Source organism: Salmo salar, chromosome 05 (genome assembly GCF_965601325.2).
Source record: "Salmo salar chromosome 05, fSalSal1, whole genome shotgun sequence".
Classification (NCBI taxonomy): domain Eukaryota; kingdom Metazoa; phylum Chordata; class Actinopteri; order Salmoniformes; family Salmonidae; genus Salmo; species Salmo salar.
This window is the reverse complement of record NC_138295.1, coordinates 56,862,547-57,141,207: the sequence shown is the minus strand read 5'-3', so window position 1 is coordinate 57,141,207 and position 278,661 is coordinate 56,862,547. Positions and strand designations below refer to the sequence as shown.

At 43.4% G+C, this 278,661-nt stretch overlaps 5 protein-coding genes across 6 annotated transcripts; 2 read left to right on the top strand and 3 right to left on the bottom strand.

Annotated features, from left to right (window-relative positions):
* The first annotated feature begins 7,514 nt into the window (after positions 1-7,514).
* Positions 7,515-8,982, top strand: hamp (hepcidin antimicrobial peptide). The gene is given in 3 exon segments (NM_001140849.1): positions 7,515-7,795; positions 7,883-7,963; positions 8,208-8,982. Coding segments are annotated over 3 exon segments (267 nt in total). The 5' UTR covers positions 7,515-7,708; the 3' UTR covers positions 8,307-8,982.
* Positions 8,983-82,421: 73,439 nt separating this feature from the next.
* On the top strand, positions 82,422-239,811 carry LOC106605157 (igLON family member 5). Of its 2 annotated transcripts, XM_014200521.3 has the most exons (8): positions 82,425-83,027; positions 202,394-202,472; positions 210,887-211,119; positions 212,999-213,118; positions 224,390-224,521; positions 229,140-229,260; positions 231,899-232,050; positions 233,261-239,811. In XM_014200521.3, the coding sequence occupies exons 1-8, from the start codon at positions 82,967-82,969 to the stop codon at positions 233,362-233,364; spliced, it is 1,002 nt and encodes a 333-aa protein (XP_014055996.1). In that variant the 5' UTR covers positions 82,425-82,966; the 3' UTR covers positions 233,365-239,811. The 2 variants fall into 2 exon arrangements, with proteins under 2 accessions (XP_082831416.1, XP_014055996.1); XM_082975290.1 differs by lacking the exon at positions 224,390-224,521 and having other exon boundaries at positions 82,422-83,027.
* A 4,684-nt stretch (positions 239,812-244,495) lies between these two features.
* Positions 244,496-246,915, bottom strand: LOC106605186 (free fatty acid receptor 2). The gene has a single exon (XM_014200567.3). It carries the CDS (start codon positions 246,613-246,615, stop codon positions 245,575-245,577), a length of 1,041 nt encoding a protein of 346 aa, XP_014056042.1. The 5' UTR covers positions 246,616-246,915; the 3' UTR covers positions 244,496-245,574.
* Positions 246,916-250,619: 3,704 nt separating this feature from the next.
* Positions 250,620-258,933, bottom strand: LOC106605185 (free fatty acid receptor 2). Its single transcript, XM_014200566.3, has 2 exons — positions 258,808-258,933; positions 250,620-254,575 (listed from the first exon to the last, which is right to left on the bottom strand). Exon 2 carries the CDS (start codon positions 254,572-254,574, stop codon positions 253,564-253,566), a length of 1,011 nt encoding a protein of 336 aa, XP_014056041.1. The 5' UTR covers position 254,575; positions 258,808-258,933; the 3' UTR covers positions 250,620-253,563.
* A 4,297-nt stretch (positions 258,934-263,230) lies between these two features.
* On the bottom strand, positions 263,231-276,147 carry LOC106605156 (uncharacterized). The gene is made up of 13 exons (XM_014200519.3): positions 275,994-276,147; positions 275,689-275,746; positions 274,491-274,841; positions 273,188-273,454; positions 270,419-270,706; positions 269,904-270,008; positions 269,541-269,599; positions 267,511-269,445; positions 264,612-266,317; positions 264,431-264,497; positions 263,918-264,035; positions 263,587-263,647; positions 263,231-263,502 (listed from the first exon to the last, which is right to left on the bottom strand). The coding sequence occupies exons 2-9, from the start codon at positions 275,726-275,728 to the stop codon at positions 266,291-266,293; spliced, it is 3,072 nt and encodes a 1,023-aa protein (XP_014055994.3). The 5' UTR covers positions 275,729-275,746; positions 275,994-276,147; the 3' UTR covers positions 263,231-263,502; positions 263,587-263,647; positions 263,918-264,035; positions 264,431-264,497; positions 264,612-266,290.
* Positions 276,148-278,661: the final 2,514 nt, after the last annotated feature.

Here is a 278,661-nt window from a genome sequence, read left to right as displayed (position 1 = left end):
CTCATTGTCTTTTCCCCTATACAGAATGTCTTCCCTTCTAATGTATTCATAATTGTTAAAATACTTTGGATTAAAATCAAGATCATAAGGATAAAGGTAGGCCTACTAATACTGTATATTAATAACAAAGGTTGAAGAGAATTAATTATAGACATTGAGGGCACATGGGTGAATAATGTAGCCTGGGTGCCAGTCTGTTTCTATTCTTGCCAACTCCTTTTGGAATTGTCAGGCCAAAGCAAACATGTTTGACACTGACAGCAATGGAGTAGACAAGCACAAACTGATCTGGGCCCAGGCTATGAATAATGATAAAGGTAGAAAGAGCAGTTCTTATGAGCTGCAACAGATGGTTACTCATTTTATTTTTCCAAAATAAATCCAAAATCTGGTAATCTTTAATAAGAAGATGATCCTTTTATTTAACTATGTTCAGCACACACGTGTTTCATTCAGTGTCGATGGACACCCCATAGGCATTGGGGCAACTCCTGCCTGGGCCCCTCTTTCAGGTGGTCTTTCAGCAGGGATTTGGGGGCAGAGATGGGCAAAGATTCATAAAAATACAAAATACCAAAATATACAACAAAATACTGTTGCCAAAATATATTTAATTAAAATACATGTATCTTGTATTTTTAAGATATATAAAATACATTTGCAAGTACCCTCCTTAATTATACTGTACTAAAATATAAACTCAACATGTAACAATTTCAAGGATTTTACTGAGTTACAGTTCATATAAGGAAATCAGTCAATTGAAATAAATTCATTTGGAACTATGGATTTCATATGACTGGGCATGGGCGCAGTCACTTGGGAGCCAGGCCCACCCACTTGGGAGCCAGGCCCAGCCAATCAGAATATGTTTTTCCCCACAAAAGGGCTTCATTACAGACAGAAATACTCTTGTTTCATCAGCTGTCTGGGTGGCTTGTCTCAGACAATCCCGCAGGCGAAGAAGCCGGATGTGGAGGTCCTGGGATGGTGTGGTTGCACGAAGTCTGCAGTTGTGAGACCGGTTGGACGTACTGCCAAATTCTCTAAAACATCATTGGACAAGGTAGGGGTGGTATACAGAAGATAACCCTATTTGGTTAAAGACCAAATCCATATCATGGCAAGAACAGCTCAAATAAGCAAAGAGAAACGACAGTCCATTTTTACTTTAAGACATGAAATTGCAGCCCAAATAAATGCTTCAAAGAGTTCAAGTAACAGACACATCTCAACATCAACTGTTCAGAGGAGACTGCATGAATCAGGCCATCATGGTCGAATTGCCTCAAAGAAACCACTTCTAAGAGACTTGCTTGGGCCAAGAAACACGAGCAATGGACATTGGACCGGTGGAAATCTGTCCTTTCGTCTGATGAGTCCAAATTTGATATTTTTGGTTGCACCTGCCGTGTCTTTGTGAGACGCAGAGTAGGTGAACGGATGATCTCCACATGTGTGGTTCCCACCGTGAAGCATGGAGGAGGAGGTGTAATGGTGTGTGTTTGTGCTTTGCTGGTGACACTGTGATTTATTTAAAATGCAAGGCACACTTAACCAGCATGGCTACCACAGCATTCTGCAGCGATACGCCATTCCATCTGGTTTGTGACTATCATTTGTTTTTCAACAGGACAATGACCCAAAACACACCTCCAGCCTGTGTAAGGGCTCCTTCAAGACTGTTGGAAAAGCATTCCTCATGAAGCTGGTTGAGAGAATGCCAAGAGTGTGCAAAGCTGTCATCAAGGCAAAGGGTGGCTACTTTGAAATATCTCAAATATATTTTGATATGTTTAACACTTTTTTTGGATACTACCTGATTCCATATGTGTTATTTCATAGTTTTGATGTCTTCACTATTTTTCTACAATGTAGAAAATAGTAAAAATAAAGAAAAACCCTTGAATGTGTAGGTGTGTCCAAACTTTTGACTGGTACTGTACATGTAACGGATGTTTGGGAGAATGGGTGGACTGGCCGTTGTTGGGGACACTGCTGTAGGTGTACGTACGGTCAGTGTAGGTGTACGTACACTTACACTCTTTGCAGCAGCAGTGGGATACGGTTTCTTCATTGTGCACTAGTGTGCACCATAATGGCAGTGGTACACTCTGCAGGATTCTTCGGGGTCAGCGATGGACCGGCCGTTGCTGAAGATAATGCTCTTATTGAATTCATTCTCCACCTTTGGAGCATTGGGGCACTCCCTCGTCCTCTCACAAATCATTGAGCCATCATTGCAGGTGCAGTTCCAGCAAGAGTCTCTTGGGTCAGGGAATGAAAGGGAAAAGGGAAAGGGGGATACCTAGTCAGTTGTACAACTGAATGCATTCAACTGAAATGTGTCTTCCGATACCTAGTCAGTTGTACAACTGACTAGGTATCCCCCTTTCCCTTTTCCCTTTCATTCCCTGACCCAAGAGACTCTTGCTGGAACTGCACCTGCAATGGCGGCTCAATGATTTGTGAGAGGACGAGGGAGTGCCCCAATGCTCCAAAGGTGGAGAATGAATTCAATAAGAGCATTATCTTCAGCAACGGCCGGTCCATCTCTGACTGGCCGTTGTTGAGGACTTTGGTTACATTCTCCACAGCAGTGTCCTGGTTGTGTGTAAGGGTTGTTGCACAATGTATAACAGTGTATGTCTTCGCAGCGAGGCGTGCCTCTGTAACACATACAAAACCCACATGAGACAGGAAACTGTTCCCCATCCCTGGCTCATATACAGGCGACTTTAAGATATTCAGAGAGTTTGTCGCCAGCTAGTTCAGAGAACACAGTAACAGTTAACCTCAGAATGACCAGGATCTTGATCCAAAGGACCTCCATCTCCACAAACAGAGAGTATCAAAAACAGTCTCCAAGTATACGTTTTGGGGTGACTATTCTTAATTATTATTTGGTGAATTCATTAATAAATTATCATACAGCATATTAGTCATACAGCATGTATACATCTATTTACATAATCAGATGTATAGCACATACAAAATACATATTTCGCTCAAGTCACAATGTTAGACAGTTCACGTTCTCTATTTACATCTTTATATGAATAATCCAATGAATTTAACAAGTAACCCCAATATCTTATCACCAGTAAATTCATCATAGCTATGAATCCCTGTATTTATTTAAATTTGCACGGTCCGTCATTCAACACTCACAGATGGACAGATGCTCCTGCAAAATCACCATGATCCTTATTAATACTGATGCATCTCATTTTTCTCCTCTGCCACACGATCTCACCACCTCCACACACCTCCCCTACTTCCCCCTCCACCTGCCCTCCCTCCCTCCCTCCCTCCCTCCCTCCCTCTGTGCTTGTCTCTCGGCCAGTCTGACAGCCGCCAATCAAACACACACAGCCAGCCAGGCGCCTGTGTGCCCCCTGCTCTGTTTGAATTGGTTGATCTCTGATCCCATGTACTTCAGATTGAGACATACTCTCTCTCTTTCTTTCCCCACAGTTGGGATGGTACTCTAACAGACCGATGCAGACAACTGGCTTATTCAAAGAGTAGCAGCCGTACAGGGTTTGAGTTATGGTACATCGGACAACCCCATAATAAGCCTTCAAAATTTCAACATAGGTACCATGTTAAGAATCAACATGGTCTCATTAGATATGACAAAATAGGGATATTTAACCATTGTAGTTATTCAGTATGTCACCAAGGCTGACATAATACCGTGCTGTTTTAACCAAACAAATGTATTTCTTTTTTCCCCTTTTTAAAAAAAAATTTCTGGATGTTGAATCAAAGTGGAAAACTGATTGGATTTGCAAAAAGTCATCAATGTCAGGGAATGTAGCCTTTTTTCACTCAACTTTTAACCTAAATCCAATGACAGGGTGATATTTTTTGTTGATTTCACGTTATGATTGTAAATCAAAACTAGACGTTGAACTGAAGTCTGTACCCAGTGGGATGTCATCAAGGCTGACATAATATGTCATAAATGTATTTAAACATTTATTGTAATAAATGTAGCAATACTGTAATAAATATAGTTATGTCACTTATTTGTTATTTTATAGTGTATGAGTAGAACTATGAATCCTCATATGGTTATTTGTTTGAAACGGTCTGGGTGCGTTTCATATCATACCTGAGATTCACTTTATTTCCGCTAGCTACCTCTACTATTCTTATTCTTGTATGCCTTTAAATAGCACTACACAGCACAACTGTCCTCAATTCTTCGAGGAGAATATGAACAGGATGTCTTTATAATTACAATGCTTACCCAGCGAGAGTTGCTGGCTAGTAAATAACATGCATGGTTGACTCCAACAAATGCCACAGTCCTCAATACGCTCTTGTACTGTAGACCCAATGAATAACCCTTAACACTCAAGAGTTAGAAAACGTTGCATGAATGACTGTCTCTCCTTTGTGTGCTGAGATGTTCTCTACCTTAGAGAAATTGCATTTCAACAGCGGGTATGGTCTCCAAACTCAGCCTGTCCAGCTCTGTCAGTCTGAGGCTTGTTCGTGTCAAGAGTGCAAGGCAGAAGAGCTATAGTGATTCATACTTCCCCCAGTACCTCTATTCTCCACAGACTCTGATCTAGCTCTACAGTAAGCACTACAGGAGACATCTTTTCTTATTTACAACAAGAGACAGAGTAGGCAATCAGTGGCGAGAAGGACAAGTCGTGTGCTCACGGGGACCTACAAGACAAGTGCATTGCTTATGTGGTTATTTCAGTTTTTCTCTGGTAGGTTCTGCTAGACAAATGGGAAGCAAGATGGTCCATTTCGAAATTGAACATTTAACTTGGTCCATATTACTCTGCTAAAAGGAGACTGGAATTTCCCAAGAAGATTCGCAGTAGCACAGTATCTGCACTGGGAAAATCCTAACCCCTGTACTAACTGTGTCTGTGTTGCTGGCACAGCCTACTAAAACAGTCAGGGAAAACACTGCCCCGTGAGGCAGATAATGTCACAGCAAAAGGAGGACTAATTGGACAGAGTTGCTATAGTCAGGTTTAGGGCAGGGTCTTTGAATACTAAATTCTACTAGAGTTCATTAGCATACTGTTTACATTTTTTTCCTCAATAATGAGCTGATAGTGACCCAGTTCTACATGAACAAATTAGCCACAGCAACCGTGCAAGACGACAGGCTTTCTGGCAGGTCTGGAGAAGGTGGGGGGGTCGGAAGAAATATGACGATTGGGTTTTTGCGGAGTTGGCTATTTCAGTAGTAAATATAATTTTTCTGAACTTTTGGGTCAAGTGCCCAGAACAAATAAAGTACATATGAGGTGGTAAGAGCGTGGAGGGGGGAAACAGAGGTAATTATGATGACATAGTGGGGGGAAACGATGCCAATGCCCCGGCCCAGGAGGAGCGAGTGGTGGACTGGCGCCTGTCTAGCTGACTGTGTCTCTGTGTCCGCCCCACTGGAGCCGAGCTCTGTTTGACCAGAAGATTCACAAAGATAGTGCTGGCAGCTGGTGACACTGGCGAAAACCTCCTACCTCTCCCCCGCGTTCACTACTACTCAACAAATTAAGCTTGCTGGCTGGATTCCAATGAGGAGTCATTCATGGTTATATTTGTTGACACTGATGTTCCGGTCACTCAAAGTCAACAAGTGATGGCAAAGAGTTATCTGTATACGAGACAGACTGACGCAGGGGTCCCCACAACATGTTATTTCACTTAATACTTTGGGAGGATTTTGGCAATAAGGCCCTTTATCTACTTTCCCAGAGAGAGATTAATTGTGGATACCATTTTTATGTCTCTGCGTGCAGTTTGAAGTAGATAAAGGGCCCCGTTGTAAAACTCCTGAAGTATCCCTTCAAAGAGACAAGTTGGGCAGAGCCAATAAAATACTTAGTGAATGGATTAAAACCTAATACTATAATGATATAATATCCAACAAGTTGAGCCCTTGAGTGAACGTCCAATTAATTATTATTAGGCTGTTAACCACTTATCAACTCATCACAGACTCTTTGAAGATGCAAATTATGCATTCACAGGCTTACAATTTGCAGTATGATTTTATGTACATGAAATATGATATACACTGAGTGTACAAAACATTAAGAACACCTGCTCTTCCCATGACATAGACTGACCAAGTGAATCCAGGTGAAAGCTATGATCCCTTATTGATATCACTTGTTAAATCCACTTCAATCAGTGTTGATGAAGTGGAGGAGACAGATTAAAGAAGGATTTTTAAGCCTTAAAACAATTGGCACATGGATTGTGTACATGTGCCATTCAGAGAGGGTGAATGAGCAAGACAAAAAAGTAGGGTTGGTAGTAGGTGCCAGGCACACCGGTTTGTCTCAAGGACTGCAACGCTGCTGGGTTGTTCATGCTCAACAATTTCCCGTGTATATCAAGAATGGTTCAACACCCAAAGGACATCCAGCCAACTGGACACAACTGTGAGAAGTATTGGAGTCAACATGGGCCAGGATCCCTGTGAAACGCTTTCGAGACATCATATAGTCCATTCTATTATTGCCTTAACTTACCTCATTTGCACTCACTGTATATAGACTTATTGTTTTCTTTTGTTCTACTGTATTATTGACTGTATGTTTTGTTTATTCCATGTGTAACTCTGTGTTGTTGTATGTGTCGAATTGCTATGCTTTATCTTGGCCAGGTCGCAGTTGCAAATGAGAACTTGTTCTCAACTAGCCTACCTGTTTAAATAAAGGTGAAATAAATAAATAAAAAATTCCCCGATGAATTAGGAAGGTGTTCTTAACGTTTTGTCCACTCAGTGTAGCAGCATAGCTACACAAAATACCTTTATGAAACAATTCAAGTGTGAATCACTATTATATAGCCTGCCTGACCTTTTGAAGTGTATTTTTCATTAGATCTGATAAACACTACATAATGCATGTCACATATTATTGTCATATTCTTCTATTTCTAATAACACTTGAAACACCTGAATGAAGTGCTCAATTTGCACCTCTCTTTTCTTTTCTCCTGTTTTACTGTTCCTCTTCTTTCAAATTAATTTTATTCTGTTAGACTGCAGGTTCCCCACATTACACCACATTATATGTCAAATGAAAGCATTGCTAATTATATGTCAAAATAGGGCTAATTATTCCATTGGAAGGGTTATAATGAAGTCCTTTAGACAGAGGAATAGATACTGTAATGGCTCACTCCCTCATGTGGAGGGATTTCCCAGGTCAGACAAAGGGCTGTGCAACCAGCCATACACTTCCAGTAACTGTTCGTCCATGACTCCTGCCGTTGGGTAATTTCCACAATTCTCTCAGATTTCTACTGAGAAAATAAATGGTAATCCGTTTTCAGTTATCCACCCTAAAGGAAAGACAAAAAAACTATAACATTTCCCATTTTTGAAAACGGGAAAGTGGATTAGGTAATATGTGACGGGAATGCGCTCCATTGTCCAAAGGAGGGGGGGCAGGATTGCACAATAGTGGCCAAAATGTGTATAAATACCAGTGCACCGCAGTCTCAACACATGACAGAGAAGTCCCTCAACCGCTGACATCAAAAGGACAATCAATCAACTTTGGACTCGTCTAGTGCATTGAAAATCGTGCATTGGAGAGCGTCGCTTTTTGGGAAAATTGAAGAGTTCTGATCATCTTCATAAACTGTCACTTCAATTCCAACTGACTTCAACAGGACTTTTAAATAGGCTATAAGCTTCCTAACAAAACCGAGAATGAAGGCCTTCAGTGTTGCAGTTGCAGTGGTGGTCGTCCTCGCATGTATGTTCATCCTTGAAAGCACCGCTGTTCCTTTCTCCGAGGTATGTCTAATTCTCCAACACTAACCTCTACAAACATGTGTTCATCGATTTTAGAAGTTGGCTCATTTGTACATAATGTCTTTGCAGGTGCGAACGGAGGAGGTTGAAAGCATTGACAGTCCAGTTGGGGAACATCAACAGCCGGGCGGCACGTCCATGAATCTGCCGGTACGTTCAATTTAGTGAATGAATTAAGTAATTACCTTTAGCAAATTAACATCTAAGTGGTTGCGTTTCACCCTTGGAATTGAATTAGCCCACTAGCGCTAGTTGTTAACCATTTGATTGTGAGCCGGTAGAGAGGGCTTCAGGGCGAGCAGTGTGAATACTTGTGAAGTGGAGACTTGGACAAAAATACTTACCATGTGCTTGTTCCCACCTTTTTCATTTTCTTTTCTTGGCTGAGATACAGATGCATTTCAGGTTCAAGCGTCAGAGCCACCTCTCCCTGTGCCGTTGGTGCTGCAACTGCTGTCACAACAAGGGCTGTGGCTTCTGCTGCAAATTCTGAGGACCTGCCAGCACTAAAGCCATTTTATTAACTTATTGCCTTTAATTTGCCCCTATTCTTCTACATTTATTTTGGACTCTGTGGAGAAGATGCAATCTCATTGACGTCTTTATCACTGCACAACCTCAATCTTGTACATAAATGTTTTGTATCATGTTGTATATCTATTGTATAGCCTAATGACACAGGGAAAAGACATAGCCAATTGAAATGTGGGGATTTTTCTTTTCTATTATGTATATTGTTTTGTACATTTTCTAGTTTGTACATGTTTGCAATATTTTCTTTCTAAGATGTTGTTTTTGTAGCTATGATAAATATTTGTTAAATCACTTACAGTGACACTTTTTTATATAAATTAACACATTCTTTGAAAAACAAACATGGTTGTTTCTGAATTATGAATCTGCTATAGATGTGTACCCTGTGGCTAAATGTTCAGGCCAGACAGCCAGAGGCTTATTCAAATTAGTCGCGTTGCTAGCAGTTCACCCTGGGGTCTGGGAATGGAATCTACAGTGCCATCAGAAAGTATTCACATCCCTTGACTTTTTCTACATTTGTTGTGTTACAGCTTGAATTTAAAATTGATTAAGTTGCGATTTTGTGTCACTGGCTGTTTCTGTATGATATATTGGATAAAGTAATAAAGACAGACACCAATGTCTAGTTCAATAGCCTTGTTCATGCATTGTACAAATCCCTACACGCGGAGTCCGGGGAACAGTCCGGCTAGTCGATTACCTATCAACTAGACTCCGTAACATCATCCTTTTCAATAGAAGGTGCAAACATAACAGCATAACATTACATTCTTAACAATCAAGTCATAACAATTAAAAAAGCATGACATTTTCTTTTTACTTCAGTTGTCATCTTCCTTTCTTTTTTAAATTTGTAAAAAAAAAAGTATTATTTATTTAAGTAAACAGGAAGACAAGTTAACACAGTCTCTTGCTTACAGAGTAAGCCTGTCCGGTGGCTTGCACAGCCGACCCACCCGTGAGTAAGTATGGGCTCTGACAGGGGTAGGATTAGGGCCACGAGCTGGAGAGCTTGGTGGGGTAGAAGCCTCACCTTCAGTTGGCTCATGTCTCAATTCTGCGCCTCTTACCCTTAGGCCTGGACTGTGATCCAGCTCATCTAGGTGAGTGTATGGCGTGTTCTGGTTTGTCTGCTCTGCTACGCGCAGATCCACCCAATTGCGACGATAGAGGGAGCCACCAACATCCACCAGGTAAGAGCGTGGTGCAACTCTCTGTAGGCACGTGCCCAGCCTCCAAAGTCCTGTGTGGTCTCCCGGCAGCGGTTTCATCCTTATCGTTTCACCCACCTCCAGCTCTGGTAGGTCTCGAGCAGTCCGGTCGTAGAAGCACTTAGCGAGCTGCTTTCTGCGACGCAGTTTGTCCGTGACGCCAACCATGACGCAGGGCTCAAGTAGCTTGTTAGCTACAGGGATGGTAGTCTTCAGACGTCTGGACAGAAGGCGTTGTGCTGGGCTGCTGTCCATGTTTTCGGTGGGTGTGTTCCTCCACTGTAAGATCGCTTTCCATGGGTCGTTGCTGTCGCGCGCGGCCCTGCTTAACAGGTTTTTTGCAATCTTGACAGCTGACTCTGCCTTGCCGTTTGCTTTTGGGTGTCTTGGAGAGGAGGTCACGTGGTCAAACTCCCATTCTGAGGCGAAACGCTTGAACTGTGCAGTGAATTGTGGGCCATTGTCCGTGATTACCTTGTCAGGCTGACCTTGCCTGGCAAACTGCGCCTTGCAGCGCTTTATGACCGTCTCTGCAGACAAGTCAGGGAGCAGTTCAATTTCCCAAAAGTCAGAGTAGTGATCAACAATGAGAAGATAGTCCTTTTGTCTGTGGCTGAATAAGTCCATGCTGACGATTTGCCAGGCCCTTGTGGGCAGTTCGTGCGACATCATGGTTTCCTTTTGCTGTTCATGAGCGTACTCGTTGCACGTGGTACAGTTGCTGACAAAGTCTTTAATTTCTGCTTGCATGTTTGGCCAGTATAATGTTTCACGAGCCTGGCGGTAGCATGCGTCACCTCCAACGTGACTGGAGTGTATGCGGGTAAGCATCTCTGGACGTAGTGATTTGGGAATAATGACCTTCTGACCTCTGAACAAGACGCCATTTTGCACGCTGATCTCATCTCGAAAGGTCAGTATTCTCTCACTGTGAAAGGTGTCTCCTCTTTCAGATATGGCCAACCTGCAAGAGCCATGGACTTCAGTGATTGTAGGTGTTCGTCCTTGTCAGTGTGTTGCCTGATCTGGGCTAGGCGGTGATCTGTGACGTTTAAGTAGTCTGCCTGATTGATCTGTTGAACATCTTGTTGTTCCTGCTGTAGCGAACAGATGGCCTGCCACTGATAGGCAGTGCTTCTGCCTGTACATTGTGCCGTTGCCCTGCTCAGTGTGTCGCTGATGTACATCTCTGGTCCTGGCTTGTAAATGACCTTCAGGCTGTAGTTTTGCAGAGTCAGGAGCATGCTTTGAAGCCTCTTGGGCGCGTTGAGGAGAGGTTTACTGAATATGGCAATGAGTGGTTTGTGGTCAGTTTCAGCGGTGACCAGCTCTCGACCATATAAGTAGTGATGAAATCGCTGGCAGGAGAAGACGATGCTGAGGCACTCTTTCTCAATTTGTGCATAGTTCTGTTCGGTGGGGGTGAGCGCTCTCCAGGCAAACGCAACGGGGTGGCCTTCGTGCATAAGGCAGCATCCAAGTCCCGTTTGGCTGGGGTCACTCTGGATTGTGACAGGCTTCGTGACGTCGTAGTAGCGCAACACTGGCATGGATGAAGCCAGAGATTTCATCTCCTGCACCGCGGCCTCGTGCTTGGGTAGCCAGTGCCATGGTGTGTCTTTGTCCAGCAACCGGCGCAGAGACTCACAGACTGCTGATAGGTGTGGCATGAACTTTGCAAGATAGTTTGCAAAACCGATGAGACGCTGTACTCCTTTTGCATCAGATGGGTTTGGCATGTCGAGGATCGCTCGGACCTTGTCTGGGTCCGGCTTCAGGCCTTTTGCCGAGAGAATGTGGCCATGGAAGTGGACGTCTTTCACCTTGAACTGTAGCTTCTTCAGGCCAAGACAAAGCTTAACTGATCGACAGCGCTCCATCAGTGCCAGGAGCTTCACATCGTGGTCGCGTTCTGCTTCTTCGTCTGTGTCACCACAGCCTACGATAAGGACATCATCGGCGATAGGTTCAATGCCCTTGAGCCCAGCCAGTAACTCGTGCTGCTGGCGTTGGTATACCTCAGGTGCCACTGAGACACCAAACGGGAGCTTGAGCCAGCGTTTCCGACCCCAGGGGGTCCAGAAGGTAGTCATGAAGCTGCTTTCTTCGTCCAGCTTGCATTGAAGGAATGCATCTCGGGCATCCACCAAGGTGAAAATCCTGGCCTTGGGAAGCTTGTAGAGGACATCCTCTAGTGTCGGCATGATGTAGTGGGATCGTTTCAGTGCTTGGTTCAGATGCTTCGGGTCGATGCAGACCCTCAGCTTCTCTGGTTTTTTCACTATGACCATATTGCTGATCCAGTCAGTTGGTTCGGTCACAGATGTCATGTGGCCATCGGCCTCATACTTGTCCAGCTGGGCCTTCACAGCCACTTTCATTGCAATGGGCACATTGCGAGGAGCACACTGGACTGGAGTGATGCTCTCATCCACTTCAAAGTGTACCTCCCCAGGCACTGATTCAACGGGCATGTTGAATACATCGTCATATCTGCTGAGTAGTTGTTCTTTGGACAGGGGTCCATGCTGGACATGATCCACAACGTGCAGGTCATTTGGTACAGTGAACTGCATCAGTCCCAGGCGTTCGCATGTAGAGCCTGAGAGGAGAGGATTGTCGTGTCTTTGGCTATGCCGGATTAAGTGATATGACATGCTAACCTATAAAATTCTTTCTCTAATTAATATTACCTGATTAAGCTAATCATGTAAATGTAATTAACTAGAAAGTCGGGGCACCACGGAAGAACGTTTATAGAGCCGTTATCTTCCGAATAAACTCTTAAAATACTTAGTAATATTTTACATCGGTAGCAGTCAATATTAACCCTTATCTTGTTTTCAGTCTCATAATGAAAGTTGTAAATTCTTGGCTATCTTCACGAACCCTGGCTAACAAGTTGAATCAGCAATACAAAATTGGGTTTAATTATTTATTTACTAAATAAACTAATCACACAGAATTACAAATACACAGAATACAGATGATGTCATACAGAAAACGTCCAGGTGGACGGAACCTGTATCATGGCTGGTTACACAAAGGAAAGGGGGTTGGGCTTGAATGAAAGAGCGGGAAGACTTAGGAACGAAGAAACAGCAGCTATGCTATCGTAAATACATGATCTTATGCATTCCTAAATTACCGCCCATTTGGAAAAGGAAAACGCAATAAATATTTACTCTGAGCTGCGCTTCGGTAGGTTGGTCGTAGATGCTGGCCGTGTTGCCCAACAGAGATCTTGCTGTCCTCGGAAGAATGTCTCTGGTGGTAAATTGGATACGTGGTGGTATCTTCGTCCGTCTGTTAGACTGGATCCGTCGTCCGTCCTTTCCTAGCCCCCGTCTACAGCGGCCGCTGCTAACTCAACGGCTAGGAAGTAGCACTTCTGTAGTGAATAAGCTCAAAGTTCATACCAGTTCATACCATAGCTCACGCCGAGGTTGGCTTAGTTGACATGTGTGTCCTTCTAACGTAGAGGCTGCAGACCTCCCGTACTGGAACAACGTGGTTATCTTTTCATCAAAGGCTTATATAGTGGAGAGGGGGAAGGAGGTGTTTCATCGTTTATAACCCCTGTCTCTTCACAGGGTTGGGCCACTGATCAAGCAGGGCACTTTCCTTATGAAAACCCAATTCTCTCATTTGGAAGATAAAATTACATTTAATCTCCTAACAAACAATTTCAATATCAAACATTTCAATTGCATAACAATTCCATGTTACTCTGATAACTAGAGGGTGTATACTTTCTCAGGTACAGTTTATGTCGTCCTGTCATCAGTCATAATGTCTCAGATGACAACCGAACTGACATACATACTCATTACGTTCCCCAGCATATTTCCAACTGGTTTTATTACCAAAATATGGTTCCTTTTCCCCATTTGTTTGATGTTCCCAGACTCTCTATATTTAACACAGGCTATTCAAGTCCTTCAGTAGGGTCAGAGAGGGGAAGGGAGAAAGGTATTTATGGGGGGGGGGGGGGGGGGGGGTCATAAACCTTACCCACAGGCCAACGTCATGACAGTCCCCCCATGTTGGGTTCAATCTTGCGATTAAACTGCATGTTGTAAACCAACATAAAAATGAACGTGGGGTGTCCTGGTTGTGGATCATCGTTGTGGTCCCCATCTGGCGGTCGACCCGGGTAGGGTGTCTGCAAATGAAGAAGTCCGCTCCAAGGCTGGGCAGCAGATGTCCAGTTGGTGGTTGCTATTGCAGTCCCCCCACTGGTGGTCGACCCGGGTAGGGTCTCTGCAAATGAAGAAGTCCTTTCCATGGCTCGGCAGCGGATGTCCGGATTGGGATCGCCGTTCCGGACCCGTCGTCTGGTCGTCCAGACTGGAATATCTGGGCAGTAACTTAGGCAGATGTTAACAACGCACACACACTCATGAAATATATCATTACATTTCCTCCCAAATAAGCGGCTTTGTGGCACTAACTGATGGTTGTATGGGGGAGTTGTTTATGGCTCTATCACTTTCTATGTGCCGAAGAAAATGAAACAAAATGAATGAAAGCATAAACAAAACAAAATATAGTTATGCCACCTTAATCATCTAATTGGACTGTATTCTATCTACGTCCATGGTCTTGGCAAAATGACCCTATCATGGCATTGTCTAATGTCATATCTAGGGCTTTCCTAATTTGCGGGGTGGCGCTTAGGGTACTATCCTAAGTTGACAACTATATGATAAGTCTACAGCTGTAAGGCACTAGTTTTGGGCAGTCTACAGGGATGACCTATGGACTTCTGGTTAGAAAACTGGTGAGTGCTGTAGAGTCAAAGGCCTAGAAGTAAATGTTCAACTTTACTAAGGCTGGTATTTTGCTTGGACCCTTAAGTGATCCTAGCATAAATCCTAATTGAATGTTCCGTTGTGCATGTGCGTTTATGCTTACACGATCGCGCATGTCAAGGGAAGAAAACCAAGTATCCTGGCAGATTACAACTTGTTCAGAATGAGTCTGACGTAGTCAGGTAATTTTCAGGTCAATGCCTGGAGGTCAGTCAGAATTGGTGTCAAGGGAGTCTGTAGTAGTTTTTCTACAAGTCACTGTGTCTTCCACTATTGTAGTGGCGGTAGGTATGAAGTCTATTTCATAGCTATGTTATCCACGGAGGAGCTAACCTCACGACGGAAGTACTCTTTAAGTATTGGACCAGTCATACGTGGTGTGATCATGGTTCATGACTTCTAATAATTTTCTCCTGAACGGAGGGTTCTATTTATTAGTGGCATGTGTTAACCATTGGAAGAGTGCAATGGAGATTCCCTTCCCTGTGTTGCACTCTGAGTGACTCCTATGACGCTATTATCAATAGCAATTTAACTTGTGAGGTTACTAATCCTCTTACTGAGTGTTGCTGGACTGACTGGTATACCAGCCTTAGTAAAGTTGAACATTTACTTCTAGGCCTTTGACTCTACAGCACTCACCAGTTTTCTAACCAAGCGGTCAAGGGGTCCAGTTGTCCTACCGATTTATTCTGAAATATTATCTACCGGAACACATGATTGGAGCATATTACTAGTTGTATTGTAGTTGAACCTACACATGGCAAGGAATGATTATTGTTGCCATTTGTTTTGGAGGTGGACAAGTCCATTGGACTTCCTTTATGACCAGTGTGGTACACCTCAGTACTATCTTAGGTGTGTTCTAAGATAATCCCCGTCTAGGGGCCTGTCTGCTCCTCACTGTTCTCATAGGGGAGTTTACAACTAGATTTGATTTATGCTCTGGCGGCCTCGTACGGTGTTGCCCGTAGTCTCGACCCCCCCCACCGGCCTCGATGAGGCCCATCATGGGTCTGGGCTACTATTCCCCCCCTTTGTGTCTCGGGACCCCCCCCACCAGTGGGTGGTGTTGGTGTCCGAGGCGCAAACGAAAAGGTCGGACCCTATGTACGAGTTGTCAGTGGCCGCGTTATTATGAGAATGGCTGTAACCTTTCAACCAAATCTCCTGGTGTTTGTGCTTCAACACCCTCAGTGGCTGTCGAGGTCTGTCAGTCACCACCGCGTCCGCGTGTGGCAACCTCTTCAGTTCCTGCAAACTGAGACGAGGATATCGGTCTGTGATATCGCAAAGTGTTTCACCAGTGGGAGTCATCGGGTCAGTTGCTGGACTGACGCCATTAGTGTCATTGTAAGGGGTGACAGTCCCCAACAAAGCAGAAGGTGTATCATCGGAAGCAGAGTACTCTGCGCATCAATGTTTTTCTTGCTGAGACGGCCACAGTGCTTGCGGAAGTGTCCGAAGAGCAAGAGAAGTTCATCTCAACTACCGTATTGCACAACTGCAAGGAGGAGGGAAGTTGCTCATTCACAGAGACAGCTGGCTCGAAATCATGAAAAGAATGGTCAATCAGATTGGCTGATGGAATCTGTCGAGATATCGTAATATCTCCTTGGATCGGATTCTGCACCAAGAGGTTTCTAAAGTCTTTTCCCAAAGGGATGCTTTCGACAGATACCCCTCGTGAAGGACTGCGTTGCAGCTAGCGTTAGGGGAAGACAGTGTGGTCAGTGGAGAAGGCACTGTGGCCTGTGACCATACCTGGTTGGTTTTCCAATCCATCAATGGGAGTAATCGATCCATCAAGTCTGCTCCAAGTAGCAGGGGTACAGTTTCGAGGCTGGTAACATACACAGGGTGAACGAGCGATATGTCCTTGAACTGTAGTTTCAGCATGAATCTCAATGTGAGAGGCGAGGTAGTCTGAGTGACCCCTCGAAGTGTAGTTTCGCATCGTTCCACTTTTAACCAACGTTTAGTTGGCTTCAAAACCCTTTTGAGATCATCAAACAATGTTTGAGAGATGAGTGATATTGTCGCACCCGAATCAATTAGCGCATGACAAGTTAAGCACTCCTCCAGGACTGTTTCCAGGTATGGCCGTTTAGATTCGTGGTTAATGGACATATTCCCCACAAAGTGGAGTGGTCGTTCGCAACGACGTGATGTGCCATTTCTGTTCAAGGTGGAAGCAGATTGACTTTTCCGATTTTGAGTGGGCTTGGCTTTAACGAAGCGTTTGACCTTTTTCTAAGCAACTTTTGTATCAGAGTTTACAGACAAAGCCCGGGGGCTTGTTTCTTGATCAAGCGGGCCCTGGATAGGGTCTTGAATGAGAGCGGGAGAAATTTGAACTTTAACGTCCTTGCTATGGGTGTTAATTTCTGCAGACCTGGTGTCCGGTAATTCCCCGTCTAGTCCTTGTGACTTATCTTTTACCCTTTTCTCAAATTGTTCTAGCTTTAGTTCTTCACGTAGTGGAACTTCTGGAGAACATTGGTCTACGTTTTGATCGTCCTTCAACCCTTTGTTACCCTTGTGTTCTGACACTTTGTGTGGGTTGGGTGCAGGAACGTAGCGAACAGGTCGATTGTAGCGGTAGTCGTTTTGAAGGCGACGTACTTTACAGTTATTTCGACCGCGGCGGTTATTGGAATCATGGTTTCGTGGTAGAAACTGTTGTTGTGCGTCAGCTCTCGACGCTCCAATACCTGATAATGCACCCTCTAACTGGAGTGAGTGCTCCTGGTCAAACTTCAAAACCGAGTGGTCAGGGCTCTTAGCGTTGCGAGCTTTTGATGCCTCAAAAGCTGTGCTTGCAAGCTCTCTGAGTTGTAAGATAGACAAGCCAACGTGGGCTGCAGGGCCCAAGTAGGTAATGAAGGTGGGATACATGTTCGACAGAAACATTTGTTTGAATTGTAACAGCTCTTCCATTCCTGTTTCCGGGGAGTAGGTCAAAGTAAGCTGAACGAAGCCTATTTTAGAAAGCTTGTGGGTGTTCGTTACGAGCTTGTTTGACCGTGTTAGCCAGCGAGCTATCGTGTTTGCGAGTCACAGAACCACTGAATTCTAATTTCAAAGCTGTGGCAAGTTTAGCGTAGTCATTTAGCACGTGTTGCTGTTGTAGGCGAATGAACCTCGTCACGTGTCTATTCGACGTTCGCTTCAACAGGTAAACCCTGTCAGAACCCGTAGCATTCGGGTAGCCACCCAACGCGTCCTCTATGTCAGCTAGGAACGTCTCAGTATCGTTTGGCTGACCTGGAACGGGGTCAAAGGTGGGGAAATTCTTGACGAGTTTGTCAAGGTATTCCGCGCCAAGCGGGCGGAGAGGGTTGGCTTCATCCTGTGGAGAAATTGGGGCCGACAGGCCAAGAGGAGAAGCCAAGCTTTGGCTTTGTTGGCCAAGAGGCTCCATATTACTCAGTGCCGAATGGCCAAGAGGAAAAGACTGAGGGACACATGATGGAGGCAATGTCTGAAACCTATCGTCTTCACTCCTTTGAGTACCGGACTCCGGTTGCTTGGATGGGTAGTCATGCTGTAGAGCGTGACCATTCTGGACTTCCTCCAGATGGTACCTAAGGGTGGTCTTCTGCTGCATTGCAGAGTCCAGTTGAGCACTTAGAGTACCGATTTTGGACACGTGAATGTCACCTCTGCTCCTTTCGGTCTCAAACTTATCTGTCATGGTTTGCAGATAGAGGTCTCGAGTACGGAGCGAGAGATTCAGTGATGAGATTTCCTCTGCTTGCTTAGAAATCAATATTTCCATCCTCATCACCTGAGTTCTCTCATCATTCATTTGGTCAGCGACTTCAATAAGTTCTGCTGATTTGTCATCCAACTTTGTCATTGTGTTCATCAACTGATCGTCTTTGGTCTGCAGAATTTGGAGTAGAACATTGTTACCTTGAGTAATGTTCAACAAAACTGCCTGCATGTTATCAAATTGTGCGCTCCTGTTTATAGATAACTCGACAGATTTATCTAGTTTGGAGTGGACTACATCGTATTTAGTTTTGGCTAAATCGAGTTGTTCCTGCATATGACGATTTTGTTGGAGAGTTTGTGCTCGTTCATCATCATAAGTATTTGCAATTACTTTAATTCTTCCGATTTCAAACGCAGTTCCTCGGCTAGCAGAATGTTTTCATTTCCTGCTTTTGTCAATAGTTGCTCAGTTCTCTCCACCTTTGCCCTCATGTTAGCCATGTCTTGCACGTGCTTCAGCTGTGCACTGTGGTATTGGATCGATGCCAACCTTTGATGGCGATACATAAGTGCTAAAGTGGAGAGAACCGTCACAAAGCCTGTGTTTGATGGTTGATTTTGGAGAGCGTTCGCAATTTCGGCTGTGTTTTCGCTAATGTCATAATTAGGGTTGGTATCCCTGCTGAGGTCAGAGATCGATCCTTTTATGGGTTGAGGTTCACTAATTAGCGGAGGAGTGATGACCACCTCCTTTGGTAGCTTGCACATTATTAGAAAAATTTAGAGGAAAAATGTTCCTATTTTTTTTTTCAATGTTTGGGTTTGGAATTCATTGGAAGCTGCAAAGACAAGTTTAATCTATTCATAGATGTTGACGAACCATCAGTACTGTACCAGTAATGTGGAAGTTGGACGTGAATGAATTTGCAAAAGCAAATTGAATTAATTAATCAATGCCAATGATTAATCATACCTGGGTAGGCTATCTGGGTATTAAACTTGAATTAACCTGAGAGGTTGCTTCATCCAGGTTAATATGGGAAGTTTAAAAGTGTCTCATTTGATTGCAAGAACATTAAGGTATGTTCAACAATTTAACTTATTAAATTGAATGAGACGATAATCCATACACTCTCCATTCATTGGATTTCATAAGTGTAAACAGTCGATCCAATGTTGGGAACACTCCCCACTATGGTACACTTCTTCCTTGGGCCGAAGCCACATGGGATTCCCGCGGGGGCGTGACTTCTGTCAGTATTGGATTACTGAATGGGTTTTGCAAAAACCACATTTTACTGATTGATCAATTTTAATGATAAATCAAACCTGTATAGGCTATTTGGGATTTAAACTTTAATTAACCTGAGAGGTTTATTCATCTAGGTTAATGTGGGAAAAAGATTACAATGTCTCATTTAGAAAACTCATCAATTTGGATATTTTTTTAAAAGATCCACTTGAGAATGTAAATCTGGCAATTTCACTTATTAGTTCAATTGAATAAGACATCGATATCCGTCTGGATATCACGAGTAACGACTTGAGTGTCACCTGACTAATTCTTCTTGAAGGAAAGTACTGGTGACTCTTCAGAGGTCCCTGCTGGCACACGCTGAAATCCAACGGAAGTACCCAGGGCGGGACTTTCGTTCCGCAAGTCGGATGAATTACAATGTGGCACAAAACAAAATGGCTGTTTTCCCTTTTGTTAGCTTAGCATCTCGAGCAAGCTAATGCTACTTTATGCCTGAAAAATGCTCAACATAGGATTCCCTTGGCAAGGGAAAGGTTTTACTTATAACGTATTATGTTGAAACCCTTTTCGGCGATATTTGACGATGTTTTAACCGGAACTCGCGGCAAACAACGAAATGCACCGTGGTCTACTCGCATCGAAACGCGAGAGACAGAGAGATACTTATCGCTGGTCAAGCTAATCTCTCCTAAATTTCAATCGGCTGGCTCTTTGTCCTCGCTCGAGAAATTAATAATGACCTAGCCAACACGCGTCTGAAACGCGCGAGGCACAAATAGCCCAGCGTTTGGCCAAACGCGCTATTTCTCAGATAGCTTTATCAGTCCTCATACAGAACCGTATAGCTTATGCTTGCCACTGACTACCTCAGAGCACAACACGGAGGCGATTCTCCAGAGCACACACGCACCAATAATTCCGGTCTACAATTCCCATAATGTATATAATAAACTTGGTATATTATGTAATCTGCTTTTCAATTTTATATATGCTGAATCAAAATGAAAGCGTCATCCTATTTTAGATGCCTCACACGGGGCACCAAATGTCGTGTCTTTGGCTATGCCGGATTAAGTGATATGACATGCTAACCTATAAAATTCTTTCTCTAATTAATATTACCTGATTAAGCTAATCATGTAAATGTAATTAACTAGAAAGTCGGGGCACCACGGAAGAACGTTTATAGAGCCGTTATCTTCCGAATAAACTCTTAAAATACTTAGTAATATTTTACATCGGTAGCAGTCAATATTAACCCTTATCTTGTTTTCAGTCTCATAATGAAAGTTGTAAATTCTTGGCTATCTTCACGAACCCTGGCTAACAAGTTGAATCAGCAATACAAAATTGGGTTTAATTATTTATTTACTAAATAAACTAATCACACAGAATTACAAATACACAGAATACAGATGATGTCATACAGAAAACGTCCAGGTGGACGGAACCTGTATCATGGCTGGTTACACAAAGGAAAGGGGGTTGGGCTTGAATGAAAGAGCGGGAAGACTTAGGAACGAAGAAACAGCAGCTATGCTATCGTAAATACATGATCTTATGCATTCCTAAATTACCGCCCATTTGGAAAAGGAAAACGCAATAAATATTTACTCTGAGCTGCGCTTCGGTAGGTTGGTCGTAGATGCTGGCCGTGTTGCCCAACAGAGATCTTGCTGTCCTCGGAAGAATGTCTCTGGTGGTAAATTGGATACGTGGTGGTATCTTCGTCCGTCTGTTAGACTGGATCCGTCGTCCGTCCTTTCCTAGCCCCCGTCTACAGCGGCCGCTGCTAACTCAACGGCTAGGAAGTAGCACTTCTGTAGTGAATAAGCTCAAAGTTCATACCAGTTCATACCATAGCTCACGCCGAGGTTGGCTTAGTTGACATGTGTGTCCTTCTAACGTAGAGGCTGCAGACCTCCCGTACTGGAACAACGTGGTTATCTTTTCATCAAAGGCTTATATAGTGGAGAGGGGGAAGGAGGTGTTTCATCGTTTATAACCCCTGTCTCTTCACAGGGTTGGGCCACTGATCAAGCAGGGCACTTTCCTTATGAAAACCCAATTCTCTCATTTGGAAGATAAAATTACATTTAATCTCCTAACAAACAATTTCAATATCAAACATTTCAATTGCATAACAATTCCATGTTACTCTGATAACTACAGGGTGTATACTTTCTCAGGTACAGTTTATGTCGTCCTGTCATCAGTCATAATGTCTCAGATGACAACCGAACTGACATACATACTCATTACGTTCCCCAGCATATTTCCAACTGGTTTTATTACCAAAATATGGTTCCTTTTCCCCATTTGTTTGATGTTCCCAGACTCTCTATATTTAACACAGGCTATTCAAGTCCTTCAGTAGGGTCAGAGAGGGGAAGGGAGAAAGGTATTTATGGGGGGGAAGGGGGTCATAAACCTTACCCACAGGCCAACGTCATGACAGGATGTTGACTGGTTTTCACAATCTCAAACTCCAGCTTGTGTTTGCGTCCCCGAATAACACATTCGGTCTCAAAGGTGCCCATAGAGCTCATTAGCTCTCCTGAGTACAGCTTTAGTCTAGTGTCGCTGGGCAATAGATGTGTGTCAGGTGCCAGATTGATTTTGTCTTTGTAGCTCATTACATTGCATGTAGCACCGGAATCCAGTTGACATTGTTGTTGCTTGTTGTGTAATCGTAGTGTCACAAACCATTTCTTCCCTCTTGAGTGTACAGCCCCAATGGATTCATGCATGTAAATGTCACTTTCACTGTTCAGCTCTGAACATTGAGTGACATCATCAACACGGTGAATCTTGCCCTCACTCACCCTTCTTTTGCTTTTGAGACACACTTTTGCAAAGTGATTATTAGTTCCACAAGCTCTGCATGGTTTTCCATAGGCAGGGCAGTGCTCTTTGCCACGTGTGTGCGTATTCCCACAGTATTTACATGCTACTGGGCTCTCTGTGTTCACCGTTCGTGGTGAATTACTCTGCCTCGATTGGTTTTGCCTGAATGTCTGCCTAGCAACAGCGTGAACAGTATCAACGTCGGAGCGTGGGGTTTCGATTTCCATTGCTCTCATTCTCATGTCAGTGACTTCGGCAGTGCGGCACATTTCGATGGCAGTTACTAATGTTAAGCCTCTCTCTCTCAGTAGACGCCGGCGCTTATCCTCATTTGCAATTCCCAGTACTATTTTGTCACGAATCAATTCATCTTTCAATCCCCCGTATTCACAAGTGGCGGATTTTTCTCTCAAACAGGTTACAAAGTTGTGTACTGACTCACCGTCTTCCTGTTTGCAGCTTCCGAAAACGAACCGCTTGTAAATTACGTTTCTGGCGGGTTTGAAGTAATTCTCCAATGCATCCAATATAGCCTTTGCATCACACTGTTGTCGCGCTGTGAGGGTGAGATTGTGCCGGTAGATGTGCCTGCATTCGCTGCCCATTAAACTCCTCAGAGTTGCCGCTTGTACCTCGTTGGGTTTCTCATGTAGACCGGTCACCAGCGCATAGTCCTCGAATTCATCCCTGAAATTGTCCCAATTAGTATTCCAGTCCCCTGTGAGAACCATGGGATTTGGTGGCGGAATGTTCGCTGCCATAGCGATGGAATAGGAGATTTCTTTGCCTTCAGTCATCGAGGTAGGTAGTGATGCTAGCTAACCAGCTAACAATTAGTTGATCAGTGTTGTGATTAGGAGTAGGAATCGGCATGTGTTCGCATATGGAACGTAACCGCACCTATACTGTACTTAGCTACAAAAATAACAAACGTGTTATTTTCGAGCCACTTCTGATACCATGTTTCTGTATGATATATTGGATAAAGTAATAAAGACAGACACCAATGTCTAGTTCAATAGCCTTGTTCATGCATTGTACAAATCCCTACACGCGGAGTCCGGGGAACAGTCCGGCTAGTCGATTACCTATCAACTAGACTCCGTAACACTGGCCTACACACAATACCCCATAATGTCAAAGTGGAATCATGTTTTTAGAAATGTTTACAAATTTAAAAAATAAAAAAAAGCTGAAATGTCTTGAGGTAATAAGTATTCAAACCCTTTATTATGGTAAGCCTAAATAAATGCAGTATTAAAAATGTGCTTAACAAGTCACATAATAAGTTGCATGGGCTCATTCTGTGTGCAATAATAGTATTTAAAACCGCCTAGAGTCGATGTCCGAGCCCCAACGGAAATCCAAGCCCCCACGGGAAAGAAATTAGCATAATAAAATCCCCATATAATTCTGTCAGTTTTAGCTAGAGATATCTGTTTTTTTGGATGCATCTCAATCCACTAAATCCACGATGTTGCACTTCCGCATCTGTGGTGGAAGGTGACAAAGCTACAGCAGTGTTTGTCAGACCATGAGACATCCCGAAAATTCAGTCTTACAAAATCCTCTGTAGCAAAAAGTTTGGCCTTCAAACTATTATGACCCATCTATGGAAAGATGAGACTCTCGCAAACACCATGGTGTTCTCCATTTTGCTCTACAACCCCCATAAGTGTCTTGGGACTCGTCTGAAGTCGGTACAGCCAGTCTGCCAACTCCTGTCTGCAGCGTCTGAACCGTTTGGGCTAATATTACCCTCTATGGAAAGGTGAGACTAACAAACACGTACATGTTGGTTGTTTCGCGCTAGGATTCCCACAGGCCTCACGGGACTCGTCTGAAGGTCCCCAGGTACCAGTTGAAAAAATAAATGGAAGTACTATATATATATGGAGACTGTTTAGTGCTAAAAATAAGGGGTTAAATACATGTAAAAATATCAAATTGATCAGAAACACAGTGTAGACATTGTTAATGTTTTGACTTCTCTAGGGCCAGTGGGATGATTTCGTCCCACCTACGTAACAGCCAGTGGAATCCCGTGGCGCGTTATTCAAATACCTTAGAAATGCTATTACTTCAATTTCTCAAACATATGACTATTTTACACCATTTTAAAGACAAGACTCTCGTTAATCTAACCACACTGTCCGATTTCAAAAAGGCTTTACAACATAAGCAAAACATTAGATTATGTCAGCAGAGTACCCAGCCAGAAATAATCAGACACCCATTTTTCAAGCTAGCATAGAATGTCACATAAACCCAAATCACAGCTAAATGCAGCACTAACCTTTGATGATCTTCATCAGATGACAATCTTAGGACATTATGTTATACAATACATGCATGTTTTGTTCAATCAAGTTCATATTTATATCAAAAACCAGCTTTTTATATTAGCTTTTTATATTAGCATGTGACGTTCAGAACTAGCATACTAGCAAACTTCCGGTGAATTTACTAAATTACTCACGATAAACGTTCACAAAAAACATAACAATTATTTTAAGAATTATAGATACAGAACTCCTCTATGCACTCGCTATGTCCGATTTTAAAATAGCTTTTCGGTGAAAGCACATTTTGCAATATTCTAAGTAGATAGCCTAGCTATTTAGACACCCAACAAGTTTAGCCCTCACCAAAGTCAGATTTACTATAAGAAAAATGTTATTACCTTTGCTGTTCTTCGTCAGAATGCACTCCCAGGACTTCTACTTCAATAACAAATGTTGGTTTGGTTCAAAATAATCCATAGTTATATCCAAATAGCGGCGTTTTGTTCGTGCTTTCAAGACACTATCCGAAAGGGTAAATAAGGGTTACGCGCCCGACGCGTTTCGTGACAAAGAATTTCTAAATATTCCATTACCGTACCCTCGAAGCATGTCAACCGCTGTTTAAAATCAATTTTTATGCCATTTTTCTCGTAAAAAAGCGATAATATTCCGACCGGGAATCTGTGTTTTAGTACAAAGAGAGAGAAAATAAAAACATGGTGTCGCCCCATGCACGCGCCTCAGCTCATTGTCCTCTGATAGACCACTTAACCAAAGGCGCTAAAGTTTTTCAGCCAGCGGCTGGAATTACATCGTTCAGCTTTTTCCCGGGTTCTGAGAGCCTATGGGAGCCGTAGGAAGTGTCACGTTACAGAAAAGATCCTACATTTTCAATAAACAGAGCCAAGAAGCCCAAGGAATGGTCAGAGAGGGTACTTCCTGTACAGAATCTTCTCAGGTTTTTGCCTGCCATATGAGTTCTGTTATACTCACAGACACCATTCAAACAGTTTTAGAAACTTTAGGGTGTTTTCTATCCAAAGCCAATAATTATATGCATATTCTAGTTTCTGGGCAGTAGTAATAACCAGATCAAATCGGGTACGTTTTTTATCCGGCCGTGTAAATACTGGCCCCTAGCCCTAACAGGTTAAATGACTATTGTAGCTGGAAACGGCAGATTTTTAATGGAATGTCTACATAGGCGTACAGAGGCCCATTATCAGCAACCATCACCCCTGTGTTCCAATGGCACGTTGTGTTAGCTAATCCAAGTTTATCGTTTTAAAAGTATAATTGAACATTAGAAAATAATTGTGCAATTATGTAAACACAGCTGAAAATTGTCCTGATTAAAGAAGCAATAAAACTGTCCTTCTTTAAACTAATTGATTATCTGGAGCGTCAGCATTTGTGGGTTTGATTACAGGCTCAAAATGGCCAGAAATAAAGGCTTTCTTCTGAAACTCGTCAGTCTATTCTTGTTCTGAGAAATGAAGGCTATTCCATGTGAGAAATTGCCAAGAAACTGAAGATCTCATACAACGCTGTGTTCTACTCCCTTCAAAGAACAGCGCAAACTGGCTCTAACCAGAATAGAAACAGGAGTGGGAGGCCCCCGGTGCACAACTGAGCAAGAGGACAAGTACATTAGAGTGTCTAGTTTGAGAAACAGACGCCTCACAAGTCCTCAACTGGCAGCTTCATTAAATAGTTCCCGCAAAACACCAGTCTCAACGTCAACAGTGAAGAGGCGACTCCGGGATGTTGGCCTTCTAGGCAGAGTTGCAAAGAAAAAGCCATATCTCACACTGGCCAATAAAAAGAAAACATTAAGATGGGCAAAAGAACACAGACACAGGACAGAGGAAGATTGGAAAAAAGTGTTATGGACAGACGAATCTAAGTTTGAGGTGTTCGGATCACAAAGAAGAACATTTGTGAAATGCAGAAAAAATGAAAAGATGCTGGAGGAGTGCTTGATGCCATCTGTCAAGCATGGTGGAGGCAATGTGATGGTCTGGGGGTGCTTTGGTGGTGGTAAAGTGGGAGATTTGTACAGGGTAAAGGGGATCTTCAAGAAGGAAGGCTATCACTCTATTTTGCAATGCCATGCCATGCCATGCCCTGTGGATGGCGATTAATTGGAGACAATTTTCTCCTACAGCAGGTCAATGACCCAAAGCACAGCTCCAAACTATGAAATAACTAATTAGTGAAGAAGCAGTCAGCTGGTGTTCTGTCTATAATGCAGTAGCCAGCACAGTCACCGGATCTCAACCCTATTGAGCTGTTGTGGGAGCAGCTTGACCGTATGGTACGTAAGAAGTGCCCATCAAGCCAATCCAATTTATGGGAGGTGCTTCAGGAAGCATGGGGTGAAATCTCTTCAGATTTACCTCAACAAATTGACAACTAGAATGCCAAAGGTCTGCAAGGCTGTAATTGCTGCAAATTGAGAATTCTTTGACGAAAGCAAAGTTTGAAGGACACAATTATTATTTCAATTAAAAATCATTATTTATAAACTTGTCAACATCTTGACTACCGTAATTTCCGGACTATTGAGCGCACCTGAATATAAACCGCATCCACTGAATTTTTTTAAAATTATTATTTTGAACATAAATAAGCCGCACATGTCTATAAACCGCAGGTGCCTACCGGTACATTGAAACAAATAAACTTTACACAGGCTTTAACGAAACACGGCTTGTAACAAAAATAAATAGGCTTTAACGAAACACGGCTTGTAACAAAAATAAATAGGCTTTAACGAACCCGGCTTGTAACAAAAAATAAAAAATTAGCAGTAAACAGTAGCCTACCAAGAAAGTCATTGCTCCAGACCAAGCTCCCGTGCAGCAGCTCTATTTCCTTTTCCAACAGCCAGATCAATCGCCTTCAACTTCAAAGCTGCATCATATGCATTTCTCCGTGTCTTTGCCATGATGAGGGTGACAAAATGACTACCGTAATCAGAATGATGGGAAGTTTGAGCGTGCTCGATTTAATCTAAACAGTAAACAAAAAAGTTGTTTGACCTTAACCCGTTCGGCAATTTCATTGGTCTAATGAAAACTTCATGCAGCCAGAAAACTGAGCACGTCACAGAATGTGTTTATTTTTTATTTATTTATTTTTAAATTTGAAAGCGGGAAATATCCATATATTAGCCGCGTCATTGTTTAAGCCGCGAGGGTCAAAGCCTGGGAAAAAAGTAGCGGCTTATAGTCCGGAAATTACGGTATATTTCCTATTCATTTTGAAACTCATTTAATGTATGTTTTCATGGAAAACAAGGACATTTCAAAGTAAACCCAAACATTTGAACAGTAGTGTATACGTTTCCTGATCTTTCTTATATCTCTCAGATATAGGACAGACACTTCAGAACAAACTTCCTTTAGATTTATTTTGGGGACTATCTGTTGTTCCATGTAGTGAATCTGTTATTCAATGCATTTGTATGGGCTAATAACAATAAGGCCCAACATTTTTTTTCCCATAAAATATTTTTTATATATATTTAAAACCTCTTTGGGCTAGATGCGGCACTAGTGACCCACCCCGCCAACATCCGGTGAAATTACAGAGCACGAAATTCTAAATACAAAAATCGTAATATTAAACATTCATGAAAATACAAGTGTCATACATCATTTAAAAGCTTAACTTCTTGTTAATCCAGCCGCTTTGTCAGATTTCAAAAAGGCTTTACAGCAAAAGCATACCATGCGATTATCTGAGGACAGCGCCCGCATACAAAAGCATTAAAAACATTTTCCAAACAGCAGAGGCGTCACGAAAGTCAGAAATAGCGATAAAATAAATCACTTACCTTCGAAGATCTTCCTCTTTTTGCAATCCCAAGGGTCCCAGCTACATAACAAATGGTCATTTTGTTCCATAAAGTCCTTCTTTGTATCCCAAAGAAGTCAGTTTAGTTGGCGCGCTTGATTCAGTAATCCACCTGTTCCACTCAATCAAAATGCATACAAAGGAATCCCAAAAGTTACCAATAAACTTTATCTAAACAAGTAAAACAACGTTTCTAATCAATCCTCAGGTACCCTAATATGTAAATAAATAATACAATTTAAGACGGAGAATAGTGTGTTCAATACCAGAGATAAATAACGAAGTGCACGCCTTCATCCACGCGTGCCACAACACTACAGTCAAAATGAGAGCCACCTTGAAAAACTCCAAATTCTAGCTAATTTTTCAAAAACCAAGCCTGAAACCCTTTCTAAAGACTGGTGACATCTAGTGGAAGCCATAGGAAATGCAATCTGGGAGGATTTGCTTTGATTTTCCCATAGACAGGCATTTCAATGGGTGGTCACCTCAACAACCAAAAAATTCCAGATGGATTCTCCTCGGGTTTTCACCTGCCATATCAGTTCTGTTATACTCACAGACATTATTTTAACAGTTTTAAAAACTTCAGAGTGTTTTCTATCCAATACTACCATTATATGCATATCCTAGTTTCTGGGCCTGGGTAACAGGCAGTTTACTGTGGGCATGTCAGTCATCCGTACTTCCGAATACTGCCCCCTATCCCTAAGAAGGGCTACTACAAGGGGTGTTAAAATAGCTAAATGATCCTTGTCATGACCTTATTAAAACAATTCCATATAGTTTAGAAAGGGCTTAGACTGTTATGGGTTAATTAACATGATTTTCTAATGACTACCTCATTTCAGTACCCCACACATACAATTATTTGTAAGGTCCCTCAGTCAAGGAGTGAACTTCAAACACAGATTCAACTATAAAGACCAGGGAGGTTTTCCAGTGCCTAGCAAAGAAGGGCACTTATTGGTTGATAGGTTAAAAAAAAACAGAAGCACACATTGAATATCCCTTTGAGCATGTTGAAGTTATTAATTAGATGTTGGATGATGTATCAACATACTCAGTCACTACAAAGATACAGGTGTCCTTCCTAGCTCAGTTGCCAGAGAGGACGGAAACCGCTAAGCGATTTCACCATGAAGCCAATGGTGACTTTAAAACAGTTGTAGAGTTTAATGGCTGTGATCGTAGAAACTGAGGATGGATCAACAACATTGTAGTTCTTCCACAATACTAACACAATTGACAGAGTGAAAAGTAGGAAGCCTTTTCCAGAATAAAAATATTCCAAAACATGCAACCTGCTTTCAATAAGGCACGAAAGTAATACTGCAAAAAATGTGGCAAAGCAATTCACTTTTTGTTCTGAATACAAAGTGTTATTTTTGGGGCAAATCCAATACAACACATTACTCAGTACCACTCGCCATATTTTCAAACATAGTGGTGGCTGCATCATTGTAACGGCTCTCGTTGGTGGTAGGAAGAGTAGACCAAAGCGCAGTGTGGAAAGTGTTCATGATTCTTTTCTACACAAAAACACTTAAACAAAAAGCAAAAACGAAAGCGCACAGTTCTGTCAGGCACAGACACTAAACAGAAAACAAGATCCCACAAAACCCAAAAGGAAAATGACAACTTATAAATGATCCCCAATCAGAGACAATGATAGACAACTGCCTCTGATTGGGAACCACACTTGGCCAAAACCAAAGAAATAGAAAACATAGACTTTCCCACCCGAGTCACACCCTGACCTAACCAAACATAGAGAATAATACGGATCTCTAAGGTCAGGGCGTGACAATCATGTTAAGCTTGTAATCGTTAAGGACTGGGGAGTTTTTCAGGATAAAAAATGTACGGAATGGAGCTAAGCACAGGTAAAAACCTAGAGGAAAACCTTGTTCAGTCTGCTTTCCAACAGACACTGGGAAATTAATGTACATTTCATCAGGACAATGACCTAAAACATAAGGCCAAATCTACACAGGAGTTGCTTACCAAGAAGACAGTGAATTTTCCTGAGTGGCCGAGTTACAGTTTGACTTAAATCTACTTGAAACTCTATGGCAAAACCTGAAAATGGTTGTCTAGCAATGATCAACAAACAATTTGACAGAGTTTGAATAATTTTGAAAATAATAATGGGCAAATGTTGCACAATCCAGGTGTGGAAAGCTCTTAGGGACTTACCCAGAAAGACTCACAGCTGTAATCGCTGCCAAAGGTGCTTCTACAAAGTATTGACTCAGGGGTGTAAATACTTATGCAAATTAGATATTTCTGTATTTAATTTCAATACATTTGCTAATATTTCTAAAAACATGTTTTCACTTTGTCATTATGGGGTATTGTATGTAGATGGTTGAGTGAAAAAAATATATTCAATTCATTTTGAATTCAGGCAGAAACACAACAACATTTTAAATAAGTATGAAAAACTTTCTGAAGGGACTGTATTTCAAAATAGGGATATTTAACTTATCTGAATGGCACACATTCCATGACATACACTGACCAGGTGAGTTCAGGTGAAAGCTATGATCCCTTATTGATGTTACTTGTTAAATCCATTTCAATCAGTGTAGATGAAGTGGAGGACACAGGTAAAATGCTTTTTTAAAGCGTTGAGACAATTGAGACATTGATTGACATTGACATGTGTGCCATTCAGAGGGTGAATGGGAAAGACAAAATATTTAAGTGCCTTTCAACGGGGTATGGTAATAGGTGCCAGGCACACTGGTTTGTGTCAAGAACTGCACCGCTGCTGGGTTTTTCATGCTCAACAATTTCTTGTGTCTATCAAGAATGGTCCACCACCCAAAGGACATCCAGCCAACTTGACACAACTGTGGAATTGGAGTCAACATGGGCCAACATCCCTGAGAAACGCTTTCTACACCATGTAGAGTCCATGCCCCGATGAATTTGCAAATCAATATTAGGAAGGTGTTCTTTTTTTGTACATTCAGTGTAGTCCATATTACTCTGCTAAAAGGAGACTGAAATTGGGATTAGGATATGCACTTTGAAATCCTATCTCCTGTATGAACTAGGTCTGGCTTGTTTGTACAGCCTAAAAAAACAGTCAGTGCTCAACACTGCCCCAAGAGGCAGAGAATGTCCCAGCAAACAGGGGACTAGTTGGACAGAGCTGCTGTAGTCGGGGGCAGGGTCTTTGAACACTGAACACTACTGGAGTTGATTAGCATATTGTTTACCTTTTTTTCAAATAATGAGCTGATAGTGACCCAGTTCTAGATGAACAAATTAGCCACAGCAAACGTGCAAGACGACAGGCTTTCTGGCAGGTCTGGAGAAGGTGGGGGTTGGAAGAAAGCTGACGATTGGGTTTTTGGGGCGGTTGGCTATTTCATTAGTAAATATTTTTCTTAACTTAATTTTGGGGAAATTTTGTGTCAAGTGCCCAGACAAATAAAGTACGTGTGAGGTAGTGAGAGGTCGGAGACAGAGGTAGTTAGGATGACACAGGGGGCCAATGCCCCGGCCCAGGAGGAGCGAGTGGTGGACTGGCGCCTGTCTAGCTGACTGTGTCTCTGTGTCCGCCCCACTGGAGCCGAGCTCTGTTTGACCAGAAGATTCACAAAGATAGTGCTGGCAGCTGGTGTCACTGCAGAAAGTTCCTTCCTCTCCCCCACCTTCACTACTACTCAACAAATTAAGTTAGGTGGGTGGATTCCAATGCGAAGTCACTCGTGGTTGTATTTGTTAACACTGATGTTCCAGTCACCCAAAGTCAACAAGCGATGGCAAAGGGTTCTCTATATATGAGACAGACGGGCTCAGGGGTCCCCACAACATGTTATTTCGCTTAAAGAGACAAGTTTGGCACAGCCAATAAAATAATTATTCGATGGATTAAAATGTAATGGTATAGTATCAAACAAGTTGAGCCCCTGAGAGCACATACAATTTGTTATTATTAGGCTATTAACCATTTATCACAGACTTTTTTGAGGATGCAAATTATGAATTCAGAGGCTTACTTTTCACAGTATAATTTTGTGTTCATGGAATGTGATATAGCAGCATAGCATGAAATGTGTCATTGTACATTTTTTTAAAAGATACACTCTTATCCAGAGCAACTTACAGTAAGTGTATTAACCTCATACTTTTTCCCCCTGTACTGGCCCCCCTTGGGAATTGAACCCTCAACCTTGGCATTGCAAGCAACATGCTCTACCAGCTGAGCCACACAAGACATTTTAGTTACCTACACATTCAAATAAATCATTTTTTCCCCTCAACTACAAACATACCTTGGCCTAATAATCCATGCATGAATCACTATTATATAGCCTACCTAGACCTTTTAAAGAAAAGTATTTTTCATAAGGTCTGATGAAAACTACATAATACAATACCTGCCACATAATAATATCATATTCTTGTATTCCTAATAACACTTGAAACAACTGAATGAAAGGTGCCACAGAGGAATTTTGTTCTTTAATTTTTGCATTGCACTGTAATGAAAATGTCCATAATATATCTGCTGTAATAGTGGAATGATATTGTTTCACAGTATTACTTACAGTGTTGTGGGATATTTGTCAATTGATATCTCCCGCCGGAGTGGCATCTGTAGTCAAAATGGGAAAGCTGTTTTGACTTTGTGGCTGTGTTATCTAGTGGAAATCGGGGCAAGTGGCAGGATTGCACAATAGTGGCCAAAGTGTGTATAATACCGGTGTACCACAGTCTCAACAAAAGACAGAGAAGTCCCTCAACCACAGACACCAAAATGACCATCAACTAACTTGGGACTCATCTATTGCATTTAAAATTGTGCGTTGGAGAGTGTCTCTTTATGGGACAATTGAAGAGTTCTGATCTTCTTCATAAACTGTCACTTCAATTCCAACCACAGCACCAGATCAGGTGTTGCTAATGTGTGCTTATACAGGATCAAGAGTAATGCTGGGAAAGGTACTCTCTTGTATACTGGAGCCTCAGAACGGAATGAGTTGCCTCTGCCCGTAAAAATGACATCCTCTCTGGACAGCCTTAAAAATAAAGTTATTATTTGTTATTTTTAAATAGGCTATAACCTTCCCAACAAAACCGAGAATGAAGGCCTTCAGTGTTGCATTTACAGTCGACCTTGCGTGTATGTGGATCCTTGAAAGCACTGCTGTTCCTTTTCCCGAGGATTTTAGAGGTTGATCATTATTCATTTGTGCAAAATGTCTTTGCGGGAGCGAACAGACGAGGTTGGAAGCATTGACAGTCCAGTTGGGGAACATCAACAGCCGGGCGGCGAGTCCTTGCGTCCGCCAGTACGTTTAATTGAGTGAATGAATTAAGTAATTACCTTTAGCAAATTAAAATCGAAGTGGTTGCGTTTGCCCCGCAGAATTGAATTAACCTACTTGTGCTACCTGTTATCGTTTGATTGTGAGCCGTTAGAGAGGGCTTCAGGGTGAACAGTGCGCAACGTGCTTGTAAAGTGGAGACTTGGACAGAAATACTTACCATGTGCTTGTTCCCACCTTTTTAATGTTCTTTTCTTGGCTGAGATACAGGAGCATTTCAGGTTCAAGCGTCGGAGACACCTCTCCCTGTGCCGTTGGTGCTGCAACTGCTGTAACAACAAGGGCTGTGGCTTCTGCTGCAAATTCTGAGGACCTGCCAGCACTAAAGCCATTTTATTAACTTATTGCCTTAATTTCCCCCTATTCTTCTATGTTTCTTTTGGACTCTGTGGAGAAGATGCAATCTCATTGACGTCTTTATCACTGCTCAACCTCAGTCTTGTACATAAATGTTTTGTATCATGTTGTATATCTATTGTATAGCCTAATGACACAGGAAAAATACTTAACTATTTGAAATAAGTGAGGATTTTTACTTTCTATTTTGTACATTATATTAAAAAATATATATTTTTCTAGTTTGTACATGTCTGCGATGTTTTCATTCTAAGATGTTGTTTTTGTAATTATGATAATGACTTGTTAAATCACTTCTTATAATGTTTTTTTTTACATAAACAAACACACTCTTTGAAGAGGTATTCAACCCCTTTTTTCAAGGCAAGCTTAAATAAGTTCAGTAGTAAAAATGTAGTTAACAAGTGACATGCATGGACTCATTGAGTGCAATAATAGTGTTTAACATGACTTTTGAATGACTACCTCATCTCTGTACCCCACAAATACAATTATCTGTAAGGTCCCTCAGTTGAGCAGTTCAAACACAGATTCAACCAAAAAGACCAGGGAGGTTTTCCAATGCTTCGCAAAGAAGGGCACCTACTGGTAGATGGGTAAATAAATGAGACATTGAATATCCATTTGACCATGGTGAAGTAATTAATTTGACTTTGGAGGGTGCATCAATACACCCAAATATACAGGCGTCCTTCCTAACTCAGTTGCCGGTGATGAAGTAAACAACTCAGGGATTTCACCATGAGGCTGATTACTTTATTTTTAAGGCTGCCCAGAGAGGATGTCATTTTTATGGGCAGAGGCAACTCATTCCGATCTGAGGCTCCAGTATACAAGAGAGTACCTTTCCCAGCATTACTCTTGATCCTGTATAAGCACACATTAGCAACACCTGATCTGGTGCTGTGATTGTGTATATCCCTAACACGGGGAAAGTAATCAGTTAGATATCTGGGCGCAGATCCATAAATACTCCTGTAAACAAAACCTAGTCTAATCTGGGACATCCTAGCCTCAACAGGCAGCCAGTTTAGTTCCTGAAAGCAGCTCCTGCCTATGTGAGTATGTGGACTCACCTTCAATACTACCCCGATCAGCTTATTCTAGGCTATCTGGAGCTTCCCCTTCATAAGCTTAGATAAACCCCCAAACCAGGAATTACTAGCGTAGTCAAAATGGCATTGAATGAGGGCAGTGGCTAGCACTTTCATGGAGTCCTTATCAAGCAGCTTGGACTTTCTAGCCAAAAGTGCTGGCATTAACCTTCCCTAGCACTTGCTCACAGCTCCCAAGCTTCCATCAAGGATACATCCCAGGTAGCTAACAGAGGTTTTAATAGTCAGCACCCCACCATTCTAACTTAGCTTATTATCTCCAAGCCATTTGCTAATATTAGTAAGCTCTGTACTAAGTATGCTCTCCAACATAGTTTTACTTTGTGAGACACCAGAAGTGTAGAGTCATACACATAAAGGAAAAGACAGCAAGAACAAGCATCTTTCATATCGTCAATATACAGTAAAAACAGTAGAGGCCCAAGCACGCTCCCCTGTGGAACACCACAACTCATTGGTTTTGCTTCCATTAACCTCTACTACTTGCGCCCTACCTGATAAATAGGAATTTACCCAGCCTAGAGGGATACTGCTTAACCCCAGTGCCTCCATTTTGGAGTTCAGGAGACAGTGGTTAACTGTATCAAAGGCCTTTTGTAGGTCAAGCAGTATCATTCCACAGAGATTTCCCTCATCAATCTCTTTCCTGATGAAGTCAGTCAAGTAAAGTAGACATTAATCGGTGGAGTATGTTTTTCTAAAACCCAACTGAAAATCATACCTTAAAGATGTTTGTTGACATATTCATAAATTTGCTCATGTACAACTCTCTCCAGGATCTTTGATGTTATACTGAGAATAGATACAGGCCTATAATTCCCTGGGTCAGACTTTGACCCCTTCTTATACAGAGATATAACTTTAGCTTGTTTCATGTCCCTGGGAAAGATGCCTTATTCAAGAGAGAGATTAACAATATGCGTAATATAAGGGCCAATTTGCTCAGCAGAATCTATAAGAAACCTTACAGGAATATTATCCAGGCCTGTAGCTTTGGAGAATTTAAGCTCTGCTAGCATACTGACTCTTTTGGTTGTTGCTACCTTTGCAAAAGAAAAAGAGTTTGGCTGAACCCCTAACTCGGCTTAATACTTTTTGACTTGGTTGTTTCCATACAAACCAGAACTGGTGGGCAGCTTGCTAACCGGCTTGCTGGCAATATTCCATCTCCCCCCTGATGTTCAGTCCAATACTGTTAAGTTTGTTTTTGGTAGTACTACTACAGTCTAGTTCCTTAAATGATTCCCAAAGCATTTTTGTTCTCAATGATTTTCTCATCAAAGTAACCCCTCATAGCTTCATCCATCCTGCTTTGTGCTTCATTTCTGTGACGTTTATATAGGACAAAATCAGGCTGCTCTTGAGAGTTCTTAAATTTCTTAAAGGCCTTATTCCTTGCTTGGATAGGTTCTAGAATCTCATGATTAAACCAAGGGCTAGATCTCTGCTTTACCCTGACCCGTCTAATGGGAGCCATCACATTCACCACATCAAGGAATCTACATTTAAAGGCTTCCCAGGCACTGTCTACCCCTACACAGGTGACCAGTCAATTTTACCCACTTGCTCCCTAAACATTTCAACACAGTATTTTTTTGTCCTCTGATTCTAACGGTTTTGTGACACACAAATATATCTTTAAAAACCCTCCTTCTGCAAAATGTAATACAATTATCACAGATTCCATATACTATTACTTCACTCTGCGATATTTTGGATATATCAGACGCCAATATTAAGTCAATCGTACGTTGCACTGTTTCACATAGCCTGGTGGGATCTTTTATCATTTGGGTCAGAGCAAGTGATCTTCAGAAGTACAAAAATACACTGTGGGTTGGGCTATCCTTTTTACAGACATCAGTATTGAAATCCTCAAACAAAATGATTTCCTTCACCAGGGAATCATTACAGTTTGACAACACAATTTCGAGACCTTCATAGAACGCATTCTGATTGGGCGGCATGTAACATACCCCCAACAAAATCGGCTTGGTTTTGGGAAGGCAGATATCCAGCCAGACAATCTCCAGATCAACGCTTAAATCCGATCTTACAAACGCACATATGTTCCGATTCCGATCCTTCCTGACAACAGAGTAATTGACTATCTCAATTTCTGAGTCACAAACAGATGAATCTAACCATGTCTCAGTAAAACACAAGACTCCCACCTCTGATTTGCAAACCAACAAGCATATCTCATCAATCTTCTGTAGCTGGCTTCGGACGTTTAAGTGCACAAAATGTAAACCCTACTTCCCAAAGGCCTCACTGAATTCCTGATCCACTTGTAACTCGCCTTCCACTGCACTACCATCTTCCAGAGGCCTCTCATGGAGCACCCCTCCCCAGGTGCTGCTCCATCGTCCATTGTTGAAAATGACATTTCTGTATTTAATTTTCAATAAATATGCAAACATTTCTAAAAACATGTTTTCACTTTGTCATTAGGGGGTATTGTGTGTAGATGGGTTGGATTTCTTTTTTTGGGGGGGGGGGGGGGGGATTCAGGTTGTAACACAACAAAATGTGTAGTAAGTCAACAACACCAGCAATGAATGGCGGCTAATGGATGCTAGCTCGACACACGAGGGTACGTGAAGTCTGCTACACTAAACCACAGCTGGTGCTGCAGACACGCGCACACACACACACACACACACACGCACACACACACACACACACACACACACACACACACACACACACACACACACACACACACACACACACACACACACACACACACACACACACACACACACACACACACACACACACACCGGGAGGGTGGTTGACATTGTTGCTCAGTATTCTGTGTAATACAGTTGTCAGCATATAGGGAGTGCTAGACACCATGGATTGTGACATTTAAATCGGCCCCCCATTCGTGCAATCGCCATAATGACTGCTCATTCAAGTGTGATTCAACATGTCACACATTCGAATAAACATGGGCACACTCAGGTTTTTCTGTCTCTCTCTCTCTCTCTTGCTCTCTCCATCCATATGTAAAAGGCCACAGAATAGGTTTATACTGAGAGTCAGGCGATTGTAGAAACAAAGTAGGTCTAACATAAACATATTCTCACCATCTCTCTCTCCCTCTCTCGTTCTGACCCTGCCTCTCCCTTTCCCTCTGCACTCTCACTCTCTCTCTTTCTCCCTCTCTCTCTCCCTCTCTCTCCCCCCTCTCTGTCTCTATATCTCAATATATTATGTGCTCTAAGGCCACTGAATGGGTTAATATAGACAGAGGATAGAGAATGTCGAAATACTCTCCAACAGTAGGGCTACAGCTAGAGGGTAATAACCGAGGCCTATTGACCGACAGCTAATATTGAGATTATGTCATTAAAAAAATGTCTTCCGGCCGCCTATCTATATTATAGTTCCATCACACCAGTATAATACATCATGTCATGTCATTTGCATTTAGATCACCCCTTTTCTTGGATTGCATACTGGAGGTTGGGCGCGATGGAGTCGATAGTGAGGAGACTCTTAAAGAGAATGGATGGGGATCATAAGGAAGGCGAACCACCAACACAAACACAGCCGCCCGGCCCCTCTTCTGTCCGACTCCTTGCAGCACCTGGAGTCGTTAGTTTTAATTAGCAGAGGGGAGTGGTAGGGGCTTCTCTCCCCTCCTCTGACTGTATGCTCAGAAATATTGATTGCTCCAGAATACTGAATGCTATACCGGTGGCCAGCCTACACTCAGGCTTCCAATGACACGTTCTACATCAACGACTACATAAACCCGGGCTCAGCAGGCGTGCATGCATGAAGTTAATGAATAAATCAGTGAATATATTTATAAGTTCATTTGAATAGATTAATGAATATGTTGTTAACTTTATGCATGATTATACACTCTTAGAAAAAATGTTCCAAAAGGGTTCTTAGGCTGTCCCTATAGGAGAACTCCTTTTGGTTCCAGGTAGAACTCTATTGGGTTCCATGTAGAACCCTCTGTGTAAAGGGTTCTTCATGGAACTCAAAAGGGTTCTTCATGGAACTCAAAAGGGTTCCACCTAGAACCAAAAATAGTTATTCAAAGGGTTCTCCTACGGGGACAGCCGAAGAACCCCTTTAGGTTCTAGAGGGCACCTTTTTTTCTAAGAGTGTACGGTATATGCTAGATACCTGACTGGAAACATGTTGGAAATATTTGAATAGTATTATTTACTGTTTTGTTTAAACTAATAATATGCCGGGGTACTGTGGAAACAAATTCATGCTGGTCTAATTCCATTGAGGTCAGGACTGAAATCTCTCCTGTTTGTCAAATATTGTAGTACTTATAGCTCTCCTCTATCTTCTTCCTTTTTATTCAAAGCTGTATTTGAAGTGTTCTGTCTGATAGGATCTCTCTCTGCTCCACACACACACACACACATGCACATGTGCACACACACACACACAATATTGAACAATACACAATACTGAAGCACAGGCTATGATTTACGTTACCTATCATCTCCTCCGGTCTGTCCCTCTCCACCAAGCACTCAACCCACAACTCAACACACTAAAATGGGTTAGTGGGCCCCAACAGTCAACATTATTCAAAACTTAAGCCCACATTCAAAACCAAACAGATTATTGTCTGAAGAGGGATCTGGTGCTATCGAGGAATAAGTCCATTGTTTTTCAAACTTGAGATATCCGACTTGTTCCATTCATATGTAAAGTCTTATCTAGACCTCAGGCAAGTGTAACTTTTACTTCTCCAAGGCTACTTGAATCCTACGTTTACTGTGGAAATGTATAGAGTGTGTGAGCCTAAATGTTGCACTGTATACTCCCTGTGTCTGTCTGTATTGTGGTAGCAGGGCCACTGGTGGGAAGAAAAATACATTTCAGGTGAAGCATAGCAATGTGGACCAGCTTTGTGATTCTCATCCATGCACACCAAATACACCCATCGGCACAATCATCTTTCTGTTTACCAAACCATGCAATAACTGATCTAGACGCCACCATACGAACACACACACACACACACACACACACACACACACACACACACACACACACACACACACACACACACACACACACACTTCCACCCCCCAAAAAACACATACTGTAACATCTTCAACCAAGAGCTGGGGGAAATATGCCATGTTCTCTCACATGTAATATCTCCCACAGCATGTGTTGGATCCACATAAATCATGTCGGTGTTATTTAGACTTATATTACCCTTGGGAGAGCTGTGTATTTGAGTGCTGTGCTAGCTAGCGTTACCCCCGGGCCCACACTGATTATATCAAACAAAATGCAGCACGGCCTGAATGCTTAAAGAGGGGCATTTCCATCTCTCTTCGCTCTCCTCGCTTTCCCTCTGGTTGAATTGTGAATGCAGGTATAATAAGATTAATACTGCCAACTTACCCAGAGCCACCCTGGGGTGGAGAGATAGGCCTTGACATGGTTTCACTGGTTCATGCTTAACCATGGAGCCTGGATAGTATCCACCAGTGAGCCAGTGGTACAGTCTGTTGTCCTAATGGCACTACAAAGTCGCAAACCGTTGATTTGTCATTCACCCACACGCATTCTTCATTTACATAGGGTATCCAATCAAAAAACACAGAATTAGGGTGACTAAATCAATGAAGGCAAGAGAAAAAAAGTGGTCCAAAATCTGAAAAAGTGCATCGGTCAGCTAGGCTGGATTTTGTGCAAGAATTAAGGCTACCTGACTAGCTCACTTTCCCGCTGAACTCATCAACTTTCTTCTCGAATCCACAGGATATGAACCAATATAGGGGTAAGACGTATATCGAGTTTGAGACGTGACATGGAGCATTTTCATATTTTAGTATTTGCTTTTCATATTAATTGCAGTGGGCTAAATCAGGGTCACACAGAGTGTTTCTTGGTAATCTTAAATAAATATACATTGAAACAAAAGTATACACCTCACACACATGGTTATGGGCTTAACAAAAGAAGACACCTGTACCACGTCAGATATAGAGTTGAAATGTATTCAATTTTGAGTTTGCATTCCAATATTACACTTTATATACACTACCGTTCAAAAGTTTGGGGTCACTTAGAAATGTCCTTGTTTTAGAAAGAAAAGCAATTTTTTGTCTATTAAAAGAACATCAAATTGATCAGAAACACAGTATAGACATTGTTAATGTTGTAAATGATTATGGTAGCTGGAAAAAGCTGTTTTTTTTATGGAATATCTACATAGGCGTACAGAGGCCCATTATCAGCAACCATCACTCCTGTGTCCCAATGGCACGTTGTGTTAGCTAATCCAAGTTTATCATTTTAAAAGGCTAATTGATCATTAGAAAACCCTTTTGCAATTATGTTAGCGCAGATGAAAACTGTTGTTCTGATTAAAGAAGCAGTAAAACTGACCTTCTTTAGACTAGTTGAGTATCTGGAGCATCCACATTTGTGGGTTCGATTACAGGCTCAAAATGGAAACAAAGAACTTTCTTCTGAAACTCGTCAGTCTATTCTTGTTCTGAGAAATGAAGGCTATTCCATGCGAGAAATTACCAAGAAACTGAAGATCTCATACAACGCTGTGTTCTACTCCCTTCACAGAACAGCGCAAACTGGCTTTAACCATAATAGAAAGAGGAGAGGGAGGCCCCAGTGCACAACTGAGCAAGAGGACAAGTACATTAGAGTGTCTAGTTTGAAAAACAGAAGCCTCACAAGTCCTCAACTGGCAACTTTATTAAATAAAACACCAGTCTCAACATCAACAGTGAAGAGGCGACTCCGGGATGTTGGCCTTCTAGGCAGAGTTGCAAAGAGAAAGCCATATCTCACACTGGCCAATAAAAATACAAAATATTAAGATTGGCCAAATAACACAGACACTGGACAGAGGAACTCTGCCTAGAAGGTCAGCATCACGGAGTCACCTCTTCACTGTTGAGTTGAGACTGGTGTTTTGCAGGTACAATCTCATTCTCTCTCCCAAATTAGGTTTTACAACAATAGTTGAAGTCGGAAGTTTACATAGGTTGGAGTCATTAAAATTCATTTTTCAACCACTCCACAAATTTCTTGTTAACAAACTATAGTTTTGGCAAGTCGGTTAGGACATCTACTTTGTGCATGACACAAGTAATTTTCCGAACAATTGTTTACAGACAGATTATTTGACTTAATAATTCACTGTATCACAATTCCAGTGGGTCAGACGTTTACCGTTGACTGTGCCTTTAAACAGCGTGGAAAATTCCAGAAAATGATGTCATGGCTTTAGAAGCTTCTGATAGGCTAATTGACATCATTTGAGTCAATTGGAGGTGTACCTGTGGATGTATTTCAAGGCCTACCTTCAAACTCAGTGCCTCTTTGCTTGACATCAAGGGAAAATCAAAAGAAATCAGCCGAGACATCAGATAAAAAAATGTAGACCTCCACAAGTCTGGTTCATCCTTGGGAGCAATTTCCAAACGCCTGAAGGTACCACGTTCATCTGTACAAACAACAGTACGCAAGTATAAACACCACGGGACCAAGCAGCCTTCATACTGCTCAGGAAGGAGATGCGTTCTGTCTCCTAGAGATGAATGTACTTTGGTGTGAGAAGTGCAAAAATGGCAAAATGGCTTAAGGACAACAAGGTCAAGGTATTGGAGTGGCCATCACAAAGCCCTGACCTCAATCCCATAGACAATTTGTGGGCAGAACTGAAAAAGCGTGTGCGAGCAAGGAGTTTTACTACGATTAAATGTCAGGAATTGTGAAAAACTGAGTTTAAATATATTTGGCTGAGGTGTATGTAAACTTCCGACTTCAACTGTAGTTGTCTTGACTACTTTCTTGTCTCTTTCTCTCTTGCATCAAAGATTAAAAATGTTTAAATAGGCATGCTGCCATTCCTGAGCAAGCTCTGTACTGGTGGTGCCTCGATCCCACAGCTGAATCAACTTTAGGAGACGGTCCTGGTGCTTGCTGGACTTTCTTGGGTGCCCTGAAGCCTTCATCACAACAATTGAACCGCTCTCCTTGAAGTTCTTGATGATCCGATAAATGGTTGATTTAGGTGCAATCTTACTGGCAGCAATATCCTTGCCTGTGAAGCCCCTTTTGTGCAAAGCAATGATGACGGCACGTGTTTCCTTGCAGGTAACCATGGTTGACAGAGGAAGAACAATGATTCCAAGCACCACCCTCCTTTTGAACCTTCCAGTCTGTTATTCGAACTCAATCAGCATGACAGAGTGATCTCCAGACTTGTCCTCGTCAACACTCACACCTGTGTAATCGAGAGAATCACTGACATGATGTCAGCTGGTTCTTTTGTGGCAGGGCTGAAATGCAGTGGAAATGTTTTTTGGGGGATTCAGTTCATTTGCATGGCAAAGAGGGACTTCGCAATTAATTGCAATTAATCTTATCACTCTTCATAATATTCTGGAGTATATGCAAATTGCCATCATACAAACTGAGGCAGCAGACTTTGTGAAAATTAATATTTGTGTAATTCTCAAAACTTCTGGTGACGACTGTACATATTTTCAGGCTTGTTTTTTGAAAAACCAATGAGGAATAGTAGTTAATCCAAGGGGAGCAGTAAGGCAAAAGTAGTCTCTTTGCGCGTGTGAACGAGGGCGCGCTCTTTGTTATTTTCCTTTCCTATTGAACATACTAGTCTCCGTATGAAATATGATCATTTATTTAGATATTAGAGTACCTGAGGATTAATTAGAAACATCGTTTGACTTGTTTGGACAAACTTTACCGGTAACTTTTGGGACTTCTTTGTCTGCACGTTGAACAGGTGGATTACTGAACTCAATGACGCCTACTAAACAGACTTTTTGGGATATAAAGAAGGACTTTATAGAACAAAACAACCATTCATTGGGTAGCTGGGACCCTTGGGATTGCAAACAGAGGAAGATCTTCAAAGTTAAGTGATTTATTTTATCGCTATTTATGATTTTGTGATGCCTGTGCTGGTTTGAAAACACATGTTGTTGTGGGGCGCTGTCCTCAGATAATCGAATGCTATGCTTTCGCCGTAAAGCCTTTTTGAAATCTGACAACACGGTTGGATTAACAAGAAGTTAAGCTTTTAAATGATGTATAACACTTGTATGTTCATGAATGTTTTATATTACGATTTTGTAATTTGAATTTGGCACGCTCCAACTTTCACCGGATGTTGTCGATTTTGATCCCGTAATCGGGATCCGTGCGCTATTAATAGCAAAGGGGGCGAATACATTTGCAGGCACCACTTTTCTGTTTTAATTTAGTTTTGTTTTTTGAAACAAGTCATTTATTTCATTTCACTTCACCAATTTGGACTATTTTATTTATGTCCATTCATGAAATCCAAATAAAAATCTATTTAAATTGCAGGTTGTAATGCAACGAAATAGGAAAAACGCCAAGGGGGATAAATACCTTTTCAAGGCACTGTATAGTGTATGTTTTAAATATTCAATAATTAATAAAAATAAATAAAAAGAGATAATGCTTTCACCTGGATTCACCTGGTGAGTCTACAGTATGTCATGGAAAGAGCATATGTTTTTAATGTTTTTGAACATTTCAAGCTTCATGTTTCAAGCTTCATGTTATGCTGTGTTTACATTGTGTCATAGAATATGTACTGCAGTCAGAACAGCCGTCAGTAAATCGTCTACGACTTTGTTAGCATTAGTGTGGTAATGATATTCTACGAGCCTTGTTAAAAGACAGCTTAAGGTCATGATGGTTTACAAGCGGAGCAGTCAATACTTTATCTGCCCCTGTAGAGCTGCCGCGTCTTTCGGAGTGCATAAAACAGTGAGAGAATCTCCTGTGGGATCGTGGTATTCTAGCCCCACCATATCTTTTCTTATTTTCCACCCAGGTTTTTAAGGGAATTCCTTGTGGAGTTTGGTTCATCACCCAGCCAAGGCTCAGGCTTGGATAGCTTTCAATAAAGCCCAGTGATTGTCTGTGAATAGCCTGGTCCTAGATCTGTTTGTGCTGTCTTGAATAATAATGACCATAGGAGTTGGCAAGACAGCACACACAGATCTGGGACCAGAGGAGAATACAGAACAAACAGGCCTGGGATCAGAGATCAATACAGCACAAACAGGTCTGGGACCAGGCTACAAGACAGTACAAACAGGTCTGGGACCAGGCTACAAGACAGCACAAGCAGGTCTGGGACCAGGCAACAAAAACCAGGCACCTCAAAATCAAATGCAAACCGTATTACCTCCCAAGAGAATTCTCTTTGGTTATAGTCACATATATATTCCCCCTCAAGCCGATACCACGGCGGCCCTCAAAGAACTTCACTGGACTTTATGCAAACTGGAAACCACATATCCTGAGGCCGCATTTATTGTAGCTGGGGATTTTAACTAAGCAAATTTGAGGAAAATGCTACCGAAGTTCTATCAACACAGTGACTGCAGTACTCGCGCTGCTAAAACACTCGACCACTGCTACTCCAACTTCCGGGATGCCTACAAGTCCCTCCCCCGCCTTCCCTTCGGCAAATCTGATCACGACTCCATTTTTCTCCTCCCTTTCTATTGGCAGGAACTGAAACAGGAAGTACCCGTGCTACGGACTATTCAACACTGGTCTGACCAATTGGAATCCACGCTTCAAGATAGTTTTGATCACACATACTGGGATATGTTCTGCGTAGCCTCTGAGAATATCATCAACGAATACACTAATATGGTGACTGAGTTTATCAGGAAGTGTATAGGAGATTTTCTACCCAATGTGACTATTAAAACCTACCCTAACCAGAAACTGTGGATGGATGGCAGTATTCATGAAAAAATGAAAGCGCAAATGTGGGAGATAAGCAGTTGTGCTGAAGGGTAAAGAACATAAATATTTTGGCTATAGGAAGAGAAGAAGACATCCGGTTCTGATAGAGCAACAGGCCACGGTGGGAGGCATAGCAACCTGACAACCAGACTTGAGTTATGCAGAAAGGGCCCCAAATACTCAAGATAGCCAGACAAAGAACTACAGAGGAAAGGATGAGCATACACTGCATGCATTATTTTTGTACCACATGAGGAGGCCCTGCTAGCATTATAATCTATACAGCTGTCGGATGTGGGCGTTAACAAGCAACAACGGATATGGAGAGATAATGGTAAAGAACGGTCAAGGGAAGCTATTTTCATATAGAGGGAGGGGACTCTATACGTTATGCAAAGACAGAATCATATAAAAAAAGTACTCTGTAATATGAGAATTTAGTATTTTTCATGGAGGGGCTCGGCCCTGTTGCGTGTGTGGTAGGGTCCTTCCATGGAAGGGCTCGGCTTTGCTACTCTGTATTAAAGTCTATATTGAATTCACAAGTTCTTGTAAGAGTATTATGTTCTTAAGACAATTTTCCACGACACAAACCACCGCATTTAACTATGGCAAGGTGACTGGGAATATGGCCAAATACAAACAGTGTAGTTATGCCCTTCGTAAGGCATTCAAACAGGCCAAACATCAGTATAAAGACATTGTGGAGTCGCAATTCAACGGCTCCGACACGAAACGTAAGTGGCAGGGTCTACAGACAATCACGGACTAGAAAGGGAAAACCAGCCACGTCGCTGACACCGACGTCTTGCTTCTGAACAAGCTAAACACCTTCTTCGCCCGCTTTGAGGATAACACAGTGCCACCGATGCAACCCTCTACAATGGACTGTGGGCTCTCCTTCTCTGTGGCCGATGTGAGTAAGACATTTAAGCGTGTTAACCTCCACACGGCTGCCAGTCCAGACGGCATCCCTAGCCGTGTTCTCAGAGCATGCGCAGACCAGCTGGCTGGAGTGTTTCCAGACATATTCAATCTCTCCCTATCCTAGTCTGCTGTCCCCACATGCTACAAGATGGCGACCATTATTCCTGTACCCAAGAAAACAAAACTAACTGAACTGTATTGCTTTGGGAAACTAGTCAAGGATCATATCACCTCTACCTTACCTGACACCCTAGACCCACATCAATTTGTTTACCGCCCCAATAGATCCACAGACGATGCAATCGCCATTGCACTGCACAATGCCCTATCCCATCTGGACAAGAGGAATACCTATGTAAGAATGCTGTTCATTGACTATCGCTCAGCATTCAACACCATAGTACCCTCCAAGCTCATCATTAAGCTTGAGGCCCTGGGTCTGAACCCACCCTGTGCAACTGGGTTCTGGACTTCCTGACAGGCCACCCCCAGGTGGTGAAGGTAGGAAACAACACCTCCACTTTGCTGATCCTCAACACTGGGGCCCCACAAGGGTGCGTGCTCAGTCCCCTCCTATACTCCCTGTTCACCCACGCACGCCGCCAACTCAATCATCAAGTTTGCAGACGGCACAATAGTAGTAGGCCTGATTACCAACAACGACGAGACAGCCTACAGGGAGGAGGTGAGGGCCCTGTGGTGCCAGGAAAATAACCTCTCACTCAACTCAACAAAACGAAGAAGCTGATCATGGACTTCAGAAAACAACAGAGGGAGCACCCCCCTGTCCACAGAGACGGGACCACAGTGGAGAAGGTGGAACGCTTAAAGTTCCTCGGCATACACATCACTGACAAACTGAAATGGTCCACCCACACAGACAGTGTGGTGAAGAAGGCGCAACAGACATTTGGCTTGGCACCTAAAACCCCTCAAACTTTTACAGATGCCCAATTGAGAGCATCCCTGTCGGGCTGACTCACCGCCTGGTACGGAAACTGCACAGCCCGCAACCGCAGGGCTCTCCAGAGGGTGGTTTGGTCTGCCCAACGCATCACCGGGGGCAAAATACCTGGCCTCCAGGACACCTACAGCACCCGATGTCACAGGAAAGCCAAAAAGAGCATCAAGGACAGCATCCACCTGAGCCCCTGCTTGTTCACCCCGCTATCATCCAGAAGGCGAGGTCAGTACAGGTGCATCAAAGCTGGGACCGAGACTGAAAAACAGCTTCTATCTCAAGGCCATCAGACTATTAAATAGCCATCACTAGCAAATTAGAGGCTGCTGCCCTATATACATAGACTTGAAAATCACTGGCCAATTTAATAATGGAACACTAGCTAGTCACTTTTATAATGTTTACATATTTTGCATTACTCATCTCATATGTATATACTGTATTCTATTCTATTATACTGTTATACTGTATCTTAGTCTATGCCGTACTGACATTGCTCGTCCAAATATTTATATATTCTTAATTCCATTCCTTTACTTAGATTTGTGTGTATTGTGAATTGTTAGATATTACTTGTTAGATATTACTGCACTGTTGGAGCTAGAAACACAAGCATTTCACTACACCCGCAATAACATTTGCTAAACACGTGTATGTGACAAATACCATTTTTTTTTATTTAATACCCGAAACATACAATATACTTGCAGTGAAGCCGCTCAACAACTACACCACACCAGTCATCCAACAGACTCCCATTCAGAGTGACACACAGAAGCATCCAGCGTCAATGCCCTGCTCAAGGACACGTTGACAGATCTCCCACCAGGCCAAAAAACATGAACCCTCCAAGATCCCTCCACAGTTCCCCAAAGGCTGTCCCTCAACCATTCGAGACCCCTCCCACAGTCTAACCCCCCCCCCAGAAGAAAATAGAACAGAATTTCTCTGACACTGGGACCAGGCTACAAGATAGCACACACAGATCTGGGACTAGAGGACATTACAGCACAAACAGGTCTGGGACCAGGCTACAGATGGCACAAACAGGTCTGGGACCAGGACAGCACAACCAGGTCTGGGACCAGGCTACTGAACCACTGCATTGGAAGATAGGTGTGTTATGGCAGTACATTAACAGGATACACTATCTAGAGACTGGGCTGGCAACTATCCACTGGCCTGGGATACATTATAGTATATTGGATAATGGGAACAGCTGGGGCCGTCACACACACATACACATGCACGCACTAATGCATGGACGCCCCCCCCCCCCCCCCCCCCACACACACAAACAAACACACTCCCCAAATAAATTCTGTTCCTCTCCATTTGGCATGTCATGCAGTGGTGAGCACAGACGGAGAGCACTCTGGAGCTTTGGAGGGGAAAGTCACTCTGGAGAGGACCGAGAGGACCCCACAGCTGCACCGCCCGTGTGGAATATGTACAGCTGTCCCTGGCCAGGCTGTGGAGTACGTGTGCCGTGGAGAGGGTGGAAGGAGGTGGTGACAGATGGGTCTGACAGCTAGGCCCACACTGCACTGAAGCTCAGAGGGGGAAGAGTGGAAATACGATCATGGTTTGGGAAAGGTGGCTGCTGAAGAGAAAGGGAGAGAGTGGTTTGGAGAAGGGGGCTGGGGTCAAGAGCGCTGATTTATGCTTCTGGATGTAGCCAGAACGCTAAGTCATCCAAGACACAGAGTTTCTAAATTATCAGTGTCTTGACTGTCTTTAATCCCCTTTACTGACAGGCATGGGGGGAACCTCTTGGGGGTCCTTGCCCCCTGTCCAGATCTATGTGTAATGGGTTTTTGAGGAGCGCTTCTTCGCTGAATCCGGAGCCCGAGGGGACGAGCGGAGACAACACAATGCAAATGTCCTTATTGATCAATTCAGATTGTCATTGTAACGCTGAGTCATCATCACACACACAAACATACACATACACACACACACATTTAGGATTCAGCCGAATGGGTTGATAAGGGAAAGGCATGGATCACCTTGCCGTTGATGCCTCAGAGGGCTGTGCTGCTGCGGTAAAGCAAATAATGATGATTGTTCAATGTGCTGTGTGCTGTTGTCATTACCGTGTTGCTTTGAAGACAAGCTCAGACAAAATCCTCCCAGGCCTTTCAGGAATCAGCAAAGTATTACATAAGAGGATATGGGGAAGCCGTGTAGAGAGCGTATAGAGAACTACACAGTAAAGCAGGAAATGGAGAAGCCTGCTAATTAGGGTGTGTGTGTGTGTGTGTGTGTGCGTGTGTGTGTGTGCGCGCGTCTGCTGCACCAGCCGTGGTTTATTGTAGCAGGATTCTTTGAAAGACTTCACGTACCCTCGTGTGTCGAGCTAGCATCCATTAGCCGCCATTCATTGCTGGTGTTGTTGACTTGAGTATAGTCATCATGCATAACATTTTTATGCATAACATTTTTGTTTACTGACCTACTTGGAGAAAAAAAGTATTTGTTGTATAAGAAAGAGGGTGATCGTCTTTTGTTTTATCTGTCTAATTTCTGTGGAAACTTTCGTAGTTTATTCCCCAAAGCAAGAAGCGTTGTGTTCAGTTTCATATTTTCCATGGGAAGATGAAAAACAAGGCAGTGTGTGTGACTGTAAAGTCAAACCAAATCACATTGAGTCCCAGGGAATTGGTCCAATGGGAGAGGGAGATGGAGGGATGAAAATGGGATTGGATGAATGGCGCAGTCCAGCTATACTAGTGACACATTTTTCTAAATCCCGTGGAAGCTATTTGTGCAGAAGCCGTGGCAGTGGTGGATCGGTGAACACATTTGCCTACAAAAGAGATGACATCAGCAGGAACTGCACGGTTCTCTGGGAACCACAAAGGCAAGCTGTAATATCAGTTGCCTTTACCTTCTACCCACATGTGACCTTCCAAATCACAGCATTACACCACTCAACCATGGGTCTGGGTGTAATATACACACATGCTGCTAAGCGGACACATCTATTACAGGACTGTAGATGTTGATTCAAGGCACTCGCCTTACCCTGTGATGGATGTTTCAGACAATAAATTCATGGAAGGGGGGATGGAGATAGAGGGGGTATGAAGAGACAGAAAGGGGGGGTGATAGAGAGTATGTGTGTGAGAGAGGGAAAGAGGGAGAGAGAATTGGGAAAGAGAGAGAGAGAGAGAGAGAGAGAGAGAGCAAATGAAGTCATCAATTACATTACATTATTACATGACCATGTAATACTCACTCAGTGGTGCATGAGTATGTAATATGTCATATCCAGTGTATTACTATTCGTTATATAAATCCTAGACTAATTTGTTGACACTGAACACTGTCACATTTCATATTAAACAGGTTTCAATGCAAATCTATGGTAGTGATCTCATTCAATTCAAAGGCTTTAAGCATGACTATTAAAATGCACCTCACGACGCTGCTGCTACACTACACTTCTTTGTGATTCTCAGAATAAAATACAATTTTCAATGTTTTTTCTATCTGATTCAATTGTATATTTGCGGTTGCTTTCAATATTCAACCCCTCTTTTGTCAATTTCTCAGAGCACATTCTACATGAACATAAATGAGGGTGTCCACCCATTCTGCCCAGAGTGGGTGAAAACGTGTTTGGTGATGAAATGTCACTTACTTGTGTTATGAAATACATTTTACCAAGACAAATATGATTCTTCATGTTCTGAATCATTCAGTGGGGTCTTTCTCTAAGGTATCATTAACATTGTATCCAAAAAGTCAGATTTCGTAACCTAACGGTCCTGCTACACTATAGACATCGGGTATCCGGCGTTGCCATCAGCAATTGAGAAAATGCTTCCTTTGAAATAAATGAAAGCTGCTATACTGCCTGTGTTGTCCAATGGCAGCGTCCATGCTCAAGAATCGGTGAGGTTCAATTCTTGATGGCTGATGCAAGTTTACTCTATCTTGTGCATTGAAATAATGAGCAATAAAGTTGATTTTGTTTGCATATGGACTCGACTATACACCACTCGTTACTGTACTAAGATTTATGTAGTCAAGAAGCTACTAGCTAGCAGAAACTCTAGCTAGCTGGCTATCTACATTGACTGTGTTTTTTGTTTTTTATAGGGTACATCAGATTTAATATTGCAGATACATTGTAGCTTCCATCAATGTAATTGTCTGCATCAGTTCCAATGACCTATACAGTTGAAGTTGGAAGTTTACATACACCAAGGTTGGAGTCAGAACACCATCCCAACCATGAAGCACGGGGGTGGCAGCATCATGTTGTGTGGGTGTTTTGCTGCAGGAGGGACTGGTGCACTTCACAAAATATATGGCATCACGAGGAAGGAAGATTATGTGGATATATTGAAGCAACATCTCAAGACATCAGTCAAGAAGTTAAAGCTTGGTCACAAATTGGTCTTCCAAATGGACAAAGACCCCAAGCATACTTCCAAAGTTGTGGCAAAATGGCTTAAGGACAACAAAGTCAATGTCTTGGAGTGGCCATTACAAAGCCCTGAGCTCAATCCCATAGAACATTTGTGGGCAGAACTGAAAAAGCGTGTGCGAGCAAGGAGGCCTACAAACCTGACTCAGTTACACCAGCTCTGTCAGGAGGAATGGGCCAAAATTCACCCAACTTATTGTGGGAAGCTTATGGAAAGCTACCCGAAACGTTTGACCCAAGTTAAACACTTTAAAGGCAATGCTACCTAATACTAATTGAGTGTATGTAAACTTCTGACCCACTGGGAATGTGATGAAAGAAATAAAAGCTGAAATAAATCATTCTCTCTACTATTATTCTGACGATTCACATTCTTAAAATAATGTGGTGATCCTAACTGACCTAAGACAGGGATTTTTTTCTAGGATTAAATGTCAGGAATTGTGAAAAACTGAGTTTAAATGTATTTGGCTAAGGTGTATGTAAACCGTGCTTCGTGGTTGGGATGGTGTTCTTCGGCTTGCAAGCCTCCCCCTTTTTCCTCCAAACATAACAATGGTCATTATGGCCAAACAGTTCTATTTTTGTTTCATCAGACCAGAGGACATTTCTCCAAAAAGTACGATCTTTGTCCCCATGTGCAGTTGCAAACCGTAGTCTGGCTTTTTTATGGCTGTTTTGGAGCAGTGGCTTCTTCCTTGCTGAGCGGCCTTTCAGGTTATGTCGACATAGGACTCTTTTTACTGTGGATATAGATACTTTTGTACCTGTTTCCTCCAGCATCTTCACAAGGTCCTTTGCTGTTGTTCTGGGATTGATTTGCACCTCTCGCACCAAAGTATGTTCATCTCTAGGAGACAGAACGCGTCTCCTTTCTGTGTGGTATGACGGCTGCGTGGTCCCATGGTGTTTATACTTACGTACTATTGTTTGTACAGATGAACGTGGTACCTTCAGGTGTTTGGAAATCGCTCCCAAGGATGAACCAGACTTGTGGAGGTCTACAATTTTTTATCTGATGTCTCGGCTGATTTCTTTTGATTTTCCCATGATGCCAAGCAAAGAGGCACTGAGTTTGAAGGTAGGCGTTGAAATACATCCACAGGTACACCTCCAATTGACTCAAATTATGTCAGTTAGCCTATCAGAAGCTTCTAAAGCCATGATATCATTTTATGGAATTTTCCAAGCTGTTTAAAAACTTCTTACATCTAGGGGTAACGCTAGCGGAACGCCTCACCAATATCCAATGGAAGAGCCTGGCGCGAAATACAAAAACCTCAAAAATGCAATAATTTCAATTTTTCAAACATACGACTATTTTACACCATTTTAAAGATAAGACTCTCGTTAATCTAACCACATTGTCCGATTTCAAAAAGGCTTTACAGCGAAAGCAAAACATTAGATTATGTTAGGAGAGTACATAGCCAAAAATAATCACACAGCCATTTTCCAAGCAAGCATATATGTCACAAAAACCCAAAACACAGCTAAATGAAGCACTAACCTTTGATGATCTTCATCAGATGACACTCCTAGGACATTATGTTATACAATACATACATGTTTTGTTCAATCAAGTTCATATTTATATCAAAAAACAGCTTTTTACATTGGCATGTGATGTTCAGAACATGCATTCCCACCCAAAACTTCCGGTGAATTTACTAAATTACTCATCATAAACGTTGACAAAATACATAACAATTATTTTAAGAATTATAGATACAGAACTCCTTTATGCAATCGCTATGTCAAATTTTAAAATAGCTTTTTGGCAAAAGCACATTTTGCAATATTCTGAGTACATAGCTCAGCCATCACGGCTAGCTATTTTGACACCCGCCAACTTCGGGGCACACTAAATTCAGAATTAGTATTAGAAAAATTGTATTACCTTTGCTGATCTTCATCAGAATGCACTCCCAGGACTGCTACTTCCACAAGAAATGTTGTTTTTGTTCCAAATAATCCATAGTTATGTCCAAATACCTCCATTTTGTTTGTGCGTTCAGGTCACTATCCAAAGGGTAACACGCAAGCGCAATTTGAGACAAAAAAATTCAAAATGTTCCATTACCGTACTTAGAAGCATGTCAAACGCTGTTTAAAATCAATTTTAATGGTATTTTTCTCTTAAAATAGCAATAATATTCCAACCAATAGTGTATTCATTACAAGAGGAAAAGAAAAAACAGCGTGGTCTCGTGAACGCGCATATCCAATCTCTTTGTCACCAGGCAGACCACTGAGAAACTGAGCTACTATACTCTGCCCAGAGACAGGAGACACCTCAATCCGCTTTCTGAAGGCTTTAGAGAGCCAATGGAAGCCTTAGAAAGTGCTACGTAACCCCACAGATACTGTAGTTTCGATAGAGAATCAAAAGAAGAACTACAAATTCTCAGACAGGCCACTTCCTGCTTGGAAATTTCTCAGGTTTTTGACTGCCATATGAGTTCTGTTATACTCACAGACACCATTCAAACAGTTTTAGAAACTTCAGAGTGTTTTCTATCCAAATATACTAATACTATGCAAATATTTGACTCTGGGCCCGAGAAGTAGGCCGTTTAATTTAGGTACATTTTTCATCCGGCCATGAAAATACTGCCCCCTATAGCGAAGAGGTTAAAGGCACAGTCAACTGAGTGTATGTAAACTTCTGACCCACTGGAATTGTGATACAGTGAATTAAAAGTGAAATAATCTGTCTGTAAACAATTGTTGGAAAAATGACTTGTGTCATGCACAAAGTAGATGTCCTAACCGACTTGCCAAAACTATAGTTTGTTAACGAGAAATTTGTGGAGTGGTTGAAAAACGAGTTTTAATGGCTCCAACCTGCGGCCGACGCACGAATGGAAAACACAACATAACATAATGTAATAATTAATCAATGAACCATGAATCATAAAGTACAGAACAGTGTTATGCAGAGCTTCTTTATTCTGTTACATCCTCTGTTGCATCCCAAATGGCACCCTATGCCCTATGTAGTGCACTACTTTTGACCAGGGCCCATAGGCCTCGGGGTCAAAAGTAGTGTGCTATATAGGGAATAGGGTGACATTTGGGACACAGCCCTCATCTTCAACACTTGAGGGTTTTATAGAATGCTTCACTTTCAAAAAGTAATATCTCTCTCTTCTCCACATTGTAAGCCTCTCTTAGAACACAAATCCACTCCAAACGGTGTGTTCTGCAGTCCGCAACGCTTCCACCGTCTCTCAGATTAAGGCGGAGTGATACAAACAACTTGGCAACACTCTCCCTGACACAGCACTGATTTGCAAACTGATTATCATCAAGAAAAAATAGAAACAGCATCCAGGTCGTATCCGACGACATGTCACTTTTTAGCTGCAAGAGATGTATGACAGGGAGAGGGGGAGAGAGGGAGGGTACGAGGGATGCGGAGGGGGAAGACAGGGACAGGGAAGAGGGGGAGGATGAAACGGACAAGAAAGAGAGAAAAAGAATACTGATTGGGACAGCATGAGCTGACAGGAGAAAATGATTGACAGGGTGATGTAGAAAGATCGAATCAAATGTTATTTGTTATATGCGCCGAATTCAACAGGTGTAGACCATACAGTGAAATGCTTACTTACAAGCCCTTAACCAACAATGCAGTTTTAATAAAAATATGTGTTGAGTAAAAAATAAGAAATAAAAGTAACAAATAACACACAGGCTGACATGAAGACAACAACATAGATAGAGGGGGGGGGGGGCTGGATGGAGAGGGGGTGGAGGCAGAAGGGGAAGGGGTCAGGAGGTGTGTGTAGCTGGGGGGTGGCTGGATGGAGAGGGGGGTGGAGGCAGAAGGGGTCAGGAGGTGTGTGTAGCTGGGGGGTGGCTGGATGGAGAGGGGGGTGGAGGCAGAAGGGGTCAGGAGGTGTGTGTAGCTGGGGGGTGGCTGGATGGAGAGGGGGGTGGAGGCAGAAGGGGTCAGGAGGTGTGTGTAGTTGGGGGGTGGCTGGATGGAGAGGGGGGTGGAGGCAGAAGGGGAAGGGGTCAGGAGGTGTGTGTAGTTGGGGGTGGCTGGATGGAGAGGGGGGTGGAGGCAGAAGGGGAAGGGGTCAGGAGGTGTGTGTGGCAGGAGGCAAGACAGTTTGAAGGAGGAGTATGTGTGCATGGTTCTGTCTGACTCAGGTCTGGTCAGATCTAGTTGACCTTTGTGTGTGTGTGTGTGTGTGTGTGTGTGTGTGTGTGTGTGTGTGTGTGTGTGTGTGTGTGTGTGTGTGTGTGTGTGTAAGAGACTGTGTTTGCATGTACCTACACTACCGGTCAAAAGTTTTAGAACACCTACTTATTCAAGGGTTTTTCTTTATTTTACTTTTTTTTTAGAATAATAGTAAAGACATCAAAACTATGAAATAACACATATGGAATCACGTACAGTAGCAACCAAAAAAGTGTTCAACAAATCAAAATATATTTTATAGTTGAGATTCTTCAAATAGCCACCCTTTGCCTTGATGACAGCTTTGCACACTCTTGGCATTCTCTCAACCAGCTTCATGAGGAAGTCACCTGGAATGCATTTCAATTAACAGGTGTGCCTTCTTAAACGTTAATTTGTGGAATTTCTTTCCTTCTTAATGCGTTTGAGCCAATCAGTTGTGTTGTGAAAAGGTAGGAAGGGTATACAGAAGATAGCAATATTTGGTGAAAGACCAAGTCCTTGAATGAGTAGGTGTTCTAAAGCTTTTGACCGGTAGTGTATACCTAACATAAAACTGCCACAACCTATTCTCCATTTTTATGTTTTCTCAATTATCATGTTGACTTCCTCTTGCGCTGCATTTTTACAGTACCTTCCTGAACTCTCTCTCTCTCCTAACCCTCACTCATTCCCACTGCCTCCCCTCCCTTCCCCCTCCTCCCTGCCCTTGTTCAATCTCTGCACTGTCAGTTTGTGGCTTGCGCCTCTCGCTCAGTCATTGATCACAGTGGCAACAGTGTTGTGTGTGTGCTGGTCTAGAAAGCAGTGCAGTGGTGGCGTCTCCACAGGGAGGGAGGGAGATCAAACACTTTAATTACACCAGGCTTGTAGATGGTGCCGGCTACAGGCACCAGTCATGTAACAAGGACAGGTGGGGAGAGAAGACACTGAGGAACACACACACACACAGAGGCATCAGAGGGAAAATATATTTCACACACCAGACACTCTCTTACACACAGATGTAAGATCTACATGTGCATTGAGGTATAGAAGAAGGAAAATAAATCATTTGCATAATGAATGGAAGATATTGATTATGTATGATTTTTCTATTGAATTAAATGGGGGAGACACATTTAGAACATTTCCCACAGAGTCATTGATATGCACACGAAAACACACACAGACACATGAACGCACATGTGCATACAAAAACAGGATTTACAAAACACAGCCCAAGCATCACTGATTGTATACAGAAACCCTCAGATCCCCAAAGGCGTACACTGATTGTCAGAACATAACCAGCTTCTATTGCTATTATGCTCTCTATTCATTCATTGCATGGACCCTGCAGATAGCACCATCGAGCATGGTGGGGGAAAAAGCTGACACAGGCGGTGTCGTGATTGATGCACAATCTCAACTGGAGCCCAGTGCTGATTCAGAGCTCCTAGGCATCGTGGGAAGGGAATCTGTTCTCCACTCGACTGGGCCCAGTCACACCAGGGACCTCCTCCCTGTCACTCACCGCCCAATTGTGACCCAGCACAGTCCCACAGCAGCCAATCAACTGGGTTCCCATGCTAAGGCCTGTCAACTTGGCAACACAAAATCAGCATAGCATGCAATAGGTCAAAGGGCGTCTGGAGGCCAATGAAGAAGAACAGGTAGGATTGGCCCCAATTGAATTCATTCTTCCTTCCTCCCTTCCTTGAAGTAAAGTGATTAGACATGATTTTACAGGTGACTATCAGGGCTCCATCACATAGCTTTTTCCTGGCCACTTATTTCTAATCAGTGATTTCTTCATGAAAGAGAGGAAGGAAGGATGCCCCTTTAAATAATTTGATCAAGGCGCAACAAAGATGCATAGGTAACAGCATTGTGAGATCAACAAAGAATGATAGGCTCTAATAAGGAAGAAAATAAATAACATAGGAATTCTCTTGAGACCCTATGCTTGGAATGAATCGGCTGTAATTGTTCCAATCGCTTTGTTTCTTGGTTTCAGGCTTAATGAGAACAAATGAACTCCTTATTGAATTTCAGTTGATTATGAGAGATGGAATGCTTTTCTTCCTGGGAGAAAATCTAACTAAAGAGGTAAAACGTAAGGACGCCAAATCTAGTTTGTTTTGTTTTATGAGCTCAATTAGTTTGACACTGTTCATACTGTACACACTGTCTCGGCAGAGAGAATGAAATAGGGTAGATAATTGGACTGATAAGTGAAATACGACGTGTTAAAGAGATGACTTGATTCTGCCGGTCTTTCATCATGTCTCTTTTTGCTTTGTATCTCTCCTTTATCTGCCTCAATGTCCTGTTACTCATCGTCTCAGTGATGTAGCCAAAAACACATCAGCCTTTCTGCACTCTTCTCTGGCTCCCCCTGTAAATGGATTCCTTTTTTTATTTTCTTTAAGGTGAGCTCTTTGATATTGCGGATACATTTTTCAGAAGTGGGTTTTTTTTTTCTTTTCGTATAAAGACTTTTTTTCTCTCGCTGCCAGTGTGTTTGGACTGAGCCCAAAGCAGGCTGGAAGGAGAGCAGTCAAAGAAATTATGGAGGAAATTAAGGGAGGGAAAAGAAGAGAGAGGGGGTCTTGGTGAGGAACAGATGGAGATGGAGGCAGAGAAGAGAAAATAATAATAAATATTTATGTCCTGTATTGTTTCTGCATGGCAGAGTCTATATCATATTTGAATGCTGTACGACCCACATCTCAACCATGAGAAATGTGTTGGCAAGGCGTTGCACTGCACCAATAAGGCACATTTGGGATTTGGAATGTGTGAGAGAAGGAGAGCAGGAGCCGCATTAGGGAGGAGAAAATGAAAATTAGGGAAAGGGAGAAGGAGAGAAAGAGAGAGAGAGAGAGTTGAGAGAGAGAGAGATAAATGAGTATGCGGAAACCAACATGGAGACAGCCTGGTAGGAAAAGCAAAGAAGAAAGAAAGCATAGAAGCCTACCAGAAATAGTGCTGCATAATGGGAAAGCGTGTGCGTGGAAGCATGAGAGCAAAACAGAGAGTGAAAGAGAGAACGAGAAAGACAGAGATAGAGAGATAGACAGAATGAGAATGCAAGAGGCAGAATAAGAGAGAGAATGAGAGAAAGAAAAAAAGAGAGGCGGAGAGAGATATGTGTGTCCAGCGGATTGAAGGGCATGAAATAGAGAGGGCCAGGGGCCGTTGGAGTGTGTCGGGGGGGTTCAGGCTGGAGGGAGGGTGGCAGGGTGGGCAGGACAGGGTCCACAGAGCCAGAGAGAGGAGAGGGACAAGGCCCATTAACCCGGGAATAGTACACCTAACCAGGGAGTCCAGAGGAGGGAATCGGTCCGGATCCCCAGCTTGAGGTGGTGTGAGAGGGTATGAGAATGCCTGAAGTCACGTCTCTCTGGAAGACTCGAAGTGACAAAGGATATGTGCATCTGTGTTAAAGTTGTGTGCAGTACAAGCACATGTTAACCAGCACTGTGAACCAAAATCTGATGATACTCTATGATGCAATACCAAACAGTAAATGACATATGATATGACATACAGTATGTCAAACAGCATATCTCAAGGGTGCAACAGCACAGTATGTCAATTTGTTGTTTGCCAGCATGTGTGCTTGCGTGCATGCACACTCACACACAATGAAGTGTGGTCCATGTCATAATATGCTGTATCGTTTCAGCCAAACCGGCCCCACTCCCCAACAGCCCACTATGATCTGGCACGGTGGTGCACTGGGCCGTACGCATATCATTGCCTTAGTGCTACACTACAGCATTGATCAGTGGCGCATGACAGACAGACAGACAGACAGACAGACAGACAGACAGACAGACAGACAGACAGACAGACAGACAGACAGACAGACAGACAGACAGACAGACAGACAGACAGACAGACAGACAGACAGACAGACAGACAGACAGACAGACAGACCTTGCTACTGCTGCTGAGATGCAGCAGCCGCAGCAGATTTCAGTGGAAGAGTGACTGCTGTGCTCCTCCTAAATAGGGCCCGACGGAGACCAAGACACCGGCTGCAGATTGAATCCCGCAGACGGACAAGGACGGAGAGAGAGAGAGTCAACGTGGTTAGGCCAAAGTAGTTGGTGCTCTGACTGAGTGTGTTGAAAGGAGGAGAGGAGGAAGGGCACAGAAGTGGTGTGCAGGCTGGCAAGGCTGGCTTGTGCCAAGCCAGGAGGAGAGAGACAGACCCCCTGCCTTCAGTGTCATCTGTCGCCATAGGGAGGGGGAGAAGATAAGGAGGGAAAAGAAAGACGAAGGGGGTAAAGAGAGGAGAGGGAGGGGATAATTGAAAATGGGAAGAAAAGGCTGGATTGGGGAGTGGAAGAGAGTGAGGCAGCAATCTCAGATTCAACACAAAGCGTCAGTACTTACTGTCAGCTGGCACTATGATTTGACACTTCTGTGTTGAAGGAGAACTCAACTCAGAAGATGCTCTCTCTGTCTCTCTGTCTGGCAGCTATTGTAAAGCATATTGTGGTCTCACTCTCAACCAGCATCTGGTGTTTTTTTTCCCGTTTTTTTTTTTTTAACCATGAACACCACAAGAATGCCATAACTTATGTACAGATATAATCCTGCAGCAACAGTAAATGTGAATTATTATAATGAATTTCTGTGCAGGAAAATTCTCAGCAACAAAAGAGTGATCAAATGAAGATCCTACATCTTTAGGCGCATGGCGCATGACCATCAATGCAGTGTTCTCAGATCAGTTGTAACAAACACGTGCATTCCTACAGGTCCCCAGAAACAGAATAGAAAAATACAGCACTATTGAATATGGAGATACAGTTGAATTAATACAATTGATATGCATAATACAGTGTAGACATTCTATAGTGGAGATATATTTGACTTGTATTTCTTCACTGAGGTTATCAACCACCTTTTTTTGGGGGGGGGGGGACTATTTCCCATGGCAGCCAAATCTTAAACACCAAAGGACATTCAATAGTCAATAGGCTCCCAACCTGTATAACAAAAGACGTTGTCTCACTTTCCCACTGACTCTCTGAGTGTATTACTCCGCCGCCACAAACGCCTCCTTTCAGACAGGGAAATAAACCAATTTCATTACACCTGATAAAAGAAATGTGTTTCCACCGGAGCAGAACATTCACAAGATCACATGTACTAGCAGAGTAGCATATCCTCACCACTCACAACCACTCACAACCATTCCTAACCACTCACAACCACTCACAACCACTCACAACCATTCCTAACCACTCACAACCACTCACAACCACTCACAACCATTCCTAACCACTCACAACCACTCACAACCACTGACAACCACTCACAACCATTCCCAACCACTCACAACCATTCACAACCACGCACAACCACTCCCAACCACTCACAACCATTCACAACCATTCACAACCATTCCCAACCATTCCCAAGCATTCCCAACCACTCACAACCACTCACAACCATTCACAACCATTCCCAACCACTCACAACCACTCACAACCATTCCCAACCACTCCCAACCACTCCCAACCACTCACAACCAATCCCAACCATTCACAAAAATTGTCATTCAAATGGGGTTCTCAACTCAAGCGTTCTTCACCCTGCCCTTCCCCTTTTGTTTGAGCACAACCAATAGAGACTAGTGTTCATACAGTTCACATAAGGCAGACGTTTATTCAGCTCATCACATTATTGCATTGCACATCGGTGGAGATGAATGGGGTGGCAGACTTATAACCCGAGGGTCGTATATTTGATTGGATTCGGTTCCAAGGTGAGGAGACTGATGTTTAGTCATAAGCTAGGTACTTAACCTGACGCTACCTCTGTGTGCATAAGCACACGAAGAGGATGGAGAGAGAGAAAATCAATTGCTCTATATGTTTGGGGCCAAGGGTAGATGCATCAGCATAACAAGTGAAAGCCGATCTTGACATGTGAAGGTCATAACGGTGGGTAAACACGAAACTCAACACCGCTAATAGAAGAATAAACGAGGGCACGTTGGTCATGAAAATAACGTGTATTTTACAAATAAAACAGATGGCATACAAAATCAAACCAACTCACCCCAAAAACAAGGTTCTGAATCACAAATGGAAAACTCAGCTTTGGACAGCCAACAAGTCTATAGGCTTCAATAAAGAAAAGGCATTGCTCAACTCCGTTCCTAATTCAGGTAAGAAGTCCAATAAATCCAAAAGGGCAAACATTTTAATAAGGAAAGATCTTACCAGTTAAGCTGATCGGTTCAGAAAAATTATCCTAAGGAATTCCACAAAGCCAAAACCCCCAAAAGGTACAGTAGGCTATAGAAATAGCCATCGAAAACATTGTCCTTCAAAACAGAGTGGGATAATCCACCGAAAGGAAAACTCTTCTAAATACTTCAATACAAGATATGAGACAATTCTCACGAGCATATCATGATAGAAACTAGACGTTCAAACTATCAAAAGTTTCCTAGTCCCCCCTTGGAATTTAACACGCCCACTCTCCCTGGCTTTGCTCATGAAGTCTGTTCCGAAGCCTGGGATCATACTAATGATCTGGCCGAATGGTCTCATCTTCATGATGTTCTGCAACTGCACGTACATGTCTAGGGAGTGACCAGGGCGGAGTTCACAGCCTAACTTGTCAAGCAACTACGGGACCTTGGGTTACAAGGTCTTGCTGATTGACGCACGCTCTCTCTCTCTCTCTCTCACGCTCTCTCTCTCTTTCTCCTCACTGGCTGAGAACTCCCGTCACCCCGACGTTTTGTTCCGTCCCTGGATGCTTCTCTCTGTCTGTCATACGTCTGTCTGCTAGCGTTTTTTTTCTGCCATGGGGGGCAGAACGTGTTGTGGCGTAGAACGAGGGAGGGCAGCGGGAGCGACGTGTCTGGCGTATCTGCGAGAATACAGAACGGCCCGTCACTTCACTCGTGCTTCATTATCGAGCCGATCGCACAGCAAGATATTCCACGCCGGTGTCAAGGTGTGTCACGTCACCTGAACTCTTGCTGTCAAGCCGAACGTCAAAACACCGCAAATCCTCCAGGGTCTCAGACGAGGGACGTTTCAGTCTAGTTTCAAGCGGCTGAGGTGGTGACGAGGCAATCAGATATTCCGCAATTACTCACGCCGTTTTTACCATAAACCTCCCCTTGACTTTTCCGTTTGGCGTTAAACTCAACTCATATGGACGCTGATACACTCCTTCTACTTCTTAAAATTGCGCTTTCTTTTTATGTGTGGTCTTTGCAGATATTGAATAAGTCAGGGTTTATTAATAGATGAATAATAGATTAGGATTTTGTCTGTCATTTTAATCAATTAGAATGATGAAACAGACAAAAATACAGCAACGAATAAATTATCCAGAGATTTTGAAAAATGCATTTCAGTTGGAACAGAAATGCACTGAATTCCCGAAAACACATAAACCCTTTCTGTGAACTACTCGCAAACAAACATACATCTCTGTGCTTCTATAGCAGTCTTGATGAATACCTTTAAAACCTACGGTATTGTATTTCACGTAACAATACACATGTCTTATACCAGAGTAATTACAGTGTAATAACCTACGCAATTACCCTTTCATAAGCTAGTAGCCTAAGTACATGGTTATAGAGTTACTCCCCACATTTGCACTGTCTATGAAGTGATGCCCATGTTAACTAAAGAGTTATCAAAAACACTTTTCGGTCTTAGAAAGAGCCAGTTGTTCAGTTAGGTTGTGAGAAACCCCTATAAAGCCTACAAAGCTGAAGCTGACCGTATCAAGGAGGCTTCTCTCCACCAGGGAAGCATGCAGAGTGGAATAAACCTTCCTCTAGCTAGCCTGGCAGACAGGCCCTGTGTAGTTGGCCACGGAGCCAGCCAGTCGGCAGCAGGGGAGCCTTAGGAGAGAATGTCACAATGCTCCCTTCACTTTGTGGCTCCTAACTGGGTGTAAATGTGCAAACCTGGCTTCCTTTCAAATGTGCCTACCCAGCATCTGACACCAGCTGTTGTCTCTAGCCACAGGTGCATGTTGGGATTGGAAGTCAAAGGGCCACAAGTTCAGGGTCGTATTCATTAAGGCACACTGTGGCAAAAGGTTTCAAAATGGAAAACGCATCTCGGTCTGTATACTACTGTTTTATGCCTAGTGAATAAGACCTTAGTGATCATCCAGAGGAAGGAATGGAATATGAAATGAAATAGGTCTCTTGGACCTTAGTGGATGTGGGTCGAAATCCAAGATGGCCTGATCAAGAATAGTGTCCAGAGCCTTGACTTCATGAGCGTCTGGAGGCACCTAGGAGAACGCTGTAATACCTCTCAGAGGCAATGAAACGTGTTGATTAAAGAAAATAGTTGGAGAGGGTTAAAGGGAAATAGAGAGGGGGAGAGAGTGGAAATATTTTATTTGCACTATTAAACAACCATCTTATAGGCATTCAGCGAGCAATTCAATGGCGTGTGCATACTCTTTATAATTTAAAATGTCTTCAATGGGGAAGGAAATATCAGCATTTCGATCACTGAGGGTGTTGCCATGGGGAATCAGCCTGGCCCTGTCACACGCCACCACCGTCGAAGACTCCCGATGAAATATCTTGACAACAACAACCTTGAGAGTGTTTTTCTCACGACATGCCAGTTTTATAGCCTCTTTTTACAGGGAGAAAGCAGAGACAAGGCTTTCACAGCTAGCTAGCGCTAAGAGCCCAAGTCTAAACACAGAGGGCAAGCCCCAGTCATTCACCCACACACATGCACATACAGTACACGCACACACGCACACACAAACACAGCCATGTTGCTTTCCTCCGCGCCTTCTTGGCTGGATAGCACAGAGCATAATAAGGCTTACTCGGTTGTGTTTCAGTCAGACACAGGGTCATTCAACTTATAAGGCACCGTCTTGGAGAGGTCACATCCACTGCTAATCTATAATGGGAAGAATAGAAAGCCACAAACACACACACACACACACACACACACACACACACACACACACACACACACACACACACAGTTCTAGCCAAGTTCTTTCTCTCTCTTTTTCCTGCAAGGACTTTTAAAGGTCAGGGTATCCATTCACACACCAATTTACATTGATAAGCTCTGCCTCTCTCTCCAAAGTTGTTAATCCACTGAGTGGCTGTGGGAATAGGGTGCCATTTGGGACACAAGAAACGTTTCACACAGAACCTGACTATAAATCACCTGGAGATCGAATCAGGAGGCAAAGTAAAATCTGAATGTGCTTCTCCTTTAAAAAAAGGAACAGCATTCTCACGCATAGCTATTTCTCTCTCTCTCTCTCTCGCGCTCTCTCTCTCTCTAGTTCTCCATGTACCTGATATACACGTTTGTTTTTTGTTCTCCATGACGTATGTGCATTTTAAGTCGATCAAAGGCATTGTACATTTCAGAAACAATCAACCGGTGAATCCCAGTGGTCATTTGAAAATGCCAGTGAAATGAATCCATTAATGAAGAAGACGGGAATGAATGTTCTCTCTGACACGTATTTCAGATGTTCTCCGAATCCAAGCTGTGTTGCTCTTTGTTAAATGAATAGACCAACGTTCCAAGGTTTAATGGGGAAAGTGTTTATAATGAATGCCTTAATCAGGTCTCACCCTCCGATCTGCCAGGGATGATGTTGTACACACACGACTGAGCAGCTCTGAGCTACACCTGGTGTGTGTGTGGATATTTTTTTTATACACACATGTAACCGATGTGAAATGGCTAGTTAGTTGGTGGTGGTGCGCGCTAATAGCTTTTCAATCAGTGACGTCACTCGCTCTGAGACCTGAAGTGGTTGTTCCCCTTGCATTGCAAGGGCCGCGGCTTTTGTGGCGCGATGGGTAATGATGCTTCGTGGGTGTCAGTTGTTGATGTGTGCAAGGGTCCCTGGTTCGAGCCCAGGTTGGGGCGAAGAGAGGGACGGAACCTACACTGTTACACACACACACACAACACATACACACGTGGTGTGTGTGCGTGCATACCTGTATCCATGCTTGCGTCTGCGTGCAACTGTGCGTATTTATGTATATCCACTGTATGTGTCTTATTACATTGTTTAATTGAGATTGAGATGCAAATTGTGAGCTGTAATGTTCAAGCTGCGTCGACATGACACACACATACATGACACTAATTAACACTGTAGTGGCTGACTGACAACGCTGTACTTACCTTCAATACATTCAATTCTTCATGTGTAATGGGAAAAAAATGAAACATCATGTTTCTATTAACCATTCAGCTAAATAAGTCAGCACTACTGTAAGTCGCTCTGGATAAGAGCATCTGCTAAATGACTAAAATGTAAATGTAAGTGTAAGTGTATGTCCAGAACGTGGCTACTTCCTATGCCTGCGTCCCAAATGGTACCCTATTCCCTATACAGTACATTCAGGAAAGTATTCAGACCCCTTAACTTTTTCCACATTTTGTTACGTTACAGCCTTATTCTAAAATGGATTACATTGTTTTTTCCCCCTTCATCAATCTAAACATAATACCTCATAATGACAAAGCAAAAATAGTTTTTTTTTAATTTTTGAAAATGTATTACAAATTCAAAACTGAAATATTACATTTACATAAAGTATTCAGACCCTTTACTCAGTACTTTGTTGAAGCATCTTTGGCAGTGATTACAGCCTCGAGTCTTCTTGGGTATGATGCTACAAGCTTGGTGAGGAGTGGCTTCCATCTGGCCACTCTACAATAAAGGTCTGATTGGTGGAGTGCTGCATAGATGGTTTTCTTTCTGGAAGATTCCACAGAGGAACTCTGGAGCTCTGTCAGAGTGACCATCGGGTTCTTGGTCACCTCCCTGACCAAGGCCTTTCTCCCCCGATTGCTCAGTTTGGCCGGGCGGCCAGCTCTAGGAAGAGTCTTGGTGGTTCCAAACTTCTTCCATTTAAGAATGACGGAGACCACTGTGTTCTTGGGGACCTTCAACGCTGCAGAAATGTTTTGGTATTAACGCTTTGCCATTATGGGGTATTGTGTGTAGATTGATGAGGAACATTTTTATTTTATCAATTTTAGAATAAGGCTGTAACGTAACAAAATGTGAAAACGTCAAGGGGTCAGAATACTTTCCAAGAGCCCTGGTCGAAAGTAGTGCACTGTAAAGGGAATGGGGTGCCAATTGGGATGTGCCCTATAACTAGGTGTCATACTTCTTACTCATGTGCTGTATAAGGATGCATAATACATTGCTCTAAAAGGGACAATAACATGGTAATGAGTGTCATGCTGGTTTGCAAACAATTACTTTAATTCACTTCAGAATTCAATTCTGGAACACTTTATAACAGGAACTCCTGGGCAGCAACCCTTGTCTCCTCATGTCAACTCAACCGATAAGGACTGTCCTTTCTCAAAGCAATGGGCTATCAGACCTGGGTTTAAATACTATTTGAAATCTTTCAAGTACTTTGAGTGTTTGCTTTAGCCTGTCTGCAGTGCCAGGTCAGAATCTGAATCTGGGTGGGGTTTGCACTTATAAGACTTTTTTATTTGTTCTATTGTGCTAGGCAAGCTCAATCAAGCCCAGCTAAAGTATTTAAGATTACTATTATTTATTCTCCCCAATTTTGATCTTGTCTCATCGCTGCAACTCCCCAACGGGCTTGGGAGAAGCGAAGGTGGAGTCATGCGTCCTCCGAAACGTGACCCGTCTAACCACGCTCCTTAACACACGCCAGGTTAACCCGGAAGTCAGCTGCACCAATGTGTCGGAGGAAACACGGTTTGACTGGCGACCGAGGTCAGCCTGCAGGCCCCAGCCAAGTAATGCCTCCCCGGCCAAACCCTCCCCTAACCCGGACGACGCTGGGCCAATTGGGCGCCGTCCTATGTCCTATGCCACGGCCGGTTGTGGCACAGCCCGGGAATGAACCCGGGTCTGTAGTAACCCCTCTAGCACTGCAATGCAGTGCCTTAGACTGCTGCGTCACTCAGGAGGCCTTTAAAATGATGTTAAATAGTGTTTGAACCTAGGACTGTTCTCAGAGCAATGATCTATATGGGAATGCATACCCAGGTACACAGACTAAACAGAGACTTTACTAAAAACATGGAAAACAGGGACTAAAGGACAGTATGTCGGACACAGAGAGCTATGAGAGAGAAGTCAAAGGAGAGGGAGAGAAAAGTCAAGTGAGCCATGGATAGATGAGAGAGAGGGGGCGGGAGAGAGAGAGGGAGAGAGAGAGAAAGAGAGGGAGAGAGAGTATGGCAACTGCTCGGCATCCGACCGTAAGGCGCTACAGAGGGTAATGCGTACGGCCCAGTACATCACTGGGGCCAAGCTTCCTGCCATCCAGGACCTCTATACTAGGCGGTGTCAGAGGAAGGCCCAAAAAATTGTCAAAGACTCCAGTCACCCAAGTCATAGACGGTTCTCTCTGCTACCGCAAGGCAAGCGGCACCGGAGTGCCAATTCTAGGTCCAAAAGCCATAAGACTGCTGAACAATTAATCAAATGGCCACCCAGACTATTTACATTGACCCCCCCCCCCCCCCCGTGCTGCTACTCGGTTTATTATCTATGCATAGTCACTTTACCCCTGCCTACATGTACAGACTACCTCGATTAACCTGAACCCCATACACATTGACTGTATATAACCTTGTTATTGTTATTTTATTGTGTTACTTATTTCTTTTTACTTTGTTTTTTAGTAAATATTTTCTTAACTCTATTTCTTGAACTGCATGGTTGGTTAAGGGCTTGTAAGTAAGCATTTCACGGTAAGATATACACCTGTTGTATTCGGCGCATATGACAAATACAATTTGATTTGAGTGAGAGAGAGTGAGAGAGAGTGAGCGAGGGAGAGAGAGTGAGTGAGTGAGAGAGAGAGCGATAGAGAGAGAGAGAGAGAGAGAGAGAGAAAGGGAGGGAGGGAGGGAGAGTGTGTGAGAGAGAGAGAGAGAGAGAGAGGGTGGGTGGATGGGTGGGAGAATGTGTGAGAGAGAGAGAGAGAGAACGAGAGAGAGAGACAGAGTAAGGAATCGAGAACGAGAGAACTATGGAGAGAGGGCTGGAGAGAGAAAGTGAGAGAAAGAGGTAGGGAAAGAGGGAAATGCATGCAGAGTGACACTTCATTGATTGGCACTTCGGCAGAGCTGGGATGGTGGCCCACGTCAACACTGAAGCGTTCGATTCAGAGTGCATCGACAAATGGGTCCGGGGCGCTCTGGGGAGGGGACGTGTTTAATTAATGGCCAAATACTTCTCTGTTAGGAGAAACCAAGAGCATGGCCCAGGGGCGGGGCCACAGGGGCCCAGAATAAAACTATGCTCTATCCATCCATCCGGTTGGGAAAAAGAGAGGGATGGGGGAGGCGCCGATCAATACATAAATTGAACTGGCGTGATAATGGCGATGATCGCACAGCAATGCTAATGACAATACCGAGTCACTTAATGATTTCCCTGAGCGGGTAGTCGGAGTGTGAAGGCAGAACGCGGCGAGCAACGCGCTCGTGTCATGCTATTAAAAAGTGGAACTTATCCGCCCTATGACTCTCTAAAATGTATTGATGAACCATGCCAAATGGGGTAAGAGACAGTGCAGGAAATGAATGACAGCACGAGGGCCTAAACAATCTGCTCCCGAGTGGCGCAGCGGTCTAGGGCACTGCATCTCAGTGCAAGAGGTGTCACTACAGTCCCTGGTTTGAATCCAGGCTGTATCACATCCAGCTGTGATTGGGAGTCCCATAGGGCGGCGCACAATATGTCCGGGTTTGGCCGGGCTAGGCCGTCATTGTAAATAAGAATTTGTTCTTAACTGACTTGCCTAGTTAAAAAAAGGTTAAATATTTTTATTTTTATTTTTATTAATCATACATTTCATTACACCTTCTAAACAATATTTTGTTATTTGTTTCATTAGTCCATTGTTGACATACTCCCAAAATGTTTTGCTTGTCAGAAATCATGCTTTCAAGATATGTAACTTTCTAAATATGGAAATCATCCCCTTATGATGCATTATGCAGCATGAAACGCAGCATCAAACGTGATTGCTGGCAACAAAACCTTTTGGGACATTGTCACCAATGGACTAGTAAAACAAATACCTAAAGATCGTTTTTGGGTGGAGTTTTCCTTTAACAGTACAGATGTCGCCGGAAAATCTATTTTAAAAGCCATCCAGTCAATTCTCTCGTTGTGCTGAATCGGCTCACAGATAAATGTAATGTGCAAGCATTAATTTTAGAGTTATCTCAACAATTTCAAACCCTGAATGCCTCAACTGTGTACAGAATGATTACATTTCCACGACTCACACTCTCTCTCTCTTTCTACTTCTCAATCCACCTTCCCTCCTTCCTTCTCTCAAGACCAACCATACACAGCCAACCCTTTGAGAAAATATGTATCGACCAAGATTGATGATACCGCTGCGCTCGTACACTGGATAGCGTCACATTCTCGCGCTGTGTTGTGGCGTCGTCAAAGATAGATACCTCTGCACTGTCTACAGCCCGTCTGATTAGGCAGTACAAATAGCTGACTATTGTTTCTCGGCATGGCGTTTTTGTAATGATTTGCAAATAAACACCTCCAACTTCACAGAAAACCTCATCCAAACCCTGATGATTTCAATTTCTTTTTGCTTTTTATGATTTCCTTCCATACCTGGGATCAAATGCTCTTTGAAATCTTTGAAAAACTTTGAGCCTTTGCTCTAGTCTGTCTGGATTGCCAGATAGGCGGGGGTTAGTAGTTTTAGGACTCTTCTATTGGTCCATTAAGCCAGGCAAGTTCAATCGAGTACTAACCTAACGTAGCAGGCATAAAAAAACAACAACTCTTAAGCGTTCTTTCTTTCTGGCCCTTACGGTGGAGGTTCTCTTCTACACTGTCGAACCAATCCAGTAAATGTGGAGGAGGAGTTAACATGGGGAGTCGCCTTGTTAGCGTCCAAAAGCGGAAGTCGCATCACAGGCTCTCCTTAATTTCCCCTGAAAACCGGATGCATCCGGTTGCCACAGACACCGCAGAATGTGGATGAGTACAGATAGAGTATTTTAAATGATTTAAAATAGTATTACAAACCAAGTCTGTCTCCTTCAGTCTCTGAGTATACAAAGCCGTTTCTCCGTCTAGCTGGCCCCTTCTCCCTTGACACCAAAAAAGGTTTGGCAATTCTCTTTCATTTCTCCATCAATCAGAAGACTAACACTTCATAACTTCTTCTTCGGGGGAAAGATGTTTCCGTGGAACTGTTGCTAAGCCTCACAAAGGGAGGACCATCAAAGAGTGAACAAGAGAAACAAAGAGGAAGAGAAGAAAAAACTCAACTGGGTTTGATGGTCTTTGAATTGAATTGATACTCGTATTTTTCTTACAATAATGTTTGTTTATTTCACAAAGAAGCTGTTCTGAGGTTCATAATGAAGCATGTAAAAGCATTTGAAGTTAGACATCATGGTTCCAGGAGGAAGGTAGCCAGTCTATGTAAACATTCTCACTCTGTTCTGCAGTGAAAGCCGATAAATATCCTAGCTAGCAATCCTAGCTAGCAATCCTAGCTAGCAATCCAAAGTCAAAATAATGTGCCATTCGGATCCATTTGTTATTGCACTGTGTATGTCAAAGAATAGCATAGTCTCTACTTCGGATAGGAGGGACTTATGAATCATTTGGAGATAACAAACTGCCATACATTTGTAGCGTCTAGACCGAGCCGGGATAGATAGCGATTCATCTCGACCTACAATAGTATATCATCTCACAATACAATCTCGCATATTTCAAAGTGGCAGACTGGTAACGCTATATCTTATGCATGACGCCACCTTGTGCGATGCAATTCTCCGGGATGGAATAGTCTGTGCCCTGGTATGCCATGCACATCTAATCAACTCATTGTTCCCCAACTCTGGGGAGTGAACCCTGGAAGAGAGTAGAGCAAAAGAAGACCATTCTTAATGAGTTGCTGTGGAACAGAAAGAGGGAGCATGGGAGCGAATGAGAGAGAGAGAGATGGAGTGAAGATAGTGTTGACGTGGAGAGGGATGGGGGACGGTGGCGTCGAAGATAAGAGATGGCGGAATTAATTCCGATTGATTTGGGAGCGCAACAAAGGAAACAGGGATCAAATGAGGGAGAGAGAGAGAGGAAAAGAGGATGAACAAGAACAACAGGGTGTCTGCATTAGAGGGAGTAATTGGCAGGCTGAGTAGAGAAAAAGGAGAGAGAGAGGAATAGAGAGAGAGAGAAAGACCTGCTAAAATGAGGATGACAACACCCATCAAATTCTATGCAGTGCATCAATGGTACAATCAGGCTAAGTTTAAATGAGGACATCTCTTTTACATGGAAACATCTTTCCCCCAGACACTCACCCAGACTTCTGCTCTGTCTTCCTTCCTCATTGACTCTAAGATTATCCCTTTGATTATGCACACAACCCACATAACCTCCGTGGCATTTGCAATTGCCACAATTAGAAACAAATGCATTTGTGAATTGACGAAAACAGGAATTACAGTAACAAATGAGAACATCCGTCTCTCTGTATGTTTCTCTCTGCATCTCTCTTCCTCCCACGTTTTCTCTCGCTTTCTACCCCAGGCACAAACCAAGGTCGCTATCCTCATTAACTTGCTGGCTTACTCCAGCTCACCTCCAGCCAGCCCCACCTTCAGCTGCTGCACTCATTACCGCCGATTCATCAGAGCGAGCGAGAGAGAGCGAGCGAGCGAGAGAGAGAGAGAGAGAGAGAGACATAGACATAGACAAACCTTGTATGAAATATGTTGATTTTGTACCTTTAAACGAACATCAAATTTTCTATGTTTTATCCGCTGTCAGAAACAATAGGCTGGGCAGCACTTCCTAATTGATCTATCTACTACTCCCCTTTGGTCTCCATACTAAGGTTTTAACCAAGCCCTTCCCTGCTTAGCTATTATATTTGTCTCTGACTATTGCCAATGTGCTATTGTGAGAATGCTTGTTGGGAGATCTCCACTTAGAAGCTAAATAGGTTCACTGTTGCTATCAAAGTCATTCCAAAGGGTAGGTTTAACAGAACAAATGAAATGTGACCATACTTTCTCACTCATATTTCATCAATGATGGTATTTGGCCTGTGTCACATCTGCAAAGTCATCAATAGCGATTGTTCCAATTCAACCCAGAATGAAACAAAACATTGACAATACAATAGGCCTAGGGTTTCAAGCTCTAGTTGACGTAAAAAAATATATTATATTTAGTGACGTGGATTTGCGTTTGGTTGTCAACGCAAACAAATATCAACATTTGAAGGAGATGTATCTCCAAAAATCAAAGTTCAAGAATAGTACTAAAATAATAGAATAGTACTAAATCAAATCAAACTTTGAATATACTTTCAATAAAGTTTGACTTGATTTAGTCCTATTCTTTAATTTATATTTTTGGTTGAGATGGGGATGTGAATCCAACATATCATTTATTCATTTGTAGAGAAACTGACATTAAAGCCAGACTAAGTAAGTGACACAGATGGAACTATCCAATCAGAAGATACACCTCCTTCAAATGCTGATATTTGGTTGCGTTGACAACCAAACACATTTCAATATTATATTCGAAATACAATAAATAACCTATTAACTTGTCGACCAGTTAACAAATAATGTTTTGAATTCATGTCTCCAACTCAACCAAAAATAAAAGTTGAAGAATGCGATTAAGCCGGAGCAGTAGATACAAGCAGTAGATACATTTATTTTAAATGTTGATATATGGTTGTGTTGTCAACCAAACACAATTCAATATTACTTTTGTAATACACTAAATAGCCTAAAGTTAAGGCTATCTTACAAACAAATGTAATGAGTAACACATCCATGACCACATGTTTAGGTTACTGTAATTATAAATGTCTTCTTCTGTAATCAATCGTTCATCCACCTCTGGCCTGCTGGCCCCCCTACCTCTGAGGAAGCACAGTTCCCGCTCAGCCCAGTCAAAACTGTTCGCTGCTCAGGCACCCCAATGGTGGAACAAGCTCCCTCACGACGCCAGGACAGCGGAGTCAATCACCACCTTCCGGAGACACCTGAAACCCCACCTCTTTAAGGAATACCTAGGATAGGATAAAGTAATCCTTCTAACCCCCCCCCCCCCCCTTAAAAGATTTAGATACACTATTGTAAAGTGGTTGTTCCACTGGATATCATAAGGTGAATGCACCAATTTGTAAGTCGCTCTGGATAAGAGCGTCTGCTAAATGACTTAAATGTAAATGTAATCATATAAAGCATGCATGTTCAAAATAGCATGGAGATCCTCACAATTGCTGTAATAATCTGTGAGGAATCTTGATGCACCATGTACTTTATTGTAATCTCAACTGCAATCCAGGTAATTTGGTCGTGCTGTTAGATGAAGCACAGTGATAACAGATTAAGTTGTTGTATAACTAAACAAAATATCTGACATTGTATTCCCGGTTGAACTTTTAAATGGTTGGGTGACAACTAAACAAAACATCTAGAGTTTTTTTCCACTGGAATTTTCTGGTGCTTTTAACCCCTAACCCTAACCCTAACCCCAACGCAGTGATTTGATTGGACGTTCGACTTAACTTTTGGCTGTCTTTTGGAGTGGGTGAATATAGGGCGTAATCTCATTGATCAATGTCTCAACCAAATATTACCCAATTATCCATGTCGAAATGACGTAGTGTGCCCAGTGGGAAGTAGAGGAACGTGAGCATGAAAGAGGAGGAAAGAGAAGGATGCAGAGGAGATATTAAGGAAAGAGAGGCGGGGAAAGAAGAGGAATGAGCGCGAAAGAGAGTAGGCAGACAGAAGGAAGGAGAAAAAGAGGACAGGGCCAGAGAATCCATTACGGAACAAGGGAGGAGCAGAGAGAGATGAGAGATGTGTGAGCAAGTCATAAGCCCGGGTGCTCAGTCCTTAAAACTATAGCACTTGGCATGGTGTGATATGATAGATATCCACTGCCCAACCCGTGTTATTCATCACTGCCATATTTCCACAGGCCTGGGGAGTGGCAATTCAGCGCAGAGGAGAAGTGTAAAGATTCCACTTTCAAGAACATCGACTAAATCCTAACAGAGCTCTCGCTCTACAGCTTTCTGATGGCTGAGTCAGAGTTCAATAAACTCTATAAGCACACCACTGATTAATGAGCGAGCTCGGATTAAAGTGCAATGTCTACGGAAACCAAATAGTGGATCCTACTTCAGGAGAAAGTTATTTTATTTGAAATGAGCATAAAGAGCTATGAGTTTTTTTCCACAGGCAATGTCGTCATCCGTATGCTTTCCAACCATTTATTTAGAGATGCCATTTATTCCTTCGGGGGAAAAAAAAGTGATTCTATTCTATTTTATTCTTAATAAACGTAATGGACAGGGGTTTATAAATGGAACAATGCCTTACCTTATATTATTCAAGGCTTTTTCTAGTATTGTTCATGATAGGGTTTTACAAGGGGAACAGGTTTTCTGGGGCAACGCCAAGGACAGGAGTAGATGGATAGAGGGAGGCTCAGTGAGGCTTCCGGGCCAGAGGGGACGGAGAGGATTAAAGGGCTACTCATGAGACTCACCCAACCATGAGACTCACCCGGCAAAAAAGAAAGGGGGAGAAAGGGATCCAAAATAACAAAGCAGTCAAACAAGAAGGAAGTATGAGCATGAGACAAAGAGATATCTGCTAATTTTGAGCTCTGTGGTTATGTTTTATGCACTTGTCCAGTATGGTATAGGATGAAGTTGCCCCCAGATGCTGATCTTGGGTCAGTTTAGCATTAGGATTGGTGGAAGGGATCTGATCCTAGATCTGCATCTAGGAGATACTTCACCTCGGAATGTCCAGTATTGTTTATGGTTATGTGTGGGTGGGGGACAATGAAATACATCATGGTCCGGGAGTTAAACATGCTTGATTTGGATGTTAAGAACTTGTGTGGGTGCAGATCTAAGAAACATTGGAGCAATGTATTTTACTGTTTAAAAATATTTGTCCAATTCCTACCATTGTAACGTTTGGTTTGGAAAATCGAAAATGAAACATGGCTGAAACAAGCTAGCAAACAGAGTTAATAGGGAACTTTTCCATACCAGGCTTCTTCTTCCTGTTTAGACCTACTCATGTAACATGGAATTCACCCATCAGTGTGATTGACAGGCTGCTGTCCACTGTCATGTGGTGCTGAACTTCTGAATTCCGACTGTCGCTGCACAATTCAAGGCTGCTGAATCTCTGCTTGCAATGTTAGTGGCTTGGGATTCTTGTAAAACAATGAGTGTAACCATGGTATCACATGTAGGGTTTACTAAAGAGCAAGATAGAGAGACAGACAGAGAGAGAGAGAGAGAGACACAGACAGACAGACAGACAGACAGACAGACAGACAGACAGACAGACAGACAGACAGACAGACAGACAGACAGACAGACAGACAGACAGACAGACAGACAGACAGACAGACAGACAGACAGACAGACAGACAGACAGACAGACAGACAGACAGACAGACAGACAGACAGAGAGAGAGAGAGAGAGAGAGAGAGAGAGAGAGAGAGAGAGAGAAAGACTGATATGGCTCATGAGAGAGAGAGAGAGAGAGAGAGAGAGAGAGAGGGCGAGAGAGAGAGACTGATATGGATCGAGAGAGAGAGAGAGAGAGAGAGAGAGAGAGAGAGAGAGAGAGAGAGAGAGGCGGTAGCTAGACATGATTAAACCCTATCATCTATTACAGCTTGGTGCTTTGATCCGTCTTCAAGGCCGCACACTTTGGCTTACTCCGGCTCTGCTCCACTCGCATTAAAAGGTGACTAGTCTCTCCCCACCATGTTTCATCATAGATTTACCATACATAATTTACAGTAGCCCCAGGGGAAACATGGGATTAAACACACACACATTTCTGGGTAAAAAAAAATCAGACAGGAGTCTTCAGGCATATCACAAAATGAAGAACTAATGTGTACTAGGGTGGCCATTTTGGACACAAAAGGGAAAGAAATCTCCTAAGACTCCTCCTTTTAGTTTTCTTTGACTTCCCATCTTTCTTTCCTGATCTCCTCCTTCCTTATACTCTCTCTTTCTATTTCCTTTATTTCCTCCTTCCCTCACTCCTCTACGCCTCCTTCAGTGGATCCTTTTTTCTCTGATTCGGATTCAGATTTTCAATTTCAAGGTGCTTTACAGGCGTAACGTGTTGCCGGGGCAATCAGCAGAGAAGACAATTGTACGCTTAAAGTGGTTGTAACGACATCAAATTAGGCCGCTGTAACAGCAGGCGTGGTATCAGGGGTGAAAATGAACAAGATTAATACGGCAAATAAATGTTTCCTCTACATGTTGTGTCGGCCTTTCCTCTGGCTGCGGGATGTATGGGGAACCTCGGTGACACACAACCCTATTAGGGCCACAACAGGTGGGAATCTGTGGGAGATTTCTAAAAAGTCAAAGACCTTTCACTTTCAACCACATCTCTCTCTCTCCATCCCAGTCTTACTTTCCCCCTCCTCTTCACACTCAACAAGCGAGATAATCTCTTACATGATTACCCCCCCTCTCTCTTTTCTTCCCTCCCACTTTCTGTGTCTGTCTCATCCATCCTCTCTCTTTCTCCCTATCTGTCTCTCTGTTCCTCCCTCTCTATTCTCCGTCTCACTCTAGCCCTCTAGGGATATCTGGTTTCAGAGGGCAATCTCAATGGGACTCAAGGCTTTTTCGCACTCTCTCCCTACCCTTTTCTCTACCTCCATCCCTCTTTCTGTCCCTCGTTCCCTCCCTCGTTCCCTCCCTCTCACCGCAAGGCTCTGAGGGACAGTGCATTACAAGCATGTGTCGGTTGCCTATGTCATGCCAATTAATGGGGGGGAGCTTAAGGACAGAGGGAGCAGGTGGGGAAAGGGGGGAGAGAGAGGGAGAGCGAGAGAGAGAGAGAAAAAAGGGAGTGACAGAGAGAGAGAGAGAAAGAGAGAGAGAGCGCCCGCATTTCCATACTAAACAGGCTGGCAGCGTGGCGTCTTATACCCAGGCCCTGGCATAGACACACCGGAGGCGAGAGAGAGGCGAGAGAGAGAGAGAGAGAGAGAGGAGAGAGAGAGAGAGAGAGAGAGAGAGAGGGGGGGGGGTCTGTTAGCACCATGCACAGCAGACACTTGAGGGAATACTTCCCTGGTGAGTTTCATTCTAACCTCATCAGATGGGGTGTTTGGTAAGGGCTGAGTCCCAAATGGCACCCTATTGCCTATATAGTGCACTATAGCGAACTACTTTGGACCAGGGCCCATAGGGCTCTCTATAGGCAATAGGGTGCTATTTGGGACTCAGATAAGCTGCAGCACTGAATTCTGATCAACCTGGGTTTGACTCAATGTACCAAAATGCGTGGATAAATGACATTACTGCATATGCCTTTAAAATCGGTTAATTGGCAGTGAAATTATTGTCACTTAGGCTTTCAATTGTACAATGTCATTAACTTTAGCTCACACATGCATACACACACACACACACCACACACACACACTTTCTGGCAAAATGCAGAATGCAGAAGCCAAGTTCTAACTGGGGAGTGGGATTCCCAAACTATAACAAACTTTTGGTGATACATAATCAAACATTCTTCAGCTCCATTGCCATCCCCAAAACACAGAATGACAACTCCAGGGAGCTTTGGAAGAATGAGGCTAATTGGCTTTGTCAAATTGAGTCAAAATGCTCAGGTGTGTCTTTTATAAAAACTAAAACAATGGAATTACAAACAAACAACAACTTTTGACAGGTTTATAAATAAATGCAGAGCCTGTGTACAGCAGCCTGGTTGAATTACTGATTACTATCATGAATGCCATTAATGGGGTATTGACACTGTATATCTCTCAGATCTGTTTGGTTCCATATAAAGTCAATGTCGTTCTATGCTAATGAACAACCAGCTTTGTATCCTGCGGCATTTCGGTGCAAATGTCTAGAAGTGTAGCTAATTGGGCGAACTTTTGAGAAAATACCATATTGTCGGTCTACATTGCGTTACATAAACAGATGAATATAGGATGTGAATGTAAGCCTACAGTGTGTTATATTCAAATGCTGGCAAATATGAATATGGTAATAACACCATGCAAAAGTGAGAACAAGTTGGGTACTAATGTATAGCCTAACTCCCTTAAAAGTATTGTGTAAGATGTTTTGGAGCAGGCTATGGACTCATGGGTCATTATTACAGTAGGTAACAGAGTTCCAGGGGAGGGTAGGTAACTTTCTAAATGTAATCCATTACAGTTACTAGATACCTGTCCAAAATTGTAATCAGTAACATAACTTCTGTATTAACCAACATCAGTAACGTAATCAGTTACTTTTACTTTCACCTTAAGAGGCATTAGAAGACGAAAATGAATAATACCAATTGAATGACATCTAATGCAAGATAAACCGATGCTAGAGCCTTAAATGGATGTTGTATTTTACTCTATGGGTTATGTAGGCTTCACCTAACCCATTGCTTTCTACTTCAATATAGATAGTAATATGATTAGGATATATCTGTACATTAAAAACCCTAAATCAGTAAGATTTCCAGTCATTCCAATTTATTTAATTGCCCTTAATCTTCAAGAATAAGACTTGGAAATGTAGATTAGCCGAATTGTTTTACCTAAATATAACCCAGAAACTAAGGGCTTATTAGCCTACTCTGTTATTTATGATGTTGATGTCATGGAGGACTGATTGGGCTCATTACTTCGAGTTGAAAACTGAGTGTTGCTCACATGGAATGGCATGCTTTGAGCACTACCGAAAAATGCTATTTGCATTTGAAAAATTAATGCCATATGTTGCATTTGCTATAGGCCTATTGTTCACGTTTTTTATCAGCACGAATTAGATTGAGAAATAAAAGCCCCACTTGTGGTCTTCTTAAATTAAACTCGTTTTTGACAGTATGTTTAGCACAATACCAAGGAGGAGTTCAGAAGGGAGGAACTCTCTCAAACTTTTATTCCAACCCAAGGGGACAGACGTCGGTTCAACGTCTAGTTTTCATTGACATTTAGTTGAGTTGTCAACTCTAACGTGATGTCAACGTTTAATCAACAAAACATGTCACCCTGTCATTGGATTTAGGTGAATAGTTGGGTGAAGATAATATTAATTTTCCTTATGTTGATGACTTCTTGCAAATCCAATCAGTTTTCCATGTTGTTTCAACGTCCTCACATATATTTTGTTGTTGGTGAAATTACGTAGAAACTACGTTGATTCAACCAGTTATTACCCAGTGGGATAGGCCCAGTGGGATCCGCTCTATGCAGCTGTTGCAAGATCACATTTTTCACTGTCTGTCCATGGTCGCAAAAACAATTATTGACGGGCAGCTTAAACTTATTCAAAACAACCATTATTGGGTTAAAATACACATATAGGCAAAATGTGTGAACAGCCATCCACAATAACCACAATCCGTAAGGCGCAAACAGCTAAATGAGAAAGCAGCAGTGTGATTTACATAATTGCGCTAAGTAGATATTAATAATAAGTTATATCCGTGTCGCCCGTAGGCTACACCCCTGCTGTCGTCCTTACCTACAAGTGTTTATTCAAGTTGGCTGTATAATCTTTGAATGCAGACAACAGTTGCACCATCGGAAGACAAAAGCATTTGGTGTTTCATCATAGTGGTCTCTGACTTGTGGCCAGACTCCCTCAAGCGGAACAAACTTACATTTGCGCCTTCAAATACTGATTTGAATGCAATTGAGAAAACAGAAGTGTCATTTTTTTTTTGTAATCAGTTAGATTACACTTCCCAACCCTGCAGAGTTCCTAGGGGAGCCTCCCCGTTCCTGGTTAGGCTTAATCTCATTATAAGGGATTCCCCAGTAGGGAGTGCCATTAGTGCGCCCGAAACGCCGCAGTCCACTGCCCAGGTGCTAAACTTTCGAAATTCGATTCCGTCGCTGTCCACTTCAATGGGCCTGAACTTCTGAATTTCGATTCTCTCACTGTCCACTTCAATGGTGCTGCACTTCCATAGTCCGGTTATGTCGCTGTCCACTTCAATGGTGCTGAATCTGAATCTCCGTTTGTACAGCTTGTTGGGTGACTCTGACTGATTTCACTTGACTTTCAATGGAATATATGATGTGTAGGGAATATTAGGTGTTGCATGCTTCAACACTGCAGAGCAGGTAGTCTATCATCACTTTGCTGTACTCGTCTGCTACTATCGTGTTAATCCCAGTCATCTCGCACAATTTTGGTGTGTAGCCATGTGCATAAACCCTGCTTAATGCAGTTGGCTTTTTCTAGACGAGTAGGCCTAGTGATATTCCAAAACGTTCATGTGGACTCAGTTGCATGTTCTTTCAACAAGTGCAGTTACAGGTGTAACTGTGATCAAAATTGTTTGCTTTTCCATTATGTGTTCACTGGTCTATTCATGTTTCACTGTAAGATGTCTCCCATTCTAAGGTATTGGATCTCCATTCATTCTCTGGTCATATGGGCAACCCCTGGGCATACGCCCAACAAAACAACCCGAAAAGAACCTTCACCCTTTATCCAATAGCCTAATTCAGATACCCACCACGCACCCATTCCTCGTAGCTCCACCTATCCCTTTCTCATTCTACCTCGGTCCCTCTTGTATAGTTATTATGTCTGTCCCCCTGTGGACCACTGTTTCTCCGAGTACTGCAGCAAGACTAAGCCTGCTATAAATCACATTGCATTATCACCGCGCCGTTTTCGCCTCGCGCTTTTACCCGCCCACCATGCACCTCGGATTGGCCAGTCCGCGTCCTTTCCCACCCTCTCCGAGAGGGGCTGCAGTGCAATAGTAGCTCCCGCCCCCTTCCTTGGTGGCGATGATTGGAAGAAAGGAGTTCTCCTTGAACTGTCAATCATTCATTTTCTTGCGCGCTTCGCATTTGTTGTTTCTCTGAGCTATGCATTGAGTGCAGGGCGACAAGACGCGCTGCATACCGACAGAGATAGAGGAGAGTAGGCTAATTACGGGACGAATTGGCTACTACAGAACGCACATATTGTATCCATTAGTTTGCAATGTTCTGTCGAATATTTGGCAGACAACAGTTGAGTATTTACCGTTGTGTCTAGGTGCGCATTTGAGCACATTTTTGCTCTCCAAACCATTGAAAACAACATTAATTCAGTGTCTGGAATATTTGAGATTTTTGCACCAGGATTTTGTCATTTGGTATTCCCTCTACGTCTGCGAAAACATCAACAATCCCTTCTTTGGCTAAGGGGGATCATCAACGAGAAAAGTCAAGGGGATAGACTCATGTTTTTGTTCAGTCACGTAAAAGCAGTTGGTTATTACTGTTGGACATAAATAAAACACACCAGGTAGATCTTTTTACATTTTTTTCTTGCAAAGGCTCCATACAAGGGGACTACACCGGTATTCTACTACGAAAACAACAACTAAAAATCCATCGAAACATCAAAACATGAGCTGCCCAGTCTTACGAAACGTGTTCGCTGGTTTGCTCCTCGCATTGCTGTCGAAAGGTAAGTTCTAGTACGCTACTTTGATTTGATGTTGCCGCTGGATTGGATCCATACGTGCATCGTCCCCTTCATTCTCTCTGGTACGGTGCTGGAGGTGAATACTAATGCCGAGGCTTCGTGATGGGGGTCTACCTGCTTATGAATCATGCGTGTGTGTGCTACAGTGCACACTCGGTTTTCATTTGCTCACAGTTTGGAGAGTGAGAGATAGGGAGGGCGCGCGCGCGAGAGAGAGAGAGAGGTGTGAGTGGATGAAACAGTGAGTGTGCGTTAGCATGTGGTAGGTATAGGCTACAGCCTTTGCGCAGCGCACGGCTCCATCTTCAGCTTGCTTGTAGCCTACGAGTGGTGCATGTTAACATATTTCACTTCAGAATTCGAGACACCCCGTCCCCATCCTCTCTGGTCTATCAGAAGGCGGGCGCATTCCAATACGTGACATGATTGATCTGGTGGTAAACCGGCGCACATGACGTTCGTAGAGTGGCGCTCACACTGCTCCTACATACTTTCCGATGCAGTACAAGCAGTTGAGAAGAGTGTAGCAAAAAAAAATAAAACATTTTCTGCAAAGTTGAGAGATAACAATAGACAGAGAGATAGAGCTTGGAGCATTCCAACACGTATAGGGCACTCTGTACAGTGTAGCCTAGTAACCTTCACTACTTTCCCTCGCCGTGGCTAATTATTTATCCACCACATTGTCTGTTGCTTTTAACGTTTTCAAAGATAATTGTAAGATAATGGCGGTGCTCCCTTGTACATCCGGATGATTCATAGGGGATTTCAGTATGCTTCGTTATTAATTCCACAAAGGATGGAGGCGCCTCATAAATTGGACAATGGTTTATTCTGTGTGTTGTGCAATGTGCACTGCAGAGGATGGGAAACTTGGGCATCACAAAAGTGCTATGTCATGTGGAGTGCCTGAAGATAAATAGCATTGCAATATAAGTTACAGCCCTACTGCTTTTCATTTCCTACAGTGGCCTATATTATAACAATCTTGCAGGTTTGTTGTATCTCAATCCACACACTGTTGATGTTGTTGTAGATTCTCTTATGCCTCCCCCCGCGCTCCTTCCAACATCTGGTGCGCCCCTTTGCGCACGTGCGTGACGCAAACCACATATTAAACCACACATTAAACCAGACATCACACATGCGTGCCTCGATTACGCTCCCTCATTACCTGTGGGAAATCATGAATTAAATAAATAACCTGGCCTTAATAACAATAATTGATGTGTCAGTGTAATAAGATGCTATAATTGCTCATAGATGCAGGCAGGGCCGGGGTAGATTCCTACTCCCATGTTCCTTCAGTAGGGCCTAGGTTACATCAGGAATGGGGCAGATGGACAGCCCTGCAAGACACAAACACCAAACAGAACAGCATGAAACCATATGATTACAGCCCATATTGGGTTCACAGTACCAATTCACAACCTGCTTTTAAGATTCTAAGGGCATATGAATTGATTGAGCTAAAATTGCATTTTACAAACCTACCATATCCACATGTTCTAGCACTAAACTGTACAGTTGATGAATGAATCCTAGAGAGGCCATATTCTTGTTTTAGTGTGTCGCACATTAAAAGTTATGGTTCGCAGTTGACTGAGAATACTGCATATAAGCGTCATCTTCGTTCTGTGTGGTACATCGACACTACAGCATGACGTTGACTGAGAGTATATCATTGCCGTCTTTAGAAAATGATGTAGCCAGTTTCCCGGCTGCTGCTACCGCCACACACCCACTCATGTGGAGGCATGCATGAATGATGAGGGAGGAAGGATGGAACACAGCCATTAAAAGCCTGGTCAGCTCCCTGTTAAATCATGCAAGGTGCCCCAAAGACGTGAGCACGTGTAGTGCTCATTGGAGTGTGTCAGATGGAGTCCTCACTCCCAAATTGACCCGTAGTCCCTATAGCGGTTACATCCTATGCACCTGTGTAGATCTGTGAGGACTGAATAGGTACTCCTATAGCTTGTCAGGGAGCTTAGACCTATACAGTACTCTCGGATATACAAAAATGCACAGGGTGTAAGGGCTGGGGGCGGGGGGGGGTTTGGATTTGGATTGGGCATATCATTCTCCGTTGCTATTTGGGTCATTTATAAATCAAGCTTGCACTGCTTGATTGAAGCTACATCCATTTAGTCATTGATCAGCACTCCTGTTAGGCTGATATTACCATTAGCTACGAAGTGTCAAACATCATGTTGGTTTCTGCTGACCTGTGCAGTGACGTTCGAAGTTGTAGCTGTTGCGTCTCTAAGCACAACGCCTCGTGAGCATTCTGAGGAGCACCTAATGTGCTATGGACCTTTCGGCTTAATGGCTTTGGCTGTATTGGACTGAGAGATGCTAAGTCATTAGTTTCCATCCTCAGACAGAGTGATAACCAAGGTGGTATTCATTATGGCACACAGTAGCAAAATGTTATGCAGTGGAACATGAAAACTAATGTTTCTTATTGGACAAGTTCAGGTAGTTCCTCCCTGTTTCAGTCTGTTTTTTATCCGTTTGCTGCCTAATGAATTTTATGTGGTTATTGTTCCTAAGGCAGAGAGGAGTGCCCCGTAGCAAAACGGTTTACAATGGAACACAAAAACTACTTCTCATTGGACAAGTGCCTAAATTAACAGGACCCAGTTCTCCTAAACCTTTCTTGTCTATGTCTGAGATGGCACGCTGAGAGACTTTGCTTCCCACTCATTTTCTCAATGAAAGCTAACTAAGCCTGAGAATATAACTACACGCCCCCACACCAAATGAAACCATTTAGACTCCACAACGAGGATCGCTGTTGTGACAGACACCTGTGGTAAGTATCTGATTACGAGGTTCATGTTAGCATGTACTTTACTTGTAATGATAAATATGCTGCGGTGCTGCTAAAGATTATATTTCATGGTCTAGGAATAGGAGATGCTTATTTACGACCTCATGATGTATGTCAGTAACACAAGCTAGCAACCGCACAAAGACATAGCACCTGCTTCTATACAGATTCACATTCTAGCACATGCTCCTACACAGTAACACATTCTATCTGATTACATATCTGTATGCTGAGAGAAATGGCCTTAAGTCAAGGTCACAGAGCAGCATAACCTGACATTTGACCTTTGGTCTTTACCTTGGTAGCAGACCAAGCTCAATCAAAAGTTCTCTAATCCATTTGGTGCACTACATAAACCTCTCTCTACTTTTCCACATTACAGTCTTTTATCCCTCTCAGACACGTCATCCTTAACCTTTGAAAATACTCTCCTTTATATCGCTGAAGCCATTTTCAAACAACCCAACAGATGCTTCTAGCGCCGAACTACTCCAAACTAGCATCCACAGGACAAAAGGTGTCCATAATGAATCAAAGGGTACAGGTGCAGGTAGCTGGAAGTGTTACGGGGCATATCGGGCGCAGGTAAAACAGGCGGGTCGCTGCGTTGCCCGCGATCCCTCTCGTTACAGTGACATATGGGGGACAAGTGGGGTCAAGGCGCGTGGCACATTGTGGCACATGTTGATGGCATGGCCCCCCTGTTTGTGCTCGGTCAAATCACCGGCTTTGGCTGGGAGATGAAGAGCTGCAGACGCTTCTGTGTGCCAGCACCAACAGATGCCTCGAGCTCCTAATCTGGAGGGGCCTCTCTTCCCCTCTTTTCTGCCTCCCTCCTCCCTCCTCCTCCCCTGCCTCCCCTCGTTTGAAAGCCACCATTTCTGTGCCGCCGTTGTTCTCCAAGCCTGGCTTGCATATGCTCCTCTTTTTTGGAGCCTGTATTTGTTTGCCTTTTTCGCTTTTCTTCTTCATCTGTTGCCAGACACCATTGGATGTGAGACTGAGAAGCCCAGGGTTTGAGTCTCTTGGAGTTGCTCTTTTGGAAAGAGAAGTAGGGATGCTGGATGCTGAGGGAAGTACAGTTCAAGTCAGAAGTTTACATACACCTTAGCCAAATACATTTAAACTCAGTTTTCACAATTCCTGACATTTAATCCCAGTAAAAATCCCCTGTCTTAGGTCAGTTAGGATCACCACTTTATTTTAAGAATGTGAAATGTCAGAATAATAGTAGAGAGAATCATTTATTTAAGCTTTTATTTCTTTCATCACATTCCCAGTGGGTCAGAAGTTTACATACACTCAATTAGTATTTGGTAGCATTGCCTTTAAATTGTTTAACTTTGGTCAAAAGTTTCGTGTAGCCTTCCACAAGCTTCCCACAATAAGTTGGGTGAATTTTGGCCCATTCCTCCTGACAGAGCTGGTGTAACTGAGTCAGGTTTGTAGGCCTCCTTGCTCGCACATGCTTTTTCAGTTCTTCCCACAAATTGTCTATAGGATTGAGATCAGGGCTTGTGATGGCCACTACAATGCCTTGATGTTGTTGTCCTTAATACATTTTGCCACAACTTTGGAAGTGTGCTCGGGTTCATTGTCCATTTGGAAGACCCATTGGCGACCAAGCTTTATCTTTCTGACTGATGTATTGAGATGTTGCTTCAATATATCCAAATCATTTTCCTCCTCATGATGCCATCTATTTTGTGAAGTGCACCAGTCCCTCCTGCAGCAAAGCACCCCCACAACATGATACTGCCACCCCCGTGCTTCACGGTTGGGATGATGTTCTTCGGCTTGCAAGCCTCCCCCTTTTTCCTCCAAACATAACGATGGTCATTATAGCCAAACAGTTCTATTGTTGTTTCATCAGACCAGAGGACATTTCTCCAAAAACTGCATTCTTTGTCCCCATGTGCAGTTGCAAACCGTAGTCTGGCTTCTTTATGGCTGTTTTGGAGCAGTGGCTTCTTCCTAACTGAGCGGCCTTTCAGGTTATATCGCTATAGGACTCGTTTTTACTGTTTTACTGATACTTTTGTACCTGTTTCCTCCAGCATCTTCACAAGGTCCTTTGCTGTTATTCTGGGATTGATTTGCACTTGTCGCACCAAAGTACGTTCATCTCTAGGAGACAGAACACGTCTCCTTCCTGAGTGGTATGACAGCTGCGTGGTCCCATGGTGTTTATACTTGCGTACTATTGTTTGTACAGATGAATGTGGTACCTTCAGGCGTTTGGAAATTGCTCCCAAGGATGAACCAGACTTGTGGAGGTCTACAATTTCTTTTCTGAGGTCTTGGCTGATTTCTTTTGATTTTCTCATGATGTTAAGCAAAGAGGCACTGAGTTTGAAGGTAGGCCTTGAAATACATCCACAGGTACTCCTCCAATTGACTCAAATGATGTCAATTAGCCTATCAGAAGCTTCTAAAGCCATGACATAATGTTCTTGAATTTTCCAAGCTGTTTAAATACACAGTCAACTTAGTGTATGTCAACATCTGACCCACTGGAATTGTGATACAGTGAATTAGTTATAAGTGAAATAATCTGTCTGTAAACAATTGTTTGCAAAATTACTTGTCATGCTCAAAGTAGATGTCCTAACCGACTTGCCAAAACTATAGTTTGTTAACAAGAAATGTGTGGAGTGGTTGAAAAATGAGTTGTAATGACTCCAACCTAAGTGTATGTAAACGTCCGACTTCAACTGTATATATAGCAGTGGCCTTACATAAAACAAGTTAGCTGTGTGCTATTTCACATTTTCAATTAGATTTTTATAAGGCCCTTTTAACATGAACAATTGCCACAAAGTGTTTTCCAGTTGTATGTGGGGAATGTGAGACTGTGTACTGGGGTTTGTGCTATGGATGATGTGCTTCTACCGTATTACCCATGCTGGATGGAGAATTGACAGATAGCCTTGTGTGGTTCGAACTAAATCAGGAAGTGTTGCTATGGAGAGGGGCACCATGGAGAGAATGGCCCCAAGCGTTTCTGTGGAATCTTCCACTTTTCCACCCCTGCCTATTACTGACCTTATCTTGGCTTAAACATGACTGGCCTTAGGGGCTATTCCATCCACATCTACATCCAAATATGTTTCTGTGGGTATTTGGATTGTTTTCAACCGGGTGAGGGTGGTGAGATGCTGGCCTCTGGAATGGTGTTGTAATGTTAGTGGCTTTCAGGCTGGAACAGTGACTTGGGGTCATGGGGTCAAACTCTAGATGGGCGCTCTGAGTGCGGAGAGGAGGAGGGGGTGATGGGTGATGGGTGATGGCAGTTCTCCGTCACCTCATTGCCCTGTAGATTTCCTGCTGTGAGTTTTGATAAACACTTCACTGGCCTCCCATATTGGGTCTGGCGAGGCAATTATACATAAGTGTCAGTCCCATAAATAATGATTACAGCCAGGCTTGTTTGTAATTATAATCACAGTTATTATATATGGAGTTCAATGCAATGGAAATGAACCAGGATCACTTTCAATGTGGGACAGGTTCTTTTACTGTGTTTAATTACAGTAATACAGTGTAATACTTCCCTTCTCTCCCACCCCGCCTCCTTGTCCTATTCCCAGCTCTACCCCAGCGGCCAGCGCTGCCCTGTGCATGAATATGTGCATGAGCAATGGGCCCTCAACCTAATAGTAATGAAAAAAGGCCTATGTTTTATTTAACGCAGGAAGAGAAATGCAATTCAAGTGGCAGCAGAATGGATGTGGAGGCAGAGAGAAGTGCGATATATACTGTATACCATATACCCCCCCCCCCACACACACACACACACACACACACACACACACACACACACACACACACACACACACACACACACACACACACACACACACGCACACACGTACACACGCACACATGCACATACACACACACACGCACGGTCATAAACACACACACTCAAACACCGCCTTTATAGGGCCTCCCGCAAGATGAATTTAAACAATTCCCCCAGTGAAGGTGCGAACAGTAAATCAATGAAGCCCATCGGAGCCAGGAGCACCCAGCCTTGAGAGGTAGAGAGGAACATCTATATATTCATACATCTTTGTGCACATAAATAACTATCATTGATCTCTTATCAATACAGGCATATAGGGAAAATCGAATATGTCTCTGGCACAGGCTAAATCCTCATTCCTATCTTTCTGGCTCTGAGGCGCCGAGGCTTTAGCCAGGGCATGTAGATTGAGCTATCTGGAGAGAGACAGAGAGAGACAGAGAGAGATAGGAGAGGGTGAGATTTTACCCCCCTCTATCTCTTGTCTTTTTGTGTGAGGGAGTTAGTATCGTTGGAAACACAATTCAGATTAGAGCAGCCGCTGCTTCTTTCTCCTGTGGGAGCTGTGAGGGACCCGGGTCCCGCTTCTCTCCCTGTCCTCATTACCAGAGACAAGAAGCTTCGCTGGCAAATCAATGGAAGAGGCTTAGGAAACTAATGCAGCCTGGTCCATGCCTGATGGGACTGTGGGTGTGTGTGTGTGTGGGGTGGGGGTGGGAGGGGTGTTTGTGTGTGTGTGCGTGCGTGTGTGCGTGCATGCGTGCGTGCAAGCGTGGGTGCATTTTTATGTCTGTGTGTGTGTCTTTGTGTGTGTGTGTGTGTGTGTGTGTGTGTGTGTGTGTGTGTGTGTGTGTGTGTGTGTGTGTGTGTGTGTGTGTGTGTGTGTGTGTGTGTGTGTGTGTGTGTGTGTTGCAAATGCGTAATTGTCTTGTGTTTGGCTATGTGAAGGAGTGTGTTAATTTGTACAACAACACAGGGGAGACAAACATTAGTTTCCACCCTACTGCTCTATTGTGGTCTGTTAGTGTACTCTCCACGCACCCGGATAACCACGGCAATGTTTACCACTGGGATATGATACCGCAGAAGCCCTATAATTACTTTGAGATAACATTAGATTCATAATCTGAATCCATTTTAGTGCAATACTAATAGGGTGACATGGGGTACGATGCCCCCCCCCCCCCCAAATGTTGGTGGATGATGGCCATGCTATAAAGGATAATAAATCACTACAGTTGACAGATTTTTCTGTTATTTAATAAAATGTATTTTTTTAAAGAAAGAGACCTTTGACCAGCTACTGGGGTAAGATGCCCCCCCCCATAGGGTTTCACAGAAGTGTCCCTATTTTTATTTTTACCTCACCTGCACGTACAGTAAATTCTCATTCTTCTTTTACCTTTTCCTTACACTTCATTATGTACAGTTAAACTAAACTCATATTCATTTGAATAAAGCAAGATTTTAAATCCCAGCAGTCTCTAAAATGAAATTCAAGAGCAAACGGTTTTCAATAGTTTGTAATATTTATACCTTTTTGGGAATATAGCAGATTAAATATTGATTAAACACACATGCACATGCACACACATACACACACACACACATGCGCGCGCACACACACACACACACACACACACACACACACACCTTACACATACACATACACACACACATACACAGACACACACACACAAACAGCTCGAACCAGACTGGTTGCTTGTGGGATACGGATGGATTATTCTGGGTGCCGCTTCATAAAACCGTAAAACCAGTCTATGCCTGCCAATCGCCTTTCTTTATTGAATGTGTTTTGGATTCCCATCCTCTCCGCCGGGTCAAAGGCAAGTTTTTGGACATTCCATGATGTAAGTCCGAAAAGGGCTCAGTGAAGACTCACTCAAATGGCTGTGGCCTTGGATTTTGACCTGCTTGTCTCGGTGGCGCCTTATGGTTTTGGGTGGCATATTAAAAGCACGGGACTCTGTCTTAATGCCCTACCCATTTTCAATAGCATTCAGGGCACAATGAAGCACCTCTTTGTCAAATCATTTCTTGTAAACTCTCATCTGAAAAGAAAAAAAAAAGAAAAGTATTTTAGGAACTGTGGAGAACTGACACTTAATCTAACCCTAACCCTAACTCTTATTCTGACACTAACCTAAACCTAACCCCTATTCTGACCCTAACTCCTATCCTAATCCTAACACTGGCCTTTATTCTAACTCTGACCCCTAACCCTAATCCTTATACAGCTAACTGGGGTTAAGCTAGCTATGCTAGCAGACATGAGCTTATGCTAACTAGCTGGCTAGCATTTATTTCACTTTAGACTTTCTGCAAGTGCGGTTGCTAGTTAGCTAACTGGGCTAGCCAGTGCCTAAATTACACATCTACTCATTCAAGGGTTTTTCTTTATTTTTACTATTTTCTACATTGTAGAATAATAGTGACGACATCAAAACTATGAAATAACACATATGGAATCACATAGTAACCAAAAAACCTTTGACTGGTACTAAATATATAAAATAATGGATATAGCTATATTGGATTATATATATAAAACTTTTTCTAAACTACAATTTGTTCAATTTACCTCAAAAAATGTATTCAAAACTAGTGGCAGCCAGAGTACCCTACTATTGTTACTATACTACTGCTGTGCTAGCGCTACTTGATTGTTTTCATGACTACTACTACTACAGTACTCTCTACCGCTGTTGCTACTGCACTCCAGTGGCGGTCGGTGCTGTTTAAGATTAGGGAGGATGGGGAGGAGGATTTTTTAATGGGCATGGCCTTATTTCTATTACAGCATATTGGATGATTGTCATTCATATTCCATTCACCCAGTTCAATGTAACATCGATAGGTTTTGGCTACTACATGATACTCGAATTTGCCCTATATCCATCATGAGGTTGCTACAACCTAGCCTACAAATGAAAGTTCATAACAGGTTGAGAGACAAATTGGATTATCAAGGTGACAGACAGTGACACATTCAATGCTGCCGTGCACACTCTTGCCTGCATCTAGTTGATCTGGGGTGTAATCATTAGTCCAAACACTTACAAAATGATTAAACAAGCGTTTTGTCCCGCTTGCTTCAGTTTAAGAAACACCTTTAAACAGAATTGGCGGAATTAATGCACCCCTTCTTACATTTTTATTTCGTTTGTGGCCTTCAGTGCACAACACAACAGCTGTCTGTGACCAGGTGCTAAAACCTCTCCAAGACAAACCTTCATATCATAACCGCTACGCGCTACACAGTCTGCATCGTTGTCACCAGATTAACGATATAGTTAACAAACTACAACTAATGTGTTAGTAAACTCACAATCAATGTGTACAATCACATTAACATTTACGACATTTAGTAGATGCTCTTATCCAGAGCGACTTGGAGGAGAAATTAGGGATAAGTGCATTGCTCAGGGGCACATCTACAGGTTTTTCACCTAATCACAAAGTACAGTAAGCAGGTACTAGATTCATTCTCAGATCCTTAGATTGGATGGACAACATGTCAGTTCATACTGCAAGAGCTCTGATAAGTTGGAGGACATCCTCCGGAAGTCTTCATAATTACTGTGTAAGTCTATGGAAGGGGTGAGAACCATGAGCCTCCTAGGTTTGTATTGAAATCAATGTACCAAGGGCGAAATTGGGGTGTAGATATTGGGGGGAGGGGGGGGGGGGGACAGAAGACAGGCATGTGGGGGCTCCTCCCCCGGTTATTTTTTTACATTTTAAAAACACATTTGCTGAAATTCTACACAGTTTCACATTACTTATCATGGGTCTCTTGCGTGGTATTTTGAAAAACAGTATACAGTGGGGAGAACAAGTATTTGATAACCTGCAAAATCGGCAGTGTTTCCTACTTACAAAGCCATGTAGAGGTCTGTATTTTTTTATCATAGGTACACTTCAACCGTGAGAGACGGAATCTAAAACAAAAATCGAGAAAATCACATTGTATGATTTTTAAGTAATTCATTTGCATTTTATTGCATGACATAAGTATTTGATACATCAGAAAAGCAGAACTTAATATTTGATACAGAAACCTTTGTTTGCAATTACAGAGATCATACGTTTCCTGTAGTTCTTGACCAGGTTTACACACACTGCAGCAGGGATTTTGGCCCACTCCTCCATACAGACCTTCTCCAGATCCTCCAGGTTTCGGGGCTGTCGCTGGGCAATACGGACTTTCAGCTCCCTCCAAAGATTTTCTGTTGGGTTCAGGTCTGGAGACTGGCTAGGCCACTCCAGGACCTTGAGATGCTTCTTACGGAGCCACTCCTTAGTTACCCTGGCTGTGTGTTTTGGGTCATTGTCATGCTGGAAGACCCAGCCACGACCCATCTTCAATGCTCTTACTGAGGGAAGGAGGTTGTTGGCCAAGATCTCGCGATACATGGCCCCATCCATCCTCCCCTCAATACGGTGCAGTCGTCCTGTCCCCTTTGCAGAAAAGCATCCCCAAAGAATTATGTTTTCACCTCCATGCTTCACGGTTGGGATGGTGTTCTTGGGGTTGTACTCATCCTTCTTCTTCCTCCAAACACGGCGAGTAGAGTTTAGACCAAAAAGCTCTATTTTTGTCTCATCAGACCACATGACCTTCTCTCATTCCTCCTCTGGATCATCCAGATGGTCATTGGAAAACTTCAGATGGGCCTGGACATGCGCTGGCTTGAGCAGGGGGACCTTGCGTGCGCTGCAGGATTTTAATCCATGACGGCGTAGTGTGTTACTAATGGTTTTCTTTGAGACTGTGGTCCCAGCTCTCTTCAGGTTGTTGACCAGGTCCTGCCGTGTAGTTCTGGGCTGATCCCTCACCTTCCTCATGATCATTGATGCCCCACGAGGTGAGATCTTGCATGGAGCCCCAGACCGAGGGTGATTGACCGTCATCTTGAACTTTTCCATTTTCTAATAATTGCACCAACAGTTGTTGCCTTCTCACCAAGCTGCTTGCCTATCGTCCTGTAGCCCATCCCAGCCTTGTGCAGGTCTACAATTGTATCCCTGATGTCCTTACACAGCTCTCTGGTCTTGGCCATTGTGGAGAGGTTGGAGTCTGTTTGATTGAGTGTGTGGACAGGTGTCTTTTATACAGGTAACGAGTTCAAACAGGTGCAGTTAATACAGGTAATGAGTGGAGAACAGGAGGGCTTCTTAAAGAAAAAGTTACAGGTCTGTGAGGGCCGGAATTCTTACTGGTTGGTAGGTGATCAAATACTTATGTCATGCAATAAAATGCAAATGAATTACTTAAAAATCATACAATGTGATTTTCTCGATTTTTGTTTTAGATTCCGTCTCTCACAGTTGAAGTGTACCTATGATAAAAATTACAGACCTCTACATGCTTTTTAAGTAGGAGAACCTGCAAAATCGGCAATGTATCAAATACTTGTTCTCCCCACTGTAAGTGAAAGGATAAGTGCAAGATCCCCAACACCCCAAAAAATAAACTACACTGCTCAAAAAATAAAGGGAACATTAAAATAACACATCCTAGATCTGAATGAATGAAATAATCTTATTAAATACTTTTATCTTTACATAGTTGAATGTGCTGACAACAAAATCACACAAAAATAATCAATTTATCCAATTTATCAACCCATGGAGGTCTGGATTTGGAGTCACACTCAAAATTAAAGTGGAAAACCACACTCCAACTTTGATGTAATGTCCTTAAAACAAGTCAAAATGAGGCTCAGTAGTGTGTGTGGCCTCCACGTGCCTGTATGACCTCCCTACAACGCCTGGGCATGCTCCTGATGAGGTGGCGGATGGTCTCCTGAGGGATCTCCTCCCAGGCCTGGATTAAAGCATCCGCCAACTCCTGGACAGTCTGTGGTGCAACGTGGCGTTGGTGGATGGAGCGAGACATGATGTCCCAGATGTGCTCAATTGGATTCAGGTCTGGGGAACGGGCGGGCCAGTCCATAGCATCAATGCCTTCCTCTTGCAGGAACTGTTGACACACTCCAGCCACATGAAGTCTAGCATTGTCTTGCATTAGGAGGAACCCAGGGCCAACCGCACCAGCATATGGTCTCACAAGGGGTCTGAGGATCTCATCTCGGTACCTAATGGCAGTCAGGCTACCTCTGGCGAGCACATGGAGGGCTGTGCGGCCCCCCAAAGAAATGCCACCCCACACCATGACTGACCCACCGCCAAACCGGTCATGCTGGAGGATGTTGCAGGCAGCAGAACGTTCTCCACGGCGTCTCCAGACTCTGTCACTTCTGTCACATGTGCTCAGTGTGAACCTGCTTTCATCTGTGAAGAGCACAGGGCGCCAGTGGCGAATTTGCCAATCTTGGTGTTCTCTGGCAAATGCCAAACGTCCTGCACGGTGTTGGGCTGTAAGCACAACCCCCACCTGTGGACGTCGGGCCCTCATACCACCCTCATGGAGTCTGTTTCTGACCGTTTGAGCAGACACATGCACATTTGTGGCCTGCTGGAGGTCATTTTGCAGGGCTCTGGCAGTGCTCCTCCTTGCACAAAGGCGGAGGTAGCGGTCCTGCTGCTGGGTTGTTGCCCTCCTACGGCCTCCTCCACGTCTCCTGATGTACTGGCCTGTCTCCTGGTAGCGCCTCCATGCTCTGGACACTACACTGACAGACACAGCAGACCTTCTTGCCACAGCTCGCATTGATGTGCCATCCTGGATGAGCTGCACTACCTGAGCCACTTGTGTGGGTTGTAGACTCCGTCTCATGCTACCACTAGAGTGAAAGCACCGCCAGCATTCAAAAGTGACCAAAACATCAGCCAGGAAGCATAGGAACTGAGAAGTGGTCTGTGGTCACCACCTGCAGAACCACTCCTTTATTGGGGGTGTCTTGCTAATTGCCTATAATTTCCACCTGTTGTCTATTCCATTTGCACAACAGCATGTGAAATGTATTGTCAATCAGTGTTGCTTCCTAAGTGGACAGTTTGATTTCACAGAAGTGTGATTGACTTGGAGTTACATTGTGTTGTTTAAGTGTTCCCTTTATTTTTTTGAGCAGTATATTTGTTTTTTGGAAGGGAAAACATAATACATATATATTTTTTGAACAGCTAACTTCCTGTATTTAAAAAAAAAATCATGGGTCAGAGAAAATATTTTGCAGTTTTAAAATGATATTCTACACATTTTGTCAGGAGTCTAAGAGAAAATTGTACAGTTTTAAAGCTGATTTCTTGCAATTCTCCACATTTTGCCATGGGGTAGAGAGAAAAATGTTCTGTTTTATAGCTCATCTCATGCTATTCTTCACATTTTGCCATGAGAATGAGAGAAAATTTTGCAGTTTTAAAGCTAATTTCCTGCAACTCTACACGTTGCCATGAGGCTGAGAGAAAATGTTGCACTTTTAAACTGTCCAATGAAAATCTCACTTTTAAAAGTTCATATTATGTTAACTCATACTCAAATAATGTTGTTGACTCGTTTACTTACATTGGAGAAAAAAAAAACACTTAAAAAACCCAACCTCAAACTTGTATCTTAAACAGAAATGCGTAATATTTCCTCATACAGGATGAGCTGGCCAATCAGAAGTTTACTTGCGTGAATATTTTTAATGACCGGTATATGCCCAGACCATTCTGTTGTTGGGGTACGCTCACACCATTCCAACACAGAAAATATGCTTTTTAACATACTTAATTGCTATGTTTTGGAATTCAAACTATTTCACTCATATTGTAATTAATTATAGGTCAGATTTAATAGAAATCTGGAAACACTGGACAGTTACTTTAAAGGTAGACTTTTGGCAAAATGCTATAAACGTCTTTAAACTGTATAAATGATCGATGCACCATTATACCTGGTAATTTAATGCTTAAAAGTGGATGAATAAGATATTTGGCTACAGAAATGCATCTTCCATCCAAAAACAAATCCTGTGAAATTACATCAACACATATTGGAGGAGTTACTGGTTAACTACAAGTGGCTAGCTTAGCTAACGAAGTAGCTACGTCAGTCACGGCTTGCATGACAAGAATGACACATCAATGAATCACCAAAGGCACACTCCATTGCTGTTTGAAAATTCAGAAAGAGGAGTTGGACCGTTTTCGCACCCAAGTCAACCTTAATTACCTGCAATTCTACACATGTTGCCATTGCTTATGACATCTTCATATGCTATCTGGGGGGCCCATGAACTCCAACCCCTACCCCCAAAAATAAAAAAATAAAACAAATATTTGTGTTTTTTATTTTAAAGAAATGATTGGGGGTGACGAATCTACCTGTTTTGAATATTGAGGGGGACACATGTCCTCATATCCCCTGTGGCAATTTTGTCTATGCAATGCATCCAGAGGGAAACTAGCTGTCCTTCGGCTACACAATAGTGCTACCCTAGAGGGTGCTGTTGAGGCTACCGTATACTTTGCAAACCAGTCATTGCAAACCAGTGTGTCTTAATCAGTTCTTTGGTGAGCTGTGAATATATTTAGTACAGTTTTACAAAAAATATAGAACTTTTTTAATGTTTCACCATTTTTATTTTTATGAAATTGACTTAGTAGGATGGTCCTCCCCTTTCCTCCTCTGAGGAGCCTCCACTGTTCCACTCTAACAACAGCTTAACCTGCTTTCAGAAATACTATCTGTTAAGCACTCAGCTTGTCAGAAGCTGTTTTCATGCTACAACATAGTTTTATCCTTCGCACATCCTTACACCTCTTGTGTTGTTGACAGTGCAACTACAGGCTGCAACTAATGCAAAAAATATCTTGCTGTAACAAATACTCTCTGTCAAGTGCTCAACTTGTCAGAAGTTGTTTTAGCCCACACACATCTACGGCAACTCTTGTGTTGTTTACAGTGGTAAAACTATGTGCCGGGATGCAATGAATGCTAAATCATGGTGTCATGTTGTGGTTTTTAGTCCTTCCACTGCCTCTCTTGGTCTATCAAGGCTGGAGGTTTTTTGGTTGGAGGGGGGAAGGAGAGGAGGGAAGGTAGGTGGGAGAGAGGAATGGATGGAGAAAGGGAGGGTGGGAAATAAATAAAGCAGAGAAAAACAGATCAATAGAAATTTCAGCAGCTGGCTCGTACACTCCTCCTCAAGCCAAAAGATGGAGAATGAGAGGAATGGAGAGAGGGAGAGAGAGAGAAAGACAGAGAGAGAGGTAATGGCAAAAATGTGTGGGAGAGAGGGAACCAGATAGAGGGAGTGGGAGAGAGAGTGCCAGATGTACATAGACAGAGAGAGAGAGCAAGAGACAGGGTGAGAGACAGGGTGAGAGAAGGGTGAGAGAAGGGTGATTAGCGACACGGGGAGTCAGCCGTTGAGACTGAGAGAAACATGTTGCTGAGATATCATCAACTGATACTTTCCATTCATTGCCCTCCTACTGCTCATTTCATAGTGATTAAAGACACAGGCCGAGCATTATACACTATACTGTATATACAAAAGTATGTGGACACCCCTTCAAATGGGTGGATTCGGCTATTTGAGCCACACCCGTTGCTGACGTGCATAAAATCGAGCACACAGCCATGTAATCTCCATAGACAAACATTGGCAGTAGAATGGCCTTACTGTAGAGCTCAGTGACTTTCAATGTGGCACCGTCATAGGGTTAGGGTTTCCAACAAGTCAGATCATCCAATGTCTCGCCTGCTAGAGCTGCCCTAGTCAACTGTAAGTGCTGTTATTGTGAAGTGGAAATGTCTAGGAGCAACAATGGCTCAGCCGCGAAGTGGTAGGGCACACAAGCTCAGAGAATGGGACCGCCAAGTGCTGAAGCATGTAGCGTGTAAAAATGGTCTGTCTTCGGTTGCAACACTCACTAATGAGTTCCAAACTGTTTCTGGAAGCAACGTCAGCACAGGAACTGTTCGACGGGAGCTTCATGAAATGGGTTTCCATGGCCGAGCAGCCCCACACAAGCCTAAGATCACCATGTGCAATGCTAAACGTCGGCTGGAGTGGTGTAAAGCTTGCAGCCATTGGACTCTGGAGCAGTGGAAATGCGTTCTCTGGAGTGATGAATCACGCATCACTATCTGGCAATCCAACGGACGAATCTGGGATTGGCGGATTCCAGGAGAACGCTACCTGCCCCAATGCATAGTGCCAACTGTCAAGTTTGGCGGATGCCAGGAGAACGCTACCTGCCCCAATGCATAGTGCCAACTGTCAAGTTTGGTGGAGGAGGAATAATGGTCTGGGGCTGTTTTTCACAGTTCGGGCTAGGCCTCTTCTTTCCAGTTAAGGGAAATCTTAACACTACAGCATACAATTCTAGACGATTCTGTGCTTCCAACTTTGTGGCAACAGTTTGAAGAAGGCCCTTTCCTGTTTCACCATGGCAATGGCCGCATGCACAAAGCAAGGTCCATACAGAAATGGTTTGTTGAGATCGGTGTAGATTAACTTGACTTGCCTGCACAGAGCCCTGACCTCAACCCCATCGAACACTTTTAGGATGAATTGGAATGCCGACTGCGAGCCAGGCATAATCGCCCGACATCAGTGCTCGACCTCACTAATGCTCTTATGGCTGAATGGAAGCAAGTCCCCGCAGCAAATTTCCAACATCTAGTGGAAAGCCTTCCCAGAAGAGCGGAGGCTGTTATAGCATCAATGGGTTGACCAACTCCATTTTAATGCCCATGATTTTGGAATGAGATGTTCTACTATGTACTGTTTAATTCAAAGGGAGTGAGTGGGAGATAGGGGGAAGGAGCCAGAGAGATAGAGGGTATATGAAAGTGGACAGGCTGGAGAGAATAAGAGTTATGAAAATATGATTGAAGAAGGGTGCATAGAGAGAGGGAGTGGGAGAAAGAGAGACAGATGGCAAGAGGGAGGAAAGAGGGAGGAGGAGGAGAAGGATAGAAGAAAAAACTATAGAAACAGGCGGTGATCGAGGTGGATTGATTCGCGGGACAGATGATTCGATTAAATAGTAAATGGCAGGTTTTATCCCTGCCAATAAAAAAGTATTCTCGGCGAGTGGGCGTTGTAAAACTGTTTCAGGGTCAGTTGCTGTGTGATATTGCGGCGGTAAGGATTTGGCGCTAATGTGATATTCTACTCATTAGGGATTCGTTCCAGGGAGGCACATACCTCGAATAATTCTAATAAGATGCTCTTACATTCCGGGTGGCACTGCACACTGCATGACAATAAGTGGTTAGGAGCTTGGTGAGACCGCCAATGGCCAAATAAGCCCACCATATACCCTGTGAAATATCCCTTTTTAAATTGCCTGTGTATAGGAAATAGTGGGTTGTGTCAGTGTGTTAGCAGCGTGACTGTGGGACTCGTACCATTTCGGGAAACAACATAATTGGTAAGGCGATCCAGCCTGATGCACAGTGGTAGGCGGTGGTGGGCACAGTGCAATGCCCCTACTCACCATCACTGTGCCACTTCTCTGCCACCATGAAGAGAATCACGGCAATTTTGTTGTCATTTAGGGCTGGCACGTGGTCGGCTGTTCCAGCTGTGAAGGTGCCAGTGGGATTTTCTGGTAATAAAGAGTCCATGTTAGCAGCACGCATCTGACAGTAAAGACTCAGTTAGGCAGGATTTTCGCCGCAAATTTCACTGTGACAGCTCCCTAACGACACTTACAGGAGCTGTTTTACACCGGTATGAAAAGATTCCTCTCCCTCTATTACCAGTGGGTATTTCATTAATAGGTATGAAAAATTCTTGGCATGTGTCTGATCTAAAATATTCCCATATTCCGACACTAATTCATTTGGAATGAGATGACGGGGAGAAATAAATATTTATTGTTTTGTGATATTTCCCATAATTTGGTTTAAGGTGAGATTGCTCTGAGTGATTTGTGTGGCAATAGTCCTGTAATTGGGTTAAGATGGAGATTGGGCCAAGTTATTGTGTGGTGATATTTCTAACTAATTGGATGTGGTGTTAGATACCACACTTGCTAAACGTCTGTGTTGTCTTGCCAGTTCAGTAATGCACGTTAGAGTGAGATTCCATTAGTGTATTGTGTGGTGGGGAGGACAGAGGAGGGGTATTCTACCAGGATGTTGTGGATTGCCGCATGCAGAGAATTCCAATCACACATTCTAGTCTTTTGACAGTATTGTCTTGTAAGGTTCTGGTTGTTTTGAAAATGTCAGACTCGATCCAAAGAAGATGCCTTAGTCTGTGTGTGAGGATAATTCCATAATTATAATCTAAAAGTGTGTATGGTTGTGTACTGTTGCCCTAGGGATGAATGTGTGGTTTTAATAATTAAAATCTGGAGCTCCAATGGAGCTCTGACTTTGATAAATTCTGAGCAGTGAACTATATAGCGCATAGAATAAGCTATAGCTAGCCAATATAGCACATAGAATAAGCTATAGCTAGCCTATATAGCACATAGAATAAGCTATAGCTAGCCCATATAGCACATAGAATAAGCTATAGCTAGCCTATATAGCACATAGAATAAGCTATAGCTAGCCTATATAGCACATAGAATAAGCTATAGCTAGCCCATATAGCACATAGAATAAGCTATAGCTAGCCCATATAGCACATAGAATAAGCTATAGCTAGCCCATATAGCACATAGAATAAGCTATAGCTAGCCTATATAGCACATAGAATAAGCTATAACTAGCCTATATAGCACATAGAATAAGCTATAGCTAGCCTATATAGCACATAGAATAAGCTATAGCTAGCCTATATAGCACATAGAATAAGCTATAGCTAGCCCATATAGCACATAGAATAAGCTATAGCTAGCCCATATAGCACATAGAATAAGCTATAGCTAGCCTATATAGTACATAGAATAAGCTATAACTAGCCTATATAGCACATAGAATAAGCTATAGCTAGCCTATATAGCACATAGAATAAGCTATAGCTAGCCTATATAGCACATAGAACAAGCTATAGCTAGCCTATATAGCACATAGAATAAGCTATAGCTAGCCTATATAGCACATAGAATAAGATATAGCTAGCCCATATAGCACATAGAATAAGATATAGCTAGCCTATATAGCACATAGAATAAGCTATAACTAGCCTATATAGCACATAGAATAAGCTATAGCTAGCCTATATAGCACATAGAATAAGATATAGCTAGCCCATATAGCACATAGAATAAGATATAGCTAGCCTATATAGCACATAGAATAAGATATAGCTAGCCCATATAGCACATAGAATAAGATATAGCTAGCCTATATAGCACATAGAATAAGCTATAACTAGGCTATATAGCACATAGACTAAGCTATAGCTAGCCTATATAGCACATAGAATAAGATAAAGCTAGCCCATATAGCACATAGAATAAGATATAGCTAGCCCATATAGCACATAGAATAAGATATAGCTAGCCCATATAGCACATAGAATAAGATATAGCTAGCCCATATAGCACATAGAATAAGCTATAGCTAGCCCATATAGCACATAGAATAAGCTATAGCTAGCCTATATAGCACATATAGTTTCTGATTACTCTTAATTAGTTAAACTGTGAATAAGCATACTTGATAAATGAGGCTTACAATTCCTAAGATTTACAGTACATTCCAGAAATAAAGAAATTCATAATTAATGCAGTTATTTCAGCATGCAAATTATAACTTCATTCGGAGCGTAACACATTCTCCCCAAGCTTATTTGATATCCATGAATTATAGATGCAGTGTAGATTGAGGCATATTCTAATACGCCCTAACCCTAACTAACACAATCAAGAAAGTTGATTTTCCCTGAAGTCTCTTGATCTGCATCTCAGCAAACCTAGGTTAAATGATATATTTCTTTAATCATTTGTATGATATCTGTGTCTGATTGACCTTGCCTGACTCAATAGAACCAATAAAATTGTCCCAAAACTTCAAACCCGCCCATCTAACACTCCAGGCAGGCTAAAACAAACGAAAAAGATAAATAAGTGTGAATATTTCAAATAGTATTTCAATCCAGGTCTGCTTCGCTGTGAAATCACAGTGTCAGAGCGACATAACATCACATTATGTCACAGAGCACTGGCTGTATCGACGCAACCTTTATACGGTCAGTAGACCCCCGATTCCCATTAAAAATAATGAAGGTGTCGGAAAAGGGCAATTAGCTGCCTAATGTCAGGCAACAGTACTCTAATACGAGATAGTTTTGCTGACAAGTCAATATCTGCTCCAAAAAAACATTATCTATGGTAAGAGACTGATTCTTTGGGGATTTTTTATTTTTTTTTACTGTTGAGAACCTCACGTAAGGCCCAGTCTAGAGGGAACTAGGTGAAATGTGAATGCAGAACTTATAGCTAAATATGATACAGTGCCAAAAAAATGACAAATTCAGACTTCTGAAGACCCAGACTAGTGAAGATGCAAAGAGATCTGTATCTATAGAATATGCTAAATGAATAGTACTGTTAACCAGCAGTGTATAAAAAAAACACTTTGTTTATTACTTATGAAGTTGATATACACCCACAGGTGTAACATGATGAATCTGTGAATGTTCTTTTCACTTTGACAGCTGTGATCAAAATTGATCTGTATAGTAGGCAGAGCCTCTTAAATCAGACAAGACAAATGTGGCTACAGTTCAGCTGTTTTCTCAATTAGCCAGACTGGATTGATCTTCTCTGGAATCAATCATGATCTAGTCGCATCGACAGAAAGATGCCCTTAAGATTTCTGTAAAGAAATAAAAACCAAGATGGTGGCTCACTGATTTTGGAGGGAAAAGGTTTCAGCCTAGTATGTTTCAGCTCACCAAGCGTTTATGAGGTAAAATTTGGAAGGAATTCAGTTAGTGCCATTGATTTTGTCATAATTACATTTTCACAAGTCCTGGTTGGTGTGGTGGGATTATTTTGAGGGTTTATCATGGTGTGTGAGTACACTTGCCTGTGGGTTCAATTAATACAGACGGTTATTTCACTCAGACTTTATCGATAATAAGTTATTAAACGTGTTCTGTAAGACGTGTCAGATAACATGTTCTGACCGTTAACCATTTAATATAGTTTCCGCTGCCTTCCATGAATTCTTTCTTCATACTGGTATCACGCTCCACTAATATGTTTCTCATATGCATCCATGCCAATGTCAATGTTATAATAGCTCAGAATTTGCACAATATAATGCTTGAGTGAAATCCATATTCCATGTGTAGGCTGTTTATAAGTAAGTAGCATTGCGTTGGCGTAGAACACTGTTTTGCTATTCCTGTGTTGTGCTACTGTATGTTCTGCATCATTGTGTGAAGAACTTTCAGCCTCTGTGAGAGCCCAGTCACTGTACCTACCACCTCTTGCAGTAGCATCCTTCCCACCCTCTGCTCTGAGTTGTCTTTTACAGACACACACACACATACCATCTGTTAGCCTTTTTCCTGGGCAGACCTGGGTCCATTAGGACATATGCTAGTGCCGAGGTACGGTCCTGGAGGCGGGATCCTGCACCTCCAGCCCAGTCGCCCACCCTCCCCTCACCCCTAGACCCTCACACACCGTAATAAGAGCCCTCTACCAACTCTGCTGCACCGCTTCACAGCAAGGTTAATGGGAATGCCACAAATATTAATAACACCATTATTACCCCACCAGTACGCCACTGTTTGAATATGATAGTTTGTAAAAGAGCTTCTTAAAGGGCTGTGACTACAGTAGCAGGTTGTGCTCACTAATGGTCTTCAGGATGGCACTGGCCCTTTGCCCTTCACATACTCACCAGCCAGCCACACACACACACACACACACACACACACACACACACACACACACACACACACACACACACACACACACACACACACACACACACACACCACACACACACACACACACACACACACACACACAACCTGTGTGTCAAACACACCTGTCGAGGTCAAACAAGGGCTGAAATCACATTAGGTCTTTAGGTCTCTTACATTAGGTCTCTTACGTTGTCTGTAGCTAACAGCAGATTGCTAACGATAAAGCATCAGCACTTGAAGGCCAGCCGGCGGCAGCTTTACAGCTCAGCGAATGAAATATAGTCTCTGACCTCCTGGCTAATCAGTGATGATACATCTGGATGTGCGAGAGAGCGGGAGCTAGGCTCTTATTGGCTCTGATTGCTGGCTCTCCTCAAACTCAAAACAAACCCAACTGGAGAAACGGGTATTATGCCAGCATCTGAGTTATCACCGGGTCAAATTAAAACCTCCATTTGATCGCTTTCCAGGTTTTTTCAGTATGTTGTTATTTGTTACTGAATAAGAAACCACATCAACTGGATTTTAATCATCCAAGCCTGTTTTAGTCAACTGGGGCTGTGTTCATCAAGCGTCTCAGAGTAGGAGTGCTGATCTAGAATCAGGTCCCCTTTGTCCATACAGTATGATGTTATTCATTTTGATCAAAAAGACAAAACTGATCCTAGATCAGTACTCCCACTCTGAGATGCTTTATGAATACAGGCCCTGCTGTATAAAACTAGGGACCTGAGTTGGACTCTGTGTTGGCTGAAACCGGACTACCCGTCTGTCCAACAGATGCACTAACCCACTGATTGCTCCTATCAGTGCCCCCCTCATCTCACGGACACTCTAAACCCCAGAATGGACCTTCCTCCCACTCCTCTCTCTCCCTCCTCCCGACTTCTCTTCCCCCTACGCCTTAGCCCATATCACACAGACAGCCGCTGCTAAAAGATTCATGCGTGTGGACTTTAGGTCATTAAAGAATGAGCTTGAGCAAGGCTTGCTTTTTTTCTCTCCCTCAAAATGAAATCCAATATTCAAGAAATAGATTTTCTTCTCTCTCTCTCTCTCTCTCTCTCTCTCTTTCTCTCTCTCTTTCACTCTCTCCTTATTTGCCTATGTGTTTAGTCTGTTTGCTTCGCCTTGTTAGGCCAGCGAGGGTTAATGGTCTCCTAAAGGCGTGTTTCAGGCTAGGGCAGTTAATTATGAGGAGGTGACTGACGCCTGCCTGTGTAAAGTAAAGCACGGGGAGTAAAGGGTGGGGGTAACTGCACTCCTGAGGCTTATGTACAGAGGTCACACTGATCAAAGCTTTGTTTAAACAACGGCCCACGGTGCAGAGTAGCGGTTGGAGCCGCTGTATTACCGCATAATCAAGTTATGAAGAACAATCTTCTCCGTGTATACCCTCCAGACATACTTGTGATGCATAAAACCTGTACACGCTAGATTTGCTGTATATGTGAAAATATTTTTGAAGGACCTACTACTGATAGCTCTAGTAAGCTACAATACAACCCCTGTCGTCGTTGTCATTGACGTCATCATCAGCATCATCACCGTCATCACATTTATTTTATTTTATTCATCTTCCTCCTCTTTCTCAAACTGTTATTACCGGTGCTAATTCCTGGTAACACATTCAGCTCTGTTCTGCAGTATTGTGTTGGGGTATGGATTGAGTCGTGGTGCTCTTTACCACAATTACATACTCCAGTGAAGCAGACGAGGTAATCCCCTTCCTCACTGTCTCTGATTGTATTTTATTGCACTCGTTTTTCATTTGGACCCCTCTCCCTCTTTGCTATCTGTTCAGTCATCTCCAGGCTTGGGAGAGAGATTCTCCAGCGCTCTCTCTCTCTCTCTCTCTCTCTATCTGGCTGGACTGTGTGTGTGCGTATTTGTTAGACTGTGGAACCTCATATCAAGCCATATAAAAATACAGTGAATTAGTTCTCGTTTGCTATATGTGGCTACGGTGTCGTGTTCGTAGGTGCATGTGTGTGTGTGTATGACAGGACAGGATGGATTGCCTGTGTGAGGCGTGTGTGTACCCTTAGGTAGCAGGGGGAGGTGGGGTGAAAATGTCAATGCAGAAGCAGGAGAACCTTCCTGACAGGACCATGAGTCACAGGCTGCGTGATGAAGTTTCCTCTTGCCCAGACCTAACCTTAACCATAGTGGGGAAAATGCTAAACTGACTCAAGATCAGCGTCACACCGAGTCACAGCATGGAACAGGAATCCGAGAGTCCAGCCAATGAGCAGTCCTGGGGGGCTTCATTAGAGAGAGAGAGAGAGAGAGAGACACACACACACACACACACACACACATCCCCACACCACAATCTCTCTGAATGTCGTCCGTACCTCGGAGCCGGCTGCCAGTATGAGTCTGGAGGAATAAAATCATCACGCCCACACAGCCAAAGGAAGAAGAACGACGCGTTAGCGCTATTAACAAGTGTTTTCTAATTGGCTGTGAGTGTTGACAGACAGCCAAGGAGCGCCGTACAAGACGAGGAGCTTTTCTATAAATACAATCCAACAGACTGGCTATGCCCCATAGTGCAGTGAGAGAGAGAGTGTTGAACATACACACACACCCATACATGCACGCACGCACTCACACACACATACACACATATACACACACATGATAGACAGATACAAACAAGTTCATAAATAAGAAGCTGAATAAATCGCAGGATCTTGGGAAGGGAGGATTATTATTTGTTTTGTCTCATCCTTTCCTTCCTTTTGCTTGATCTTTCCCCAGCCTAAATGGGAAAAGAGAGACTGAATAAAAAGATGCTTTTGATATCTCTTTCTCGCCCGATAAATACAATTGTCACAATCTGTCAACAGGCTGACTACCAACCTTCCTCTCTCCCCCCCCCCCCACCCCCCCCCCACACACTCTCCAGATTGGAATCTGGAAACCCATTTTCTTTGTTCCTCTTCTCCCCAAGCCCAGGCCATGTCAGGTAGTCTGTACACGTCCCCCACTAACTTCTTCCCTCTTTCCCCTCCCTTCTCCCTTCCTCTCCTTTTCTCTCTCTCTTTCTCTCTCTCTCGCGCCATCTTTATTCCCTTGCCGTCTGCTGCGGGCTCTGTGGAGAATTTGCCCAAATGATCTGTCATACTGCCAGCTACTTGTAAATAAGCCCGGAAAGTGTGTCGCTCTCTTCCTCCCCTCCCTCACTCTCCCTTCTCTCTCTTCGCCTTCTTCTTTTCAATCCCTCATGTCTCCCCCTCTCTCCCTCCCCTCTCTCGGCTCCTTTTTTTCTATCCCTCCCTCCATCCCTCTCTTCTTCTCTCCCCTAACAGCACAACTAACTGGGACGCCCAGGAAGTCTTAGCATTTTTTTCTCTGGGAGAAAATGAGTTTGTGCTGGCTCCACGGGAGATGTTTCAGGCAGGGAAACAGACCATTGACTACCTGTCATTTAGCCCTGCGGCATTAGAGAATTAGAAATGTATTTGGTCTGGTGCTCTGCAGCTCCTAACAGCTGGGGGAGGATGAATACAATGGAAGTAGTATGGGTGTGTATGGGGCGTTTGATGTGTGTATGTACCAGGGTTTATTTATACACCTAGCCATGTATGTCTGAGGATGACATGAGTAGGCGAGTAGCTATTTGAACTGGGATCTAGACGTGTGTACTGTAGCAGTGTGTGTAGTGTAGTGTATCAGTGTGTGTTTGTGTCTGTGTGTGTGTGTGCGTGTGCATGTGTGCGTGTGTGTATTCTGCCAGGTTTCTCATTGTGGGCGGGAGGTGTCTGTGGCAGGTCAGGGCCACGCTCTTAGTTCAATTTCTAGCTTGGAAGGTGTAATCATTTCTTTCCTGGGGGTTACAGGTACAAGCGCTGTGATTTGGAATGAGGGAGGCAAGTGGATGAGAAACCTTAAGAAACAGGAGAGAGAGAATAGAGAGAGAGAGAGAGAGAGAGAGAGAGAGAAAGAGAGAGAGAAGCCTCTTAGCTAAACCCTGTCCTGTTAACACTGTAAGAGTCCAGAGTCCAGAGCGACCAACCAGCCATCCTGTAAGATTTATAGAGTCCCCCCTTCCACCGCCCCCCTCCCCGTCTAAATCATATGTGATGTGTCATCTTGATAAATGAGGTAGAGGTCTTGGTTATTTCTGGCCTTTTTAAGGAGCCTTTAGGGAACCAACATTTCCTCATTCAAGGACGCCACATTTAAAATGTGACCCAATTCATTCATCAAAGGCCCTCTCTCTCCGTCCATCGCCTTCCTCCATCTTCCCCCTCCGTCTTAAAACTGATTTTAGGAGGACCGTCTGGGCTGAGCTGAAGCTGAAAACAACTGATTTCGGCAAACACTAGACATCATGGGTTCAAATACTATTTGAAATCTCTCAAATGCTTGAAGCGTTTGCTTTGGCCTCCCTGGAGTGCCAGGTGGGCGGAGTTTGCAGCATTTGGAACTTTTCTATTTGTTCCATCGCAACAGGCAAGCTTAATCAAGCACAGCCAAAGTATTTGAAATGATTTCAAATAGTATTTAAACCCAGGTTTGGCCGACAACGTTCTGGGAATCCTCCACCTTTCCGCAATTGGAAACCCGGGCCCTTTTTTCCCTCTAAATGTTCACGTTCAATTTTCCTATCACTCAGATTTCACGCTGTGCCAAGTCTTTGTGGTCAGAATACCTAAATGCCTCATCTTTATACTCTGCCTGATGGGCTAAGTGTGGGTGCTGCGAGGGGGAGAAGTGCTGAAGGTTTGCGGAGATGATAGCACCTGTTAGGCAAAGCGAGCTCAATCATGGCAAGTCACGGATCAGCTCCCTGCTTGATAGCCGTCAGTGCAGTGCAGAAAGGAAGGTATGCGGCAAGGTATGCACAGATGAGCTAGCTAACGCAAGGAGAGCTGGCACTACAGTAGGAAATGGCACGGTGTGTTGCTTCCTAATTGAAGTTAGCGCTAGCCTGTGGCGTCGGTACCATGTGGTGAGAGAGGAGGGAAAAGGGAGGGACCAAGAAAAAACCAAGTGGAAGAAGGGGGAAAATAATGGTAACTTGGGGCATTGGTATGTGTGTGTGATGTGTACGCTTTCACACATTTACACTCCCTCACCTACACACACCAACCCACTCTCTCACATGTAATGTAGAGTCATGTTGAGGCAGTTTGTGTGTGTGATGTGTGAAATTTCACACACACGTACACACTCTCCTTCACCTACACACACTCTCTCACATATGTATAGTAGTCCCCCCAAGGTAGCATTGCTCTATAAGAAGACAAACAGTATAAATATTCTAGCCCTTAGCAGCTTTCATTAGCATACCTGTTGGTGGCAGCTAGGTACCTCTGGGCCTTTACCAGCTTCTTTCATCCTCTCACTCTGCCCCTGAACACACATACAAACACACAGAGACAGACATGCACACAGTTTGCCCACTGGACCGTTTCTTATCTGTGCAGCTTTGCTTAGGATTTAAAAGTCAAGGCAGCACTGGATTTAAAAGGCAACATGGGGTTGGAGGGATGCTGTTTATCCTTCAAAACACCCCAAAACACACACAGATAAACACACACCCGTGTATTGAGGTCAGTCGACCAGCCTATCTGATGTTGTCTTTCCGGGGCAGTTCTCAGATCTCTTTTTGGGGGCGTGTGATATCTGCTTGTGCCCAGGTACAATGGGCATTAGTGCTGCTGTCCTTGTGGCTGCCAGTCAGCCAGGCAGGCAGGCAGGGCTTGTGACAGGGGACTCTGGGCTCTGCAGCAGGCAGCTGGGTAGAGGAACCTTTGATCAGGGCCCGGCTCTGACTCCATCCACACAGCCTCACATTTACTCTGGTCTGGTCTGGCCACAGCACAGCCGGCCTTTTGTCCATGGTGGGAGGGCTTCAGGAAGATTTTCTTTAGTCTTCCCCTAGCCTTCCCCTAGCTAGCTTTTATGACCCAGACCCAGTGTCAGTCACAAGCCGCCAAAGCCTCTTTCAATCCTTGATCCTCACGCCACTGGTTTTCGCCACAGAAAATGAACTTAAATATCCCCCAAATGCTTCCGATTAAATGTCATCCATGAAAATGGCATAAGGGCAAGAACAGGAGGGAGGAGAAAAACACTTAATCAGCATGGCCTTGCCATTTCAGCGGAGGAATGAGGAACATGCTTTTGCTAATGAGCTCCCGTTGAAATTCCCTGCCATGCGATGTTGGCTTTTCATGGCTTGATTTCACATCCATTTATCCGACCCCGCGCCGCAAATGGGCCCAGGAATTTATGCGTCATATTATGGCGACAGCGGCGCAATCAAAACAGGGAAGTGGGAAGTAGCAGACATTGGATGGGAAAAGAGATAATAAAAGAAGTGCATGGATTGGATCAATATCAAGTCACTCTCCTCCCTGTGTGGAGTCTAGAGGTGTAACGGCAACCGGATCTCAGAGCATTTCGTATTATTCTGTATGTAAATCCGAGACACTCCTATGGTACTGTATGTTACGTCTTGTCCATCATCCTTTTCTTATGATATATAACGAATTACAATGCGTATGATATGTTACGAATTTGCAAAACGTACAATATGTTCCGAATTTGCATAAAGTAATATATGACGCAAATTCCAATTTGTTGTGGCTAACATTAGCTAGGTGGCTAATGCTAGGGGTTAGGGTTAAGGTTAGGGTTAAGGTTAGGAGTTACGGTAGGTTAAAGGGTTTTAAGTTTAGGGTTAGGGGAAGGGTTAGCTAAAAGGGTTAATGTTACAGTTAGGGGAAGGGTCAGCTAGCCAGCTAAGTAGTTGCAAAGGAGAAAAAAATGTAGTAAGAATTTGAAAAGTTGCTAATTAGCTAAAATGTTAAAATTGTCCTTGATGGGATTCGAACACGAAACCTAGACATTTGCGTTATACGCCCACCCACCCCGACAAACCGCCTTCCTTTCGTTTTTACCTTAAGTAACCTTCTGTTTTATGTAACCATACCAAACATAACATATCATTCTCATTTGAGTGTCTTGGATTTACATTTACTATGTTATGTCTAGTCTACGAGACTGGTAACAGAGATGGTGTAGTGACGCTTGCTCTTCAAAAAGTTTCTTTACCACTTTTTGGAAGACCAGAAGTGTAACTGTAGGGTGGATGTGACCAGCCTTGGCGTCCTATTTATGTTCACGCTCTGTTGCTTGGTGAATGCTTCTCCACTTCTTCAATGTACAAAGACACTGACACTAAGGCGGAGACAGGCAATGTATACAGCTTGTCTTGGAGGTTGCATTGCGAAAACTGATTGAATTCCTAAACCCGTTTCCACTCTGAGAGAGAGAGAGAAAATGAAATTATCCATCTCCCCGGTTCTCCAAGACTATCTCGCCCCTTCTTCATTCTCTAGCCAATTTAACTGTGTAACAAATCCAAAGCAAAAGATTGGAAGATTTGGCCTTTTTTTTTTTTTACTCAGTTATGGTAAAGATAAGCTTGTCGTTGTTTCTGCTGCAGGAGGAGAAACAAAAGTATCATTTGATTTGTTTTGCAAACTTAATTTGAAGTTTTTAAAAGGAGACACGGACGGACTGATATTGATTTTTGTAGCGGTTTGTGGCCGTCCAAATGAGCGCATATTGCTATCCCCATGCTGCATTTTCATTGGATTATTTGTGAATCCAGGAAGAGGGATATTCATGTTGGTAGTGCAGTAAGATGTAGAGTAAATGGACAAGCTCGGATTGGGACTGATTCAAAGGCTGAGTCTCAAGAGAAACGTTAGCCTTTGGTTGAGTTGTCAACTAACGTGAATTCATTTGAAATCAACAGAATTATTCACCATGTCATTGGATATACAGTTGAAGTAGGAAGTTTACATAAACTCGTTTTTCAACCACTCCACAAACTTCTGACCCACTGGGAATGTGATGAAAGAAATAAAAGCTGAAATTAATCATTCTCTCTGCTATTATGTTGACTTTTCACATTCTTAATAAAGTGGTGATCCTAACTGACCTAAGACAGGGAATTTTTACTAGGATTAAATGTCAGGAATTGTGAAAGACTGAGTTTAAATGTATTTGGCCAAGGTGTATGTAAACTTCCGACTTCAACTGTAGGTTAAAAGTTGGGTGAAAAAGAGACGAATTGCCCTATGTTAACGACTTTTTGTAAATCCAGTCAGTTTTCCATGTTGATTCAACATCATCACTTTGATTTATTTTGGTTGACATGATGTAGAAACATCATTGATTAACCAGTTTTTGCCCAGTGGGACCTTTCGTTAAGGGTCTGGTTGTCTGGTTGTGACAGCCCTTTTAGTTAGCTAGACTACAGTGGCGGTCAATGCCGTTTAAGATGAGGGAGGATGATTATTTTTTTTATGAGCATGGCCTTACTTCTATTACAGCATATTGGATGACTGTCATTCAAATTCCATTCACCCAGGTCGACGTAACATTGAGAGGTTTAGGCTACTACGTGATACTAGAATTTTCCCTATACCCATCATAAGGTTGCTACAACCTAGCCTATGAATGGAAGTTTACAACGTAGGTGCACAGGTCGATAAAAAATGTGAGTAACCAAGGCGACAGACATTGACACATTCAATACCGCCTTGCACACTCTTGCCTGAATTTAGCTGATCTGGTGTGTAATCATTAGTCCAAACAGAACGAGAGTTTCTATTGGAAAATTCAGGTAGGTCCATCCCGTTTCATTTGCTTCTGTTTAAGAAATATTTTGTAACGGAATCACACAGTTCACTTTCATAGCAGCCACATACAGCATCATCACTTTGTTTGTTGTATAATTATTTATGGAATTTACGCACTCTTCTTCTCTCACCTTTTCTCTTCGCTTGTGGAATTCAGTGCACAACAAAACAGATGTCGGTGACCAGGTGAAAAAAACTCCCCAAGCCAAACTTTCATATCATAACCGCTAACCACTACACAGCCTATATCGTTGTCACTCTATTAACTAAGTCAACATAGCTACTAGAACTAACGCGTTAGTAAACCCACAATTTCTCTATTTTCTTTCTCTCTGCATTGTTACGAAGGGCCCGACAGTAAGGATTTCACTGTTGTTTACAAAGCATGTGACGAATAAAATTTGATTTGACTTGAATCCAATCCACGTGCACAATCATGCAGTACATGTATAGCAAGCAATTTAGCAGTTACACTGGCGGGCCCCAGTGGCAATACATTTATAAAAACTAAAGCTTACCTTGACTTGGAAGAGCTGCAGTGTCGGATAGCCTTAGCCAGTTAGCTAATATAAATAGTATTTGTCTATGTTTGAGACAGGTTGTTGAGTATGCTAAATTAGCTGCAGCCATTAGCTAGCTAAGTAAATGAAAGGTAAACTAGGTACCTCTACAACGAAATATAGCTATCTCTCTCTCTCTCTCTCTCTCTCTCTCTCTCTCTCTCTCTCTCTCTGCTGCTTCTCCTTAATTTGCTAAGAAATGTATTTGTTCAAAACTGTTCAACAATTGTCTTTCTCAATCTTTGAGTCAACTACTCACCACACTTTATGCACTGCAGTGCTAGCTAGCTTATGCTTTCAGCACTAGATTCATTCTCTGATCCTTTGGATGGACAACATGTCAGTTCATGCTGCAAGAGCTCTGATAGGTTGGAGGACGTCTTCTGGAAGTTGTCATAATTACTGTGTAAGTCTATAGGTTTTATATTGAAGTCAATGTACCCAGATGAGGCCGGAAAATAGCTGTCCTCCGGCTACACCATGGTGCTACCCTAGAGGGTGATGTTGAGGCTACTGTAGACCTTCATTGCAAAACATTGTGTTTTAATCAGTTATTTGGTGACGTGGATATATTTATTATAATTGTATCTAAAAATGCATGTTTCACAATTTTTTTTAAAATGAAATTCCCTGAGCAGGATGGTCCTTCCGTTCCTCCTCTGAGGAGCCTCCACTGTTTGACATGAAGCATCACATATTTTAGTCTGTCTGTATTGGTCTCGTATTTGTGTATAGGGCGCCATATCTTGGGTGACATGTTGCTTGAAAATAATGTGCTACCTAGAACCGTAACGGGTTATTTGGCTGGCCCTGTAGGAGAACCCTTTTTGATTCCATCCATGTAGAACCCTTTTTGGTTCCAGATAGAGGGTTCTACAGAGACAGCCAAACAACTCTTTCCAAAGCATTTATTCTAAGAGTGTACAGCTGGCAGTATCAACTGCAATGATTATCAGCCCTGCTTCTATTTTTTCCATTAGCTTAAATGATTAAATGACACACAAAAGCCGTTCCATACAGTGTGATCTGATCCCTTTAGGATTAGCAATACATTCTGTGGGAGACTGATGTGTGTCCACCTTACCGTGCCTGCCTGCCTGCCTGCCTGCAGTGCTGAGGGGGCCGTCGATGTTCCGAAGAGAATGGCTCCTGTTCCGATGACTCGTCTCCAGTTTATTATTAGTAAGGAGTGAGTGGGTGGGAGTGAGAGATAAAGAGAGGGGAAGAGAGGAGATAGACAGAGTGGGGATAATAGGAGTGTTTGTCGGAGGAAAGGAGATGGGGATGGAGACTAAAGTCACAGGGAGGGGAGGTGGAGAGGGAGGAGAGGGAGACATGTAAATAGAAGAAGTGTGAGAGGATCGACAAAATGGAAAAAACGAGGGGAATTCTTTTTCCTTTAGGAGGGACAGGAAATAACATAAAAACTGAGAATGTAGAATCTGGAATGGAAGGAGGGAGGGATAATGACGAGAAGTTAGGAACGGTGGAGACGGACAGACGTGTTCTGTATTGAGAGTATAGAGAGAGGGAGGGAGTGATAGGAAGCCAAGCTGGACTGATACATTATTGCTGGACTATTGATTTAGCGGGGAGGGAGAAAAAGGAGGAGATGGTTTGAGAGCGTCTGCGAATGAGAGAGAGATGGTGAGAAACAATGGATGATGAGAGGATGTAGACAGTAATGTCAGGTATCTGAGTCCTTAGTATTACCCCATTCACCGAGGTAAACAAAGTTTAAGGACCCAATGCATCGCCCGGCTGCTGTAAACGCTTCATCTTGACAATGTAAACATCATCTATTTATATGTGTGAGCTTTAAAAGACTTGTGGTAGGCCTCCTAAGTGACGCAGCGGTCTAAGGAACTGCATCGCAGTCTTGCAGCCTCACTACAACCTGTGTCACAACCGGCCGTGACCGGGAGTCCCATAGGATGGCACAAAATTGGCCTAGCATCGTCCGGGTTAGTGGAGGGTTTGGCCGGGTGGCTATACTTGTGGAGGCCCAGGCGCCTGCAGGCTGACTTCGGACGTCAGTTGAACAGTATTTCCTCTGACACATTGGTGCAGCTCGCTTCTGGGTTAAGCGAGCGGGTGTTAAGAAGCGTGGCTTCCTGAGCCCGTTGGGGAGTTGTAGCGATGAGACAAGATCGTAATCATGAAATATGGAAGAAAAATGGGGTAAAAATGACCAAAAATAGTAAAAGACTTGTGGTAATCCCTCAAGATTCGGAGAGACTGATTTATTAGCTAAGTAATGTTGACCACAAATAATACCCATAGGAGAGAGAGAGAGAGAGAGAGAGAGAGAAAGAGAGAGAGAAAGAGAGAGAGAGAATACATATATTTCCTGTTCTTGGTTGTTTTTGAGTGACTAATACTCACCATTACAAATGACTGCCTGGTGTGTTTCCCCTTCAAGTCACAAGGCTCTAGCAGAGGCAGACAGTTAGATGCTGTGCTAAGAGGCAGACATGTTACCACAGGGGTTATAATTCGGCTTCATTCCCCCAGGGAGGACTTCGGTGTAACCTTGAACAAGGTACACAGACTTCAGGCAGTCAGTAAACAACGACACGAGGCAGACATTTTGCGGAACAGTGGTCCCTCTCAATGAGGAAGTCAGCTAATCAACCTGACACATTATTACACAGATGGTAATCATGAGCATAAAGGAAATAGAAGAAGACAAAGCGTACCTAACTGAAAAGAGAAGTTTTTTTTTTTTTGGCAGTCTGCCGGGATCAGTCCTTGGCCTTTAGCTGTGTGTGTGTGTGTGTACGTGTACATGAATGTGTGCATGTGTGTGTGCTTTCTTTCTTTCAAACACACACACACACTCTGTGGCCTGCAGCCATCCTTCAGGAGTCTGATATCTGATCGCCTGGATTGATCTGCCCAAGGAGAGCGTGACATTCAGCCCAGTGCGCTGTCACGCCGCCAGCTCGACCAATGAGACCACAGAGCAGCGAGGAGGGAGCTCCGATACAGGAAGTTAATTAAAGCCAGAATAATAACACAAACAAAACAAAATAGAATTTCATCCAGCTGCTAGGTATCACATCGATTCCCAGCTCAGGACGTTCCTGCCGCAGAGCTCCCAAACTTCAGACTCGGAGGGGTTTCCCATTCAATGCTTCACGTTTGTGTCCTTCGGGAAATCTGTTCTGTCTCAAGACGAGACTGGGAGGCTTTTAGTGGGGCTCCAGGCAGCTCAGGTAGTGCCCTTGAATCCATTGATCTCTGAAGTGTTTTTACTGTAAAGAGTACAGTATGTCTGCATTGACAAAAGACTACAAGTACAGTACATCAGTACTTCATGAACTTAAAGCACATATCTCACTTATATGTATTATGTGAGTGCACTAATGAGTGGTGTACTAATTCCAAAGTCTATAAACTGGAAGCATAATATACTGCTCAAAACATAAAGGGAACACTTAAACAACAGATCCTAGATCTGAATGAAATAAATAATCTTATTAAATACTTTTTTCTTTACATAGTTGAATGTGCTGACAACAAAATCACACAAAAATAATAAATGGAAATCCAATTTATCAACCCATGGAGGTCTGGATTTGGAGTCACACTCAAAATTAAAGTGGAAAACCACACTCCAGGCTGATCCAACTTTGATGTAATGTCCTTAAAACAAGTCAAAATGAGGCTCAGTAGTGTGTGTGGCCTCCACGTGCCTGTATGACCTCCCTACAACGCCTGGGCATGCTCCTGATGAGGTGGAGGATGGTCTCCTGAGGGATCTCCTCCCAGACCTGGACTAAAGCATCCGCCAACTCCTGGACAGTCTGTGGTGCAACGTGGCGTTGGTGGATGGAGCGAGACATGATGTCCCAGATGTGCTCAATTGGATTCAGGTCTGGGGAACGGGCGGGCCAGTCCATAGCATCAATGCCTTCCTCTTGCAGGAACTGTTGACACACTCCAGCCACATGAGGTCTAGCATTGTCTTGCATTAGGAGGAACCCAGGGCCAACCGCACCAGCATATGGTCTCACAAGGGGTCTGAGGATCTCATCTCGGTACCTAATGGCAGTCAGGCTACCTCTGGCGAGCACATGGAGGGCTGTGCGGCCCCCCAAATAAATGCCACCCCACACCATGACTGACCCACCGCCAAACCGTTCATGCTGGAGGATGTTGCAGGCAGCAGAACGTTCTCCACGGCGTCTCCAGACTCTGTCACGTCTGTCACGTGCTCAGTGTGAACCTGCTTTCATCTGTGAAGAGCACAGGGCACCAGTGGCGAATTTGCCAATCTTGGTGTTCTCTGGCAAATGCCAAACGTCCTGCACGGTGTTGGGCTGTAAGCACAACCCCCACCTGTGGACGTCGGGCCCTCATACCACCCTCATGGAGTCTGTTTCTGACCGTTTGAGCAGACACATGCACATTTTTGGCCTGCTGGAGGTCATTTTGCAGGGCTCTGGCAGTGCTTCTCCTGCTCCTCCTTGCACAAAGGCGGAGGTAGCGGTCCTGCTGCTGGGTTGTTGCCCTCCTATGGCCTCCTCCACGTCTCCTGATGTACTGGCCTGTCTCCTGGTAGCGCCTCCATGCTCTGGACACTACGCTGACAGACACAGCAAACCTTCTTGCCACAGCTCGCATTGATGTGCCATCCTGGATGAGCTGCACTACCTGAGCCACTTGTGTGGGTTGTAGACTCCGTCTCATGCTACCACTAGAGTGAAAGCACCGCCAGCATTCAAAAGTGACCAAAACATCAGCCAGGAAGCATTGGAACTGAGAAGTGGTCTGTGGTCCCCACCTGCAGAACCACTCCTTTATTGGGGGTGTCTTGCTAATTGCCTATAATTTCCACCTGTTGTCTATTCCATTTGCACAACAGCATGTGAAATTTATTGTCAATCAGTGTTGCTTCCTAAGTGGACAGTTTGATTTCACAGAAGTGTGATTGACTTGGAGTTACATTGTGTTGTTTAAGTGTTCCCTTTATTTTTTTGAGCAGTGTATAATGGACGTTTGTTCAGTAGGGGCCCGATTCAGAATTAGGAAATGTACGTCTTTCCTACACACACCTTTACTATGCACTTCTCAGTAGTTGGTATTCAGACTTACCTTACGCAGGTGCATATTAAGCTTTGCAGGCATGGTTCTCTTGTGAGCACTGAATACATTTAATTCAAACCCTCCCATTTGCTGGCCAACAGATTTTCAATAGGGTTTTCAATACATTTATCAGTACATTTATCCGTTTAAATACCGTGTACCTTTAAGAATTTTGTCGATTGACTCATTATAATACATTGAGAGAACAGGTTTTGAATATAGGGATCAAAGAAAGAAAGCCATCTAAATATATGCATGTTTGTCTCCATTTCAGCACCAACTGGTAGATGAAAATATACTCTGATCTTGTATATTATTTAGGCAAATTTTTGTTTTAGGAAAGTATGGTTTGGAGAGCTCTTACGCACAACGTATATTGATGAATCAAAAACAGCGGTTTGATTTATCCTGAGAGCTGTCATATTCAAATTCAATCCATGAAATATTGGAAGGTGGGGAAAAAGTGTCCAAAAGTGGTTGAACAATAGTGGTTGAACAATATAAATCTACTCTAATCCTCACTAACTATGAAACCGTGATGACAATGGTCTAGTCGTCGTGACCCGTGCCCCAGGCTTCAAGTGTAACCTGCTACGTGTGGTCTGAGTTCCATAATGATTCACATAGGTTACATGTCCCAAATGATTGCACAACGTTAGCCTGATATGATCCACTAATGCTATGCCTCTCAGTAACAACTACACGGACACAACAGAGGGAAGAAAGGTAAAGGGAAGGGAATGATTCAAAATGTAGGCTACAAATTGAAGGAAACTAACACTAAAGTGACAGCTCTAAACGTATGTGGGTATTACTGATGGTGGCTCCCAACAGTGGCTAATATTTAACATGATACAAATTGTAAAATAAAACGGAGAAAAGCCTGGGAGCATACATCTACTCGGCAGGTTCAGCCCTACAGAAGCCTATAGCCTGGGTCTCTATATTTCATCCACGTATCAGGGCTTACAATTCGGAATAACGGCACAGCTATTTATAGCCTGCTTCACTGTGGAAAACGGGCAATATATGACTAGTTTCACATTCGTCTCCAGGGACCACAAGGCAAATTTATTAAAAGAAATTGCTATGTGTATTTACAATCCCCTTCTCCAAATGGATTACTCATTTTCCTAGCTCTTATCAATGTATATATTACTGTGCATGGAGAATGCTGTTATTTCTATCGGAAAAAAAGAAAGCAGATGCTTTTTCTACTTGGGACCGGCAGGTTCGCTTGACCTTATTCATGATTTCCTCGCACGTAAAGGTAGTGGAATTATGAGGGAATTTAGTCAAATTCAGAATACGGTGTATCTGTAGACACACCTCCGCCACACCATAATTTATTCGAGCTCCACCACGAACAAATAGCGGGTGAATAGCATGTTATTCTTATGCTTAAGTTCAAGGTCAGAATATGCATAGAGAGAAAAGTGCATAAAAAGGGAATTATGTACCATTTACGTGCGCTTAACTTGGGTCAGAATTCCCCCCTAGGTCAATAGCCGATGTGGAATCGCTAGCTAGTTAGCAGTGCGTTAGTACAGTGAGGGAAAAAAGTATTTGATCCCCTGCTGATTTTGTACATTTGCCCACTGACAAAGAAATGATCAGTCTATAATTTTAATGGTAGGTTTATTTGAACAGTGAGAGACAATAACAACAACAAAAATCCAGAAAAACGCATGTCAAAAATGTTTAGCATTTTAATGAGGGAAATAAGTATTTGACCCCTCTGCAAAACATGACTTAGTACTTGGTGGCAAAACCCTTGTTGGCAATCACAGAGGTCAGACGTTTCTTGTAGTTGGCCACCAGGTTTGCACACATCTCAGGAGGGATTTTGTCCCACTACTCTTTGCAGATCTTCTCCAAGTCATTAAGGTTTCGAGGCTGACATTTGGCAACTTGAACCTTCAGTTCCCTCCACAGATTTTCTATGGGATTAAGGTCTGGAGACTGGCTAGGCCACTCCAGGACCTTAATGTGCTTCTTCTTGAGCCACTCCTTTGTTGCCTTGGCCGTGTGTTTTGGGTCGGCTGTTTAAACCGCTGTTTAAAATCAATTTTTATGCCATTTTTCTCGTAAAAAAGCGATAATATTCCGACCGGGAAAGCGTGTTTACGTACAAAGAGAGAGAAAATATAAGCATGGGATCCCCTCGTGCACGAGCCTGAGTCTCATAGTACTGTGACCGGCCACTATCCAAACGCGCTAATGTTTTTCAGCCAGAGCCTGCAAAGCCACGATTCCGCCTTCTGAGAGCCCATGGGAGCCGTAGGAAGTGTCATGTAACAGCAGAGATCCCCTGTTTTGGATAGAGATAATCAAGAAGGCCAAGAAATGGTCAGACAGGGTACTTCCTGTACAGAATCTTCTCAGGTTTTGGCCTGCCAAATGAGTTCTGTTATACTCACAGACACCATTCAAACAGTTTTAGAAACTTTGGAGTGTTTTCTATCCAATGCTAATAATTATATGCATATTCTAGTTTCTGGGCAGGAGTAATAATCAGATTAAATCGGGTACGTTTTTTATCCGGCCGTGAAAATACTGCCCCCTAGCCATAACAGGTTAAGAGTGTGCTCCTAATCTCAGCTCGTTACCTGTATAAAAGACACCTGGGAGCCAGAAATCTTTCTGATTGAGAGGGGGTCAAATACTTATTTCCCTCATTAAAATGCTAATCAATTCATAACATTTTTGACATGCGTTTTTCTGGATTTTTTGGTTGTTGTTCTGTCTCTCACTGTTCAAATAAACCAACCATTAAAATTATAGACTGATCATTTCTTTGTCAGTGGGCAAACGTTGTCACGTCCTGACCATAGAGAGCTCGTATTTTTCTATGGTAGAGTAGGTCAGGGCATGACTGGGGGGTTTTGTCTAGTTTATTTATTTTTTTGTTTGGTTCTTGTTTCTTTTTTTATGTTGGGTTTTTTGTCTAGTTTAAATTTTTTATGTTGAGTTCTAGGTTATTTTTTCTATGTTGGGATTTTTGTCTAGTTTACATTTTCTATGTTGTGTTCTAGGTTCTTTTTTCTAGGTTGGGGTTTTCGTATGATTCCCAATTAGAGGCAGCTGGTCATCGTTGTCTCTAATTGGGGATCATATTTAAGTTTTTCCCACTAGTATTTGTGGGAGATTATTTTGAGTTTATGCATGTAGCTCCTCTTCGTCATGGTTTGTTGTTTTTGTTTATAGTTTATTGTCTGTCTTGCATAGTTTCACATAGAAATAAAGATGTGGAACGATACGCACTCTGCGCCTTGGTCTCTTTCATACGACATCCGTGACAAACGTACAAAATCAGCAGGGGATCAAATACCTTTTTCCCTCAATGTATCATCCATCGTGCAATGACATTTGTGGAGTGATAAGAAATGCTTTGTGAGTGTTGGTTTACAAAAGATCCCTGGTTCACACCCAGTGAGGGACATAGAAAGGACATACTCTGTTGCATGTTCTACTTCAACTATCGATATGTTTTTCATTACAAATGGAAGGCACAATGGGAAGCTATTTGCACTTTCAATTTATGTCCATTCCTGTCACTTGATGCATAAATAATTCCCACTTTAGAGATTTTACATAGTTTATGAGATCAGTGTTCATAACTGCCATTTGGGGGGAAAGTTATTTCTATTCAACCCACATGGACTCATGTTCAGTTATCTGCCTATGATAGGTAATCGTCTTATGGCCAGGTCTTATCGACATTAATTCCATTAACCAAAGAATTGCTAGCCCAAGTTATCGTAAGCTTCAGTGTTTGCAGAGTACTGCCAGAAGTCACACTGGGGCTTCCCACGGATCAAGATCAGGAACCTTGGCAGTGCAGGATCCCAAAAGACATCATTAGCATTATCTCAACCCCTGTCTGCTGCAGGGAAAACCACCCACTGTCCCCAGAACATCTTCAATAATTCCCACTCAAGAATCCCTTACAAATGGGCGACTAGGCCTATAGAGTGGTGATCATTGGAGGACAAAATAAGTCGGGTGGAGAATCAGAATGAGTGCTGATCTATGATCAGCCCCCCCGTCTTATTTATTGTGATCTGAAAGGAAAAACTGATCCTAGTTTAGCACCCCTACTCTGAGACTTGTTGTCAACATGGGTCCTGTCTAAAACATAGAAACTTAGAGATAAGTGATCTGAGGGGTAGTTTGTTTTTGGAGACCCACCGGTGCTTATATATGCAGCAGAATATTTTCAGCGTTCGGTTTCCTTGATCTGGCTCATCTCCACCGACAGGGCCTGTCGCGGCCCCCCCCCCCCCCCCCCTGTGGATTTGGCGTGTCTGGCCGGTAGCCATGAGCATACGTGGCCGTTACGGCTGTCTTTGATCATCATCTTGCAGTGGAGAGTCTCACACTTAACAGCACCTGGTTTCCTCACGCCCCCACACACACCTACAGTCTATACTCATCTCATTTCCATAAAACAGAGTTAAATAAATTGTCTATTTGGAATGATAATATGTGAAATCTATTTAGTTTGCTGCTTTGAGAGAGAAAAAATAATAGGATGTAGTATATGAGATAATGGAACTTGCAGTGAGGCTGACAGGGCACAATAACATACAGTATGAGAGTCCAGGAGCGGGTTCTGCTTTGCCCAGTCAGTGTAATTTCTATACGTTTTGTTCACCACTCAGCGATTATTTCCAACACATCAAGGGCCCAGACCAACCGCTCAGCTTTCTTTCTTAATGAATGGATTTATTTTGTTAGGTCACACTCCATTCCCAGGCAACCATTATATAGGCCACACACAAATGCAGCCATAATACTTAATATTAATTAAACATGTTGACTATACATTGGCATTGGTGTTGGTTGTTAACACATGTAGTTGTACTGTATCCAGGTTTTCTGCACCAAAAGCACTTCCATTACCTTCCCTTTCCAATTTGTTATTGGTAAACACAGCAAAATTGTATGAGTCAACAGCTTTCACTGTAAGGTAATTTACATGAATTGCTTTTTGAACCGATATCCTCCCTCTTACAGTATGTTTAAGTCTGCACCATCTGGCCTTTGGTTCGTGCTGTATCAAACTGTATATCAAGCTCTATCAAACTCCTCGTCTTCATTCTCCCACCGAGAACTGATGAATGTATCAATTTCCATCTCAATGCAGCGGCTGCAATATTGCTATAGAGCAGGCGCCTGAAATTTAGAACAAATTACGTGATATACAACGGCACATTCCAGCTGCTGCGCTCCGAGTAAATCTCCAGAACAATTTGGCGGATGGACCGGCATCTGTTTTCATTGCACTTCTCTGACACTTGTCTTTTAGGGGTAAAATGTAATGAGTGTTTGTTTTCCTGATGCGAGCGCAGAACTTTATAAGCCGTAAAATAGGCCTACAATGCAATGCTAGCTAACAAAACATAGCTAACATAGCTTATTTTTATCACGTCCTCGAAATGGGCGTCTGCCAACCCCGAGAGCGATAATAAGATGTAGAACGTGCCGGTGAATTGTTTCTCTCCCCTCGTTTCCATTATCATAATCTTCAAAGATGCTTGTCTTGTTCATTTTGCTCATGACCCTGGCAAGTAGGTCATTGAGTTTCCTGAAATAACTGCAAATAAGAGTGTCATCATTAAGGATCCCAAGCGTGTAGGAGTGATAGGACTGCAGAGGCTTCAGATATAAAAGGACAGACAGCGGCCTTATTAATGATCTCAACCAAATTCATGCTGTGCATTCTAATATCTTACTAAACGCTTGCTGGTCTCATTTGGCTAGGGATGGGATTGACAACCTGCATAATCGGACTACGTTTTAATGTTATAGACACATGTAGGGCAAATGCTACTGCATGTTATATAAAATCATATTTCTGGTTTATATACTATTTGTGATAACATTAGTATTTACGTGTATTAGTGGTATTAAAACTTACTCAAAGGCATATATGAAAAGTAGAAACAATGTTTACAGATTTTATGCCAACATTAGTGGTAAACATGAATGTTTACATGTTATACAAGCGATTTTATTAGCGAGGAGAATCTGGCACTGCACTATAGATACAGTATCTTTGCCAAGCCTCAGGCTTCAATGGGCGGGCTGCGTTGTTGCACGCTCTGAAGCTCACAGAGCCTGAAGGTGAACTAAGAGCAGCCAAATGTGGCCTAGATACTGTACTGAACCCTCCCTGTTCCATGTTCCTAGAGTTCCTGTTTTAACCGTTTTTTTACATAAGCATACTTGATTCTCTCCCATTAGGGGATGAAACACACGTATATGCTAATTACCAAAACATGTCAAGTATAACATATAGCTGGGTTGGATGAAAAATCTCCTGGGTGAAAAAGTGGCCGTGTGTCTTGTGTGTCCTTTAGGGTCCTTGACTGTACCGTTTGCGAGATTCAGTGTATGGCATTTTAGGATCGAGGGACACAGTGGGAGAAATAACACTGTTGGTTCTTTTTTGTTATTGTTTGTCATATGGCAGAAAGTGTACATTTATCTTTGGCACTCCAGAAAGCAAATAACAATTGAAATAAAAACGGACAGTGCAGTACTTCCAATTCAGGTGTGGTGGCATATGGGCTCGGATATAAATGACCAGAAAAGGAAAAATAATGGAAAGTGGTCTACAGCATGTAGTGGTCTACAGCATGTTTGAGTTTATATAAGTGTAATTTAACTCAATATTCACACAGAGACTAAGGTAACAAGCATGAAATCATCCCACCTGGCAGTGCCGTGTGTCCAAGCGTCTGTCAGCGCTGTGCGGCGTTAGTGAAGGTTAACACCGCCGTCGCCAAGGCTGACGCTCCATTTCATCTGGGCGCCACGGCTACATGCTCTTCCACCGCAGCCCCGGGCCGCCCCTCGCTCCCCTCGCTCCCCTCATCCAGACTTATTGTTTTATTCTGTCATGTATTCGCTTCATGGACGGCCTAATCTAATGTGATTTAAGCCACTTACATTTTTCATAGTGCACATTAGCGGTTTAGTCGTGCCTGAGCGGACCAGGTTAAGGACTTTCCTCAAGGGCACTGCCACCACAGTGCCAGGCTCGCCCGTCATAGGACCCTCTCAGTCCCTTTCTGTGGGGTGGCTCGGAGGGTACTGACACACTGGCACCCCTTGATAGGTGTCTCAAAACCTATTTACTGGTGTGGATGGCCTGGTTCCACTCCAAAAAGCCATTTGTCTTGTCAGTACATGACTTTGATATTGCAGTAGACAGTATGTCGTGTTCGATGCATGGTAGGGTCCCACAAAGGCTGAGCTATGGTTTGAGAATAGTTATAGGCTGATACAGTATGGTGAATTACATCATGTCAAATCCAACTTACTTACTTAGATCACCTGTGAATTCAGTGCGTAACACAGGCCATCAAGGTAGTGTATAAATGTTGATGTATTTCCACCCTGTAAATGAAGTAGGACTTTAACATATGCAAAGCAACATGTCAAATCCAAGGGTACAGTAGTGTATGAAATATATATTTACGTGCATATTGCAAATACACTATTGTAGAGGACAGACACTTCCAAGTGTCAAACAAGTCCACTTACCAGTAAGAGTGTGTCTGCATTGATTGTGCTGTCCAAGGTGCTGAATTCTGATACTGCAGTGTGTGTGTGTGTGTGTGTGTGTGTGTGTGTGTGTGTGTGTGTGTGTGTGTGTGTGTGTGTGTGTGTGTGTGTGTGTGTGTGTGTGTGTGTGCAGCATAGCACAGCCCTGACAAAAAGCAGCACACTAAGACAACCCACTCATTCAACACACTGAGTTGTTGTCTTCATTGGAGAAAGCCAAGGCTAACTTTCCACTTCTTATTCAGAATTACATAATATTTGACCTTAAAGCCGTATCTGACTGAGGCGAACCAAACTGAAATGAGTTCATCAAGGGCATGGCATCGACATTCCCTATGGGGAATTGAACATACAGTTGAAGTCGGAAGTTACCATAAACTTACGTTGGAGTTACTCGTTTATCAACCACTCCACAAATTTCTTGTTAACAAACTATAGTTTTGGCAAGTCGGTTAGGACATCTACTTTGTGCATGACACAAGTCATTTTTCCAACAATTGTTTACAGACAGATTATTTCACTTATAACTCACTGTATCACAATTCCAGTGGGTCAGAAGTTTACATACACTAAGTTGACTGTGCCTTTAAACAGCTTGGAAAATTCCAGAAAATTATGTCATGGCTTTAGAAGCTTCTGATAGGCTAATTGACATAATTTGAGTCAATTGGAGGTGTATCTGTGGATGTATTTCAAGGCCTACCTTCAAACTCAGTGCCTCTTTGCTTGACATCATGGGAAAATCAAAAGAAATCAGCTAAGACCTCAGATCGAAAATTGTAGACCTCCACAAGTCTGGTTCATCCTTGGGAGCAATTTTCAAACACCTGAAGGTACAACGTTCATCTGTACAAACAATAGTACACAAGTATAAACACCATGGGACCACACAGCCATCATACCGCTCAGGAAGGAGACGCGTTCTGTCTCCTAGAGACGAACATACTTTGGTGTGAAAAGTGCAAATCAATCCCAGAACAACAGCAAAGGACCTTGTGAAGATGCTGGAGGAAACGGGTACAAAAGTATCTATATCCACAGTAAAACGAGTCCTATATAGACATAACCTGAAAGGCCTCTCAGCAAGGAAGAAGCCACTGCTCCAAAACCACCATAAAAAAGCCAGACCAGGGTTTGCAACTGCACATGGGGACAAAGATCACACTTTTTGAAGAAATGTCTTCTGGTCTGATGAAACAAAAACAGAACTGTTTGGCCATAGTGACCATCGTTATGTTTGGAGGGAAAAGGGGGAGGCTTGCCAGCCGAAGAACACCATCCCAACTGTGAAGCACGGAGGTGGCAGCATCATGTTGTGGGGGTGCTTTGCTGCAGGAGGGACTGGTGCACTTCACAAAATAGATGGCATCATGAGGAGGAAAATGATGTGGATATATTGAAGCAACATCTCAAGACATCAGTCAGGAAGTTAAAGCTTGGTCGCAAATGGGTCTTCCAAATGGACAATGACCCCAAGCATACTGCCAAAGTTGTGGCAAAATGGCTGAAGGACAACAACATCAAGGTATTGTAGTGGCCATCACAAAGCCCTGACCTCAACCCTATAGATTGAGGTCAGGGTTAGGGTTAGGGGTTAGAACTGAAAAAGCATGTGCGAGCAAGGAGGCCTACAAACCTGACTCAGTTACACCAGCTCTGTCAGGAGGAATGGGCCAAAATCCACCCAACATATTGTGGGAAGCTTGTGGAAGGCTACTTGAAACGTTTGACCCAAGTCAAACAATTTAAAGGCAATGCTACCCAATACTAATTTGAATGTATGTAAACTTCTGACCCACTGGGAATGTGATGAAAGAAATAAAAGCTGAAATAAATCACTCTCTACTATTATTCTGACATTTCACATTCTTAAAATAAAGTGGTGATCCTAACTGACCTAAGACCGAAAATGTTTACTAGAATTAAATGTCAGGATTTGTGAAAAACGGAGTTTAAATGTATTTGGCTAAGGTGTATGTAAACTTCCGACTTCAACTGTATACTGTATATTAGTTAAAAAACCTCTGCTCTAAGCCATGCTAGCGTTACAGCTACACCACTGCATGGTGCATATGCAGTGAGGTTACCGGCCTTGCTCTCCTTCCTCTCCTCCCTCTCTCCCTCCATTTTCTCCCTCCTCTTGGTCCATCACCCCATCACGGTGTCAGAGATGGTGGAGAGTGTTCTGGCTATAGAAACTCACATCGATCCACTCCCCGTAGTCCACACCCAAGCCTGCTGACTCCGGGCAGAAAATTGAGTGAGACAAAAAAGAGAAAAAGAACCCTTAGCTCTTTTTCTCTCCACCCCTCTGCCCCTAAAAAATACACAGTCACTTCTTTGGTCCTCTTTTCGTCTACCCCATTTCCCCCCTATTCTTCCTGTTGCTTTCAGAGTTTCAATTCTCCTCTCCCCATTCCTTATCCCGTATCAGACATGACTGCTCCTCCTATCCGCCTTGCTGTTCAGCATTTTTGCACAATCCAATTTTCCAATTTCCCTTCCCATCTCTCTCATTCTCGTCTCTGTCTCATCCATCTCATCCCTTATTTTCTGCATTTGCTCCCTCCTCTTCCCTCTGTGTGTACCTCCACTCCTCCACCCTTCCACTCTCCCCTCCCCTGCTGAGGCCCCCACCTCACACACACACCTCCCTCCCTGGCTCTTCCCCCTGCCGTCTTGTAGCCCATGGAGAGGGCTCAGTCTCAGAGGATTAGAGGCAGTTGATCAGGCACTCTGCAGCTCTGGTTCCAGGTTTGGGGCTGGTAGCAAGAGGATTTACACCAGGCACTTAATAAGACACCATGTTGGGGTCCTCAAATGAGCCTGATGTCTGCATCTTACTCACATGGAGCCCCTGAACTCCTGTGCCCATGTTCACAGTGTCTCAGAGTAAGAATACAGTTTTACTTATTAGCTCATAATTAGATGGCAGCGCGGACCTGATCCTGTTTGGCCCCCACTCCTAGATGCTTTGAGAATATGGGCCCTCATACTGCATCCAGAGCAGACCACAATCCCCACATCTCAGACCAGAGGAGAAACTATGTATGCATGGCACACATCCCCACGTGTATTCCATATTTCCACATCAATACGAATTAATCATCAAACAGACATTCTATTGGACTTGAAGGGCATATTCAACCCCCACATTACCCTCTGCTGATTGCAGCTATTGCCTGGGGTTTAACCATTCATATACATGGGTGTGATTTAATATACACTGCATATTCAGCTTTCCATATGCAGAGTGAGGAATGTTATATATTCAGGTTTTCCATCATGCGCCCTCTAATTTATAGAACGTTTTCATCAAAGCATGTGTGCGAGCCGGCTCCTAGATCAATGAGCACGATGTCTGGTGATGTAGATTGATATTGGAGGACAAGGGAATCTGTAACAATCCCCTAGTATGCATGTGTTTACATTTATATACGAATGCGCCCGCACTACTCCATTACATTTCACTGCAATTCAACGAGTTCACAGTCAACTCCCCTCTTTGTTGTCATCAGTCAGATCCAATCAGCTTGCTACTTGGCTGATGTCAGCAGTATCATTAAAATAAATGAATCACCATATTGCCATGTCTTCTTACTCGGAGAAGGAACTACCTATTGGCAAAACATGGTGTGTGTGTGTGTGTGTGTGTGTGTGTGTGTGTGTGTGTGTGTGTGTGTGTGTGTGTGTGTGTGTGTGTGTGTGTGTGTGTGTGTGTGTGTGTGTGTGTGTGTGTGTGTGTGTGTGTGTGTGTGTGCGCACTGTGGACGTCCTATTTTATTTTCGTTTCCCTTTATCGACCTCTACTGCTGAAGAACACACAATGAGAAACAGAGCTTTAATGGAGTCAAAAATCCCTGTTTATTTACACAAACAAGTGTCCGTGCTCCTCATTAAGGCTCTAAACGAGCTCTTGATGAGTTAATTGGCCTGTTATGGTGATTGCTCCCAGGGCAGCCAGAATGGTTTGGCTGTCATTCATCGGAAGTCGACAAACAGAGATAGGAGGTCTACAAACAGAGATAGGAAGTCTACAAACAGAGATAGGAAGTCTACGAACAGAGATAGGAAGTCTACAAACAGAGATAGGAAGTCTACAATCAGAGATAGGAAGTCTACAAACAGAGATAGGAAGTCTACGAACAGAGATAGGAAGTCTACAAACAGAGATAGGAAGTCTACAATCAGAGATAGGAAGTCTACAAACAGAGATAGGAAGTCTACAATCAGAGATAGGAAGTCTACAAACAGAGATAGGAAGTCTACAAACAGAGATAGGAAGTCGACAAACAGAGATAGGAAGTCTACAAACAGAGATAGGAAGTCTACAAACAGAGATAGGAAGTCTACAAACAGAGATAGGAAGTCTACAAACAGAGATAGGAAGTCGACAAACAGAGATAGGAAGTCGACAAACAGAGATAGGAGGTCTACAAACAGAGATAGGAAGTCTACAAACAGAGATAGGAGGTCTACAAACAGAGATAGGAAGTCTACAAACAGAGATAGGAAGTCTACAAACAGAGATAGGAAGTCTACAAACAGAGATAGGAAGTCTACAAACAGAGATAGGAAGTCTACAAACAGAGATAGGGCGGATTCGATTATGCTGAGCCGCAGGGCACTGGTCTATAACCCGTGACGTGAACAGTCCAAAGCGGTGAGGGTGGAGCGTCCTTTTCAAACCAAACCGTAATCTGCATTGCTCGGCAGCATGGTGCATCATTCTGAAACATGCAACATCTCATTTCCATAAAACATATGTTTGAATTTTCAAACTAGTTTGCATTGGGAAGGCAGATAAAGCGTTTTTATCAAAAGCAATACATTTTGCATGTGCTGAATTGCAGCACTTTTGTTATGAGCCAACTTCACCATGGGCTTTGAACGGGGCACCTGGCTCACACCCGGGAGGCATCCCGGTTCCAAAACAAATGCAATCAACTTTCACCCGGTTCAACCTCCTCCCACCGGGGGTAACCAGATAAACCAACCCCCTCATATAGAGAGAGCATGGTGGTGTCTGAACCTATCAGAGGCATGGCAACAAAGCAGGGCTCTGCATCTGAACCAATTAGAGGAAGGGAAAAGAAGGGAGGCTTGTGTCTGAACCAATCAGATAGAGGGAAAAGGAGTCAGCGGACACAGAGAGCGGACACCATTGATATAGAATCAGGGTACATTGACTTGTATGGGGAAAGCTGTTCTAGTCATTCTATTTCTCAAAGTGACAAAATAAATGTTGGCAGATCGGTGGCTCATCGTCAGCTCGCCATCCTAGTGTTGGACTGGAGCAATCTTTCAGTCTGCCCTCAATCTCACACTGGAACACCGGGTGAGAGGTGACCTTTAATTAGCACCATGGCTTTAGTTAATCAGTTATGAGGGGAACTGTAATGAGAACCAACCAACAGACAATCCAATCGTGTTCGTTATGCATCAAAAGGGAAGAACATGAACTGATAAAGGGAGAGACTACCTGGACTTGTCCAATAACAAATGCATATTTCTGTTTTCTATTGCAAAATGTGTTTTGACAGTTGCCCTAATGAATACAACCCAGCTCATCATAACAACCAGGAGTGGGAGGTACTACCGATTCTATTACCGCGTAAGATAGAAGAGGAAGTTGGAACGGAGCACTTTCTTTCTCCTGTGCTGTATTTTTATATTCCCCATCTCATCCTTCAACCTGCTCTTGCGGTCCATGTAGCGAAGCACTGTGAGGAATTCTGATTTGAAGAAGAGTGATGGTGATTGATAGAAACTCATAGAGTTCTGACTTGGAGAGGCTTGAGAGAGGCGTGCGCATGGGGAAGTTTATTGGAACCCGTACAGGATGTCTCAGGTTCGCGCCAAGCGTTTATTTCGTTATGATGATTGAAGAAGTTGCCTCGTTAGTGGAAAGGATCAACTGCTTGGCTCAACCTCACTCAGTCCCAACAGGACACAGCGGTAGGTATCTTCTCCAGACCTCCTTTTTTTTAACAAACTAAGAATAAAACTGAAGTGTTATGTTCTAGTTTTCTCTCACCTTCAGATGCTCTAGTCACACTGTTGACAGTGAGAGAGAGAGAGAGAGATATTGTGCAGTGATGGACTGGCCTGTAGACTGCAGTATTCCACCGGGGCACTGAGGGAAAAAAAACATCAGCCAGGATGAGCCTGATAATACCTGCCAGGCGGTGTGGTGTACACTCTGTTTTTAGTGTCTGTGTGTGTGTGTGTGTGTGTGTGTGTGCCAGTGTGCATTCCTGGGTGTTGCGGGGGCGTTAATGGTGCGTTCTCATTGGCAGTGGACCCTAGCAGATCTCCCTCTCAGGGCTAAAATGTTTGCACTTGACTAAAAGCAGTCCGCCCACACACGCCTGGCGTTCTCATAAGTAGCTGGCTCTGTTATATGAGCTGCATTCAGATAATACTAGCGCCTCCCTTGGATTTCTTATTGGCACAAACAGAACGCACAGATCTGCTTTAAAGGGAAAGTTTTGCAAATGGTGTTACAAGGTGCACAAATGATCTACGAAACCATTTGTTTTCCCATTCAGTTGCATTGTGTTTTGTTTAATTAACTGTGAACCTATTGCTATGTACTCTGTTCAACAGACAAGCCAAACGAGTCTACTGGGGAAGTTAAAAGTAACAACAAATTAGCGAATTCACAGGCATGTCAGGGTTTTGGGTTGAGGATGATTGGGGAATGACGGACCTAATAGTAGAAACACAAGCCGGTGTGATGATCTAACACTAGTGCTTCCTTGTTATCACACCCAGGTGCGCTGTGGGTAATGATTTCTTATCTTCTCCTCCACATTCTCCTTCCCCATATCAACAGTCTGTCTGTATCTATCCGAAAACCCCAAACAGCTAATTAGAAACAAATGTAAGCTCAAACACATTCTGCATCCTGTTGGATCCTATCACATTATTCCGTTTTGCAATTGCATAAATAAACGCAGGAGTGCACTGCAATGTACTTGACAGTTTTATATATAGTGCCATGCTTTTGAGAGAAATTAGTTCTACCGCATGAGAGTACTGAGGGGGGGGGGGAAGAGAGAAAGAATGAGGGAAAGGGAGAACATACCTCGTGAGTCACTACAGATTTCTTCCCCTTTTTGTATTTGTCTGTTTCCCCAGTCTGTGACTGTCCCTAGTCCCAAATGGCCCCCTTTTCCCAATATGGTGCAGTCCTTTTGACCAGGGCCCATATGGTTCTGGTCAAAAGTGAAACACAATACACGGAATAGGGTGCCATTTGGGACTCAACCCAGAGTCTCTCCTCTTCCCGTAAGGGGCCGGAAAGGGACCGGTGATGTGGAGTGTTGCTAGAGTCACAGATCACTGGGTTTAATTGTCCCTGGTGGTTGGCACCGAGGGCCACTCTGTGAGGCTCAGCTCGGTTTGGTCAGACTCAGCATGGCTTGGTGAGTGTGAGGGTGTGTGTGGGGGGAGTATCTAGTGTGGGAGAGAGTATGTAGTGTGTGGGGAGACGGTGTGTATGAGAGAGAGAGAGCAAGACAGAGAGAGAGAGACAGACAGAGAGAGAAAAAAGAGAGAGGGAGTGAACGGAGAGGAAGGTTGAGAGAGATGGTGACATCAAGATTAGTCTTTCCCACACGCTTCCCTCATCTCATCAAATGTTCCATCAAATGAACATCACTCTCACCGCATCAAAACACATCTAAATTATGCAAAGTTAAACTTTATTGGTTTGCTGACTTTAACAAAAATCTTGTCAGATTTCCAGTTAAGTTGACCCTAACCCTGCAAGTTGATTTGTGAAGTGCAATCACGCTCTAGCACTCGCTCCGCAGCTGTCGCTCATGTTGACAGTTTTTTCATATCCTCATACTGAGCAGCGGTCCAGCATGCATTTTTATGTCTCCATCAAATGTAAATGAGTCGCACTGACACCCCTGAACTACTGTGTACATTTTTACAAAAGCCCGGAGACCCTGCGGGGGAGGCTCTAAAAGCCAGAGCCTGCCCACTTTAGATAGCAGGGGTCAAGACCTCGGCCTCTGTTTCATGCTTTTGGGAAGCAGGAAGTGGGCCGAGCTATTCAGATAATTAGAAAATGAAGTGGTTGCATAATGGAAGTCAGAGAGCTCAGTGGTTGTCGTCCCCCACAGTAGCGACCTGATACTGACAGACATCCATTTAGTAACAGTAATTAAGCATGTCTCCTTCATTCACTGTGACAGGGTTCATTCCCTCATAGCAAGTGTTGTTGTTGATTGTGTGTATGCTGAGCCCGTATCGTTGCTGAGCAGTGAGCACCATTCATAAGGCTATAGAGTTGCATACCAATTTGTCACTGTAATACAGCTGGATACCTTTCTATTTAGGCCAATCATAGCCAGTGTTTTTGCTCTGAGCAATCTCAGTCTAATATCTGTTGTTCCTTCATCAGCTTGCCTAGCACCGTGCCAGAGGTCCAATGGAACATCTACCAAGCTCAAATGAGCACCATGGGACAGCGGGAAAGGGCGAGTAAACTAGAAGAAAATTGACTTAGAAAGATTTCACAGTCGTTTCCATGTGCTGATATGGAACCTGGAATCGCTGAGCTTGTGTGGAATTGGATCAGTCACTTCGAATTGGTAGCTGAAATTCTCCAGGGAGCAACAAGCGAACAAGGACAGGTGGGCTTAGGAGTGATCAGCCAGGAAACAGGTAGCATCAGAGGCAGCGGCTCTAACCTAACACCGGCTTTGATGGATGAGGCGCTAGCCTTTGCTAATGCTAACCCTTGGCAGTAGGCTAATGCTAGCCCTGCGTGTCCTCTGGCATGTTAGATTGGGACGAGAACAAATGGCGACACGGCTCCGGTAAAAGGAGGGAACACAGAGGAGGGAGCGACAACGCGTGTTGCTCTGCCCAAACCTCTCATAAATCCAGGTCTGCAGTAGATCAATGTCCCCGTCCAGTGGGTGCATGCGTAATAAGTCACCGCTGATCTGTGTAGCAGGTCTGCTAACATGCTTGAGCGGGCCTAATTAAAAGGATCACTGTAAATCATTTCCGGGTGGATGACACCTGGCGGACGAAGAAGCCCGTCCAACACACTCTGACCTTTAGCCTGCCAGCCAAACCCTCTATCTTCACTCGTCATGTAGGCCCACTGGCCCACAGCGTTGTGGCGTACAGTATGGAGCCTCTGACGGCTCTCTATGCAGATGCCAGGGACAGCAGGGAAATGAGCATGAAGCGGCCTTGCTGCTTTGTTCCCTGTAGCTTTCTGTGTGTGGCAAGACGTCAGAAGCACTAAAGCCATGCTGTCCACCTGGAAGCCTTGGTAGCTCATGGTTGTGGGCTGATATGGGTGGGAAAAAAAGATTGGGTGTAATTTTGGGAGGAAAAAAAAACATCCCAGTCATTTCAGAAACACTTATCTCTTTAGAGGGATGGAAAAAAGGTGGTGCGGCTGCCGCTGCTATTCCACTCCCCTTTTCCCCCATCCCCACCAGAAGCACTTTGGAAAGGAAGCATACTGGAACAAAGAGGCAACAGGGACTAACAACAGAGAGAAATGAAATCTGCTGATCTAATCAGGATTCAAAGCCTGAATTGAGTCGTGCTGGTTTATGCCGAGTTGCGTACCTCCGAGGCGGCCGCTGGTGGCTCCTACTTTGGCGCTGACAACCAGGCGACGATGGCTCGCCGACCCAGCTCCCCCGCTAGAAAACGGACGGTTTAGGTTCACCAGGGGCGAGCTCCTTCAGGTAGTTTTTAATTAGCCACTCATTAGGAACCGGTGGAAAAAGCGAACGGAACAGCCGGTGTGAGTTATTATCCAAATAACGAGTTGAATTTGGTAATTAAGTCCTGAGGTAGAGTTCAAATGAGCAAAGCCAGCCAGAGTCTCGGAGGAGCTATGGCCACACCTGGCGGAGGCTAACCACTAACCTTTTCCAGCAAGCCACGGTGGAGCCGTGGCTTATGCCCCCTGTGGTGGCAGAACAGGCCTCCCACAGCTGCACAGCTGAGTGAAATCCAGGCACTGGAGGATCAATTTAGAGCCAAGATGGAGGGAGGAGGAGGGGGTTTGGCAAATATAGCTCGCAGAGCGCATGAAACACTTGATAATGTCTTGCCAGACTCACTCAACTGATCTCATCATGAAATCCTGCTAGAGAAAATGAGCGCCCGGTGTGCGATGGCAAGGGCAGTGTGATGCCTTTAAAATATGCATCTGGTAACAAGGAGGGGAGGGAAAGAAAGGAAGAAACATCCGCAGGTTGTCATCCTCCAGGGAAATCATGGCTCCTTCATGCAGTAAGGAGGGCCATCATTGGTTAAAGACCAACCCGGTGTGAACATGCCAGTGAAACAAGCCTGGTTGCTTAGGCGAATAGGGGGCTTTGATTTTAATCTCCTTCAATGTCAGAAAGATTTATGACAGTTGATGCGAGATATACAGTGGACTATGTACCATTTAACACTGCTGACACACTCCCTGATTCACAGTGGCTGTCTGACTTACACACCGACTCACCAGGAAGGCTGACTGACACAACAACTCACCTCTACGAGGAATCTCATTACAGGAAGAAGAGAGATTAGGAGAAGAAACCTACAAGGTTTGCCTAGAATGTTGAGCCAGGATGCCAAGAGCCAAAGAGGCAAGGAAGCAAAAAAGAAAGAGACGGGAGAGAGGACCTAGAGACAAGTCCTGCCTGGGAGAGATGAATGAAATGCGATAAAATCTAGAGCGGGCAACATCATCAATGGTAGGCGAGGCCTGGTCTCTAGGGCCCAGAGGGGGGGGGGTGTTTGTCTTTCTCAGATCAATAGCCCTAACATTGATGCCCTGGAAGACAATTTATGAGGTATAATGGACAGCCACACTGGTGTCACTCCAACTGTTCCTACCGTCTCCCTCATTCTCTTTCTCCTACTTCATCTCTCCTCTCACCCTTTCTCGTTATCCCTCTCTTCGCACCCACTTTACCTTCCACCTCTTTTTTTTCTCCCTCTCTCTTCCTATCTCTTTCTCTCTCTCCCTTCTCTCTCTCGCTCCCTCCGTCTCTCTCTCAGTAGGCCAGCTGTATGATGGGCCAGGGGGGATAAGGGGTCGTCGGTTTCTCTCCAGATGGTTGGCTGAGCAGCAGCTGCCAGAGGGCTGTGGAGGCGGGAGGCAGAGGCGAGGGTGTACCAGGAAGAATGATTACAGTTTTGTGAGGCGCCCAGGTGAAAGCGGGGCACACACAAAAGATAATCAGTTGTTGGAGTGTGCTGTAGTGTGGCTGGAGTGTTGCCTGAGTGATTCTGTAGTCTGCCAGAGGTGGTGGGTTGGTGTGTTGCTTCCAGCCTACAGTGGTGTCGTGGTGGATAGGGAATGGGGCTTCTGGTTGGAGAGTGGCACGTGTGTGTGTGTATGTGTGTGTGTGTGTGGCTCCCCGAAGACCGTATGAGCCCGGAGCAAGGTATCTCACTGGGGGTTCATTGTGAATATGCAGATGCACCAGTGATCTAAAGTGTGAGCAATGTGATTGGTTCAGGTTAAGCAGACACCTTATGCAACAACTGTATTACAAATAGGGACGCCTACATCCCCATAAAACCCCTGTCTCTACCAATTATGACTCATATGTCATTTGATTTCTATCCAATTATGTGATGTAACCTTAATTACTCTCTCTGGCTGCGCCCCAAATGGCACGCTATTCCATGTATAGTGCACTACTTTGGACCAGGGCCCATAGGGCTCAGGTCAAAAGTAGTGCACTATATAGGGAATAGGGTGCCATTCTGGATGCAACCATAGTCTGGTACCATACCTCTTCGGTCTACCAGAGCAGATGTGCTTGGTCACATTGATGGCCTCTGTCTGGGTATTTACTGAGTGACTCAGAAAGAGGCGGGAGGGAGATGCTGGGTAGAAAATGGATGCCCACAATGGACCCCACTCAATAATAAAAAAATACAAAATTGCCTGGTAGCTGCAAAACTGTCTGTCCCTGAAATTGGTAGGTTATTACGGTAATTCTCTCGTTTTGTTCAGAACAGACATCTAACAGAAATATGCTCTAAAGCCACTCTATCTTATCTGGCAGCCTAAAGCATGGGACTTCTCAGCCGTTTAACACAATGTGCACGCTCATGCACACACACACGCACACATGCTCACGGTGCTCATACACTCTCCTCTCTCACCCCATTCAACCCTTGATCCCCCCCACCCCCCACCCCCTACCCCTTCTCACCCACAATCTCACCTCCACCAAAATGTTTGTATTTGTGTCCAGCAAAAGGACTTACCTGTTAAACCATTCTGCTGTATATTTGTCATGGTTGTCCAGCACCCCTCCTAATTTTCTTTGTTGGCTGTAGCGCAGGCATACCTGAACTGGTTTGTTTGGTGTCACTCCTCTCAAATCCCTCCCCCTCCTTCTATAGAACCCCCTCCCTCTTCAATTCCTCCATCAGCTCCCCCTATCTACTTCAAACAAGGCCTGTTTTCTTTCGCCGTTCGGTAGGAAAGGCAGAGCAGGCCATTGAAGGGCTCTGGGGGCCTTGTAAGGAGAGGAGGCGGATAAAGAAAGAGAGGGATGGAGAGAGGGGAAGGAGAGATGGAGTGGCTCTGTGCATGACAATGAGGAGACCATTCAATTAGCGGCAGTTTACGGCCCCTGATGTTGATTACCTAAGACAGGCCGGTGAGCCCCAGCCTTTCACTGATTAAAAGGAGCAGAGGAGCAGGGGGATGAGACAGAGACGCTGGAAGTATTGGTTCCAGGTATTAGAATCTCCTCCTGTTTAATAAACGAGGGAGGGAGAAGGAGGATAGGAAAGAGAAAGGAGGTCACTGTGTTCTTGGAAGGCGAAAGGCTTGGAAAGCCCTCCTTGTGTACTGTCACCCTCAATGTTCAGGTAATTGGACCATATAAATGGGGAAAAGGCCCCTTTCTATTCACTCTGTTTCTCTGTATAGGACAGGTAGAGGGCAAATGCATCCATATGGCAGTGTATGTTTTTGGAGCCTGTGTAGAAATAGAGGTTATTCCATGTAATTAATGATGTTTAGAGATGTGATTATGTGACGGTTCCCCTTGATGGGATGTGATCGGGGGCAACTACTTCCAATGTTCCGTGCCACTTACCAAATATGTCACTGGATGACAGTCCAGTTATGTGACTGCGTCACAGCTGCTGGTTCCTAATTCAAGAGAGAAACAGCTCGCTGCTTTGTGACCGCCATTCATCAATGTGACACTCATCTTATTTATTTAGCCCGCCTAATGAGTTATCTATCTATTAACTTTTAGATGTTAAGTCCTCCATATGGGTACTTTGAGCGGTTCTGGACCAGTTCCGACTGACATTTTTGGTGTACAAAGCACTTTGTGAACGCCGTAGGGTCCAGTGCCATATAATGTCAGAAAGCCTATCCGGACAAATAATAAATTTACTCTTCCTCTGTTCGAGTGAGTCCAGCTTGTGAGATGGCATATGAACGGTAACCGTCTAGTGGATCCAGACGTTTTCGTTTCATCTCGCTGTGATATTCTCAGACGCATTTAGAGCGTTCAACTTGACAAGTTTCGTTTTTTAGTATTTTACTTTCGGTTTTGTACAGCTTTAAAAAAACAGCTGAATATACAATATTTTTTGTTATGGAAAATGTATTGTATTTCACTGCAGTTTAGATGGTACAATGATTCTCTACATTATACCTGCTTGTGTTGTCACATAAACAGAAATGAGGCAAACTGTTAGAATGTTCTTCTTCTTCTTCTTCTTCTTCTTCCAAGTATGGATTAAGCAATTAAGTATGGGGTATTAGACATCAAACAGATGTAGGAAATATCGGTCATAGGTGTTTGTGTGTGGGTGGGTGTGTTCATACTTGTTTGTGTGTGTGTCCTCTCCTGTTTTCCTACCGATCACTCAAGGCGACACTGTCGTCAAATGCGGAGCAGGCATAATTGCAGGCACACAAAAATAAACACTGACATTAGCTGGCAAAGGCCAGTCACTAGCAGAGTTTGCTAAAAAGAAATGTGACAGACAGCTTGGACGTCCAGTATGGGGGAGATAGGAAACAATGTAGGGAGGAAAGGAGGGATGGTGTGAAGAAACAGAGAGGGGCCAGAACAAGAACACAGCGTTTTTAATCACATCATTCTCCAGCTCTGCCACAGCCTGCATGTTGGAGTTGTTTGTTTCGCCTTTAATAATTCATCCAAAGCCACTGACCCACTCAATTAAATCCCAGACAATTCTGTCGGCAGCGCCTTCTACAATTCTTTCTTCCCTGAGAAAAAAGCGGAAGCAAATGAATAAATATTACAATTTCAATATTCAAACAGTTGCGGAGAAGGATAAACAAGCCTAGGGAATCGCTAAATATGATTGCCTCGGTAATTTAAGAAGGGAAGGCGAGAAAGGTGGAGAAGAAAGGAAGAGGAATGGTCGGGGGAAGGTGTTAGTCATATCTGAAATGCGTTCGCGACAAGATTACAGAGAAGAAAACAGAAGCGGATTAGAGATGGAGTGGAGGAGGAGAGGAGGGGTGGAATCAGATGAGGTCTCGGAGGCTTGAGGCTGCAGATCGCTGTGCCCTCACTGCTGAAGGTCTGACAACTCTGGGGGAGGAAGACGTGTGTGTGTGTTTACTAAGATGTGTTTGTGTATGTGAGGTTGCATAGATGTGTACTGAACGTGCATAGGATAATGTATGTGTGTGTTTAAATATGCATACTGTGTGTGTGTGTGTGTCTGTTCATGTGTACAGATATGTACAGATGTGTGTCTGCCTCTGCGTACATGCAGGCAGGCGTGTGTGTATGTAGATATGAACCTTCTCAGCAATCATCCTCACCCATCTTCCCTGTCCCTGGTGGTGCTGGGCAGCCACTCCAGTCTTGATGGGGGCCACATCCCTGGGCCACTCCCTGGGCTCTGAAGGCTGTATTTTGGTTCACTGCCTATGAACCCCTCATTCACTCAAAGAGACACATGCGATGGAAGCAGACTGTTGAGATGCAAGTGAGTGAGTGGGGGGGGGGGGGGGGGTATCCAAGGATAGTAAAACAAGGTGAATTCAGACAAGTGGGGACATTTCGCCGGTCCCCATAAGGAAAAGGGGAATTTTGTGCTCAGGGGTTGGGGTAAGGCTTACAATTAAGGTTAGGGTTATAATTAGAGTTAGGGGTTTGGGGTTGGAACTAGGGTTAAGGTTCGGGTTAGGAAACATATGATTTTGAATGGGAATCAATTGTTTGGTCCCCACAAAGATGGTAAAACAAATGTGTGTGTGTGCGTGAGTGTTTGTGCGCGTATGTGTGAGAATATTGACACCGGTAACGGCAAGGTAGAGGGGTAAGATCAATCGCGTCGCGACCGCGGCTGGAACAAAGTGCTCCAGCCCTCTGTGTTGATGTGGTGGAAATTGCATCTTCGAGGAAACATGCTTGATGCGATTGTGGGATCAATAAAGAATAGGGGAGAGAAGGGGGCTGCTAGGGCTGGTGGGACTGTGGGGCTGGGGTTGAATGAGAATGGGCGTCACTCGGGCCGCTCCCCCCTAACCTTTCCTGATGTTCTAATAAAACATGTCACCTCACGGTAGAGGGCGAGCTGGAAAGGCTATGGAGACAGCTCTGGTGGAAGGATCCATTTATTGGGGGATGCTGGGATCCAATGGCAAAAAGAGACGATTCAATAGCCGGGTCTTAAATGGAGCCAGGGTTGGGGAGTAACTAATTACGTGTAATCAGTTACATGATTACAAAAAAACTTTTTTTAATCAGTTGTGTTACCAGCAAAAATATTGTAATCAGATTACAGATACTTTTGAAAAACTACATGATTAGTGCTTTTAAATCTAGAAAGGATGTTTGCAAAAATATACATTATGACAGCTTTCTGTTTTCTCAATGACCTTCAATTCAAACGTTTAAGCTTGTTGAGCAAGTCAGAGACCAGCATGATGACACACCAAATGCGTGCTGTTTTGGTTGTTGTTTGTTTTTTGCTTAGTGACATCATCTTTTTGGCTTTTAACTCTGATTTAACTACCTATGTATCTAATCTGGTTTCAGCATGAGAAAATGAGTGTCCCAAAATCCCGCGAGATACTGCAAGAATTTGCACACTCACGGATACAGAGCCGCAGAAATAAAATATCCAATCATGGATTAGGAGCCACTCCCTATAAATGAAGTAGTCAAAGGTTAACTTCTCTAGGGCCGGCGGGACGAAATCGTCCCACCTACGTAACAGCCAGTGGAATCCTGTGGCGCGTTATTCAAATACCTTAGAAATGCTATTACTTCAATTTCTCAAACATATGACTATTTTACACCATTTTAAAGACAAGACTCTCGTTAATCTAACCACACTGTCCGATTTCAAAAAGGCTTTACAACGAAAGCAAAACATTAGATTATGTCAGCAGAGTACCCAGCCAGAAATAATCAGACACCCATTTTTCAAGCTAGCATATAATGTCACAAAAACCCAGAAGACAGCTAAATGCAGCACTAACCTTTGATGATCTTCATCAGATGACACACCTAGGACATTATGTTATACAATACATGCATGTGTCACGCTCGTCGTTAGAAATGGCGGACCAAAACGCAGCAGGTATGTGTATACTCATCTTCTTTATTTACGGAAAATAAGGAAAAAACCAAACAAACACGTATACAAAAATAACAAAACGATGAACGACAAAATAACAGTCTTGAAGGCAACACAGCAATCCAAGAACAATCTCCCACAAAATACAAGACAAACACACCCAACTAATATAGGACTTCCAATCAAAGGCAACACCAAACAGCTGCCTTCAATTGGAAGTCCACCCCAATTAACTCAACATAGAAACACACTCACTAGACTACACATAGAAATACATAAACATAGACCATAACTCAAAACCCGGAAATAATAAATCAAACGCCCCCTCCTAACTAACACACCACCCTGAACCACATAAAACAAATACCCTCTGCCACGTCCTGACCAAACTACAATAACAATTAACGCTTTTACTGGCCAGGACGTGACAGTACCCCCCCCCCCCCCTTAAAGGTGCTAACCCCGGAAGCACCTTAAAAAAAAAACACAACCCCAAACAACAAAACAAAAATTCCCCTCTACTAAAAGGGAGGGAAGGGAGGGTGGCTGCCGTCAACGACGGCACTGTGCTACACCCCCCCTCCCCAACCCACCTATATCAGGAGGTGGCTCCGGTTCTGGCCGTTCCAGGCAGTCGGGCCACTCTGGCAGCTCGGGGCAGTCTGGCCAGTCTGGCAGCTCGGGGCAGTCTGGCAGCTCGGGGCAGTCTGGGCAGTCTGGCAGCTCGGGGCAGTCTGGGCAGTCTGGCAACTCGGGGCAGTCTGGCCAGTCTGGCAGCTCGGGGCAGTCTGGCCAGTCTGGCAGTTCGGGGCAGTCTGGCCAGTCTGGCAGCTCGGGGCAGTCTGGCCAGTCTGGCAGCTCGGGGCAGTCTGGCAGCTCGGGGCAGTCTGGCCACTCCGGCGGTTCGGGGCAGTCTGGCCACTCCGGCGGTTCGGGGCAGTCTGGCCACTCCGGCGGTTCGGGGCAGTCTGGCCACTCCGGCGGTTCAGGGCAGTCTGGCCACTCCGGCGGTTCAGGGCAGTCTGGTGACTGTTGACTGGCGGGCAGCTCTGGTGACTGTTGACTGGCGGGCAGCTCTGGTGACTGTTGACTGGCGGGCAGCTCTGGTGACTGTTGACTGGCGAGGCTGGGTTTACGCACTTGAAGCCTGGTGCGTGGTGCTGGTACTGGGCGTACCAGATTGGGAACACGCACCTCCAGGCTAGTGCGGGGAGCGGGAACAGGACGAGTCGGACTGGGTTGACGCACTTCCGGGTCCGCACGAGAGACAGGAGCTGGAAACCCAGGGCTATGGAGGCGCACAGGCGGTCTTGATCTTACCTCCTGCACAACCCGTCCTGGATGGATGGAACTAGTAGCCCTGCACGAGCGGGGTGCTTGTACAGGGCGGACTGGGTTGTGCAGGGGCCTGATGGTAGCCGTGCGTAGAGCGGGAGTTGGGTAGCCTGGTCCTCGGAGGTGTACCGGCGATCCTCCTATCAGGCTGGATGCCCGCTCTAGCACGGCACCTGCGAGGGGCTGGAATAACGCGCACCGGACTGTGCGTGCGTATGGGTGAGATAGTGCGCTCCTCAGCGAAACATGGCGCTCTCCACCATATAACCACGGGTAGCTGGCTTCCGGCTCTTCCTAGGCCTAGCCAAACTACCCATGTGCCCCCCCAAAAAAACATTTCTTGGGGGTGCCTCTCGTGCTTCTCCCTCAGCGCGTCCAAGGCCTCGTACCTCCGCCTCTCTGCCTTGGCTGCCTCAATTTCCTCCCGTGGGCGACGGTACTCCCCAGCCTGGTGCCAAGGTCCAGCCCCGTCCAGAACTTCCTCCCAGGTCCATCTCTCCCGCCAGTCCAACTCGAAGTCCCTTTTCTTCTGCTGCTTGGTCCTTAGTTGGTGGGAGATTCCTGGGAGTGCATTCTGACGAAGAACACCAAAGGTAATAACATTTTTCTTATAGTAAATCTGACTTTGGTCAGGGCTAAACTTGCTGGGTGTCTAAATAGCTAGCCCTGTGATGCCGGGCTATCTACTGAGAATATTGTAAAATGTGCTTTCACCGAAAAGCTATTTTAAAATCGGACATATCGAGTACATAGAGGAGTTCTGTATCTATAATTCTTAAAATAATTGTTATGTTTTTTGTGAACGTTTATCGTGAGTAATTTAGTAAATTCACTGGAAGTTTGCGGGGGGTATGCTAGTTCTGAACGTCACATGCTAATGTAAAAAGCTGTTTTTTGATATAAATATGAACTTGATTGAACAAAACATGCATGCATTGTATAACATAATGTCCTAGGGTTGTCATCTGATGAAGATCATCAATAAAGAGGCTAAAGAAGGCCAAGAAATGGTCAGAGAGGGCACTTCCTGTTTGGAATCTTCTCAGGTTTTGGCCTGCCATATGAGTTCTGTTATACTCACAGACACCATTCAAACAGTTTTAGAAACTTTAGGGTGTTTTCTATCCAAATCAAACAATTATATGCATATTCTAGTTTCTGGGCAGGAGTAATAAACAGATTAAATCGGGTACGTTTTTTATCCAGCCGTGAAAATACTGCCCCCTATCCATAACAGGTTAAAGGCACAGTCAACTTAGTGTATGTAAACTTCTGACCCACTGGAATTGTGATACAGTGAGTTATAAGTGAAATAATCTGTCTAAACAATTGTTGGAAAAATTACTTGTGTCATGCACAAAGTAGATGTCCTAACCGACTTGCCAAAACTATAGTTTGTTAACAAGAAATTTGTGGAGTGGTTGAAAAGCGAGTTTTAATGACTCCAATCTAAGTGTATGTAAACTTCAGACTTCAACTGTATGTACTGTCATTTTGGAGTCACTTTTATTATAAATAAGAATATAATATGTTTCTAAACACATCTACGAAATGTAGATGCTACCATGAGTCCGGATGAGTGATAAAGTTACAGAGGATCAAAGGCCATGCACCCAAGACATGCTTACCTCCCCTGTTATAATGTTATAAAACCAGTGGAGTGTGCGGACGAGCAGGGTGACATAAGGAGAACAGTTGCAGGGTTTTGATGGCATAAGCGGGGAGCCCAGCCAACATCAAGTTGCAGTAGTCCAGACAGGAGATGACGAGTGCTTGGATTAGGACCTGCACCGCTTCCTGTGTGAGGTAGGGTTGTACTCTACGGAGTTGTAGAACAGTGGTTCCCAAACTTTTTATAGTCCCGTACCCCTTCAAACATTCAACCTCCAGCTAGCACCAGGGTCAGCGGACTCTCAAATGTTGTTTTTTGCCATCGCTGTAAGCCTGCTACACACACACTATACGAAACATTTATTAAACATAAGAATGAGTGTGAGTTTGTCACAACCCGGCTCTTGGGAAGTGACAATGAGCTCCAGGTGTCACGTCCGTCGTAATGATTGGACCAAGGCGCAGCGTGAGTAGCGTTCCACATCTTTATTATAAAGTGAAACTTAGCAAGAAAAAAACAATAAATCAATATTCTAACAACGAAACATGACTATGTGGTACAAATGCACAAAACACAAAATAGTATCCCACAAACACAGGTGGGAAAAACAGCTACTTAAATATGACCCCCAATTAGAGACAACGATTACCAGCTACCTCTAAATGGGAATCATACAAAAAACCCAACATAGAAAAAGAAACTACAACACAACATAGTAATAAACAACATAGAACACCCCCAGTCACGCCCTGACCTACTATACCATAGAGAACCAAGGGCTCTCTATGGTCAGGGCGTGACAGTACCCCCCCCCCCCCCCCCCAAAGGTGCGGACTCCGGCCGCAAAACCTGAAACCAAATAGGGACGGTGGGGGGGTGATCAGTGTCGGTGGCGGCTCTGGTGCGGGACAAAGTACCCGCTCAGCTCGCGGATCCACCAGCTTTGGTGGCGGCTCTGGTGCGGGCCGCAGAACCCGCTCATCCCGCGGATCCAGCCATGGACCCAGGCTGAACACTGTGCCTGGACTGGATCTCGATGCCGAGGAAGGCTCCTGCCATGGAGTGGGACTGGATACCGGCCCTGGCCTGGACCTCGGCGCTGAGGAAGACTCCGGCCATGGAACAGGACTGGACGCCGTGCCTGGACTAGGCATTGGCGCAGGGGAACGCTCCGGCCTTGGAACTGGACTGAACACCGTGCCTGGACTGGGCATCGGCGCAAAGGGATGCTCCTGCCCTGGAGCAGGACTGGACGCCGTATCTGGACTGAGCACCGGCGCAGAAGAAGACTCCGGCTATGGAGCAGGACTGGACGCTGTGCTTGGACTGGGCATCGGCGCAGGGGGAGGCTCCGGCCTTGGAGCTGGACTGGACACCGTGCCTGGACTGGGCATCGGCGCAGAGGGAGGCTCCTGCCCTGGAGCAAGACTGGACGCCTTGCCTGGAAGCTCCAGACCGTTGACCCCCACTGAAGGTTCCGGACCATTGACCGTCGCTAGAGGTTCCGGACTGTGGACCGTCTCCGGAGGTTCCGGACTGTGGACCATCATTGGAGGTTCCGGACTGTGAAACGTCACCGGAAGCTCTGGACTGGAAACTGTCTCCGGAAGCTCTGGACTGGGAACCGTTGCCGGAAGCTCTGGACTGGGAACCGTCGCCGGAAGCTCCGGACTGGAAACCGTCGCCGGAAGCTCCGGACTGGGAACCGTCGCTGGAAGCTCTGGACTGGGAACCATCGCCGGAAGCTCTGGACTGGGAACCGTCGCCGGAAGCTCTGGACTGGGAACCGTCGCCGGAAGCTCTGGACTGTGAAGGCGCACTGGAGGCCTGGTGCATGGAGCTGGCACAGGACGCACTGGGCTGTGGAGGTGCACTGAAGACCTGGTGCGTAGAACCGGCATCAATGGTACCGGTTCGATAACACACCTCGCACGGCAAGTGCGGGGAGCTGGCACAGGACGCACTGGGCTGTGGAGGCGCACTGGAGACCTGGTGCGTAGAACCGGCACAGGTGGCGCCAGACACGCACTTCAGGGCGAGTGCGAGGAACAGGCACAGGACGCACCGGACTGGGGACACGCACTTGAGGGAGAGTGCGAGGAGGAGACACATGACGTACCGGACTGGAGAGGCGCACTTGAGGCCAGAAGCGTGGAACCGGCACAGATTGCACCAGACTGCTAACCGGATCCTCTGGTCGGATGTTGAGCAGAACACACTTGCACAACGTCTCTCTCATCTCACTCTCTCCCAACTTCGCCATTGCCTCCTGACAGTCTCTGGCTCTTCCCTCTGCTCAGTCGCCAGCTCCATGTGCCCCCCCCCCCAAAAAAAACTTGGGGTTGTCCTTGGGCTTTCTGTCGTCGTCGCTGTCCTCCATTATCTCCTTCAGATGTCCAGAAATCATAATAATATCCCACAAACACAGGTGGGAAAAACAGCTACTTAAATATGATCCCCAATTAGAGACAACGATTACCAGCTGCCTCTAATTGGGAATCATACAACAACCCCAACATAGAAAAAGAAACTAGAACACAACATAGAAATAAACAACACAGAACACCCCCAGTCACGCCCTGACCTACTATACCATAGAGAACCAAGGGCTCTCTATGGTCAGGGCGTGACACCAGGGCACAAATAATACTATAATAATAATGAATAATTTTGCTCTTTATTTAGCCATCTTACATATAAAACTTTATTTGTTCATCGAAAATTGTGAATAACTCACCACAGGTTAATGAGAAAGGTGTGCTTGAAAGGATGCACATAACTCTGCAATGTTGGTTTGTATTGGAGAGAGTCTCAGTCTTAAATCATTTTCCACACACAGTGTGTGCTTGTATTTAGTTTTCATGCTAGTGAGGGCCGAGAATCCACTCTCACATAGGTACGTGGTTGCAAAGGACATCAGTGTCTTAACCCTCCTGTTGTGTTCGTTTCATGTTAATTAATTCTGTGTTCCCGGTCCAAAATGACCGCTCCATTAAAGCTGATTATAAATCCATAATAATCCATATATTATCACCTAATGTTGTTTTAGATCTTTTTATCAACTTAAATTATTGTGTTCATTACAAGTTTTGAACTTCTATTTGCTATTTATGGCCTGTAGGCCTCATTGACCTGAGCTCATACAACTCGTTTTTTAGTAAAAAAGCATAATGTATGGATTATTTTGACAATAACAAATACTCAGATGAAACACATTGTGCTATTTATCACAGACTACTTTGTGTCAAAGTTTAATAAGGACTCTCTCCTCCTCACCAGTGTCATGATCAAAGATATGATCAGGAGCCTCACATACAGTAAATCGTTTGGTCATTGTGCTGCCACAGAATGAATTGTTTGTGAAAATGCCAACAGGTGTGGTTCCCATTAGGCTCTCTTGTTCAGATATCGGTAAGTGGACTGGAGGCAGGGCATGAAAGGTATAACGAATCCAGTTGTTTGTGTCATCCGTTTTGGGAAAGTACCTGCGTAATTGCGCACCCAACTCATTCAGGTGCTATGCTATATCACATTTGACATTGTCCGTAAGCTTGAGTTCACTTGCACACAAAAAAAATCATACAATTAAGGAAAGACCTGTGTGTTGTCCTTGTTAATGCAGACAGAGAAGAGCTCCAACTTCTTAATCATAGTGTAACGAGTGTGCTGAGAGTCGGGAAGCAAGTACAGGGAGTGAGTGTTTTAATAAATAAACAAAACAATAAACATGAAACACGAGCAACGCATCGACTTGAGACAGAGTCAATAACACCTGAGGAAAGAACCAAGAGGAGTGACAGATATAGGGAGGATAATCAAGGAGGTGATGGAGTCCAGGTGAGTGTAATGAGGCGCAGGTGCGCGAGACGATGGTGACAGGTGTGCAGGATAATCAGCAGCCTGACGACCTAGAGGCTGGAGAGGGAGTATACGTGACACATAGCCTCAATTTTGAATATAGTTGCGGAGAGTCCCTGTAATCCTAGAATAAGATCATTCAGGCGAGAAAACATCACCCAGATAGGCCAGTCGTGTGAGAAACTCGTCATCATGCAAGCGGTCAGACAAGTGAAAATGATGGTTAGTAAAGAAAACTTTAAGCTTGTCTCTCAATTTTTAAAAAACGTGTCAATACTTTGCCCCTTGATAACCAGCACACTTCTGTATGTTGTAAAAGTGTTACATGGTCGCTGCCCATATCATTGCATAGTGCAGAAAATACACGAGAGTTCAGGGGCCTTGCCTTTACAAAGTTAACCATTTTTACTGTAGTGTCCAAAACGTCTTTCAAGCTGTCAGGCATTCCTTAGACAGCTAGAGCCTCTCGGTGGATACTGCAGTGTACCCAAGTGGCGTTGGGAGCAACTGCTTGCACGCGCGTTACCACTCCACTATGTCTCCCTGTCATGGCTTTTGTGTCGTCAGTACAGATACCAACACATCTTGACCACCAAAGTCCATTTGATGTCACAAAGCTGTGCAATACTTTAAAAATATCCTCTCCTGTTGTCCTGATTTCCAGTGGTTTTCAGAAGAGGATGTCTTCCTTAATTGATCCCCCATATGTCACGGTTGTCAAAAGGAGAGGACCAAGGTGCAGCGTGTGTGTAATTCCACATTTTATTTACTCTGTGAAACTAATGCAATACATCAAATAACTGAATAGAAAAAAACAACAAACCGTGACGCAGAGGAGAAAACAAACACTACTCAAAAATAATCACCCACAAAACCCAGGAAGAAAAACCCCTACTTAAATATGATCTCCAATTAGAGACAACGAGGACCAGCTGCCTCCAATTGGAGATCATCCCAAACAAGCCAACATAGAAACACAAAAACTAGAACCTAAGAACATAGAAATAGAAAACATAGAAAAACACAAAACACCCCCGTCACGCCCTGACCTACTCTACCATAGAAAATAACATCTTACTATGGTCAGGACGTGACACCATAAATGTAACGGACATATACCAGGAGATGTGCCAGGCCCTTCACGTCTGCTGACTCATCCAGCTGTAACACATAGAATTCACTGGCTTGTATGCGAAGCAGTAATTGTTTCAAAACATCTGCTGCCATTTCACTGATGTGTCGTGAAATAGTGTTGTTTGATGAAAGCATTGTCTGTATAGTTTTTTTGGCCTTTTACCCCAGCCATATCCGTGGCAGCAGGAAGAATTAAGTCCTCCACAATAGTATGGGGCTTGCCTGTCCTAGCCATTCGGTAGCTTACCATATAAGACTCTTCTAGCCTTTATTATTAATGTTATCTTTTGCTTTTATACATGTCTTACTACTCGAAAGTCATCTTAATTCTCGCTCAAAAACCTCCTGTGGCTTATTTTTCAAATTGGCATGTTTTGTTTCTAAATGTCTGAGCCAGAGTGAAGGTTTCATTGAGTTGTGAGATAGTACTTTTGCACATATAACACACTGTGGCTGAGGAAAGGCACTACTCCCAATATAAATGAACCCCAAGTCAATGTAGTTCTCATCATATTTGCGCCTCTTCGATGGTCCATCGTCCCTGTCTGTTGTTCAGTGCTTTCCCGGGTAATTGGGCAGTAGCTCTTCGGCTGCATCATATTCACAGCTGTCAGTGTCCATGCTAGCTGGGCTAACAACAAATGTAGAATTACTGATGCTAGCATTGGATGTGCTCATGGAAGCAGAACAACTTGTGTCGTCGACAGGTGCAGGTGTAGTACTGCTGGTAGTAGCAGTACTACCAGTAGAGCTGGTATGTGTCTCTATGGATGCGGCCCGTACTTTTTTTTAATCATTTATCAATTTTCGAGCAAACTGGATGAGCAGCAGCTACGTTTGGCTACATACGGACCGTTAGTAGAATCCCCGCAAGAGAGTAATGGTTAATGTGATTGGATGGTAATTATTTGACTAGGCTACCTGTATTTGACATTGTGTTGTTATTTCGTGGAATACTAGATGGTTTAATTTTATTTTTGGCAGTGAAACGAGGCTACTCATGTGAGAAAAAAACCTCACCCAAATGTATAGCCCCGTTGGAAAATATAAATGGACTGTTTGAAAATGTGAAGAGTTTTATTAAATTTTTTATTTAAATGTGAATCACATTTTTATTTGGTGTACCCCCGACGGCATTGCGCGTACCCCTGGTTGGTAATAGCTGCATGAACCTGCAAGAGCGAGTCACTGCTTTGATGTAAGCAGAGAACAACAGGGTGTTGTCCAGGGTCACATCCAAGGTTTTTTGCACTCTGGGAGGGGAACACTGGGGAGTTGTCAACAATGATTGAGATGTCTTGGAGTGGGCAGGCCTTCCCCAGGAGGAAGAGCAGCTCTGTCTTGTTGAGCTTGAGGAGGTGGGATATCTGCCAGGCATACAGAGATGCGTATCGCCACCTGGGTGTCAGAAGGGGGAAGGAGGAAAGTACAGTAGTTGAGTGTCATCCGCATAGCAATGATAAGAGAGGATATGATGGAGCCGAGTGACTTGGTGTATAGAGAGGAGAGGGCCTAGAACTGAGCCCTGGGGGACGCCAGAAGTGAGAATACGTGGTGCAGACACAGATCCTCTCCACACACACACACACACACACACACACACACACACACACACACACACACACACACACACACACACACACACACACACACACACACACACACAGTATTCACTCAATTGGAAATGTTTCCCTACGCTCATTCATAAGCCTTCTCTCTCTCTAACACACACACACACACACACACACACACACACACACACACACACACACACACACACACACACACACACACACACACACAGCGCGCAAGTCCAGCAATGCGGCATAGGTCTTTATTTTTTTCCCTCTCCCCGTGCTGGTTGTTTCCATGGCAACAAGCTCCAGTTTCTGGCGCTGAAAAGTGGAAACTGACAGGAAGTGTGAGCAGCCTCCAGGGGGCGGGCGGTGGGGGAGTGAAGAAGGGAGGAGAGGGGGATGAGGTACAGAGGGAGGGAAGGGAGGGATGAAGGGGGAAAGCAAAGGAGCAGGTGTGGGCAGAATAGTGATCAACCTGCTCTTTTTTTCCCCATCCCTTGTTTATTTAAATTAGCCTGGGAGTGCTGATTGCCATGAAAACATTTGCCGCCATGTAAATGGGAGTTGGCTTGAGGGCCTGAAGAGGCCTGCCATGTAGGTCAGGGGTGCATGAAGGAGGAGACATACTGCTGATAATTACTCCCCTCTTTATCCTCCAGTCAAATTCCCCTCCAAAGAAACTTGACTATTCTACACTACATGTAAGAGCCTAGAGTTCCAACTAACACATCACGGGATGTATAAGTTGGTGGAGGTGGCTTGAATGCTTATCAAGGCACACTGCTGTATAACCCTGACACAGTGAAAAGGGAGGCCATGTAAGTGCCTGCTGCAAATCCTTCAGTCACGCAGAATTATCACCCTTAAGCATTGAGAAACACATTATAAATGCAGCTCTATTCAACTGCTGTCTGATTGCCTCCCACAAAGAGAGATTTCTGGGTTGGAGTGTTTGGTTTGTCTGGGCTGTGGAACGGCTTACCTGCTTGGAATGGCCCACAGCTCAGGTTGGGTTTGTTAGCCACTGTCTGCAGCCCCCTGATGTGTCCTGCTTGACGGAGTTAGTAGCCTACATTCTCTCTTTCCTTCTCCATCACCCAGTTCTCCTCCCTTTCTACCCCTAAATTACTCTCTATCCACTGGACACAGACGTCAGTTCAACGACTAGTTTTAATTTACATTTGGCTGAGTAGTCAACTAACATCACTTCAATGTGAAATCAATAAAACATCTCACCATGTCATTGGGTTAAGTTAAAAAATTGGATGAAAAAAACATGAAATTCCATTACGTTGACGACTTTTTGCAAATCCAATCAGTTTTCCACGTTGATTCAACGTCATCAAATAGATTTTTGGGGGTTGAAATTACATGGAAACAACAGTGATTCAACCAGTTTTGGCCCAGTGGGTAGAGATTCCTGACTGTGTGACTGTACGACACATCAGAGTTTTCTCTTTTTCTCTTTTTCCCTCTCTCTCCATTGCCTCAGTTAAACCCTGCCACTCTCTATTCTTTCTCTCTTCCCCCTCCCTCCCTTTCTCTTGTACATTCTCCCACTGTTGTTTCCTCTCCCTTCTTGCTCTCCCCTTGTCTGTTCTCTCTTCTCCCCCACAAAACTTTGAGGCCAAACTTCAAAAAATGGAAGTGATCGACATATCAAGGGGTAATCCCAAAACACTTGACTTGAAGCAAAACGTATAGGCATTTTAAGAGATGTGTCAGTCGAAGGATCTCTGGGCTTCCTCCTTCCAAATAGATTTCCATGTGCACATTCAGTCAGCTCATGAGATGAAGGAAGAGGCTGTAAGGAATAATGGCGATGTTTCTAAGGGTTGAACTGGAACAACGCATCGGTGACACAGCGAGAATATTTGGAATGCCTGACTCTTAACAGTTTCTCTAACCACTCAGGATTGTGTATGGACTGCTAAGGACTGTTGTGAGCCCAAGGTTGTGAGAAAAAAGGCGTATCTTCCTTGGCATTTATTCCCAACTCCATTACACGGTAAAGCGCCAAGCACTCACAAGCTTACTCTGTTCAACACTGATTCAGCCCCATAGAAGCTGCTTGAATACCAGCTTTCCTTATATATCGTGAATGAGCCACTATGCATATACTATGAGGTTGACAGGGCCAAGACCTTTGCACTTTGCCCTCTCTGGGTTGAAGCCATACTGACAGTCAGAGCGGAGCTGCTTTGAAATTCTGAACTCATCTCTGTGAACCTCCATGATGCCTCTGACCCAGTTCTTTCTTTATCTGAGCTTTTCCTTTTTTTGCTGCATCTGATTCTTAATCCTCCCATGAGTCAGTGTTTCTCTCCTTTATCTGTTTTCTCTCCATTTCTTTTTGGCTCCAGTTTTCCATCCTTTTCTATCTATCTCTCTCTCTCTCGTCTTTTTTTCTCTTTTTAACCTGTCTCATTCTCTTCTTCACATGTTTTTTCTTTCTCCCTCTTTCTCCCTCTCTCTATCTCTCTCTCTCTCACTTTATCTCCCTCTCTCTCTGCATTTCTGTCTGTATTTCTCTTTCTCCTTCTGTCTTTTTTTACTTTCCTTCCATCTCTCCTTAACTGCCTCCCTCTCTCTTTCCTTCTTTCTTTCTATGTATCTTTGTTTCCCCTTGACGGGACTCAGGCAACCCCAATTCTTCTGGCCCTCCATTCCCTGTCCTGCTTCCAGACCTCCGCAGGGATGAACAAATCAGATGATCAATTCAACCCCCTTCTTCCCCTCTTCCCTCCATTCCCCCCTTACCTCTAAAACACACACCCCTGAGCAGCACAGAGATCACTCTCTCCAGCATCCTGCCAACCAATTACAACCCCCCCCCCCTCCCCCCACACACACAAACCCTCACACACACACTCGCCTACTCACCTTCCTTCCCACTGACTGTACCCATCCACTCTCCTCTTCCCCTTCTTCCTAAACCACTCTCCCTGCTTAGTGGCCCAGCTGCCATCACCTCCAATTACTCACAACACCAAAGTCTGCTCCCCTGCTGGTCCCCCTCCTGATTGTCTTCCACCTCCACCTCCCACCTCCTCCTCTCTTCCACCACCTCTCTTTCCGCTTTCCTCGCACACACTTTTACAATTATCACCTCTGCCCTCCATTTTGTTTTCTCCAATTTCCCCCCGTTACTGTAGATACTGTATTTTATCTTCCCCTCCCTCTCTCCCTCCCTTCCCGCCAAATTCCCTGAAGTGCGTGCCGTGTTCCCTGGTCTCCCAAACACCTTCCTCTCAGCTTTAATTAAGGTCGCTCTCACATTTCTCATTACCCCGATTTCTTCCCCCATTCCCTCCTTTCCTCTCATTGAACATATAACAGTTATATCTATCCACTCCCATTAATACATATGTGAAGCATATCAAAGCCTTCTTCTCTTCTATTGGCCGACCTCTGCTACTCCCCATGCCTCTCATGTTGTATGAGGTAAGAACACTAGTTCACTAATGGTCTGCCCTATTTGGTTCCCACATTGGTATACAGCCCCATGCTGTACAGGATACCAGAGCTGACTAACTGCGTTGTTAGACATCTTGTGTGTGTAATGTAATGGGTTTCATTAGTTCATTGTGGTCCTTGCATAAGGTAGCCCTATCCTGAAGTCAATGACCAAAAGGGCCCTCTTTGGCCTCACGGGTGGAATATCATTCATATTTTTGATTATTTAAACAATAATACAAATATGACACAAATCCGGTGTTTCTATGCTGTTCATTGACTACAGCTCAGCATTCAACTCCATAGTACCTTCCAAGCTCTTCATTAAGCTTGAGGCCCTGGGTCTCAACCCCGCCCGGTGCAACTGGGTCCTGGGCTTCATGACGAGCCGCCCCCCTCAGCCCCCTCCTGTACTCCCTGTTCACCCATGACTGCGTGGCCACGCACGCCTCCAACTCAATCATCAAGTTTGCAGACGACACAACAGTAGAGCGTTGCACCAGTAACCGAAAGGTTGCCAGATCAAATCCCCAAGCTGGCAAGGTAAAAATCTGTCCCTGAGCAAGGCAGTTAATCCACTGTTCCCCGGGTGCCGAAGACGTGGATGTCGATTATGGCAGCAGCCCGCACCTCTCGGATTCAGAGGGGTTGGGTTCAAATGTGGAAGACACATTTCAGTTGAATGCATTCAGTTGTACAACTGACTAGGTATCCCCATTTCCCTTTCCCTAGTAGGCTTGATCACCAACAACCATGAGACAGCCTAAACAGAGGAGGTGAGAGCACTCGGAGTGTGGTGTCAGGAAAACAACCTCTCCCTCAACGTCAACAAAACAAAGGAGATGATCAGGAAACAGCAAAGGGAGCACCCCCCTAAGGTGGAAAGTTTTAAGTTCCTCAGCTTACACATCACGGACAAACTGAAATGGTCCACCCACACAGACAGTGTGGTGAAGAAGGTGCAACAGCGCCTCTTCAACAACAGGAGGCTGAAGAAATGTGGCTTGTCACCCAAAACCCTCACGAACCTTTACAGATGCACAATTGAGAGCATCCTGTCGGGCTGTATCACTGCCTGGTACGGCAACTGCACCACCCACAACAGCAAGGCTCTCCAGAGAGTGTGGTGCGGTCTGCACAATGCATCACCGGGGGCAAACTACCTGCTCTCCAGGACACCTACAGCACCCGTTGTCACAAGAAGGACAAAAAGATCATCAAGGACAACAACCACTCGAGCCACTGCCATCCAGAAGGCGAGGTCAGTACAGGTGCATCAAAGCTGGGACCGAGAGACTGAAAAATAGCTTCTATCGCAAGGCCATCAGACTGTTAAACAGCCATCACTAACACAGAGAGGCTGCTGCCTACATAGACTTGAAATCATTGGCCACTTTAATAAATAGATCACTAATCACTTTCATAATGTTTAAATATCTTGCATTACTAATATGTATATACTGTATTTTTATACCATCTATTGCATCTTGCCTAGGTGGAATATGGATGAGCGATGTCGCTCGGTCATCGCTCATCCATATATTTATATGTATATATTCTTGTTCCATCCCTTTACTTATATTTGTGTGTATTAGGTATTTGTTGTGGAATTGTTAGATTACTTGTTAGATATTACTGCACAGTCGGAACTAGAAGCACAAGCATTTCGGTACACTCGCAATAACATCTGCTAACCATGTGTATGTGACCAATAACATTTGATAGTTTTGTTATATTTCAGTCTTCTGTGATGTATATAACATGTAATATTCTGATGCAAACTTAAAATTGAATAAATATCAACTCTATATCTGACGTGGTACAGGTTTCTTCTTTGTTTAAGCCCATAACCATGTGTGTGAGGTGTATACTTTTGTTTCAAAGTAGATTTGTTTAAGACTACCAAGAATCACTCTGAATCACCCAATAAAAGGTTAAGGGCCTGGGAGGATGTGTTGTGTATTCGGTTGTTTGGCTGTTTAATGTACTATGTCTGTATACTGACCTTGTTTTATGTGGGGGCTGGCCTGGGAAGTGTGTCTAGGCACTAGGCAGTTGATCTTGGGGCATCGCCTGTGTGTGTGTGCATGTTAGAGAGAGAGAAGGCGTATGAACATTTCCAAGTAGGTGAATACTGTGTGTGTGTGTGTGTGTGTGTGTGTGTGTGTGTGTGTGTGTGTGTGTGTGTGTGTGTGTGTGTGTGTGTGTGTGTGTGTGTGTGTGTGTGTGTGTGTGTGTGTGTGTGTGTAATGGGTTTCATTTCTCCATCGTGGCCATGCATGGGTTAAGGTCCTGGGAGGTACTGTGTGTTGTGTTGTGTGCCAGGCTGTTTGGCAGTTTGATGTACTCAGTATACTCTATACACTGGGTGTGTTTTATGTGGGGGCTGGCCTGGGAACTGTTTCTAGGGCATAGGCAGTACTCATTTGATCCAAGGCATCCCTCCCCCACAAGCTCTTCTTCCCTCTTTTCCAGGGTCCTCGCATAACAGCCTTGTCTCTCTCCAGGTTTGTGTCTTGTGTCTTGAAAAAAAAAAAAAGTTAGGAATTGTCTGGCTGGTCTAGACACGTTCTCTATATGTGGCTTCCAGGGCACAATCCAGTGTTTTCCCTTTCCCTCGTTTGCTCTCATTTGTTTAGCCTGATGGCTGAGGCCAGCTTGGTGATCTCTCACTCTGCGAAATTGGGATATCAACCCTGAGATCACCAGAGCTGCTTCCTAACTGCTTCCTGGTACTGTCCTGCCTCCCCTTTGCAGTTCGATCATTTCTCTAATTGAAAGGTGTCTTTAAAGCTTGAGGGGGCCCATGGGCTCTGAGGTACAGGGGTATGTCAACCTTTCAGAGCAGTAAACATTAGAGAAGTGAAGAAGCCTAAAGGAGGACAGGGACTTTGGAGTAGCTGGTGTAGAACTGGATAAAACACCGTAGAACGGTAAGTGTGTACACTCTTACAAAAAAGGGTTCCAAATGGGTTATTCTGCTGTCCCCTGTGGATAACCTTTTTTGTTTCCAGGCAGAACCCTTTTTGGCTCCAGGTAGAACTCTTATGGGTTCCATGTAGAACCCTCTATGAAAAGGGTTCTACATGGATGCCCAAAATAGTTTTTATCTGGAAACAAACCTGGAACCAAAAAGGGTTCTTCAAAGGGATCGAGATAGCACCTTTCTTTCTAAGAGTGTAGGGATGGAGAGTACTATAGTGTAGTGCCAGGGACTATCCACAGATCAGACCGGTATCCAGACCCAATTTCAGATGTGGTTCACCAATCACCTCTCCTGTTCAGAGCGCATCAGAAAACGAGTCGTGTTCAGCATCCTTAGTAACCCCTTCAGACAGGCTCTGTCAGGTTGCGTTTACCCAGAAGAACCATTCATTTGTCACATCCGTCAGTGGTGTTTTTGACATCTGATCCCCACTGTGCGCCCATATTCCCCAGTGTGACTCCTCACCTCAATTTGCTGCTCCACATTGGCAAGCCGAGGCATCAAAGTTTCTTTCACAGGCCGTCGCGTCCTTCTTCTCCCCCTTCTTCCCTCATTTCAGAAGTTCCCTTTGAAGTAAAAGTTTACTCTGTAATGTTTTACGAGCAACTTATTTCCCAGCCGTTTCCTTGATTTCCTATTGATTCCCTTCTGCCTTGCTTGGCTGGAAAAGGAGAACAAGAAAAAGAAGGGGAAGGAGAAGGAAAGAGAGGGAGGGAAGGAGGATGGGTCGATGCTGGTGTGACCTCCCGCGGGGTTATCGGGCGGGTGTGTAAGGGGGGAAGTCATTAACCCATTCTGAACTGCCAGCCTGGACAGAAATAGTGAAATACCGATTTTTTTCTTCTTCTAAAGAGCACCCAATGTTCAAATTTTCATGCAATTTACTTTGCTCTTTTTGCCGTATTGAATTTGCAAATGCTGTGACCGCAAGATGTCGCCTATTATTCTCAATCATTGTGAGGCGTCAATAGGCCTTTAACCGAGCACTGCCTTTGTAGATGCTGAAGTTAAAATGTCTGGATCCAAAGTATGACTGCAGAAATAGAGAGCAACTGAGAAATACTCCTCCTATTACATCAGTAAGATCCCTACTAGTTTCATTGTGCCTTTGTTTCTGATCTTTGTAGAATCAACAGGCTCGCTGTTACCAACTCCAAGGAGTCAAACCCCAGGCACACCTCATGTAACACAGCATGACATGCAAGTTACTCCATAGTTACACCACGGTTGGGATTTAAATAGGAGGGGAATGAATATTAAGCAGCTTTGGAATTCTGGCCCTATAGCACCCTAGGTAGTAGTTTGTGTCTCGGCCCTGCATTCCTAAAGCGTACCCCATCCTCGCTCGTCCTCCATGGCTTTGGCCAAGCGTGCAAATGGCAAATGGACGACGCAGAGTGCGCCCCGGCGGGACCCTCTCTGGCCATGTCTTATTCATGAGCCCTGGGTCGGAGGTGCTGGCTGGCCCTCAACGCATGGTCACACACTGTGACAAAAACACACGCCGGGCCTGCACAGGAGACTCCCACGGCTCCTGCCCCCCCACACCCCCCCGTGACAATTCTCTTTATGCACCGCTGCACTTCCCATCCTGCAAGGAAAATTATAATATTAATAGCTGACCGTAACGGCGCGACATGTAATCCAATGTCCAATCTAACATCTAAAACGAGGCACTCTCCACTAATCATTGCTTCTAGCTGTTCTAGCCATGCAGTCAGAATATGGTAATGTGATGACTAGATGTGTGTGTGTGGGTGTTTGCGTGCGTGCGTGCGTGTTTGTGCATGTAAGTGTGTGCGTGTTTGTGTGTGTAAGCGTGTGAGTGCATGTGTGTTATTACTACTATACTTGTGTGTATGGCATGTCGCAGAGAAAGCTACGAGTGGGATGTAGTAGTCACTGGTCAGGCATGGAGCCAGAATTCAGACCGACCAGCAACCTGCTGGTCAATCATAAAGGGCAGAGAGTGAAGCTAAGTGACCAGGCGGGCGGACTAGTTGAATGCTGCCAAGGTCATTACATAGCTACATGGTTTCTTACAGATATCTTCTACTACTCTACTCACCAGGCAAATATTACACCAACTCTCTCTCTCTTGCTGTCGTTCAGTAGAAATGAGGGGAATGTGAAGTAAAGTAGAGTCTCTAATCCCTGTTAAAAAGCCACCGCCATCAAATTAATCGAGATTTATTGAGCGGTGGGGACGTCTCGGTTGAAAGTCACAAGTATTGAACCTTCTGGAATCAATGTCTGCATGGGGTTTTCACCCAAAGAACACGCAGGGAAGACCTTTAGATGATCCACAGGTGTTTCACAAACCAGACTGTTGGCTGACTCAAAGGCTCTGCAGTCACAGGTGATGTTGAGGTATCATCTACTCCCTAGGGGTGAGTTGAGTCGAAGGATCTCACCTTTTTAACGGCCAGATCTTTTTAAGACCCACCGTTGAGGATCAATTGATCAATTACATTTTAACGAGACACTCTCAGTCAGGTTTAAATGTTCCATCCATCATTGCCATCGCTCTCTTTCTTTCCTCCCCTACTCTGTGCTATCCATCTCGCTCCTGACTGGGTATGGGGGAGGGGAAACTATCTCTTGATTAGAATTTTATTAAAAGCTATTTAACTGTCTTTTTTTTCACCTCAAATGCCCTTACACATGAACTGATACAACTTCATCCTCAATGCAGGGAGTGTCTCACTCTTGTAGTTATGTCACTCAAGCCTTCTACAGATTTGAATTATTTGTCTGCACTTTTATCATACTTATTTCACCAAAGATGAATATGATTGCACTGAAATAGGGTTGTAGTGTAAACACAACAAGCCTCCAATGCTCTAAATGCATATCTACTACTATTACATTGACAAGACCATGCCATTTGCTGCTTCACAATGATCCAAACCAGTGACCACATCTCATAGAATCACTACTAATCCACTTATTGAGTATAATCATTGAATCATCCACATATCCAGCCATCTGTCCTGGAGATGATATCATTGGCTTGGCCCTCCCAGCAGTTCGGCTTACCCTCTGCTGTGACCTCAGTGATTGGCTGTGACAGAGTCAGTGCTGAGAACTACACTGGGCTACAGTACAGTAAGTCACAGGCCCAGTGAAGCCCTGGGGTGGTGAACGACAGGCTTTCTAATTGAATAGCTGATTCCCTTAATGGGGCCCATGTGGGACCTGCCCCTCTGAGGAGAATCTGTGGTGTGAATGTGTGTGGAGTAGACATGGGAGTTGACACTCTCTAGTACTGCTGTGGTGTGTGTGTGTGTGTGTGTGTGTGTGTGTGTGTGTGTGTGTGTGTGTGTGTGTGTGTGTGTGTGTGTGTGTGTGTGTGTGTGTGTGTGTGTGTGTGTGTGTCAATCAGAGGAGCATGGTGGCACCTTAATTGGGGAGAACGGGCTCATAGCAATGCCTGGAACGGAATTAATAGAATGGTATCGAACACATCCATGTGTTTGACGCTATTCCATTCACCCCATTCCAGCCATTATTATGAGCTGTCCTCCCCTCAGCAGCCTCCTGTGGTGTGTGTGTGTGTGTGTGTGTGTGTGTGTGTGTGTGTGTGTGTGTGTGTGTGTGTGTGTGGTGTGTGTGTGTGTGTGTGTGTGTGTGTGTGTGGGGCATTTCCCTAGACAAGGCCCTAGCTGCAGCCTCACCGCCATCACGGCCCCCGGCACCAGTGACACTACACTGTTGGGTTTCTGACTGTTTACACTTTCACTAAATGTGTTTACAGTGCATTCGGAAAGTAGTCAGACCCCTTAACTATTTCCACATTTTGTTACGTTATAGCCTCATTGAAAAATGTATTCACATTTTTTTTTTTTGCAATCTACACACAATACCCTATAATGACAAAGCAAAAACAGGTCTTTAGAAATGTTTGCAAATGTTTGAAATGTAACATTTGCATAAGTATTCAGACACTATACTCAGTGCGAGGTTTCCTCCAGATGTGACACTTGGCATTCAGGCCAAAGAGTTCAATCTTGGTTTCACCAGACCAGAGAATCTTGTTTCTCATGGTCTGAGAGATGGTTGTCCTTCTGGAAGGTTCTCACATCTCCACAGAGGAAGTCTGGAGCTCTGTCTGAGTGACTATTGGGTTATTGGTCACCTCCCTGACCAAGGCCCTTCTCCCCCAATTGCTCAGTTTGGCCGGACGGCCAGCTCTAGGAAGAGTGTTGGTGGTTCTAAACTTCTTCCATTTAAGAATGATGGAGGCCACTGTGTTCTTGGGGACCTTCAATGCTACAGAAATGTTTTGGTACCCTTCCCCAGATTTGTGCCTCGACACAATCCTGTCTCGGAGTTCTATGGACTTGGTTTTTGGCTTGGTTTTTGCTCTGACATGCACTGTCAACTGTGGGACCTTATATAGACAGGTATGTGCCTTTCCAGATCATGTTAAATCAATTGAATTTACCACAGGTGGACTCCAATCAAGTTGTAGAAACATCTCAATGATGATCAATGGAAACAAGATGTACCTGAGCTCAATTTCGAGTCTCATAGCAAAAGGTCTGAATACTTATGTAAATAAGTTATTTCTGTTTGAGTTTTTTTACATTTGCAAAAATGTGTCATTATAGGGTATTGTGTGTAGACTGATGAGGGAAAAAAGTAATTTAATACATTTTAGAATAAGGCTGTAACGTAACAAAATGTGGAAAAAGTCAGGGGGTCTGAATACTTTCCTAATGCACTGTATGTTGTTGCTTCTTGATGAATTTATATGAAAGTATAGGTGGAGGGATATGGATGGGTGTGAGTGTAATTTTCATGCATATACACTACTGGTCAAAAGTTTTAAAACACCTACTCATTCAAGGGTTTTTCTTTATTTTTACTATTTTCTACATTGTAGAACAATAGTGAAGACATCAAAACTATGGAATAACACATATGGAATCATGTTGTAACCAAAAAAAGTGTTTAAAACCTCTTGCATCTAGACGTTCCGCTAGCGGAATGCCTCACCAATATCCAATGGTAGAGCGTGGCGCGAAATACAAAAACTTAAAAAATACTATAACTTCAATTTCTCAAACATATGACTATTTTACACCATTTGAAAGATAAGACTCTCGTTAATCCATCCACATTGTCCGATTTCAAAAAGGCTTTACAGCGAAAGCAAAACATTAGATTATGTCAGGAGAGTACCCAGCCAAAAATAATCACACAGCCATTTTCAAAGCAAGCATATATGTCACAAAAACCCAAACCACAGCTAAATGCAGCACTAACCTTTGATGATCTTCATCAGATGACACTCCTAGGACATTGTTATACAATACATGCATGTTTTGTTCAATCAAGTTCATATTTATATAAAAAAACAGCTTTTTACATTAGCATGTGATGTTCAGAACTAGCATTCCCACCGAAAACTTCTGGTGAATTTACTAAATTACTCATCATAAACGTTGACAAAATATATAACAATTATTTTAAGAATTATAGATACAGAACTCCTTTATGCAATCGCTATGTCAGATTTTAAAATAGCTTTTCGGCGAAAGCACATTTTGCAATATTCTGAGTACATAGCTCAGCCATCACAGGCTAGCTATTCAGACACCCGCCAACTTCGGGGCTCACTAAACTCAGAATTACTATTAGAAAAATTGGATTACCTTTGCTGTTCTTCGTCAGAATGCACTCCCAGGACTTCTACTTCAACAACAAATGTTGTTTTTGTTCCAAATAATCCATAGTTATATCCAAATACCTCCGTTTTGTTCGTGCGTTCAGGTCACTATCCAAAGGGTAACGCACGAGCACATTTCGTGACAAAAAAATTCAAAATGTTCCATTACCGTACTTAGAAGCATGTCAAACGCTGTTTAAAATCAATTTTTATGCTATTTTTCTCGTAAAATAGCGATAATATTCCAACCGAACAATGTTGTATTCATTCAAAGAGGGAAAGAAAAAAATGGCGAGGTCTCGTGAACGCGCATCTCCAGTCGCTCTGTCACCAGGCAGTCCACTGACAAACTGTGCTGCTGTTATCTGCCCAGAGACAGGAGACGCGTCAATCCGGTTTCTGAAGGCTTTAGAGAGCCAATGGAAGCCTTAGAAAGTGTCACGTAACAGCACAGATACTGTAATTTCGATAGAGATGTAACAGAAGGACTACAAATTGTCAGACAGGCCACTTCCTGCTTGGAATCTTCTCAGATCTTTGCCTGCCATATGAGTTCTGTTATACTCACAGACACCATTCAAACAGTTTTAGAAACTTTTGAGTGTTTTCTATCCAAATCTACTAATAATATGCATATTCTCATTTCTGGGCAAGAGTAGTAACCAGTTTAAATCGGGTAGTTTTTTATCCGGCCGTGAAAATACTGCCCCCTATCCCAGACAGGTTAATAAATCAAAATATATATTATATTTGAGATTCTACAAATAGCCACCCTTTGTCTTGATGACAGCTTGGCACAATCTTGGCATTCTCTCAACCAGCTTCACCTGGAATGCTTTTCCAACAGTCTTGAAGGAGTTCACACTTACGCTGAGCACTTGTTGGCTGCTTTTTCTTCACTCTGCTGTCCGACTCATCCCAAACCATCTCAATTTGGTTGAGGTTGGGGGATTGTGGAGGCCAGGTCATCTGATGCAGCACTCCATCACTCTCCATCTTGGTAAAATACCCATTACACAGCCTGGAGGTGTGTTGGGTCATTGTCCTGTTGAAAAACAAATGATAGTCCCACTAAGCCCAAACCAGATGGGATGGCGTATCGCTGCAGAATGCTGTGGTAGCCATGCTGGTTAACTTTGCCTTGAATTCTAAAAAATCACAGACAGTTTCACCAGAAAAGTACCCCCACACCATAACACCTCCTCCTCCGTGCTTTACGGTGGGAAATATACATGCGGAGATCATCCGTTCACCCACACCGCGTTTCACAAAGACAAAAAAATCACAAATTTGGACTCATCAGACCAAAGGACAAATTTCCACCTGTCTAATGTCCATCGCTTGTGTTTCTTGGCCCAAGCAAGTCTTTTCTTCTTATTGTTGTCCTTTAGTAGTGGTTTCTTTGCAGCAACTCAACCATGAAGTCCTGATTCACACAGTCTCCTCTGAACAGTTAATGTTGAGATGTGTCTGTTACTTGAACTCTGTGAAGCATTTATTTGGGTTGCAATTTCTGAGGCTGGTAACTCTAATGAACTAATCCTCTGCAGCAGAGGTAACTCTGGTTCTTCCGTTCCTGTGGCAGTCCTCATGAGAGCCAGTTTCGTCATAGAGCTTGATTATTTTTGCTTTAAAATAAACTTTAAAAGTTCTTGAAATGTTCTGTATTGACCCTCATGTCTTAAAGTAATGATGGACTGTCATTTCTCTTTGCTTATTTGAGCTGTTCTTGCCATAATATTGGCCAAATAGGGCAAACTTCTGTATACCCCCATTGTCACAACACAACTGATTGGCTCAAATGCATTAAGAAGGAAATCCATTCCACAAATTAACTTTTAAGAAGGCGGATGTTTTAGTCCAGGTCTGGAAGGAGATCCCTCAGGAGACCATCCGCCACCTCATTAGGAGCATGCTCAGGCGTTGTAGGGAGGTCATACAGGCACGTGGAGGCCACACACACTACTGAGCCTCATTTTGACTTGTTTTAAGGACATTACATCAAAGTTGGATCAGCCTGTAGTGTGGTTTTCCACTTTAATTTTGAGTGTGACTCCAAATCCAGACCTCCATGGGTTGATAAATTGGATTTCCATTGATTATTTTTGTGTGATTTTGTTGTCAGCACATTCAACTATGTAAAGAAAAAAATATTTAATAAGATTATTTCATTCATTCAGATCTAGGATGTGTTATTTTAGTGTTCCCTTTATTTTTTTGAGCAGTGTATGTCACTCCATTTGGTTCCTTTCCCAGGCGTCATTGTTTCTGGGTCATGTCTGTGTGTTGTTTGTGTTTTCTTGTTTTGTATTATGTTACATTTATTTATTAAAACACTCACTCCCTGAACTTGCTTCCCAACTCTCAGCACACATCATTACAGTTTAACACTTTTTTGGTTACCACATGATTCCATATGTGTTATTTCATAGCTTTGATGTCTTCACTATTATTCTACAATGTAGAAAATAGTAAAAATAAAGAAAAACAATTAAATGAGTAGGTGTTCTGCATGTCATGTGAGTATAGTGTGTAAAGTATGTGTGGGTGAATGTTTTTCCTACAGTATGTGTGGGAGTAAATGTATGCATATGTAGAGTAGGGTACAAAATGATTGACACTGTTGATGAAGATGTGCAATAAATATTATATCAAATAAATAATTACAGTACTGAGCTATAATGTAAGCTCAAAAGTTGGGAAATTATATTATTTTTAACTAACAAGTAATATTTATTTTCTGAAAAAGGTAGTGGACAAAATGATTGACAACCCTGTTTTCAATACTTTTCAGTACCTCACCTTGCAAGGATAATGGCACTGAGCCTTTTTCTAAAATGTTTTATGAGTTGAAGAACACATTGGGAGGGAACATTCCTGCACAGAATCCTTCCAGATCCTTGATGTCCTTTGCCTGTGCTTATGGACTGACCTTTTCAATTCAAACCAAAGGTTTTCGATGGGTTTCAAGTCCGGAGACTGAGATTTTGAATTTGATGTATGCTTGGGGTTATTTTCTTGCTGTAAAATCCACTTGTGGCTAAGTATCAGCCTCCTGGCAGAGGCAACCAGGTTTTTGGCTAAATATATTGACACTGGCTAAAGATCATGATGCTGTTGACCTTAACAAGTGCCCCAGGACCAGTGAATACAAAATGGCCCCATAACATCAAAGATCCACCACCATATTTTACAGTAGGTATGGGGTTCTTTTCTGCTCATGCATTCTCATTTCGATGCCAAAACCACCACTGATGTGCGTGGCCAAAGAGATATATTTGCATGTCATTCAACAAATGTAAATGCATGGAGTTTGTTAAACAGCATTGGCTCTTGGATTGGAACCGGTGTTTTGGTCAGATGACATGAAAAATACAGCTCTTTTGCCACGCACACCAGTGGTGGTTTTGGCATCGAAATGAGAATGCATGAGCAGAAAAGAACCCCATACCTACTGTAAAATATGGGGTGGATCTTTGATGTTATGGGGCCATTTTGTATTCACTGGTCCTGGGGCACTTGTTAAGGTCAACAGCATCATGAATTTTGCCTAGTACCAGGATATTTATGCAAAAAAAACGAATTGACTCTGCCAGGAGGCTGAAACTTTGCAGGTAGCTCATCGGTTAAAGGCATTGGGCCAGTAACCGAAAGGTCACTGGTTTGAATCCCAGAGCCAACAAGGTGAAAAATAGGTTGCTCTGGATAAGAGCATCTGCTAAATGAATAAAATGTATATGTAAACTCTTCCAGCAAGACAATAACCCCAAGCACACATCAAAATCCACAAAAAAACAGTGAATTGGCCACAAAATTAAAATGTTCCAATGGCTATCTCAGTCTACTGCCTTGAAACCCATTGAAAACCTGTGGTTTGAATTGAAGAGGGCAGTCCATAACCGCACAAGAAAGAAAGAGAGGGTGCATGTTTTTACCCAGGACTCATAAATCACAGACAGCAGTGAGGCAGGATTCTGTTGTCAAGTAAAAAGTAGAGATGAGGGGTTGTATTGGTCAAGTTGGGAGCTATTGACACTGTATTGTTCAATAAAGAAGAGGATAGAAAATGCTGCCCCTACAGCAAAGACAGCTAGATGACTTGACAAAGCACATCTATTTTTCTGTACAGGTGAGAAAAAAGCTGAAGGGAAGTATGAGATAAAATAGAGGAGAATGGCGGAAAGGAGGCAAGAAAAGAGAGACTTACCAAGACAGAAAAAGAAGAGACAGAGATGAAAGAAAAGCAGGAGACGGAAGCAGGAGACGAAGAAGCAAAAGATAAGGATGTTTCCAAATCAAACCAAATGTTATTCGTCACATGCTTCGGAGACAACAGGTGTTGACTAACAGTGAAATGGCCCTTCCCAAAAATGCAGAGAGAAAGAAAATAGAGAAATAATAGAAAGGTGAAGCATGTAATTCTAAAAGTAAAATTAAATACACAATGAGTAACGATAACTTGGCTATATACACGGGGTACCAGTACCGAGTCGATGTGCAGGGGTACAAGGTAATTGAGGTAGATATGTACATATAACTAGGTATAAAGTGACAGATGATGAACAGTAGCAGCAGCGTACAGTATGTGATTAGGCAAAAAATGTGTGCAGAAAGGGTCAATACAGATAATCCAGGTAGCTATTTGGTTAACAAATGAACTATTTTGGAGTCTTATGACTTGGGGGTAGAAGCTATTCAGGGTCCTCCTGTTGGTTCCAGACTTGGTGCATCGGTACCGCTTGCCGTGCAGTAGCAGAGAGAACAGCCTATGACTTGTGTGGCTGGAGTCTTTAACCATCTTTAGGGCCTTCCTCTGACACCGTATTGTATAGAGGTCCTGGATGGAGGGGTGCTCGGCCCCGGTGATGTACTGGGCTCGGCCCCGGGGATGTACTGACCACTACTGTGGTCAGATGCCATGGAATTGCCATACCAAGCGGTGATGCAGCCAATCAAGATGCTCGATGGTGCAGCTGTAGAACTTTTTGAGGATCTGAGGGCCCATGCCAAATCTTTTCAGCCTCCTGAGGGGGAAGAGGCATTGTCGTTCCATCTTCATGACTGTTGGTGTGTGAACCATGATAGATCCTTAGTGATGAGGACACCGAGGAACTTGAAGATAGTCGGAGAGGAGAAGCGTGACAGTGAGGGAAGGAGAGAGAGAACTGGAGGGAAAGAAGGAGAGAAAAAGAGTCTACCTCAGATCTGTGGTTGCAGGATCGAATCAATTATTAATGCCATGCAGATTAGAGTTGACAAACGATGCAATGGTGGCTGTCTATTCCCTCACACTTTACCCTGCCTTCCGGAAAGAAGAGGGAGACGGATAAGAGAGGGAACAGGGACGAGAGGGAGAGATGAGTGGAACAGTTTGAGTTTGTTGTTGTTTGTTTGTTTACTTCACTGGGAAGAGACAGAGCGAGTGAAGCTGGGATGTAAACAGCAGGGGGACTGGGACTAGTAGGACACCTAATTTGTGGCACTGAAGGGGAGGGAGTAGTGTATTTGCCCCTAGACACTGATCCAACCTCAGTTTCACGTTTCCCCCCTAATGGTTAAGATATGAATTGGGGAAGGGTAAGATGATCCTAGATCTGTGCCAGAGGACAAATTCTTCCTGGAGCGGTGGATAGAACCTTGAAAGGTATGATGAGAGTCATGTTGTTTGAAGATTAGTAAGTTTGTGTGTGTGTGTGTGTGTGTGTGTGTGTGTGTGTGTGTGTGTGTGTGTGTGTGTGTGTGTGTGTGTGTGTGTGTGTGTGTGTGTGTACGTGCAAGGGTGCATGCACGTGTGTGTTTTTACCGCTTCATTAAAAGGATCAGCTCTCAGCTGTAAAAACAGCTGGATGCCCTTGAGTGAAGCAACACTAACCCATAGCCACGCTGGTGCTATAAATAGACTGCAATCAACACAAATACAATGTACAACATAAACACAATTTGTGTATTTGTAAATCCAGTAAATCATGCTATTCGTAATTCGAAAATATTAATAATCCTGTACTTGTGTGTCAGAATGTCGTAAATATACCCAGGGCACAGATTAGATGCAATCTAAAAACAACATCCTTCCCATGGGCTATTGTACCACTCTCAATGTACAGGAAGCATACTGTACAATGCTGACAATGCTCCAGGGTTAAGAGAGGATAACCCAATGTACTCTACATGTCCTGCCTGAGCTCAGCAGTACAGTACACTAGCTCAAGGGAAAGTCCCATAGCTGAATAGACGGATTTGACAAAGACCTCGGACTGGATCTTAGTGGGAATTATCTCTAGCTTCTCTGCTATAGCATGCGCTCAGGTGCTCGCCCACCCACGCTGTACAACACACTTTAGGTATCAGACCATTCAGACCAGGGGGAGGTATGAATAAGGCATAACATTCTGAAATGTGTGTCAAATGAATGAGAGTGAGAGGAGGAGGGATAACAAAAAAAAACACATATCACTCTGGATGTTTTACTAGGCGGCTAGGCTAATGCGGGGAGAGCCGTTTTAGGCCTGCGAGATTACATGAACAGGGCTTTGCAATTAACCAGATACCCAGTGATGGAGAAATGGTGGGATGGAGTGACGAGGGGAAATGGGAAAAGAGAATAGAGAATGGAGAGAGCAGGGAGAGCGAGAAAGAGAGAGAGAGAAAAACAGAGAGAGTTAGCTCAAGGAAGAACAGTCCCATTTGAATGCAGTGAGCTAGGGCAGAGGCAAACGATGGTTGAGGCGCTCATCTTTAGCCCAACTAGAGCCCTGAAGCCAGCATGGCTGCCTGCCTTACCATCTGTTGCTGCAAAGTGCCCAAAATTCATTAGCAGGCCACTGGAGAGGGGAGTGGGAGATGAGGACAGGTCCTGGGAGACCAGGAGAGGGAACTAAAGGGACAGGGGAGAGGAGAGGAGCGAAGGCAGAGAGGAAAGAGCAGGAGAGGAGAGGCGAGTGAGAGGGAAAGGAAGAGAGAAAAAGAGAAGAGCGAGGGGGAGAGGAGAGAGGGAAAGAGGAGAAAGAAGAGAAGACTAGAGCTGGAGATATAGAGATAGTCAGAGAGAGACAGAGAGGAGTGAAGGGGAGAGGAGAGGGGCGGAGAGGAGGGCTCTGTGTGGCAGAGCTATGGCTTTGAGCCTGTTGGAGACTAAAGATCTGGATTTGTGTGACACATCTGTACAACATCTCCATCAAAGACTTCCTGTCTGTCTCTCCCTCTCTCTGTCTTTATCTCCGGCCATGGGAATCCCTGCATCCCTACTCTCTCTGTGTCTGTCTATTCACTCTTTCTTTTTCACTCTTCCTCTCTTTCTCCCTCACTCTTTTTTCTCTCACTCTCTTCTCTCTTCCCCCTTTCCCCCAATCCTATTCCCACCATCTCTTTTCTCCTCCGGCTCTGACTCAAGTCTCTCTGGGGGGCTGAGAGGTGGCGGGCTGAGAGAGAGCTATGTAGGAATTTGTGTGCTCAGATAAGCTGGGGAATTAGATGGTGGAGATCAGTAGTGGTGTCAGTGATGAGTTCAGAGAGAAAGAGAGGAAGAGAGGAACTGGAGGCCTCCCTGTCTTCCTGGAAACACTCTGTAAACTTGGAACACACACACATATACTCAAACTCACGAACACACACACACACACACACACACACACACACACACACACACACACACACACACACACACACACACACACACACACACACACACACACATCCACCTGGCAGGGAGTAGGATACATTTACATTCAACACCAGTAAGCCCCAGTTTAGTACCATGGGGGGACTTGAACTCAGCGAAGGTCCCCCCCATAAAAAGATGGCCGAAAATTGCTTTGGGGATAATACATGGAACTACGGCATATAAAAGATGTGAAAAAGGGCTGAAGAGGTATGAAAATGAAAGTAATGAGCTTCGACTGATATTTCTTCCCTCTCATCACAAATTGAAAAGTTATTTCAATCAGTTTGTGGTGGAAACTACGTGAACCAGGCAACCAGGCATTTTTCGTAGTTTCGATACTTGTATGGGAACATTTGGAAGGCTGGGACTAACATTGGATTTGTGTTTTTTCCAGGTCATGTAAGGTTGAAGGCTGTTGTGGAACACCACAATGTTAGAATGCGTAAATAAAAGCTTACAAGTGCCTGTGTAACACTTCACTATAATGTGGTTGTAATGCAATGTGAGACTTGATCCTGGATGGTGAGGTCACCTTTGCATTTACCTTTACAAATTAGGTTTAGAAAGAATAGCTATGATAATGACAGTTTATAATAGTTTGTCTTATTGCAAATTATGAAGACTAGATATATTTTAAAAGAACAGGCATCGTCTGGGGGATTCAAGATCATATTGTCACTCTTTGGCTTTGACAATGAAGTCTGGCAGTTTCAGCATGTTCTATTATTCATATTTCAATGATACATGTCTCACAAGTATGCCATGTTTGATGTCTCTGTATCCTTTAGTGTGCTGTGAACTGTAACGTGTAAGATTGTTGAAAAATAAATGAATATTGCCACTGTGCAGTATGCACATGGACAGCAGCTGTCAAAGGGTGTGTGTCTGCCTATGTCTGCGTGTGTGTGTGTGTGTGTGTGTGTGTGTGTGTGTGTATGTGTGTGTGTGTGTGTGTGTGTGTGTGTGTGTGTGTGTGTGTGTGTGTGTGTGTGTGTGTGTGTGTGTGTGTGTGTGTGTGTGTGTGTGTGTGTGTGTGTGTACATTTCTGTGTCTGAGTGCGTGTGGTACACTGCTGGCAGAGCAGTTTGCTACTTATTTACAGATCATTCTCACATTAACGCATACATTGCCTTCAGAAAGTATTCATACCACTTGACTTGTTCCACATTTTGTTGAGTTACAGCCTGAATTCAAAATGGATTAAATATATATATTTTCTCACCCATCTACGCACGATACCCCATAATGACAAAGTGAAAACATGTTTTTATACATTTTTGCACATTTATTGAAAGGAAATACACAAATATCTCATTTACATAAGTATTCACACCCATGAGTCAATACATTGAAATCACCCTTAACAGTGATTACAGCTGTGAGTCTTTCTGAGTAAGTCTCTAAGAGCTTTGCACACCTGGAATCTTCAATATTTGCACATTATTATTTTTTTAATTCTTCAAGCTCTGTCAAGTTGGTTGTTGATCAAGGCATTAATCCAAACCAAACAGCTCGGAGGAGACAGACAGCCCTCTAATAACATCTGGTGGCTTGGATTTGTTTACGATTTTAACATTCACCAAAGAGATTAATAACTGATTTAAGAAACATCATCATAATATGAACAGCCATTTTATGACCAGCCAAGTCTTGCCATAGATTTTCAAGCCGATTTAAGTCACAACTGTAACTAGGCCACTCAGGAACATTCAATGTGGTCTTGGTAAGCAACTCGAGTGTATATTTGGCCTTGTGTTTTAGGTGATTGTCTCCCAGTGTTTGGTGGAAAGCAGACTTAACCAGGTTTTAGGAAGTCCACCAAAAACTCGGAAATCTTCATCCCTAACTACAACATTTTCAGACAAGATAGAACGGCCAAAGGGGGCGGTGTTGCAATCTACTGCAGAGATAGCCTGCAGAGTTCTGTCCTACTATCCAGGTCTGTACCCAAACAATTTAAACTTCTACTTTACATCTCTCTAAAAACAAGTCTCTCACCATTGCCGCCTGCTATAGACCACCCTCTGCCCCCAGCTGTGCTCTGGACACCATATGTGAACTGATTGCCCCCCATCTATCTTCAGAGCTCGTGCTGCTAGGTGACCTAAACTGGGACATGCTTAACACCCCAGCCATCCTACAATCTAAGCTTGATGCCCTCAATCTCACACAAATTATCAATGAACCTACCAGGTACCACCCCAAAGCCTTAAACACAGGCACCCTCATAGATATCATCCTAACCAACTTGCCCTCTAAATACACCTCTGCTGTTTTCAACCAAGATCTCAGCGATCACTGCCTCATTGCCTGCATCCGTAATGGGTCAGCGGTCAAACGACCTCCACTCATCACTGTCAAACGCTCCCAGAAACATTTCAGTGAGCAAGCCTTTCTAATCGACCTGGCCCGGGTATCCTGGAAGGATATTGACCTCATCCCGTCAGTAGAGGATGCCTGGTTATTTAAAAAAAATGCCTTCCTCACCATATTAAATAAGCATGCCCCATTCAAGAAATTTAGAACCAGGAACAGATATAGCCCTTGGTTCTCTCCAGACCTGACTGCCCTTAACCAACACAAAAACATCCTGTGGCGTTCTGCATTAGCATCGAACAGCCCCCGTGATATGCAACTCTTCAGGGTAGTTAGAAACCAATATACACAGGCAGTTAGAAAAGCCAAGGCTAGCTTTTTCAAGCAGAAATTTGCTTCCTGCAACACAAACTCATAAAAGTTCTGGGACACTGTAAAGGCCATCGAGAATAAGAACACCTCCTCCCAGCTACCCACTGCACTGCGGATAGGAAACTCTGTCACCTCCGATAAATCCACTATAATTGAGAATTTCAATAAGCATTTTTCTATGGCTGGCCTTGCTTTCCACCTGGCTACCCCTACTGCGGTCAACAGCACTGCACCCCCCAAAGCTACTCACCCAAGCCTTCGCCATTTCTCCTTCTCCCAAATCCAGTCAGCTGATGTTCTGAAAGAGCTGCAAAAACTGGACCCCTACAAATCAGCCGGACTAGACAATCTGGACCCTTTCTTTCTAAAATGATCTGCCGAAATTGTTGCAACCCCTATTACTAGACTGTTCAACCTCTCTTTCGTGTCGTCTGAGATTCCCAAAGATTGGAAAGCAGCTGCTGTCATCCCCCTCTTCAAAGGAGGGGACACTCTTGACCCAAACTGCTACAGACCTATGTCTATCATACCCTGCCTTTCTAAGGTCTTCGAAAGCCAAGTCAACAAACAGATTACCAACCATTTTGAATCCCACCGCACCTTCTCCGCTATGCAATCTGGTTTCAGAGCTGGTCATGGGTGCACCTCAGCCACGCTCAAGGTCCTAAACGATATCGTAACCACCATCGATAAGAAACAATACTGTGCTGCCATATTCATTGACCTGGCCAAGGCTTTCGACTCTGTCAATCACCACACCCTCATCGGCAGACTCAATAGCCTTGGTTTCTCAAATGATTGCCTCGTCTGGTTCACCAAATACTTCTCTGATAGAGTTCAACGTATCAAATCGGATGGCCTGCCTCTGGTAGTCTCTATAGGGGTGCCACAGGGTTCAATTCTTGGGCCAACTCTTTTCTCTGTATACATCAATGATGTCGCTCTTACTGCTGGTGAGTCTCTGATCCACCTCTACGCAGACGACACCATTCTGTATACTTCTGGCCCTTCTTTGGACACTGTGTTAACAAACCTCCAGACAAGCTTCAATGCCATACAACTCTCCTTCCGTGGCCTCCAACTGCTCTTAAATACTAGTAAAACTAAATGCATGCTCTTCAACCGATCGCTGCCCGTACCTGCCCGCCCGTCCAGCATTCTTACTTAGAATATGTAGACAACTACAAATACCTAGGTGTCTGGTTAGACTGTAAGCTCTCCTTCCAGACTCACATCAAACATCTCCAATCCAAAGTTAAATCTAGAATTGGCTTCCTATTTCGCAACAAAGCATCCTTCACTCATGCTGCCAAACATACCCTCGTAAAACTGACCATCCTACCGATCCTCGACTTCGGCGAAGTCATTTACAAAATAGCCTCCAATACCCTACTCAAAAACTTGATGTAGTCTATCACAGTGCAATCCGTTTTGTCACAAAAGCCCCATATACTACCCACCACTGCGTCCTGTACGCTCTCGTTGGCTGGTCCTCGCTTCATACTCGTCGCCAAACCCACTGGCTCCAGGTCATCTACAAGACCCTGCTAGGTAAAGTCCCCCCTTATCTCAGCTCACTGGTCACCATAGCAGCACCCACCTGTAGCACGCGCTCCAGCAGGTATATCTCTCTGGTCACCCCCAAAGCCAATTCCTCCGTCGGCCGTCTCTCCTTCCAGTTCTCTGCTGCCAATGACTGGAACGAACTACAAAAATCTCTGAAACTGGAAACACTTATCTCCCTCACTAGCTTTAAGCACCAGCTGTCAGAGCAGCTCACAGATCACTGCACCTGTATGTACATAGCACATCTATAATTTAGCCCAAACAACTACCTCTTCCCCTACTGTATTTATTTATTTATTTATTTTGCTCCTTTGCACCCCATTATTTCTATTTCTACTTTGCACTTTCTTCCACTACAAATCTACCATTCCAGTGTTTTACTTGCTATATTGTATTTACTTTGCCACCATGGCCTTTTTTGCCTTTACCTCCCTTATCTCACCTCATTTGCTCACATTGTATATAGACTTATTTGTCTACTGTATTATTGACTGTATGTTTGTTTTACTCCATGTGTAACTCTGTGTTGTTGTATGTGTCGAACTGCTTTGCTTTATCTTGGCCAGGTCGCAATTGTAAATGAGAACTTGCTCTCAACTTGCCTACCTGGTTAAATAAAGGCAAAATAAAGAAATAAAAATAAAGAAATAAAAGATTTTCCTCTAGGATTTTGCATGTGCTTCGCTCTGTTCCGTTTCTTTTCATCCCCCCAAAAAACTCCCTAGTCGTTGTCGATTACAAGCATACGCATAACATGATGCAGCCTCCACCATGCTTGAAAATATACTCAGTGATGTGTTGTGTTGGATTTGCCCCAAAAATAACACTTTGTATTCAGCACATTAAGTTCATTTCTTTGCCACATTTTTTACCGTTTTACTTTAGATCTTTATTGTAAACAGGATGCATGTTTTGGAATATTTATATTCTGCACAGGCTTCCTTCTTTTAACTCTGTCATTTAGGTTAGTATTCTGGAGTAACTACAATGTTGTTGATCCAGCCTCAGTTTTCTAATATCACAGCCATTAAACTCTGTAACCATCCAAAGTGTAATTAATAACTTCACCATGCTCAAAGGAATATTCAATGTTTGCTTTTATTTTTTACCCATCTACCAATAGGTGCCCTTCTTTGCAAAGCATTGGAAAATCTTCCTGGTCTTTGTGGTTGAATCTGTGTTTGAAATGCACTGGTCACCTGAGGGACATGCGTGGAGTACCGAGATGCGATAGTCATTCAAAAATCATATTAAGTACTATTAATTGCAGTCCATGCATTTTATTATGTGACTTGTTAAGCAAACTTTTACTCCTGAACTGATTTAGGGGTTTAATACTTTTCATTTGTAATACATTTTTTTTTTACGTTATTGGGTATTGTGTGTAGGCCAGTGATTCAAAATCTCAATATAATCAATTTTAAATTCAGGTTGTAACACAAGAAAATGTGGAAAAAGTCAAGGGGTTGTGAATCATTTCTGAAGGCACTGTACTATTGGGAGTAGAGAGCCAAAGATAATTTTCTGAGCCGTACATGCCGACAAGGCATTAATCCAAACCAAACAGCTCGGAGGAGACAGACAGCCCGCTAATAACATCTGGTGGCTTGTTTACGATTTTAACATTCACCAAAGAGATTAATAACCGATTTAAGAAACATCATCATAATATGAATATTATTAGGACACATTCCAAAAAAAAAATATTTTGGAAATACAGAAAAACAGACCTACAAAACGGATATTAGAAGATAAATGAAAGACAAATGAGTTAATACTATATTTTATTACATATTTAATTGCCTCGGCTAGGTCGCTGAAACCACCTTAGCCCCCAGTGAAAAAATATAATAGCTTTATCTAACATCATCTGTGGCAAATCCATCAATGGGATGTTTCCCCCTCCCTCAGGTGACAATCCACAAGTCCTGTAGAGACCGAGGCTGTTTTTATACGGGCACCATACTTGCTTTTACCCTCTTCAGCCAGACAATGAGACATTAATATCATATTTGGTCCAAAAAGACAGAGGTTAGTAATACCGGCTTTATTCCAAGTCCTTAGCTATTTCTCCCTACACAAGACCCTCTCACGCTCTCAGCCTGGCTCGGTGAAAAGTGTAAATATTAAATGGCTCTCCATCGATTGCTTTCTAGTGCTCCTCGCTCGCCTCCTTCCCAGAAGAAATACCCAGATACATCATCATAGAGGCTGGCGGCGGCTGTTTTTACGAGAGGGTTTGTTTCACTCAGAGAGACTCTTTTCTCAGCTAGATGAAGAGTGTGTGATAGTCTGTGTGTGTTCGCCGGAAAACATGCGAGCTTGCAAGCGGTTTGCTAATGCGGTTGTCGAGGGAATGAGGCTTTTGTGTAAGCGAGCTAGCAGCTTGCTGCGACGACAAGCGAGACCGGGTTTCATCCCAGCCACACAATGGGGGAACTCTGTTTCCTTCTGCTGTGTTGAGAGAAAGAGAGAGAGATCCTTAGCTTCTGTTGCTTCCACATGGAAAGAAGGGGGTGTACCTGTACGGGGTCCATATTAGGACGTCCTGTTGAGACTAAGGCTATCCTAGTATTGACACCGTATAATTGTGTAATGTCTAGACAGTTGAGATGGTAAGAGGGAGGGAAGGTACGTCAGAGCGAGGAGCGATGAGGTCAAGAGAGCATTGTAAGAATGCCAGAGCTGAGTAATCCCCCCTGCCACAGCCCACTATACAAGAGTTTGTGGAAGTTGAGTGTGTGCCATACAGGCTCTCCAAAGCACCCTGCTCTGGCCAAACATAGCTTAAACAAAAGCACTGCTAGAGTGGCTAGGCTAGCAGACCAACAGTGATAGCATAACAATGGCAGAACTGTTGTGATTCAATTATTAAAATGTAAGATCTGCATGCACAGTACAGATTCATCCAAGTCACCTACGCGCACACACATCCCTGATACCTGCCAGCCTGCCAGTGCAGTGCACTATGGCCCCCCTCGAACCACCCTCCTCCCTCTGTCTTCCCCAGGGGCTCCTTCCTAAACTGATTAGCTGATTTCTGCTCCCCGAGGTAATTCTATTTTGTTCCTAGCGCAAGTGGTGCTGATGCCGTGAATGATCCTGACAGCACTGACTCCTGGGCTCTTGCCCCTTTCTCCGGCAATCCCCCTCTGTTTGCTTCTTCTACCTCACCTCTCCACCCTTTCTCCCTCCTTCCCCTCCTACTCTTCTCAATTTTCTCAACTCTACTCACGAAGGAGCATGACTCTGCAGCTCCTGGCTGTGCAACCTGCTGCTCTAAGAACAACCCCTCAACTCACACACACCCACACACACAGTACACACACATGCAGGGGTGAAACTTTCACTGGGGACGGACGGATGGGGTGACTGGGGTCATGTCCCCCCCACATTCTGAAATTGCACTTTTGTCCACCCCCCTAGTTTTATCATTGCAATGTGATACTAAAAATAAAACAGTGTGCTTTAGGACCAAGCGGATGCCTCAGAACGGTTGGGTAGGATGTTTGGAGTTTTCAGCCTCTGAATTTAGAACCGCATGGACAACCCAGAGCGGGCGGACAGGCTGTGTGAAAGGCAAAGCTTCTGGAAGGCTGGCTGCACCAGCACGGGAGAGTTGAACAGAGACAGCTGCTGTCAGTGTGTTGTGCTCTTTTTCCACATTGTAAAAGCAAGCAGAGCAGAAACTGGCTACACTTTAGTTCACTGTTGTAGCTGGCAAGGTAACTGCTGTTTAACTTTACAGAAAAAAACTAAACTAGTGTTTATTCCCAGTGCTAAGTGATTAGCTAGTGTAACTGACATGTAACCTTAGCTAATGTTTTATCCCTTCTCGACTGAGGTGAATGAATTAGCTTGCTAGTAGCTAACTTACCACAACCAGTTCAGCTCTAGCCTCTAGCTGTCTGTCAGATAGTAATAACAGCCAACTCATATCACTATCTATCAGCTGTTGTTCGTATGGAAATGTTTTGTAGCCTTTGTTTTGTCCCATTTCAACAGAAGTAAATTAACTTCACTAGCTTTCGCCAGTTGATGTATCATTAGAGAGAGAGCTGTCCAAAAGTTGGCTAACGTTAGCTATTATTTTTGCCTCAATCACACTAGACCTGAAACAATTGACGAAACCAGCGGCCAAATTGAAGACCCATATTCTGACGTTTTTTCAGTGCAATGTGAGTTTTTAATATTCAGTATAGAAATGTAATGTTATTGATCTGTCAGTTTCCCTAGCTAATTCCTTACTTTTCAAACAAACACAGTAATAAACAGCTCTACAGGCTTCATGGTGCACAATCAGTACACAACATTATGCTCATCATGTCTTAGCAGGATCAGATGGTGACAGGTGTCCCAGCAGGATCAGACAGCCAGGGAAGACCAGTCTACGGAGCTCAGGAGAATTTTGCAGTATGTTAATAATATCAGTGAATGATGCAAAGTTCAATCTGGAATTGATGGGTAGACCTACAGTAGCTACAGGACAGCATTTAAAGCTTAAAGCTACACTCTGGGATCTGGTCATTTCAATTATTGAACCATTGATTCTATTCTTGGATAATATAATGTATAAATGTACACCAAGGTGATTCTTTGTCATGCCTCATCTTAGCAGCCAGGGAAGATCAGTCTGTGACGGAGCTGAGGTGAATTTTTGCAGATGCAACACTTTGTTTTCTCTGTGCAGCAAAAACTGGACAAGGCAGATGCTTCAAAGATTGAAACTATTTTAAGGCAGTCTGACAAACCTCCAAAGTTGATTTCCAAACTGTATTAAGGGTTGATACTGGATTTTCCCGATGACACAAAACATGTCAAGCAAAAATTTGAGGAAGACCTGGTAGAAGCTACTGATGATGATGAATGGATACAGATATGTTAGAATGCCCAGTCATGTTCATATAATCTCAGACATAAATTACTGCAGTTTAAGACCGTCCATATAACATACTATATGCCAGTGAAACATAAATGTAATTCCTCTGCTGGAGGTGTAAAACTATTTATCTCAACATGTCTACAGATGCTCCCTGTTTTTGTTTGCTTGGAAATGTTGATACTGGAGACTGTTATCAGAAGAAACTGTGTAACCAAGCATTTAAAGTGGCTAAGATATGCATTTCCATTAATTGGAAGGTTGGTTATCCTCCCACAATGTCACAATGGATGTCAGAAATGTCAAGTTATCTATCGCTAAATTTGATATATTACAAGATTAAGGGTATACTGGGCAACTCTCATAAGGCCTGGATGTCTTATATGGAATACAGCACGACGAAAGGAGTCTGTATTGAAAACATGTCCACGTCAGCGAAGATACCTATTTAGGAAATCCCTAGCTGCTGGTTTGCTCAGTCCTGGCCCTGGGGGTCTGCCGTCCTGTGGGTTGTCACTCTGGCCTTGGCCTAACACACCTGAAAACAATAATGAATGTTTCGCTAAGATCCTAAAGCTGAGTGGGGCGTGTTGGGTTGGGGCGCTGCAGGGCAGTGGACCCCTAAGAACAGGACAGGGCGACCCAGCTATATTGTGCAAGTAAAAAGAGCTCCACAGTACTATTAGGCCTATGATATGAATTATACTGAACAAAAATTCTAAATGCAATATGCAACAATTTTTAAGATTTTGCTGAGTTACAATTCATAAAAGGAAATAAGTCAATTTAAATAAATTCATTAGTCACTAATCTATGGATTTCACATGACTGGGCAGGGGCGCAGCCATGCGTGGGGCATAGGCCTACCCACTTGGGAGCCAGGCCCACCCACTGGGGTCCCATCAGAATTAGGGCTTTATTACAGACATAAATACTCCTCCTCAGGATGTCTTAATAAAGACAATCAAGTCTTTGTGTTTTTTTGAGAGTTGTTCATTTGTTAGGCTATTGGTTAAAGGTGCAAAACAATATTGATGCAGGAAATGCAGGAAATTAGTTTTAGATGGTAAAAAAAAAGTCCTCCCCAAGTGTGTCCCCCACTTCTAAAACCAAAATTGCACCCCTGCAGTTGTTGGTTTGAGAGCTTTTTGGAGCTTCTACAGTACACAGAGTTAGAGGATAGTGATGGTTGTTTAAGATGTTATGATATTTCTAGTTACTCTGATAAATGTTGTGTCTTCCTGGTCCTGTTAAGTAGTTGTTAAGAGAAAGGAAACGTCATGGTAACTTGTTTTATGTTCTTAATTTGTGTTGCAGCTTGAAACTAACTTCTAATTGGCTAATTTCCTTCATTCCAGTCATCACAATTAACTGGCCTTATTATACTGTATGTTTGAGCATATCTAAAATATTTGCATATTCAAGACAAAATATGTCATTATCGAGCAGAAAATGAACAAAATTAACAAGTAAGCTTAGTCTTTTGTGAACTGCTATAAGGCTCATGCATGCAAAAACTAAACAAAAGCCAAATTAGATATTTTAGCCAGGCACTAAATTGAATTCAGATTTAGTTCAAAATTGAATTTGCTAATGAATTTTCAGCACTTTATCTATGCCATGTTGATTGCTGGAAACCAGTGTGTACGTGTGTATTTCATAATCCGTCTAGTGTGAAACTTGGCTCACTCATTAATTCCATACCAGCTACTATTCTACAGATGCTATTGCTATGAAGATCGAATGAGAGAGATGTAGGGCTTTGGTCTAATGCAGCTGCGTACTATAAAAACACATCATGGATCTATTCTGGTCACAGACAACAATTCTGGTCACAGACAACAATACTGACCACCGACAACAATTCTGGTCACAGACAACAATTCTGACCACAGACAACAATACTGACCACAGACAACAATTCGGGCCACAGACAACATTTCTGGACAAAGGCAACATTTCAGGCCATTTCTTAACACACTTCTCACATCTAAGGAACAGATGTTAGATGTTGTCAATCGCTCAATGTGCTTAACTGCTTTTTTTTCAGGGAATTGGATTATCAACACTGTCAAATTCCCACTCTCAAGCTACCACTCTCTTTTGTCTATTTGTAATCAGTGTAGATTTTCTGTCGTTTTAATTAATGCAACTGCTGTCGGATGTCTGAGTATTAGAAAGCACACAAGTAACATGTGGCATGTGTTTGAAACATTGAAAAGAACTTGAGAATGTGAAGTACTCAGCTCTGTACACATATATTGGTGCAAGTGAATCTGTAAGCTCAGAGATACATTGGCGGCTAGCACTTATGTTTTGCCTAGGCCGACCTAATGTATTTACAGCCTCAACTCCAAAGGATTAGGTTGAAATACATACATTTTTCAGATAGGAAGATAACTATGTGTCTACACAGCCCATATTTACATGATTATGTTATTTATATTTTTTATTTAACCTTATTTAACTTGGCAAGTCAGTTAAGAAGAAATTCTTATTTACAATGACGGCCTACCCCGGCCAAACCCTCCCCTAACCCCGGACGACGCTGTGCCAATTGTGCGCCGCCCTATGGGGACACCCGATCACAGCCGGTTGTGACACAGCCCGCGATAAAACCGGGGTCTGTAGTGACACCTGTTAGACCGCTGCACCACTCAGAATCCTTTGTCAGCGAGAAGGACTATTCTAGGCCTTTACGTTTATGGCAGCACTTCACCCACCAATCTGTCAAATGACCTGCGCTAAGGGTTTTTTGACAGTACTCCACTCGGTCTTGAATGGGGCTGGTGCGTGGTGGGTGTGGGGTTGTCTGGGGGAGGGAAGTAACAGTTTAACTACCCTATCGATTTCAATGTGCTAAGGGGTTTAGGCTCCAGTACAAGGAAAATGGGGTAAAATACCGCTCTGGAAGCGTCGTCCAAGGAGTCAACGCTTGGTTTTTCTCCAGAGGATTCAATGGTAAAGATCTGTGGCTGCCTATTGAAGTCATACAACTCTGCAGATTGAGTGCTGTATGGCTGTGTGCACTCTGCAGTGCTCTATTGACTGTTGTGTGGAGAAGGATTATAGAGAGGGAGGGAGGGATGGAGGTGGAGGGATGGAAGGGTGGGGGAGTGGATGAAGAAGTGTGGATGCAGCACATGTACAGTAGAAAAGAGGCAGATGTCAACTCTTTTGGCTGAGGCCAGAATAACACCATGTGTGTGATCTAATAGTAAAATCAAGCTGACGGTTTTGATGGTGGGTCTTTTAGGATATTCTGGTCGTCGCTGTAACATATTGTGGATGAATTGCGTTCGGAAGACAACACATTGCCTGACCTTCAGACTCTGCAACCGAAATGACCACTAACATTAAGAGAAAAGGGCACTAATCATGAGCTTGAAACAATGTCTTCTTCACATCTGATGATTCATACATGTTCATACATTAATTTATACATTCATTTATACATTCATTCATATTCATGTATATCCATAATTGTCCTACTAAATGATTCAGCCTTCAGATTAAATAAACACCTTGGCGAAAACGTGATGCAGCACAAATTCAAAACAATCTATTCACTACAACTTCCCTGATGTTTCTTAGATTTCCCTGTCAGCTAAAGTCCTGCCCACATCCATTTCGACCTAGTCATTCAGGAGAACAGGCTACCTGTATCCATCTTGTTCTGCCGTGTGAGAGGTGTCCAGGTGGTGCCCATCACTCTTAGCTGCTGCTCTCGCCATGCTGGGGCTGACAGGTGGTGGAGGAGTGGTGGAGCAGGTAGGAGGCTGGTGAGATTGGCTGTCAGGGGCGTGAGAGGTGGAGAGGAAAGTCGGGGGGCGGGCTGGGTCTTTTGGGGGGAGCACAGAGCAGCTAGCTAGGAGCCTGGCTGTCAGGGGCATGAGGGGTGGAGAGGAGAAAACCAGTCGCTGAGGTAAGAGCTGGGCCAGCCAGAGTTAATGGGATCAGACGGGGAAGAAAAGGGATCTATCTGGCGGTTAATGTTTAATCCTCTCCCACCCCAGGCTCCAACCATGTGATAATCCTTGGGCTACCGCTCTTCATCATCAAGGTGTCGGAGAGAAGTGCCTCTGTAAATATTTAATTGGCTGCAGCATGCCACTGTTAATTATGCGGGTGTGCCTTTTCTCTATCTCTTCTCTCCTCCCTCTTTCCTATTCCGTCCTCCTTCCCTACCTTCCTTTGCTCAGTCGCTCTGTCTCAGATATGAAACTGTCTCCCTGTGTTTCCACTCAATTTCCGTCTTCTCTATCTATTCTACCATTGTTGCTCTCTCTTGACATCTCCCTTTGTGGACAACCTCTCGCCGGAGTCGCCGCTCGCTCTCTTTATTTTTTGGCATTCCATCTCTCGCTCTTTGCCTTGCTCCTTCCACTTTTTCAATTTGTCCCTCCCTTTCAAACCGAGCTTCTGTTAAACTGATTATTGTTGTGTAATTCATTATTCATACCACTGCCTGTTATCCTCATTGACGCCCCATGCTTTGAAAAGTTTTCTTTCTCCCAACGTTTTTCTTTGATCGTCAAGGGCAACAGGAAATAGATGTAGACTACACAGACTCTCTACAGGCAAATGCACTGACTGGCGCTTCAATCGGACGACAGTTCATAAGTTAGCTCCAGCAGCAAGTGCAATTACAAAGGGGTGCATGTAAAAGTCAACAGAATACAAATCATGTAATGAATGTCTCGTGGGGCCTGTGGAAAAAGGCCCTGGAGCGTTTTCAGAGATGACACACAAAGCAGGAGGCGTGCGTAGGAAGAAAGCACAGAGTGTCTTTGGATGGACATGGAGGACTATGGGCCAGGTTGAGTGTTTAGTGTTCAAGTGTTTGCTGTAGTCTAGTGCAAAAATAGTAGCTATTCTTATCTAGGGGGAATGAAACAGTGTAGAAAGTAAAGGTATAAAGTATTCATAAAGACTGCCGCGTGGTTTAGCTTAGGTTGTGTATATTCCCCTCTGAATGTTGTATTGTCTAACGGGTGAAAACCTTTTTACTGGGGAAAGGGAATATTAAATCTGGTCCTCAGGCTGGGTTAAGTCCTGATGAGGACCTATGCTGTGGGTTATGGATGTTTGGACAGAGAGATGGGTGTGCATTTGTGTGTGTGTGTGTGCGTGCGAGCATGCATGTGAGTATGTGTGTGCATCTGTGCTTCTGTGTGTGCGCGCGTGTGTGTCTGTATGAGTGTGTGCGTGCGTCCATGTGTGTGTGTGCGGTGCTGATCGAATGCCAAAAAGCTGGGTCACATCAAGGACGAGAGTCAGCCAGGATCGTCCCTGTCTGGTGCTGGGTGAAATTCAATATGCAGACACACTGACACTCTCAAGCACCATGGAGGAATCTTGCAATCCTGTACCTGAGAGGGAGAAAAACTACTGCACTTAATCTTCCAACACAATGCCACAAGGTTGTTTGTCTGTTTACTCTCAGTTCATAGAGTACAGTTCTGTATGCTGGCTCTAGGCTTTTCCTCTCCCTTACCTCCACTTCTCTAGCTCCTCTCCCTATCTCCCTGTGTCTTCTTCACTCACTCACTCACTCACTCACTCACTCACTCACTCACTCACTCACTCACTCACTCACTCACTCACTCACTCACTCACTCACTCACTCACTCACTCACTCACTCACTCACTCACTCACTCACTCACTCACTCACTCAATATCTCTCTCTCTCTACCTCTCTACCTCTACCTGTACTGCTGCTTCTCTCTCATTCTCTCTCTCTCTCTCTCCCACTCTCTCTAGCTCTCTCTCACTCTCAATTCAATTAAATACAACTTTTTTGGAACACCATTATATTTGTCTTACTGAGATTTACTGTCAGGTCTGACAGAATCTGTGCAGAAGATCTACGTGCTGCTGTAGGCCCTCATTGGTTGGGGACAGAAGCACCAGATCATCAGCAAAGAGTAGACATTTGACTTGATTTTAGTAGGGTGAGGTCGGGTACTGCAGACTTTTGTAGTGCCCTCGCCAATTCGTTGATATATATATATATATATACTGCTCAAAAAAATAAAGGGAACACTTAAACAACACATCCTAGATCTGAATGAAATAAATAATCTTATTAAATACTTTTTTCTTTACATAGTTGAATGTGCTGACAACAAAATCACACAAAAATAATCAATGTAAATCCAATTTATCAACCCATGGAGGTCTGGATTTGGAGTCACACTCAAAATTAAAGTGGAAAACCACACTACAGGCTGATCCAACTTTGATGTAATGTCCTTAAAACAAGTCAAAATGAGGCTCAGTAGTGTGTGTGGCCTCCACGTGCCCGTATGACCTCCCTACAACGCCTGGGCATGCTCCTGATGAGGTGGCGGATGCATCCGCCAACTCCTGGACAGTCTGTGGTGCAACGTGGCGTTGGTGGATGGAGTGAGACATGATGTCCCAGATGTGCTCAATTGGATTCAGGTCTGGGGAACGGGCGGGCCAGTCCATAGCATCAATGCCTTCCTCTTGCAGGAACTGCTGACACACTCCAGCCACATGAGGTCTAGCATTGTCTTGCATTAGGAGGAACCCAGGGCCAACCGCACCAGCATATGGTCTCACAAGGGGTCTGAGTTTCTCATCTCGGTACCTAATGGCAGTCAAGCTACTCTGGCGAGCACATGGAGGGCTGTGCGGCCCCCCAAAGAAATGCCACCCCACACCATGACTGACCCACCACCAAACCGGTCATGCTGGAGGATGTTGCAGGCAGCAGAATGTTCTCCACGGCGTCTCCAGACTCTGTCACGTCTGTCACGTGCTCAGTGTGAACCTGCTTTCATCTGTGAAGAGCACAGGGCGCCAGTGGCGAATTTGCCAATCTTGGTGTTCTCTGGCAAATGCCAAACGTCCTGCACGGTGTTGGGCTGTAAGCACAACCCCCACCTGTGGACGTCGGGCCCCCATACCACCCTCATGGAGTCTGTTTCTGACCGTTTGAGCAGACACATGCACATTTGTGGCCTGCTGGAGGTCATTTTGCAGGGCTCTGGCAGTGCTTCTCCTGCTCCTCCTTGCTCAAAGGCAGAGGTAGCGGTCCTGCTGCTGGGTTGTTGCCCTCCTACGGCCTCCTCCACGTCTCCTGATGTACTGGCCTGTCTCCTGGTAGCGCCTCCATGCTCTGGACACTACGCTGACAGACACAGCAAACCTTCTTGCCACAGCTCGTATTGATGTGCCATCCTGGATGAGCTGCACTACCTGAGCCACTTGTGTGGGTTGTAGACTCCGTCTCATGCTACCACTAGAGTGAAAGCACCGCCAGCATTCAAAAGTGACCAGAACATCAGCCAGGAAGCATAAGAACTGAGAAGTGGTCTGTGGTCCCCACCTGCAGAACCACTCCTTTATTGGGGGTGTCTTGCTAATTGCCTATAATTTCCACCTGTTGTCTATTCCATTTGCACAACAGCATGTGAAATGTATTGTCAATCAGTGTTGCTTCCTAAGTGGGCAGTTTGATTTCACAGAAGTGTGATTGACTTGGAGTTACATTGTGTTGTTTAAGTGTTCCCTTTATTTTTTTGAGCAGTGTATATATATATATATATATATATATATATATATATATATATATATATGTTGAAGAGGGTGGAGCTTAAGCTGCAGCCCTGTCTCACCCCACGGCCCTGTGTGTGTTTTTTGCCAATTTTAACTGTTTGTGTACATAGATTTTATAATGTTGTATGTTTTCCCCCCAACACCTCTTTCCATCAATTTGTATAGCAGAACCTCATGCCAAATTGAGTCAAAAGCTTTTTTTGAAATCATCAAACCATGAGAAGAGTTTACCTTTGTTTTGGTTGGTTTGTTTCTTTGTCAAGTAGGGTGTGCAGGGTGAATACATTGTCTGTCGTACAGTAATTTGGTAAAAAGCCAATTTGACATTTGCTCAGTACATTGTTTTCACTGAGGAAATGTAGGAGTCTGCTGTTAATGATAATGCAGATGATTTTCCCAAGGTTGCTGTTGATGCAAATCCCACAGTAGTTATTGGGGTCAAATTTGTCTCCACTTTTGTGGATTGGGGTGATCAGTCCTTGGTTCCAATTATTGGGGAAGATGCCAGAGCTAAGGTTGATGTTAAATAGTTTAAGTATAGTCAATTGGAATTTGTGGTCTGTATATTTTATAATTTAATGTATGATACCATCAACACCACAGGCCTTTATGTTTGGAGGGTTCATATTTTGTCCTGTAGTTTATTAAATGTAATTGGAGAATCCAGTGGGTTTTGGTAGTCTTTAATAGTTGATACTAAGATTTGTATTTGATCATGTATGTTTTTTCTGCTTGTTCTTTGTTATAGGGCCAAAACGATTGGAGAAGTGGTTTATCCACGCAGTTTTGGAAAGATAACTCTTCTTGTTGTTTGATTAGTGTTTTCCAATTTTTCCAGAAGTGGTAATAGTCTATGGATTCTTCAGTTAGATTGAGCTGATTTCTGACGTGCTGTTCCTTCTTTTTCCGTAGATATTTCTGTATTGTTTTAGTTATTCACCATACTGACGGCGTAGGCTCAGGTTTTCTGGGTCTCTATGTTTTTGGTTGGATAGGTTTCGCAATTTCTTTCTTAGGTTTTTGCATTCTTCATCAAACCATTTTTTCATTGTTGTCAATTTTCTTAGGTTTTCTGCTTGAATTGTTTAGATTTGATAGGGAAGCTAAGAGGTCAAATATACTGTTTACGTTTTCTTCTGCCAAGTTTACATTTTCACTATTACAGTGAAAAGTTTTGTCCAGGGATTGAATTTATTGTTACCTAATTGTTTTTTGGTAGGTTTCCACACTACTTTCCTTCCATCTATAGCATTTCTTAATATTATTCAGTTCCTTTGGCTTTGATGCATCATGATTGAGTATTGCTCTGTTCAAGTAGACTGGTCTTTTGCTGTGATCTGATAGGGGTGTCAGTGGGCTGACTGTGAATGCTCTGAGAGACTCTGGGTTGAGATCAGTGATAAAGTAGTCCACAGTATTACTGCCAATAGATGAGCTATAGGTGTACCTACTGTAGGAGTCCCCTCAAAGCCTACCATTGACTATGTACATACTAGAGGTCGACCGATTATGCTTTTTCAACGTCGATAACGATACCGATTATTGGAGGACCAAATAAAGCCGCTACCGATTAATCGGCCGATTTCTTTTTGCAATTTTTTTCTTTTTTGCAATAATGACAATTACAACACTACTGAATGAACACTTATTTTAACTTAATATAATTCATCAATAAAATCAATTTAGCCTCAAATAAATAATGAAACATGTTCAATTTGGTTTAAATAATGCAAAAACAAAGTGTAGAAGAAGAAAGTAAAAGTGCAATATGTGCCATGTAAGAAAGCTAACATTTAACCTCTATGGGCAAGGCGGGACGAATTCGTCCCACCTACGTAACAGCCACCTGAATTCAGTGGCGCGATTTTTGAATCGTTTGAAATACTATTACTTCAATTTCTCAAACATATGACTATTTTACAGCTATTTAAAGACAAGACTCTCCTTAATCTAACCACACTGTCCGATTTCAAAAAGGCTTTACAACGAAAGCAAAACATTAGATTATGTCAGGAGAGTGCCCAGCCAGAAATAATCAGACACCCATTTTTCAAGCTAGCATATAATGTCACAAAAACCCAAACCACAGCTAAATGCAGCACTAACCTTTTATGATCTTCATCAGATGACACACCTAGGACATTATGTTATACAATACATGCATGTCTGTTCAATCAAGTTCATATTTATATCAAAAAACAGCTTTTTACATTAGCATGTGACGTTCAGAAAAAGCATACCGGGGAATTTACTAACAGTTTGCTAAATTACTCACGATAAACGTTCACAAAAAGCATAACAATTATTTTAAGAATTATAGATACATTACTCCTCTATGCACTCGATATGTCCGATTTTAAAATAGCTTTTCGGATGAAGCACATTTTGCAATATTCTAAGTACATAGCCCAGCCATCACGGCTAGCTATTTAGACACCCGGCAAGATTAGCCTTCACCAAAATCCTATATCCTATAAGAAAAATGTTCTTACCTTTCCTGTTCTTCGTCAGAATGCACTCCCAGGACTTCTACTTCAATAAAAAATGTAGGTTTTGTCCCAAATAATCCATCGTTATATCCAAATATCCTCTGTTTTGTTCGTGCGTTCTAGACACTATACGAATGGTAAATAACGGTCGTGCGCATGGCGCATGGCGTGACAAAAAATTTCTAAATATTCCATTACCGTACTTCGAAGCATGTCAACCGCTGTTTAAAACCAATTTTTATGCCATTTATCTCGTAGAAAAGCGATAATATTCCGACCGGGAATCTGCAATAAGCTAAACAGCCGAATGAAATTTCTCCACGGGGGCGAATCGTGCACGCGCCTCATTCAATGGTCCTCTGATCGGCCACTTGGATAAGGCGATAATCTGTTTCAGCCAGAGGCTGCCTCGTCATCGTTCAGGTTTTTCCCGGGTTCTGAGAGCCTATTGGAGCCCTGGGAATTGTCACGTTACAGCTAAGATCCTTACTCTTCAATAAACAGATGCAAGACGCACGACTCCTTGTCAGACAGGCCACTTCCTGCATGAAACCTTGTCAGGTTTTTGCCTGCCATAGGAGTTCTGTTATACTCACAGACACCATTCAAACAGTTTTAGAAACTTTAGGGTGTTTTCTATCCAAACCTGAACAATAATATGCATATTCTAGCTTCTGAGTTGGTGTAGGAGGCAGTTAAAAATGGGCACATATTTTTTCCAAAATTCTCAATACTGCCCCCTAGCCCAAACAGGTTAAGTGTCTTGCTCAGAACATGAGAACATATGAAAGCTGCTGGTTCCTTTTAACATGAGTCTTCAATATTCCCAGGTAAGAAGTTTTAGGTAGTAGTTATTATAGGACTATTTCTCTCTATACCATTTGTATTTCATATACCTTTGACTATTGTATGTTCTTATAGGCACTTTAGTATTGCCAGTGTAACAGTATAGCTTCCGTCCCTTTCCTCGCTCCTACCGGGGCTCGAACCAGGAACACATCGACAACAGCCACCCTCGAAGTAGCGTTACCCATGCAGAGCAAGGGGAACAACTACTCCAAGTCTCAGAGTGAGTGACGTTTGAAACGCGATTAGCGCGCACCCCGCTAACTAGCTAGCCATTTCACATTGGTTACACCAGCCTAATCTTGGGAGTTGATAGGCTTGAAGTCATAAACAGCTTGAAGCATTGCGAAGAGCTGCTGGCAAAACGCACAAAAGTGCTGTTTGAATGAATGCTTACGAACCTGCTGGTGCCTACCACCGCTCAGTCAGACTGCTCTATCAAATCATAGACTTAATTATAATATAATAAACACACAGAAATACGAGCCTTAGGTCATTAATATGGTCGAATCCGGAAACTATCATCTCGAAAACAAAACGTTTTTTCTTTCAGAGAAATACGGAACCGTTCCGTATTTTATCTAATGGGTGGCATCCCTAAGTCTAAATATTCCTGTTACATTGCACAACCTTCAATGTTATGTCATAATTACATACAATTCTGGCAAATGAGTTCGTAACGAGCCAGGTGGCCCAAACTGTTGCATATACCCTGACACTGCGTGCAATGAACACAAGAGAAGTGACACAATTTCACCTGGTTAATATTGCCTGCTAACCTGGATTTCTTTTAGCTAAATATGCAGGTTTAAAAATATATACTTGTGTATTGATTTTAAGAAAGACTGTCTATGGTTAGGTACACATTGGAGCAATGACAGTCCTTTTTCACAAATGCGCACCGCATCGATTATATGCAACGCAGGACAGGCTAGATAAACTAGTAATATCATCAACCATGTGTAGTTAACTAGTGATTATGATTGATTGATTGATTGTTTTTTATAAGATAAGTTTAATGCTAGCTAGCAACTTACCTTGGCTTCTTACTGAATTCGCAAAACAGGCAGGCTCCTCGTGGAGTGCAATGTAAAGCAGGTGGTTAGAGCGTTGGACTAGTTAACCGTAAGGTTGCAAGATTGAATCCCCGAGCTGACAAGGTAAAAATCTGTCATTCTGCCACCAAACAAGGCAGTTAACCCACCGTTCCTAGGCCGTCATTGAAAATAAGAATGTGTTCTTAACCCACTTGCCTAGTTAAATAAAAAATACCAATTACCGATTGTTATGAAAACTCGAAATTGGCCCTAATTAATCGGCCATTCCGATTAATCGGTCGACCTCTAGTACATACCCAGGGTGCGGCAGAGCTGCAGGAGTTGTGACCCGTTTTTGTTGGTTATGTTGTCGTAGTTGTGCCTTCTCTCTCTCTCTCTCTCTCCCTCTCTCTCATTCCATCTCTCTCTCTCTCTCCCTCTATCTCTCTCTACCTGGACTGCTGCTTCTCTTTCTCTCTCTCTCTCCCTGTGTTATTAAGGCTGAAGGGTGGCGGGCATGCGCAGTCTAGCAGGTGTTTTCACGCTCTGTCGTCATCTGTCCAACGTCCACCCCATCAACCCTTACACCCCCCTCTCGACTGTGTAGTATTCGAATTGACAAGACCCTGACTCTGCACATTCAACTGTCCAGTGGTGAGACACCACAGACACCATAGACACCCTTTTAGCTTCTCATCTTCGATGTGATGCCCTTCACCCCCCTACCAAGGTCAAAGCGGCAGCCTTTATGCACAGTGCACGCTCTAAGTGAGTGACAGAGGTGACAGGGGTTGTGATGGTGTGTATGCATGAGTGAGTGTGTTTCTGTGTGTTGATAACGGACTTGGTTTCTGTGTGTTTCGGTGTGTACTTATACACATGGTTGTGGGTGAGTGTGACTGAGTGAGTCTGGGCTGTGTGTGTTGACCTGGTTAACACCATGTGCAGTGAGGGAGGGTAAAGGCAGGGTGATACAGGTTTTACAATGAAGGTGCCAATTGAGCTGTAAAAATGGGAATTGAGTGGGGAATAGGGAATAGCAGGCCTCTGGTGTGTAACCTTCACCGTGTTGTTTTCAGGTTTCAGCTTATGCATACATCATTTGTGTGTGTGTGTGTGTGTGTGTGTGTGTGTGTGTGTGTGTGTGTGTGTGTGTGTGTGTGTGTGTGTGTGTGTGTGTGTGTGTGTGTACATACACTACCGTTCAAAAGTTTGGGGTCACTTAGAAATGTCCTTGTTTTTGAAAGAAAAGCACATATTTTGTCCATTAAAAAGACAGAATATTGATCAGAAATACAGTGTAGACATTGTTAATGTTGTAAATGCCCATTGTAGCTGGAAAATGATCAGCAACCATCACTCCTGTGTTCCAATGACACGTTGTGTTAGCTAATCCAAGTTTATCATTTTAAAATGCTAATTGATGATTAGAAAATCTTTTTGCAATTATGTTAGCACAGCTGAAAACTGTTGTTCCAATTAAAGAAGCAACAAAACTGGCCTTCTTTAGACTAGTTGAGTATCTGGAGCATCAGCATTTGTGGGTTCGATTACAGGCTCAAAATGGCCAGAAACAAAGACCTTTCATCTGAAACTCGTCAGTCTATTCTTGTTCTGAGAAATGAAGGCTATTCCATGCGAGAAATTGCCAAGAAACTGAAGATCTGTGTTCTACTCCCTTCACAGAACAGCGCAAACTGGCTCTAACCAGAATAGAAAGAGGTGTGGGAGGCCCCAGTGCACAACTGAGCAAGAGGACAAGTACATTAGAGTGTCTAGTTTGAGAAACAGACGCCTCACAAGTCCTCAACTAGCAGCTTCATTAAATAGTACCCGCAAAACACTAGTCTCAACGTCAACAGTGAAGAGGCAACCTTCTAGGCAGAGTTCCTCTGTCCAGTGTCTGTATTCATTTGCCCATCTTAATCTTTTCATTTTATTGGCTAGTCTGAGATATGGCTTTTTCTTTGCAACTCTGCCTAGAAGGCCAGCATCCTGGAGTCGCCTCTTCACTGTTGATGTTGAGACTGGTGTTTTGCGGGTACAACAACTGAGGACGCACAGAACAACTGAGGACCCACAGTAACAAGCCTACTGTGCAGTGTGGCACGTGCACATAGGATGGTATAGGTTACAGTATATCCAAGGTTGTTTCATAGAAATAACCTTAAAGAGCGGATTAACTCACCGATTCTGCATCTGATTTTCTGCTAGTCATTAAGAAAACGAGATTGTCCCTCTTGAGTCACAGTAAAAACAACATAGCCACTACCACTACCACAGTCAGAATTATTATTGGATAAATAAGGATATAGGATATAAGCGCTGCGTAATGTGCAGGTCTGTCTCACTGCCTGGATGTTCTGCTGCCACATTGGCTAGAGCGCAATCAATGCAGCTGTTTTTCCGTGCATGAGAATTCTCCCTAGGATTTACAATCCCGTGTTAGTGGGCAAGTGGGCATGATTGTAATCGAAACCCAACCCTCATGTAAGTTCTGATGATCTCACTTACACAAATCTCACAAAACTATGTTTTGGAATATACTGACTTTATGACCAAAATTATTGTACTTACACTTTGTTGTGTTTCTGACTAATATCGATGCCACATATGCAGTTTTCAACCAAAGACATTTTGCGTTCAGTTGCCCTTTAACAAACACCTACCCCTGGTGACGTTTCCTAGGCCTTGGTTATACAGTACATTGGACACAATGGCTAATGTCTCCCCTCCCCCATGCAGTGAGAGGGACTGTCACAGTGAGTGGTAGTGATGCTGATACAGCCAGTGTGTTCTTCCTTCCTGGGTTTCTTGGCCAGCCTAGATAGCACAGCAGCAAGCAGCAAGCAGCAAGCAGCAAGCAGCAAGCAGCAAGCAGCACGCTAATGTGATTATGGCTTTTAGCGGAGGATTTTCATGGACATTCTCCATCCCTCTCCATCCTTCAAGGCGCCATTAGTTCTCACTGTGGGATGGCCTGTCCTTGCTGGTGACTGACACACTTAAAGCAAATGCACACATACTGGACACACACACACTGTACAGGTGCACACACACAATAACTGTCTCGAAAGGACCATGAAGAATTGTGGATCATCAGACACACAAACACACACTCATATTCAACTTATTAGTATTACTCTGCTTAGACTTTGTACTCATTTCAGTACTTTGGAAAAATAAATCTCTCAATTTCCCCATTGCCATTGACCATAATTTCAACGCATAATTAGATTCACCTTTTTTTTCTATTTGTTTATGAGACCGTGACGCGAATCAGAATGCCTGCACCTTTTCATTACGCTGTGCAATCAAGCCATGACTCCACCAAGAGCCCGTGTTTAAATTAAAAGCATGAGCAATTGGCCATCAGATGCTGCACTGCTTACAACTGTCACGTTTTCGAGACCTCTCTGCCTGGAATTACACTTGCCAAGCTTAGCGCGTATTGTCTTAGCGCACCTCTTTGCATTAATCAGACAAACCTCCGGGTGCTTCTAAACTCCTGACTGCACAGCGTTTCTTCGCATAAGTCACTGTTTATTAAACCTTAGAGGCAAGACGGCAGCAGCAGCAGCATAGAGATATTATGGACACGTTAGGAAAGAGATAGAGGAGATTGGTTGAAGATCTAGCAAGGACTGAGACAGGGTTTTGTCTAGAAGGAATACAGGTTTTGTCAAAATTGACTTTTCGTTGCAGGTTTAGGAGAACTTAAGCAGCAGGTTACGAGAATTAGCGTTGCAGGTTAGGAGAATTAGGTTAAGGTTAAGAAAAGGGTTAGGGTTAGCTAAAATGCAAAACCCAAAACACTTTTGAGGTCAAATTTAGACATGACCTTCAGACAGTGAGGGTGTCCTAATATGGGCACCGTAAGGGTGGACTGGATGTGCATGCTGGCATTTGACAGAGTTTGGAGGGACAGAGATGGTGTCATGCTGAGTTTCTTTCTCTCTCTCGGAGGACCTGAGCCCTAGCACCATGCCTCAGGACTACCTGGCCTGATGACTCCTTGCTGTCCCTAGTGCACCTGGCCGTGCTGCTGCTCCAGTTTCAACTGTTCTGCCTGCGGCTATGGAACCCTGACCTGTTCACCGGACATGCTACCTGTCCCAGACCTGCTGTTTTCAACTCTCTAGAGACAGCAGGAGAGGTAGAGATACTCTGAATGATCGGCTATGAAAAGCCAACTGACATTTACTCCTGAGGTGCTGACCTGTTGCACCCTCGACAACCATTCTGATTATTATTATTTGACCCTGCTGGTCATCTATGAACATTTTAACATCTTGGCAATGTTCTGTTATAATCTCCACCCGGCACAGCCAGAAGAGGACTGGCCACCCCTCATAGCCTGGTTCCTCTCTAGGTTTCTTCCTAGGTTCTGGCCTTTCTAGGGAGTTTTTCCTAACCACTGTGCTTCTACACCTGCATTGCTTGCTGTTTGAGGTTTTAGGCTCGGTTTCTGTACAGCACTTTGTGACATCAGCTGATGTAATAAGGCCTTTATAAATACATTTGATTTGATTTGAGTATAGACCTGCCTCAGTATGTCATTGCTAAGATAGCACTGTATGGCTTCTGTTATCTTTGTTTGTGGAGTCAGTTGATGCAGATTTACAAAATATAATTCAAGGAAGGGAAGCTTCAACACTACTGTAGCGCTTTAGGGCTGGGTGTTATATAGAATTCATTTAATTCATTTGAATTTATGTTTTAAGACGGTATTCCAAATGTCTGTATCACAAGAATCAAATTATGATAAAACATTTTATGAGCATTTATGTCCAGTTGTTCGCATGTTGTCTTTTTGGTCTCATCTCCTTCGCTCCTTCTATCCTGTGTGCAATTTATCATTTACTCACACAACAACAAAGATGAGAGATCAGTTCTTCCTCTCTGACAATCAGTTTCAACTGAGAAGAGTGCAATTGCAGGCAGAAAATATACTAACGAACGCAAATAAAAAAATTGCAAAGACAGGCAGTCCAGCTCATAAAGTTATACATATATAGGTAGGAGCTACCGAATGTCATTTCTGGTGAGTTTGGACATTTACAAGCGAATGTGAATGAAAGATATTGTGTAAATGAACAGTACTGGCTCTGGAGCAGCGTACACACTGTGTCTGTGAGGAGTCTGGAGTCGCTAGGGCAACCTGCCTGCCTGCTCTGCTCGAGAAGCAGACTGGCCGAGAACGGAGAGGAGAGAAAATGCAAGGACATGTAAAAATAGCAGTGGCAGTTGTACAGATAACTCATCCAAAGGGCTTTGACTTCTCGAACACAGCGGAAAGCTAACACAATATGATTCCCCGTCATTTTATTAATTCAGCTACTTAGATAACTAGCAAGTTAATCTTAGGGATCATGTTAATACATAATTATTTGTTTTTCATATAGCAACAAAAATATAAAATGCATAAGTAATATCTTGCTGAGTTTTATAAACGCAGATCTAAAATGCTTCTTATTGTAATTTCTGCTCGGAATCAGACTCATCTTGCACTTCCCAAATTGGATGAGAATTCACAAACGGGCATTCTATCAGCAGACAGTGTTCTGACTGATGTTTAGCTACTTTTCTCTGGTACTTTTCTAGGTGTAGCTAGCCTACTTTTCTCCAGTAAAATGCAAGATTAACTTTAAGAAAAACATTAGGAAATGTAGCTGGCAACATTCTTTATATGATAAACAGACATATGATTGCCATGCATAGTTTTTGCAAAAAAATACATATGTTTTTCCTTGTAAGCTCATTTAGCCTACTTGTGTGGCTGCCAGCCAAATAGCATTGCACTTCTGTTGTCATGTAATGAAAATGAGGCTATTTTCTGACAAAGGTGTTGCACTAATATATTTTCTGTGAAGGACAACTGTAGTTGCAAGTCCCTGATCACTCTTTATGTTCATTGATAAGCAAAAAGAACACGGTTGACTTTTAATATAAAACGTGACCTCTGTCAATACACAGCTGGACTCACCTGCTCCCACTTTCTCCAGTTGTGCTATTTACAAACAAACATGTGATTGTCTCATCTGTTCTGGAGAACTATGGTAAGCTTCATAATGTAAAATAATGTGACAGGTGAAATGAAGAACGCGATCTGCTTTATCTTCTAACATATTGCACAAGTTGACCGCAGGTATTTACTTATTAAAAAGTAGATACAAATATTCAAATGTATAGAGAAACATCAAAGAAATAGTTTCAACGTTATTGGCGGTATTGAAAAACCATCCTGTGACTGTTCCCGTATACGGTATATATGGTATACTGCCCAAGTCTAATTCCTGCATCTGCAGGAACACCTCTTTATACTTCTATTAGTACATTGTTTTGCTAGGACTCGGGTAAACAGCAGGCTGGATAGGGAGCTAGCTAGCTAACGATAGCTAGGACACAGGTAGACAGTGTCCTTCTCTCCCACCTGTCAGGCACTGATTTCCCACAGTTCTGCTAACGACAGCAAGGGCAGGTCTTCGGCAAGTGGAAGCGAAGGACACTGTGTGCTAGCTATTTAGCTAGGAGGACTCCAGGACACAACAGGTGGGAAGTGGGGGCGACACTGGTAGCTAGCTAGCTAGGACATCGGTAGACCCCTCTTGACCCACGTTTTAATCCCATAGACAATCAGGGGAAATCCAGAACATCAAAAGTCTCACACAAGCATGAAGATGGCGTGCTCGATTGCAGGGAACCATGGGATGCTCGAGGCGTTCCACATGCAGGAATGCCCCGAATTGCTGGCTGCAATCACACACTATTGTTTCAACTCTGTATTTGCATTTGAGGGTTGGTCTAACAGAATGGGTTCGTATGGACACCGAAACACATTGAAACATTATTTTACTGTAATAGAGGAGAAATGCACCTTTCTATTGATACCCTTTTTAGGTCTCAACTCCTCAAATTGCGTGCGGAGCAGACACTTCTAAAACGGGAGTATCAATGAACATTGATTCTGGAAAATAAATGCTCAGTCTGTTGCATTTGGCATTGCGGTACCATGTACCACTAGTAACATTTTAGCCAAAGACTGTTATACTAGCTGTCTAGTCTGTCTTTTAGAATTGTGCAAAAAGCATCAAACACTATTACATAAGGAATTGGAAACTCGTTCCCATTCTGAGAAATAAGTTAGGCCACTTGATTTCAACATCTGAACAATGTAGACAGGCTAGCATGCTATTCAAACAGTTGGAGACAGACAGAACGATGTGTTCATGTTCTACCTTGGTATCTAGCAAATAGATCCAAGTTGGCTAAAGATTAGCTGGCTACTCACTAGCACGTGGGCTCGTGCTTGAGATATTGTTTATGAGACCTGTGTTAATTTTCTATAAAGTTAGTCATTATTAGTGAATGTGTATTATGCGTGGTTCTGGTTACATTTGTAACAAAAAGGGCATTTTCATTGACAGACGATGCCCCACATATCATATCATCCCCAGTTTATCATTTAGTTTAATTCCTGTGGTAGTGTGTATTTGCGTGCGCTTGCGAGACTGTCTTGGTGTGTGTGCGTGTGTCTATTTGTAGGCAGGGTGAGCCTCTTTGTACGCATCCCTCCTGTTGCCGTTGGTGTCCCTTCATTTCACGCTCTGACGCCCCTGCGTGAATCCTCCTCTTCCCCCGGCTCATTATCAACACTGTTCAATGAGACACACACACACACACACACACACACACACACACACACACACACACACACACACACACACACACACACACACACACACACACACACACACACACACACACACACACACACACATGGGGTGGGGGGGGAACCAAATCATTATTCAGGGGGTCAGTGCATAAGCTACAACACCTTTGTTTGTATATTTATGACTTTCCCGTCACAAATAACTAAGTAAACCGCCAAACACATCCAGCCTGACCTGGATCAATGAGGTACTCAGCACCACGGCGGCTGAGATGCCAACCAGGGGATTTGGGTATTGAGAATGCGAATGGACCGTCTGTTGTTGTTATAACGGCATTATGCTCACCCTCCTCCCTCTCTACTCTCATTTTCCTTGGCAGGGCCAAGTGTGCACGGAGCCGAATTCGGCCACCTGCCCGACAACATTACAGTGCTGGAAGGAGAGAGCATCATTCTGAGGTAACTCTTTGATCCTACACCTGCACCTACTAATTACATGTTCAAATTGTTTTTTTTCTTCTCCTGTCATCATGCTGACTTAATTGCCAATTCACTGTCATAAAAACCTCATGCGGTATACCCCAACTAGGTTGAAAAATGTTCCTCAGAAAAACTGCCATTTTGTCAATATCCTGGACTTTGAGACCTTCATAAAAGCCTACTGTCTATCAACATTTTAACTATTTAACCCGCTGTCAGGTGTCATTCCAAATCTGGTCACCATCACTGTCATCTCATATTGCCAAGCCCTAGAACCATAGACCACTGTCAGGCTTCTGTAGTTGATATATGATGCCCTTTCATACTTACAGGATCATCTATTCATTGCATGGGTGATTAAAGGTAATATCACTGGCATAGATGAGGCCTATTCACTGGAGGCTATTCACTGGAGGCCATGTGACCTACCTCACAGAGATTTTTTTTTTACCCTGGCCACATCAATTAAACAAAGCACTCAGGCATATTCTCTCCTGGCCTGGTCCCCAGCTGAAGCTTGTAAGGACATCTAGTGGTGAAGGACAGTACTGTAGTCATACTGTCACAAAAACATTTCTAGTTCAGACACTGCGAAAATTACATTCCAAACTCAAAATAATATTTGTATTCATATATACGTATAGACTGAGTGTACAAAACATTAGGAAATCTGATCTTTCCACGACAGACTGACCAGGTGAAAGCTATGATCCCTTATTGATGTCACTTGTTAAATCTGCTTCAATCAGTGTAGATAAAGGGGAGGAGACAGATTAAATAAGTATTTTTAAGCCTTGAGACAATTGAGACATGGATTGTGTATGTGTGCCATTCAGAGGGTGAATGGGCAACACAGAATATTTAAATGCCTTTGAATGGTGTATGGTAGTAGGTGCCAGGCGCACTGGTTTGAGTGTGTCAAGAACTGCAACACTGCTGGGTTTTTCACCCTAAACAATTTCCCATGTGTATCAAGAATGGTATCACCCAAAGGACATCCAGCCAACTTGACACAACTGTGGGAAGCATTGGACTCAACATGGGCCAGCATCCCTGTGGAACGCTTTCGACACCTTGTAGAATCCATCCCCCGACAAATTGAGGCTGTTCTGAGGGCAAAAGGGTGTGCAACTCAATGTTAGGAAGGTGTTCCTAATGTTTTGTACACTCCGTGTATATAACCAGGGTAGTTGCATTGAGATAAAATCTGGTTTTCAAGAAAGTCTTGTGAGGTAATAGTATATTAAAGAAAATAATGTAGTCAAAGGAGTGGGCGAGTTTGTTTTCCATTACCCGGTGCCTGGGGTGCATGCAGATGGAGATTTCACTTGGAATGAACTTGCCCAGTCTAAACTGCTTGAGGTCATACCAGACAGTTCTGAAAAACTATTACTAATCTACTCTAGATCTTTTCAAATGTTAAAACAATAACATGTTCTGTTTGCACGCACAATCAAGAGATTCCCCACACACTGGTTGAATCAACGTTGTTTCCACATCATTTAAATGAAATTACACTTAACCAACGTGGAATAGATGTTAAATTGACATCTGCCCAGTGGGATCCTGCACTGCAGCGCGCCATTATTGACTAGCTAGCTAGCTGGTAATTACAGTCTGTAATTACAGGGGTGTAACAACGAATGCTTGTTAGCATGCTTGTTTCAAATTTCAAAGTTCCCGATAACATCCCAACTCACCATATTTCAGTGTTAGTGAATTTAAAACCGACCACCTCAGTGACCCAACTCTGCAATAAAGGGCTCTGGAGTCTAATGCTAAGTCCCAATAGCAAAAACGGATTAAAAAACGGTTCACATAAAAAAAAGATCAAGCTAGCAGATCAAGCTAACGTTTGAGTCAGTGTTGTAGTACTCGAGACGGTCTCGAGACCTCATTTTGAGTGTCTCGGTCTTGTCTCATTGTCGGATACATTTGTACTCGGTCTTGACTCGGTCTCGGACAGTGAGGACTCTTCATTTCTTCCTGAAACCAGCCGAGACCAGCGGAGTGAAAAACTCATAATTATCAGCTTCCATTCAGTAAGCGTTCAAAACCGCTTTGCCAGGCCAAGTATATACACTCCTTTTTTAGAACATTAATACCTGAACAGTCTTTATTAACTACAGTGCATTCGTAAAGTATTAAGAACCCTTGACTTTTTTCACATTTTGTTACGTTACAGCCTTATTCTTATTTTTTTCTCATCAATTTAGACACAATACCCCATAAGGACAAAGCAAAAACAGGTTTTTAGACATTTTAGCAAATGTATTAAAAAAAATACGTAAACGTCACATTTACATAAGTATTCAGACCCATTACGCAGTATTTTGTAGAAGCACCTTTGGCAGTGATTACAGCCTCAAGTCTTCTTGGGTATGATGCTACAAGCTTGGCACACATGAATTTGGGGAGTTTTTCTCATTCTTCTCTGCAGATCCTCTCAAGCTCTGTCAGGTTGGATGGGGAGCGTCGCTGCATAGCTATTTTCAGGTCTCTCCAGAGATGTTCGATCGGGTTCAAGAGAAGTTTGTTTCTCATGGTCTGAGAGTCCTTTAGGTGTCTTTTGGCAAACTCCAAGCGGGCTGTCATGTGCCTTTTACTGAGGAGTAGCTTCCATCTGGCCACTCTACCGTAAAGATCTGATTGGTAGGGTGCTGCAGAGATGGTTGTCCTTCTGGAAGGTTGTCCCATCTCCACAGAGGAACTCTGGAGCTCTGTCAGAGTGACCATCGGGTTCTTGGTCACCTCCCTGACCAAGGCCCTTCTGCCCTGATTGCTCAGTTTGGCTGGGCGGCCAGCTCTAGGAAGAGTCTTGGTGGTTCCAAACTTCTTCCATTTAGGAATGATGGTGGCCGCTGTGTTCTTGGGGACCTTCAATGCTGCAGAAATTTTTTGGCACCCTTCTCCAGATTTGTGCCTCGACACAATCCTGTCTCAGAGCTCTATGAGCAATTCCTTCGACCTCATGGCTTGGTTTTTGCTTTGACATGCACTGTCAACTGTGGGACCTTACATAGACAGGTGGATGCCTTTCCAAATTATGTACAGTCAATTGAATGTACCGCAGGTGGACTCCAATCAAGTCTTAGAAACATATCAAGGATGATCAAGGGAAACAGGTTGCACCTGAGCTCCATTTCGAGTCTCATAGCAAAGGGTATTTCTGTTTTTTATTTTTAATAAATTTGCAAAACTTCCTAAAACCTGTTTTCACTTTGGCATTATGGGGTATTGCATTTAGATTGATGAGGATTTTTTTTTATTTAATCCATTCGAGAATAAGGTTGTAACGTAACAAAATGTGAAAAAGGGAAGGGGCCTGAATACTTTCCGAATGCACTGTATTATCAACATGTTTGCACAGTGGCGAACGTATTGGACCTAGGCCTTCAGTGTGTGACAGGGTAATGATGCAGAAAAGGTAGCAACAGCAATACCAGCAGACCCATGTAGGAGAGTACACTTTTTAGTAAACACAGAGGGCCAGTGGTGTAGTGGAGGCTATATGCAAGTATACGCCTTTTACCCACTGTTTTCAGTATACTCACTCCATACTCCCCACTGATGCGTATCAAATTAGTGCAGTGGAGGTATACGACTTATCAATTATGTAGTACAATAGTGAAATCATGCACAAAGTAGCCTACACAATCGCAAAGCATGTGAAGTATATTCACATGTGCTGAACATGTGCAGGCAGCCAGAGTACACAGCTCTCAACTGGTTTTGAAATGGAGCAGCTCACAGAAGAACGTCATCGGTAGCGGGTAGGGTAGGTAGGAAAGCTGTTTCAACATATGATATCTACCAGTAAATACTAACTAAGGCAACAAGGGGTATGCAAACCAGGTATTGAAAGATTTTGGTCCAAAGTCTTGGTTAGTAGGCAATTTGTGTTCCACTCACCAGATGATGATCATTTGAAACAACCCTTTCCTGCAGTCAATGATCAAAAGTGCCCTCTTTGGCCTTATTCATATTTTTCATCATTTCATAATTAATAAAGAGTATTTAATTAAAAAACGTCGAAAATCCGGTGTTTCTATGTCAAACGGTTATGTTATAGTTCAGTTGTCTGTGATGTATATAAAGTGCAATATTGGGATGCAAACAAACAAAACAATATCTGACATGGTACAGGTGTCTTTGTTTAAGCCCATAACCATGTGTGTGAGGTGTATACTTTTGTTTGAAGGTAGATTTGTTTAAGACTACCAAGAATCACTCTGTGTGACCCTGATTTAACCCACTGTAGTAAAAGGTTAACTTCTTGTTGAAAGTTATTCTTGAAAAGGGAGAAGCTAACAAATTAGCAACAACATCCTACTTGATAACATTTGCTGCAGCTGCTGCAAACTAGCCTACAACAAAAGATAGCTAACTAGTCTGTGGGAAAACTACTGTTAGTTATTGCGCAGTGACCTGTTGGCCTTTGAGAAGGCAGAAATAAAAAAAAAATCGAAAAATCGGTCCCAAGTCTAAATGTGATTGGTTGATTGCACTGTCACTCCGAAATGTTGCCCTAATCCAGTTGAATGGCAGATGCCTTCTGTCTAGCTTCTGATGGCCTAGCCAATGGTTGACTTAGCTAGCTAGATTTCCCCAGAGACCACAAAAAAAATCCTGATTGGATCTTTTTTTCTCTTCAGTGTTAACCCTTTCCAACAAAAACTTAAATCAGAACATAATTGAAAAATCACACACAGAACGAGCAGTATGGCTGGTGGAATTGTCATGCTGGAGGGTCATGTAAGGATGAGTCTGCAGGAAGGGTACAACATGAGGGAGGATGTCTTCCCTGTAACGCACAGCATTGAGATTGCCTGCAATGACAACAAGCTCAATCCGATGATGCTGTGACACACCGTCCCAGACCATGACGGACCCTCCACCTCAAAATCGATCCCGATCCAGAGTACAGGCCTCGGTTCCTTCGACGATAAACGCAAATCCGACCATCACCCCTGGTGAGACAAAATCGCGACTCGTCAGTGAAGAGCACTTTTTGCCAGTCCTGTCTGATCTAGCGATGGTCGGTTTGGGCAACAGGCCTACAAGCCCTCAGTCCAGCCTCTCTCAGCCTATTGCGGACAGCCTGAGCACCGATGGAGGGATTGTGCATTCCTGGTGTAACTCGGGAAGTTGTTGTTGCCATTCTGTACCTGTCCCGCAGGTGTGATGTTTGGATGTACCGATCCTGTGCAGGTGTTGTTACACATGGTCTGCCACTGCGAGGACGATCAGCTGTCCGTCCTGTCTCCCTGTAGTGCTGTCTTAGGCGTCTCACAGTACGGACATTGCAATTTATGTGGCATCTGCAGTCCTCATGCCTCCTTACAGCATGCCTAAGGCATGTTCTCGCAGATGAGCAGGGGCCCTGGGAATCTTTCTTTTGGTGTTTTTCAGAGTCAGTAGAAAGGCCTATTTAGTGTCCTAAGTTTTCTGTGACCTTAATTGCCTACCATCTGTAAGCTGTTAGTGTCTTAACAACCGTTACACATGTGCATGTTCATTAATTGTTTATGGGTCATTGAACAAGCATGGGAAACAGTGTTTAAACCCTTTACAATGAAGATCTGTGAAGTTATTTGGATTTTTACGAATTATCTTTGAAAGACAGGGTCCTGAAAAAGGGCTGTTTATTTTTTTGCTGAGTTTACATGTAGGTAGAGTTATTAAAGTGACTATGCTTAAATAATAACAGAAACTAGCAGCGGTGGGGGGGGGGACAATGCAAATAGTCTGGGTAACCATTTGATTAGATGTTCAGGAGTCTTATGGCTAGAAGCTGTTAAGAAGCCTCTTGGACCTAGACTTGGCGCTCTGGTACCTCCTTGCCGTACGGTAGCAGAGAGAACAGTCTATGACTAGGGTGGCTGGAGTCTTTGACAATTTTTAGGGCCTTCCTCTGACACCGCCTGGTATAGAGGTCCTGGATGGCAGGAAGCTTGGCCCAAGTGATGTACTGGGCCGTACGCACTACCCTCTGTAGTGCCTTGCGGTCGGAGGCCGAGCAGTTGCCATACCAGGTTGTGATGTAATCAGTCATGATGCTCTCAATGGTGCAGCTGTAGAACCTTTTGAGGATCTGAGGACCCATGCCAAATCTTTTCAGTATCCTGAGGGGGAATAGGTTTTGTCGTGCCCTCTTCACGACTGTCTTGTTGTCCTCGGTCGTAATTTTGACCTTGAGAAAACAACTACACTAAGTTAGCTAGCTTATCTAGCTAGCCGTTTACAGCCGCAACTCACCAGCTGTTGTTTTCAAACGCATCGGAAGTTCTTTGGGGTTCCAGGGATCACTTCTGCTCCTCCTCAAAAATGTCTGTGTTATCTTTGTTCATACATCAGCACATACAGACTCACCTCAATATACAGTATGTACACCACCGTTCAAAAGTTTGGGGTCACTTAGAAATGTCCTTGTTTTTGAAAGAAAAGGACATTTTTTTGTCAATTAAAATAACATAAAATTGATCAGAAATACAGTGTAGACATTGTTAATGTTGTAAATGTCTATTGTAGCTGGAAACGGCAGATTTTTTATGGAATATCTACATAGGCCCATTATGAGCAACCATCACTCCTGTGTTCCAATGACACGTTGTGTTAGCTAATCCAAGTTTATCATTTTAAAAGGCTAATTGATGATTAGAAAACCCTTTTGCAATGATGTTAGCACAGCTGAAAACTGTTGTTCTGATTAAAGAAGCAATAAAACTGGCCTTATTTAAACTAGTTGAGTATCTGGAGCATCAGCATTTGTGGGTTCAATTACAGGCTCAAAATGGCCAGAAACAAAGACCTTTCTGCTGAAACTCGTCAGTCTATTCTTGTTCTGAGAAATTAAGGCTATTCCATGCGAGAAATTGCCAAGAAACTGAAGATCTCATACAACGCTGTGTACTACTCCCTTCACAGAACAGCGCAAACTAGCCCTAATCAGAATAGAAAGAGGAGTGGGAGGCCCCGGTGCACAACTGAGCAAGAGGACAAGTAGATTAGAGTGTCTAGTTTGAGAAACAGGCGCATCACAAGTCCTCAACTGGCAGCTTCATTAAATAGTACCCGCAAAACACCAGTCTCAACGTCAACAGTGAAGAGGCGACTCCGGGATGCTGACGTTCTAGGCAGAGTTGCAAAGAAAAAGCCTTATCTCAGACTGGCCAATAAAAATAAAAGATTAAGATGGGCAAAAGAACACAGACACTGGACAGAGGAAGATTGGAAACAAGTGTTATGGACAGATGATTCTAAGTTTGAGGTGTTCGGATCACAAAGAATAACATTCCTGAGACACAGAAAAAATTTAAAGATGCTGGAGGAGTGCTTGACGCCATCTGTCAAGCATGGGGGAGGCAATGTGATGGTCTGGGGGTGCTTTGGTGGTGGTAAATTGGGAGATTTGTACAGGGTAAAAGGAGTCTTGAAGAAGGAAGGCTATGACTCCATTTTGACGCCATGCCATACCTTGTGGACAGCGCTTAATTGGAGCTAATTTCCTCCTACAACAGGACAATGACCCAAAGCACAGCTCCAAACTATGCAATAACTATTTTTGGAGGAAGCAGTCAGCTGGTATTCTGTCTATAATGGAGTGGCCAGCACAGTCACCGGATCTCAACCCTATTGAGCTATTGTGGGAGCAGCTTAACCGTATGGTACGTAAGAAGTGCCCATCAAGCCAATCTCTGTAAATATTGTACTTTTGTACTTTTGTACTTTTTTTGTTGCATTTTTTTATTATTATTTTGGGGTTTGACTGCTATGAGGGTTGATCACTTAGATCTTGTTGTCTTGAGTTGCAGAATTGTGATGAAAAGTCATATTTTTGTCTTATAGTTAGAAAGCTAACTGGCTGTTTGGATTCAAATAATGCAGCCCCGGCTTTATTGTTTCATCTGTCGGGAAGAATTACAACAAGTACTGGATGCTGTGGCCAGAGATGGCAGAAGAGGCTCAGGGACTGTTCTAAACCACTGCCAAGATGTGGTGGCTTTTCGTGCACTTTTCAGCAGCCGTGGCATCACCCAGGCAATGGAGGACCAGTACTTACGGAGGAGCGGGTCCTATGGAGGAAAGCAGATGTGGTGCACTGATGAAGCGCCTGTTTGTTTCTCTCTGGCTAGTCTATTGATGCCCCTTCCCTCCGCTGATGTTACACTGCCTTTCCAATCCAAACTGCCTCAACTCCCAGCCTTTCATCCCATGCCAAATAGAGACATTCAATATCCATCTCTACCATCTAAATTTAAATGTATTGTTTCTTTGTTTTGCTTTCAGATTATTTTCTGTAATGAAAAGCACTATTCAAGTTAAATAAATGATTATTAATAAATTATCTGGGTCTTGTCTTATCCCCTGTTTTCTCCCCCTCCACCTCGAAGGTGTAAAATCGACGAGGAGGTGACCCACAAGGCGTGGTTGAACCGCTCAAACATCCTGTTTGCGGGGACAGACAAGTGGTCGCTGGACAGACGGGTGTCGCTGGTCAACAGTAACACTAGTGACTTCTCCATCCAGATAGAGAGAGTGGAGGTGGCTGACGAGGGGCTGTACACCTGCAGCTTCCAGGCCAGCAACAAGCCCCGCATAGCCCACGTCTTCCTCATCGTCCAAGGTGAGTCCCTGGGGACATCTAGGTGGGGGGAAAGATGGGGTAGAATAAAACATTGTTTTAAATCTCAAGCCCAAATCTTCCCAAAGTGTCTGACATTGGTTGCGTGTCTCAGTGAAATTGTCAAAGGATATTTAAAACATGCTAATTTGGGGGATATGGACTTGGTTTTTGGACAAGAAAAGATAGTGAGTTATGATTTGGTGACAGCAGCCAGGGAAAAACCAAAAAAGCATGGCTTTATCAATCTCTTTGTCCAAAGGCTGTTTACAGGGTAAGTAAACACATATTTAGGTGTATTAGCCCTTTAATTGCTATATTTTAATGTGTTTACAGCACATATTGTACTTGGTTCTGTAATGGGCATGTACCACTTTATTTACGGGATTATTTATTCACCTCAAGGTTTTAGTCCAACAATTGTAAACACAACTTTACTTATACTTTACAAAAAAAATGTAAAGTGACCCAGGGCCTTTGATAGTGTTGTGCAGTGGATGGAGCCTTAGACTGAGCAAAGAAAGCAGCCGACTGAGTCCTTAGCAACCGAGCCAATACATTATCAATGATGCAAGTTTACCTCAGAACTGAGAGGGGTGGGTAGATCCTGGGGTAAGTGGGTAAGACGATATGGGCGGCTATACAGGGGGCTGTCCAACTGCCTGACTGAGTAATTGACAATGCAGGACCAGATCTGGGCCTATCGTCAAGGCAACGGTGGAGTGAGTGAGAGTTTGACTGATGCTGAGTGACGTGATTTATTGGCGCCCGGCTGCTCGGCTGATGGATTGCAGACCTTTTCTCCCTGCATGTGTCAATTGTTATGTATATTGTACCTTGTGTACTAACATATCGCAATAATACAAGACTGGTGGAATAAAAATGAAAAATATTAGGGTATATATCAACTGGCCAACACACACACACACACACACACACACATACCATGCTGAGTTGGAGTTTGAGAGAGAGAGCAAGCTGGGAAAGTTTCTGCAGTCTAGTGACTGTGTGTGTGTGTGGTGTGTGTGTGTGTGTGTGTGTGTGTGTGTGTGTGTGTGTGTGTGTGTGTGTGTGTGTGTGTGTGTGTGTGTCTGTATATAGGCTGGGTGCAGGCAGCATTACCCAGAAGGCTAAGCCAGCCGCTCTCCAACAGACTGTTCACATAGTGCAGGCGCCAAGGAGAGGCGTTTATCCGCAGGGCAAACAGGCACACAGATGACCATGTTCCCCTAGTTTCTAAGTCGCCTCACATTTCAATCTAAGCCGCGATATCACTCAAAATAATTACACCCCAGAGTCACTGCATCAAAAAGTGATGCCCATGGTGGGTTAGCGATGGCTCCAATCTTTGTTTTATCACGAGAGTATTTTCGCCTGGCCAGATAGTTAAAAATGGGATCCTGTAGTTAGATGCTTCGCAGAAAAACAGCCTCATGGCCAAGCTCATTAAAAGCAACGATAATGGGCCATTTAAATTCAAGGGCCATCTAGTTATCTTTCTAACTATATGCATAGTGCCTGCTCTGGAATGGCAATTTAGAACAAAACAGCATTTGACGGTGGTCATGCTGTGGAAATAAAAAAACAAGGTAACTGCCAAAGACAGAAACTTCTAGACCTTGAGTGAAGGTTTCCATCCCTATAGTCAACACCAAAGTGAAGAACATTCTATAGCTTTGTCTTGTTATAATAGTAGTCAGAGAATCAGTGTTTGTCATTGGTAGTATTGTTATTTTGGTAACCCCTTACTTTTATGCTTGACACTTCAGTTTTATATCTTGTTTTTGGTAGTGCAAACAGTGAGGGGAGGGTAGCTTAGTTCTAGTTTCTATTTTTTGTCAAGTCATGACTGTGAATAAAACCCAACTCTTTCATCTTGCAGTGCCAGCCAGAATCGTCAACATCTCCCAAGATGTGTCAGTGAACGAGGGGGGAAACGTATACCTCTTCTGCCTGGCGGTGGGACGACCTGAACCCACTGTCACCTGGAAGGAGAACAAATGTAAGACGCCCGTCCCTGTCTCCTGTCGAGGTACCCAGTCCTCATGTCTCCTCTCCCAGTTGTCTGTCCCTTTACCAGTCTCTGTCTCCTGTCCTCTGTCCGCTGTCGTAGTCTATACTAACTAGTCCCTGTTCCCAGTCCCTTGTTTCTGTCCCCTGCCTGTCCCCTGTTTCTGTCCTTGTTTCCTGTCATAGCCCCCCAACCTTCTGTCCCAGTCCCTTTATTTGTCCCATGTCCACTGTCTCCTGTCTCTGTCATCTGCCCTTGTTACCATTTGCATCACACCCAGTCTGTGGCTGCTAGTTCCCTCTCATACACATCACATACCCCTCACACATCACACATAATTATCCACAAATAACGCGTGCCAGCCACAATCATCAGCATCTGTCACCATCCTCACTGTCGCCGCCTTTACCATGGCAACAATGCTAATAATGATGTTTGTCATTAGAACACTGTTTATGTCTTCCATCATCATCCAAATAAATCACATTGGTTTTGAGGGTGGTCGTGATAAAACGTCTAATAAGCTAATTCATATCCATTTAGATTTGTTTGTGAAGTGATTCCTATCCTATTACCATGTCTGCCACCATCGATGGTAAGATTTGAAATGATTTATTTCATGTTGATGCATCTCATAGAATGTGTTGAGCATGTTGAAGTTACCCTGCTAGGCGTTAGATAGGTTTAGCACGGTGTTACACTGTGTTATAGTGACCTACTGGAGGTGCAACAGCTTGGAAGTAGCTGAGAGTCCTGCTCCTCTCTATGGCGTGATAACACACACACACACACACACACACACACACACACACACACACACACACACACACACACACACACACACACACACACACACACACACACACACACACACACACACACACCCTTAAAGTACATTACAGCCACTTGCTGCGCTTGTCTGCAGATCTACAGCATTTCTTCCTTGTCAGCAGTATACTCCCCCACCCTCGTTCCCTCACACACACACCTTCAGTGTGGATTGTGAGATAGGGCGGCATTGTTATTCTGTGGGAGTCACTGCAGCGAAGCCGTGGGCTGCTGGGGGTGGGGTGGTGGGGAGGAGAGAGGGAGGGGAAAGAGAAGCCTAGAGAAACTGTGAGAAGCTGCGAGATATCTGTCCCTCTATTCAGACACTGCAGTGGGTGGGAGACAAAGTGGTAGCGGGGTATCCCGCCTGGGTGTAGGGAGTCGGGACACACTTTCAAGACAATCCACCATGCACCTGTCACTCTATTCAGATACTGCATTGGGGGATAGATCACAGTGGGACCCCTACGTAGGTGTAGAGGCAAACAACTTGAAGACAATCCTCTGCACCTGGTACATTGGCACCGTGGTGCCATCATTCCCATGGTCACCAGGGCCCTTATTCATTAGTGCTGGCAACAGAAATAGTTTAAACCGTTTTGCTACAGAAAACAACAGGTAGTCCCAGTCTATATTCTTCCAATGGATGCCTAATGAATACAACCCAGACGTGTACCACAGTGAGTCTGTGACATGTACACACTGCTCCTAGTACTGCTCCTGCCCACTTTATATCTCACTGATACCATCTCCATCTCCCATTCACACTCTTTCACAGACATCACCTGAACCCCCATTAAATCTGAGACATCAAGCTCTTATCATTGGACATCCCATCCATTAGACAAGACGCACACACACACACATACATATATTAACACAGACAATGCCCTCACTCACACACTCCTCACTCGCCAAACAGCACGCCACATTGATGCTCTCTGGCCCACCCACTCCATCGCATCAGACTCCATTCACTATGGTCTCAGTCAAACAAACAATGTCTGACAGATGCTCGACTACTGCTGATAGAGCTAGAAAGAACCAGACCACTTTTGCTATAGATACACTCCACTGGAATAGAACTCAAAGGCTCTGACTGAGTCTGACTGCTCAGTGCTCATAAAGTGCCAACGTGCTATAGGGAAATGGACTACAGTTTCACTGCAGGGCATATCTAAACTTTGACCTCTTTCCTTTCAACCATCCGTCTGGCTTCCTCTTTTCCCCTCAGGTTTAATCTAAGTGTTTGGTTGGTGGTGGGAGTCTAGGGCTGTGTCTGAAATGGCACCCCCACACATCTCCGTCGACGCTGGCTGAGCACCCAACTCTTCCACCGGAGAAGAAGGGAAGGCAAGGGAAGGGAAAGAAGCCATAGATCCAAATCGCTGAGACACAACCAGGGCTGCAGAAGACATATATAAAGAGACTGGCCTAATATATTATAGACAGCTTCTAGAAAGGAGGAAGAGAGAGAGAGAGAGAGAGAGGGAGAGAGAGAGCGAGCAGAAGAGACAGAGAGATAAGGAAATGAGAAAAGAGAAAGAGAGAGATGGCGAGAAAGAGGAAGACAAGAATAGACAGTGAAAGAGAGAAACGGAGAGGCAAAAAAAGACAAAGAGAACGAGTGGTCAAAATCGAAATAAAGAGAAAGGCACGTCCATTATTGACAGCAACCCTGGAGCAATGCCTTGCTCAAGAGCAGATCGGCAGATTTGTTTCACCTAGTCGGCTCAGGATTCAAACACGCAACCTTTCAGTTACTGTGTGGCGGCAGGTAGCCTAGCGGTTAGATCATTGGTCCAGTAACTAAAAGAGTGCTTGTTCAAATCCCTAAACCACTAGGTGAAAAAAATCTGTCAATCTGCCCTTGAACAAGGCACTTAACCCTAATTGCTCCAGGGTCGCTGTCAATAATGTCTGATCCCTGGCCATGACCTCACTCTCAGGGGAGTGGGATAAGCAGAAAACACATTTCCATGTCATACTTGTACATGTGTGAAACAAGACAAATATTAGCACCCCCTATTTTATATAGTGCACTACTTTTAATCAGAGCCCTAGGGGAGTCCTCTTGGGTCCTGGTCAAAGTAATGCATTAAAGAGGGAATAGGAAACTGTTTAGGAGACCTTTTGCCTTTTGGTTGTAAATAAGAATTTGTTCTTAACTGACTTGCCTAGCGAAATAAAGATCAAATTTTAAAAAATGATCACAAATTCAGAGGCCGCCGGAGGTCTTCCTCCAGTAGTGTCTGTGTAAGCGTCTGATGGAGCTGCAGTGTTTTACAGGCCATTGTGAGAGCAATGAGAATTCACTGGAGGACTGATTCCCTGATATGACCTCCCTGTGGAGGAACGGTCAGAGATAAGTCAGGGGGAGGCAGGGAATGAAGGGAGGGTTAGGGAGGACGCTGTTTACTGACACATTACTGACACATTACATCACACAGAATGAAAATAGCCACAAAAGTGCACATGGAATACCCCGACCGGACTTCCCTTTCTCTTTATTTAGATTTTGACCACTCGTTCACTTTGTTTCTTTTTGTATTTCTCTGTCTCTTTCTCTCTCTTCCTCCTTTCTAGAAGCCGTCTATAATATATTAGGCCAGTCTCTTTATATATGTCTTCTGCAGCCCTGGTTGTGTCTCAGCGATTTGGATCTCTGGCTTCTTTCCCTTCCCTTGCCTTCCCTTCTTCTCCGGGGGAAGAGTTGGGTGCTCAGCCAGCGTCGACGGGGGATGTCACAGGGGAGCCAAGTGTATTAGGCTAATGTTATGAGTGAATAACATTGCTGTAAACCCCCAACGCGTCTTGCCACCGCTGCCGCTACTCGCTACAGGGTGGCGGGCGGCAGGCTGTATCGCCACTGCAGCAGCTGCAGATAATCATCTCCAGCTCAGTAGCAGCAGCTAATAATCCTCCAGTATAATCTTCAATTGGAACCGCCGCGCTAATCTCTTACAAGAATTATTGCTACCGTTTAGTGTGTCTTGCGTCAATTGTTACGCGGGTTTAGGCACATGTGTGTTTGTGGGGGGGGGGGGGGGGTTGCTGTGTGTGTGTGTGTGTGTGTGTGTGTGTGTGTGTGTGTGTGTGTGTGTGTGTGTGTGTGTGTGTGTGTGTGTGTGTGTGTGTGTGTGTGTGTGTGGAGGCCAGTGGTCCACTGACTGGTTGGCTTTTTTAAATTTGTTATTCTGATAACTGAGCAGCAATTTAAGCTGTGGATTTCCTTGTTAGCAGACAGATGATGTGTTGTGTCGTGTTCCACAGCCTGACTTCTTTAATGGGCAAAATTAGAGAAAAGCTTAATGGTGTTGGAGCTTGGAAGCTGCCAGAGACATCTAGCTGTGTGGAGCATCCATTCCCTTACATGGATAGAGCCAATATATTCTAGCCTGCCAGTCTCTTTGACTCAGTAAAGACTTTTGCCGTCGCGTTGCCATAGGAAAACGAGGGGTGCCAAAGTGAGCGACAGACTAATTCGCTTGTCAGTGTGCTAGGGAGTTTTGTCAAACACCACATAACAGCTCCATATTGTTCTTACTGCATAGTGTCGAGTTTGGTGTGGCCAACGTTTAAAAATAAATACCTATTTATTTCTGTAGAGGATTTGTGAAGTAGTGATGCAACATTAGTGTCAAGCCTCAGTCCCTAGCTTCAGTATCTGCTTATCTGTTGCTCATGGACATACAGTAATCCCAACACAGATCTAGGATCAGCTTCTACCTCCTCCAATCCAAACCTGGCAAAACCTCCAAACTGACCATAAATCAGCATCTAGGGTAACTTTATTCTACACCTGGGTCGTGTTCATTAGGCACCAAATGGAAGGAATATAATTTGATCTCTGAGAAATTAAGCTAATTGATTACACCCAAATTGGCCATTTTAATTTATAGTATTCATGTAATTTCCAATAAATATAGTACCTAACATTCAATTTGGACCATAATTATTTCTGACAATGAGTAAGACATGAGGAATCCAATAAAATGATCAACAGTCACCCACAGACCACAGACACCAATCCCACCCCAACAAACAGTATACAGTATCAGTTCTCTATGTCTGACAAGTATTATGGAGCTGCTGCTTGTGGTATTGCTTTTTCAACCTTTGTGAATCTGTTGATGGTTTTATTCCCCATTGAAGTCGCTTGTATTCTTTACCATAAATGATTGTGAAGGTACCAAGTTTTTCCCACTTGATGCCACTGTTCCTGCTGCTGCCACCACACCCTTTTCATCTCATCATGAGCAAAAGCTATTGGTTTTCTACCCAAAGTTGAAAATAAAATATTGTGATCCATTTGTGACCAACCGGCTCGATTCGGTGTTAAGTAGCAACATTTGAAATTGTGTTCTTTACATAGGATAAAAGTAGAATCTCAGAGCAAGCAACTGGTATATCATACACTACAGTTGAGGAACAATGGGAAAGTAATGCTGCTTTGAAAGTTGATAAACTTGTAACCCCACTTCTGAGAAAATATCCCTTGAATGTTTTTGTGCACGTACTGGAGAGCTCTTCTTTGTCTACACCCATTCAGCATCATTCACACCCTCTTAAGCCTTAGCCCCGCCCATCTCTTTAAGGATTCACATTCATGATATCAGCAGCCTGGTGGCCCAAAGCAGCATGACTGGTGTATTAACACCAATAAACCATTCAGTTTAAAAATGTATTTACTAACCAGGCAACTTAAAGCAACTTTCTTAACAATGTTTTCGTTTATTTCTAGCTTGTTAGCTAGCGAGTTAAGTTACAGGAAAATAATCCTACAACACCATCATTATTTACAAGTTAACGGCAAGCTAATTACAGAAAATAGCTTACGGTTGTGAGTGTGACAAAATAAAAGCAGGGCATTCTACCAGAGAATTTTAGAACTTGGACACTGTCTCGTTGGCCTAACGTTATATCCTAATTTGACTTTAATGCAGGTAATGTTGTTCTTCACATTATCGTCGCTGGAAAACACACACTATATCAAATCAAAGTTTATTTGTCACATGCACAGAATACAGAATGTGTAAACGGACAGTGATGTGGTACCTTGCATAGTGGAGTATTTTGTTTAGACATGCAGCTAGCTAACTAGCTAAACAATGAACCATAATCCCAACTCATAATGTTACTATGCTACATCAACCTGCAGGTAGCTAACCAACTATATTCAATGTTAGCTAGCTAGCTAACATTAGGCTATAACTAGCAATGCAAATGGCTCTGAGATACAAATAATATTACTACACAGATCATACACGTAATGTTAGCTAGTGCGTGGACACACTTACACTTACAGGTGTGCCTTGTTAAAAGTTAATTTGTGGAACTTCTTTCCTTCTTAATGCGTTTGAGCCAGTTGTGTTGTGACAAGGTAGTGGTGGTACACAGAAGATAGCCCTATTTGGTAAAAGACCAACTCCATATTATGGCAAGAACAACTCAAATAAGCAAAGAGAAATGACAGTCCATCATTACTTTAAGACATGAAGGTCAGTCAATCCGGAAAATGTCTTTGGTCTGATGAGTCCAAATTTGAGATTTTTGGTTCCAACCGCCATGTCTTTGTGAGATGCAGAGTAGGTGAACAGATGATCTCTGCATGTGTAGCTCACACCGTAAAGCTGGGGGAGGATGTGTGGGGTTGCTTTGCTGGTGACACAATCAGTGATTTATTTAGCATTCAAGGCACACTCAACCAGCATGGCTACAACAGCATTCGGCAGCGGTATGCCATCCAATCTGGTTTGCGCTTAGTGGGACTACCGTTTGTTTTTCAACAGGACAATGACCCAACACACCTCCAGGCTGTGTAAGGGCTAGTTGACCAATGAAGGAGCAGATGACCTGGCCTCCACAATCACCCAACCTCAACCAAATTGAGATGGTTTGGGATGAGTTGGACCGCAGAGTGAAGGAAAAGCAGCCAACAAGTGCTCAGCATATGTGGAAACTCCTTCAAGACTGTTGGAAAAGCATTCCAGGTGAAGCTGGTTGAGAGAATGCCAAGAGTTTGCAAAACTGTCATCAAGGCAAAGGGTGGCAATCTTTTAAGAATTTGTTTAACACTTTATTGGTTACTTCATGATTCCATATGTGTTATTTAGTGTAGTGCTGTGTGCCTCATAAATTTTTTACGGTGTAGAAAATAGTAAAAATAAAGGAAAAACCCTTGAATGAGTAGGTGTGTCCAAACATTTGACTGGTACTGTATATATCTGAAAAGGTAGCTAGCTAGACTCTCTTACCCATGTACATGGATGAACGCTTCTCCCTCTCTGTCACGGATGCCATGGTTGCCCTTAGTTTGAAGAGGTATTTGTATTAGGGATCCCCATTACTTACACTTCCTGGGGTCCAAACATATTAACGCACTTACATTACATATACAACAAATGATAAAACAGTATATCATATAACATTATTACACCACTACATATCTACAATACAAAATGTTTAATACCACCATACAACAATATCACAATGTATGCATATGCATGTGTTCGTACCTTTGTGTGTGTCTCTTCACAGTCCCCGTTGTTCCATAAGGTGTATTTTTAACTGTTTTTTAAATCTGATTCTACTGCTTGCATTAGTTACCTGATGTGGAATAGTGTTCCATGTGGTCATGGCTCTGTATAGTGCTGTGTGCCTCCCATAGTCTGTTCTAGACTTTGGGACTGTGAAGAGACCTCTGGTGGCATGTCTTGTGGGGTATGCATGGGTGTCCAAACTGTGTGCAAGTAATTTAACCAGACAGCTCAGTACATTCAGCTTGTCAACACCTCTTACAAAAACACGTAGTGATGAAGTCAATCTCTCTTCCACTTTGAGCCATGCGAGATTGACATGCATGTCATTAATGTTAGCTCTCCGTGTACTTTTAAGGGCCAGCCGTGCTGCCCTGTTCTGAGCCAACTGCAGTTTTCCTAAATCCCTCTTTGTGGCACCTGACCACACTACTGAACAGTAGTCTAGGTGCGACAAACTAGGGCCTTCTTGATAGTGTTGTTAAGAAGGCAGAGCAGCCTTAGCTGCTGTTGTATCAATATGTTTTGACTTTGACAGTTTACAATCCAAGTTTACTCCAAGCAGTTTAGTCACCTCTACTTGCTCAATTTCCACATTATTCATTACGAGATGTAGTTGAGGTTTAGAGTTTAGTGAATGATTTGTCCCATATAAAATGCTTTTAGTTTTGGAAATATTTAGGACTGACTTTTTCCTTTCTACCCATTCCCGAAACTAACTGCTGCTCTTTGTTACGTGTTGCAGTCATTTCAGATGCTGTAGTAGCTGATGTGTATAGTGTTGAGTCATCCGCATACATAGACACACTGTCTTAACTCAAAGCCTGTGGCATGTCTTAGTAAAGATAGAAAAAAGTAGGGGGCTTAAACAGCTACCCTGGTGAATTCCTGATTCTACCTGGATTATGTTTGAGAGTCTTCCATTAAAGAACCAGAACTAACAGAACTATGTTCTGTTAGACAAGTAACCACATTATAGCAGTGGGTGTAAAGCCATATCACATACGTTTTTTCAGCAGCAGACTATGATCGATAATGTCAAAAGCTGCACTGAAGTCTAACAAGACAGCCTCCACAATAATTTTATCATCAATTTCTCTCAGCCAATCATCAGTCATTTGTGTAAGTGCTGTGCTTGTTGAGTGTCCTTCCCTATAAGTGTGCTGAAAGTCTGATGTCAATTTGTTTACAGTGAAATAGCATTGTATCTGGTCAAACATCCTTTTTTCCAGAAGTTTACTAAGGGTAACAGGCTGATTGGTCGGCTATTTGAGGGGCTTTACTATTCTTGCGTAGCGGAATGACTTTAGCTTCCCTCCAGGCCCGAGGACACACACTTTCTAGTAGGCTTAAATTGAAGATGTGGCCAATAGGAAGGGCAATATCGTCTGCTATTGTCCTCTCAGTAATTTTCCATCCAGATTGTCAGACCCCGGTGGCTTGTCACTGTTGATAGACAACAATAAAGACAAGAATTGTACTTCTGAATTCTACACTGACTTTACGGAATTCAGAAGTACAATTCTTGTCTTTCATAATTTGGTCAGATATGCTTGGATGTGTACTGTCAGTGTTTGTTGCTGGCACGTCATACCTAAGTTTGCATATCTTGCCAATGAAAAGTCTTTCAAGAAGTTGGCAACATCAGTGGGTTTTGTGATGAATGAGCCATCTGATTCAATCAATGATGGAGCCGAGTTTGCCTTTTTTCTGTAGACTGTAGACAGGGGTTTCTTTTCGACTTCCTTCGCATATTTGCAATCAAACTCTAGAATTTTCTCCATCTCCTTAGCTATCATACTCTGCTTCCACTGGGCATTCCACTGATTTCAAAACTCTGTCCTGCAGAAAGGGGAGCGCAACACTATTGCAGTTATTTGTGATATATTTTTAAAAGCTGCGTTAGAAAGTATGACCTACACATACTGAGCAGCCCTTTATTATAGACAGAAGCGTGCTATATGGCAGACCAATCTGAACTCATCTCTCGGCATGTCCAGCCCATGAATTATCTCAGCCAATCATGGCTAGCGGGAAGGTTCCTGACTTTTTCCATGGCTAAACCAACTAGGCTCGTAATTTAACAATTGTATTCGTATTTACAGATGGCATACAAGTTTGTTATTAATGCACATGAAAGTTCACATGTTTCAGAATGCACTTCTGACAAAAAATAAATGTTTATATTCAAATAACTCTCCTGTGAAGTAGTGATTTGCGACATACGCGTAGTTTCCTGAAACGAGTCACATTTAACTTCTCTGGGCCACGTGGGACGCTAGCATCCCACCTGCGGGACACAGCCAGTGAAATATCAGGGCGGCAAATTCACAACAACAAAATCTCATAATTCAAATTTCTCAAACATACAACTATTTTACACCATTTTAAAGATACACTTGTCCTTAATCTAACCACATTGTCCGATTTCAAAAAGGCTTTACGGCGAAAGCATAAAGTTAGATTATGTTAGGACAGTGCCAACACAAGAAAAACCACACAGCCATTTTCCAAGCAGGAGAGGGGTCACAAAAACCAGAAATACAGCTAAAATTAAGCACTAACCTTTGACGATCTTCGTCAGATGACACTCCTAGGATTCAATGTTACACAATACATATATGTTTTGTTCGATAAAGTTCATATTTATATCCAAAAACCCCATTTTACATTGGCACTTGATGTTCAGAAAATATTTTGCCTCCAAAACTGCCGCTGAATCAGCACAACAATTTATAAAAATACTCATCATAAACGTTGATAAAATATTAAACTGTTATTCAAAGAATTATGGATAAACATCTTTTTAATGCAACCGCTGTGACAAATTTCAAAAAAGCTTCATGGGGAAAGCACACTTTGCAATAATCTGAGTACGGCGCTCAGAAAAATACATCAGGCAATACAGATACCCGCCATTTTGGAGTCATCTAAAATCATAAATAGCATTATAAATATTCACTTAACTTTGATGATCTTCATCAGAAGGCACTTCCAGGAATCCCAGGTCCACAATAAATGTTGTTTTGTTCGATAAAGTCCATAATATATGTCCAAATACCTCCTTGTTGTTTGCGCGTTCAGTAAGCTACTCCAAATGTAGGAAGCGCGCCGAAAATGTCACGACGAAAGTCAAAAAAAGTTATATTTACGTTCGTAGAAACATGTCAAACGTTGTATAGCATCAATCTTTAGGGCCTTTTTAACATAAAACTTTAATAATATTCCAACCGGACGATTCCAATGTCTTGAAAAACGTTATGGAACACAGCTACCTCATCACGTGAACACGCGCCAATGAACTCATGTCATTTTCTGAGTCACCAACTTCCCAGCCTTCTTGTTCGCTCTCTGTTCACTGCAAAAGCCTGAAACAAGGTTCTAAAGACTGTTGACATCTAGTGGAAGCCTTAGGAAGTGCAAAATGAACCCTAAGTCGCTGTGTGTTAGATAGGCAATGACTTGAAAAGACTACAAGGATCAGATTTCCCACTTCCTGGTTGGATTTTTCTCAGGTTTATGCCTGCCATATGAGTTCTGTTATACTCACAGACATCATTCAAACAGTTTTAGAAACCTCAGAGTGTTGTCTATCCAAATCTACTAATAATATGCAAATATTTGACTCTGGGCCCGAGTATTAGGCAGTTTAATCTGGGCACGCTTTTCATCCGAAATCGAAAATACTGCCCCCTATACCTTAAAAAGTTAATAAACACAAGAGACCAGAAAAATGTATAAAAGGGTGTGGTGGCAGTATTAGCAACAGCGACATCTAGTGGGCCAAATGTGGTACTTTCACACTAATTGATTTAATTGACCCTGAACAAACGCACATCTCAGCCTGTGATAACCTCTGACCTCTATCCTTTGACCCTGTCCTTTGTCCAATCAGATGGTCTAATGAGTGAGGGGGAGTTCCTGGACATAACAGAGATCAAGCGGCATCAGGCAGAGGAGTTTGAGTGCATCACCAACAACGGAGTGACGCAGCCCGACATACGCAAGGTCAAGGTCACCGTCAACTGTGAGTGTCCCTACAAACCACAAACACATGCATGCACTCACATACACAGACACACAGAACCAGTCACAGATACAGACACCCTGCACATAGTATACCTCCCATACGATAATACTATACTGAACAAAAATATAAATGCAAAGTGCAACAATTTAAAGTATTTTACTGAGTTACAGTTCAGATGAGGAAATCAGTCAATGGAAATAACTTCATTACGCCCTAATCTATGGATTTCACATGACTGGTTACAGATACCGTAAAAAAAAATGGGCCTCAGGATCTCGTCGTGGTATTTTTGTGCATTCAAATTGACAATCGATAAAATGCAATTGTATTCGTTGTCCGTAGATTATGCCTGCCCATACCATAACCCCACTGCATCCATGGGGCACTCTGTTCGCGATGTTGACATCAGCAAACCACTCGCCTACTCGACGCCATACACATGTCTGTGGTTGGGAGGCCGGTTGGACATACTACCAAAATCTCTATAACGACTTATGGTAGAGAAATGAACAATCAATGATTTGTCAACAGTTCTGGTGGACATTCCTGCAATCAGCATGCCAATTGCACGCTCGCTCAAAACTTGAGATATCTGTGGCATTGCAAATTGTGGCATTGCAAATTTTAGAGTGGCCTTTTATTGCCCCCAGCACGAGGTGCACATGTGTAATGATCGTGCTGTTTAATCAGCTTCTTGATATGCCACACCTGTCAGGTGGATGGATTATTTTGGCAAAGGAGATATGCTCAATAACAGGGATGTAAACAAATTTGTGCACAAAACTTGAGAGAAATAAGCTTTTTGTGCATATGGAACATTTCTGGGATCTTTTATTTGAGCTCAAGAAACATGGGACCATCACTTTACATGATGCATTTATATTTTTATTCAGTGTATGTAAAATATGACTGAATATGTATGATTCAGTTATGTATCAATATGTATGAATGCAATATCTCAAAAGTTTTAGAACACCTACTCATTCAAGGGTTTTTCTTCTTCTTTATTTTTACTATGGTTTACATTGTAGAATAATAGTGAAGACAACAAAACTATGAAAGAACACATATGGAATCATGTAGTAACTAAAAAAGTGTTAAACAAATCAAAATATATTTTATATTTTAGATTCTTCATATAGCCACCCTTTGCCTTGATGACAGCTTTGCGCACTCTTGGCATTCTCTCAACCAGCTTCACCTGGAATGCTTTTCCAACAGTCTTGAAGGAGTTCCCACATATGCTGAGCACTTGTTGGCTGCTTTTTCTTCACTCTGTGGTCCGACTCATCCCAAACCATCTCAATTTGGTTGAGGTCGGGGATAGTGGAAGCCAGGTCATCTGATGCAGCTCTCCATCACTCTCCTTCTTGGTCAAATAGCCCTTACACAGCCTAGATGTATTTTGGGTCATTGTCCTGTTGAAAAACAAATGATAGTCCCACTAAGCCCAAACCAGATGGGATGGCGTATCGCTGCAGAATGCTGTTGTAGTCATCCTGGTTAAATGTGCCTTGAATTCTAAAGAAATCACAGACAGTGTCACCAGCAAAGCACCCCCACACCATAACACCTTCTACTCCATGTTTCAAGGTGGGAAATACACATGCGGAGATCATCCGTTCACCCACATCGCGTCCCACAAAGACAGCAGTCAGAACCAAAAACCTCCAATTTGGACTCATCAGACCAAAGACAAATTTCCACCGGTCTAATGTCCATTGCTCATGTTTCTTGGCCAAAGCAAGTCTCTTCTTATTATTGGTGTCTTTGCAGCAATTCGACCATGAAGGCCTGATTGCATTAGCATCGAATAGCCCCCGCGATATGCAACTTTTCAGGGAAGTTAGGAACCAATATACGCAGGCAGATAGGAAAGCAAGGGCTAGCTTTTTCAAACTGAAATTTTGCATCCTGTAGCACAAATTCCAAAAAGTTCTGGGACACTGTAAAATTCATGGAGAATAAGAGCACCTCCTCCCAGCTGCCCACTGCACTGAGGCTAGGAAACCCTGTCACCACCGATAAATTGAGATTTTCAATAAGCATTTTTCTACAGCTGGCCATGCTTTCCACCTGGCTACCCCTACCCCGGTCAACAGCCCTGCACCCCCGATAGCAACTTGCCCAAGCCCCCCCATTTCTCCTTCACCCAAATCCAGATAGCTGATGTTCTGAAAGAGCTGCAAAATCTGGACTTCTACAAATCAGCCGGGCTAGACAATCTGGACCCTCTCTTTCTAAAATGATCCGCCAAAATTGTTGCAACCCCTATTACTAGCCTGTTCAACCTCTCTTTCGTATTGTCTGACCGCCATTGATAAGAGACAATACTGTGCAGCTGTATTCATTGACCTGGCCAAGGCTTTTGACTCTGTCAGTCACCACATTCTTATCGGCAGACTCAACAGCCTTGGTTTCTCAAATTACTGCCTCGCCTGGTTCACCAACTACTTCTCAGATAGAGTTCAGTGTGTCAAATCAGAGGGCCTGTTGTCCGGACCTCTGGCAGTCTCTATGGGGGTGCCACAGGGTTCAATCCTCAGGCCGACTCTTTTCTCCGTATACATCAATGATGTCGCTCTTGCTGCTGGTGATTCTCTGATCCACCTCAACGCAGACGACACCATGCTGTATACTTCTGGCCCTTATTTGGACACTGTGTTAACTAACCTCCAGACGAGCTTCAATGCCATACAACTCTCCTTCCGTGGCCTCCAACTGCTCTTAAATGCAAGTAAAACTAAATGCATGCTCTTCAACCGATCGCTGCCCACACCTGCCAGCCTGTCCAGCATCACTACTCTGGACGGTTCTGACTTAGAATATGTGGACAACTACAAATACCTGGGTGTCTGGTTAGACTGTAAACTCTCCTTCCAGACTCACATTAAGCATCTCCAATCCAAAATTAAATCTCGAATGGGCTTCCTACTTCACAACAAAGCATCCTTCACTCATGCTGCCAAACATACCCTCGTAAAACTGATTATCCTACCGATCCTTGACTTCGGCGATGCCATTTACAAAATAGCCTCCAACACTCTACTCAGCAAATTGGATGCAGTCTATCACAGTGCCATCCATATTGTCACCAAAGCCCCATATACTACCCACCACTGCGACCTGTATGCTCTCGTTGGCTGGCCCTCGCTTCATATTCGTCGCCAAACCCACTGGCTCCAGGTCATCTATAAGTCTTTGCTAGGTAAAGCACCGCCTTATCTCAGCTCACTGGTCACCATAGCAGCACCCGCCCGTAGCACGCGCTTCAGCAGGTATATTTCACTCGTCACCCCCAAAGCCAATTCCTCCTATGGCTGCCTTTCCTTCCAGTTCTCTGCTGCCAATGACTGGAACGAACTGCAAAAATCACTGAAGCTGGAGACTCATATCTCCCTCACTAACTTTAAGAACCAGCTGTCAGAGTAAATAGCCCATCCAACTACCTCATCCCCATACTGTTATTTATTTTATTTATTTTGCTCCTTTGCACCCCAGTAACTCTACTTGCACACTCATCTTCTGCACATCTATCACTCCAGTGTTTAATTGCTATATTGTAATTATTTCACCACTATGGCCTATTTATTGCCTTACCTCCCTTATCGTACCTCATTTGCACACACTGTATATTGACTTTTTCTATTGTATTATTGACTGTATGTTTATTTATTCCATGTGTAACTCTGTGTTGTTATTTGTGTCGCACAGCTTTGCTTTATCTTGGCCAGGTCGCAGTTGTAAATGAGAACTTGTTCTCAACTAGCCTACCTGGTTAAATAAAGGTGAAATACAATTTTTTTTTAAAACACAGTCTTCTCTAAACAGTTGATGTTGAGATGTGTCAGTTACTTGAATTCTGTGAAGCATTTATTTGGGTTGCAATTTCTGAGACTGGTAACTCTAATGAGCATATCCTCTGCAGCAAAGGTAACTCTGGGCCTTCCATTCTTGTGGCGGTCCTCATGTGAGCCAGTTTCATCATAGCGCTTGATGGTTTTTGCGACTGCATTTGAAACTTTCAAAGTTCTTGACATTTTCCGTATTGTCTGATCTTCATGTCTTAAATGAATGATAGAGTGTCGTTTCTCATTGCTTATTTTGCTGTTCTTGCCATAATATGGACTTGGTCTTTTACCAAATAAGGATATCTTCTGTATCCCCCCCACCTTGTCACAACACAACTGATTGGCTCAAACGCATTAAGGAGGAAAGAAATTCCACAAAATAACTTTAATAAGGCACACCTGACTACCTCATGAAGCTGGTTGAGAGAATGCCAAGAGTGTGCAAAGCTGTCATCAAGGCAAATGGTGGCTACTTTGAAGAGTCTGAAATATCAAATATATTTGGACACTCTTTTGGTTACTACATGATTCCATATTTAGGGGCGGCAGGTAGCCTAGTGGTTAGAGCGTTGGACTAGTAATCAAAAGGTTGCAAGATCTAAGTAGTGTGTATCTTAATAATTTTATATGTCATGTATTTATCAACCTCAACCTTTCTCGACCTTGAAGGTCACTGAGCCTTTCTTTGTCTGAGCTTAACTTTTAATCACTATCGTTGTGTATATATGTTAAAGATTTCTCTCACTTCTCCCTCCTTTGTTCAGACCCTCCCATGATCACAGACGTGAAGAACATGCCAGCCCAGCTGGGCAAAACAGCCATTTTGCGCTGTGAGGCCATGGCAGTACCCACGGCCTCCTTTGAATGGTACAGAGACGACCGCAGGTAAGAAAAATACCTCCTCCTTTTCCTTCACTTTTTCTCTAATAGGACGGTTTTGCTAGCACAGGCTGGAATATGTTCCGGGATTCATCCAATGGCATTGAGGAGTATACCACCTCAGTCACCGGCTTCATAAATAAGTGCATTGACGATGTCGACCCCACAGTGACCATACGTACATATACCAACCAGAATGAATAGATTACAGGCAACATCCGCACCGAGCTAAAGGCTAGAGCTGCCAGACGCTTATAAGAATCCGCTTTGCCTTCAGACGAACCATCAAACAGGCAAAGCTTCAATACAGGACAAAGATTTAATCCTACTACACCGGCTCTGATGCTCGTCGGATGTGGAGCGAGCCTACCAGACGGGCCTTCTATGCTCGCATCGAGGCAAGCAACAGTGAAGCATGCATGGGAGCACCAACTGTTCAGGACGACTGTGTGATCACTCTCTCTGTAACAGATGTGAGCAAGACCTTTAAACTGGTCAGCATGTAGGTTGCATCACCACCTGTTATAAAACTGCTGGGGCCAAGCTTCCTGCAATCCAGGACCTATATACTAGGCGGTGTCAGAGGAAGGCCCAAAAAATTAACAAAGACTCCAGTCACCCAAGTCATGGACATTTCTCTCTGCTACTGCACGATAAACCTTCCCTGTAGCTCAGTTGGTAGAGCATGGTGTTTGCAACGCCAGCATGGTGTGTGCAATGCCAGGGTTGTGGGTTTGATTCCCACAGGGGGCCAGTACAAAAAAAATATATTAAAAAAAATGCATGAAATGAAAATGAAATGTATGTATTCACTACTGTAAGTCGCTCTGGATAAGAGTGTCTGCTAAATGACTAAAATGTAAAAAATGTAAATAAGTGGTACTGGAGCACCAAGTCTAGGTCCAAAAGGCTCATTAACAGCTTCTAGCCATAAGACTGCCAAACAACTAATCAAATAGCTACCAGGACTATTTGCATTGACCCCTCCCCCCCCACACACAGCTGCTACTTGCTGTTTATTATCTATGCATAGTCACTTTACACCTACCTACATGTATAAATTACCTAGTAAATATTTTCTTAAAACTGCATTGTTGCTTAAGGGCTTGTAAGTAAGCATTTCACGGTAAGGTCTACACCTGTTGTATTTGGCGCATGTGACAAATAACATTTGATAGGTTAGGTAGATTTTTTTCCTTTATTGCTAACACATCCTTTCAGATATAAACAAAGGTATTTCACTCTCTCTCGCTCTCTCAAATAACACATTCCCCCTCCTCTCTGTCACTACCTCATCTGACAATTCTAATTGTCAAAATTTAACAGCACTTAAATCTACAATACTTGTTGTGCCCCATTAGTGTCAGTGTCAGTATAGTGGAGGTGAGGATAGAGTCAAGCGCAGGACACCGAACTGAGTAAAATAACATAATTTACTCTAGAAAACTCATAAGTCAAAATCCACGCAGGGATAAACAATCTTGACAATACACAACTAACACGACGAACAAGAAAACAATAACGCACAAAACATCATGAGAACCAGAGGGTTAAATAGGGAAAATAATCATAACGAGATGGGAACCAGGTGTGATAGAAAGCCGGTGACGATGACCGCCGAGTGCCGCCAGAACAAGGAGAGGCACCAACTTCGGCAGAAGTCGTGACAATTAGACTGTTATCTCTCTCCCTTTTTCTGTCTCGCTTTTTTTTCTCTCTCCCATGGCACTTTGTTTATATTTGAAAGGATTGGGTAAGTGTAACCAAAAAGCTGAGCTTTTACCATATTACTCATTGCAATCCAATCCTTTGCTGTCAAGAGAGAGAGAACACAGAAAATAGAGAGAGAGGGGGTGGGAGAGAGAGGGGGTGGGAGAGAGAGGAGAGAGAGAGAGAGAGAGAGAGAGAGAGAGAGAGAGAACACAGTCTAATGGGGCACACCAGGAAGTATTGTAGGTTTAAGTACTATTAGATTTTTTATTGGGATTGTCAGGTAAGGTAGTGACAGAGTGGAGGGGGAGTGTGTTTTTCTGAGATCTCTGGGGAGAATATAGTAACAGTTTCCTGCTAAGAGGTGTGAGTTAATGTTCTCTCTCTCTCTGTCTCTCTCGATGGCGATGGCAAAGGATTGGATTGTAATGAGTAATATGGTAAAAAGTAATATGGTAAAAACTCAGCTCTGTATTGGTAAGACTTACCCAATCCTTTCAAAAATAAACAAAATACCATGGGGGGGGGGGGGGGAGAGGGAGAGAGAGAGAGAGGCAGACCAGAAAGTATTGTAGATTTAATTGCTGTTAGATTTTGACTATTAGAATTGTCAGGTGAGGTAGTGACAGAGAGGAGGGGGAATGTAAGTAAGCATTTCACGGTAAGGTCTACACTTTGTATTTGGCGTCTGTGACAAATAACATTTGATTTGATTTAATAGTTTAGGTAGATTTTTTCCTGTATTGCTAACACATCCTTTCAGATATAAACAAAGTTATTTCTCTCTCTCCCTCTCTCCGTCTGTCGCCCCCCCCCCCCCCCCACTCTACCCCTCTTTCTCTATCTACCTCCCCCCTCTCTCTGTCTCACCCTCTCACTCTATCTCGCCCAACTCGCTCCCTCTCTCCCTTCTCTCTCTCTCTCTCTGTATCAGGCCGGTAGAGAGCGATAATACTCTGAGGATCAAGAACGAGAAGACACGCTCACTGCTTCTCTTCACCAACGTGACGGACAAACACTTTGGCAACTACACCTGTTTTGCCTCCAACAGGCTGGGAGCCTCCAACGCCAGCATGCTGCTCTTCCGTGAGTCTCTTAAAGCATTCACACAAATACACACACATACTTAAGCATGCATACTTACACACAGCTAGCCACATGCAAACACACACTCATGCATGCATACCACAGGAGGTTGGTGGCACCTGAATTGGGGAGGACGGGCTTGTTGTAATAACTGGAGAAGACTGAGTGGAATGGCCTCAAGTACATCAAACACATGATTTGCATGTGTTTGATGCCATTCCATTCGCTCCATTCCGGACATTATTATGAGCGGTACTCCCCTCAGCAGCCTCCTATGAGGCATACACACACAGACGTCCATACATGTGTCTAAGATCATTCTACTTCACTCAGTCACACAAGTAGTCAAATGTGCAAATGTGCAAACACATACCTAGTCACACACTGCATTGCCCCATCCCCATCTCTCTTCCTTTCCCTGCTCACAGTGTTGGATTTCCTCATCCCCCTCCCTCCTTCCCCAATCCCTCCTTCCATCTTTCCATCTCTTTATTCGCCGCCCCATTACGCCAAAGAGCTTTTCTCCTCCATTTCTCCCTCTGTTCTGTCCTGTTCTGCTACCCCAGGAAGTTGTCGTTTCTCTCCTTCTCGCTCCTCCCGTCTCGCATTAGCCCTCCCCAATGAGCGATTTCCAACACTGTGTTCTCTCTCTCCCTCTATCCCTCCCTCTCTCCCGCCTTCCACACTCTGGCATTGCCATCTTAATTGAGCCCCTTCATCTCCTCCCTTTCTCCTCTTTCATTCCCTCGTTCTGCTGTTTCCTCGGCAAGTCTCCCTCCAATGACTCAGCCCCAGCCAGTCAGTCTCATATATCCTTCTGTTCCGCCTTCCTCCATTCCCCCCATTCCGCCTGCCTCTGTGTCTTATCTCTCCCATCATCTGTCCCTCTCCTCTCCTCTTTTCACCTAATCTTCCCCCTTTCATCATTAGAACAAGCTGGGTCTGAACCGTCTGTACGAATGGGACACAGACTGAAAATCACACCACTCTGACTAATATCAGATAGCTTCGGGGATGTTTTTACACTCTGTCCCTGTCATTGCACTCAGACTTCATTTCTATCCCAAAATGTTTTACCTCTTTTTACTTGTAGCTTATGTTTTCTCTGGTTGTTTCCTTTTTCCCTTACGAATTCTTCTCCACTCTCTCTTCCCTCGGTTTCCTCTCTCCTTCCGGTGCCTGTCCTTCTCTCCCGGGCCCCTTGACGCAGGGCCGGGAGCCGTGTACGGGCGAGGCGTGGCCGTCAACGTGGGGGTGAGTGCGGGCGTCGGCTTCTGGCTTTGCCTCTCTGTCTCTCTCCTGATTAAGGTCTAAGAGCTTTTCCCGGAAGTCCCATCCCGCCTGCGGAAGGAAGAAGGAATTTCTTTAATTACGAACCCATCACTGTGAAACAAAAATAATATGCATTATTCCAGGAGCCATTGACGCATCGCATCTCACACCAACTCCCCCCCTCTTCCTCACCCCACTACCTCCCCCCTTGCTACCTATATTGCCACCATCACCATTACCACTCTCTCTCTTCATCCTGTTTCCAATGAGGGTCACATTGGTGATGTCTATAATGTGTTTATTAAGAATGATAATTGTGATGATGATGAAAACAGATATTTAACACCAGGATAATACTATTATAAATCTAAATGATGACTGATCTACACGACTGTTGGTCTCATAGACATTTGGAAGCTAGGAGTAACAACACTCCTATTTATGGTTGGAACTACTCTATAATAACAATGATTAGTCATTATGATGAGGGTCACGTGACCTTGTTGAAAGCTGTCCATTGGCCCGTTGGCCCTGTGACATTTGACCCTATGATCATACAAGTACCGTTTTATTCCGTTTTTAACCGTGTGGCAGTGTATATGACGCGGCTGCTACGAATGATGTCAAAACACACATGAAGGGTGGGCGTTCTATATAGTCTGTGCCCTTCTAGTGTATCCTTTTGGGATCTCAACCAAGACGAAGCACGTGAGAAGTCCCCCCCCCCCCCCCCCCCCTCATCGTTAAGGTGGTTTGTGCTCTGTCTCGTGTGTAAATATAATGCAGTACAGAAGCCATGCCGTTACTAGAGGCAGTCTATCCACTTCCAACCCTCCCATTGGCAGTGGCTAATGTGGATCATAATAAAATATCATAATAAAAAATCCAGCAAAACGACATTACCCATCAGCCTCTATTACAGTTTTCATAACCAGGAAGGGACTGTAGAAATAACAATCGTGTCTCCTGCTTTGAAGGCGTTGACCAGTCATCCTCCTTCCTTGTCGCTTGTTGATAGCATGTACCGGTTAGAGATGTTCCTGTCGTGAAACCTCCCCCCCCCCCCCCCCCTCCCCTGCACTGTGTCCGTTTTACTCTGCAAGGTTAAACTGCTATAACTTTTTTGGTGTTGATAATAATACTGATGATGTTAATAAGTATTTAAATAAATATGAAAAGTAATTCCATGTGAGAGAAAAAAAAAAGAACACATACTACTCCAGAGCTCATGACGAGCCGTGTGTGCAAAAAAATATTTTGTACTTAATCCCTCGGAGAAATCGCGCTCGTTGAACTGAACGACAGCGACAAAAGACGAAGTTGTAAGGTTTTCAAGTTGTGCTCTTTTTGACAAGGATTTTAAAAACACATCGAAGTTGATCCCGAGGGAGTCTTTTCATCCAAAAGAGTCCGCAGTCAATGAAATGTAATATCGTTTGTAAACGTGTATGTATTAAAACCTTTGTTTTCATGCTAATAACTGTATAATACATATTACACATATTCAACCAGCTTCCATAGCGTGTCACTCTCCAGACAGACCAGCTCCATAGATAAATTATTTCAAGCGATGTATGTAAAGCAGTGTCCCTGTAAGTCAGTCAGCCCTTGTATGGTAGGACAGGCGCACCAGGAGATAAAGATGTAATTAGCCATTACCTGTGGCTGGATAAGCGACAGGGCCTACACTCCCTGCTTCCCCCGGTGTCCTTCCCGCCAGCCATGGACAGGCCCCATAAATCACGTTCAATCCTGGCCCTGACAGCATCCTCCTCAAGGACACCCTCGTCCCTGTAAAGCAGACGCGGCGCGTCCTCACAAACCACCACACCTGGGCCCTGATTGAACCCCCCCGGGGCTCAATTATCCAGCCACTTTACCTGCACAGATCAACCACTGAGACGTGCGCTATGAGGCTCGATGACACCCCAACCACCCAACCGCTGTCTCTCTGTCACGTCCTGCTGTGTCTATGTCTATATGCAAACTCCCCCATAGTGAGCCAACCTGAATGGAGAGGTTGGCTCACACTAGCAACTAGCTGACTACCCACAATTCCTGTGACCTTACAGGAATATGCAGCATCTGTATTCAGTATTCTGCGAATAGCTGTCATCTTTTTTTGTTTGATTTAATTTTAACCAGCAACATACCCGCAAACTCAAATATAGGAGAGGCATCCAATCTGGTTCATCTGTGCTATGAAGGATTTAAGGGTGCACCTAACAATCTGTTCAAGAATGGAACTGTTTTAGTAATACTATTGTATGAAGTGTGCTAATATATGAAGAGATGTGAAGCCTAGCAAGAGTGAATGTCCCCTTTAGCAGGAGGCTAGTCAATGAAAACCTGTTTGTCTCACTGAATATAGTGCGAGATGTGTTCTGTTGATGCCCATTGCTCTATGCAATGTAGTCAGTCACTGGTATGTCTGAAGGGCAACAGACAGACCCACTTGTGTTCATCTTGTTTTGCTCAGACTCACAGGATATTGATTGGTATCGATTTTCAAGCACAAGAGCAGGTTGTTTTGGTCAGTGATTCTGTATTTCCTTCTTTGTCGTTTTCTATCCCCCTCTCTCACTCACGCTGTCTTTCTGTCTGTCTTCTCTCTTTCAAATACTCTTGTTTCATGTCAGCACCCAGCTCAATTTTATTAGTGGAATAAACTTCTGTATGTACATACTCTGTCCTTGAAGAAAAAACTAAAAGAAAATAACAAAAAATAACAAAAACATACTGTCATGTTTCTCAATGTGGGTTTGAAAAAAAAGCATGTAAATGTTCGTTTTGGGGGGATTTTGAAAAACAAAAAGCTGTATCTTGTGTTTGGGCTTTAGGCTGGGGGAAAGGCTGGGGGATATGCTTTTAAGTTCATGCAATGGAGGGCAATATGTATGGTGGGCATTTGTAATAACCCCAAATGAGTTTGAGTGTCTCCATGAGTTAAATGTGAAAGTTAATCAGACTCTATGTGGTGCAGAGGACTGGAAATGGGAAAAGGAAGGATGCAGCGAATACACTTCCTTGATGGACAGTGGGAAGAAGCCCAGACTGGTACAGACAAAGCTCTGAGGCAGAGGGAGATGGGATGACTCTGACCAGACAGTGAACTCTCCACGGGGGAGAACGAGAAAAGACAGGGAAGACACTTAATAGGATAGCAGCTCAGATAGCATTCCCAAAATGACTGCTGCGTCGTCCCTCCGGAAGGAAGGCATACCACAGCGTTGCTTATGATTATACCATGTAATATTAATAACATTAGCAGTGCATTGATCACAAACACAGTCTGTGTACAGACAGCATTTCATGATGCTATCTGCTAGCCTATCAAGGAGCGCTTTACACTTTAATGATATGCATTCACATGTAGTCCATCACTCCCAACAACTGGGGGGCGATACCAGTTCTACGGGCACCACTCGAGCATTGCTAAGCAGCACTTTTTGGCTTATGTTGATGTACATAATATAAACTCACTTGCTTTATTTATACATTAGATTATTGAAATGTTTTGAAGAAAATTAGAACCATATTTAGGTGGTGTATTTTTTTATTTATGAATGACAAGTCTAGTGGTGTATGAAAATACAGTGGTAGAGTAGCAGTAGAAGCCAGAGAACTATACACCCAGTCACCGTTTGAATGTACTCGTTTTTTTGTGTTAGATCCTGAATCACTAAAACCACTATATTCCCACATCGAACACTTCCTCAACACACTTTCAGTTCCAAATGCAATGGTTAATCAATACATTGGACTGGATCGCATGAAATAGAGCAATTTCTCCCCAGGGTCACTTTCCAAGGGCCCAAAGACTGAATTGTCAAGTGTCTATAGTAAGGCCTTAGAATAGAGAGCATAATTTATCATGCCTTGATACAAGACATCCCTAATTGCACATTGATTTTCTCCCCATCTCCGAAACAATTTGGCCGAGCTATATTGTCAACTAAGGTAACTATGTGTTTAGAGAACATACACTGAAGAATGAGTCATTTCGTTTTCTTTTCATGTCAGTTGAAAGAGTAGCTAGTCAAGGCGCATTTTGTTCATTTTGTTCTTTCTGATAATGAGATGTCTAACAATTGTCTGTATAATGGCACCTTATAGTACATTATATTTTATTACTCTACTCAATTAAATGATTGATACCAAATGTTCATTTTGGAAACGTCAGTGCCTATCGATACTGTGTATCTGGAGGCTTATGTCTGACAAACACAGCCGACTCTTTAGTAGGAGTAGAGTCTAGAACAATAGGATGTACAATAGAACGAGGTGAGATAAAGGGGAATAGAACCGTAGCCATGATAGTATTTGGTCAATATTCAACTAACGTGATAAATTATCAGAAATACGGTACTATGGTACTATGTATCAGTTACACATAAGAAGATATGTCTTATTGAGGGACAGACTCATTGATATATAAATGATTTCCTTAGTACCAGCCAGGTCTCTCCAGCTTTTGTCCTTCACACCATAGCCCACTAGCTAGATAGCAATGTGTTATCCTAACGATCTATTGTTCACCAGCTATTCTAAAGGCCTGTTGAGTTCTTATGAGCAGAGTCAACGTTGCGAGTGTATTTAAGCTCCAGTAGATTTCCATTAGCTGTACTAATGAGTGCATCGATACACACCATGCTGGACTGAGGTTAGCACCATGATGAAAATAGGTCATTATTGGATAAACATGCTGACTACATGTTGCTAAGCAGAGGAAGTGATATTTGCCTTGACTCACTGAGGGATACGCTTGGAAGTTGAATGAGGTAGCTAGGTACTATATTAAGTCGGTAGTAGTTGAATTGATAGATACGCAAAGACAGAATAGATTGAACAAAAAGATAGATACATTTATGTAGATAGGTGGATATCTTGTTGGTTTATCATTTCTATTCTGAATTCTAATTAGGATATATTATTATTCATGTAAAACATTGACAGTATTTGTTTGTGTGGATAGTGGGTTAAAGTAATACTTGCGAGCCACAGAGGCAAGAGCAGCAGTCACTCACTCCCACCTCCATCCACACAGACAGGCCGGGACTACAGATGGTTGCTTGTCAATCACCCTCTCCTCTCTAAGAATGTAACTAGTGGATAATTAACAGTGTACCAGTGTTGGGCCATCCACAGCTGGAATAACAGAGAGTCTGCACACTACCAGTCAACAATGGAGGCGCCCACCAGCCAGCCTCCTTAGTCATGGGGCGGCAGGTAGCCTAGTGGTTAGAGTGTTGGACTAGTAACCCAAAAGGTTGCAAGATTGAATCCCTCAGCTGACAAGGTAAAAATCTGTTGTTCTGCCTGAACAAGGCAGTTAACCCACTGTTCCTAGGCTGTCATTGAAAATAAGAATTTGTTCTTAACTGACTTGCCAAGGTAAAACAAAAATACAAATAAAATTAGAAGCCTGGCTAACATCTCCAATGCTGAGTGCCCCATTACTTGGCCTTTGTGAGTCACCAGCACAAACCTGCCATTTGGCCTGTCAATCAACTGGGTAAATATTGGTTGCCGTGGCGAAAACTGACAGTGGAAATATATTTCTTTCTTGTCGAATGACAGCATCAAGTGATGTTCTGGCGTTTGTTCACAGGATAAAATGGGAGAGGACCTGTACGGTGTGATTAAGTCTCAAACTGTCTGAAACTGTCCTATTAATGTGAGATGCATAGATTTGAATTCATGACACAATATACGATTGGGTTGTCATGACAGTGTTGTTTCACCAGAGCAATTTTGAAACTTCTGAAAAACTATGACAATCAGGTAATAACAATGCACAAAGACAAATGTCATTTTTATCAGTGCGAGAACTAATAACAAATATTAGGGTGTCTTAGGTGTCCAATTCAATCCAGTGGATGAGTCTACTCTAGAATGCTTGGTTAGTGTTTGCGGACATCTTATGGAGATGTCATGCCCATCTCTCTCTCTCGTTACCCCTCTGGCCCACTTCCTCCTCCATCTCCTTTCCCTCTCTGTGGAGAAAACCTGGCACCTGTGCCCCCCCCTATGCCAATCCCGCTGCCTGCTGCCTTGCCACCTCTCTGTATGCCAGGTTCCCACCCTGGTAAATCTGTGTTATTGATTTGTGAGTGTGTGTGTGTGTCCGTGTGTGTATGTGGATTATCTGACCTTCACATGGCAGGCATGTTGGTTTCAATCTACCCCTAGACCTCAGCATTATTATTTCTGTCTGTGTTGACGTTTCAAGATTGCATCGATATAACATACTGAACAAAAACAAAGGAACACAAACAGCATCGTCTTACATCTTGACATATTTCTGTGCAGTGAAGGGATGTTGATTATGACGACTCTTTTGGTTCATTTGATCTCCGTTCTGTCTCTGTTTTTGTCATTTCTATGTGAGTGAACAATTTTTTCTCTCCAAATCTATAGAAGTGGAGTTTAAAAAATATATATCAGAGGGAGAAAAAAAAAATTAAAATAATGTTGTTTTTAACAGAACTCTGTGTGAAGTGGTTGATTGTTGTCGTTTTTAAACTTTTCACCTGATGCTTGATGCCAAGTTGTACATTGTCTTTTTGAATAGGAGTAAATCAAGAGGATATCTAAATGCAGAGGAAAACAGACAGCTGAAAATCTAATACTTTAGTACATAATCAATATGACCTTATAGTTCCATTAGATTGCTGTAAATTATTTACACACTTTCAAAGAGAGTAAAGATCACTGAGAGATGGATGGAAACTGCAGTTCACTAATACATGTCAGAAACAGTTGCCAAATATTATGCTAATGTTTCTGTTGAGGTGCACAGAGTAGGTCAGTCCCTACTTCTCTTGTTTATGACAATGTAGAATATATTTAATCCAGTGAAAGGACTATACGAGGGTTAGGCTGTTTGTTTCCATTTCAGTCAAACTGCTTCTGGCTGTGAGTGGTACGGGTTTGGGGATCAGCTTTTGGGTGAGGTCAAAGCTGTGGTAATACTAGGTGGACAGCGGAGTCAAAGTAACTCGGAGCGTCGTTTTTTAAAATGCTTTACCTAAACATTGGACTGACGACGATGAGTCACACCACTCATATTCTAAAGTAGCCTATACATGTAGTATGACATACTGCACTATTCTCTTATTCATCAGAACATGTGTGAACCATACAAAAACTGCTCTTCTACATATTCCTCTACAAAAACGTTCAGAATTAAAATAAACAAAACTTTTTGTACTTGAAACTAATTTCAGCTTTAAATGATGGTTTGCTAGTACGTTTCAAAGTAAACAAATTAATTTTAAATGAGATATATTGACATTGTATTCTTCACACATTAACCACTTTGTTGTTTAAGTAATTAGCTAGCTGACATTCTGTCCAATGAGCACCTTATCATTGTGAAATAGACTGATGGTTTTGCTTTGTTTGTTACTGTAGAATGCATTTTGCTTACTGTTGCATAAAGGTTTGTGCAACATCAAGAGCGAGGCCTATTTGTCTGTAAGACATAGACTTGTGTCGTCTTTGACGTAACAGGCGCTGAGATTTGTCTTGTTTTGGAGCATGGCCTATTAATGGAACATTGGAACATAATGAAGCAAAAAAAACAAGCTGACATCTCGTTGTCTTTGGAGGGAAGCTTGACGTTCAAAGTCACTGTTCGAGCAGTCCTTTCACCACTGGAGTTTGGAATGAGAAACAAAAGCATGACAAATATCCTGGACCTGTGTGCTTCTGTTGATAGCAGGCCCAATACCAGGTTAGTGTCTTTCAATCATACTAGGATACCAATATTCTCACAAATAAATATATGTTTTATGTTTATGATTTTTCAGCATATTCAGTGTCATAATTAATACTTGTTATACAATATCCCTAAGCATACATATACATTTACCTAATTGCATAAATTCTGCCTTTCTGTTTTGACTTCAATTCTTGCAATAACAAGACTCCTGTTGACAACACTAATGATCGAATTACTTTCAGAAGTGTATAGAGTCATGAGTTGTTTGTTTGTGAAGATAAGAGGACTAAATCTCATTACTCAGGGAGAAAGTCACTCCAACTCACTCATTTTGACTTTAATAAAATACTGTGATCATGTCCAAATACACCTCAACATCGTGGGAAAGCTTTGGGGCAAATGCCTTTGAACTGAAGGTCTTGCTGTTTTTGTTTTGTTTTGTTACCTTGATGAAGAAGCATTCACAGGCTGCGTCTTCACTCAGCCCCGTTAAGGATGGTAACAACGGAGAGGTTAAAGGTGAGAGAGAGGGGATGGCACAAAGCTCATTGTCCTGGGTAAGACAAAAACAAATTAGCCTGGTCCCAAATCTGTTTGTGCCCTCTTGATAATAACCATAGGATTAAGCGTTAAAAGAAAATATGGGGCCAGGCTAAAAACTAGCTCTGATAAGAAATGAACACATCCATCTTTATTCTTGGAATGTCTTATTGTAACTCATTAGAGTTTCTCATAATTGTTTCTGTCTTTGTTGGTATTGTTGTTGTTGTTGGGATTGTTGTAATTGTCTCTCATTTGTATCCTTTGAGAATTTGTTTGAACCCAAACGGTTAGCAGGGAGGCAATCCAATTTAAACCAGTGGGCTATGCATCACCATAAAGAAGCCTAACCAAGCTCAAATCTATAAAAATTCTAGCCACATGGAAATTTCCTTTCAGTTCATCTTTTTGCCTGAGTGGTTTCATGACAGATCCAGATATAATCACCCCGGCACAATGCATTGTGGATTCTATTGATCTTTGCAGGGAATTGAAACTCACCACAGAACAAGGCAAAGAGGGATCGTGGAATGATTATGTGCAAACCCCTCATGCGAAAGAGAAGGTTCCTCGCAGCGTTTCTCCAGTGGGGTGCCCGTTACAAAGTCCTGCACCATTTACAGAACCATGAGTGTGTCATTTTGCCACAACTGTATTACCAACATGGCCTGAATAGAATATGTCAGAATAGTGAAATATGACATACAGTATAACTACTATGGTTAAACGTCAACAATCTGACATATTTCTAATGAGCAGCAGGTAGCCTAGTGGTTAAGAGCATTGGGCCAGTAACCGAAAGGTTGCCGGTTTGAATCCCCAAGCCAACAAAAGAAATCTGCCGTTGTGCCCTTGAGCAAAGCACTTCATCCTAATTTCTCCTGTAATTCACTCTGGATAAGAGTGTCTGCTAAATGACTAAAATGTAAATGTCATGAGATAGATGGTATTGCATCTCCTCCTGCCCCTACTAGCACCCCCCTCTGTGCCCCAACTCCTCCTCCAGGTCCCCTCGGACCCCCAGACGGACCAGTGAGTTCTCCTCTGTGTCCTCAGACCCCCAGACGGACCAGTGGGTTCTCCTCTATGTCACTAGTGGTATCCACCTACCACTTTGTTGGCAGCAACTGCACCCTTCATCCTGCTTACATCAACCAATCGCATAGCCTGATTCCAAAGATCTCAACTCCTAATTGGATGGGAGAGTGTTTACAGGTGACGGACAGCTCCAGAAAGGAAGTGCACGTAATCAGTGTGCTGTCCCTCCCCCTGCGGGGATCTGTGGATGCTGGGATCTCCTACACCTGTAGTGTGCAGGATCACCCTGCACTGGACTCACCCCTGTCTGCCTCCTTCTCCTGGGGTGAGCTTTAGCTAACACTACTGTATATTTCACTAGACTAGTTCTCATATGGCTCAAATATCTAGTCTCAGCCAACAGCTTGCATGGCATACCTGAGTGAAATCAAAGTTTTCCTCATCAAATTTTATACATCTGTGCTTCCACTACACACAGAGCTTACACTACACACAGATTCAGTCAATCATGGGCCTTCAACAACTGTAAATTGAATTCACCCTCAGGTCTGTCATCATTGTGTGAGGTCCATAACTGTATAACTTAACCCTAGGTTAAGTGTGCATTGCCTTTTTGTCCACGCTCACAGACGCAGCCCCCAATGAGGTGATTGGATGCTTGAATATCCTTAAGATCTGTGTCCTCTGTGGAGTGACTGTGGTGTTTTCCATTGCAGGTAAGTACTGTACGGTGGCACTCACAAGATCTCACAAGGATCATGGGAAATGGAGTCATGTAAATAATTGTGTGGTCCATGTCTTGAGCATCAGTCAATTGGGTTGTTTTAGATATCGTCTTATTCTCCACAGCACTGACAAGTTTGTTTGAAAAAGAAATACCTCTTGTGTCCTATGTACGGTAAGTACACGCACACACACACAAGCATGCATACACACATTCTGTTTTACAGCTCTATCTGTTTAGCTATCCAACATTGTGAGAAAAAGTCCAAGAGCATCCGATTTTCTGTAATTGATAGGCTACCCACAACAGAATCTATACAGATCTTTACTGCATGATACATTTCCTGATCAAATGGCACACGTTTTGTGTCAGAGAGTATGCTGGGTTTTTACTGAGGGACTTTTTTGGGGGACCAGTAGTTTTGTCTATACTGTAAGCACATGCCTCAGCACTGTTTTAAAAACTAGCTCTACACTCTCTCACTTGTCCTCCTTGATGTATATTCTACCCAGCTCACACATTCTGCAACATCCCCAAATCATGATACAACGGTGATGCTATGTGAAACGTTAGGTCTATGTCGCGTGTTGAACGGAAGCCATTTTGCAATCGTGTCAAGTGCTACTGAATGGTTTTATTAGTCACATTGTACTCTAGTGTCAAAATGAATGTCGCATGGATGGTGTGGCTGTCAAATAGATATATGCAATAATCAACTCAACCTCTGCTGGAGCGTTATCCCTGAATAACCGGATTAAATAAAGTCAAGGCACATCCTGGTGTGGAAGTATTGAATCTATGGGTTTATGTTGGTGGCGTGGGCTTTCCTTGCACGTGTTACAGGTACTGTACAGCAGCTGGCTGTATAGTATACATGCACCACCCATGATACCTTATCAGGGACTATAGTCTCTGTGTAAATATTTGAGAGGCTCATCAATTATCACGAGTTACACTGTATTGGGAAGTATGTCTGAAGGGATGGTCATCATGTTATACATGTTATGACTCCAAAACAGTAGCAAGAACCAGTGTTCCACAACAACCTGATTATGTTCAAGTATGCCATTGCCAAACGTTTTGCTTGTAATTGTGTAACCAATTCAATGCTGTTCAACTATTGTAGTATTTTTGTTCCTGTAATTCACGAAATGAACGTGCTTTTATTTCAACATAAATATCTTTATTTGGTCCCAGAATCAAACAATGAAGGTCCCACATGTTAGAGGTGTATACAAAAATGGGACAGTGAGTCCACATTCATTTCACAAAGCCAATAATAGTAATCTATGGACACAATGAATCACAAGTACACACAAAATCCCTCACTTACGCATGTGTGCTCATGCATGCACAAACAAACACACACACACACACACACACACACACACACACACACACACACACACACACACACACACACACACACACACACACACACACACACACACACACACACACACACACACACACACACACGCGCGCGCACACACACACACACACACACACACACAGAGAGAGAGATACACACACCAACTGCTCAGTGCTCAAATTCAATTGAATAGCTAGCACACAGTGCATACTGCATCATCGTTCCTTTTCAACCATATGCGATACTTCTGTGACACTTGTTTGAGATGCTTATCTCTCAGTGCTGAGAGATGTTGTTCTGATGTGTCTCTCAGATGTTAGAGCTGTTGTTCTCTACAGTTGACATCACCATAACTGCTCCTAGTTGTGTAAATGGGCTTCAACCTTGTGAAATACAATTTTCAACAATGTTGAAATAAACACTTTAGCTGCTAATCAATGATCATTTTCTGTTCTGTTTTCCAATCTTGTCAGGCAACCCAATACAACAAATGTACTCTCAAACTTATTTAATGCACTGTCACAGTAGGTGTGTACTTATAATACATAATTGGCAATGACTGCACTTGATTCCAGCTAACTGCAGCAAGGCAGTAACTCCCTATTGTGAGCCCTTGTTTTGTGTCTCTCAGGAGGAAGGCAGGCTCCGTATCTCCCATATCCTGTCTCTAATCTAAGTAGGAAGTTTGCCCGCCAATGATCAAACAGAGACGCATATACAGTAAATGAAAGTCTCTCCCGTCTCACATGTAAAAAAAAAAAAAACATAAACATCAGAGCACTCATATCCTGCCTCTAGGCATGGGGAGCACAACATCTCATTTCAGTTAATACAGGCCCTATTCAATTAGCTTCAGATAGCGTTCATCTCTGCTTGTTTGGGTCCCTTATCTATCTGAGGCTCACTCATTCCCTTCCAAGGGGACCAGTGGATGTGACACTTGGCCAGCTTGATTCTGGCCCCTTGCAGCATACTCCCTAGGGTCCCTCTGACGGCCGAGGAGGAGAAGTAGAAGATGAAGGGGTCCAGGCAGGCGTTGAAGGTGCTGCAGAGCAAGGTCATGTCCCTCCAGTCGGGGTTCTTCCTGGTTATAAAGCCCACAATGTGGGAGACGTTGTAGGGGCCGAAGCAGAAGGCAAACACCAGCAGTGTCCCCAGAGCCAGGCCGATAGCACGGAGGCGTCTGCGACGCCCAATGTGGGGCAGGCCGGAGAGGATGCGGATGAAGTTGATGTAGCAGAAGCTGCAGATGAGGAAAGGTACACAGAATAGAACCAGGCAGAGCTCCAGACGCACAGGCAGGAGGATCGCCAGTTGCTTCTCGCTGAAATCCTCATAGCACACATTCCTGGAAGACACGACGTTGTCGCCGTCACTAATGGAGACGTTGGAGAATTCGTAGATGTTGGACGAGTTGGTTGTGGAACTGAGGGAGTCTTGCGGTGGGTTGTAGTAGGACATGATGATGACGATGCTCAGGTGGAGGACGGAGAAGATCCAGATAAATACACTGGCCACCACGGCATACAGGGGCCGGCGCTTCAGCGAGTGCTGGATGGGGAAGGCCACGCCCAGGTAGCGCTCCACACTGACCGCTGTCAGGAAAAAGGTGCTGACGTAGATGGTCATGTAGAAGAAGAAGCCGGATAAAGGACAGAGGATGTAGGGTAGACTCCAGGTCATATTGTCCGTGACTTCCTGCATCTTGAAGGGCAGGAAGAGGAGGAAGAGGAGGTCTGAGATGGTCAGGTTGAGGAGCAGGATGTCGATGGGTGTGGGTTTTTGCCTTACCTTCTTGCTGAAGGTGTAGAAGGCCACAGCGTTGGCCGGGAGGCCCATCAAAAAGGTGACAAGGTAGACGGACAGACACAGCGCAGTGTGGTACTCCTGCATGATGGCCTCGGCGGTGGGTACAGTCACTGGAAGGCACAGGGAGCAAGATCTGTCACATCATCTCAGTGCAGTCTGGGGGGGATGAAAACGTTGCAGTGTAATGGGCTTGATCTGTCAGACAGTCTGAGGCTTCAGAGGTGAAGGCTGCTTATTGGGTCAACAGCCTGGAACAAACCCGGTTAGACAGCGTGGTTTTCCTGTCCCTGACAATAAAACCAACTCATCATCTCTTCATAGGCTCCAAGACTCTGATGGCAAGAGAGGATAGAAAGAGATTACCACACGCCACAATACTGTTTATGCCGTTTCTTACTCACTACTCACCCCTTTTAAGTATGTCAAGTGGAGGGTGTAATTGAAACAACATCCGTGTGCTCAATAATCACAATACAATACTAGCAGATGAAATAGAGTTCAGATTAATGTGAATTTCATGCAAAATAACTGCAATAAAACCAAACACACGGAAAGGCAATATGGTCAGTGTCTGTTGGGAACTGACTGTATATCTTTAGAGTTGATGAGCATCTGGGTTTTGTTTAATGTGATGACTCAGGATGTGTGTGTCTGGCACATGGTTCTGTATACAAACAGTCTCAACACAACATTATTGCTTCCTGTGTCGTCGTTATAATATTGTCTTATCATTGGATGGACGCCTGTACTTCTTATACGCGCAAACACAGAACGGCACGTAAATATATTGGCGCTTACGTCCACAAAGGGGTAATGCATGGTCTTAGCTGCTACCATTCTTTATCCTTGTTAGTACAACAGTGTTTTCATTTCCTGTTCTTAAACATCTCCAGTAGGTCAACAATGGATTAAACAATCTCTGACATCATCAAAGGGAAGTCATGAACACAACACTCACAATTAAGAAAGAGCTAGAACTCATTCTACCACAACCAAGTAGCCCTTACTATAGTCTTGTTCACCAGCCTTGTGCCGTAAGGCTGTCGCTACTCGAGTCAAGTATTCGAGAGAGTTATCATAGCATGTCTGCACTGAACTGAATTGTATTATCTTACCCTCCATGTACTTCCAGCATCAAATAAAGGACAGTATAATAAGCCATGAGCGTAGGAAACAATTAAACCAACATTACCTCCTTGTATTGACCAATGACTAGCTAGTATACTGTACGTATGGGAAATTCCTCACTCAAACTTTTACTGGCAGATATGATGACAGTGGAGGATTGCCAGCAAGTCAAACAACTCACTGACCTCTTTACCTACTCTTCACATTGTTTTGTACTTTTTCTACCATAGATAGCTACAGTATTCCGTTCCACTGTGACTGGGATGACCGCTAGAACACCAACAGTCTCTTACACTGACTCTCTGCACCTTACCACACATGCTTACACACTCACAAATGCTTACACATAAGCTCAAACGCACACACATACAGTACCATTCAAGGGTTTTTATTTTTACTATTTAATACATTGTAGATTAATAGTGAAGACATCAAAACTATGAAATAACACATATGGAATCATGTAGTAAGCAAAAAAGTGTTAAACAAATCAAAATATATTTAATATTTGAGATCCTTCAAAGTAGCCACCCTTTGCCTTAATGACAGCTTGGCACACTCTTGGCATTCTCTCAACCAGCTTCATGAGGTAGTCACCTGAAATGCTTTTCCAGCAGTCTTGAAGGAGTTCCCATGTATGCTGAGCACTTGTTGGCTGCTTTTCCTTCACTCTGCGGTCCAACTCATCCCAAACCATCTCAATTGGGTTGAGGTAGGGTGATTGTGAAGGTCAGGTCATCTGATGCAGCACTCCATCACTCTCCTTCATTGGTCACCTAGCACTTACACAGCCTGGAGGTGTGTTAAGGATCATTGTCCTGTTGAAAACAAATGGTAGTCCCACTAAGCGCAAACCAGATGGGATGGCTTATCGGTGCAGAATGATGTGGTAGCCATGCTGGTTAAGTGTGCCTTGAATTCTAAATAAATCACTGACAGTGTCACCAGCAAAGCACCCCCACACCATAACACCTCCTCCTCCATGCTTCACAGTGGTAACCATACATGCGGAGATCATCCGTTCACCTACTCTGCGTCTCACAAAGACACGGCAGTTGAAACCAAAGGCAGATTTCCACCGATCTAATGTCCATTCTCATGTTTTTTTGCCCAAGCAAGTCTCTTCTTATTATTGGTGTCCTTTAGTAGTGGTGTCTTTGCAGCAATTAGACCATGAAGGCCTGATTCACACAGTCTCCTCTGAAAAGTTGATGTTGAGATGTGTCTGTTATTTGAACTCTGTGAAGCTTTTATTTGGGTTGCAATTTCTGAGGCTGGTAACTGTAATGAACTTATCCTCTGCAGCAGAGGTAACTCTTGGTCTTCCTTTCCTGTGGCGGTCCTCATGAGAGCCAGTTTAATCATAGTGCTTGATGGTTTTTGCGACTGTACTTCAAGAAACTTTCAAAGTTCTTGACATTTTTCGCATTGACTGACCTTCATATCTTAATGTAATGAAGGACTGTTATTTCCCTTTGCTTATTTGAGCTGTTCTTGACATAATATGGACTTGTTCTTTTACCAAATAGGGCTATCTTCTGTATACCAACACTACCTTGTCACAACACAACTGATTGGCTCCAACGCATTAAGAAGGAAAGAAATTCAACAAATACACTTTTAACAAGACACACCTGTTAATTGAAATGCATTCCAGGTGACTACCTCATGAAGCTGGTTGAGAGAATGCCAAGAGTGTGCAAAGCTGTCATCAAGGCAAATGGTGGCTACTTTGAAGAGTCTGAAATAATTTGTTTTTTGTTCACTACATGATTCCATATGTGTTATTTCATATTTTTGATGTCTTCACTATTATTCTACAATGTAGAAAATATAAAAAATAAAGTTAAACCCTTGAATGAGTAAGTGTGTCCAAACTTTTGAATGGTAATGTACATAGTCATGGGAGGTAGGGGTGCTGAGGGTGCCCCCTGAAAATCTGAATAAAAAAATGTTAAGATTTTTACAAAATATTTAAAAATCTCAGCACCCTCACCCCCAAACTACTTTCCACACACACACACACACACACACACACACACCACACACACACACACACACACACACAAACTCCATGACTGCTGCTACTGGAATACTATTTATTATTATTGCACGATGTCTATTTATTATTGACATTGCGTATCGCACAATTTCCCAGTCTTGTAAAATTCCGACTTCAATTTGTTTGAGTTCCTTCTGTATTATATTTTTGCTAAATTACAATTTTTTTATTTGTACTACTCTTTGTATTCACTTACTTATTTTGTCTATTGATGTTGCATTGTCGAGAGGTGAACCTGCAAGTAAACATTTCATTCACTTTGTACTCCATGTAGGCTTACAATATATCATGTGTTTATGACGAAAAAACTAACTTGACTTGAATTTATTGTAGATACTTTTTGAAGTTGCCAAAATAGAAATAGAAATAGAAAAGCTTACATTATTCCACCGTGGATATCCTGCCAGGTCTGACAATTGAGTCTGGATCTTCTTTACTTTATTCCTCCCTCTGTAGCTCCGACCTCCTATCGACTACAGCCAGCCACGCTGTTTACGGCATAATCTAAACATCCAGCGCAGTTAACAGCAAATTATTATTAGATAGACACCGCTGATATCGATCACCAGAGCTCTCCAAACATGGTGTCCGTAGTAACACTGTCCTGCGATAGAAGCTGGATGGTCTTAGGGCTTTGAGGAACCAGCCTGTCTGCTCTATTGGTTAATAGATGGAGACTGTTATCGGTACTCTTGATTAAGAGAGAAAGAGAAGAGGAGGAAGAAAACACTGCATGAGGAAGAAAAGTGATTCACATCTATTATAAGCAGCCCGTTACAGCTCGTCCCTCGCTACCATACCATTGACTGTGGTGGTGAGAGTTCATTCTTTCATTCTGTAGGCTAACTGCAGTGGAAAATCCCGCAACAGAATACCCACTCATACTGGCAAATGTGGTGAAAATATTTATTTAGTTGTCCTTCTTGTGTATCATAATTGTCAGTGTGATTGGTGGTGGGACATTTCAAATTCAGGCTGTAACAACAAAATGTGGAATAAGTCAAGGTGTATGAATACTTTCTGAAGGCATTGTATCTTTACTTTAGATATTCAGAGGCAATCATTAGGTAGGGTAAAGCAAGTGGTAAAATAACCAATATATTCATTTTGATATACAGTGAACTCGAAAGGTATTGGGACAGTGACATTTTTATTTGTTTGGGGGGGGGGGGGGGGGGGGGTTGGATTTGAAATGATATAATGACTATGAGGTTAAAGTGCAGACTGTCATCTTTAGTTTTAGGGTATTTTCATTCATATCGGGGTGAACCGTTTAGAAATTCCAGCACTTTATGTACATTGTCCCGCCAATTCTAGGGGACCAAAAGTATTGGGACTAATTCACTTATACAGTATGTGTAGTCAAAAGTTTAGTATTTGGTCCCATATTCCTAGCACGCAATGATTACATCAAGATTGTGACTCTACAAACTTGTCGGATGCATTTGCTGTTGGTTTTGATTGTGTTTCAAATTATTTTGTGCCCAATAGAAATTAATGGTAAATTAAGTATTGTGTCATTTTGGATTAACTTTTATTGTAAATGAGAATGGAATATGTTTCTCAACACTTCTACATTAATGTGGATGCTACCATGATTACGGATAGTGCTGAATGAATCATGAATAAGGATGAGTAAGAAAGTTACAGACACACTTTTGGAGTCCACTGTAAATATGCCTGAAACTCAACTTCCTGTTTTACATAATTTTGATGACTTACTGGAAGAACCCTTCAAAGTATTACGAAATCACATATCCACAAAAATCAAAAGCTACACAGACAATCAGAGTGTATTATGCAAGTTTGTGTATCCCATTTTGTGAAACATTTTCAAGGGGGGCACGGCATCACTTCAAATATTTCCAGAAGTATGATGCAAAAAGATATTTTAATGTCATCAGTAAAAAAAATACATATTAAATAAAGGGGAACAGAAATAATATAAAACCTTCAAATGCTTATACACATATAAATGCATAATACACATACATTCATGTCAGTGGAGGCTCCTCAGATGAGGAAGGGGAGGACCATCCTCCTCAGTAAATTTCATAAAATTAAAATAGTGGAACATTTAAAAAGTTAGCATTTTTAGAAAAAACTTCACAAAATATATTCACGGCACCAAATAATTCATTAAAAGACACAATGAAGTTCTACAGTAGCCTCAGCAGCACTCTGTAGTGCACCATGGTGTAGCTAGAGGACAGCTAGCTTCCGTCCTCCTCTAGGTACATTGCAAAACCGAGGAGGCTCTTGGTTCTCACCCCCGTCCCCGGACTTACACAGTAATTAGGACAACTTCCGGAGGACATCCTCCAACCTATCAGAGCTCTTGCAGCATGAACTGACATGTTGTCCACCCAATCAAAAGATCAGTTAATGAATCTAGTACTGAGAGCATAAGATACAGCTAGCTAGCACAGCAGTGCATAACATGTGGTGAATAGTTGACTCAAAGAGAGAGAGAATAGTTTAACAGTTTTGAAAACATTTATTTATTCAAATATTAAAGAGAAGCAAGACAGAGAGAGAGAGAGAGTGAGAGAGAGAACTAGCTTCACTTTCACTTAGCTAGCTGAATGCAGCTAGCTAGCTTAGCCTACTCAAACACCTGGCTCAAACAGAGAGGGATGCTATGTTAGCTAGCTGGCTATGGCTATCCAACACTGGAAGTCTTCCAAGTCTAGGTAAGCTTTTGGTTTTATTAATTTATTGCCACCAGGACCCGCGGTGGAACTGTTAAACTGCTTTCTGACTGTACACTGTACCTCATGATTGTACCGGGTTTACTAACTCATTAGTTCATGTACTATAGCTATATTGACTATGAAGTGACAATGATGTAGCCTGTATGTAGCGGTTAGTAGTCATGATATGAAGGTTTGGCTTGGAAAGTTTTTTTTCCCCTGGTCACAAACAGGTGTGCACTGAACTCCACAAGCAAAGGTAAAAGGTGAGAGGAGGAAACCGTATAGATAGTTGCGAGAAGGAATTATATAAACAACGAGCAAAGTGATCGTGCTGTCTTCATATGGCTGCTTCGAAAGTGAACTGTTTTCGTGTGATCAGGGGTGTATTCATACCACCGATTCTGTTGAAAACTTTTCTTAAACAGAAGCAAATGGAACAAAAAGGGGATAAACATACCTGAAATTGTCCAAAAGAAACTCTCATTTGCAACTGTTGGACTAATGATTACACCCTAGGTCAGCTAGATGCAGGCAAGAGTGTGCAAGGTGGTAATGAATGTGTCACTGTCTGTCACCTTGATTACTCAAAATTCTCTCAACCCTTTGTACCTATGTTGTACATTTTCATTCATTGGCTAGTTTGTTGCAAACTCATGATGGGTATAGGTAAAATTTCAGTATCATACAGTAGCCCAAACCTATCGATGTTACGTTGGGCTGGGTGAATGGAATATGAATGACAGTCATCCAATATGCTGTAATAGAAATAAGGCCATGCTCATAAAAAAAGAATCATCATCCCTCATCCTAATTGGCACCGACCGGCACTGATTAATGTATAGGATACAGATAGCATAGTCCTCGGTCTTTTCCATTAGAACCTAAGTGCAATAAATACATTGAACAGGCTAGCATTTAGCATGTGTAGCATAAGACTTGACTACACTCTATAACAGGGGTGTCAAACTCATTCCATGGAGGAGCTAGTGTCTGCGGGTCTTAGTTTTTTCTTTTTAATTAAGACCTAGACAACCAGGGGAGGGGAGTTATTTACTAATTAGTGACCTTAATTCATCAATCAAGTACAAGGGAGGAGCGAAAACCCGCAGACATTCAGTCCTCTGTGGTATGAGTTTGACACGTACACTATAAGGAGCTGTCATTGGTGCTTGGTGTGCTGTCCTTCTGAGTTCTGGAGCAGAACAACAGGGGGCAGTAGAGAGCCTTACTGCAGCAGAACAAGTTCTGCACCCTCTCCACCAGGTTCTTCATGAAGAGGTGGAAGGTAGACCTGAGGGCCGATGAGGAGAAGTAGAAGATGATGGGGTCCAGGCTGGCGTTGACGGTACTGGACAAGAGTGCGTCCACCCGCCAATTGGGACTCTCCCAGTTGACAAAGCCCACTACGTGTGACAAGTTGTAGGGCGCGAAGCAGACGATAAACACCAGCAGGGTCCCCAGAGACAGGCCGATGGCCCGCTGAGATTTCTTGGGGTTGATGCTGGGCAGCTGAGAGAGGATCCGGATGAAGTTGATGTAGCAGAAGCAGCAGATGAAGAAAGGTACACAGAATAAAACCAGGAAGAGCTCCAGACGGACAGGTATCAGGACCTGCAGCTGCTCCTTGGTGAACTCCTCATAACACACGTCCGATTTCAAAGGCTCTGCCCAGGTGGTGTTGGAATGGTCGTAATATTGCATGATGTAGACAATACTAATGTGCGCCATGGAGATGGCCCAGAAGAGGACGCTGGCCACCGTGGCGTACAAAGGCCGTCTTTTTAGTTTGTACTTGATGGGAAAGGCCACTCCCAGGTAGCGTTCGACACTGATTGCGGTCAGAAAGAAGGTGCTGTTGTAGATGGTGGTGTAGAAGACGAAGCTGGTCAACGGGCACAGGAAGTGGGGCATGTTCCATTTCATGTAGTCCGCCGCCTCTTTGATCTTGAAAGGCAAGAAGAGCAGGAAGATGAGGTCCGAGATGGTCAGGTTGAGGAGCAGGATGTCGATGGGCATGGCTTTCTGCCTCACCTTCTTGCTGAAGGTGTAAAAGGCCACAACATTGGCTGGGAAGCCAATCAGCAAGGTGATGATGTAGACCACGAGCACCAGGCTGCTGTGGCCGTATCTTTCCATGACATCCTTCTCAGACAGCATTCTGCAAAAGAGGAAGGACACAGACAATGAGCTAATGTTTGCGTTAGCTAATGCAGGAACTCAATCTGGGGTCAATTCAGGATATGCAGAGTTAGTCAGTGAAGGTGTGAAGCAATAAAATACATTTTTTGTCAGTGTCACTAGTTTGTATGCAAAATTTCACACGAAGGCTGAATTCAGTCACAAGGATAGCTACAGTGGATGTGATGCAATTGGTTAACAAAGCCATGGCATTCTGTCTAACAAGAGTTTCTTTGAGTCTATGGCAAGTCTATGGTTGGACTCTCTACAGTAGAGAAACAGAGCAAACGTCAATGTCATAATGGTCCTAAAGCAGGCGACTTGTTAGCAAACCCTGCCCCCTTTCCAAACTAGGAAGACCATGCCGATGTAGGCACAGTGCTTTGGAGTGAAGCCATTAATTGTGGCAAAACGAGGTACCCATCACAACAATAAAGGGAGCGGTCTGTTTGCGCCTCCCAGCCTTGAGTTTTCCAGATGCCTCTCGGCTAATCCCAGTGTTAATATCCAGTGCACGCATGAACCCCTAAGCTTCCTTCTATTCATGGTGGAGCAAACTAACAACATAATACTCCCATCACGACACAAGTGTTCAGTGGCTGGTAAGCCACGAGGACGGTATTTGAAGAGTGATTTTCATTTCTACAGAGTAAGGGGTTATTTGGTTCCTATAACCCCTTATAGTCACATATTTTGGGGCTAGCAGTGTTATGAAGGATGACCTCTGCACTGTCAAATGTGTAATTACCATCAGCCACAGATGTCTTGAACAGTTATTGCCCCATTAACCTGGAACTCGTTGTAAAAAATAAACTTGAAATTTGACTATTTCATTACATTTGTAGATTTTAATCTCTGGTCGAATTACTGTTGGCTTGTATTCCTTTGACATAAAACATTTAGAAAAAAGAGAAATAAAGAGAAATATTGCAAGGGGCTATAGCTTTCTGTGTAATTTACTATCCAGTGGATTATATATTTGCGTACATTTAATGGAATCAGTGGATGTTGCCCTCCTTGTGAAGCTTGATATATCTCACTAGTAAATGTGAGTATAAAAATCTGATGATCATTTGATATTACAGAGGAAGGCAAGCGCTTGGGGGTTGACGCTTATTCAGTGAAGGAAATGTCTGTGTCTTGCAAACAGCAGCGCCACTTCTTCTGACACTCTACCACATTGACAGGCAGCTGAACAACAGAACACCACTTCAGGTGTCATTTATAAAGCCTGAATTGTGCACTGGATTTGAACAGATGACCGTCGCGTGAATACTGGAAAGAGGTCTCAGACACTATTTATGTTTGTAGTATTTCTGTTATGGTAATTAATGCGACTGTTATGGTTTTGCAATGTGGAGTGCAGCATTTTAAGGTGTATGTTCATGTGTCCCCAGGTGTTGATATTTTTAAATGAGTTGGAATTTCATTTCAGATATTGATAGCATTAGTAGACTATAAACTCTCCTCCAGACTCACATCAAACATCTCCAATCCAAAGTTAAATCTAGAATTGGCTTCCTATTTCGCAACAAAGCATCTTTCACTCATGCTGCCAAACATACCCTCGTAAAACTGACCATCCTACCGATCCTCGACTTCGGCAATGTCATTTACAAAATAGCCTCCAATACCCTACTCAATAAACTGGATGCAGTCTATCACAGTGCCATCCGTTTGGTCACCAAAGCCCCATATACTACCCACCACTGGGACCTGTACGATCTCGTTGGCTGGCCCTCGCTTCATACTCGTCGCCAATCCCACTGGCTCCAGGTCATCTACAAGACCCTGCTAGGTAAAGATCCCCCTTATCTCAGCTCGCTGGTCACCATAGCAGCACCGACCCGTAGCACGCGCTCCAGCAGGTATATCTCTCTGGTCACCCCCAAAGCCAATTCCTCCTTCGGCCGCCTCTCCTTCCAGTTCTCTGCTGCAAATGACTGGAACGAACTACAAAAATCTCTGAAACTGGAAACACATCTCCCTCACTAGCTAAGCACCAGCTGTCAGGGCAGCTCACAGATCACTGCACCTGTACATAGCCCATCTATAATTTAGCCCAAACAACTACCTCTTCCCCTACTGTATTTATTTATTTATTTTGCTCCTTTGCACCCCATTATTTCTATTTCTACTTTGCACTTTCTTCCACTGCAAATCTACCATTTCAGCGTTTTACTTGCTATATTGTATTTACTTCGCCACCATGGCCTTTTTTACCTTGACCTCCATTATCTCACCTCATTTGCTCACTTTGTATATAGACTTATTTTTCTACTATATTATTGACTGTATGTTTGTTTTACTCCATGTGTAACTCTGTGTTGTTGTATGTGTCGAACTGCTTTGCTTTATCTTGGCCAGGTCGCAATTGTAAATGAGAACTTGTTCTCAACTTGCCTACCTGGTTAAATAAAGGTCAAATAAAATAAAATAAAAAGCATCTAATTAAAATCAAATTGTAGATATTGTCAAGTTCAACTAGGCTACATTTTCTTTAGTGTGTCAGGTATAGGCTACATCTACATTTGCACAAATATCAACCTAATCAGCTCATAGCTCTTTACACTTCATACATTTCCATTGGTCAGTATTTTTTAAATGCAACCTTTATTTAATTAGGCAAGTCAGTTAAGAACAAAATCTTATTTACAATGACGGCCTATCTAGGATGACGCTGGCCCAATTGTGAGCCGCCCTATGGGACTCCCAATCACGGCCGGATGTGATACAGCCTGGATTCAAACCAGGGATTGTAGTGATGCCTCTTGCACTGAGATGCAGTGCCTTAGACCACTGCACCGCTCGGGAGCCCAATGACTTGTGAGAACTGGATCCTATTTTTCTATTCCTTGGGCGATACTGATCATCTACTTCTCATTTTCTTTCCCAACGCTGACACAACACTTACTATTTTTGCAATCAATTTGTGCTAAAAACGCACCCTTGGAGGAAGGGTATAATTATTAAAAACTGGGTCATGTGAAGCCTAAGTTCTCCAGAAAGGTATATGGTATCTAAATTACAATAAACAAGAGAAGAAACATGGCTTCAGATGTTCAAAACACATCTCAGTTATCTAGGGAATGGTCCCAAGACATACACCTGCAGGTTTATCTAGTGTTGCTGGGGAGTGGTCAAGGTGTTGTAAACCCTCAACTGATAAAACGGCTGTCTAGCGGATGCGTTTTGGTCTGGGAGGTACAGTAGCTCATTATGAGAAACCACCACGCACTGGACATGTGGCTGTTCGTGTAAGGGTAAATGTTTGAGGTTCCATGAGGTTTCTCATTCACTTGACAGCTTATTTCTTTAGTAAGATAAGATAAGAAATGTAACATGACGTGTAGTGTAGTATGCAGAGCGAGATTTGGTCTAGTGTGCTAGTGCAGTGGTCACCAACCCTGGTTTTGAGGAACTACTGTGTCCACAAGCTTTTTTCCGCCAGCAAAGCCCTAACACCGTGTTTAACAGATCAACTACTCACCAAGACCTTGATTAGTTGAGTAAGGTGTGTTAGCGCAGGGTTGGAACAGAGAGTTTCACCTGGTCAATGACGATAAACAATGCTCACCTAAAACAACCCATCACTTTAAATGCAGCCCATTATTACAGAGGTACTATAACAACATTTTACCGAGGGTGATTGGTGAGACAGAGATGCCCATTTGGATAGCAGCCGTTAGACGAGAACGTCACACCCTCATTCCCAAAGACAAAGAAACTCTAAGAGTTTGCAGTAACCATGACAATTTAGACAGAGTGTAGTACAGACACAGAACAGAACATACCTATACCATCTCGTTACTGAAATGGATATGTTAAAAGGTTGATTACTCAGAAAATGTGTATATTTTATTGGTCTAGTGTGCAAAAATTCAACTTTTAACTGCCACTTAAATAGGTCATAAAAAGTACCATCTTCTCAACAGAAATCAGTACTGTATGAGTGCACTATGCCTGGAACACATGCCTTGGTAACTGTTTTTACCCAAATATGTTCAAATATTTATATTCCAGTTACATGGTAAGTATTTCATATTTACCTTAGATTTAACAGATTTCAAAAGGCTTACAGGTATTTTGTGTTTTAGTATGTCTTCCTTGTGAAATATATAAAAGCATAGTCTGTCTACTTTGCCAACATTTACATAAAAGCTCCTGATAATAGCATAAGAAGCATGATATCAAGAGTTCCACTGTACATACCTTAGTCAGCAAACACACACACGAATGTCTCCTGGTCAAATGGTGAGTAAAAGCTTGGCTTCAAATAAACTGTGCTTTTAATGGTAATGTCTCAATGTAACGTATTTGATGTCACATACCACAGTTCGTACTAAACAGGAAATAAGTAAGAAGTTGCACATGTTCCTTTTTTAGGGTGGTGGGGGACTCTCCATTTTGATCACACTTTATTTGGAGAGTCCACAACAGATCTGTCTGTAGATGCTCAAATTATCAACAACAAAAAACCGTTCAACTGCAACTCTGTTGATATGCAACAGCTTACTCAGATTACAGTTCGGTTTAGGGTTAGAGTTAGGTTTAGAGTTAAGATGTGAGGCCTGGAAGCTGAGGCTAGGGTTGCTGATTGTGTGTTAGGTGTGTAGTCACAGTAAAGTTTAAAATTGGGGTTAAGTATGAGGGTTATGGATAAATAGATGAATACCATTTCTTGTTAAATACACTAATAACTTAAAAAATACAAACCTCTCACCCAACCTTTTACATGGATCATTCGGCATGTGGAGAATGTTAATTACATATGGGAAATATCAAGCTCTCTGATTTACTGTCCCCTCTAATTCATTTTAACATAGCCTATCTGACTATAGGAAAATGTTCAATGTTTTCACACAAGAATCCCAGTTCATGCCATTGAGTTTATTAAGTCTTTACAGACGTTTTTTTTTACTTTTCAGCATAAAAATGCAAACCTCCCTGTACAACAAAATGGCTAAAACCTTGTGCTATTTGAGTACAATGCCAACTGAACATGTGTAGTAATTTGAGAAATTCTGCGTTTTAGAATAAAATGACATTTCTGTTTGTTGCTTAAGCGAGGAGTTGATGTGTACCGTAGAGTGCAGACTCAAATTGTATGAAGAAATTAAGGAATGAATAGTTAGTTAATTACAACGTATCATCCCTAGTAACTACACAGTTACTATAAACAAAAAACAAAAACTGTTTAGGAAAAACTTGAGTTGCGGTTAAAACCCGCAAGATGTTAGTTCCCATTTATAGAGCAAAGCAACCATACAAGTATCTATAAATGGCATGATTGGTTGTACTTACTTCAGATGTGAGGTCTGATGGACAAACAAGTCTCTTCAAGGAGACAGTTTCAACACTTTCCAGTCTGTCTTTAACATAACACACACGAACATGCACGTATACACACACGTACATATACATGGATGCACTCTCGTACACATTTGACCTTCAATCAAAACCTAATATTAGATTAAGGGAACTTGAGTGAACAAATAATTAACAAAGTTATGCAACACCCAAATCCCCCCCTGTGTGAAAAAGTACTTGCCCCCTTACACTCAATAACTGGTTGTGCCACTTTTTTCAGCATGAACTGCTTGTTTCAAGTCATGCCACAACATCTGAATTGGGATTAGGTCTGGACTTTGACTAGGCCATTGTTGCTTTTATAGCCATTCTCATGTAGACTTGATTGTGTGTTTTGGATCGTTGTCTTGCTGCATGTCCCAGCTGCGCTTAGCTTCAGCTCACAGACGGATAGCCCGACATTCTCCTGTAGAATTCTCTGATACAGAGCAGAATTCATGGCTCCTTCTATTAAGACAAGTCGTCCAGGTCCTGAGGCAGCAAAGCATCCCCAAACCATCACACTACCACCACCACGCTTGACCATTGGTATGAGGGACCCATGTCGTCCAAAACGTTTTTGAACTCATCTGTCCATAGAACATTTTTCCAAGAGTCTTGATGATCATCCATGTGATTTTTTTGGGGCAAACTTAAGTCAACTTTTTGGATGAGAAGGGTCCCATTATGCCTGGCGAAAACCAAACACTGCATTTCACAGTAAGAACCTCATACCAATGGCAAGAATGGTGGTGGTAGTGTGATGGTTTGGGGATGCTTTGCTGCCTCAGGACCTGAACGACTTGCCTTAATATATCGAAGGAGCCCTTTATCTAATATTACGTTTTGGTTGAAAATCTGATAACATTCAGTATCAAAATATGCAAACATTTAGAAAATCAGAAATGGGGTAAATACTATTTCACAGCTCTGTAGCGCACTACTTTTGACCAGAGGGTTATGGTCCCTGATTAAAAGTTGTGCACTACATAGGGAAAATGTGGCCATTTGGGATACAGACCTTGTTCATGTGTGTGCCACCCATCCAGGCTCCAATCCAACACTAATTGTATTGTGAAAAGCCAGGTTTAATATATGTGTCGTCTGTTTGACATAATGACACAGCATTTCACAGCAGTGACAGAAGTCCTCGATCTAGCAGGGCATTTAGAGCACCCTGGTGGTACTGATGAAGGTAAGATGGGGGGGCAATCAGGGGAGCGCACACCGTGTCCGATGAAAAGCTGCTATCTTGGAGGGTGTTTAATCAGGGACTGTCACGACGAGCGCCGCCTTCCCTGACATTTGTGCTTACAGTGTGTGTGTGTGTGTGTGTGTGTGTGTGTGTGTGTGTGTGTGTGTGTGTGTGTGTGTGTGTGTGTGTGTGTGTCGGGCGTGCTGATAAATGAAGCCATGTGGTAATTAGAATGCTTTATTCTCAGTCTCTCCCCATAATTACCCGGAAACCTCAGCGTGGTCCGTGTGCGGCGTGAGCAAGTCGAGCGCTGTTTATCAAAACGGTACAATCTGACTGGCTGGCGTCTCGTGCTTGGCAATGCACGGTGGTTGACTGTCTACAGCGGCCGATTCATGCATTGATTGCCACGTTGTGTTCTCTCGCCAGACCTGGGTATACAATGTGACTCTTGTGTCTGTCACTGTGACCCTCCTGCTGTCAGTGTGTATGTGCCTGCATGCCCTGAGTCACTGTCCGATCTTCCAATGAGTTCGTGCAAGACCTTGGAGTTGTAGCAATTATCCATCAGGCTTTTGGCTGAATGAGATCAGGTTTATCCTGATCTTGATATACAGTGTATACAGTCTTGGACCGTGAGTGGTGGGGCTACTCAAATATCTGCTGCCCATTCTTAAGATTTTGCAATCAGAAACACGATGCGAAAAGATTTCAGCCATTGCACTCAAGAGACCTCAGATTAATGTGTTATCCCTAGCAGCAACAATTCTAAGATATATTCTAAGATATTTAAGTATGAGTCCTAAGATATATTGTGTCTCAATTCTTGACATTGACAATTCTGAAAATTCCATTCTGTTTAGAGGCCCTTAACAAATTGAGGAGCATTACCGTCAATCTCTAAGACAACATGGTGTGGTAGAGCCATAGAAATACACATTGTATTTGTATGTGTACTGTAGAGTACTTCTGAGCCAATAGGATGTCACAGTAGTAGCAGTACAATGGATGGGGGAGATCACACATTAGCTCAGCTGCTTATTGTTTAAGATGTGTTTTTTTCTTATGGCCTCATAACAGCTGATAGGCCTCTGCCCAACCAGTCCCTGGTAATAAAGAAACGCACAATGGTAATACATAAACATCTATTTCCTTTAAAGGGGCAATCTACAGTTGCTTTGTCCATTTCTGGACTTGTGTAATGGTACTGTATGTACCCACTGATGGTTGAAGAATATAACTTGTAAATGCCTCATGAGCTTAGTTCTGTTGTACCATCAGAACCCAAAATATATAGCCTCAAAACATGGTTCTAACTATGATTCGACATCATGGATGGTCAGTCTTAGCATCCATTGCTCTGTCTATGAATATGAGAGTGGTTACATTTCTCCAGCCCCATCCCTCAGCTTTTTTTTGCCGGAACAGGGTTGGGGAGAACGCTTTCTTGTTTCAATTGCTGAAGGCCACTTAAAGATAAGACTTGATGACCAGAGCAAAAAACCTCAACCAGTACTCTATGTCTATGCTGGTGGTACAGTACGGTCGCAAATGGATCGCAAAAATAAATACAAAAATGTACAAATCAACAAAAATACAGCAGGAAAGTATCTATTGAAAACACAAGCCTATTTTTAGTTTGTTGATCTGATTTATATTTGTTGACCATTCATGTTCGTATTTCAGTGGATGCCCTTCTGCTACAGTACGTCTGGCATTATAAAAATAACCATATGTGCATCAACGCAAGAGAAAATGGCAGTTGTAGGATGTTGACGTTTTCTGTAGCCAGCAAATAGGCCTGGCTACAGAAAACTGTGGATTTCCTTGCTGCTATTCAACACAGTTGTATCTGTGTTCAGTATATTTATTGAATTGCAGCCAAGGGTTTCCTTGCCGATGGCTCAAGTCTATTGTTTTAATTTTGTGATATTGAACAAGCAGTGTTGTAAAATCCTATCTAATAGAAAAGACCTTAGAGGCAAACAAAATAAAAAATAAGTACATTCGCTCAAATCAATGAGGCCCCTGAAGTCTCTCTTGCACGTTTGGCTCCCCCTAGTGCAGTTACAATATATAAAAACTCCTGTCTGATTTTGCTGCTCAAAATGTTTATTGCAGACAGACTGATGTTATACTTAACTCCAGACATTGTTGAAATTATGGTTGTGTTACAAATGGCACCCTATTCCCTTTATAGTACACTCATTTTGACCAAGACTCATAGGGCTCTGGTCAAAATAGTATCACTAAATAGGGAATAGGATGCCATTTGGAATATGTTGCTACTGGGCTTCAGCCAATACATTTGCATGCAGATGCACATCCTGTGCAGACAAACACGCCTATGTTCCAGCCAGTCCCTGCAAAGAGAGACATGCATTAAAATGCAATTGAAACAGAAAATAACAGATAGGTGTTCAAAATGAGAAAGATTTAAGCCTTACTTCAGGACTCATCCTCATGGATCCATGTCTCCTGGTGACATCAGTTATGTTTTTCTTAGCACTGATGGAAACAAACAGGAGACTTACCACCATGTCATATCTGTGCAGTGAGTGAACACCTCTAAAATGGATGCTTTCTTTCCTCCCTACCCTGAGGTAATCACTGATCAGTGCAAGAGTGGATACGTGGAAACGTGCGTTCCCCATTGCTTTAATCAAAGTGTCGGATCATTGATTTCCTCATGGAAAGGAGGAACAATACATGTTAAGGGTATTTGAATAGGTCCATTGACTGTCCTGTGTGTGAGACACCCTCTAGGGTTTATAGTACCTGTGGCGTTGGAAGCCATAGTAGATCCCCAGAAAAACCACCACCAAAACCACACCAAGGGTTACACACACGATGAGCAGCACTGGCACGTCTGAGTCAGGAGGGCTGGGTGGAGCCACTGTGTGATAAAGAGGAGACGCACACACCATTATGACATTTAATCACAACAGAAATGCAGACTTTGCACATACCCTCCTGTTGGCCTTGTTGTTTCGTACCCTAATTTATGCTCTAATGTGAAACGTAAACAATTACAATTTGCTGCAGTAAACACAGTATATCATGGAAGGAGAGTAAAACAACCACATTAAATGTACATGCAAATTGAGTTCCGGAAAGGAGCAGTATCAGCATATACAGTCGGCAATGGGGTCTTCCTACGTGACATATTCCCATAATTTTGGAAGAACAGACAGTCATTTAGCTTTGGAGGATAACTATAATATGTTTTCAACAGTACAAAGTCCTTCTACCTTAGCAGTTGTGGAGCAGGGCTGTATTTGATGTACTCACAAGTGGGAGCTGTGTTGAGGGACTGATAGAGCAGCAAGCCAGAAACTCCTAATTCCTCCATAACAAGCTGAGGAAACAGACATACATTTCACTAATGTGGAAAATCAACAACTCCCTAATGGAGTCCGCAGACTCAGCAAAAAATAACAGTATTTTATTCAATTCAACCTTTCTTACTCACCAAGTGTCGGCACATACAAAACAGGATTCAAAAGTTCAACACAGCCACTCATTTCTATAAAGGACTTTCTCCTATTCTTAGTCCTGAATGCAGAGGTCAACATATCTTCCTTATTGTTATTGCTCTAAGATATGGCTTGAGATTCAGTAGGCTTATTCACTCTATCAATCAACCATGACACATCCACTAAATTCTGCCATGGAATCAGGTGACCAAATTTAGAGCAGGAAAACTGTAATATGTTTTACAGTAAGGAAAATCTCTGCTGTAAAGCTAAATTACAGTATTCATCCGGCAACTCTGTAAATAATTGTGCTGTAATTAAGAAGGGACATTTTTACAGTGCAGACTCTTCAACTTAAAAACTGCTAAGTAAATACAATATTCTGGGAATATTTGAAACAGCTGAAGATGATCAGAATGCCTGGAGGACAAGATTATTTCAAAAGCAGCTAAGGTTATACCATTAGGTAGGTAACATTATATCAAAATGAATGTCATGTAATACACTGACATACAGTATTTTCCTGTAAATCAAAATACTTTATTATCATCAATAAAACATATGGGGGCGGCCTAGTCCTGAAAAAAAAGTATGTTCAATGGGGACCTCTAATCTTTAAAAACCTTATTTATCCTCTTTTCTGTATTTTAATGGAACATATATTTTAGTATAAAACCGCCTCCCTGAGTCACAAAGACACGTATTGCAATAGCAGTCCAACATATTTACCATGTAACAGAAAAATGAAAACATTAAGTATACATTTTGTTCGAAAGAAAACTAAGGTTCATTCTAATAGAGATCCCTTTTAATGTGCCTATCCCCCACACAAAAGAGCATTGTAGTCCCAGAGCAAATTGTTTTGCTTTGCTTAGTCGGGGAAAACGTGGTAGCTCAGCAGCTTCTTTGTGCTGACCTCCTCCACGCATGGGCGTTATTATTTTCCGAGTCATTTAAGTCACATTAAAGCGCTTAATTAATAAGCGGCCCATCCATTTGTGGGGTCTCCTTCATAGGTAGTTGAGCATTGCTTCTGAAGCCCAGGCGCCGAAGCGAATCCTGTTAATTGAGCGGTGTCAAGAGAAGCATCTGTAAACAGAAAGTCACCACATAAATACTTCCATGGAAATATTAAATAAAGCATGTCGCAGAGGGGGTTTTGCCTTCTGAATTTTCACACAGTAGTTCCCAGGGGCCAAGTCCATCCAACTGGAATCAGTCCAGCAAGGGTTCTCTTTTCCTTTCCTTTTTACTGTTCATTCTTGTCACAAGAAGCAACACACACACAGATATGAATGGAAACATTTCAAGTCCTCATTGTTGTGGTAGTGCCTCATTCTCGCTCTGAACCGCTGGCGAGAGGCCACGTACGCCTCAATAAGGCCCTTTTCTCCTTCCTACTATTTGGATATGTGGTGCTTCAGAAATAACACGTCTGTGTGTGTTTTCCAGTGACTCATTGTTGGTACTGTTGAATATCAACAGATAACATACACTTGACAGGCAGGGGGAGTCAACTGCGGGAAGTGTGTGTGATACAGTGTGTGTGTGTGCGCATGGGCATACGTGTGTTTTTGCTTGGTCTCCATTGCTTTAGAGTGGGGCTGCCATAGTCATCCATGCTTGTGTTTCTCCTCTTGTCAGTTGCTGGTGTGTGTGTGTCCATTGGCATCTCTCAGTGTCTAGGCCTCCCTTGGTGGGTCTGGTGTTGGAGAGAAAGAACAAGCCCTTAATTATATACAAGTCATGTTCAACATAGGCACTGACACAAACACTGGTATGGTATAGGCAGACAAACACCCAGCCAAACTACCCTGGCTGTATCCCTGCCAAATACTCTTGTCATTACTCCAGCAGAAAGATACTTGTCACTCAAGAAAAAGTGCAGGCCCCGCTATAAAAGCTGCTTGGCAAGCTTCCCTGTGACTAGGGTTGCAAGGGAGGGTATATTACTATAAACTTTTGAAGTTTCAACGATTTTATGTAGTTTATCATTTAGTGGCACTTTTGAGTACTTCAGATTATCACAGGTGTCTGTCATTATCTCTGGCCCTCTGTGTGGCCTTATCACATATGAAATATATAAAATAATCAAATAAGATTTTAAAATACAAAATTAATGACAAAGTAAAACAATGTCCTAAATATAAGCCATCAACTTAGTGAAGACCATTGGTGTTTAATATGACTTTCAACATGAAATATCCTTTATATATTTATTTGACCATGTCAATATGTCTTTGTTGTTATTTAATGTTGTTGCGGCAAACTGGTGAAAAAAGTAAATCGTTGGAAGAGTTGCAGAGTTAATTGAAAATAATGCCATAGTTGATTAGATGCTTTTTTCATTAATTAGGCAATTTTCTCTTGTACCATATGGTCTATCCACTAGAAACTCATGGACAATATGGACACAGATATAAAAAAATAAATACTATATATGAATAAATCTTTTTAAGTTACTCAAGTATAAATTACCAAAGTTACCATAGATTGCCATAGAATGTCTGTTACTTACCAAAATTACAGAAGATTACAGTAAATTACCGGTAGTTTTGCAGCTCCACACGTGACACACATATTATACACAACACAAAAGTGCGTCCCAAATTGCATCCTATTCCCTATGGGCTCTGGTCAAACGTAGTGCACTATAAAGGGAATAGGGTTCCATTTGGGACGCTGACTAACTGTCAGTGAGAATGAGAGGTGGGGAAACCAAAGAAACTAAATGCACAGAGAATGACATGACAGAATGAGACAGGCATAATGATCACACATCTGAGACAGAGAGCCATGTGGCGATTAACGAAACATGAAATGGCTAATGAACATATATGAAACATATGGGAACGGTTGGCTCTGATATCAAACACTACTTTGGTGTTTACTTACCTGGCGTGGGTGGGCAGTGTTCCTGTGGGCATGTTGAGTATGTTGACCGTGCCTGTGTGTGTTATCAGCGTGCACGTGGTGGGCATTTCCCGAGTGCGGGTGGGCGTTGGGGTGTCTCTGTGCGTTATGTACGTTGACCGGGGGCCTGAGAGGGCCAGTGGGGCCCCGGTTTGGGGACTGGTGCTGGGTGCGTTCTCTGGGAATAGTCTGGAAATGAGCCATAGGGATCACGGGAGGGGGCGTGGGGGGGCGCTGGTGCCCAGGGTTACGGCCTCGAGCTTGGGTGTTGAGCAGGGCGGCCTGTGTCTGGTGGTTACGGTTGTGAAAAGGGTTAGGGGTCGTCAGTGTGTGCATCTCCAGGGCCGTCTGAGTGAGGCTACTGGGGTTCTGTGTAACAGGCTGTGTTAGTGCACCCCAACCTTGTGTTGCTGTCTGTCTCTGGTCTTGTGTGGGCTGCGGTATCATGTGTGTGTTTCCCCTACCATACTGAATCCCGGTTTGTGTCTGTGGAATGTGATTTGGATTGGCGAGAGCTCGAGTGTCGAGTGTGGTGCCTCGGGGCATGGTGGTTATTACTCCCTGTGGAGCGCCTGGTCCCTGTTGTTGTGGTTGGGGGTTGTGGTAGCTGCGGGAGGCATTTTGCTGCCTGGGGCCAGTCTGGCTTTGAGAAGCGGTATGAGCTGTGATCTGGGATTGAGCTCTGACATCCTGCCGGGCTCTCTGCCTTGGTGTACCGTGTGCATGGGGACTGATATGCGACTGTGTGTGGCTTGGAGCCCCAGGCTCAGTGTTCGTCCCATGAGTGTGGGGGAGGTTCTGGGTCTGTCTGCCCGCAGTCGGTACAGCCTTCCTGGGTGTAGATCGGCTCGGTGGGGGACTCTGGGTCTGTGCTCCTGGCCCACTCCTCCTGGTGTGTGGTCGGGATCGTCTAACCTGGGACGGGGATTCTGTGCTATCAGAGGTGTAGCTGCTGTCGGGGGAAGCCTGTACCCTTCTGGGGGGGTTGTTGGGGTACGCCGGGGTGCCCCTCAGACGGTCCCAAGGCATTTGTTGGCGGTGTGAGCTGGCACTTGGTGTGGCATGACTGGCATCACGTGGCACAGAACTGGCCGCTGCTGGGTTGGAGTGTCTAGGCTGGGTATCAGCAGCCTGGTCCATCTGGTAGGTGTTGGCGTTTCGCTGGAGAGTGTGACTTCGACCCCTGTGTGTGTAACCAGTAGGAACAGGACCAGGAGAGACTTGAGGACCAGTGTCTAAGTCACTGTGGTCAACCTGTGAAGGAGCACCAGGATATGACAAGCCAATTTGCATCCTGGGATTGGAGTATGACTGTCCAGTCTGTGTGAACGTTTGTGGGTTGTTATTTTGAACTTGAAGAGCACTAGCACTGTTGGCTACATTGGTGGCGCTCCGCTGCATTGTACTGTCCTGTGGGCTTGTAAATTGTTGCTGTGACTGTTGGTTGGGTTGTTGACCATTAGTTGGATAGGAATTGAGATTGACGTGAACCGTGGCCATCTGTGCGTTGCTATTTTGCTGGTTGTGTGGCAGTGTGTTAAGGTTAACACCGACCTGAGTAGAACCCGCTTGTATGAGAATGTTTGGATTGTTTGGGTTGTTTTGAGTCATCTGTGGGAAGGTGTTGAGTGTGTTGGCATTCTGAGGTGCAGCAGTGTGTGTGAAAGTGTTGTGGTCCTGCGTGGTGCCATTTTGTGGAAAGGAATTGGCATTCGGATGTTGGGCATTGTGTGAGAACCTGTTTCTGTTGGCGTGGCCATTGTGTTGCAGTGTGTTAGTGTTGCGTGACAGTGTGTGTGTGTTATCGTGGCCATCGGGTGGGACAGTGTAGAAGTTGTGAGGGTGTGTGTGTAGCGGTGGGTCAGAGTGACGGCCTCTGCCTAAAGTCCGGGTACCCTGTGGAGGGGGTTCTGTGGGCTGAAAAAGAGAGAGAAAGAGAAGAGAAAGAAATACATGAATGGGTTAATTGCTTTCAGAATCATAATATTTTGGGAAAAAGAGGAGTGTCTTACTGTAAGCATGAGTTCTGGGTTTCTCTTTTGTCCTGTGGCCTCCTTCAGTCTTCGGTCAACTGCAATAAAGCAACATTGTCACATACTGTATTCAAGCATAGAAACATACGTTTCCGTTGAGCATAGTATACACAGGTCAATGTGAATGCTTACAAAGAGTTTACAAGATATTACTGTGACATACTTGCATTACTTCCATGGCTACACAGTGGACTTGACAGACAGACAGACAGACAGACAGACAGACAGACAGACAGACAGACAGACAGACAGACAGACAGACAGACAGACAGACAGACAGACAGACAGACAGACAGACAGACAGACAGACAGACAGACAGCGACAGACAGACTCTCACTCACCTCTCTTCCAGCGCACCAGGAGTACGATGGCTATGACAATTAAGATCAGAGCGACCACACAGCCAATCACTATGCCCGCCACTGCCCCTGCACTGAGGCATGTGCCTGAGAGAGTTGGGAAAGGGGGAGGGATGAGGGGGAGGGAGGCCGAGACAGAAAAAGTGATGAGCAGGGGGATAATTAATAATGATAATGAGTCTGAGACACGGAGCCCAGACAGACAAATGGAAAAGAAAGACACGAGGTTTCAGAAAGAGTATGATGAAGTGATGGCAGGGGAAGAGAGGTGAGAGAGAATGAGTAGTGTAAGTGAAGGGAACATCAGTGAAGACAGCTGAAAGTCATAGAAAAAGAGTTAGATTCTCATTGTGAGAGCATGTGGATTGATCAATCTTTCGCTGATAGGCTGGGCCAAAACGTTCCCCTCTCTTCACTCGAAGATGGATGCTGCTGCGCCGTCCAAAACTAACAGTCATCAGAACGAATCACGTCAGTGTCCGTCCTGCATAACTCACCCACGATGGCCAGGTTCGTCCCCTGCTCCGACGTGGCGCCCGTGATGGCATTGCTAGCCACGCACTTGTATTGGCCGCTCTGGTTGGTGGAGAAGGTCTGGAGGCTGAACACGCCACTGTCTGATTGGCCAGACGCCACGGGTGCATTGTTGTATTTCCAGGAGAAAGTGGCGGGGGGCAGGGAGTCGGACACGCAGGTGAGTCGGATCGTCTGGCCTACCACTGCATCCGCTCCTCCCACACAGTCTGCCGGAGAAGCCTTGCTCAGCACAGGGGTGTCGGGACCATCTGGGGGGCGGAGGGGGGGGGGGGGCATCAACAGACAGACTCACAGACAAACCCTGTGGCTCACAGACTGTCACAGTAAAGTTTCACCTCAAAATGCATGGGGTCAATATTACTGGGGTTGGGTATGACTAGTAGCTTCCCGAGTCATTATTGCTAATGCAAATTAGCCCTGTAGCCCATATAGTGATGCACTTCTGTGGCTTACTGGCAGTTACATTACTTGGTGTAATGCTAGCTTGTAAAACAACATAGTATCAGCATTTTAGCTGCTGGGTCGTGTACATTAGGCACCAAACAAAAGAAAACAGACTAAAACAAGGAAAGACTACTCTGACTTCTCAAATTAGACACACCAAAAAAAATTGTGTGTGCCCTAATTAACACAACCCTGGACAGATAGCGACTCACAGTCAGAGCCGGACCACCACATCTGGGGCCACAGTTTTTCCTGCGATTCTAATTGTGTGGTCTTACAGCTAACCTCATGCTATTCTACACATTTTGCAATTTTCTTATGTATTTTTTTTTACCAGGTAAGTTGACCGGGATTTAACAACCCTACTCTTACGTTAAGTGCCATGAGATCTTTAGTGACCTGTAATGGAAATTATAGGATTAAAGGTTTGACTAAATGATTTCACTCAGAAACCTTATAAACTGTTGAAATATATTCGAAATAAGGCTATAATAATGGGTTAAAAACTATATTCCAATACTGTGTGTGAGTAAGACACTGTAACCACTTCAAAAAATGAGCAGGGCAGAGTTGATAAGACGACATTGGGAAAGGAACAGGAGAAGAGGCCTCCTTAAGTTAAGGAGAGAAACAACGGCCTGGGAACAGCTAGGCTGGCAAAAGATAAGGAGACAGGTGGTCTGAGTACTGTGGAAAAATACAGCCGCCTAAAGCTGGGTGGAGTTCTCTACTGGTGTGTGTGTGTGTGTGTGTGTGTGTGTGTGTGTGTGTGTGTGTGTGTGTGTGTGTGTGTGTGTGTGTGTGTGTGTGTGTGTGTGTGTGTGTGTGTGTGTGTGTGTGTGTGTGTTAATATAAAAGGCTTTGTACATTGTAAGGATTTTCAGAGCTCTCATAAATAAACGTTTTGACCCTTGTAGGCTGGCTATCCGTCTGCTTCATTCAACCAGAATCTTACACACTCTGGGGGGGGGGCAGACTGAGTAGTTTAATTGAAGTTCGGTTTAAGAACATTGATAACTTAATTCACGTAACATGACCACAGAGAGTCAGGACACCCGTTTAACATCCCATCCAAAAGACGGCACCCTACACAGGGCAATGTCCCCAATCACTGCCCGGGTGCATTGGGGTATTATTATACTGAACAAAAATATAAATGCAACATGTAAAGTGTTAGTCCCATGTTTCATGAGCTGAAATAAATACAAAATCGACGCATTTTTCCATAAGTAGAAAAATCGTACTTCTCTCAAATGTTGTGCTCAAATGTGTTTTACATCCCTGTTAGTGAACATTTCTCCTTTGCCAAGATAATCCATCCACCTGATTAAAACTGATTAAACAGCATGATCATCACACAGGTGCACTTTTTGCTGGGGACAATAAAAGGCCACTCTAAAATGTGCAGTTTTGACACACAACACAATTCCACAGATGTCTCAAGTTTTGAGGGAGCAAGTTTTGGCATGCTGACTGCAGGAATGTCCACCAGAGCTGAATTGTGCCAGATAATTGAATGTTCATTTCTCTATCATAAGCTGCCTCCAACATCGTTTTAGAGAATTTGGCAGTACGTCAACCGGCCTCACAACCGCAGACCACGTGTAACCATGCCAACCCAGGACCTCCACATCCAGGGAAAAACGTATTCTGATTGGCTGGGCCTGGCTCCCCACTGGAGGGGTCTGGCTCCCAAGTGGGTGGCCTATGCCCTCCCAGGCCCACCCACTTGGCTGCGACCCTGCCCAGTCATGTGAAATCCATAGATTAGAGCCTAATATCTTAATTTAAATTGAGTGATTTCCTTAAATGAACTGTAACTCAGTAAAATTGTTTGAATTGTTGCGTTTTTGTTCATTATATATTTTTTATACCAGATGAAAGACTACCTCCTGCTGGCCCTCCAACACCACATCCAGCAGCATCTGGTCTCCCATCCAGGGACTGACCAGGACCAATCCTACTTAGCTTCAGAAGCAAGCCAGCAGTGGGATGAGGCTTAGAGAAAATTGTGCAGTTACAGTATATAGCTAATCCCATGCTATTCTACACATTTTGCCATTATGAGGCTGAGAGAAAATGTTGCAGTTTTAAAGCTAATTTCCGGTTAATTACAATTCTACACATTTTGCAATGGCTTATCACGTGCTCATATGCTATCGAATTGCCCCTGGATTACCCCTGCGTGCCAAATCGGTAATCCGGCCCTGCTCACTGGTGAGACTGTGTGGGAGTCTATTTAGCTTATGTTATTAGCATTAGCAGCTGAGCATGCAATTACCCACAGTAAACTGTGAGGGTCTTTGAGGCGGTCTGAGCGCTGACGAGGTTAGAGACGGTGCAGGAGTAGACCCCGGCATCTTCCCTCCTGGCCGGGTTGATCACCAGGTCGCCCCCTTTGATAGTGACCCTGGAGTTCGAGGTGAGAGCAGAGCCCCCTTTACCCCACAGCACACTGGTCTCTGTCCCCTTGGTCCAGGTACAGCGCACAGACACATTGCCCCCCTCCAGAGCCACTGACGGCACAAACAGAGTCACGCCATCCACTGCATCTAGAGTGGGGAGAGAAGAGAAGCAGGGAGATTATAGACTGGTCCTAGATCTGTTTGTAGTGTCTTGCCAACTCCTACGGCCATTGACAACTCTTATGGTCATGCCAACTCCTATGGTAATTGTCAACTCCTACTATGTTCATTGACAACTCCTATAGTCATTATCATGCCACAAACTTTTCTGGGACCAGGCTAGTGAGATGAATGTAAATACTGGAGTAGTAGACTGATTGGGAGATACACACACAGGGAGAGCTTTTGAATGAGCCATTATTGGGCTTTCACAGTGTGATCACAGACAGAGGGGGAATCAATTCAAGCTTCAAAATACGCTGAAAAATAGAGGGACGCTTAGTGTTTTCTGCCTAAAATAATTTTGTTTAATGAAAATAATGGAGGGTTGGGAGAAGAAACATTATAAAGACATGGGAGCAGATGGTAAATAAAGGGGCAGACAAGATGCCAATGAGCGCTAGGCCTGGACTGAGAAAATAAAGATAGACGCGCTATCTGTGACTAAAAACAATAGTAATTACAAACACTAACAGGTCTAGGCAAACAAGTGGCTATAATCACATTACACTTACATGCTCGATTTTCCACCACTGCTGTTCACTTACTTCTGTAATCCTCCCTCCCTCCCATCCTCCTCCTTTATCTCCCTCACTCCATCACTTCCTCCCACCCGCCCTCATTACGTCACTCACTACATCTCCTTCCTTTCCTCCCTCATTACGTCACTCACTACATCCCTCCTTCCTTTCCTCCCTCGTTACATCTCTCCTTCCTTTCCACCCTCTTTACGTCACTCACTACATAGCTCCTTCTTTTCCTCCCTCATTACATCACTCCTTCCTTTCCTCCCTCATTACATCACTCACTACATCCCTCCTTCCTTTCCTCCCTCATTACGTCACTCACTACATCTCTCCTTCCTTTCCTCCCTCATTATGTCACTCACTACATCCCTCCTTCCTTTCCTCCCTCATTACGTCACTCACTACATCCCTCCTTCCTTTCCTCCCTCCTTCCTTACCGAACACCCTGAGCTGTATGGACCTGGTGTTTTGGGCCAGGCCCGTGGTGGGCAAGGGGTCCACCGTCACTGTGTAGTTCCCCGCGTCTCCCAGCTGGGCACTGCTGATACGGAGCTGGGTGGCTGTGATGGTGACCCTGCCCTGGTACTGGGTCACAGTGTTGAGCACCGCACTGCCCCCCACCCACAGCCCCAGGGGGGTCACCCCACCTGGGTACCCCCATGTGATGGAAAACACCTGGACCACTGTGACCACCGTGAAGACCGCTTCAGTGCCAGTCTGCACCAGGACTGGATCTGATTTAAACTGGATTGAGACCAGGTCCTGGGAGAGAGCGACGGAGAGGAAGACTAGAGGGTAGGAGAGGGGGGAGAAGAAGGGAATACACTGCTTATCACTCATTTACCTGCTTACTTTCTTGCTTTCTTACAGTGATTATGACAGGTTGTTATAACACTGGTATGAGAGAGTTTGAGGGGTATATAGTTGGGGGAATTATCAAAACACTTTACAAGCATATAAAAGGCCCCAAAAGTCTTCAGCAGATTAATTATACTAAACTTAATGAATATGCTCCTGATCAGTCATGGTGAATTGACTTTACAAGGTGTGCATGAGAAAGACAAAAATTGAGATGAATTGCACCGAGGTTCCCTCGTTGATCATTTGCAGTCAAACAGCAGCACACTTTTAAAGCCTTGTTAAAAACAATACAGTGCTTAACTGACTTCAGTAGAGGTGGATACTGGATAGAGAAAGTGTGCATGTCCCAAATGGCACCCTGTTCCCTTTATAGTGCACTACATAGTGCTCCGATCAGGGCCCATAGGGCTAAGCAGGGCTGATAAGCCATTGGACATTGTGTATTAGGATATCACACACCCTGATAAAGGTTGTTAAGCCAAAACTTTGGATGAATACATTCACAAGAAGGAGAGATGAGTGTGTAACTTTATTTTTCATTTATGCAACAGAACACACGGGCTAAGAATGCAGCCGAGCTGGGAAGGAGTCATTGTTTCTGTCACCTTGGAATTTCCCAAATAAAATGTAGAGCTACTCCTCCAACTTTTTAGAAATACACACATCAGCATTCTTTTCACAGGCACACCCTTTTGGTCAGCTTTAGGTTAGGGTACTCACTGAAGTCAACATTGAAGCCCCTGTCAGAAAATTGAGGGAGGAGAGATGCCTTACCTGCCAATGACAGAACTACGGGAAGCAGGTGTAAGTTCATCACATCAGTCAGGATAGCCTGTGGAGTATTTTTGACACAGACTCAAATCACAACTAAATTAAAGTGAAAGAAATGTGTCTGTTTAAAACACAGAAAGAAAGAAACCCAGGCTGTGTTCTTCTGTAAACACAAATAGGACATGCTAGTAGCTTAGCGTGCTAGCATTCTAAACCAGACAGAGTACATAGGGTTAATATATTGTGAATAAACTCACTTTCACTTAATTCAAAACACTTCTTGAAAGATTTTCAATGTCAACACTTACGACAGACTTTTCTCTGTTCTCTCATGTTTCAGTTGTAAAAGCCATAAGCAGATGTTTGGCAAAACCAGTTTGTTTACGTGCGAAAGGTTTCATTTCCTGTTTCTCCACTCTCACCTGTCTCCACAGGTGTATTCATTAGTCCACACCTTAGTAAAACCTCTTGCAACGGAAAACGTTGAGCAATAAAAGCAAGAGTTTCTTATAGGACAAATTCAGATAGGTCCCTCCCTGTTTCACCCCTTTTCTTCTGTTTGATTCCTAGTGAATACACCCCTGTCTTGCAGACACACCTGTCCTCTTAAAGGGATCGTTCGCCTCAATTACTTGAAAGCAGCATTGTGAGCCTATGGGCCAAGAGAGCACACAATCCATGCTGGGTTTGTTTATTTAGGCACACCAGCTACAAACATTAGTAGCCGATGACATCAATTAGTTTCCATTCAAAATCACAACCATATCCTGCTGTTCTTTCTCAGTTGATGCTTGTGGGAAAACTTTAAAAAAATGTAATTCAAGAGCAAGTCTTATAAATGTGGGGAGCTGAATTTCATTTGAGGTTTTTTGATTGTGAAAATACATGCTAGTGCTGCCCTTTAGCAGAGACAAGGAATGATCAAACTCGCAAACGCATATTGTAGCCTTGTAATGTAGGCTGTGTGAAAAATGTATTTACCTATTAAAGCTCAAAATTATAAATAAAATTAAAACATACATTGTATAAAAAGCTTCAGTTCTATCAATTCTATCTATTTAAAAACATCCGGAGAAATTAGCTCCCAAAAAAGTGAACTAAAGTAAAAAGTGTATTCTTTGTTTTTCTTTTCTTCCAGTGGAATGTTACTTGGTGGAACTAGGCTATACAGTATGTTGACTTATGGTCAAAATGCATTGTAGTTCCTTGAGAAAGAGAAATGAATTAACAAGCACTATAAGTGAGAGCTCGAAGAGGAAAATAGCCGGCAGTAAAAGGAGCATGCACATCATGCGCATCATCCCAAGGGATCCAAAGCAAGGGCGGGACATAAAGCATTATTACGATTATAGGTGCATCAGTGAAATTAACACAACAGTCTGTCACAGCAAAGTGAAAAGGTATTCTTCCTGAATAAATGAAAGAATGGAGCTCTTGATTATGCCTAGTAGCCAAGTCTTACTTATTGTTTCTGTGCATTCTTTCTACACCAATCTACTGGTAGTAGATACATAACTTCAGGCCCGTAGCTACTGTACATATGACACAGGCAAGTCAGTTAAGAACAAATTCTTATTTACAATGACGGCCTTCCCCCTGCCAAACCGTAACCCAGGCGACGCTGGGCCAATTGTGCGCCGCCCTATGGGACTCCGAATCACGGCCGGTTATGGTGCAGCCTTGAATCGAACCAGGGTCTGTAGTGACGCCTCTAGCACTGAGATGCAGTGCTTTAGACCGATGCGCCACTCGGGAGCCCATGAAATGCCCAGATCGCTGCTCAACTAGAGGCAGTAGTCACTGCCCAGCTCCCTGAACATACACTACATGATCAAAAGTATGTTGAACATCTAACATCTGCTTGTTGAACATCTAATTCCAAAATCATGGGCATTAATATGGAGTTGGTCAACCTTTTGCTGATATAACAGCCTACACTCATCTGGGGATGCGTTCCACTAGATGTTGGAACATTGCTGCGGGGACTTGCTTCCATTCATCCACAAGAGCATTAGTGAGGTCGGGCACTGATGTTGAGCAATTAGGCCTGACTCGCAGTCGGTGTTCCAATTCATCTCAAAGGTGTTCGAGGGGGTTGAGGTCAGGGCTCTGCGCAGGCCAGTCAAGTTCTTCCACACCGATTTCGACAAACCATTTCTGTATGGACCTCGCTTTGTGCATGTCATACTGAAACAGGAAAGGGCCATCCCCAAATTGTTGCCACAAAGTTGGAAGCACAGAATAGTCTAGAATGCCATTGTATGCTGTAGTGTTAAGATTTCCCTTCACTGGAACTAAGGGGCCTAGTCCAAACTATGAAAAACAGCACTAGACCATTATTTCTGTGTCACGGAGGCTCTCCGCACTGCTAAAGCTAACTCTCTCTCCTCTGCTCTCATCCTTCTAGACCTATCTGCTGCCTTTGATACTGTGAACCATCAGATCCTCCTCTCCACCCTCTCCGAGTTGGGCATCTCCGGCGCGGCCCACGCTTGGATTGCGTCCTACCTGACAGGTCGCTCCTACCAGGTGGCGTGGCGAGAATCTGTCTCCGCACCATGCGCTCTCACCACTGGTGTCCCCCAGGGCTCTGTTCTAGGCCCTCTCCTATTCTCGCTATACACCAAGTCACTTGGCTCTGTCATATCCTCACATGGTCTCTCCTATCATTGCTATGCAGATGACACACAATGAATCTTCTCCTTTCCCCCTTCTGATAACCAGGCGGCGAATCACATCTCTGCATGTCTGTCAGACATATCAGTGTGGATGACGTATCACCACCTCAAGCTGAACCTCGGCAAGACAGAGCTGCTCTTCCTCCCGGGGAAGGACTGCCCGTTCCATGATCTCCTCCCAGAGTGCTAAGAACCTTGGCGTGATCCTGGACAACACCCTGTCGTTCTCCACTAACATCAAGGCGGTGACCCGATCCTGTAGGTTCATGCTCTACAACATTCGCAGAGTACGACCCTG

What these genes read in the sequence shown, in the direction of transcription:
- LOC106605157 (XM_014200521.3), top strand. Translation starts at nt 82,967, where the DNA reads ATGAGCTGCCCAGTCTTACGAAACGTGTTCGCTGGTTTGCTCCTCGCA. An exon ending in GGAGAGAGCATCATTCTGAG is followed by an intron (nt 202,473 to 210,886) that starts GTAACTCTTTGA and finishes TCCACCTCGAAG; the next exon opens with GTGTAAAATCGACGAGGAGG. An exon ending in CGTCTTCCTCATCGTCCAAG is followed by an intron (nt 211,120 to 212,998) that starts GTGAGTCCCTGG and finishes TTCATCTTGCAG; the next exon opens with TGCCAGCCAGAATCGTCAAC.
- LOC106605186 (XM_014200567.3), bottom strand. Translation starts at nt 246,615, where the DNA reads ATGCAGGAGTACCACACTGCGCTGTGTCTGTCCGTCTACCTTGTCACC.
- LOC106605185 (XM_014200566.3), bottom strand. Translation starts at nt 254,574, where the DNA reads ATGCTGTCTGAGAAGGATGTCATGGAAAGATACGGCCACAGCAGCCTG.
- LOC106605156 (XM_014200519.3), bottom strand. Translation starts at nt 275,728, where the DNA reads ATGAACTTACACCTGCTTCCCGTAGTTCTGTCATTGGCAG. An exon ending in CATACAGCTCAGGGTGTTCG is followed by an intron (nt 273,455 to 274,490) that starts GTAAGGAAGGAG and finishes TCCCCACTCTAG; the next exon opens with ATGCAGTGGATGGCGTGACT. An exon ending in AAAGACCCTCACAGTTTACT is followed by an intron (nt 270,707 to 273,187) that starts GTGGGTAATTGC and finishes TCCGCCCCCCAG; the next exon opens with ATGGTCCCGACACCCCTGTG.